Below are 280,621 nucleotides of genomic sequence, written 5' to 3'. Positions count from 1 at the left end.
TATTGACTAATCAGCAACACATATGCCATACAGAACATCCCACAGCAACATGTTTTGTTTTGTTTTTCTGTGCAAGATCTGTTACAAGTAGGAGCTCCTGCATCACATGGTTCATTAGCATCTGAAATCTACATCATAGTCTGCATGGTTGGCCCGGGGTGAGTAGGTGTCCATATTTCCTCTTCTTCCTCTTGGTTAACTTGATTTTTTTCACACACTAACTGTGTACGGCTTTACACAAAGCTTTCCAGACCTCACGCTTGGCCCCATTCTCCTCCCTGAACATTAAGAGGTTTGAACTTGATCTTAAGGATGAGAATTCAAGATGGTGAGCAAGTGTCACAACCACCCGTAAGACGGGTGAACTTGGGCGAGCGAGCACTGAGGTTTGGATAAGCAGAAGATGGACGTGGGTGTGGCCACAAGGCCAGTCACAAGACCACGACCAGGCTCCAGAAGGAAAAAACAATTTCCAGTTGAAATTTATTCTAAGTAAACATGGGGAGGGGAAATATATTTCAAGCCATCCATTGGGAGGCAGAAAAAGAAGGCTGTAAGCAAGAGCAGGTAGAATAGACAAAAGAGAGGAACCTGGGGCCCTCGGGGCCAATCCTGCTGATGACAGGCTGCCTTCCTTTTCTTTTTTCCTTCCTTTCCTTTCCTCTCCTCTCCTCTCCTCTCCTCCCCTCCCCTCCCCTCCCCTCCCCTCCCTTCCTCCCCTCCCCTCCCCTCCCCTCCTCCCCTCCCCTCCCCTCCCCCCTCCCCCTCCCCTCCTCCCCCCTCCCCCTCCCCTCCCCCTCCTCTCCCCTCCCCTCCCCTCCCCTCCCCTCCCCCCTCCCCCTCCCCCCTCCCCTCCCCTCCCCTCCTCCCCTCCCCTCCCCTCCCCCCTCCCCCTCCCCTCCCCTCTCCCCTCCCCTCCCCTCTCCCCTCCCCTGTCCCCTCCCCTCTCCCCTCTCCTCCCCTTCACTTCCCTTTCCTTCCCTTTTCTTTTCTTTTTTCTTTTTTTTATCTTGTTGAATTCCTCTTGTTGAATATGCAAGCATCAAGGCATCCCATGGCACCCTGGACCCAGGATTCAAATCAATTAAAGGCAATTCTGCCTTCCATGAGTAGAGATCTGCCAATATATCTGTTTGAACTAAGGCTTGCTTACTCTTCTTTTTCTAGTTCAAGAATCTCTTTTATGTCTTTCTCTCCACTCTTTTTCCCTCTCCTACTGGAAACCCCTTCAGTGTCTAGTGAGGGCCACAGGCGAACCATCCTCTGGGATGATGGCTCTGCCTCTGTTGTTCCTTAATTATGGCTGATGCTTTCTGTCTTGTCCCTCCCTGTTGTGGCTGACAGTGGCCGCCTCAGACTGCTTCTGACAACTGTTTCCCCCTGTTTACTCCTCCATCCTCCACCTTGCCTGTGTTCCTCCAGTCTCAGGCTCTTCTGTTCACTCAACTCTCACCAAGGCCAACTCCAGCTTTGTGGGTGCCTCCTCCTCTGCTTCTAAAAGCTGCCTCTGCCACAGGCATGTGAGACAAGAATTTTGAATATTTTCTTTCCTTTTCAAGCAAAGATGGAACTGTGTTGTGTTTTGAAACATCTTTGGGGGGGCCACACACTACTCACAGGAACAGGCCTCCTTCTGCTTGCCCTTTTGGTATGAGGCGTCCCATGACCCTGTAAGACTTTGTCATATCAGTTTTAGAAACTTTAGGGACACCTGCTTTTACTTTGTCCCAATCTCCTGGATGTCCTTGTTTAACCTGAAGATGTCTCTATGAGACTAGAATACCAACCAAATTAATACTAAATTAAGGGGAAAGACCTCATTTGTCCACATGAGCAGAAAGAATGAGGAAACTGCTTACCATGGGAACGTCACCTTTGGTTCATCCAACCTGCCCTCCTATGAGATTGTACGGACTCCTCTCTTTCATCAGCTTATTTATTCATTTGTTTATCAGAATGACTGTAGGCTTATTCAGAAGTAAGAAAGGACTCCTGAGAGTGGGCAGGGGGAGCTCTAAGAGGAGAATCCTAGCAGTTCATTTTAAACCCTCAGATCTGAATTTTATTTCCCAGTCAGTCTCCTCCCTTGGTCCAAATACATGATTAACAAAATTCACTTGGGGATGAGCATCATGAGAACTGTTTTTTGAACTGCCCAATCTCCAGATGCTGAGTTGCAGAATATAAAGTAGCTTCTATGCCACACAAATCTTCTGAAAGCCACTAAGGAAGTATAGGAAGGAATTAGGGACCAGACAAACTGCTTACTCCTGATCTTTGGGATCCCACAGGCATCTCAGTCATCACAACCAGTTCTGGAGAAGCCCAAACCAAAGTAGGAATTAGATGCAACCTGAAGAACCAATATGGCACTCAAGGGTAGCTGTGAGCTTTATCCCTGATGCTCTTCCAGATGGAAATCAGCTTTCTGTACCAGTGGACACCCCTTTAAGAAGCATCCCAAGGAATTGAGACCTATCTGATGTTTAACCCCTGTACCCATCCACCCCCAAATTTTATTCTTTTGTGACATCTGAGTCTCTATACTATCTAGAGCATAGTGAAGCATGTTCCCCTAAAGGCAACCTGAACTATAACAGTGCTCTTCAGGGAGATCTTTTCTATAACTGAGATGGAAAATGGTCTGATGTTAAAGTTGAAACCTTCCTTTATGATTAGGAAGAAAGGGGAAGTGCTGAGGGATATCGTTCTGTATGCTGTAAATATGTGTTGCTCTGATCGGTTGATAAATAAAGCTGTTTGGACAATGGTGAGGCAGAATAAGGTTAGGTGGGACATTCCAACTAGAGAGAGAGAGCAAGGAGAAAGGCAGAGTTGAGGAGATGCTGCCAGCCGCCTTCAGGAAAAGCAAGAAGTAAAAGTATCGGTAAGCCATGAGCCACATGGCAAAGTGTAGATTTATAGAAATGGGTTAACTGAAGATGTAAGAGCTAGCTAGCAAGAAGCCTGAGCCATTCGGCCATATAGTTGGAGAATAATATAAGCCTCTGTGTGTTTATTTGGGTCTGAGTGGCCGCAGGTCTGGGTGGAACATAGGAAAACTTTCAGCTACACAGAATAGGCCTCTTATCTCTAGAAACATGGGACCCACACTCCAATCTGCTTGTCAAACAATGTCTTCTAGACTCTAAGCTATAAAACTTCAGATGATGATGACTTTGGAGTATCAGTCACTGTCTGCTGCTACCAATTTCCTTTTAAAAACAGCACCCATGAATCATCTAGACTCCCCTGACAGGCAACAAAACTGGAAACCTCACACCCCAAGCCTATGACCCATTTCAGGAGGGAAGAGTCACAAAGATATTATTGTTTGACTTCCTAGAGATTTTAGGGTTTCCAGTTCCAGAGAGTAAATGTAAGGTAGAAAATAAACATAAGGTAAGCTGGCGGGAGACCAACCATGAGATCAGTTATAAGACACTGAGTAGTGTCAAAAGAGGGGAAATGATTTCCAGGGAGCAGAAGGACTGAGATGAAAGCTTCAGGAAGCATAAATGGTAGTTTCAGTTGCAAAGAGAAATGATTGCTGTTTTTATTAAAAAGAAATTTCTAGGATGTTTCCATCTATTGCAGTTTTTTTTTCAATTTATTGGAATATAAGTTTTAAAAATATTGCTTGATAAGTGACTTGGCAGAGAGATTCCAAAAGAGCATACCGTCCAAGCTATGGCATGGTTATTATTTACTGCTCTTAGTGAGAGCTCCAGTGAGAAAGAGCAGAAGATATGAAAAATATGCTGTTGAGTAAGGAAAGGACTGAAAGCCTAAAGTTGCAGGCAAGGGGGAGGGGGTTCAGAGAGAACAGCTGTATTGTTAATCAGATTGGTACCATTATGGAGAAATCTTTTTTTTTTTTTTTTTTTTTTTGGTTTTTCGAGACAGGGTTTCTCTGTGTAGCTTTGCGCCTTTCCTGGAACTCGCTTTGGAGACCAGGCTGGCCTCGAACTCACAGAGATCCTCCTGGCTCTGCCTCCCGAGTGCTGGGATTAAAGGCGTGCGCCACCACCGCCCGGCGAAATCTTATACTCTATAGCAGGACCATATTCAAAGGTATGCTGAGGCCAAGATCCTACTTATCAAAAGCTCTAGTTTACACCAGTACAAGTTCATTTGGGAGGGCATAGTTTGAACCGAGAGTGCAACCACAGGAGTTCCCTGCTCAAAAATGGCTATTTAAAGAAGTGTTTTCCCAGGGTAAATCTCAAAGGCACACAGAATCCTGCAGCTGTATTCCAAGGGACCAGGGTACATTCTGACTGGCAAAGGATTTGGCAACATCATCCACATGCTACAGGTTTTTCAGGAATAGGAAAATGAAAATGTGAGGGAATCCTGGAGGCTTGTGTGAAGACTCTAGAATACAGCTGAGGCAGTCAATATGTGGTGGAGTGGAATCTCTTGGAAGGAGGCCTAGAGGGGTCATTGTCTTCCGCGGTGAAGGTGAAAAACCACCTACAACGGAAACCCCAGGATTCTGGAGAGTCTAGGACTCTGGGATGTCCACCCACGAAAGCTGCAGTTGTGAAGAGCATAGCATTTGCTATAGATGGGTTTGCACCTAGCTGATAAGGCCAAGATGATTCCAACACAAGTCCTTAATGCCAGATAGGGAGTTTCATGGATTTTTGTTTGCCCTGCTGGGTTCCAGTATTTGATTTGATCCTTCCTTGATATTTTCCTATTCTTTTTTTTTTTTTTTTTTTTTTTTTTGTATTTTATTTTTCAGAGCTGAGGACTGAACCCAGGGCCTTGCGCTTGCTAGGCAAGTGCTCTACCACTGAGCTAAATCCCCAACCCCCTTTTTTTTTTTTTTTTTTTTTGGTTTTGCGAGACAGGGTTTCTCTGTGTAGCTTTGCGCCTTTCCTGGAACTCACTTGGTAGCCCAGGCTGGCCTCGAACTCACAGAGATCCGCCTGGCTCTTCCTCCCGAGTGCTGGGATTAAAGGCGTGCGCCACCACTGCCCGACCCTTTCTTTTTGGAATAGGAATACTTATTCTGTGCCCTTGTATAAGTGGAAGTATATAACTTGGGTTTTCATTTTATAGAGGTTCACAGCTAAGAGTTTGCTGGGAGTCTCAGAAGAGACTGAATATGATAAGATAAAAAGGTCAAATTTTGAATCTACTTTTAAAAAGGAACTACTTGTTTTAAATAGGATAAGTAATGAAATTTTTTGTCTGAGTTTATCAAATGTTACTGGACTGGACATTGTTATATATTAATGGAGTTATTCGTGTAAATCTGTCAAATGTTAATGGACTCAACATCGTTAATGTAATTCTTGACTGCATATATTGTATATACTTATTGAATAGTTTTTCTTGTATTAGTTATAAGCTTTTTTAAATTTTAGGGAAAAAAGGGGAAATGTAGTGGTATTGTGTTCCCCAAAATATTGTGCACCCTAATAAACTTATCTGGGGTCAGAGAACAGGACAGCCACAATATTAAACATAGAGGATAGGCAGTGGTAGCACACGCCTTTAATCCTAGCATTCCAGAGGCATAGATCCACCTGGATCTCTGTGAGTTTAAAGCCATACTGGAAACAGCCAGGCATGGTGACTCACACCTTTAATCACACGAAGTGAGCCTTTAATCCCAGGGAGTGATGGCAGATAGCAGAAAGGTATAAAAGGCGTGAACACCAGGAACTAGAAGCATTTGGCTGGTTAAGCTTTCAGGCTTTTGAGCAGCAGTTCAGCTGAGATTCATTCTGGATGAGGACTCAGAGGCATCCAGTTTGAGGAAACAGGATCAGCTGAGGAACTGGCAAGGTGAGGTAGCTGTGGCTTGTTCTGCTTCTCTGATCTTCCAGCATTCACCCCAATAACTGGTCTCAGGTTTTATTTTATTAATAAGACTCCCTAAGATTCCTGCTACAAGAGACTCTGGACTTTTGAACAGTTTGGGCACTATTGAAAGACTGGGAGGACTTTTGAAGGTGGGCTGAATATATTTTTGCATTATGAGATGGCTGTGAACCTGTGAATATCAGGTTGACAGGGGGTGGACTTGTGATGGTTAATCTTGATTGTCAGTTTGATGGGTTTTAGAATTACCTAGAAGATACAACTCTGGAAATGTCTGTAAGGGCATTTCCAGGAAGGTTTAATTGATTAGTAAGATAAACCCTAAATATGGGAGGCACTACTCCATGAGGTGGGGTATTAGACTGAATAAAAAGAAAAAGGAGAAATCACTCTCAGTACTGGAGTTCACCTCTCTCTGTTTCCTGACTCAGATGCAGTATACCAGCCACCACACACTCCTGCTGCTGTGCCTTGTCTGCCATGATGGATTGTACCCTCAAATTGTGAGCCAAAAATAGACCTTTCCTTCTTGACTTCAGTGGTTTCTCCCCGCCTCCCGGGACTTTGTCATAGCAATGATAAAGTAACTAATATGAGTTCCAAGTCATGAAGAAATGTTTCAGATCTTTGGCCAGTGTAGAAATGTAAATCAAACCTAGGCTTACTTAGGTCCGTGACATCCCACTCAGAATGGTTGTTATGGAGAAATAAAAAAAAAAAACACAAGACAATAACAAATGCTGGTGAGGATAGTGAGGAAAAGGAACCCTTATATATTCTTGGTGGAAATGTAAGAATACAGACACTATGGAGGTTCTTCAGAACATTAAAAATAGAATCTTTGTATGATCATCCCTACACTTTTGGGAACACAACCAGAAGAATAAAAATGTCAGAGATACCTGCATACCCATATTTATCATGGCACTATTTATGATAGTCAAATTGTGGAATTATCCTAGGTGTTCATTAATGAAAAGTGGTACACACACACACACACACACACACACACACACACACACACACAAACACACACACAATGGGGCTTCACTTAACCATAAAGAAAAAAAATCAAGTTAGTTACAGGAACAATAATTGGAACTGGAGTTCACCATGTTCAGTGAAATAAGCCAGATACAGAAGACATGTGTTGCATGGATTTTCTCCTCCTAGGGAACGCTGCACATGAAAGTAAAAGGTAGTCATATTAAGGATCTGGACAGGAAAGAGGAGAAGGGGTGAGGAAGGAAAGATAAGAAGGAGTAGTTGAGGGGCTAGATATAGTCAACACATAGATTGTGCATGTATGGAACTGACACCTTAGTTTGTAAAGTTAATATGCACTAATTAAATAATAAACTACAGGGCTGGAGAGATGGCTCAGAGGTTAAGAGCACTGACTGCTCTTCCAGAGGTCCTGAGTTCAATACCCAGCACCCACATGGTGGCTCACAGCCATCTGTAATGAGATCTGGCGCCCTCTTCTGTATACATAATAAATAAATAAATAAACCTTTAAAAAAATAAACAAACTACATACACATCAAAAAAAAAAATAGTGGGGAGAATCCAGGAGCTGAGGAATGTTCTTCTTTGCTAGAATTCTCACCTAGCAGCACAAGTCCCTGGATTTTATCCACAGCAATAGGAGTGGGGGGCATAAGAAATCATTGAGAGGTCAATAATAAACAGCTACAAAGTGAAAACAGGTCTGATTTTGTAAGTTTTCTTTGTAAAACTAGAACAGGAAAACAGAGCAATATAAAAATAATGTACTGAACACTATCTTGTCATTTACCATCATTTCTTTTGAAACTATTAAAGCATGATTGCCTAACTAAAGTTGACTTATGAGGCCGAGAGAGAGAGAGAGAGAGAGAGAGAGAGAGAGAGAGAGAGGGAGAGAGAGAGAGAGAGAAAGAGACAGACAGACAGAGAGACAGAGAGACAGAGAGACAGAGAGACAGAGAGAGACAGACAGAGAGAGACAGACACAGAGAGAGAGACAGAGAGAGAGACAGAGAGAGAGAGACAGAGAGACAGAGAGAGAGCGAGCAGAAGGGAGCAAAGTGGGAGGAAGTTGAGGGGGAGTTAGGAAAAGAAAGCAGAAGTCTGGCTATTACCTCTGTCTCCTGATATCATGGAAGCTCAAACAACAGATTGATTTTCATTTAATAACTTGGAACCTTAGCATGAGTGACTCTAATTTAACCTTTAATTCAGTCAGTTGGGGACCAGTGCAAGAGCCTAATTTTAAACAATGGCCTCCTGTAATGTTCATTTAACAATTCTAAGAAATCAAATACAACAAGAATTGAAAGTGCTCCATTGTGACGCTGATGAAGAAGGAAGCAGGTTTTAGGTACTAGTCTTTTGCTCATGGGCAAAGCTCCAATAACCTGAAGGCCTGGCTCCCAAACACACCCTCATCTCACATACACACGTGGAAAGGGATAAGAAGAAGTTTGGGTAGAGCACCAATACTGATTACTATGTCTAAAAGGAACATTTTAGAAGGCTAAGAAGAATAGATCAGACACTTACGTGATCAAGTAAAAAAAAAACCAAAAACAAAAAAAACCCTACAATAATTTGATGGTCCAGGGAAGGAGAAGGTACTTACGAAAGAGGCAGGGTTAAAGAAAACCATGGTTTGAAAGCAAGAGGAATCAATGGATGAAGAAAAGTCCTTGAATAAAGGGAGGATTTTGTAGTCTCTATAACTATTCTCCCCTGACAGATGGTACACTCTTTGGAGGTAAAGACCTCTGTGAACTCTTATATTTTTGGTTGTGAGCCTAGCCTTTAACGGCTGAGCCATCTCTCCAGCCCGTCCTCTGTGAACTCTTTTACTGTGGTGTTCTTCACTGCGTTCTACCACAGAATTGTGCGGTCAGTTGAATGAACAATAAAAAGTAGGTTAGGAGGCAGGTTTCCTGGTTATCGTGAGAAAAGCACACAGAGGTGATATGGAGGCATAGGATATAGATCTGATAGGATGAGAGGATGGATTGTTGAACTTACTTTTAAGGAGCAAATTATTTAAAATGTTTTATATTGGTATAATTTTTAGTTTATTGATACAAATTTAAAGTTAATTTTGTTATACTGTATATATTTTTCCACTCTTGTTTAGGATATCATGTTTATATAACTCATTTAAATTGTAATGTATAGTTGAGAAATACAGATTAACAATTAGTCTCCTATGATAGTCAAACTTATAGTCATCTTAAGTTTTCTAGGTATACATAGATATCATTCAGTTCAGTAGGTAATCTTCAAACACTTCAAAGACCTGCAGAAGATGGCAGTTAAAATGCTTTTAAAACAGCTCTTTCTGAGGGGAAGGACGACAGTGACAGCGAGGGGTAAGAAGGCGGTCTTGGTCTCAGCTCTTGGCTGCTGCTCTGACCTCTTGGGCTTTTAACTCTGCATTTGGCTCTGTGTTTCTTTATTTAATAAAACTGTTCAGAATTACAAAAAACAACAGCAACAACAACAACAACCAAAACCAAAACCAAAAAACAAAACTTAGACTTTCTGGACAGTGAGACACATCTGCTCCTGGCAGCACTGATTTACTTGAGAGAAAGATGGGCATTGAAGACACTCCATATGGAATTTATCTTCTTCTTGGCCAAATAGCCATTTGGGCAAGAAACTGTTCTTGCCTGGACTACTTGACAAAATGTTGTATCGACTGGGCATGCAGGACCCATGGGAAGGTGACCACTGAACTTTACCATGAGATGGTCCTTCAGGTTCCTGCTTCACAGAAGAAACTGCCAGACATTCTACAGGACACAGGAAGAAGTGACTGAGAGACTCTAGGCCTGTGGGCTGAAGAATGGATGCCCCAACATTGCAGAGGAACTTTGAGTGACTGTCCAGGTAGCCAGTTGTCTCTGTCATTCTAGATTTTTGGAAGTTGATTACAATGCTCTTTCTGTTTGCTTAGGTAATATTATATCCTTCTGGGGTCTTTGATGTAGTTGAAGAGTAGATAGTTATAATTATAATTTTCCTTGGTTATGATAAAAGATAAATTAGATATGAAACTTAGACTCACAAATATAGGATAGATAGGATAACTTCTTTAATTTTGCCAAATATAAATAGACTAGCTATTATAACTATAATTCTTGCTTGATAACTGTTTTGTTATATGTAATTTTACTATGTTAAAGTAAAAAAACTTCCTTTTGAATAGAAAAAAGGGGAAATGATGGGAGTGTCTTTTTGTATGCTGTGAAAATATGTTGCTCTGATTGGTCGATAAATAAAGCTGTTTGGCCAATGGTGAGGCAGAATAGGGTTAGGCGGGACATTCTAACTAGAGAGGAGAAAGGAGAAAGGCAGAACAGAGAGATGCTGCTAGCCGCCGCCATGAAAAGCAAGATGTAAAGATACCGGTATGCCATGAGCCATGTGGCAAGGTATAAATTTATAAAAATGGGTTAATTAAGATGTAAGATCTAGCTAGCGAGAAGCCTGAGCCATTAGGCCATACAGCTTTAATTAATATAAGCCTCTGTGTGTTTATTTGGGTCTGAGTGGCTGTGGGCCCCGGTGGAACTGGAGAAAACTCCAGCTATACAGAGGTCTACTTCTCTAGATAAGAGAGAAGGGAAAATGGAAAGCATGAAACATGGGTACATTTTGAGGTTGGAGAAAAGAAAGCTAGGGATTAGATTTGTGATCCTTCTCCTCAGTGAAGCTGAAGAAAACACAGGAGCAGTAAAGAGGTTGATGATTAGGGTGAGTCGGGGATGCTAACAACAGCTTCTCTGGCAGGGTACAGGTATTGCTGCCTGTACCCGGAGAATTCCCACCTTAGAGCCTGATCAGGCAAAGCCAGGCCCCGGCCTACATACAACACAGAAGAGAGCTTCAGGTTGTGTTCAACTGAAGCAACATTAGTGGGTTTATAAAGCAGAGACAAGATAGAATATGCTTTAGATTTGTGTGTGAGACAGAGACAGAGAGACAGAGAGAGAGAGAGAGAAAGAAAGAGAGAGAGAGAGAGAGAGAGAGAGAGAGAGAGAGAGAGAGAGAGAGAGAAAGAACACATTAAGAAAAGGAACACAGTGTACACCCACAGCATGGGTATGGGCTAATCAAGAGGAAAAGGGTCACACCTTAGTGACTTAGCAAGAGCTTTATGCACAACTTTGTGGCTTTTGAAGTTACACCACTTAAAGGATATAACTTACAATCAGGCTCAAAGATTATGAAAAAATTAAAGGCCCAAGAATAACTTCAAAAGTAAGGATAGAATATACAAACTAGTTTACTTATTTCTCTTATCCTAAATAATTTCAGTAAAACTATCAAGTAGTCTTAGGAAGTACATCGCTCAGGTTTAGGGATACGAGAGGAGTGGTGATAAAGTTCAGATCATACATATTCTGTTCCTAAGTAAGCACAGTTCATTTGTTTCTAGTTCAATTTCTTTTTTTAGAACTTGTTGACACTCTCATAATGCGTACAGTGTGTTTTTGTCATTTTATGCCCCCATTACCCTCTCACCCCCTTCTACCTGCACTTAACCCCTCTTCTCAACAAGCCCCTTCTTGCTTTCATCTCCTTAGTTTGTTTTTGGTTTAGTTTTTGGATGTGTGTGTGTGTGTGTGTGTGTGTGTGTGTGTGTGTGAGAGAGAGAGAGAGAGAGAGAGAGAGAGAGAGAGAGAGAGAGAGAGAGAGAGAGAGAGAGAGACTGAGTATAATGAGAGTTGCTTGGGGAAACATGGGTGGGAAGTTATTTACTGGTGTATAGGCAATTTACCAGTGGCAGCACCATTGCAGAATTGTTTGTTCTATTTATTTGTTTGGTGTGTGTGTGTGTGTGTGTGTGTGTGTGTGTGTGTGTGTGTGTACATGATGTGGCATGGGGGAGGGCATCAAAGAACATGTCTGTGAAGTCTTTTCTCTCCTCTCCTCTTTACATGGGTCCTGGGGATGGTTCTCAGGCCATCAGGCTTACACAACAACCACATTTACCAACTGAACTGTCTTGCCAGGTCCATGTGCCATCTCTAGCATCCTTAATTATCTTTAGAAAAATAAGCATCATCCCTAGCTAGGAAATCTTTACCAATCTTATCAGCTGTGTTGAAATGCTGAAACAGTACTGAGCATTGAACCTAAGGCCTTGTGCATGCTGGCCAAAGGCTCACCACCAGCTACACTCACAACAGGGCCTGAACTCCTTGGTTCTCAGCCGGCTTGAGATGTAACCAGACTCTAGAGGAAGGGACTTCTTTTTCTTCTCACATCTCCTAAATTTTTCTCTCTTCCTAACATTCTTTTTTTTTTTTTTAATGTATACAGTGTTCTGCCTACATGCATGCTTGCAGGCCAGAAGAGGGCACCAGATCTCATTACGGATGGTTGTGAGCCATCATGTGGTTGCTGGGAATTGAACTCAGGACCTCTGGAAGGACAGCCAGTGCTCTTAACTGCTGAGCCATTTCTCCAGCCCCTCTTCCTAACATTCTTCACTGAGGGGGACTAAAAGGGCTGAGTTCAGAGTTGCCAATACCCTGGAACTACAAGACTGTATCTCTTACTGTTGCTCAGGTTTCTGGAGCTTCTGGAGTAAGAAACCGAATATATATGGAGGCATGAGCCTGAAAACTGGCAGGTCAGAGGTCAGAGAGCCAAAGAAGAGCAAGAATTAAGGATGCCCTGAGAGCACAGAAGATACCACAGGAGTGTAACTGGAGAGTACCAGATGGCAGCAAATGGAGTCTGACCATCAGGGGACAGGTCTCAGAGCTGGAACTTGTAATGGAAATAAACAGCAAGTTTCAATAGGAAGGAAGGAAGGAAGGAAGGAAGGAAGGAAGGAAGGAAGGAAGGAAGGAAGGAAGGAAGGGTGAAGAAATTGTCATGAGGCACCTGCAATAACAAGATAAAACCTCAGGTTTTGAGACTTGAAGGTGAGGTCCCTCTAAATATTGATCAAAGCAATCAAAATAATATTGATGGCACCTTATGAAGCTTTTGAGGTTTGAGGGTTGATCAAAGTGAGTTAAAGACAACAGACAACACGTAAACACTGCAGACTCTCAGTTTCTCAAGAGCTAAGGAGTAATTCTGCTAAACACATCATACTAAAGGACACCCTTCTTTCCACAGCTCAATGCAAAGTGAGCTTAAGGCTCTGTTTGTTCACCACTGCAGGGACAAGGGGGCTCTCACTTTAGGCATTCTCTCCCACACTGACTTACTGTCTAGTATTGCTCTTGGCCAACTCTTGAATAACTCCCCTTCTTCCTAGACAAAGAACATGCAGGCTCTGTTTTAGTCCACTTTCTATTTGCTAAAATAAAATATCTTGGGCTGAGTAATTTATAAAGAATAGAGGCTTATTTAGCTCATGGGTCTGGAAAAGGTTCTCTCTCACCATCACAGCATGGCAGAGTGTAGCAAGACAAAACTGTTGCATGAATCCTAAGTGGTCTTATAATAAAAACCCAGAGCCAGATACCAGGGTGAAAGCTGAAAAGATCAGAGAAGCAGAGCAAGCCACAGCCACTTCTCACCTCGCCAACTCCACAAATCCTCAGACTGAATGCCTCTGAGTCCTCATCTGAAAGGGTCTCTAGTTCCTGTCTCCCCATGCTTAATGTTCCTTTCTCCACCCAGCCATATCACTTCCTGTCTCAACCTTTCTAGTGCTGGGATTAATGGCCTGTGTGCTTCCCAGATACTGGGGTTAAAAGTGTGTGCCACCACTGCCTGGCTCTGTTTCTCTCCTAGACTGGATCAATCTCTTGTAGCCCAGCTGGCCTCGAACTCGCAGAGATCCAGAGGGATCTCTGCCTCCCGAGTGCTAAGATTAAAAGTGTGTGCTGCCACTGTCTGACTTCTATATTTAATCTGTCCTCTGCTCTTCAGGCAAACTTTATTAGAGTACAACAAAATAGGACCATACAGAAGCATCAAAGGTCATCTCAGGTTTCTCCTGGAGACCTGATCAATCTGCTAATGCTAATGACCTCACTAAGTCCTCACCTTAAAAGTGATCAATTTGTGAATTTAGAGACTTGATTTCATTCAAACCAGAGGTAAGGTCTTTGGCTCTCCACTCTTCAATGAAAGACAATGGTAGGAGAGCTGGTTCATTATTTCAAAAATCACCTGTGAAGTTATTCTTATGGGGACATGAGAAAATTCAGCTTTTCTTAATGAGTTGCCATTAATCAAGATGCTGAAGTTAATCCCATGCATCTAGGACAACTGCTTTACCAGTTGTTGAATTATTAATGGTCACAGAACCTCCATATGCTCTCTTTCCCACATTCCTCCCCAGTGAGTTTTAACACAACCCACCTTTACTCTTGATATCTCCTACATCTCTCCAGTTGCCTGATCCATCTGGCAAAGTGCCTAGCCTTTGGCTTTCTGTCTTGCCAACACAGAAGACACACTCTACTATATTTGTTTCTGGGTTGAAGTTCTTCCCAAAGATATAAAGAGCAGTGTGTCCAAAGATGAGACTACTTGGTTCAATGCCTTCTGTGCTCCAAATATAGAGGATTTGGGTCAAGGTGCTACTGTCAATGCAGGATTTCTCATACCATCCCTTGCCCTTCTCAGACACTGTCACCTGTGGGGAGTGCTGTGTACACCAGTTTAATAAAATGCTGATTGGCCAGTAGCCAGGCAGGAAGTATAGGTGGGACAAGCAGACTAAAAGAATTCTAGGAAGAGGAAGGACAGAGTCAGGAGATGCTAGCCAGACACAGAGGAAGCAAAATGACAAGGCAGAACTGAGAAAAGGTACCAAGCCACGTGGCTAAACTTAAATAAGAATTATGGGCTAATTTAAGTGTAAGAGCTAGTCAGTAATAAGCCTGAGATAATGGCTAAGCAGTTATAATTAATATAAGCCTTTATGTTTTTACTTGGGGGATGCAAGTGGGCAAGATTTGTCCTGACCGCTGGCCAACTGGCTGGGACACAGGAAAACTTAGGACTATAGGGGGAAAAGGCTATGTACAATCTAGGAAGACACTAAGCACATCAGCTCAGTCCATATATAGGCCCTGGCCCCAATAGTTGCATTTTCAATGAGTAACTAATACATCTTACTATCAAAGAGTCATAGAGGGGGCTAGAGAGATGGACCATTGGTTAGAGCACATACTGTTCTTGAAGGGGACCCAAGTTTGGATCCCAGCACTCATGTTGGGCAGCTCACCTGGAATTCTAGCTTTGGCTGTATTCAGCATTCTCTCCTAACCTCTGAAGGTTCCTGCACATGTATGTACAACCCTGCCCTTGGCATAAATGTAATTAAAAATAAAAACAAATCTTTTAAAAAGTCATAGAGGACTCAACTTTCCAGGAAATCGTTGTGATCATAATGTAATGTAAGGCAATGACATGATATCCATGTGTACTTAGGCTTTGAGCTAAGGCCTCCCTAGGGCTCATGTGCAGTTCTTTCTTAAATGATTTCTCACTGCAGACAGACGGCACTGTGCTTGGATTCTCACCACTTCCAGGATTGGTGTGAGGCCAGAGGGTGTCAGGCCACAAGAACGGCGACATGTGTGCTATAAACCCTGTGGTTTAGTGACCTTCTGAGTTGGGAAATGGCAAGTCATCCTCTTGCTCCCCTTCCTCGTCTTAGTTAGGATTTCTATTGCTGTGAAGAGACATCATTTATAAAGGAAAATACTTCACTGGAGCCAGCTTATAGTTTAGGGATTTAGGCCATTATCATCATAGTGGGAAGCATGGTGGCACACAGACAAACACGGTGCTGGAGAGGTGGTTGAGAGTTCTACATTTGGATTGGCAGGCATCAGGAGGAGAGAGAGAGGCTGGGCCTGGCTTGGGGTTCTGAAACCTCAAAGCTCATCCCCAGTGATGCACTTCCTCCAACATGGCCGTATCCACTCCAACAAGGCCACACCTCCCAATAGTGCCGCTCCCTAAGATCCTATGGTGGCCATTTTCATTCAAACCACCGCATCCCACTCCCTGGCCCCATGCACTTGTAGCCATGTAATAATGCAAAAAACATTCTGTTCAACTCCAAATGTCCCCATAGTCTTATCAATTTCAACCCCGTTTAAAAGTCCAAAGTTCGCCGGGCGGTGGTGGCGCACGCCTTTAATCCCAGCACTCGGGAGGCAGAGCCAGGCGGATCTCTGTGAGTTCGAGGCCAGCCTGGGCTACCAAGTGAGTTCCAGGACAGGCACAAAGCTACACAGAGAAACCCTGTCTCGAAAAACCAAAAAAAAAAAAAAAAAAAAAAAAGTCCAAAGTTCAAGGTCTCTTTTGAGCCTCATGTCAGTCTCTCAACTATCACCCCAAAAAACTGCAAGACTAGGGGTTTTCCAAGTGTCTTTGGTCATATAGGAACTTAGCAGGACATCTGAAGATTACTTGGCAGAACATGCTCTCAGAGTAGAAGTCAGAGTATAGACCTATATTTCTACTATAGAGTATAGAACATGCTAAATTCCAGAAAATGGGTGCCCAACCAAGACTTCAAGTGGTGGGAGTGGGAAACCAAACCAGCCACAGAACCTTCCACCTACAGTCTGTCCTGCCTGTGGGATGTGCTGGGATTGGTTGGTGCCTAGCCCAATAGTCATCAGAGAGGCTTCATCCAGCAACTGATGGAAACAGATGCAGACCCACAGCCAAACATTAGGTGGAGCTCAGGGAATCCTGCAGAAGAGGGAGAGGAAGGATTCTAAGAGCCAGAGGGGTCAAAGACACCACAAGAAAACTCACAGAATCAACTAACCAGGGCTCATTCCAGCTCACAGAGACTGAACTGACAACCAGGGAGCCTGCGTGGGACTGACCTGGGTACTCTGCATGTATGTTACAGTTGCGTAGCTTGGTCCTCTTGTGGGACTCCTAACAGTGAAAACAAGGGCTGTCTCAGACTCTGACTTTTGGGACCCTACTCCTCATACTGAGTTGCCTTACCCAGCCTTAATACACGGGGAGGTGCTTAGTCTTACTGCAACTTGATATGCCATATTTTGTTGATACTCATGGGAGACCTGCCCTTTCCTAAACAGAAACTGAGGAGGAGTGTGTTGGAGTGGGGAATAGAAGGGGGTGGGGGAGAAGGAGGAGAGGAGGGAGGGGAAAAACTGACCAGTATGTAAAAAAAATAAACTAATTAAAAATATTGGCCAAACCCAAGTTGTTTTTTGTTGTTGTTGGTTTTTTTTTTTTTTTTTGGTTTTTTCGAGACAGGGTTTCCCTGTGTAGCTTTGTGCCTTTCCTGGAACTCGCTTGGTAGCCCAGGCTGGCCTCGAACTCACAGAGATCCGCCTGCTCTGCCTCCCGAGTGCTGGGATTAAAGGCGTGCGCCACCACCGCCCGGCCAAACCCAAGTTTTACATAAAACAGGAATGGACTTATTTTGACCTTGTAACAAGATGGCTTTTAATCTTAAGACGGAGTCAGGTTGGTTCATCATTCTCCCCTTTCAAATCCTTAATAGAGAACGTTCATTTCTATCTGTTTTATGGGCTGATAATTTTGGCAGGAGGGCAAGTATTTTTATCACTTTTTATTTGGTGAGGGACAAAATTTGTATCATGGTACCAACATCTGTCTTAGTTAGGATTTCTATTGCTATGAAGAGACACCATGACCGTGGCAACTTTTATAAAGGAAAACATTTAATTGGAGCTGACTTACAGTTCCGAGGTTATTACCATCAGGGCAGGGTGCATAGTGGCACACAGACAGACATGGTGCTGGAGAGGTGGCTGAGTGTTCTACATTTGGATTGGCAGGCAGCAGGGAGAGAGAGACACTGGGCCTGGCTTGAGCTTCTGAAACATCAAAGCCCACCCACAGTGACAGACTTCCTTAACAAGGCCACCCCTCCCAATAGTGCCGCCCCTGTGAGACTAGGGGGGCCATTTTTATCAAACCACCGCATTTCTTAAAGGAGAAGTCCTTCTGTGCCTCTTCATGGCATCCCAATGCAGCGAAACGGAAAGCATGAAAAGCTGGTGGTTTCAGAATTATAGCTAAAGCCAAGGGCATGCTGTTCTTTGTAGCATTCCAAGGATTGCGAATGCCACAGTCCGATGTCTGCCTACCTTCTCTATTTTGTGCGTTCCTTTTCTCCAACTTTGCTTCCCCATGTTCCCACAGTGCACCTGCCCCACCTCCACTGCTTTCTCTGCTAGGAGGTACAGCTAACAACTCTCACCCCCACCATCTTTAAGGATATTTTATTACATTTTAATTTAGTGGGGGGGGGATGGGAGTCAGAAGACAACTTTCAGAAGCTGATCCTTCTATCATCTAGGTGTCCTGGGCATCAAACTTGGCTTGTCAGGCTCAGCAGCAGGGGCCTTTACCCGTTAGCAATCTCACTAGTCCTTACCCTCATCGTCAGGTTCATTTTGGAAGACTGATCCTATACTCCGGCACTTCTTTCCAGGCTGTTCAAGATATGTTCTGATCTTTGGCGAAAGTCATGGGGTACTTAGTGTGGGCTTCCAAGGTTATTGTTCTTTAGTTTATTCTGGGATATGCATGCTAGAACAAGGTGGCTTCCACCTTCGTCACAACCTGCATATGGCTAGACTTCTCTCACCATCAGCAGCAACCTACTATTAAAACCAAGACCAGTAGGGTCTTGGTCTTCTTCTCTCTTACTGCCTTTCCTTTTAGAGTTCCTTGGTTCTTTTTCTTGCCCATCAGAAAAACTCCAAAGATGATGAACTTCATAAAGAACAGAGTCTTCTGCTAGGACATTATTTGGTTTCTATAAAAAATGTCCTCATTGATGAGTAACTGTAAGTGCTCAGCCCTAAGTGAGCCATTGATATTATACCCCTTCCTCATGTGGCTCAGAGAACCTTGAGGAAGACAAGACAAGGGACTGTAAGAGACAGAAATTAAGGAGGACTGATGTAAAACAGAGTCTTATGAACAAGTCCAGGCTATTGTGCTAGTGAGGTCATAGTGGCTGTGGTTGCCAACACAAGACCTACACAATCTCAAGCCTGGCAACATGCCAGTACAGACTGGAGAGGGAGTCATAGAGTTCTACACCAAGCTGAGAAGTTTTGCACACTGAGGGCTTCTAGGATAGGGAGAGCCAGTTTTCTTAAAGTGGCTCCAGTTAGGATGCCCATGCTCCTGCTGATTGCCCCACAACTATGAACATAAGTAAGGACAGCAGTGATGGGACTCATTGAGTTATGAAAAGAGGTTATGAAGTTGGGAAGGGGGCCTAGGAAGAGTAGAGAGGGACAGAGGGTTGTGACATAATCAGAATGTGTTGTTCCTGTATCTGAAATTATCAAAGGATGAATTTTTAGAAGTCCTTCACTGTGGGAGGACAGAGCTCCCTGCCCCCACCCACGTTAGCTCTATGAATGCCACATGTTTCCTGCTGACCTCTCTCTTCTAACAAAAACACAAAACAATTTCTTTAAAAGTTTCCAGCGGCGATTGCACCTTCTCTCCTCTCAGAGCAAGGAGTATTGGGGTGGTAAGTTAAAGGCAATTTCTGAGTTCTAAGATAATGTTACAAGCTGCAGGAACATAACTATACCTGGAAGAATCAAGGAATTCTTCCAGAGGAAAGGCCAAATCTCAGGGAGTATTTGGTGTTATTTTGCTTTTCATATATCAGCTTGTTTCCTGCTATGAATTTCATGTGTGCTCCCATAGCTCCCCAAGGACTTCTAACAATGTATTTTATCTGAAATAGCTCTCAAGCACCCAAGACAAATGGCAGACAGAAGGACCAACTGCTAGTCTCTTGAATTAAAGTAAACACCCTTACAGAGACACCACTTGTCTGCTAGGCCTAGGAGACAGGCAGAATTAGGTGCATAGCTTTGTTTCTTGTGCAAATGAAGCTCAGACCCCAAAGACATTATAAGCAATTGACTCAGAACAAAAGGGTTTTTCTCATATCAGGTGCAGTGTAGCTATGAGGCAGGTTTCCTAGCTCCGAGCAGAGTTACCCCACCAGACCAGAAGGCAGTAGGGCAGAGTTTGCATATAGTAGGGAATTGAGGCCAAGTCACAGGAAGAAGAATGGGAAAGAATGAGGATGGAGAAGAATGAAGATGAAGATGAGGATGGAGACAGAGAAGAACTTAGAGTTATGAGAGAACAGGAGAAAAAGGGACAGAGAGGATCTAAGTATGAGTACAGAATTGAAGCTGTGTAGATAGAATCTTGTCTCAAAGGAATAAAATAAATGGACAGTAGAGCTCAGTGTACTTAGATTCATTCCCTCAGATTATTCTCGCCACTGGTAGCATCTCTTCTGGACCCCTGGGAAGGAGACTATAGAGGCTGGACCCCAAAAGTTTCTGATAGGATAAGAATTCAGGTTTCCTCATGGGCCTTGGCGGTTTGTGTTCCTGGAGTTGTATCCATGCCAGTGGATGCCCACATGCTCCAGAAGAGAATTTGACATCGCTGCTGCTCTTGTTGCTGTTATAGCAGTGGTGGCCACTGCTGCTACTGTTTCTGGGGTTACCATTTCATAATTGCTTACTACAGCTAGCACAGTGGAGACCCTGGCAGCAAAAGTAGCTACCACAGTTAATCTTTCATTCTATTGGGCATGATAAATTTAATTCAATAGTTATATACATTTCGATTGGCTTTGAAAATTATAAATTTATAAACTCAAGTTCCATTTGCTTTTGGGATACCATTTTACAAGGACTCCAATTTCCAGTAAGGCTCGTTAAGGAAGGGAATGGCTCAGTTGCCTTTAGCCTACTGGCTATGGGTGGGTTAGGACTTGTGTTGGTCTTTTATGTGATGAACACACAGATTGCAAGCCCAGCGCCACTTTGAGATCTGGCCGCAGTTAACTCTGCAACTCACACACGATTGAGCCTGTATGATAATGAGTATTCAGAGACGGGTAATGCCTGGGGGGCACTCACCAACCTGAGACAGAGCACCTGTGTGGCCTGGGCAGGCGTCTCCATGATGGGTAAGGTGACCGGCTGACATCCTACGCAACCTAAGTCAGAAGCTCATTTTTTAGTAAAAGGGGAACCTGTAGGGTCCTGGCTCCCGTTTTGGGTAACTGTTGCCTTGCTTGCTGACCTTGACCTTGATATCTTCCCTATGCTAATTCCCTGCTGGGTTCTACCCTCCTAAATGCTTAAGGGAAGTTCCTTGTCTGTGTATCCTGCATAATGGGCGTTAACAGCTTAGATACAAGATTGTAAAACATCAGTAGCGAACTTCTGCTCTCCTGGGTTCTCCCATTGTGCTGTAAACCTGTATTTAAGACCTCCTCCCTCCTTCAATAAATGGCATTCGGCATTAAAAAAAAAAAGAATTCAGGTGTCCTATGTTAATCTTGCAGGTTAGGAGCTGACCATCAGTGAGGAGAGTCAAGATAACAAATGATACTATTCTAAAGACAGAAAATGTACAAGATTATCAGAAATTCTATTGGAAGTTATGGACCCCTGAAATGTTCAGAAAAACAGAGAGCTACATTGAAGAGAAATAAGTACAGCAAGGATGGCCTAACAGCACAGGCCTGTGATTCCTGTTTCACAGGAGGCTGAGGCAGGAGAATTATGTGTTCAAGACCTGCCCGGGCTACAGAATAAGTTCAAGGTCAGCCTGAGTAACTTTGGAAGCTTTAGCTTAGTGGTAGAGTTATTGTCTTGCATGTATGAGGCCCTAGGTTCAATCCACAACATTGAAACCACACATACACACACACATACACACGCACACGCACACGCACATGCACACACACACACACACACAGAGCCCCAGCTGTGATTTCCTGATTTGAGGTGGGAGAGAAATATAAGCCCCATCCAGAAGTAACACTGGGCACTGAGTCCTGAAAGACTCGGCTGTTTAGTAAGAAGATCCCCGCAAGAGAGCCACCAGAGCTGCCTATCTGGCACATGCACAAAGTGCCACACAGAAACACATGAAATGTGAAAAATAAGGGAATATCAAAGTAGGGGAATAGACTGGAGAGTTAACCTCCAGAGGTATCATGGTTAATACATAGAAGAAACTGTTGGCAGAGAAAGATGATCCTAACCAACCACCCAAATACCACCACCACTGCCATGGCTGCCAGCTCCACCCCTACTGCCACTGCCACCACCTCCACCACCACCACCTCTTCCAACAACAACTCCTCCACCACCTCAATCACCTCATCCTTCACCACCACCGCCTCCACCACCTCTTGCTCCACCAACACCTCATCCACCAACATCTCCTCAACCACCACTTCCTCCTCCAGTACCACCACCTGTGGTGATATATTGTGTACCCTAATAAGCTTTGGCTGAAGATCGGAGAACAGAACAAGTCACTAGATTAGACATAGATGCCAGGCAGTGGTGGCAAACACTTTTAATCCTAGCACTAGGGAGGCAGATATCTGACTGGATCTCTGTGAGTTGAAAGCCACCATGGACTACAGGAGATTGCCTCAGTCTAGGAGAGAAAACAGAGCCAGGCAGTGGTGGCACACACCTTTAATCCCAGTGCTAGGAAGCGCACATGCCTTTAATCCCAGGAAGTGATGGCTGGGCAGAGAAAGGTACATAATGCGTGAGGAGACAGGAACTGAAGGCTTTTTTGGCGGAAGTGTCCCTTTCAGCTAGAGCTCTTTCAGGCTGAAGAGTTGGTGGGGTAAGAGGCTGTGGTAAGGTGTGGAAAAGTGGCTGTGGCTTGCTCTGCTTCTTCGATCTTTCAGCTTTTACACCACTATCTGGCACCGGGTTTTTGATCACAAGACAAATTTTAGCAATTTGTGTTACAATCAACACCTTCTCCAAAACCACCTCCACCACCTCTGGCTCCACCAACACTTCATCCACCAACACTCCTTCCACGAACACCTCCTCAACCACCACCACCACCTCTTCCAGTACCACCTCCATCTCCTCCAACACCTCCTCACCACCACCTCCACCACCACCACCACCTCTTCCAACACCACATCCTCCTCCTCTACAACCACAATGACCTCCACCATGAGCTCCTCTTGCACCACCTCTTCCTAAGCCACCAGCACCTCCACCACTACCACCACTAACTCATCCACCTCTTTCACCACCACCACCTATGGTGATATATTGTGCACCCCCAAAAAGCTTATCTGGGGGGCTGGAGAGATAGTTCAGCGGTTAAGATCACTGACTGCTTTTCCAGAGGACCTGGGTTCAATTCCCAGCACCCACATGGCAGCGCACAACTGCCTGTAACTCCAGCTCCAGGGGATCTGACAGCCTCACAGACATCCATGCAGGCAAAACACCAGTGTACATAAAATAAAAATTAAAAAAAAACAAAAAACAAACTTATCTGGGGATCAGAGGACAGAGCCAGGCACTAGATTAGACATAGAGGCCAGGCAGTGATGGCATACACACCCTTAATCCTATCACTCAGGGAGACAGAAATCCATCTGGATCTCTGTGAGTTCAAGGCCACACTGGAAACAGAGCCAGGCGTGGTGAAAAACATGCACTTTAATCCCAGCACTTGAGGTCTCATGACTTTACTTGGGAAGCACACATGCCTTTAATCCCAGGAAGTAAGCTGGCAGGGCAGAAATAGGTATATAATATGCGAGGAAACAGGAACTCTTGAGGCTGAGGATTTCACAGAGGTAAGAATGTGGCTGGCTTGTTCTGTTTCTCTGATCTTTCAGCTTTCACCACAATATCTGGCTCTGGGTTTTTTATTAATAAGACCATTTAGCAATTCGTGTTACAACCACCTCCACCACTACTAAAAACTCCTCCACCTCATTTATCACCACCACTTCCACCCCCACTACCTCCTCTGCAATCACCTCCTCCTCCACCCCCACCACCTCCTCCTCCACCAACACCAACTTCTCCTCCACTACCACAACATCTTCCACAATGCCCACCACCACCACAACCTCTTCAAACCCTCCAACAACACCACTACCACCACCTCTAATACCACAGCCTCCTCCTTCACCATCTCCTCCAATACCACCTCCTTCACTACTACGTCCCATCTCAGCAACTCCACCATCACCTCATTTATCACCACCTCCACCACTACCGCCTCCACCACTACCACCTCCACCACCTCCTCCTCCACCACCCTCTCCTCCACCACCTCCTTCTTCTCCACCTCTTCCTTCTCCTCAATCCTAGAGAGGAATTTCCTCCACAGTGGCTGGAAATGTTTGGACCACATTCAATTTGGGGGCTTCTTAGGCCCCCTGAGGCATTTCCCACTGGTAAAGGGTTGCCTCGTATATCTATTATTGATCTGCACTCATTGGTCCAATGTCAGTCTGTGCTGCATCTTCTACATAATCCAGAAAGTTGGAGTCTCTTGTTTGGGTTATTTCTAGAAGAAGTATTACTTCTAGAAGCACCCCACGTACAGTTTTTACTTATATGACCTGGTGTACCACATTTAAAACATTTGGTACCCAGGGCCTTCTTCCACCTCTGGAAATTTGCCTCTTCTATCCAAGGCTCATTACTATGGTTAAGAGACTCAACACCATTAGTATACTGAATCCATTCTTCCAAAGGAGCTGATCTGACCTTTAATGGCATAAGTATTCTTTTGCATTCTGTATTAACATTGTCAAACACCAAGGACTCAGTTAATACTTGTCTTAATCCTTTATCTGACACAGCTTTCATTATAGCCTTGGTCAGCCTTTGTAAAAAATTAGTGAAAGGTTCTTTCAGTCCCTGAAATATCTTTGTGTATACTTCAGTTGGTTTTCCTGGTTCTGGAATTTTTTCCCAAGCTTTAGAGCTTCTGTACAGCATAGGGATATTGTATGCTCATCATAAGTGGTTTGTACATTACTATCCTTAAAATGTCCCTCACCAAGGATTTGATCTTGGGAGATCTCAAAACCTCTGATTTTGCCTTGTTGTTCCAAATCCCTTGCCTCTTCTCTCAACAGCTTTTCCATTGTAACTTCTGGCTATATTCTAGAACAGCTGAAATTAACTGATTCTAGTCATCTAGTAGGATTCCATTTGAGGTAGACCATGAATTAACATCTGTCTTACAAATGTTGAGTGTATGCCATAAGTGACTACCCCTTCTTTCATAGTTTTAAAAAATTTCTCATCGAAATAGGTTGTAATGTATATTCTACATATGGCTCAGGGTGTCTATCATCTGCTGACCTCTCATGGATGATGACAGGATAAGCCACTGTATGAGAACCATTTGGAGATGTTGCAACCTATATGGTCTTGCCCTTCTGCTTATTAGGTCCCTTCTCATCTTTACTGAGAGTTTCTTCCAGGGCTTGCAAATGAGCACCTAGGCTCTGTCTCAGTGAGTGAACCTCCTCTGTTGCAAGGGATTCCAGATTTCTCATGGCATCATGCAATCTTTTACGGTCTTCTGAAACACATGATTCCATAGACCTTATTTTATCAGTTAATGATAATCTTTCTTCCTTATAAAGTGTCTGAGCCGTGACAACATCACCCTGGAGAGCTATTGTTCTGTCCAATAAGTATTCATAATCACTATCAATAAAATCAAATCCCTTTTTACATTCATTATTAATGGACTGAAGTTCTTGTAGTAAGTTAGCAGATTCCAGAACAAGGAGCCTGTTATGTAGGTCTCTATTACTACCTTGTAAATCCTGGTTAGCAGATTCCAGAAAAAGAATCTGTTTATTCAAGTCTGTATTGGTACCTTGTAAAAAGAATCTTTTTATGTAAGTCTCTGTTGCTACCTTGCAAAGCCTGTATCAGTCCCAGTAATGACTCATCTTTGTTATTATTATTAAACCAGTTTTTCAATGCTATGTGAATTATTATGGTAAATGCCAGAATGGTGTACGCTAAATATGCCCCATGAAGATCATGTATTTCCTGTAATATTTCACCCATCATATAAGCAAAAAGGTACTTAAATCCTTGTGAAGTAATATTATCTGCCATATTCTGAGAAATATTCAAAATTTGTAAAGAAAATTTTATTGATTTGTTTATTTTATTTATTTATTTATTTATTTTTTTTGGTTTTTCGAGACAGGGTTTCTCTGTGTAGCTTTGCGCCTTTCCTGGAACTCGCTTTGGAGACCAGGCTGGCCTCGAACTCACAGAGATCCGCCTGGCTCTGCTTCCCGAGTGCTGGGATTAAAGGCGTGCGCCACCACCGCCCGGCTTGATTTGTTTATTAATCAGTTTTTTTTTTCTTTTTTTTTTTCTTTTTTTTTTTTTTTTTTTTTTTGGTTTTTCGAGACAGGGTTTCTCTGTGTAGCTTTGCGCCTTTCCTGGAACTCACTTGGTAGTCCAGGCTGGCCTCGAACTCACAGAGATCCGCCTGGCTCTGCCTCCCGAGTGCTGGGATTAAAGGCGTGCGCCACCACCGCCCGTATTAATCAGTTTTAAAGTGTAAAATTATAGAGTACTCTCACCTGTTTGTGATTTTGTCCTCGCGATGGTTTTTTTTGGGTGTAGTAGTGCAGTTCGGCCAGCAGGTGTTGCTGGTGTGACGCTAAAGCAGGTCCCATCGACGACTTTGGCCTGTTTTTGCTAAAATAGGCTACAGAGCAAGTTCAGTAATAGGGCAGCTGCAGGTACACGCCAGCAGGCACCCCGTGGTGTGGAAGACTGCGCAGCTACCCGGTCAGGCACCCACGGAGAAGCGGGGGAGATTGCAAGCTGTTGGCCAGGGACTGATCTCAGCAGCTCACTCCTGGGCAGAATCGCTGGTCTGGGGGCTAAGTTTGCCACAGGACTGGACTCAGCCACTCCCTTGCGTGGCAGGGACACAGCTGCCCCCTTGCACTGCGAATGGAAACCACACTTGCCAGGGAGGTGCTCCCCGGCGCCTGCATGTGCATGTCAAGTGGCACACACTATGTGTAGTCAGTGGCTACATGGAACGTGGGGGCGGGGGAGGGGGGAGCGCAGCGGCTGCTACATGCCTGCGAGCTGGGAAGGAGGGAGGCAGGAAAGGAGCAGCGGTACCCACGTGGCTGTAGGCGGACAGGGTAAGCACTGGGTCCTCAAGAGGGGCGGGAGTTTTAAAAGAAATAGGGAAGCATGGAAAGTTGGCCACAGCAGCCAGAGAGGCTGAGGGTGGAGGCCACCCGGGCGTTTGGAGTTTGCCCCACACAAGCACCAGTTATAAGACAACTAGTGAGGCAATTCCATGTAGTTTATCTGGTAATTAAAAGAGGTTTATTTCAGGGGTAACTTACAGCCACTAAGGGGTCAGCTACAAGATCTGGGAGAGATGAGGTGCAGTCCAGCATAGTTTTCTGGAGAACTCTGACTTGGTCTGCAGTCCAGCCTACAGGTCCACGAAGAGCAAGCATGTATGCATCTGGGTTCTTAAAGTTGTCTTATCTCGACCACATCCCAGGGGCAGGTCATAGGCAGGTGTGGCACTTACTTGTTGCTACACTAGGGGCAGTGTTTCAAGGTCAAAGCTGGAACAGCTACCCACTACACTAGAGGATAAACTAATCTAGATAACCCCCACAGGCATCCTAGAGGATAATCTAATCTAGAAAATCCCCCACAGGCATCCTAGAGGATAACCTAATCTAGATAATCCCCCACAGGCATCCTAGAGGATAATCTAATCGGATAATCTAATCTAGATAATCCCCCACAGGCATCCTAGAGGATAACCTAATCTAGATAACCCCCACAGGTATATCCCAAAGCTTCTTTCCTAGGTGATTCTAGATTCTGTCAAGTTGATGATGAATATTAACCATTATCATGGGAATAAGTTATCTCAATAAAAATAGCATCCATTGAAAAGAGAGGCTAGCTGAGTGGTGGTGGCACCTGACTTTAACTCCAGCACCCAGGAGGCAGAGGCAGGTGGATCTCTGTGGTCAGCCTGAGGTCAGCCTGGTCTACAGAGTGAGTTCCAGAACAGCCAAGGCTACACAGAGAAACCCTGTCTCAAAAAAAAAAAATCAATGAGAGAGAGGGAGGGAGGGAGGGAGGGAGGGAGGGAGGGAGAGAGAGAGAGAGAGAGAGAGAGAGAGAGAGAGAGAGAGAGAGAGAGAGAGAGAGAGAGGCTAAATCATCAAGAATTTTCTAACATGGCCTAATGTTTCCTAGCCATCCCAACCCTATTACATCCCAATCCCAGTAGTCAAGCCAAGGAGACAGCTATGTAACTCAACTTAACTGGATTTCTTCACCCCAGACCAAGTACAATGAACTCTATTAATGAGGTTCTTCCATGTGGGTCCCTGATAGCGTTAGACCTGAAAGACATGCTTCACTCCTTTCTACCCTACACTTTGCTTTTGACTAGGAGGGCCCAACTTCTAGAGTTAGTCAACAATCTACATGGCCAGTCCTCTCTCAAGGGTTCAGGGGCATGTCCCACCCTTTTTCTTGAGCATTAGAAAAGGATCTTAGGCCAGGTGGCGGTGGTGCATGCCTTTAATCCCAGCACTCGGGAGGCAGAGGCAAGCAGATCTCTGTGAGTTCGAGGCCAGCCTGGGCTGCAGAGTGAGTTCCAGGACAGGCTCCAAAACTACACAGAGAAACCCTGTCTCAAAAAAACAAAAAAAAAAAAAAAAAAAGAAAGAAAGAAAAAGAAAAGGATTTTAGGGAATTGTTTTCCCACAGGAATCATTCTATGATGACGATATATTAATATATATTCCTACTACAGAAATCTCAGACCAAAATACCATCAAAGCCTTAAACTTCCTGACCTCCTGAGGCTGTCAGATCTCTGTACCCAAAGGTCCAAATAACTTAAAAGGAAATACAATATTTAGGGTTTGTCTTGACTCCTGAGGCATGATGATAATCCTCATCTTGAGTCAGGGGCATGATTGAATTAGTTCTACTAAGAACAAAGAGACAGCTTCAGTCCTTTACAGGGATGGCTGAATTTTGTTTGAACTTGTATTTCTAACTTTTGTTTTTGTTTTTGTTTTTTTGACACAGGGTTTCTTTGTGCAGTTTTGATGCCTGTTCTGGATCTTGCTCTGTAGCCCAGGCTGGCCTCAAACTCACAGAGATCCTCCTGACTCTGCCTCCCAAGTGCTGGGATTAAAGGCCTGTGCCACCATTGGTGGGACGTATTTCTAATTTTGGATTAAAGGCAAAAACCTCTCTACGAGGCCATCAAGGGCAGAGATTCCCAGACTCTCGACTAGAATGCTCAACTGGAAAAAAAAATCTCTTTATCAAATAAATAGTCTTTCACAGAAGTGCCAGCACTGGGCATGCTCAATATTTGAGGTCTTGTTTCTTATTTGTGGCAGGAAAGCAAGTCCTAGAATTGTTGACTTGGTGTTCAGGTTGATTTATTTCTTAGAGAAACTGAACATGGCGACATGAGAGTGGCCTTCCTGACAAGAACTGGGGCCGGTAATGTACTGCTAGCTGGAGAAGCTTCTCAACTGTCTGGGTCAGCCATCAGAGCCTTAGATCCCACCAGGCAAAGGCTGTACTAGAATCGAGGGAGCACCTGTGACTGACCAGAAGTATGCTAACAAAATATGAAGCAATCCTCCCAGACAACTCAGAGGTAACTATTAAAACTTGAGACACGCTAATGTCTGCCTCGTTGTTTCCCATGGAAACACCTTCTAATTTGGCATACATGTGTGGTGAGATCATTTCTCCCATAGGTTTGACCTAAGTAACCAGACCCTGGACAACACAGAGGAGAAATCATTTGTTGATGGAAATGGTTTTGTTCTAAGGGGAGACAGCATGAGGCTCTCCCAGAAGAGAGCGACCAGCCCAAAAGAAGAAATTGAGAGCCGGGCGGGGGTGGTACACGCCTTTAATAATCTCAGCACTTGGAAGGTAGAGGCAGGTGGATCTCTGAGTTCAAGGTCAGCCTAGGCTATTTATTACACGGTGAAACCCTGTCTTGAAAAACCAAACCAGGAGGAGGAGCGGCGCAGGGGATGCGGCTGTGGCGGCGGAGGTGGCCAAGAGCAGGAGGCGGCTGTGGCATCGTTTGGGGGCCTGAGCTGGCCATGGTGCCCGCGAGGTGCTGAGGGCAAGGGTGGGCCGGAGGGCGGGCAGCGCGGGAGGAAGCGGCGGTGGCTCCATGGCCCAGGCGCGCTGAGGGACTCGGCTCTGGCCTCAGCCTGGCGGCGGCCGAACAATGAAGCTCTTGAAACCAACCTGGGTCAACCACGATGGCAAGCCAATATTTTCAGTTGATATTCACCCTGATGGGACCAAGTTTGCAACTGGAGGACAAGGGCAGGGTTCTGGGAAGGTTGTGATCTGGAATTTGTCTCCAGTCCTCCAGGAGGATGACGAGAAGGATGAAAGTATTCCCAAGATTCTTTGCCAGATGGACAATCACGTAGCTTGTGTGAACTGTGTGCGGTGGTCAAACAGCGGGATGTATTTAGCTTCTGGGGGAGATGACAAACTGATTATGGTGTGGAAGCGGGCTACGTACCTTGGGCCCAGCACTGTGTTTGGCTCCAGTGGTGAGCTTGCCAATGTGGAGCAATGGCGGTGTGTCTCCATCCTTCGGAGTCATTCAGGTGATGTGATGGATGTAGCATGGTCTCCCCATGACGCCTGGCTAGCCTCGTGCAGCGTGGATAACACTGTTGTCATTTGGAATGCCGTGAAGTTCCCAGAAATTATCGCAACACTGAGGGGTCATTCTGGCTTGGTGAAAGGGTTGACTTGGGACCCTGTTGGTAAATACATTGCCTCTCAAGCTGATGATCGAAGCTTGAAGATATGGAGAACGCTAGACTGGCAGCTGGAGACCAGCGTCACCAAACCTTTTGGTAAGTGTGGAGGAACGACCTATGTACTCCGGCCTAGTTGGTCACCTGATGGCCATTACCTGGTGTCTGCCCATGCCATGAATAACTCTGGCCCCACTGCTCAGATCATCGAACGAGAGGGCTGGAAGACCAACATGGACTTCGTGGGGCACCGGAAAGCTGTGACTGTTGTGAAATTCAACCCCAAAATCTTCAAAAAGAAGCAGAAGAATGGGAGGTCTACGAAGCCCAGCGGCTCATACTGCTGCTGTGCTATTGGCAGCAAGGACCGCTCCCTCTCTGTTTGGCTCACGTGTTTCAAACGGCCTCTGGTTGTCATCCATGAGCTGTTTGACGAGTCCATCATGGATATTTCCTGGACTCTGAATGGGATGGGTGTCCTGGTATGTTCCATGGACGGCTCTGTGGCATTCCTTGATTTCTCCCAGGATGAACTTGGAGAGCCCCTGAGTGAGGAGGAAAAGGACCGCATTCACCAGGCCACCTACGGCAAGAGCTTGGCAATCATGACTGAGGCCCAGCTTTCCACAGCTGTTGTTGAGAACCCCGAAGTGCTCAAGTACCAGCAGAGACAGCAACAGCAGCAGTCGGACCAGAAGAATGTCACGGCTAGGGAGACAAGCTCGGCATCCTCAGCCACCGGGGTGGTCAATGGAGAAAGTCTGGAAGACATCAGGAAGAATCTTCTGAAGAAACAAGTGGAAACACAGACAGCAGATGGTCGGAGGAGAATCACACCTCTCTGCATAGCACAGCTGGACACTGGGGACTTCTCCACAGCATGCTTTAACAGCATCCCACTCTCCAGCTCCCTGGCAGACACCATGTTCTCCTCTCCTAGCGGTCAGCAGCTACTGCCACTAGACTCCAGTACCCCCTCCTTCGGCGCCTCAAAGCCCTGCACAGAGCCAGTGGCAGCCACTGGCGCCAGGCCTGCAGGCGAGTCTGTCCGTAAGGACAGTGTGACTGCTACCTCTACTCCTGCTGCGACATCACCCTCCGTGTTCACAACCCCGTCCAAGATTGAACCCATGAAAGCAGTTGACTCCCGAGTCACAGAGCCGTCCAAAGCCACGCCAGGTGCTCCTTCCTTGACCAGTGTGATCCCAACAGCTATGGAAAGGTTGAAAAGGCAGAACCTTGTGAAAGAGCTGAGACCCCGGGACCTCCTGAAGAGCAGTAGTAGTGACAGTGAGGAGAAGGTCCACCTGGCAAAGCCCTCTTCACTATCCAAGCGGAAACCTGAGCTTGAGGCAGAGACGGTGAAAAAGAAGAAGAAGAAAGGTCACCCTCAGAAGGATCCTCGTCTCTTGCCCGTGTCTCAGTCTGTCCAGTCTCCAGCTGCCCTGTCTGTAGAGAAGGAGGCCGTGTGTCTGTCTGCACCAGCTCTTGCACTGAAGCTGCCAATTCCAGGCCCGCAGAGAGCGTTCACCCTCCAGGTGAGCTCTGACCCTTCCATGTACATTGAGGTGGAAAATGAAGTGACCGCTGTTGGGGGAGGAAGGCTCAGTCGCCTGAAGTGCAACCGAGGAGGGAAGGAGTGGGAGACGGTGCTCACCAGCCATGTCCTCACTGCTGCTGGCAGTGGTGATGTGGTATGTGTCGCCTGTGAAAAGAGGCTGCTGTCGGTGTTCTCTGCTTGTGGTCGCCGTCTTCTCCCTCCCATCCTCCTTCCAGCTCCAATCTCCTCTCTGCACTGTACGGGCCCCTACGTCATGGCACTCACCGCTGCAGCCGCACTCTCTGTCTGGGATGTTCACAGGCAGGTGGTTGTGGTGAAAGAAGCGTCTCTATGCTCCATCTTGTCAGGAAGTGACGTGACGGTGTCACAGATCTTGCTAACACAGCATGGAATCCCAGTGATGAACTTGTCTGATGGGAAAGCATACTGCTTTAATCCATCCCTCTCCACATGGAACCTGGTTTCTGACAAGCCAGATTCACTGGCCCAGTGTGCAGACTTCAGGAGCAGCCTACCATCCCAGGACGCCATGCTGTGTTCAGGACCATTAGCCATAATTCAGGGCCGCAGCTCCAACGCTGGAAGGCAAGCTGCCCGGCTCTTCTCTGTGCCTCATGTGGTGCTGCAGGAGACCACACTGGCCTACCTAGAGAACCAGGTTGCCGCGGCACTTACCCTGCAGTCAAGCCCTGAGTACCGCCACTGGCTGCTCCTCTATGCTCGGTACCTTGTGAATGAAGGGTTTGACTCCCGACTCCGAGAACTATGCAAAGACTTGCTGGGTCCAGTTCACTGCTCCACTGGAAGCCAGTGGGAGTCAACAGTAGTGGGTCTGCGGAAGAGGGAGCTGCTGAAGGAGCTGTTGCCCATCTTGGGGCAGAATCTTCGATTCCAGCGCCTCTTTACTGAGTGCCAGGAACAGCTGAACATCCTGAGAGACAAGTAGCCTGCCCTGGCTTGCCCCAGCTTCGGCAGGGGCGTGGCCACACTCTTGCCGCTGGCAGGTGCCATGGGCTAGCCCCCACCTTCCAGGGGGGTAGCGGAAAGACAGAACTTGGCAGAAGGTATATTGTGCTGCACCAGCACAGCCCAGCTCCCTGGGTGGACATACCCTATGTCCCAGGCCTGGGATGACTCCAAAAGAGGGGAGCTTGTCCTTCCACGGGCCCAACTGTGGATCTGGGGCTGGGACTGGGGCTCTGCCTCGCTGCCCTGGGGCCAGCAGCGGTCTCCTGAGCCTGTCTCCAGCTCCGTCCCAAGGGAGACACTGGCTCCTGCCCCAACAGGTGCGGTACTGCTTCAGCTCTGAGGAACGAGCCATCTGTGAGAGCAAGAGCCTGGGAGCGTTAGTTCCCAGGTTCTGCAGCAGACGGACCGAAGCCTGTGTGAAAGCAAAGCCGTTCTGACACATGGACTATTTTTATACTAGAATTTGCTTACTTGGAATATGGAGTTTCTTTTGGTCGATCAGGATATCCCTAGAAGTTACTTGGATATTGGTTACTTGTAAGAAATTTAAACTCTAATTATGACAACTACACTGAAAAAAAAAATGGTACTGAAATTAACTTGTCTATCTTCATTTGGTTTAATTTTTAAATGTTTGCCAAAAGAGACACTTTGTGTGTTGGGGGATGGGACAAAGGGGAGGGCAATTTCTTTTCTAAGTGTGAAATAAATGAACATGCATTGGATAAAAAAAAAATTGAGGCACCCCCATTACCTCTTTCCACCTCCTTCTAAAAGGCTGACTTAGCAATAGTCCTGACAAGATGAGTCACTTGAGGGAAGGGCAAAATGATTAACACTACATTGATCCAAAACATGCATTCATGGGCTGGGAAAACTGCTCAGTGGGTGAAGGTGCCTGTCATCAAGTCGTTTGACCTGAGTTCAATCCCCGGGACCTAGGCAATGGAAAGAGGCAACTGATTCCTGCAAGCTATCCTCTGACCGCCAAGGCACATGTGCAAACACACACACACACACACACACACACACACACACACACACACACACAATTATTATTATTATTATTATTATTATTATTATTATTATTATTTTGCTAAGTATGGTCATGATGCCATCTGGAAGAATCCAAGATAGTTAATGGTCAACGATTCACCCATAAGACACAAGCAAGCTATTGTAAGTATATGGGCAGCATCCAAATCTCCAGTTAAGTGACAGCCATCTACAGAAAGGGCTATCAGAAATACACGTCTGATGTTGCCCAAGAAAATAGAGTGGCAGACAGAGAATCAGAAAAAAAAAGTCAGCCTTAACCAGGCTAAGCACTTGGGAGCAGGAGGCTAAAAGATCTGTGAGTTCAAGGCCAACCTAGTCTACATAGAAAATTACAGGATAGCCAGAACTACATAATGAGACCCTGTTTCAAAAAATAAAATGAAGCCGGGCGGTGGTGGCGCACGCCTTTAATCCCAGCACTCGGGAGGCAGAGCCAGGCGGATCTCTGTGAGTTCGAGGCCAGCCTGGTCTCCAAAGCAAGTTCCAGGAAAGGCGCAAAGCTACACAGAGAAACCCTGTCTCGAAAAAAAAAAAAAAAAAAAAAAACCAAAAAAAATAAAATGAAACCTTGCAAATCTTTTGACCATTTACTCCTGGAGGAGGAATGGGCTCAAAATCAATGGGGCAATCAACCAAAGATGATCATCAATCTATGTTGAGAATAAAGTACTATTACCCATGTAGGGTAAAAAGGTCAGTCAAAGAAACACACCCTGACCCTGAAACCAGAGCCAAAGAAACACACCCTGACCCTAAAACCAGAGCCAAAGAAATACACCCTGACCCTGAAACCAGAGCCAAAGAAACACACCCTGACCCTAAAACCAGAGCCAAAGAAACACACCCTGACCCTGAAACCAGAGCCAAAGAAACACACCCTGACCCTAAAACCAGAGCCAAAGAAACACACCCTGACCCTAAAACCAGAGCCAAAGAAACACACCCTGACCCTAAAACCAGAGCCAAAGAAACACACCCTGACCCTAAAACCAGAGCCAAAGAAACACACCCTGACCCTAAAACAAGAGCCAAAGAAACACACCCTGACCCTAAAACCGGAGCCAAAGAAACACACCCTGACCCCGAAACCAGAGCCAAAGAAACACACCCTGACCCTGAAACCAGAGCCAAAGAAACCCACATTGACCCTGAAACCAGAGCCAAAGAAACACACCCTGACCCCAAAACCGGAGCCAAAGAAACACACCCTGACCCCGAAACCAGAGCCAAAGAAACACACCCTGACCCCAAAACCAGAGCCAAAGAAACACATATTGGTCCCGAAACCAGAGCCAAAGAAACCCACTCTGACCCCGAAACCAGAGCCAAAGAAACACATATTGGCCCTGAAACCAGAGCCAGTGAAAGAAACACACCTTGGCCCTGAAACTGGAGCCAAAAGGTTAAAAAGGGCCAGTGAAAGAAACACACTTTGACCCTGAAACCAGAGTCAAAGAAACACAATCTGCCCTTGACCAACTGAGCATGAAACCAACCAATCCCTGAGCAGGAAAACCAACCAATTCCTGAACATGAAACCAACCAATCCCTGAGCATGAAATCCAGCCAATATCTGAGCTTGTCTAAGCTCAGGGATTGAAATCCAACCCTGAAAATCTTCCTGGGAAAAAAAATTCTGCTCCTAAAAATCCCTATATAAGCCCGTTGCCTATTCAGTTGGCCACTGCCCTTTTCTACCCTGGCAGAGGCAGCCACTCTCCTGGATTCCTCCCTCCCAATAAATCTCTTGAATGAGGTTTGGGTTAAGACCTTCTTTCCCAGAGCAGAGCAGAGGAACAACAGACATCTCTGCTGAGAAACTCCCTTAGGGGAACAGAGCAGAGAAGTAACCTTCCCCAGAGAAGGAGTAGAGGGCTACATTTCTGCAGGGTTTCCCCCTTAGTAGAGTGAAGCGAAGAAGAAACAACTTTTGCCAGAGTAAAAGAGCAATGGACTTCTCTGCTGGGAAACTCTCTCAGCAGAGTAGAGAATAGTTGAGCTGTAATGGTTCTCTTGGAGAGGAACAGGATTGCCACATCCTGCGGGGAGACTGGAACACAGCTATTGGTGTAGCCTGACTTCCCAACAGTCAGGATACCTTTCCCTCCAGAGCTGTAGGTATCCAGGATACCTTCCCTTCACAGATGTAGGTATAGCCTGACTTTTTGACAGTTAGGATGCCTTTCTTTTCACAGCTGTAGGTATAGCCCGACTTCCCACAGTCAGGATACCTTTCCCTCCAGAACTGTAACACTTGCAACCCCAAGCCCCACCGTGGGAAATAATTAAGGGAATATATGACTCATTTCACATGGAAAAAGGTGCTACTCTAAATGCTATCTCAACTGTTCTTCCAACAAGACTGATTGACACAGTGAAAATGTACGTGGGGGTCAGGCCTATACTCTGCATACATAACAACTCCAGTCACCCTAATCCTCCACCAATCCTTGAGCCAATTCAGAGGAAAGGCACCTTGCCACATGAGGACCGGCAAATAGACTTAACTCATATGCCCTCTTGTGCCAGCTTCAAGTTGGTGTTTATAGACACTCACTGGCTGGATCCAGGCTGAGAAGATGACTACAGTGACAAGGATTACCCTACAGGGAATTACACCAGGGTCTGACCTCACCCACTCATCCACAGGCTGACAATGGGCCCTCATTTATATCACAGGTGATTCAGTCTATACCTAGGGCTCTGGAAATAAAATATTATCTACACTCTGCTCTGAGATCACTGTCATCAGGCAAAATTGAAATGGCTAACCAAAACATTAAACAGATTCTAGGAAAGCTTTGCCAGGAATCCTCTGAGAAATAACTAACATTGTTTGTTACTCATCACCCTTGGGAGAATTAAAACAGCACCAATGTCTAATGCTGGGGGCAGCCCCTAGAGTTACTGTATAGTAGGCCCTTTCTCACATGAGCAGGTACAGAATAAACCTAAGGCAAATCCAACAAGCCCTATACAAATATGGGAACAACTCAGACAAAAGGGTGGAGCCTGAAAGACTGTGGACCCTGGAAACTAGATCCTCCTTAAAACTGTGAAAGACGGACCCACAGAACAGTTGAGTCCTCACTGGAACGGACCTTTCCAAGTGGTTCTATAGTGGTCTCCATAGCTACCAAACTGCTGGTCATTGACAGCTGTGTTCACACCCCTCCAGAATAATGCCAAAGGATGCACCACTCCCCATGACCCAGAAGAGAACAGCTACACCTGTGTGCCCATGAAGAGTTTGAACTTCTCTTGACAAAACAATGTAGCATCCTGATGACTGTTGGCTGGGGCTGTGCTGAAACATGCCCTGCACTGGCTCTTCATGTTTCTACTGGAATCAGAGTCCTGAACTTAAGTATGGAGAGTCATGTGCTCACAACAGAATGGAATCATTTCTCCTTCCCAAAGCAAAAAACCACCCATGATGATGTTTCTCCTGCTTTTGTGTTCTTCTTTTTCCAGGAGCAAGCATCTACTGGTTCCCATTTTAAATGAGGTAGTTGACCTACCAACTCCTCTAATTGTTAGCTTTTTCTAAAGTTGCATCAACTACACAAGGAATAACTGTCCCTGAGAGTCTTCCCAATAATATGTGGGAATTGTCCACACACACACACACACACACACACACACACACATCTTATATATACCCTATATAATGAGAACATTATGAATGTAATGAGAGGTGGTCCCAGATCTAAGTATCCAAATTGGAAGGCTGTTACCTTGGACCATATTTTCAAGTCAGAAGGCCACATAAACTTACTTTAAAAAAAAAAGTTGTATTTTTCTAATTTTGATGGAACTGGCCCATTCATAGATATTTGAAAAGGTTTCTCTGCTCAGTACCGGTGTGCATTCTGTATGGGAAGGAGAAGGACCTGACTCTCTTGAAGGTTGGATCCACCAAATACAAACTCATCCATGGATAAGCACTGCCAAATGAGTGCCTCGGTCAACTGGAGAAAGTGTCTTTGATAATGATGGGTGGATAAAACCTCCTCTCAGTAGAGAGCTGGAACACCCTCATATGTGGGTCCCATCACATATGAGGCAAACGATGGGGTGGCCTTCTCCATGAACTGCTAGACTGTATACACCAGTGAAGGGAGGGAGCCAGTGATCCCCAAGGAAGCATTGTACATTGATGGGTAGGGAAAGGGAAACCCCTTGCAGTGGAGGGCAGTAATCTACTTCCAAAGGCAGAGAATGTCTGCAATGATCAAAGTGAAGGTTCCAGCAGACAGTGGGCCAAATTCCAATCAGTATGGATCCTAATAACAAGGGAAGAAGACCCCAATTCAATGCACCGACAGCTGGGTCATTTACAACAGCCCTATTCTGTAGCTTCCTCAGTGGCCGACTCAACAGTGGATCCCTTAATAGGTACAGTCTGTGGGGGCAAGATTTGTGGAAACATCATGAGATAATACAAACACTTGGTGTCATATTATGTGGCTTACTAATCCTTAGTCACCTAAAAGCGATGAAGCTGATTAAATGGCTTGAAGAAGCCCAGCTGAAGACGTCGCCTCCTGGCTGCAAAGCTAAATGTAACCGAAGCTAGAAAACCACAAAGTTGTTCTGCAACAGTGGTTCATGTCAATGTGATAGACATCATGTGCTCTTGCCAGCCATGTGTGCTCAGTGATACCCAAAGTGCCTGGCAGTTGCAGAGAATGACATTAAGAGAGGAAATACAGCCAGCCTGGGCTACAAAGTGAGTTCCAGGAAAGGCGCAAAGCTACACAGAGAAACCCTGTCTTGAAAAAACCAAGAGAGAGAGAGAGAGAGAGAGAGAGAGAGAGAGAGAGAGAGAGAGAGAGAGAGAGAGAGAGAAAGGAAATATATCCTTTCAGTGGCGGCAGGGAGACCACACCAGTCCTCTACCACATTCAGGGAAAGCCTGGCATACTTTGGCAGGTGCTGACACTGTTACCAGATGCCAGATGTTTTTCATGATTTTCCCAGTAAAAGAGCCACCTAAAAGATGACAAAACTGGGACTTACTAGGTTGAACTTGAGGTATAATACACCCCAAATAATAGAAAGTGACCAAAGTACCTACTTCACAAGTCATGAAGAATAACAATGAGCTAATGACCTGAGACATACTATGGACCTTCTACCTGCTGTATAGTCACACAGGAGCAGGGCTCCTCCGGCACAGAACTACTGAGGCAGGCTTTCCAGACCTGCTCCTATTCTCTATAAGGTGGACTACGCCTTGAGAAGTCTCAGTGAAAGGCTTCAAAAAGACAAGCTCGTAGCAATGCCACAATCACTCAACTGCAGTTCTCATCCCGAAAACTACAAATTAAAATGGAAAGATCCCTCAAGCCAGAGCAGGGACATGACAGCAATTCATCACGTATGGATACAACCAATAGAACAGTAGACACAGAATGCCTGGTGTGGCCCTGGGGAAGTCTGAACCAGCCCTGGATAGTTCACAATATCAGCTCCCTGAGAGGAGGGCCAGGTTAGACATTAAATTGAACTGTCCTCTACCATGTTGTGAAAATGGTCTATCATGATTTAGGCAAAGATATATATATATATATATATATATATATATATATATATATATATATATATATATATATAAAATGTGACAGTCACACCTCCCTATGGTCTCCTTTCTCTTTCTGTCCCCTGATAGATTTAACCCTGCTTTTCTTGTGATGAATTATATATACCAGATACAACCAGATACAGTGCCTGGTGCCTTGTCTCAGAGACACATGGAAGATGCAGAGTAGAGTGAGACTAGAAGGCACAAGAAAGGCATCAGCCTTTGAAGGGGAACATGGGAAATATGTCAGTGTCTGAAGTCACAGTGAACTTGTCCTTGCAAAGGTCTCCAACTGGAAGAGTAGATGCTAGTGTGGGAGGTACATTCCCAGCCACTTCCTTTCTTTGAAGATGGTGAAACCTAGGAGGATGATAATGTCTAACAGACACACAGAGAATGCCCATTTGAAACTAGTTAATATGGCTTTGAGTGCATGGACTCCACTTCTCTTCATTCTCTTCAAGTGTGAGTGTCACACATGGTGGGCGTTGTGTGGAGCCTTGTCTTTCCGGCATCCCCAGCCAAGAACTAAGGAAAATGTCCAAACACCCATAGAAACTTCCTAGTTCTTTCTTTGGTATCTTGAAACAGTCCCATGAGGTTTCTGAAGCCCTTGAATATTTAAACAATAGACAGCCTGGCAAATGGAAGACAATTAGAAATAATAGCAGATGGTACCGGGATAGATTTTTTTTGTGATATGAATGCAAGTTAGGTTGGAAACCTTAGAGTCACCTGACTGAACTTATCCTCCGGACTCAACTCTTTCCTGTGACAAAGGGGCCCATGGATTCCCAGCATCTTCTGGGGGAGGCACCAATATATTGTGACATACTTCAAGGAGTAGGTGGAGGGCTCTGACAAGCACTCTTGCTGAGAGCACTTTTGGACACTGGGTCACAATGAAGTGTGGTCCCTTTTGCCATGGAGCCAAGCACTCCACCTCAAGCTGATTGGGATGGTCATAATGTCAGAAACAGAACTGTGTAGCATGGAGCAAAAAAGCACCCCCTAGTGGAACAAGCAGTGGGGTCATTAACTATTAGAGCCATCATGCAAGAAACATGAAAAGCAAAGCCCCAGCTTGCAAGAAACATGAAAAACAAAGGCCCAGTTTCCTAGAATTGACTACCAGTGTGTTAAAACCAAACAGCAGACTAGAAAGATATATGAGAGGAGAGAGAGAGAGAGAGAGAGAGAGAGAGAGAGAGAGAGAGAGAGAGAGAGAGAGAAATTAGTGTTTTAGTGGATTCAGCTTAGGCCTCTAGAAAGCTGACATGTAAACAGAGTGAGGAGATAGCTGTCTGGAAATAAAGTTAAATAATTCTTGTTAGAGGCTGCCTGAGTGTTTTGAACGTTGGGTCAGGAGTTGAATCCATGCACTAATGGGTGATGGTGTGTATTAGCTACTTTTCCATTGCTGCGGTAAAATATCATAACCCAAAGGAACTTACAGAAGAGCCTATTTTGGCTTACAGTTCAGAGTGGGGAGTGTGGTGGGGTGGGGGTGTGGGGGTGTTCATAATGATGGGGAAGGCTTGGCAACAGGAGACCAGAGCAGGAAGCCAAGAGATCACATCTTCAGAAATAAACACAAAGCAGAGGGAAAGCAAACCGGAAGCGGCTCAAGGCTCTAAGCTTGAAAAGCCTGGCTCAGTGATGGGATTCCTCCAGCAAGGCTTCACTGCCTAAAGAAAGGCTTTCTAATCTCCCCAAACTGTACCAACTGAGGACTGGGTATTCAAATACCTGGGCCTACAGGGGACAATTCTCACTCACCATAAGGTCCACATCATTAAGTGACATGCAAAAGCAACTTGCAACCACTGGGTAAGAGACGTTTCATCATTCCTACTGATGGGTGAGATGTGGGGACAAACCATTGTCCCACATTCACTGGCATCGCTATGTACACATTACAGCTGGAATGTGAAATGCCTCTCACAGATCCATATGCAAGGGGTTTGGTTGTCTGTTGGTGGACTTCCAGAAAGTAACTGGATCCTGAAGGTTCTGTCCTAATCAATGGATTAACCCCATGATGGATTCGTATATACGATGGCATTATGGGGAGGTGATTAGAAAGTGGGGGCGGGTGGAGACTTGTTGGAGGAAGTCTGCTCTTGAAGGAGCTATCTTGTCCTTGGCTCCTCTCTGCTTCCTGGCTGTCAGGAGGTGAGCTGTATTGTTCCATCATGCAATTCCTGTCATGATGTTCATGCCCAGGAGCAAGGAAGCCATTTAACCTCAACCTAAAATCTTGGATGATGTGGTTGATGTGTTAATTTTCCAGGGTCACTGTGACAAAGTACCACAAACCAAGCAGCTTGAGCAACAGGAAACATTGTCCTCTTAGCTCTGAAGGCAAGTTTTCCAAAGTCAAGGTACCTGTAGAGCCAAGTTCACTCTGAATGCTTTAATAATAATTTCTGCTTCCTCCTTGTCATTTCTGGTTGTTGGCAATGTATGATGTAACTTCACCCAAAATTTCATCACTCTGATTTGGATCTCCATAGTTTCAGTGACCCCCTTCCCTAGATTGGTGTGTCTTCAGATCTTAATGATACCAGTCACAAGATTAGGGATGTTTTAACTCGATTTCTCCTCTAAAGATCTTATTCCAATTTCCATCACATTCAAAGGTACTGGGGAGGTAGGGTTTAGATGTTTTTGGAGAAAGGACATAATTCAGGCCCAAACAGGTTACAGCGAGGTGTCCATTGGGTGCCATCAGCACAAACTTCAAGACCCAATTGCTTTCTGAGAGTCTAATGGGTTAGAAATGGTGTTATTTCAGCACTTGGGGAGGAGTGTTGAAGAGGGTCATGAGTTCAAAGACAGCTTGGATAGACAGCAAGACCCTGTTTCACAGTTAACTAGCTGACTAAATAAGCCAGGGCTGGAAATATAACTTAATAGTATAATGATTGGTCTTTGTGAGGTCTTGTGTTTTGTCCCCAGCACTGGTAGCTAAATTATTAAATGTTAACTTAAAAATGTAAATACTTGTGTTTATATAGTAATGAAATATAGTTTACTCTCTCTGGATCTTTGGTTTCATTTTCTCTCTCTGTGTGTGTATGTGTTCTCTCTCTTCTTGTGGTGCTGGGGACTAATCCTACATACAGCTTCATGCACATTAAATACTCCTTTTCTACATTGTGGAGGGCTCCTCCAGAGTGGGTATCATTCTTTGTATTTATGTCCAGCAAGAGGCAAAAGACCCAAGAAGCAAAAACAAAACCCCAGGCCAGAAAATGCAAGTACTATTGTAGGCAGAGAAAGGCTGGGAGGGGGCTCTCAGTGGAGTACTGATCTGCTGTAAGGAAATACATCGTCTAACCCCTGGAGTGGCTTTCAAAGGGTTGGTTTCCCAGGAGAGCCACTAGAGTGCTCAGGAGGAGGTAGAGGGGCGGTGCCCAATTCTAAGGTTCTCTGCAGCTGCAGAAGTGTGTTCAGAACTGGACAGGATGACTAGCCAATACCAGCTTCCATGGTGTTTATGTTGTAAGACCTTGAATTAAAGACAGCATCTTGAATTATTTTGTAAAATGGCATTTACATGATGGAAAGTGTAAACAATGAATTCTTAAAATAGGATTGCCAAGCCAAAGTAATGAAAAGGTCAGTATGCATAAATTTTCACTTTGTGGACTTCCTTGTCCTCGCATTCCCTCTGTTTGTTGTAGTAATAGAAAGTATTGTCCCTCCGCTGAAGTTTCTTCACGTATCCTGTCTCTGGCCAACGGTCTACCTGCATGGGAAGGATGAGAATGCTGTAATGCCAGTTTTATTTTATATCATATTTCACCATCAAACAACTGCACCAAAAATTAAAGTCTGAGGGCTGGAGAGATGGCTGAGGTTAAGAGCACCGGCTGCTCTTATAGCAGTCTTGAGTTCAATTTCCACCAACCACAAGGTGGCTCACAATCACCTATAATGAGAATTGGTGCCCTCTTCTGGCCTGCAGGTATACATGCAGGCAGAACAGTATACATAATGAAGTCTGAGATAAACTTAAAATCTGTGTGCTCTTAGGGAGAGCATTGTGTGCACACACATAAAGCAAATATTAGTTCCAACCTTAATCTGGAAAACACGTACTGAATTGAGTACTTCTCTTCACAGTCAAGTCTCCAGGTTTTAGTGTCTACATTATGGCTAAGATTGAAGATATGTGCCAAATAATTTAAAATGCATTGTTTTTATATTTCTAAGTGACTCAAAACGTTGTAACTTCAAAAACAAATGCTGCAGGAGTAAGCTGGGAGAGAGCCCAGGGCCCCTGCTGAAGCACTATGTTGATCATGGGCTTTCCGCAAGGACTTAAGCGGTGGTTTTCAACCTGTGGGTCTCGACCCTCTGGAGTCCAAGGACCCTTTTACAGGGTCACATACGGGATATCCTGCATATCTCATATTTGCATTACAATTCATAACAGTAGCAAAATTACAGTTATGAAGTAACAACGAAAGTAATTTTATGGTTGGGGGTCACCGCAACATGAGGAACTGTATGAAATTGTCTCAGCATTAGGAAGATTGAGAACCACTGCACTAAAGGAAGGCACTGGACTTGAAGAAGTACCTATGCACTTCTACCCAAGCTTCAAGTTCACCATCAAGTCCAATTTTTGTATCCTGCCACTTTACTGAAGGAGTTTATCAGCTGTAGGAGTTCCCTGGTAGAATTTTTGGGGTCACTTATGTATACTATCATATAATCTACAAATAGTGAAAGTTTGACTTCTTCCTTTCCAATTTGTATCCCTTTGATCTCCTTTTGTTGTCTTATTGCTCTAACTAGAACTTCTAGTACTAGATGGAATAAATATGGGGAGAGTGGACAGCCTTGTCTTGTTCCTGATTTTGTGGTATCGTTTTGAGTTTCTCTCCATTTAATTTGATGTTTCAAGTCCAATTTTTAATAGAAACTTGAACTCACACAGTCCTCAGAAATCCTTCCCTTCTCCCCACTGTTCCTTGTTCTTACTCTGGTTTGTCTATCCTTTGTCTTGCTCTAACTTGTATGTACTTTCTTCTTTCTATCCAACTTCAGTGTTGCGCTCTCTTGGCCAGGTTAATGCGTGGTGGCTGTTGGTTTCAGACAGTGTTTCATGTATTTGCTGTCTGTGCTACATAGCCCAAGGATGACCCTGAACTTCTGACCATCTGGCCTCCACCTGGGGATTACAGGCATGCAATTACCACCATGCTCAGTTTATGTGGTGCTGGGAATGGAGCCCAGGGTGGCTTCCTGCAAGCCAGGCAAGCATTCTACTAACAAAGCCACATCCCCAGCTGTTCTGTGTGTGTGTGTGTGTGTGTGTGTGTGTGTGTGTGTGTGTGTGTGTGTGTGTGTGTTCTTTTAGGAACTTAAGTCAAAACTAATAACTTCTTTGGTTCATAACTCATCACAGTGCATTCTGGAACCCAATGTGTTCTTTTTATTGATAAAAATGTTCCTTCTGAATTTGTGAGATGCACTTTATCATTGTCAAAAGTCCAAATCCAGTTCTGGAAAATCAAACCCTTTTCTTTAACATGACCAATATGGGCCACCCTTCCCTTTCACGGTTTTCCTATAACTCACAGTCTGTAACTGGAAGAAAAGAGTACACGACTTGGGGAACTGTGTCTATTATTTTCTAGTAACTTGCCCCTTTTCCTTTTCCATTTCTTTCACCTGCTTTTGTTTGAGACAAAGCCTCCTGACATAGCCCAAGCCTAAGTGCTTCAACCTAAGCTCCTCCCTCAGTCTTGAGAGCGCTGGGATTTCAGGCATGTGCCACAATGCATGGATCTTGCATTTTCTCTCGTCTGCTTTAATTATGTATCAGTAGAAACAGACCCCAGCACATCCAATCTGCACGGCAGGTCCAGCTGCATTTACTTTGTAGGAAAGCAGCTAATGTTTCTAATACTTAAGTCAAAGCTGCTACCAGCAGGGAAAAGGAGTGTCCTCAAGATGCCGGGACAGGTTCTTATCCCTTCTCCAGATTCCAAAGACAACCCTGTTAGTGTATAAACAGTGCACTCACTAGATCTTCAGCACATTCAAGGTTTATGCAGGAGGGAAAAATCCATGGTAGAAGGTCAGGTAGAAGGTCAAATAGAGAGGCACCCAATGGTGTGAGCTATCTAGCTTGATATCTCCTAATGTAAAATTAGTTAATTGTAGAGTGTAGCTACAATGGATATGGTGTTTTCATCTGTAATCTGCCTGGGAAGTGGATGTAGGAGGATGTAGCAATTTGAGGCTTTTATCTACATAGTGAATTCAAGGCCAGCCTGGTTATAGAGAAAGATCTTATCCCAAGAAACAAAACAAAACAGAAAAAAAAAGACACCAATATATACAGCCTCTTTCTAATTCACTGTCAAAATAAGAGGGGAAAGGATATTTTACCACAACTGAATATATGATAATAGTTAGCAGAGTAAGGAAAAGGACTGTTTGAAGATTCACGTATGTGAGAGCACAGTAGTTCAGAAAGTGTGCATGTGCCCAACCAAGGGACCGCACTGTCCCCCAAGTTGTAGACCACCTTTATAGGCTTCAGTCTCCCTCCCTTCAGATGAGAGTTTCAAAGATTTCTCTGTAGCTGTACTTCGTTACTCTGTTATTAAAATACATCTCACCATCTGCGAAACTGGTTTTTTGTTTTTATCAAGTTTGAAGAGCAGTAAATTTTACCATAGCAACTTGGTTCACTTGTTTATATTCGATCTCATCCCGATAGCCTGCTTGCTGAAATCTATACAGGTTTTCTATTTCTTCTGACCACTTCTTGGCGCGACTTATTGATTTCGGTTTCACATCAGAACTCGCCATGGCTACGGAGGCCTTCCTAGCAATTATTTCTGAAAGAGGTTAGAACAATTTCATAGGTAACATGATTACAATTTTCAAAACCTTTAGAGTGAACAAAAACGACTGAAGAAAAAAAATATGGAACTTCAGTAAACATTTCACATTTTAACATTCATTTCTAAGACTGTTATTTTTGGGAAAACAAAATGATGCACCCAAAATACTTTTTAGTCCTAGAAGACACACAGAGAATAGTTAATTTCATCATCAAAATTGCAGTTATGAATTAATGTTCTAAATAGCCATTCTTGGTCTTTGGACACTAATAGTGTACATTTATGAAAACATATTGTCATTTGTATTTATCAATATACTCTCAAAATATCCCCCCACGATTCCATTGATTTATATTCTCTCTTCCTCTCCTTCTCCTTCTCTTTTAAAAAAGGAATGTAAGGACAATCACTCTTAGCAAGGCATGGTGATGGACTTGGGAGGCTGAAGTTGGAGCAGCTGAGGTGAGGCCAGCCTGGGCTGCTTACAAATCAAAAAAGAAAAGGCCCTCCTCTTCTCCCCTTTCTTGTTCCCAAGGCACACCTTCCATTATTTTCTTGGGTCCCAGTGTCACACTGTCCTCTGGTAGACTAATGTGGGAAGACAACTGGACAAGTTCCATGCTAATTGTTTGTTATGTTAGATCATTGATTTGAAATGGCATGGGTGGTTACTATTGGTCCATGACATTCAGCTCTCCAAGCCTAGTTTACATTGTCTACTTACCAAACTTCCATTGCTGAGTTTTTCCCCTGGTTCCTGGGACTAAACTCAGGACCTTGTATGGTGATATTTTATTTGTACTGAAATGTGATTTTATTTGTATGTTAATATATAAAGTTGCCTGGGGGTCAGAGCTAATAGCAAGCCATAGCAGAGCCGGGCATTGGTGGTGCACACCTTTAATCCCAGCACTTGGTAGGCAGAGCTAGGTAGATCTCTGTGTGTTCAAGAATACATCCAGCATTGGAGACACACACCTTTAATCTCAATACCAACCATAGAAGACCTGGAGGTCTGTACAGACAGGCAGTGACGAGGTGGTCATGTGGTTGGGTTTACAACCAATGAGAAGGCAGAACACAAAGTCTTTATAAAGACAGACACACAGGAAGTAGGTCTCTTTCGGAGAGGTAGGACCACCGCAAGAGGAAGGGTAAGGTTTTTAGCTCTTAGCTCTGACCTCTTGGCTTTCTTCTTAGCATTGGTTCTGTGTTTCTTATTGAATAAGATGGTTATTTTTACAACCTTGTGAGTGCAAGCATTCTACCATTGAGCTGCATGCCCAACACCACAGTCAGTTTTTCCAAGGCATTGTCTTGTATTTGTTTTTCTCAAATACTTATTTTTTTACAAAAAGTCATTTAACTGACATAAAGTACCCAAAATTTTCACCATGGATTCCTTGAATCCATTCTATTAATGTTGTTTGTCTAAAATTCATTGTCACACTTCATAAAGATGATCCTAAAGGGAATTCATGTATTTTCAACCATGGTAACAAATTCTCATTAGGTTAACTTTTTAAAAGGTCAACAAATACATTAAAATACGATGGATAGAAAATGGAAAATTGTCCTCATATCAATTAGAAATATTCCTCCTTGCCACTGGGTGAACATCATCCCAAAGATGGGCAGGCTCACAGCAAATGCCTTTACAAATGGAATACATAGCTTTTACAGAGGGAAAAATCAGAAAAGGAAAGAATGACGGACTTGCTGAACCTCCTTGACTGTTTCCCCAGTGTGGAAAATGTAGCCTTCAAGTCTATTCTCACGGTTAGTAAAAGGGAGACTATGCCGAGGCTGTGCCCTTGGTTTAGTTTCCAGTATCAGTCACACACAAGTACTAAGGGCAGCCTAGGAAAGATGAGTACCCACTACAGATGAGGAACTTGCCTATGCTCTTTCTACATCCTCTGGATCTTTTGCTACATTACTTACATTATTACATCTAAATAGAAGGCTGTTTACATTCCATTTGGAAATCATATTACCACCGCAGTTCAGTTTAGCTCCAGATTTAAATAAATTTAAATGAAATCACTGGAATTGTATAATTCTAATTCTGATGAAAATAGTAACCACATACCAGATAAAGATCAGTATTGGGTTTTGCAATTTTTTCTAGTGTGCAAACTGACATGTACATTGGTTAGACTAGGGAAAATTAGGCTTTTGTTAGAGTGTGAGTTATTAACAACTTGTGTCTCAGCTATTTTAGATTCAGGCTCATGTTGCATCTTATTGATTTCATTGTTATGGTATTGTAAGAGTTTTTGTAAAATCTGGAAAGCCCGATAAAACAACCCAGTTTCTTGTTTTATAAGTCCATTCATTTCACTGTGAAGTCTGTCACATTGCCAATGCACCATACACTAGTGATGACTAATAAGTGAGCTGGAAATATGTAGTAAAGCTTGGTAATCCACTTATATAAGGGAGATGAATCAACACACACATATTAGAAAATATGATATGAAGAATCATGAGAGGGAAAATGGGAATTCATTATATTAAAAATACATTCAAGCAGGGTGCAGTGGTACACATGTTTAATCCCAGCACTTTTTTTTTTTTTGTTTTTGTTTTTGTTTTTCGAGATAGGGTTTCTTTGTGTAGCTTTGCGCCTCTCCTGGAACTCATTTGGTAGCCCAGGCTGGCCTCGAACTCACAGAGATCCGCCTGCCTCTGCCTCCCGAGTGCTGGGATTAAAGGCGTGCGCCACGACCGCCCGGCTAATCCCAGCACTTTTGAGGCAGAGACAAATGAGTTTCTGTGAGTTCCAGGACAACCAGAGCTACACAATGAGACTGTCTCAAAAAACAAACAAACAAACAAACAAACAAACACCACTCAAGTGGCTAGAGCACGGCCCAGTGCTTACAAATTCTTATTGTCCTTGTAGAGGATGAAGTTTGATTCTCAGCACCAAGTCAAGTGCTCACAACCACCAGCCTTTCCAACCCCAGGGAGACCTATCATCACCCTCTACTGGCCTCCTTGGGCACTGCACTCGTGTGCATGCCCTCTTAGACACACCCAAACACAGGTCATAAAAATTATTTTAAAATAATAAAACCTTTTAAAATATTCAAAATTAGTCACGTCTTTCTATGAAGTTGGTGGTTGAATCACTTTGCTGCTTCTACATACAAAACTCATTTTCTCAGGGCAGTGTTTCAGGGTTAGTTCTGTTTTCCCGTTGTATTTACTTAGCTGGTTGATATGCAATAAGATACTTTGATTTGCTTGTGTCATTCAAAAATATTTTCCTGAGTGTCATGTCACTTTCAGGTTAAGCAACTGTGTAAAGTAGACACCTAAAAACGCTACATGTTATGGAAGGGTGGAAAAGATGCTGACCCAGTTGAAGCTGCAGGAAATCACAGTTTTTCTCGGCAGGAATGCCCACCTTAAAGACATTATCAGACATTTGGAAATTTAATGTGAATTTCACTGCTGTGGGATGGTCTGTATGTCAAATGTGTTGCTGATTGGTCAATGAATAAATCACTGATTGGCCCGTGGCCAGGCAGGAAGTGTAGGCGGGACAAGGAGGAGAATAGGGCTGGGAAGTGGAAAGCTGAGTCAGGGAGACACTGCCAGCCGCCATCAGGACAAGGAAGATGTAAAGTACCGGTAAGCCACAAGCCACGTGGCAAGGTATAGATTAATAGAAATGGATTAATTTAAGCTGTAAGAACAGTTAACAAGAAGCCTGCCACGGCCATACAGTTTGAAACCAATATAAGTCTCTGTGTTTACTTGATCGGGTCTGAGCGGCTGTGGGACTGGCGGGTGAGAGAGATTTGCCCTGACTGTGGGCCAGGCAGGAAAATTCAAGCTACAAATGGCGCCCAACGTGGGGCAAGAGTTTCCACCTAAAACCTGAGAAAAAAGATTCTAAAACGGAGCTAAAAACAGCTTCCTAATTGTCTCTCTCAAATGAGCGGCAGCTGCCGGTTTGAGCTACTGGCGGGTTCCTAGTGTGCGCTCGACCTGCGGTATGGCGGGAATGAGGCCTCTGCAAGTGGCACATTAAGCTGCATTGTGGATTTAGCCTTTGCTAGTACAAAACAAAAAAAGAGGTTTCTGGGCTACACGCTGCTTGGATAAAAGCATAGACCCACGATAGCTCCCAGAGCTGGTGGTAAAGTACCACGCCATGTTGGGAAGCTGCGGTGGGCGGAGCCAGCAGCCACAGCTCCTGCAGCTTAAAGCAACAGATTCACAATAAGACAGATTCAGATGTAATAGTTTAAAATGTGTGTAAAATATACGTAGGCTTGAAAGAGACAAAAAAAGGTGATATATACAGTATAGAAACAAATACATGGTTTTAAAAAATAAAGTCTTTAAAGAGACAGTAAAATTAATATAAAAAATAAGCCACGTAGAGATGACTATTACACAGAGAGTCTGGATTGTGTTGTCTTTGGGATTCTTAACTACAGAGAGATGTTTGATTGTAAAGGAAGCTGAGTTAAACCAGTACGTATATTTTAAAGATACTTTGACTTCAAAATTTGGATGTAAGGATATGTTGCTTTGGAAAAGAGTCTCTTTTGTTTCCACAGAAAGCAAGAGGCTATGGATTTGTTCCAGAGTAAGATACATCAGGTTTGACCAGCCAAGACCCCCTGAAAGGTCTCCGATGACACCATGGCCCAGATGATCCAACATCCAGAACCGTTTCAAGACAACTGGCTCAGATGATACAGCCTCACGGACTACTCCATGATCCTAAAATTTTCTTTGTTTCCCCAGAAGATACAGCGCCCCCCTCCAGCAGGAAGTAGTAAGAGAAGCTACGCCCAAATTCCCAAATATACCAAGCTGACTTTGGAGATGTGTAAAGGTTAAAACCTTCCTTTTTAAGAAAAGAAAAGGGGAGGTGCTGTGGGATGGTCTGTATGTCAAATGTGTTGCTGATTGGTCAATGAATAAATCACTGATTGGCCCGTGGCCAGGCAGGAAGTGTAGGCGGGACAAGGAGGAGAATAGGGCTGGGAAGTGGAAAGCTGAGTCAGGGAGACACTGCCAGCCGCCATCAGGACAAGGAAGATGTAAAGTACCGGTAAGCCACAAGCCACGTGGCAAGGTATAGATTAATAGAAATGGATTAATTTAAGCTGTAAGAACAGTTAACAAGAAGCCTGCCACGGCCATACAGTTTGTAACCAATATAAGTCTCTGTGTTTACTTGATCGGGTCTGAGCGGCTGTGGGACTGGCGGGTGAGAGAGATTTGTCCTGACTGTGGGCCAGGCAGGAAAACTCTAGCTACATTTCACCATAACAGAAAAAGTGAATTTAGTACCTGCAGTAATTATGCTATGAAGTAGTGGTGCAAATTATATTCTAGTTATTAAAAACAAACAAAGTGAGTCTTGTGAAGTTCTGTGCTCGAGATGGTGCAACCAGACTGCCTGACCAGAGCTGAGTGACTTCAGGTGTCGCAGTTCAGACGTCATCCGGGACTATCCTTAGGCGCTGCACAGCCATTTGCTCTCAACCTCTGGGTCTGACCTCTGGTCATCAGATGCAAAGGGTATGAAAGTGTCGATGCTTCGATATTTGACTTGTTGCCAGAAAAATAATCCCCAATCTTTTGTGAAAGAGGTTTTTTCATTAATTTTTTTGCTCTTTAAATACACTACCACAGTAACAATTATACATTTTTTCCGTTTTTGCTTTCCAGTTTTGCTCAGATAAAAATACCTATGCATAGTATTTTTTAAGTAAATGAAAAAATTATTATAGAATAAAAACACACTTCTATAATACATAGGTGTATCACTACAAACAGGAAGTGGCAATGCTTGAGTGTCTGTTTTAGAAACGGAATTTCATTAAGCACTATTAAGAGCTATGTGTACGCTGGAAAAAGAACCCCACCAATCTCAAGTCCCTGGCAAATTAAGGTTCTAAAGTAACAGCAGACACCTGTGACCTGCAGCCTCCTGCTCTACAAGAAGGACTGACAATTTAAATGAGACTGTTGGTGCATACCTCTTAAGTTCCGTTTCGGTTCTTCCCCTACTTAACCCTAAAGCTTATGTCAGCGCCTCGAACACAAACCTGGGTCCCAGGACCCTTTTCCTAATTACTCTGCCCGTGTGCCACCTTAATTACCTCTTTCTCTACTTTTCACGTTGAGCGTCTCTTTTTGGTGTATTAGGGATGGCTGGCTGAGTCCTGCCTGCTGTCACTGAAGCTTTTGTCCCATAACTCTAATAACATGATAACATGCCTAATCTTACAACCCCCAACTCTCCTCACCTTATTTCATTATTTGTGCTCCAAGGAGGTGGCGGGATATAACTGAGGATCCCTTTAAACTACATGTAAACCTTGGCCAAGAAAATGAACAAAAGCCGGGACTGTTTTCTGAATCCAGCTCTCACACTGGGTCCGAAACAGAACACCATTTTCCGAACCCAGTCTTCACACTGGGTGTTCATTTTAAAGACAAAAGTGCCGCCCCGCGCCCTGACCGTAAGCACTCCGTTATGGTCGGTCCACAGTCCATAGGTGCCAATTTGCGTTTATGGAGCATAAAGCCACCCTTACGAGGGTTTCCCACAGCTAGCGTTCTCTGCCCGCCAGAAACCACTTTCTTTTTGCCATAAATCACGATTTCTGTAAGGTATAACCTGCCCAGAAGAAGCTGGGCTAGAGACAGTCCTCTGAACCCAGGCATTAAAGGGCAGAGCCATTACAGTAGCTGATTTGGGGAGGGGACGAATTTAGCTGGGGAGCCCATCCTAAGATGTAGGAAGGGCCAAAAGAAGACCGCCCTAAAAGAGAAAACCCAGGTACCAGGGCGGCCGGGCGGAAGGGGCGGGTCCTGCGCTCCCGGGGCGGGGCGGAGCCAGGGGCACGGCGGTCAGGGCCCAGGTCCTCGCTGTTCATCCGCTCAGGCCCGGCTCCCGCTATCCGCGGTTACCCTCGCTCAGCCGGCCTCGCAGGAGGGCGCAGCGGTGCTCGTGTTCTCTACTCGGGATCCGTGGGCTGAGTCAGCCAGAGGCCAACTGTTGCGGCTGTTGCCGCCCGCGCGTCTCCTAGCAACGCAGCGACGCCGCTCTGCCCGCTCACGTCGGCGCCGCCCCGCTCCCGCCGGCCCCGCCCCCTGCTCCTGGGTCTTTGTGCGCACTTTAAAGGGCTAGACTGGGTGAGGAGGTCGGTGTGCCGGAGTCAGAGGGCGCCCCAGCTGAGCCCTCTTCACTGCTGTGATGAGGCGGAGACTCAGAGGCGTTGTATGAAAGCGTTTGAGAGACTAGAGATCGCAGAGGTTCTGGATCCTGATAGAAGATAAGTGTCAGTGTGTGTGTGTGGATTCAAGGAATCCGTCCAACATGGTGTCTGACTGTAACTAAACGAAAGTTAACTAACACCCATAGCTTTATTTTCCCATCAGTATCTTCAGTGATAGTTAATGTATCACCTATTTTGGTGAAAAGTGATTCAAGATCAGTGTTTTTGAGTGCAGAGCCGTGATGATTTGCTAATAAATAGAGGGCGAAAGGGAGAAGGACGATGAGTGGGAGCCAGCTCATTGAGAAGACCCAGAACTGGTAGTTAACTGGGAGGGCTGGGGAGCCAGACCAGAGCCATGACAGATTTCTAACAGCCCTGCCAGGGGCCAGGCCTTAGTTTCGGTTTACTGGATCTAAGCAAGCAGTTCTCGGGAAGACCACAACTCGGGCAGCCAATCAGCAGACCCTCATAGCCTTCTGCTGGCTCAGCAGATCCCTCCCCCCCACCCCCATCCCTTTGCTAGCTAAAGATAGCTTTTACTACCCTCCAGTCAACAAGCCCCTAACCACTGCAGCCTCCAACCAATCCAGACTAATCTTTCCTCCACCAATCAGCACCAGATTAATCCCTCCTTCGGGTCGCTCTTTGCCACCCCAACCTGCTGCAAATAAACGCTCCTGCTAAATTGAATACGTGACTGTTGGTCTTTCTTGGGGGCTTCTCTCGTACCCAAACATTAACAATGTAGGGATTTTGTGAGCCAGTTAAACGCAAGCCATATTTTTTACAGATTAAATCCTGCAAAATTCTTTTTAGGAAAGTCACTAAATACTAAAAATAAAAAGGATCTATTTATAACCCCCAAATTAATTTCCTTAGCCAAGATATATCTCTGAATTTTAGATTTATGTCTACAATTTGTATTCTACATCCAAAGCCAACCTCTTCCCCCAAACAGAGGAAATCCTGCGGTTCGCACATCTCCCACTTGGAATAGCTGTCGCCCAGAGTCCTCTGTTTCTCTTAGTGCACCCATCAGGGAGACCTGTTGACTTTAATAGCTCCCACACAAGTCCAAAAAGCCATCTCTCTGCAGTCTCTCTGGTGATTACAGTAATTCCCAACATCTCTCCCCACGCCCATAGCCTATTCTCAACACAATAGTCAGCACAATCCACTTAAAACCTAAATCAGGTGATGTCAGTCTTGGGCTTGGCTTGTGACCCTACAATACTTTTCCATTTTATTCTCAGTAAAAACAACAATAAGGGGATTTAGTTCAGTGGTAGAGTGCTTGCCTAGCAAGCACAAGGCCCTGGGTTCAGGCCTCAGCTCAGGGGAAATAAATAAATAAATAAATAAATAAATAAATAAATAAATAAATAAATAAAACCTCAGAGGTTTACAAGGCCAGTAAGACTTGGGCGATCTACATACTGCCCATACGGATTTGTCATCTTCCTCTACAGTCCTGGATCAGTTTTCTCCAGCCACACCTGGTTTAACAGCACCTAGCATGCAGCAGATATGAATGCAGTGTGCTTCAAGGGAGTACATACACATCATCACCTCACTGCTGCTGATTCCGCTCTGATGCTATGAAGGAAGCGGGATGACAAGGTAGCTCTGAGAGAGGTGCTTCAGAACACAGTGGCCTGGAATTTAAATCCGGACTCTGCTTACTGAGAACATGACCTTGTGCAATTTACATAACAATGCCCACACCTGTACAACGACCACAAAAATGAACCTGTCTGCTAGGGTCGCTGTGAAAGTGAAATAGCAAACAGAACACTGACAGCGTCTGGAACCACACAAGTGACAGTGTCAATCTTCACTAGAATATGCATTCTGTGAACAAAGGTTTTTTGACTACTTTACTCGCCACTACGCCTTAGTGTTCAGCCCAGGGTCTGTAACATAATAGAGTGGGTGACTATTCATTGAAGGAATAAATGGATTTTGACCATCAGATTTCCTGGGATATTGAAGTAGCTTCTTTGGTTCCTTTACCTGAGACCTGTATATATTATTCCATATATAGATTTCATACGTGTAAATGTTTTTTTAAAGCCTGAGTGCAGATACTTATGGAGGCCAGGGGCAGTGGATCCCCTGGAACTAGAATGACAGGTGATTTTTTGAGCCACCCAATGCGGGTGATGAGAACTGAACTTGGTCTTTCTGCAAAAGCAGTATGAAGTTTTAAACTGCTGAGCTGTCTCTCTAGCCATAACAATGTACTTTGATAATATCCACCTCCAACTCTCCCTCCCACTCTCCCCAGATACCCCAGCAATTCACTTTTACCCTTCATGTCTTCTCTCCTTGCCTTGTTTTTGTAAGAAAAGTAAAAGATTTCTGAACCTGCAATGGCCAAAAATAAACTCAAAAGCAAATATGTGATTAACCCAAGGTGATTGTACCATGGTGTACCTGTGTCAAATTTGCGGTTCCCTGAAGTCTCTGTTCTAGTATTGGTTGTCGTTTTGAGACAGGGTCTCACTATGTAGCTCTGGCTGACCTGGATCTTGCTATGGAGACCAGGCTGGTTCTGAACACACACAGATCTGACTGCCTCTGCCTCCAGAGTGCTGGGATCACAGGTTTGTGCCACCATACCTGGCCGTCTCAGTTTTAAACATAAAATACACACACTCTGCGTTACACATGCTGTCATGCCATACAACACCAACAAACACTGCCTGAAATAGTACCTCAGATTCAAAAATTACAATATTTTTACTGTACATACATTTTTTGCTAATATAGAAACAATAGTTTAATTATGGAAATAAAAGACTTTTAATATTTTCCTACCATTATCCCTCAGTATCTAAGTATTAAATTAATACTTGTATGGATTGTATTATGTTGTATGTTTAATTTCAAAAATTGCCATTTGAGATGCTGGTTTAAGCTTTATAAGAAACAGTCAATTTTGCCTAGGCATGGAACAGAATTTTCAACAATTTCTGAAATGGTTGTAAATATCTTTCTGCCACTGGGATGTTGTCATATTTATGCAAAGTAACATTCTCAGCACTAATGATTATAAAATTAGTACCGATCAACTCTTAAAAAATGCTCACGGTGTTCTGCGTACTGAAGCACCAAATATTGTCAAGACTGAATTCTTCATGTAAAAAGAAACAGGCCTGTCCATCCATTAGTAGACAAATTTGATTATGTGTGTGTGTGTGTGTGTGTGTGTGTGTGTGTTTGTGGGTATGTCAATTTTTCAGCCCACCTGTGCAAGGCTTGTCTACTGGCCCTGGGATCTGAGGGCCTGAAAGAATGGGGTGGACTACAGTCTAATGCTGTAGACAACTTTACTTCAGTTTATGTATTTTTTTACACAAATGTAACAAAGAAAACAATGATCTGAGGAAGGTTGTTTGAATTCAGAAAAACATGATCAGAAAAACATATAAATGCAAATAAACACATGCTAAATATGAACAGAGAAGCCCTTTCCCAGAACTTTCTCAGGAGAGACCAGTTTAAATACAATTGCCTGGCGTGTACTACAGATTACATCTGGGAAAGCATGAGAGCAAGGCGGAAGACCAGATCCAGATCCAGGGTGCACTGGCCAGATTGGGTTCTGTAGCTGTGTTCTGACATCCAAGAATAAAAATGTTTTATAAATTGAATGTAAATGTTTGTCACAGGAGGCATGAAATCACATCCAAGAACGATCACATCCAGGGAACACATTGCAGCTGAGGTCAAAGGCCCTCTGCCCTTTTTCCTAGAGCCTCTCTCACAGTTCCCCAAGCATTGTTCACCATGCGTCATTCCTTTGACGGTGTTCCCGAAATATGTATATCAAAGAATTATTTTCAAGTAGATCTCTTCATGATTCATTATCAGCAAGTACTTGATTTGCATGCCTGTTTTATATGTGTCCAGTGCTGTGTAAAAACTTCTAAAAGGAAGGAGAGTCCTGAGTGGAAAAAGTTAGGCTGTAAGAATCTAAGTGTGCATGTTGCTTACATTGTAACTTGATTCCCACCATTATTTCCTACTGTATACATTATAAAGAGGGAAGAGGTGAGCAAATAAGTAAGAAGAAGAATCTTATTTTGTCTTGCCTCTTTCGGAGCTTCAACTTAGGAGCAATTCTGTAGATAGCCAGACTCAGGGCAGAATGTATTGTTCTGTTGGACAACCCACTCACAGCAATAGTCCTCCCTTGTTATAGGACAGACCATCTTATACAAAGTCAAGGCTTTACTAGTACTACTGTGGTAAAATGTATAAATTAGTGACTATGTCTAAGCCACTTCCCTCCACTGCCTGCCTTCCTTCTTCCCCCATTCCTCTTTATGAAAATCTGTATGTGAATAGAACTGAGTATTATGGCTGCAAGAGCAAGCCAATGTTCTCTGGCAGAACCAAGAAAGTCATAAATTAAGGCATATTTAAAATACATTTTTGAGTACACCAGAGAGACAGATACAGCAAAAATGGGGAAGCGTTTCTATAGGTCCAAGATGCTATCTGATGACATTCTTAGCTTTGGGGCTGGTGGAAACTAGAGGTCTGCTAAATTAATAGATTCCCAAAGGTTTTCATCTCTTAGTCACAAGATGTTAGTTCCAACACAGAGTTGGACAAGGAATAGCTATTCCCAAGGGCTAGAAGTAGCCTGAGATAAGGTAATTAGCTTATGGGCCCCGCAACATTCTTATCTTTCCACAGTACTGAAACCAGTCAATCCGTTTCTGCAGACACAGCTTCTTTTAGGGAGTTTTCCTTCCCACCTCCATAAGGTTTGTCAAAGTGTTCTGCATAGCAGGATTTGGAGGTTCCAGTTGTTTGTGATCAACAGTGTCTAAGGAGAACTTGGTAGGAAGGAGACAAGTACTACTGACAGAAGTATTTGGTGGATCTATACTGTTACTATAAAGATTCTTCCCCCCACCCACCACCCACTCCTGCCCCCCATCATTCTTGCCCTCCGTTTCTTTATATATCTTTCTGGCTTTCAATAAATACAGCTCCAGTGATTACTGGAGGCTAGCAGATCAACAGGATCTTTGCTTTTTCCCCCTTTTCCTCTAAGAATCTATGTCTGAATTGTAGCCTTCAAGATATAGTTAGCTTATGTACAAACGGGAGAGGGAACGAGTACCAACAGAATTTATTAACCAAGAGTCAGAGGTAATTTCCTCATCCAGTCCTCGTGGTTTTCCTATAAAATACAAACTGGGAGAAGAGAAAAAAGGGAAAAAATAAACAGAAACAACAACAACAAAAAACCCAACTCGATCTTCGGTAGACAGGAGGAAATGCAAGGCAGGGTGATTAGAAAAATGAAGCTCCTGGCCACCATTTCCAGCTGTGTTTTGTTTCCTGCCTCGGTTACGCCACAGATGCCGGCAACTCTGCACCATTGCATCAAATACTTTTGGTTTCCTTTGTTGCTTTCTGGCAGGAACGTGACTCTCGGTGAGGAGCCAGCGGTACACACTCGCTGCGCTTGCCCGGGTCTCAGTGTGCAACTGCTGCAGCTATTTAAAGCGAGAGGGCCGTGGGAAGCGGGAACAGGACTGGCTGCTCCTTGGCTCCGCCCCCTAGCGCAAGGCTCCTTTGATTGGACGTGGCTGAACTCGGCCGGCCTATGGGGAGGCGGTGCGCAGGTTCCCGGAAGTGGTGGCGCCCAGGGTCAGTGTGCCGCTCTGCTTCCGCGGTGGGCTTAGGGTCTGTCCTTCCTGGGCGCTATGAGCTCCTTCCAGGGACAGATGGCGGAATATCCAACCATCTCTATTGACCGCTTTGACAGGGAGAACCTGAAAGCCCGCGCCTACTTCCTTTCGCACTGCCACAAGGGTGAGTGAGCCCCTCTGGCCACCTACTGCCGGGGCGGTAGGGCTGGAGAAGATATGACAGGAGGGTCCGGGCCTGGTAAAGGGGGGAGCAGGCTGCGGACTCAGCGAGGCACTGGAAAGCACCCCCTGTCCCAGTCGGCTCTTCGCCTCGCTTTGGCTTTATTGAGTTCCAGGTCTGTACCACCTCTGTAACCCCAGCTCTGGTTGCAGTCTGACCCTGGACCCTGTGGTAAGGCTGAGCTGTTAGAAATGCTGGTTACTATCCCAGCAGAGAGCATCGGTTTGGTAAGGTTTAGTTAGCTCTTGCCCACACTTCCCAAATTCTCGTTTGTCACGCGTGAAGAAAACACATTTCAGAACTTCTCCTGCACCCCGAGACATTAGGCAAGAGCCTAAGATCGATCTCTCTCTCTCTCTCTCTCTCTCTCTCTCTCTCTCTCTCTCTCTCTCTCTCTCTCTCTCTCTCACACACACACACACACACACACACACACACACACACACACACACACACACACACAGAGTCAGTCTGATACATTAATCTCACACACACACTCTAATGTCTCTCTCACACACTAATCTCTCTCTCTCTCTCTCTCTCACACACACACACACACATACACACACAGAGTCTGTCTGATACACACACTAATCTCACACAAACACACACACTCTAATGTCTCTCTCACACACACTAATCTCTCTCTCTCTCTCTCTCTCTCTCTCTCTCTCTCTCTCTCTCTCTCTCTCACACACACACACACACACACACACACACACACACACACAATTTGTAAGCTTGGTCAGATGTCCTCCATTTTTTTAAATTATTCATTTATTTTAGGTTATGGGCAGAGTTCATGTATCCAAGGTGTCGTCAAATCAGTTCACGTAGGTTCTCTTACTACCTGACTGCCTCAATCTCCTCAACCATGTGAGATTTGAATTGTTCTCATCAGCTCAGGTTGGACAACTTTCAGTGGTTTCTGTTCTGTACTCTGAAACATTCATCATCTGCAGAAGAACCAAAGACCTATGGGATCAATTTGCTCATAACAGTGAGCCTTGTGTAATTTCTCTCAATAGGAACCTCATAAAGACAGCCCAGCTGTCATTGGCCGAGGAATTCTTTTTAAAAAATTAAACAAAACATGTTTATGACTTCTGATTCTTTTCCTTGTAGATCACATGAAAGGATTAAGGGCTCCTTCCTTGAAAAGAAGGTTGGAATGCAGGTAATTGATTTTTGCTACTTATTCATGTATAAGTAAACATCTTAACTGAAAGCGCCTAGACAGAACAGTACATACACCATAAGGGGATAGCCTGATAAGCCTATGTATGTAGCTTCCACATCAATAAGAAACCGAACACTACCAATATCCCAGACCCCTGTCTAATCGCTCTTGTTCCTTCTCCCAGAAGTAATTCCTATTTTGATCTTTTGTCATGATGAGCTAACTTTGGTTATTCTTGAATTTTATATAACCACAAGGCTTGATGTCATGGTGTAATCCCAACACTGAGGAAGCAAGAGGATTGTGAGTTCAAGGCCAGCCTGGGTTACATAGTAAGAACTTGTCACAAACAAACAAAAATAAGTAAATAGGATCATATGTTGGATAGATTAAGAAATCTTCTTAAACATTTTCAAACGTTCAATTATTTTTGTTTTATGTATATGCTTGTTTTGCCTGCCTGTATATGCACACCACATATGTGCAGTGCTCACGGAAGCCAGAAAAAGGGGCCAGATCTCCTGGAACTGGGCTTACAGACATTTGTAGCTGCTATATGAGTGCTAGGAACTGAACCTGGGTCTTCTGGGAGAGCAGCGGTCCTAACTGCTGAGCCATCTCTCCAGCTCCACCTTTTACTTAACATTGTATTTATGTGATCCATCTGTGTTGCTGGCTGCAGCAATAACTCATTTGTTTTCCTTTTTGTAAGAGTGTATGTTTATGTGTTTGAATAGCTGTTCTGGAATCCTAGGCTGGCAAGATGGCTCAGTGGTTGAGAGCACTGGCTGCTGTATGGAGCAGGCGTGATGGAGGTTGAGAATACAGTAGTCCACATGGAGTTGGTATTCCCATTAGAACTTCTTGATAACCTTTTAAATAGGCACTGTTATTATTTCTAATTTACAAATGAGGAAACTAAGAAGCCAGGCAGGTTAAATTAGTTGCCCAGTGTCATAGGACCAGTGTAGATGGACGAATCTCTCCCACCCACCTGTTCCCAAATAACCAGTCAGAGGCTTAATATTAATTATAAACTGTTTGGTCTATGGCTCAGGCTTATTACTAACTAGCTCTTTTATCTTAAACTAACCCATTTCTATCAATCTATGTATCGTCATGTGGCTGTGGCATTACTGGTTTGCTAGCATCTTGCTCTCTGTATCTTTCCTTGGATTTCCCACCTGGGATATAACCTATCTTGCCATAGGCCAGAGCAGCTTCTTTATTAACCATTAGGAGCAACAGATATTCACAGCATCCAGAAAGACATCCCACAGCAGACCAGTGAGTGGCAGGACCAGGTTTTTTTAAAGACAGGGTTTCTCTGTGTAGTTTTGGTGGCTATCCTGGATCTTGCTCTGTAGACCAGGCTGGCCTCAAACTTACAGAGATCCACTTGGCTCTGCCTCCTGAGTGCTGGGACTAAAGGCGTGAGCCACTGCTGCCTGAGGACTAGGCTTTTAACCAGGTCTGGCTGATTTCAGAGTATCAGCTGTCTATTGCTGTGTGACAGATGACCTTGTAACTGAGTATCTTAAGATGACACCAATTCCTCAGTTTCTCTGGGTCAGGAATTATGAGAGTGTAACAGTGGGGATTGCTGGTTTCTACCTGCCCGGCATCAGGTGGAACTGAAATTATCTGAAGACTCGAGTGTGTGAAATATGGAAGGATGCATAGACAGCAGCAAGGCCTAGAGGAGCTACCTTTTTGAGCTTGTCTGTCTCTGAGGTTTTAACCGGGCGTCGCTAGTGTTGCAGTAGAGATTCCAGGGTTAAAAACTGTATGTCCTGGGACAGATATGGTGAAGCATGCTTTTAGTCCAAGCACTCAAGAGGCAGAGGCACAGGCAAATCTTTGTGCAATTGAGGCCAGCCTGGTCTACATAGTAAGTTCCAGGTTAGCCAGGATGACATAGTGAGACCCTGTCAAACAAACAAAATAAAATCCCAAGGGCAAGTCAGGAGGCAGGCATTTAGAGAGTCTGGAGAGCAAGTTTTAAGAATCCTGCAGTTGCCAGGTGTGGTGACACATGCCTTTAATCCTAGCACTGGAGAGGCAAACAGATTTCTGTGAGTTCGAAGCCAGCCTGGTCTACATAGTGAGTTTCAGGATAGCCAGGGCTATTATACAGAGAAACCTTGTCTCGAAAAACAAAACAAAAAGAATCTTGCAATTACTTCCATCATATCCTGTAGTTAAGGCAGTTACAGAGATCTTCCAGTTCAAGATGAGGGTACAAACATAAGCCCCTCCTTTTAATGTGGCAATGTGTGGGTATGGAGGTGAGTAGTTGTGGGTAGTTGTGTTTGAGACACAGTCTTGCTATGTAGCCCTGGCTGTTCTTGAACTTATGTACATCAAAGAATACAAACGGATGGGGTATATTGTGTGTGGAAATATAATTCAGCAAGAAGTGTATTCGTAATCTCCAAACTGTACCATTACATTTTTAGAATTTAATAGGAAATTAGTATCTGTTCACTAGAAATGTATATACAAGGACTGGAAGCGTAGCTCAGTGGTAGAGCACTTGACCAGCCTGTGCAAGGCTCTGGCTTTGCTCGTGAGCATACATAAATAAGTAGATTTATATGAAGTAAAAAGCGGAATTTTCTGTTCCCAGCACCCCTTTCCTGTCCTCTAGAAGTAGCTTAACATTTGGTGGTGTCCTTCCCAGCTGTACCTGACTGTATACAAGCATTGTTTTTATTTTCTTCTCATGGTGGGGATCATTTGCTAGGCAAGTGCTCTACTACCGTGCTACACTTTGAGCCCCAAGCACATAGTTACAGCATGAGAGAAGAAATGGGCTTCTTAGGGAGTGGGAGGACCCTGCAGGTCCCCCACTCCTGCCCGGTGATAGGACTGAAATGGCTGATGGTATACTGGTACTGTGTTAGCCAGCTTGTCACTGTGGCAAGACACCTGAGAAAAACAACTTCAAAGGGGGCAAGATCTGCTTTGCTTCCTGGTTTCAGTCTGTGGGTGGCAGGTTCCAGTGCTCTTAGGCTCCCAGTGAGGCAGAAACATGGCAAAAGGACATGGCAGAGGAAAGCTGCTTACCTCCGGCAGCCGCGAAGCAGAAAGCAGGAGACAGGAAGGACCGGGGTAGGGTATGCCCTTCAAGGATGGGTCCCCAGTGACGTCCTTCCTCCAGTTAGCCCCACCTCCAGCAATGCTATCAATTCATGACTCCATCACAGGATTCATCCATGGATTAGGTGAGAGGCCTCATATACCCCCAAAGCCCCACCTTTTTCTGAACATTGCACTGGAGACCAAGTCTAAGCACATGGGTTTTAGAGAGACTTTTATATCTAAATCCTGGCAGGTGTGTTGGGAGCCACTGTCATATTTTCCATGTTAGCTGATTGGATTTCCTGGAGAAAAACGATATCCCGTGAAATGAATCGCTGACTCACCAAAGGGGCTTGTTTTGAATTGTGCTGAAACAGCTTTTTTTCTTCTGTTTTGTGTTTTGCTTTCAGCTTGAAGGTTTTCCTGTACTGTTCTCCAGTTACCAAGGAGCTGTTGTTAACTAGTCCAAAATACAGATTTTGGGAAAAACGAGTTGTAAGTCAATTGTAATTCAAAAAATTGTAATTTTTGAATAGCACTACTTTGTTGTGTACATGGGGAGTATTTTTAGAGGCATCTTTTTAAAAAAATCATTGCAATTATCCTTTGTCTAACTCCTTTCTTCATCCATTATAGATTCATCATTAATTAGAACAATGGTATTTGATGTGTAATTCGGCAGTTTAGGAGTCAGTCATTGGTTGTTTCTTGTTCCTCAAGAATGTGATTTAGAGCCGGGCGGTGGTGGCGCACGCCTTTAATCCCAGCACTCGGGAGGCAGAGGCAGGCGGATCTCTGTGAGTTCGAGGCCAGCCTGGACTACCAAGTGAGTTCCAGGAAAGGCGCAAAGCTACACAGCGAAACCCTGCCTCGAAAAAACCAAAAAAAAGAAAAAAAAAAAAAAAGAATGTGATTTAGGTCTTACACTTTCTTTACTCTCATGGACTGCCCAGCTGAGATGTATCAGAGTGTAAACAAAATGTGCATGCTCATGATTTTTAAATCGCAGACTAGCTCAGGAAGAAGAAACATAATTTGAAGTTTATAATAAGAAAGGGTAGGGGCCGAGAGATGGTTCAGTGGTTAAGAGCACTTGATGTTCTTCCAACACCCACATTAGGTATCTCACAACCACCTGTAACTCCAGCTCCAGGGGATCTGACTTCCTCTTCTGGCCTCAACAGGTATTCATACACAGGTGACATTCATACACACACACACACACACACACACACACACACACACACACACACACACACACACACACATCTTTTAAAAAAAGAAAGAAAGAAAGAAAAGGTAACAAGCAGAGTACTAGATATTAAAAGATAGAATGGAGCCAAACCCAGTGACACAGGCCTGAGATCCCAGCATTTGAAATTCTGGGCCAAGAAGATCTCAAGTTTCTTTTTCTTTCTGAGGTTCTGTGGACTAAACGTAGGGTCTTGTGTGTGCCAGGCAAGCACTCAATGACTGACCTATATCCAGCCCCCAGATCATAAGTTCCATGTCATCTTGACCTACATGACAAAAAAGAATGAGAAATAGAGTGCATAACTTAGAGAGAGAGAGAGAGAGAGAGAGAGAGAGAGAGAGAGAGAGAGAGAGAGAGAGAGAGTATCACTATGTAACCTTGGCTGGTCTGGAATTTGCTATATAGACCAGGACCAGGCTGGCCTCAAACTCAGAGATCCACTTGCCTCTGTCTCCTAAGTGCTGGGATTAAATGTGTGTGCCACCATGCCTGGCCTAGAATGGGTAAGTTTTATTCTGGAAAAATAAAATGGATCTCTCCTCCAGAAGATAGTCAAAAGAAAATTACTGCAACATGTAAAATATAAACATGGCAGAAAAAGTCCTATTATGAACCTTATTACCTTTAGTAGGAACAGATTTTTCCTTGGAGGCGAAAAAAATTAAGAAAGCCCAAAGGAAGGCCAATACTAATCTAGATCTAGATAAAGCAAAAGGATAGATTTAGAAAATAAATAAATAAAAGGAAGGAAGAGTATGAACCAAACAGAAGCCCAAAGTGTCAGAGTAGCGCTTTTCCATCACATAGAGTAGAAGGCCAAAGAAGCCAGCCAAACAAACAAAAAGCCAGAGCACCAAAAGATCCAAAGGGGACGTTATTCACGGTTCTGAGAAGCCGCAGCTCAAGAGGACATGAGCATATATGCTGTCAACAAAATGCCTCTCATTCAAAGTAGTGCCTGCTGGAATCTGTTGTGTCTACTGCTCCATCAAAGAAGGATGGCGACCATAGAGAGTAGGGTTAGTTAGGAATTACTGGGGGGCAGGCCTTAAGTAACTGGTAGCGTCAAAAAAGTCTGCATGAAGGGTGGTGTCTTGCTGATGTCTGACAGATGACAGCTCTCAAGCCCCACCTCTTCTGTCCCCTCTGCCCCACATCTGGCATGCCTCTGTGAAAAACAGCTAGATCAAAGCAAGCCCAGGCCCACCCCTTTACCACAGCGGCCAGGTGCGCAGCTCAGAGGTGGTGCAAGTCTGCCCAGTGTGTTTGATCCCCAGTGCTACCAAAACAACGGAAAACAAGACTAGAGCCTGTGAGATGGCTCAGTGGGCGAAGCTTTCACCAGCAAGCCTAATGGCCCGAGTTTGATCCCTGGGACCTATGTGATAGAAGGAGAGAACGGACTCCAAGTTAGCCTTTGACCTCTACGTACATGCTCGCTTCCCCCTCCACTCCACAATAATTAACTAAATGTGAACAATTTTTAAAAAAGAAAACAAAGACAGAAACAACTTTATATAGACTGAGACTGCAACAGACTGTGACAATAAGGAATCCACTGATTCCCAAAGAATGGAAGTGATAAATAGTTAATGAGACAAAATTATGATAACTCGATTTGATCATGACACATACAAACCAAATTATTGTTCTGCACTCAATAATTATGTGTGGACATTATGTTTCAATAACATAGAGATAGGCAACATCTGCTGTCTCTAAAGCCACATCAGCCCATTCCATCCTGCTTGGGTGCTGTACCCAGAAGATCCTGTGCTGGGAGTAGCCTTTCATAATGCATGTTTAGTCTTGATATCCCACCTGCCAGTGGAAGGATGTCCATCCATGTCCTCTACAGATCTGTCACAGCAGCCAGACTGCTCTGCCTTTGCCTCTAGGATTGGGCATGTATTGCTATAGGTTAGTCTCTGTGGGGCAGTTGAGAATGAGGAAGAGTATACACAAACTGGAATTCACAAAGGCATCTAGAGTCTGGAGGGCAGCCAAGCCATGTCAGCATCTCCTTCAGCCTTGATAATGATCACCTGCTTCGGTACTACATGTGAGTTATAGTCACGTTGGCCTTGACTCGGCGAAGTCCATAAATGCCTCTGATCCCAGCTGTGTGTGTGTGTGTGGGGGGGGGGGGTTGAAGACAGGAGGATCCCTCGTGCTCACTGACCAGCTGCAGGTTCAGGTAAAGGTCATCAAGGAAGACACCTGACATTAGCCTCTATCCCCCACACATACATGCATATACACAGGAACACATACACGCCTAGGAAGTGCCACAGTCTGAATTATGAGGGACCATCAAAGAAAGAGGGTCACTCCAGAATGTAATCAGGCACTGAGGCAGCAGGGAGGTCCAGCCTTGACAAACTGAACCTCACACAGCTGGGAAGAAGCACGTTTACATCACACCCCTGCAACTTTAGTCCGTAAGTCTCAGAAAATAATCACTGATTAGATAGAAAGGATTTCCCCAGGGCTTCAGTGTGCCCCAAAACAATCCCAGCACTCTGGTGTTCATGCCAGATCAAATGGCTTTAGGAATTTTCTACTACAAGGAGCTCTATCTGGAGCTGGAGCTGCAGCTCAGTGGTGGAGTGCTGACTGGGCCCCCATGGTGCACACCACACACATACACATGCAAATAGAAAAAATAAGGAAAATTAAAGTTATCAAAATCTCTTCAAAACAGTTTCCAGCCCAGGTGGTTTCATGGTGCATCATGAGCAAGATGCTTTTCATCTGTAAATGTGATATTTTAATATTTGTCCCTGGTCTGTGTGCTGTGTGTATGTGTGGGTACTGAGTGTGTGTTTCTGTGCTCTGTGTGTGTTGTATGGGTATGTGTGCTGAGCCTGGAACCTAAGCCCTCCCTGTACATGCTGACAAAGTGCTGTTGACACTGAGCTGTAACCTCAGCTCATTCAAGGCACTTCGTTTTGTTATGTCTTTTTTTAAAAACTGTTAATTTTACTGAAATCAGAAATGCTTACATGGAGTCTATAACTTCTTCACTTAATCTCTTTTCAGAGAGCCATTGAAATTGAAACACCTACCCAGATAGCTTTGGTTGACGAGGCATCGGGTGAGGTAATTACATAATACATATTTTTTTTCTTAGTGCTAAAATGATTGTTTAACTTTCTCTTTAAGTTAGAATGCTCATTTATTCATAAACAATAATTTATGAAATAAGTAAGTTTTTAGAAAAACAACCTCAACATTTGTGAGTGTTTTGATCCCTGTGTACTGGGGTCCTCTCAGTGTGGATTGGGGTCCTCTCACTGTGGACTGGGGAACTCTCACTGTGGACTGGGGAACTCTCACTGTGGACTGGGGAACTCTCACTGTGGACTGGGGTCGTCTTACTGTGGACTGGGGAACTCTCACTGTGGACTGGGGAACTCTCACTGTGGACTGGGGAACTCTCACTGTATACTGGGGAACTCTCACTGTGGACTGGGGAACTCTCACTGTGGACTGGGGAACTCTCACTGTGGACTGGGGAACTCTCACTGTATACTGGGAAACTCTCACTGTATACTGGGGAACTCTCACTGTGGACTGGGGAACTCTCACTGTGGACTGGGGAACTCTCACTGTGGACTGGGGAACTCTCACTGTGGACTGGGGTCCTCTCACTGTGGACTGGGGTCCTCTCACTGTGGACTGGGGAACTCTCACTGTGGAGTGGGGAACTCTCACTGTGGACTGGGGTCGTCTCACTGTGGACTGGGGTCCTCTCACTGTGGACTGGGGAACTCTCACTGTGGACTGGGGAACTCTCACTGTGGACTGGGGAACTCTCACTGTGGACTGGGGAACTCTCACTGTGGACTGGGGAACTCGCACTGTGGACTGGGGTCCTCTCACTGTGGACTGGGGTCCTCTCACTGTGGACTGGGGTCCTCTCATTGTAGGGCATGTTCCTCTCACTGTAGAGTGGGGTTCTCCCATTGTGGATTCTTAGCTATTATTTCCCAGTGCCCTCACACAGTGGGAGAAGTAAAAGTTCTTTTTAAAAGGCATTAATCTGTTTTGGGGGTGGTTAACTTCAAGAACTAATCACCAGTCAAAAGCTTCTTAATTAAATTTCCAGGGGTCACCATTTCAACCCCCAAGTTTCAGAGGTTGGAGACATTCCATTATAGAGTGTTAAAATTATTTCCAACTTTAGAAGGATTAAACATGGTGTAATTATTTTTTAAACTTTTTGCCAATTTATTTAGTTTTACCTGTTCTTGATGAGAATGTTGTTTGTTAATACTAGACAATGTTGTTGTCACATTTATTGTTTCTTATACCTGGGATATAAAATAGTGATTGGTTAATTTTTTTAAGCAAACTCAAATATAAAGGCTGTCTTCTTTTTGAATCATTTTCTTAATTCCAAATAAAGTCTCTGCCCAAGTGGGAAAAATTTTATTCAACCTTAAATTTAGAGCTAATACTTTATGAATGTATAGTTTAATAGTAAATAAGACTGTAGGCCTACCTTAAAACAAAGCAAAAACCCATCTGAATGACACCAAGGGCCAAGGGAACTTTACTGTTTTCTGGCAACTGAGTTAGCATTTGCTCTATAGTTTGTTATAACATTATCATGTGTGGCTTCACAGTGTGGAACTCTGAGGGTGGCCAGTGTGTGTGACTGTGATCAGAAGAGACGTAACGTTTTACATGGTTTTTCTTAGATCAGACGTATTCTTCATCAGTTTCATCCTGGTAGAGCCAGGTTTGGGTGGCGGTGGAGACAAGGAGGGAAGGGGAAGAAGGAGAGCAGGCCTGAATCTTTGCAGGCGTGACTTGGGAGGGGTGTTATCAGGGCCTTGTCAGCTGCAGATGCTGCCTCCGAGCCCAGCCCTGAGCGGCAGGGCAGGCTTTTGTTGGGGTCTTGCTGAACCACTGCTTACATGTCTTGTCCTGTGACCTGGTTTTTGTACAGTGTGTGTCCAGCCCCAGCTGGGAAGCCCCCGTTGAAAGGGGCCTGCAGGATGAGTGCTGTGAGAATTGGGTGAGGAATTATTACTGAGCAGTGAACCATTACAGACAGAGTTCTGCCCCTCCTATTGAGAGCTGAAGAGTCAGTGGTGCCCAGCAGGCTCTGTCCTAAAGGGACAATGCCACGTACACTGTGATGGGCTGGGACTGGGCTGCATCCACTCCTTTTGTCTTTTAATAATAACACTATTGCAGTATTCGTCGACACACAATTCACTCATTTGAAGACCTGGTGGCTCTAATGTATTCACAGAGCTGTCACCACCATAGTCAATTTTAGGATATTTTCACCACTCGGAAACCCTGTGCCTGTTACAGCACTCCCATGCCCTCCCATCACAGCGCCTTTTAGCTACTGTTTTCCTTTCTGTCTTTTTGGACTTGCCTATCTGTGGAATTATTATACATCATGGGACTTCTTTCTCTGAGCGTATTTCAAGAGTCATTCCTGTATGTGAATGGCATGCACATACAGAACCTTATCTTTATGGCCAAATAGTGTTCCATGGTGTGGGCAAACATGCGCTCTTATCCATTCATCCGTTGCTAGGCATTTTGAAGCGCTTCCACTTTGGGGCTGGTGTAATTACGCAATGAATGTCCATGAACAAATTTTTTCGTGTGGACATTCTCCTGAGTGTGTACCTACAAAAGGAGCTGGGTCCTGTCATAGCTCTGTTTGGACAAAGGAGTGGACAAGTCCACTTCTTCCAGGGTTTGAGCAGTGGGAGACTGAGAAGAGGTATGCCCTTGAACGACACTTTATGAATCTAGCCAGCTCCTCACGGGAACTTCTGTTGCTATTGTTCTGTTTCTTTTCTTTTTAGAAGGAAGAGGTTGTCGTGACTCTGTTACCGGCTGGTCACTGCCCAGGATCAGTTATGTAAGGGGGCCCATCTGTTTCCACTTCTCTATACATAAATATGTGTTATATTTGTTGAGATAGCGTTTTAGGTAGTATGTGTACAGAAATAGATTTTCTTTTTCTGGCTGTGTCTTTAATCTTTACTTCAGAATCGAGCTTGGGAGACTCAGATGAAGACCCATGAACTGTGGCTTTCTTAGTACACATACCTTTAACTGGTCTTTCTCCTGTGGCTCTGCACTGTCTTATCATGGGTTTTTCTCTCCCTGGAATGAAATGATTTGAGTGTATATTAGGAAGCGCTAGAATATTCCAGGCCACGCCTAGTACAGATTCAGTCATGTTACCATCTTGTTGTTGATCTTATTTTTATTTTATTTGTTTTTGCTACTCATGGGGAAAGGTGGCAGTTACTTGGACTTAGCACCCCCCAAATTCTAACACTACATTGTAGGGGATGTGTTTGGTAGGAGACCTTTGCTGCTACTTTACCGTTCTTAGGACTTTGTGGTTTGGAAGTCACTGAGATACATTTATTTTTCAGGTTTTTATTTCAGGGCAGAAATGGAACTGTCTTATACACAGGAGACTTCAGACTGGCAAAAGGAGAAGCTTCCAGAATGGAGCTTCTGCACTCCGGGGGAAGGTATAGGACCTTCTGTAATTTTTGGCTATGCAGTTTGAATAAATGTGTGTGTGTGTGTGTGTGTGTGTGTGTGTGTGTACGTCAGAGGACAGTTTGTGGGAGTCAGTTCCCTTTGCTCCACATGGCCCTGGGGATCAGACTCAGGCTTCAGGCATGGTGATAAGTGTCTTTACCCAACAAGTCATTTCTCTGCTCCAAAAATCTGTTGGTTTTTCCTTTTTTTTTCTTTTTGGTTTTTTGAGACGGGGTTTCTCTGTGTAGCCTTGGCTATTCTGGAACTCGCTCTGTACACCAGGCTGGTCTTGAACTCACAGAAATCTGCCTGCCTCTGCCTCCCAAGTGCTGGAATTACAAGTGTGTGCCACTGCCATCTGGCTCAAAAATATGTATTTTATTGTATTCACTGGAAATTGTTTTCCAGTGAAGTTGATGAACAAAAGATTTGGAAGTGGAGTGGAACATCCTTGAAAATAACTGAGGGTCTACGTCATTTTATACATAATTATGCCCCATGAAAAAGCTAACACTATTTTTTTCTTCATTTCAGAGTAAAAGACATCCAAAGTGTATATTTAGACACCACATTCTGTGACCCAAGGTTTTATCAAATTCCAAGTCGTGTATGTTTGCCTGGGGTGATGGTCTGCCTGGGGTGATAGTCTGCCTGGGGTGATGGGTCTGCTGGGGTGATGGGTCTGCTGGGGTGATGGGTCTGCCTGGGGTGATGGGTCTGCCTGGGGTGATGGTCTGCCTGGGGTGATAGTCTGCCTGGGGTGATGGGTCTGCTGGGGTGATCGGTCTGCTGGGGTGATGGGTCTGCCTGGGGTGGTGAGCTGTGGTGTAGCTACCTGTCTTGTTGGAAGGGTAGGTGTAGGCTAATACAGCAGTTGTCCCTTTGGGCATGATTGCCTCTGAATGTTGAAGAGGAAAAAGATTAGTGAGTTCCTTCAAAGTATCAATTTTTGTTGGCCGTCTAGGAGGAGTGCTTGAGGGGAATTTTGGAGCTGGTTCGGAGCTGGATCACTAGAAGCCCACACCACGTTGTGTGGCTGAACTGTAAAGCAGCTTATGGCTATGAGTATTTGTTCACCAACCTGAGTGAGGAGCTGGGAGTCCAGGTACCTCTCCATTTCCCTGTGCCCCCTTTCCTGCTCTGCCCTCCTCTACTCCCCTTTCTCTGCCTTCCCCTCCCCTACTCCCTCTCCTTTCCTCCCCCAAATAACTGAAGAAGGGAGGGTGGGAGCAGGTTGTTAAAATACAGGTGCAGCAGCTTGTTAAAATACAGGTGCAGCCGGGCGGTGGTGGCGCACGCCTTTTAATCCCAGCACTTGGGAGGCAGAGCCAGGCGGATCTCTGTGAGTTCGAGGCCAGCCTGGGCTACCAAGTGAGTTCCAGGAAAGGCGCAAAGCTACACAGGGAAACCCTGTCTCGAAAAACCAAAAAAAAAAAAAAAAAAAATACAGGTGCAGCGGAGACTGAGCCTCTCAGAAATCACCTCTTCTTTATAGGTGCATATCCTCACAAAAGGACAGTCACAGCTCAAAAAGATTCCCCCGGAGGCAAAGTATTTTTTTCCAAAGTGTGGGTTATAAAGTAAATATAGCAATTGTAAAAGTGAATTTGAACCCAGCGGTATCTGGGTGTACTGCTTGCAGTTAAGATGTTGACAGTGAACCTTTACTTAGGTGGTTGGAAACACACATATATACATGTCTATATCTGTATTTTTCCATGACTGTGTGCTGACCAGGTTGTTATGGAAATCGTATTTCCTGCTTTGAGTCATGGTCAACAACACATGGCGAACACTGACCTGAATCTAGTCAATGGGTCAGTGTTGGGCTTGCTGGGAGTTTTCACTTGTCTGTTTTAGACGTTCTTTCCCAGTTGTTCGATGCCGGACCCTCAGACTCAGGGCAGAAGAGCCTGAAGTGTGTGTGGCGGCCGTTGAGCAAACACCTACCCCTCCAGGGCATTGAAAAGTGTCTGGGACTTTTGTCCCTAAGAGAAGATGGATTTGAAAGAATCATTGAACAAAATGAAGTACTGGGACCGCATGGACATTTTTTAGTTGTACGCTTTTAAATGTAGATCCACCAGCAGAAGTTCTGTGCCCAGAACTTAACAGTGATCCACAGTGTACTTCAGCAATGTTAAAATTCTGTAGTTTTGCTGGGGATCTGGCTCAGTGGCAGAGCACTCATCTTGCATGCACAAGGCCCTGGGTTCTATCCCCAGCACTGGGGAGAGAAAGATCTAGTTTTTCTGTGTTGGAAATTATAAAATTCTAACCTTCGCTCTCCCTAAATGTCTGTCCCTCTTTTCCTATTCCTGTCTATTTCTGTAAGTCCTTCTAGCCAAATATTTTGATGTAAAGTCATTAATTGTCCATTTTGAGGAAGATTTGCTTTTTATCAAAAAAAGAGATTTATTTATCTACTATGGGTACAGTGTTCTGTCTGCATGTATCTCTGCCCGCCAGAAGAGGGCACCAGATTTCATTAGAGATGGGTGTGAGCTGCCATGTGGTTGCTGGGAACTGAACTCAGGACCTCTGGAAGAGCAGCCAGTGCTCTCAACTTCTGAACCATCTCTCTAGCCTGAGAAAGATTTGCTTTTATCTGGGATCACTCGGCCTATGTGTTTGAGTTAAGATGGCCTTTTACACTAAAATCACAGTCGTGATAATATTCACACATGTCCACACACATGCTTATTTGTATTACTTGTCTTTTAGGTTCTTTTGCACATTTTGTCTCTATGATATATAAAGGTGACAGTTATTTGCCTCCCCTAAACTTGGGGTGTAATTTCAGGGGTGTGTGAAGAGTGGAAGCTACTGCTCTGAGCCCTGGGAGAAGCAGCCAGGGGCAGGCAGGTTCAGGGAGAGCCTTTTGATGGTGGCCCCAGAGTTTCCTTCAGTCCCTTTGCCAGCCTAGATCAGGAGTTTACAAAGGGAAAATGGTGGGGTTTCCCACCAAGGTGCCTCCGGGACGACCTGCGGCTGCCTTTCCAGTCCTTTCTGTGCGCATTACTTCATATAGTTCACGTTATCCCCTTCCCGGTTTCCTTAGACAGTCTGGAAAGTCACGTTCGCTTACTTCCTTCTTCCTTACTTTCTTTTATCTTTTTGGGGAGAACGGGTTGCGTGGCCCAGGTTGGTCTGAAACTGTAGCCACAATGGCTTCCACCTCATGATCCTCCTGCCTCAGCCTTCTGAGTGCTGCAATAATAGATGTGTCACCGTACCTGGCTTATGTTTTCTCTGTGTGTCTCTTGTCTGTGCAGATGCGTGGGTGTACACAGCACCTATGCATGTAAGTGCATTGTTAGAGGCCCAAAGTGTGTGTGTGTGTGTGTGTGTGTGTGTGTGTGTGTGTGTGTGTGTGTGTGCATTTAAAGACAGTCTCTCATTGACCTGGAACTCAGTAGGTAGACTGGCTGGCAAGTGTGCCCCAGGGATCCACCACCTGTCTCACCTTCTGAGTGGGATCACGAGCACAGGCCACCAGAGCAGATTTTTGCATGGGTTCTGGGGATCCAACTTAGTTCCTATGCTTGCAAGGCAACGTTTCCTGGCTGCTCCATCTCCCCAGTCACTTACCTTTCCTTCTGATTGGCCCTAAGTAAATCAGCTGTAACCGAACGGGCCGCTCGGGAGGAAGCAGTGTGCCTGTGTTCTTTCGTGCCCTGCCTTGGTGGCAGCCAGCCCAGCACTTGCACATTATTTCAGCGTGTTTGTTAGTCCCACACCAACATGAAAGTGCTACAATTTTCATTTTGTTTCATGATCCTAACATCAGTTTAGGCACTAATATCATCTGCTTTGAAAGACCCAGAAGACAAGCTTTGAGTAAAGCTGACAAGATTGGTTTTAATACTTTAAACTGTAGATGCATTCGTCAGTATGAACCAAGTGATTCTTGAAGGACAGTAATAACACAATCAGATGCAACCTATGGGATGAGTCCTTTGCCTAGTGATACCCTGACAGGATATTACTAAGCACGGCAGTCCAGAACAAGACTGCAAGAGAGAAGAGAAGATTGATCCACTAACTGGACAGTGTCCCCCTGAATACACCCTGGAAGAGTGTATTCTTAGGACTGCATTTCAAACAGTGTGCTTCTATTTGCTGTTATACACAGGTTCATGTGGACAAGATGGACATGTTTAGAAACATGCCTGATATCCTCCACCATCTCACCACGGACCGAAACACCCAGATCCATGCCTGCCGCCACCCGAAGGTACTGAGGAAACACCCGCCCTATTGTTTGTGGGACCTGAGAGATTGAGATCAAGAAGGCAGCCCAGAAATTCTTCTTTTGAAGCTGTTCATGGTCCTAAGCTGTGCAGTTATCCATACCTGAATTCCATGAGTGTGTACTTCATAATGAGTAACAGGCACAGATTCCTAACATGCTTTACAAAGAATTGCTTCTTCTACATGGGAATGAAAATTTTTTTTGTAATGAAGTCAGTAATCTGTGCTAGTTGTAATTTAAGCAGATTATTAATTCTTTGAAAAATGCAAACAATCTCTTTTGGTCATATTTATCCCCTACTCCTCCCAGATGCACCCACATCTCCCTACTCACCTGTGTGCTCTGTTATTTTTGTTCGTTTGTTTTAATAACACATAGAGTTCAGTTTGTGCTGCCCATATCTTCCTGGGGGTGGGGCCACCCCCTGGAGCACAGTTGACCTGCCAGAAGCCACACTGTAGCCAGAAGTTTTCCTGTGTCCCGCAGCTGCTTGATCCCCAGTAAACACACAGAGGCTGATATTAATTACAAACTGTTTGGTCTATGGCTCAGGCTTATTGCTAACTATCTCTTAATCTTAAATTAACCCATTTCTATTCATCTATGTATTGCCACATCTCTTGTGGCTTTACCTGTGTTCCATTACATCTTGCTCCCCCACCAGCCCCAGCATCTCCACCCTCCCACCCTCCCACCTTCCCACCTCCGACTCCATCTTTCTTCTTCCTGTATCTTTGCTTGGATTTCCCACCTGGCTCTAACCTGTCTTGCCATAGGCCAAGGCAGCTTCTTTATTAACCAATGGTAACAACACATAATCACAGCATACAGAAAGATCATCCCACTGCACACACCCTTAAAGAAAACTGACTCTCCCTCTTCTAGAAGCCGTCAGCTGTCCACAGCTTCTCAGGAGTTGGGGCTCAGGACACCTTCCCACTCTGTGTTCAAGTGTTGACTGGCTCGATCTTGTGCAGAGAACCACAGTTGCGGCGAGTTCATGTGTGCCGCGGACTGGGTCTCAGTAGGAACACCAGACCGAGGGAGAACAGGTCGAAGGTACTCAGGATAAGTGAGATTCGGCAAATGACAGACAGACACAGACACCAGAGTATGCTGTGAAACTGCTGCAATTTTACTCAGATCAAGCAGTGTTTTTTATACAATCCTTTGAAGAAAACATGGCAATCGGCCAGTGGGGCGATAGACATAGAATTAACAATGTGGTCACACAATTTTCTCAGAATGATTAATAGATCTCATGAGTACAGGTGTTATTTCCTCTTTTGTGGTCCCTTATCCAGACAGAGAACATTACGGCCCTAGCTGAAGTTTTCCTTCTACGTAATTATTAGACCTTTGTTTTGTATCACAATTAAACCCTTCCCACCATCGTTCTAACCACGGTTTCATTTGTGTGAAAATATTTAACCTTTGCTTGCAGGTGAGAAGGCACCAGGGGGGTTGGGACCTAGCTATTCTTTCCATGAACTGTAACTTATGCCATTCTGTTTTCATACTATTATGATTCACCCATTGGTTCCCATGTTTATCATAAGCTCCCATAAAGGGCAATGGCTCCAAATAATTATTATATCTAGGATCAAAGTTAGGGGGTTGCCACCACCGACCCTTGATGAGAAACTCTATTTGTCCCTTGATAATTCTTATAGGACTGGCTAGTTCTGTAACTGCTTCCTTGCAGCTGCTGTTGGCTGCGCGTGTGGATTGCTTATGAGTTCCTGGACTTTTACTTTCATCTCTCCTCGCTAGAATCTTTGTCCTTCTGAGTCATGAGTTCTTTTTGCTCTAAATCATTCATAAATTCCCCCAAACTTCTAGGACCCTCTTTAACTGTTTGCCTAAAAGCTTGAATTATAGGTGGGGGTATTGAGGCTACTTTTGAGGAATCATTATTCTCTTTATGGGGCACATGAGAAACATTGAGAGCTAACTCCCTGAAATCAATACACAAGGAAACAGCAATAGTCACAGCTGCAAAGAGAAAAAAGCAGAGTGCCAGCCAGCCTCTGCAAGCAGATTTTGCGTGGTTCCGTGTAGCCTGGCACCATGATTCGGGCAGATTGATAAGGGGTCGCCGGGGGCATAGACCCGAGGGCCGCGAGCCCCTCTTTCCCACGTAACCACCTCATCCAAGGCATTTGTCACACGGGCGACACCGTCGTGGGCATGGCACATGTGCACAGCAGTTCTGCCCTGTCTGGAAGACACTGTTTGGTTCCTGTCCCCCACAACCCCTGACTTTACAGTCTTTCTGTACCCACTTCCACAATGATCCCTGAGCTTCAGGGATGGGGATGTGATATGGATGTCTCGTGGCTGAGCACTACTCACACTTATTCTCTGTACTTTGACCAGTTGTGAGTTTTTGCGTTAACCACTGTCCACTGCACAGAGACTTCTCTAACGAGGTCCAAGAGCTGCACTGGTGTATGGATAGAGAGATACTAATGTGGAGGCCAGTTCGATATTATGTCCAGCTTATAATTTAAGCAAGTATGTTCATAGTGTGTTACTATTTGTTTCTGAGACTCAAAAACATGTGTATGCTTGTAAACTCTATTTTTCTTTTACTCACTTAAAATAAATGTCTAGACATAACCTCCTTCCAGCTCAGAAGGAGTTACTATAGTGGTATAAGGCCACGGAAGAACCTCCAATGTCTTTGCTGCTCACAAATTTTTCTTTGTAATTCTACTGTGGACTCTTGAGTTACCAAATGCCAGGCTGCTGCTTTAAATTTGCCTTTGACATTATTTTTCCTTTGATAATATGTCTTTTTCATCCAACATTTTCCTACATGTATACAATGTTTTTGTTGTTTGTTTCTATTTTTGTTTTGTTTTGTTTTTCAAGACAGGGTTTCTCTGTTTAGTCCTTGATGTCCTGGAGCTCACTTGGTAGCCCAGGCTGGCCTAAAACTCAGAGATCCACCTGCCTCTGCCTCTCGAGTGCTGGGATTAAAGGTGTGTGCCACCACCACGCTACAATGTATTTTCAGTTACATTTACTCTTGAATATCCTCTGTTCCTCTCCTACTCCCCTGATTTCCATTCTCTTCCCAGCTAGTGTCTTTGACAATTGAATTATTTACCTTCAAATACAATTGTGTGCCTGATCACAGTTTTCCCCTAAAATGTGAACTGTCTCAGCATAGAACCCTCAGCAATATGCGTCTATATATGTAGAACACTTATAGAACATAGTAGCATTGCTCCATCTGCCCAAACCCTTAAGAACAATACATGAAAATACATTTTCTCATCAATAACATGTGATGTTCTAATCTATTAGCCTTTGTAAGAGAACAGCGCATCAGAAGGGCTGGAGAGATGGCTCTGTGCTTAAGAGCTCTTGTTGCTCCTTCAGAGGACCTGAGTTTGGTTCCCAGCTCACAACTGCCTGTAAATCCAACTCCAGGGATCTAATGCCCTCTTCTGGCTTCCTTGGACACCCCCACACATATATGTATACACATGTGTATACACACACACACACACACACACACACACACAGATAAATAAAATCTTTTTTTTTTTTCCTAATGAGAGCTGCACATTAGAAACTATTCCTGGTGGTAGGTCGGCTGCATATTCTCACGTGCATGCATTGATTTAATCATTTGTAGCCACACATCTAGTGACTCTTGGGGGGGGCTAAAAGAACATAGATAATAAACCAGAAGGTCTCAGATTGTGGGTTGGTTCGGGCTATTGTAGCACAGGCTAGGCTCAGACTTGGGATCCTCCCACTTCTGTTTCCCAAGTCGTCATGTGCCACCTTATCCAGCCCAAAGAGTAGATGGTTTTGATTTTCTTTATTGAGTGCTTCACTATAGACAGGGCCGGGCTGCTGTAGTCCAGGTTGGGCTCAAACTCATGATCTTCCAGCCATGTGCCACCTCACTAAGCCTGAGAGTTCTCTTGACGCAAACCTGTTCTCCAGCATTTTGCTTCTCTGTCCTCGTATTGAGGATATTGACGCACCCAGGCCAGGCATTCTGTAGACTACTTCTCAGTTTGGAATAGCCTGCTTCCTTCCTTGTCTTCACTTCTTTCATGTCCAGAAACTCACCTGCAGTTGCTTCTGAACACTAGTCTCCAGGCGGCTTTGTTGACGATATTGAACTAGAATTGAAAACAAATGTGGTTTTTGGTTTGTTTTTGTTTTCAGGCAGAAGAGTATTTTCAATGGAATAAATTACCCTGTGGGATTACTTCCAAAAATAAAACTGTGCTCCACACCATCAGCATCAAGCCATCCACCATGTGGTTTGGAGAGAGAACCAGAAAAACAAACGTGATAGTGAGGTAAGGGATCGATGCCCTGGGTCTTCAGAAACCCAGAGGTGAAATGCTGAGTTTAATGTAGTTTAAACTCAGATCAGCATGAGCCTAAGGAGAGGATGTTATCATTGTGGAAACTATCCTTTTCATTTAAACATTATTTAAAATGAAGGGATGTTTCTTCCAAACTATGGCAAGACATTAGCTGGTATATCCAGGGACTTCCTCTGTGAGCGGCAAGATGGCTGGACTCTGAGGCATCTGAGGACTTTGCTGTGTATCACAGACTAGTATTGGAAAGAATGGAAGCACCTGGAACAGTAGAGCGCCTCCACAGTGACCCTAATACCTTAGCAACACTCCTTGATTTGGGCTATTTAGAATGTCTGCAGCAGGTTTCCATGTCTGAAGAAGTTGACACCTGTCCTAGGAAGCAATTCCTCACAGCTATCGCGGCTTCCCACCCCAACAGCCTAAGTGGAAGTTCAACCATGTGACACCACTGAGTCTTGCTAAGTGTCCTTTGTGTTCTGCTTTCCCCCTTAGGACGGGAGAGAGCTCGTACAGAGCTTGTTTTTCTTTTCACTCCTCCTACAGTGAGGTAAGAGGATCGATCCGTCAGCTCTCATCGCTGTCTGCAGCCTTTGTGGTTGATCACCATGGGGCAGGGTACATGTGTGTGGGGTGTACATATACATGTGCATATGTGGGGGAAGGGATGAGTGGAGGACAGAAGACAGCTTCAGGTGTCATCCGCAGGAAGGCCATCACACTCATCTGCATCAAGGCCTCTCATTGGCTTGGAACTCAACAATTAGGCTAGGTTGTCTGCCCAGTCACAGGGATCCTCCTATGTGCTTTCCCAGCACTGGAATGCAAGTGTATGCCACTCACTATACCCAGCATTTTCACATGCTTCTGGGCATCAAACTCAGTTCCTCATACTTGCAAGGCAGGCACTTTAGGGGCAAGTGATGGGTTTTGTGTGCATGCCTCCCTAAAGGTATAAAGAAGTTGTTTGTGAAAAGTGCCTGAAGAGTAGATGTTCTTTAGGTTAGAGTAACCATTTTCATGGTTATTGGAAATCCCCGAGGCTGTGTCCTCATTTGATCCTCTGAGTTAGATGCTGATGGTTTTATGTCCTCGTCACCCGTTTTGCAGAGGGGATCCAAGCTTTTGCATTGTCATTACTGACTTTGCCCTGCATAATGGCAGGGGATGTTTCACTGGGTACCAGGTACTGGCCAGTGGGTCCTGGAGCGCATTTTACAGGTGTTGCCTTGTTTATACTGTAAATGAAGAATCTGAGCCTTAGACTTAATGAGATCACAGCTTTTCAAGATCTAATAAGTGAGGTTTGCCTAGGTTGTAGAACTCTTAAGAGGAATTGTGACAGAATTCTTCTGTTTAGCATTCTGAACATGGTATAAAAAAAAAAATCAACATACTTGTGAAAGCTTTAAATTATAATTGTTTAGAATTGTTAGGAAAGGAATTTGTATGTGTAGTCTTTCAAGTCTCACACACACACACACACACACACACACACACACACACACACACACAAAGTATCTTGGGCCTAGAACATTTCCTCCCAGTTTTGTGTCCCAGTCAGAGTACCCACAGCCTGCACCGACTAGCAGCTTTGCTCAGGAAGTTTCCCCAGCACTGTTTCAGTCTTGCATGCTCCTTGTCCGCATCCACCTATGTGGGAACAGCTTTCAGACACCTTAGCATTCAGTGTTTCAGACTTTATGGTAAGGGGCTCTTTCTCTGGGAGTAGAGAAATGTGCACAGAGGTAGGATGTCCTAAGTTGGCTGCTAGGAGAGACCTGCAGTCCTTGGGCCGCCAGTGGTCACGACTGGACCCGATCTTGCCCTGGACTCCTTAAGTAAAGAGCTCTTGTATCCAGGATTGACTGCACTGCTTCCATCAGTGACTACAACCTAAGATGTAAGAAGTGAGTTTTGAGTCTTCCTAGGGTGATAACCGCCGGGTGCTATTAGACTCCACAAGAATAGGCATTAGAACAAACCAAGTCATCTTCAAGATGCAGTTGCCCTGGTAATGAATTATTTAGATATTTAGATCTGGAAAGAGGTGTGGTTACAAGACTTTGTTTTCTTGTGTCTATTATGGTCCATACTCAGCTGTATTCTAACTCACATGGAAGAGGGTTTGCCAAATGTAGGCAACTGGTCTTGGACAAAGAAATGGATATCCTGCCAGGCGGTGGTGCTTCCCCAGCACCGAGAAGCAGAGCCAGGCAGATCTCTGTGAGTTCGAGGCCAGCCTGGTCTACAGAGTGAGCTCCAGGACAGGAACCAAAGCTACACGGAGAAACCCTGTCTCGAAAAACCGAAACCAAAAAAAAAAAAAAAAAAAAAAGAAAGAAAGAAAGAAAAGAAAAAAGAAATGGATATCCTATTGTAAAAAGACAATGTTTAGATCCCACTATTCAGGAACTCAAGCTCTTTCTGTGGAGCAGAAACTGAACAAAGTTCAAATATGCAAGTCCCAGAGCTCACATCGCCCAGCGCAGGAGGGTCTAGGGGATGAGGCCAAGGCATTGCATGTGTCTGGCTTGACAGATCCCTGGTGGTCCCCACATGCAGCCAGCACTGAAGCAGGGTCATCATAAGGAAGCTCTGCTGCTCTTTTCCATACTTGTATCTTTTCTGACACCCTCATTTTTTCTTTTATTAATGAATATTTTAGTTAGTATACAAAATAATGAATCTCGTGATGACATTTTCATACCAATATATCTTCATACTTGGTTCACATTTGCCCACCATTCCCCTCTCTTGTCCCTCCTCCCCCCATCACTGGTCCCCTTCCTCTCCCAAAGAGCCCCCCATCCATTTTCATTATAGATTGTTAAATCTAGTTCCCACAAATGAGAGAAAACAGACTAGACTACCTTTCTCTCCTGAACCTCCCCGCCCCCCCAGTTCCTGCTGTTCTGTCACATATCTGCACATGTATCATGTATGTGTGTATCTATAGAGGCTCCACACGATACAAAATGGGCTATTTGCCTGAGTTTGGCTTGTTTTGCCTAACACAATGATCTCTAGAGTTTTATCCATTTTCCTGCAAGTGACATAGATTGTTCCTTATGGCTGGATAAAAGTCCATTGTGTCTGTATGTCACCTCTTTATTTATTCACCTGTGGAGAGGCGTCTAGACTGGTTCTATGTATTAGGAACTGTGAATGGACTAACACCTCAATTTCCCATCATAGAGATAGTTGATGCACTTTATATTCCTTCTAGATTAAAGATTTTTTGAGCTACATCTGTCCGGCAAATGCATATCCAAATGTCATTCCTGTAGGCCTCACCGTGGATAAGGTCATGGACGTGTGAGTAATTTCTGTTTGGGGGCTTCTATTGCTATTGGTAGTTATGGCTGGGAGGCATGGGAGTGCTGTGCTTGAAAACTTACAGATTGAGAACCCATTTCTATTGTAACATTTAAAATTTTTTTTTAAAGATTTTATTATGTATAAGTGTTCTGTGTGTATGCTTACACACCAGAAGAGGGCACCAGATCTCATTATAGGTGGTTGTGAGCCACCATGTGGTTGCTAGGAATTGAACTCAGGACCTCTGGAAGAACAATCAGTGCTCTTAATCTCTGAGTCGTCTCTCCAGCCCATAACATTTTTTTGAGCTTCCCCTCTATTTCCATTTCTTCTGGCATTTCTAGTGAGCAGAATGTGCAAGTAACATCAGTTTGTCCTAAGTGGAACAAAGTTCACCAATTGCTTACAATGTGCATTTGACCAGATTGCTTCTGAACTAATCATAACTAACCAGCAAATCAACAAATTAGGAATATGTTGTGGGATATTCGATCACACTGTGAACCCCAAGTCTGCATTAATTAAATAAAATCAACCTTGGTCAGGAGGCTGAGTTAGCAACTAATTGACAGAAAGTAATCATAGAAAATAATAGGGTGTCTGTAAGAAGATAGAGAGATGCACAGGAAGTAGTGGGGGACTTACTGTAGCTGGGTTTATTTGGAGGAGCAGAAGGAAGTTCTTTCGGAGATGCAGGTAAAGAGAGAAGGTCAGCTAGCTGCTACTCAACCTCTCTGAGCTAGCAAGTTTTCATCCCAGCCTTTGACTCCCAAGTCTTATTGATAAATAGAAAGATAGAGAGTTAATTAAAAGCTATATTTGGCAGCAGCTACATAGTCAGTACCTACAGGGACAGAATTCCCGCCAGGCCGTGGCCTGAGCGGCCAGGCTACTACCAGAGAAGTGCAGAGTCATACTTGCTGGCTAAAACAGCAACCTCTGTGCCAATGGAAAAACAATAGGAATGTTCATTCATGCCTACATGTTGGGGTTCTCAGGGATCTAGAGAGAACTATGAAAAGCACTTGGCAAAGAGCCAGTAGGCAGGCAGTCAAGGTATCTATGGAATGAGTGAATGAAACTCGAGAGCAAGGCAGTGCAATAGTTGTCATTTACTATTATCACTTTTTTGTTTTTTGTTTTTTAAGACAGGATTTGTCTGTGTAACAGCCCTGGCTGTCCTGGAACTTACTTTGTAGACCAGGCTGGCCTCAAACTCCCAGAGATCTGCCTGCCCCTGCCTCCCAAGTGCTGGGATTAAAGGTGTGCATCACCACTGCCCAGCTTTGTCTTTTATTTTTTTAATTGCATTTATTTTTGTGTGTGCATGCACGTGTATGTGAGTTACTGTTATTGTTGATGTATGTCATCAAGGTCAGAGGACACCTTGTATAAAAAGTTCTCTTTCAACAGGTGGGTCCAGGGGACTGAACTCATGTCCTCAAGGCTTAGTAGCAGTTGCCTTTACCCACTAAGCCATCTTGCCATCTCATTAATCAGCTCAGGCTGGCCTGAAATTTGTGACCCTCCTGCCTCCACCTCTCAGGTGCTGTCATTACTGACAAGTGCTACCACTCCTGGCATAACGTCTTTAAGTCCATTCATTTTTTGTTTTGTTTTCTGTTTTTTTTTTTTTTTTTTTTTTTTTTTTTTTTTCCTGGACAGGATTCCTCTGTGTAACAGTCCTGGCTGTGTCCTGGAACTCACTTTGTAGATCAGGCTGGCCTTGAACTCACAGAGACTCACCTGGCTCTGCCTCCCAAGTGCTGGGATTAAAGGCGTGTGCCACCATTGCCTGGCTAAGTCCATTCATTAAACATTTTTTTTGTGCCAACTCAACAGTTATGTGGGGCAGATCCACGCTGACTGAGTTTTAGGGTTCTGTGGAAAGGCTGGTGTATGGAGGCATACATGCGCACAAGCTGCCAGGGCCATGAAGGAAATTAGCCTGGTGTCAGGGAATCCGCCTGAAACTGATGAGGACATAGAGCACTGAGCTTAGATAGATGGAAAACAGGCTCTAGGCTATGGAGAGAGGTCTAGGTGGAGAATGAAATAGGTGCAGTAAAGAAACCCAGATCCACTCAGTGGAGAAAAAGGGAAGTGTATTCCAAACTGCCAAGGCTGTCTCTTGGGAAAGCGGAGAGCAAGACAGGAGCTGGAGGTGGGGTATTTCCAGGGTTTTAAAAGGAAGGGGTACCTGGGCAGAGAGGAACCTATAAACTGGGGTGGAGGTCTTTGAAGTGTAGGGATTGACGGTGCCTAGAAGCTTGATATGCTAGTAGGCACCACAGGGTGTATGTTAATGGAAGAGCCAAAGGTCCCTTTTGCCAGAGATAAGGACAATGCTTTGTTTAGCATGTCAAAGCTACTTTCTCAAGTCCCTGAGGGGATGTTAGCTTTTGTCTAAATGCCAGACTTTGGGGAAAAAAGATTTCTTGGGACCAGACAGGTGGAAGGCACAGATTTCTAGTTGTCAGTGAGGGCAGTAACTGAAAAGGACAAAAATCACCAGGGAAGCATGAGGAATGATAGCCAGGCTGAGGCCAGAACTCCAGTAGCAAACTAAGGAAGAGCTGGAAAGCGAGTTCTGATAGCAGGAGGAGGGAAAGTGGAAGTTACTGGTGAGCAATTCTTAAGACTGCTAAGCTGGCGAGATGGCTAAGTGGTTAAAAGCTCTCCAGAGGACCCGAGTTTGGTTCCCAGTACCCACATCCAGAGGTGCACAATTGGCTCTAACTTCAGCTCCAGGGGACCCAATACCCTTTTCTGGCCTCCATGGAACCTATCCACCTCAAACATGTGATGGACACATGAATAGATACAGAAATAGAAACAAAATTTTTTAAAGTGACCTAGTGCTGGGACTGTGATGTCTCTGGTTAGCTTGGTAATGAGGCGATTTGTGTCTGCTCACAGCAGTTTTAGTAGACTTGTTAGAAGCCAGAAAGCATGGAAGTGTAAAGGAAGTAACATGCTGGCTAGCAAGGCAAGCGTTAAGAACTTGATCCTGATAGCTGAGGTTGAAGATTGTCTTGTAGATTTAAATGGGAATATACTTAGAATCATTTGGATTGCTTGTTAAAAATGTATATTCTATCTTGCATTTCTATTGGGCAATCTGTTGTAGGTAGGTGGGTGGGTGGAGAGTGAACCTCACTTGGCAAAGTTACCTAATGAGTATGCCTGAAATGGCTCCAGAGAGAAGCAGTCACAGCAGATTCTAGAGGGGTCACATGGGACGGAGCCAGGGACTATCAGACACGAGAACAAAGGTGACTATAGTCAGGTTGGGAGCTTCATGGCTGTCACTATCTGCTCTGTTGGCTCTAATCCTCAAGGCTTCTAGCAACCTGGCAGGAGAGTAGGTAGTGTAGCCCTCGGGGAGGGTGGACCCCCTTCAGATTTTGTGTGTGCTAGCTTTCAGCCTGTGGCTCTGGAATCTGATCAGATTTGTAGGATTCTTGCAAGAGGTAAGTGCGTGCCATTAAACAGGGAAGAAGCACCTCTCCTATACTCTCTGGATGCTAGATGGTGTCAATGGGTTACTTAATCCTGTTTTGGGATAGTGTTTGGTCACGCTCTTAGCGTTCTAAGAGCCAAGATTCGAGTTTGGCTTTAATCTGCTAAGGCAGTTCCCTCTGTAGATGATCAGTATCTACTACGTGTCTGTAAGTGCTTCTATTGGCCATTTTATTAAGTTGCAGGATCTTTATTAAATATTTCCCCCTTCTCCCACAAATGCTCACATGATCTCCCTATGGTTTTGTTCTAATCTCTATAAGTGATGTTTATGCTTCAGCAGCTTTCCCAAAAGGAAAAGTCAAATATTCTGATTTATGTCAGTTTAAAGCCTCTGTGCCGATCTTCCCAAAGTGCTGAACCAAAATACAAACCACTTGGAAAATTGAAGAGAACCAGAACAATCCATCTAGACTCAGGTAAGAATGGTTCTGGTCTTCCCAGAATATGCCCTGTGACTGGTGTGGGCTGTAAGGAGGGTTGTGTTGTCACCCACCCTGGAATGTTTTTGATAGGGCTTTAGCAGATGCTGAAGAGACTTGGTTGCCTTCGGTTCTGAGCAGACCGAGCAGGAATGTTATACAAAGAGTGCTTCTCCATTCATTCCTACCTTCTTATATTGCTAGTTTGTTTTGGAGTTAAGAACACAGATAAGCTCTGATTAGAAACGAGAACTTCAGATTCTGAGCAAAGCCTTGTTGGCTTATAGCAGCCACACTTGGTGGTTACGACTTCAGATTTCCATCCCTCGGTGGAGTGCCGTAAGTGAATCCTTACTGGAGAAGGATGCTATTTATTGAACACTTATATAGGGCAAGTCTTAGGCTCCATCTTCTACACATATTACAGCTAAACCTGTAAACAAACTTAGAAGTGATGTCAGTCTGACTTTACCAAAGAGAACACTGGAATTTAGACAATTTAACAATTTAGAAAATCCCCCAAAAGTCTAGCAGGAAATGATGGGGCCAGGATTTGAACCCAGGCCTGTTTTCCATTTTAACCTCTGTATTTCTACTCATTTAGAATCTAACTTTAAATTACTTCTGAGATTTTATTTTTAATGTATATGAATTTTGCTCCCATGTATATCTGTGCATGTGTACCTGGTGCCCTCAAAAGTCAGAAGGCATTGGCCTTGGAACTAGAGTTAAGGATGGTATATTTTATAAGCAATTATCTATTTCAGTCCATACATGTCATTGGTTTTATTGAGTGGGTTTTAAAATGTGATCATGACTTTCCTTCCTTTTCCTTTCTCTAGCCCCTCCCATATTCCCCAATTTGATAACCTTTTATTATTACACATATACACATGGACATATGTATATGCACAAACATACAGAAGTACAACTTGTTTTTGTTGTATGTATGGTTTCAGGGCTGATAATTTTGCATTGGATGACTAGTAAGGGGGCTCATCCCTGGAGAGGCTAATTCTCCTCCCAGCAGTCATTAGTTGCTTGTAGTTCTGTCTAGGGTTGGAACTCTGGAAAATTTCCCCCTTCCACATTAACATGTCGATTCATATTGTCAATGTTCCCATCTTGTTTATACAGACATTTCTAGGAGAGACTTTCTCAGCAGACTTCTATTTTGGCTTATTTACAGTCTTTCTGTCTCCTCTTCCCCAGTAGTATACTGCCTGAGCCATAGATGCAGAAGCTATGATGTAGATGTATCGGTTGGGGCTGTGCTCTTCATGGTCCGTTGATGTCTGCACTGTGTTCAGTTGTGGTTTTCTGCGATGGCCTCCATTTATTGTAAAGAGAGGCTTATTTGATGAGGGGTTGGAGCTACACTTATCAAGAAAGGTGGCTCACGCACAAAGAAGGCTCAAGGGCAGAGGGTGTAGAACTAGTCTTGTAGGTTTACAGATCATTTTTTACAAGTTTATTGACCAGGCCTTCATATCCCTTAGTTCTTACAATGTTCCATGGATTGTCCACACACAGGAAGTATTAAATCAGCATCCATGTTAGTTGGCTCACAACTGCCTCCAACTCCAGCTCCAGGAATCTAACACTGCTGGCCTTCTCAGGCACTTCATTCATGGGCACGTACTCATACACAGATACACACACAGATATAATTGAAAACAAAATCCTTTAAGAGAAAAAAAACAGGTCACCCTGTTAGTCTAGTGGTCACTCAGATTTGAGAAGTACTGACCTATGTTCTCGACACATAGCAGCCTTTTAATTTCTCTTTGCAGACTGGCACCTGTGTTTTATAAAATTCCAAGATTTAAAACAGGTAAATGCTACAGCTCCAACTTTCACTGAAGTGAAGTGTTCTTTCCCTTGTTCCATACATGCCTGTTTTGCTTGTTTCAGAGGAGGAAGATGATCTCTTCGATGACCCTCTACCAACACCGTTAAGGCACAAAATTCCGTACCAGCTAACCCTTCACCCTGAGGTATTTTCAATGAAGGCACTACCACAAGGCCAGTCTGAGCTGAGACAGAGTCCTGCGTGCTACACAGCAGACAGTGTGCAGAATGTTTCTCTGGGCAACTTTGTAGACTGTGAAGAATCTAACAGTGACAGTGGAGAAGAGCTGGAAACCCTACCTTCACTGCAGGCAGGTCTGGGCCCTATGACACTCCCCCAGCAAAATGCTGATGCAGACACACCACAGTGGGAAGTATTCTTCAAAAGAAAAGATGATATCACAGATGAGTGTTTGGAAAACTTACCTTCCTCTATAGAAACGGGGGGATCTCAGTCACCAAAGCTTTTCAGTGACTCACCAAAGCTTTTCAGTGACTCTGATGGAGAATCCACTCACATCTCTTCCCAGAATTCATCTCAGTCAACACACATAACAGACCAAGGAAGTCAAGGCTGGGACAGCCAGTGTGATACTGTCTTGTTATCTTCCCAAGAGAGAAGTGGTGGGGATAGTACATCTTTAAACAAGGGTGCCTACAGACCAAAAAGCAAAGAGAATATTTCCGCCTCTCAAATGGAACAGAATGCACTTTGTCCACAGGATACTTACTGTGATTTGAAAAGCAGAGATGAAGTAAATGGAGATCCTCACACTGGAGAACCAGACACTGTGAGTGGCAGGAAATCCCCACCTGAGGAGAAAACATTACTAACTAACTCACATGTGGACTCGCAGAGCTCCTCCGATTTTGAAATCCCCTCAACTCCAGAGGCTGAGCTTCCTAAACCAGAGCATTTACAGTATTTATATGGAAAATTGGCAACAGGTCAGAGTATAGTTGTTGAAAAAAGGAAATGATCACTCTTAGACATTTAAGAATTAAAACCCTCATTCTAACAAGAATGTCCAATCTTTTGTTGGTGCAACACAGTGTCATACACAAATGTTCTGGGCAACATTCACAGCTGTGGATGTATATATATGGTTTGCAGGTTAGACACACCTGTTAGAGCAACCACTAAAACTATACAAGGTGATACATCAGATCAAAGTGGAATACTAAAGAATGCTCCAATGACCTAAAAGAGAAACAGGGTCAAAACCAGTGTTGCATGAGATGGTAGAGCTAAATCTGAACACATTAATAATCACATTAAATGCAAATGATGTAAAGACATTCATAAAAAGAGAGACTCAGGGAAAAACATAACTGTATCCTGTTTACAGAAAATGTAATTCAAGTGATAGGAAGTTGAAGTAAAAGGACAATGTAAATATGTTAAAGCCAGAGGTTATAGTTAAGAGCAGATACTATCCTGGACAAAGTGTCTAACTCACCAAGGTGGAATGGTAAGTTTTTGCCTAGCATGTATGAAGCCCTAGGTTCAGTCCCCAGTACTGCCCTCCATAAGAGAGACCAGATAATACACAAATATAAAAATTTTAACATGCTTCTCTTAGAGAAACAGTATATAGACAGAAAATCAATAAGACAAAAATGGAACACCACCAGGCAACTGGATCTGATAAACAAGAGTATTTTACTTCACAGCAGAATACATCTCTTCAAGTAAAAGCAGACCATTCCACCAAGATCCACTATATGCTGAATCATGACAAGCAGTCTAGAATAACGGTGGCTCTATTAAAGTAAGTGGATAGCACGGGGAAACCTCAAAAGATATTATATCACATAAAGACCTGGGGGCAGGGCTGGAGAGATGGTTCAGCAGTTTAGAGCACTTGCTGTTTTTTTGAAGAGGACCCAGGTTTGATTTCCAACACCTACATGGTGGCTCATTACTGTCTGTAACTCCATTCTGGGGGATCCAGGCACACGTGTGGTACGTATACATACAGGCAGGCTAAACAGACATAAAACAAAAATCTTAAAAACCACCAAGGGGCTAGGCAAGGCTGTGTTCTAACTACTCTAGAGGCTGAGAAAGGAAGGACTTGAGTTGGAGGTCAAGCCTGGGCAACTTAGCAAGAACTTGTTTCAATAAATAAAACTTTCGCTAATATAATGATAAATTGAAACTACAACAATTAGAATGTAAAGGAAAATATTTAGAATGGTTAACATATATAAGCTCTGTCAATTGTTAAATTGCCTTAAAGTACAATGCTTTTGTATTGATGTGTATAGATTTAATAAAGCTTTATAAACATCTTCCTAAGCACTTTACTATGCTGACATTTTATACATCAAGGAAAAAGATGTAGACATACCACTTAAAATAAGTTTAAATGGAGTCTCATAATGTGCAGATTAAACGGAATGCCACAGATCATCACTATGCTACATGGCAATTAGATCAGGAATTACTGGACCCAACCTACTGGGTGATATGACTTAGAATACATGTATATATAACTATGCATTTGTATATATACTAATACTCAAGACTTTTTTTGTTTTTGAACTGAGCCATAATCTCAGCCCAAGACTTTAGTTTTAATAGGATATTTCATGATCCAAGGCAAGCATTCAAAACATGCCTGCACATTGTTCTGAACATATCACTAACATTTTATAACTGTAATGTTCACATTTTAGGTCTTACGCCTGGCATGAACACTGGCTAAAGTGAGTTAGAGAGCTAAGAACAATAGAGTAGATTTAGATCAATCTACCTGATCAGCTTATGTTTTGAATACAGAATAACAGGAAATATTTATATATGGCGTTTATTCTGTGATAAAACCACTTTATAAAGCTTTAATCCATGAAGCCACACTCTGAGGTAGGCATGAGACTAAGGCACACAGATTAGTTCACACAGCTAGTAAGCGGCAAAGCCAGGACTCAAACACACAAGCACGGCTTCTGGAGTCCATGCTTCTGAGCACTATGTTATATGATGAAACCTCATTACAAATAGCAGAGAAACAGGCAGGATGAATTGTAGTGGCTACGTCATTTTTCAAAGGTTATAAATTATCGAAAGTTAAGGAGTTTCAAAATGCCAAGATACATCAAGAACCCTGTCACATATGCAAAATGCATGTAATCCACATATGCAAAACACATGTATATATATTATCATAGTTAGCTTCAGCCGTGAACTTGACAAAACTAGGGTCACCTAGGAGGAGAGAACCTCAATTGAGGAACTGTCTCCATCAAATTGGCCTGTATCATGTCTGTGGAGGAATTTCTTAATCGATAATTGATATAGGAGAGTCTATCCCACTGTGGGCAGTAGCATCCCTAGGCAGATATGCCTGGCCTGTGTAAGAAAGCTGGCTGAGTATGAGTCTGGGAGCAAGCCAGTTAGCAGTGTTCCTCCATGGTTCCAGCCTCTGCTCCTGCTAAAGTTCCTGTCAAGACTATCCCCAGCCACACAGCAAATTCAAGGCTAGCCTAAGCTACACAATACCCTACCTCAAGACATATCCTCACCCCACAAAATCTTAAGGACCCATTGAATTTCTATTAGTAAGGACAAAACATAATCTTTCCCCATTTGCCCTCTCTTTTCTTTTAGCCTGAATAGTAAATAAAACCAAATATCTAGACAATCAAAACCTGATTTTTTTTTTTTTTTTTTTAAATCTCATCTTTAAACCTGAGAATACTTCAGAGTGAGCTTGGCCATTGGGGGGTGGAGGGGAGGAGAAAACCAGACCTGGAATGTTTTTAAGATTCTCAAAGAAAAACAAAAGAAATTCAATTAAAAAATACATTTTCTTGACACGTTCTAAAAATTCTGGGTAGCAGACATACAATGAGGCCCCAAATACTCAAACAGTGTATCCTATGTATTGTGAACAAGCAGTCTTGTGAAGGCAATACTCTGAATAACATTGTAGCTTCTCCCCAAACAGGTTAAGAGTTAGGAAGATACAGGAAGTGCTGAATTCATTTCATTTTACTTGAGCTTACTACAGTCTTTTAAAGCCCAGAGCAGTAAGCTTAGGTAAATCTTGATCAGGACACCGAAAAAAGGATTATTTGCTGCATTTCTTTTCCTTGTTTTGGTCTTTACACTGGACACCATGATTAGAACTCCCAGACCCAGAAAGATGAAAGTAAGTTTTTTCTTTATTGGGTTTTACTACACAGGGAAAAATCCCATCTAATCCCCATAGGTTAATAAAAGTTCAATCAGACGTAACTTTGGCCAAACTTAGTTTTATCTTATCTAAAAAATCTTGTATAAAACAAGCATCTGTTCAAATATAGGTTACTTTTCAAGGACATGCAGAAAATGCGAAAATAATTGAATTTAGTAGAAAGGAAATGTGAAACCTGCCAGGCAGTGATAACAACATGATGTGAATCACACTGCCATTGGGGACAGGTGCTCCCCGGGATCTTGCTCTTCGGTTTCGATGAGGTACTCTGTGGACCTCGTTCATGCGGTGGCTCACTTTGTACTCATGTACCCTGCCTGGCACTCTGACGGGTTCTCTTAGTCACACTGTTATGTCCTTTCAAAGAAGCATAATGGCCAGCCACTATGGACTTCTAGAGAAGGTGATTAGAGATTTTTCTTGAACAGGATTAAAAAATCTTTTAAGAATTTCAGGTTCAGACATACAATCTTTGTAATGGTATCTATTGCTTCAAAATGAGATCAAGCTGAAAGAAAATCTTTCATATTTACTTTTATTCCTGAAATATATCATTAAGATGCCGATATTTTAATGTAAAAGTAGAAAATATAGTAAAAAAATTCAGTGTGGCTTCTTTGTCTCAAATACAAGATCAGTGAGTATTAAGCAGGAACAATACAGTAAAACAAAATAAAATTTGTACCTTTGCCTAAACTGAATTATCTGAGTCACGGGAAAAGGTTTCCTAACATCCACTCTCTCACTGCTTTTCAAACACTAAAGGGGACACTTGTCTATTCAGATTTCTTAACTAAGTATATGGTGATTTGTAAATAGTTCACTTTCCATATTTAGTATGTAACCACCGAATATATTCTGTTTATGTGGTCCTGCAGTCCTTTTCAGAAGCAACAGTAATGGACTTTGTAAATACCTTGAGACACAAGTTGTACATTAATATACATATAATCTTGATAATAGAAAGGCATCCCAAATACTTTTTCAGTTCTTAGAACAAAACAAAACACATTCATGATCTCCATTTCCTGAAGTTTCAGTTGAGGTAACCTCTGCAAGTCTCAGCCCCACATTTACATTCAGTTCTGACCCTTTTCTTGACAGGGCTGTGGTCAATAGAATCTGAAGATAACTCTCCAGAACCTGGAAATACAGAGAGGGAAACAGATGTTTTAGAATAGGGGCTCGAAGATGGCTCAGCAGGTAAAGAGTAGTTATGCTCCTCTAGAGGACCAGAGTTCAGTTCCTAGTATCCATGTCAGGCAGCTTACTACTGCCTGAAATGCCAGCTCCAGGGGATCCCATGTCCCCCTTTTGGCCTCTGTGGGTACCCGTATTCACATGGACACATACACATATAAATCTTTATCTTAAAAAAGATATTTTAGCTGGGCATGGTCAGGCATGCTTTTAATCTCAGCACTCGGGAGGCAGAGGCAAGTGGGTCTCTGTGAATTTGAGGCCAGCCTGGTCTACACAGTGAGTTCCAAGTCAGCCAGGGATGCATAGTGAGACCCTGTCTCAAACAAACAAGTAAATAAAGAAAAGATACTTTAGAACAGATTTTAAATCTGTTTTGTTTGGTTTTGGTTTTTTGAGACAGGGTTTCTTTTTGTAACCCTGGCTGTCCTGGAGCTAGCAATGGTGCTTACTTTCTTAAGGTATTGGTTAACTCTCAAGGAAAATAGTTTTGTACTTATGTGAACATCCTGAGACAATTCATTCTGAGTTATCTTGAAAGGATGGTTTAGGCTAATGTGAATATCTGCCATGATAAAGTTTACTGACAAAGTCCAATGCACAATTATTCTTTTTATATACCACTAAGAACACAAGAACACAGGCAGTGAGGCCAAGTAGGAACAGCATATAAAGCATATTGTTCATAGAAAATACAATCACAGTACAGTCAATATAATTACTTTAAAAAGCTAGATTCAAGAAGGACTAGAATAATTCATATGTAATTGAAATCATACTTTTCAATCTTGTCAATATTTATCTATTAGTAAAAGTTCAAAACCTTTTTATTAATTTTTACTAACACTACATTTTTATTAATACTAATTGTATTGAGAAAAGATGTTATGATAAGTCAGCTTCCAAAATGGAAGTCCTAAGAAAAACCAGGCTACAGTGACTTGGAAAGTAGACCACGTGCTAGCTTTAGCTGTCAGGCTTTGGGCAGATACTCCTCCATCTCCAATTTCTTTCATTTTTAAAGATTTTTAAATTAGTACAGCATAATGTGTTTCATCTTCTCCACATATAATTTGTTTTGTGTATCCCACCCCACCCCACTGATTTCTTTTATCTTCGCTGTTAGTTTGGTTTGTGAGCCAAAGACTTGCCTTCATTGTCATACTGAAACCAATACCAATGGAATTACTCTTGAAAACCATACCTTTCATTTGATAATCAAAAGTCAGCTCTTCTCCAGCTTTTATGGTTCTCGTGGAAAACAGTGCTATCCTGGGAAGCCGAGTATCAAGGTTATCGATAAAAACGCTAAATACCTGAAGATTGGGGTCACACTAAAAAAGAATAAAGCCTGCTTAAGTGAAACTGGTACAAAGGTGCTCATCTATGTACCACATCACATGGTTAACCTCCCACATGATCACTTTAAGTTCTCATGCAAATCAAGCTGCTTCCTATGACATGTGCATTCAAAATACATTTTTCATGTATAAGAAGATATCAGTCATACATAAAAGAACAAAAAGATAAAACAAATCAAGTATTCAATATGTCACTTTTGTCTTAGTTTTTTTTTTTTTTCCTGGAGAATTTTAATCTAATTTCCATCTATAACATGGACATTTCACTTGTAACTCTTTCAATAAGGCATATGTATATATGTGTGTGTATATATTTTAAATAATTATTTTAAAATAAAATCAGCACCATGGAACTCAAATTTTATCTTACATAGTTTCATGCTTAAACTTTTATTTGGACTTGTTTAGGATTTTGAGAACACCAAACTACAGAATATGCAAGAAGAAAGATCTAGGGAGTCATACCAAGAAATTTAAATTGGTGTTTAATCATTCCCGAGTAGGAAGTATGTGTTGGGTATTAGAGCTGGCCTTCTGGGCTCATGGGTCCCACATCTGAACTCAACTAATTGCAGTCAACTATAGATTATAAAAGTATTTATAGAAAAGAAAGATCACACCACAGTCTTGAACATGTACAAGCTGAGTGACCTTGTCTTCAGTCTGTAAACAATACAATATAACTATTTACAATCTATTAGGCATTAGAAGTAATCTACAGATTATTTAAAGTATAAAAGAGGTTGTATGGGTTATTACACATGTCAAAATTTAACACAAGGAACTTATAAGGATTTTGGTACCTGTAGGGGGTCCTAAAACTAACTGAGGCCGGGCGGTGGTGGCGCACGCCTTTAATCCCAGCACTCGGGAGGCAGAGCCAGGTGGATCTCTGTGAGTTCGAGGCCAGCCTAGGCTACCAAGCGAGTCCCAGGAAAGGCGCAAAGCTACACAGAGAAACCCTGTCTCGAAAAACGAAAAAAAACAAAACAAAACAAAACAAAACAAAATCTAACTGAGGGATAGCTAAATCTCAAATTTGTCATTAAGAAGAAATTATTTAAAACAAACATTTAAAAAAAATCAGGCAACCAAAAAGGGAGTCTAGACAGTCTCTTTCATTTCACTGATATTCACACACAACTCTTGGTGAGCAATCCACCAGACATTTTAACTTGGCTACATCTTCTAAGATTAGCTATATAACGTACTATCTAAGACATAATTCCTTTATTATCTGTCATGTATATATAATGGCAAAAAAAGTATCAACCTCATTAGGCTTATTGTCTGGTACTCAGAAGGTGCCCAGTAATTATTATTGTCCCTTAGTTTTTGGAAACAAGTTTTTTATTTATTTATTTATTTATTTATTTAAAAAGATTTATTTATTTATTATGTACACAGTATTCTGCCTACACACCAGAAGAGGGGACCAGATCAAATTACAGATGGTTGTGAGCCACCATGTGGTTGCTGAGAATTGAACTCAGGACCTCGGGAAGAGCTGCCAGTGCTCTTAACCTCTGAGCCATCTCTCCAGCCCGGAAACAAGTTTTATAAAGTAGAAGATTCTGGAATTGTGGTCCTAAGGGTCTGGCCAGATGGCTCAGCAATTAAGAGCACTTGTTGCTCTTGCAGAGGACCTGAGTTTAGTTGAGCACCCCCAGGTGTTATAAACACTTGTAACTCTAGCTCTAGGGGGTCTGATGCCTGCCCTCTGGCCTTCACAGGCACCTGTGCACACATGTACACACATACACAAATAAAATCTTTAAAAAAAGACTGGGGCTCAGAGGTTAGGAGCACTGGCTGTTCTTTCAGAGGTCCTGAGTTAAATTCCCAGCAACCACATGGTGGCTTGCAACTATCTGTAATGAGATCTGGTGTCCCTTTCTGGCACGTAGGATGCAAGCAGAACACTATATACATAATAAATAAATATTTAAAAAAAGACTGCAGATCTAACTTTTTCAAACATAAACTAAAAACTAAAGAATACTAATTTAGGGAAATAGTCCTAAATGCTTGAATGCTCAAAAAATCCTTAAATTTTATTTAAAAATGTTAACACACTGACATTCAAAACAAAACAAAAAACAATCCTGTTACCTTAAGCTATACAGTAGTCCACCCATATCCGTGGGAGTATAATTCAAGATCCTCAGTAGATGCCTGAAACTGGCAATAGTACCAAACTCTATATTGCTAGGGGTTTGTCCTATACATATATGCTTATGATACGTTACTGTTAATTCAGACACAGTAAAAGATTAACAACAACTAAACAATTTCAGTTATATGAGTGGTCTAGCTCTATGAAAATATCTTATTGTACTTTCACCTTGTGGCTTAAAGGAAACACTTTGGCAAATCCAAACTGCTAGCATTACTAATCTTGTGGATCTGGACAATTGCTGAGTAAAATAAGGTCACCTGAACACAAGAAATACTATGATGGTTGCTGATAACCCAGAGAGCCACTAAGTGACTGATAAGTAGCATACACAGTGTAGAAAAACTGGACAAAAGGATGGGTCACATCTCCAGCCGGAGACTTCAGCTACTAATCAGAATAGCAAACAACTTAAAACTAAGGATGATTTATTTCTAGAAATTCCCACTGGGTATTTTTGGACTATAGCTAACTAGGTAACAGACTATGAAGAATAAAATGTGGATGAGGTAAAGGGTTACCACACACTGTGAAATTTAGTAGTATTAACTTCTATAAGACAACTTTGTTGAGATTCTTAAAACTTTTACTTAACTCCCTTGCTTAATAACTCCCCTCTTCTGCTATGAAGTTATCTATCTACCCTATAAAGTTATTGGAAAGCTTAAATGAAATGAGATATAAAGACTGTGGTAGAACACAGTAAATGTTAAACACCTCAATATGTATGTTCATATTACAGCAATAATGCCCTGACTTAACAGGAGCAGCCCTTATATTAAAATACAATGAGAATGGCTGTATAAAAAGATTATCTTTCAGCCGGGCGGTGGTGGCGCACGCCTTTAATCCCAGCACTTGGGAGGCAGAGCCAGGCGGATCTCTGTGAGTTCGAGGCCAGCCTGGACTACCAAGTGAGTTCCAGGAAAGGCGCAAAGCTACACAGAGAAACCCTGTCTCAAAAAACCGGAAAAAAAAAAAAAGATTATCTTTCAATTAAGGAAAAGTCATCCAAACAGCACTAAGTAATTTATCTTATCTATAAGTGTTCCTTACACTGTGATTCACAAAATGAGACACATTTCCATATCGAGCTGCATCCACTGTGAATTCATCAGATTCATAGTCCAGATCAAAAAGATATGTGATTCCTTGGTTGTCATATAACCGTCCACGCTTTTCAGCCTCTTCACTTGTGATTACCTAAGGAGATAAAAACAACAACAACAACAGAACTATAGTTTTATAGGCTTTTCTTTTTGTGATAGAATCTCTCAAACTTCTGGACTCCACAGGTCTTTCTACCTCAGCCTCTTGCGTAATGGGGCTACAGGTGACATGGTGTTCTGCAGAACCACAGAACAGTATGGAGCTACTGTGGAATCAAAGAAACATCATTAAGCTATTAACATACCTACAAACATTTTAAAAGAAATTTAAGTGTCATTAAAACAAACATTCATACAAACTAAAAGCTAGATAGAAAAAAATATAAAAACGAGGGAAAGTAGGATTAAAGACTAAAAATGAACTTTGAGCTAAGCTGAAATACGGTACTACCTTCATTATAATCAGGCCGTGCAAGAAGCTACCCACAAGATGAATGCTCTACAGGACAGAGATGAACAGAAGACTACCTTTACAAGAGGATGCACTCTCAATATCCTCTAAATCAATAGTTCTCAACCTTCCTGATGCTGTGACCCTTTAATACAGTTCCTTATGCCGTGGTCACCTCTGTGGGATGGTAGTCTGTATGTCAAATGTGTTGCTCTGATTGATCAATATATAAAACACTGATTGGCCAGTAGCCAGTCAGGAAGTATAGGCAGGACTAACAGAGAGGAGAATTGAGAGAACAGGAAGGCGGAGGGAGACACTGCCAGCCGTCGCCATGACAAGCAGCATGTGAAGATGCCGGTAAGTCACGAGCCATGTGGCAAGGTATAGATTTACAGAAATGGATTAATTTAAGATGTAAGAACTAGATAGCTAGAAGCCTGAGCCATTAGGCCAAACAGTTTAAATAATATAAGTGTCTCTGTGTTTATTTTATAAGTGGGCTATTGGACTGCCGGGGCTTGGCGGGACCCGAAGAGAAAACTCTCCAGCTACAATCAACCCCAACTATAAAATTATTTTCATTGTTACTTCATAACTGTAATTTTGCTACAGCTATGAGTCGTAGTGTAAATATCTGCTATGTGATCCCTGTGAAAGGGTTATTCGACCCCAAAGGGTCATGACCCACAGGTAGATAACCACTGTTCTGAAGGCATATTGTTCCTATCTATGAGTAATAACAAATGGAAACTGGTTATATAACAGAGACTTTATGCTAAATATGCAATGAACCAATGGAAAAGCTTTGTTTTTCAGAAGATATTCAGGAAATGCTTCAACTCAAAATCATCGCCCAGGGCTAGAGACTCTAACTCCGCAGTAGAGCACCAGGCACTTGCTAGGTTCCATCCCTATTACCACAGGATCTGTCACAGTATTATCTGCAGTTCTGCTAATCTTAAGATTACAGCTTTAGGGCTGGAGAGATGGCTCAGAGGTTAAGAGCACTGACTGCTCTTCCAGAGGTCCTGAGTTCAAGTCCCAACAACCACATGGCAGCTCACAGCCATCTGTAATGAGATCTGGCACCTCCTTCTGGCGTTCAGGCAGACAGAACACTGTATACACAATAAATAAGTAAATCTTAAAAAATTACAGCTTGATTATTAGTTCGCTGAAGACACCGACAGTAGTCAAAGTAATATATATTATCAACTAAATCTGGCTGCTGTTGTAAGCTAAAAATCTCTGTGCCTCAGATTCTTCATTCATAGTAGTGGAGATAACTCCTCTTTCACAAAGTTGAAGATTGGGGGTTAATATACTAAGGTGCTTAGCTGTGGCCCATGATGAGCACTATTTTGATACTTATGCATATGATAATTATCAAAGTAAATATGCTAGTATTTGGTAATTAGAGAATTATCTGCAGTTCAAAGTGGCTGGAGTTTAGGGTAGTGTTTTTTAGATATAGTAAATGCTTTTGTACACATCTGACAACACTCAAACATTTTCTACTCAGTAATGTCCTTCATATTGATACAAAATTTTAGAAAAAGAACTTTAATCATATTGGACCAAATAATAAAATAAATGTAACTTCAAAGTTTCAATGTCAGCATGTATGTAGGTAGGCCTGATTTCCTTCTTCGGACATTTGTGTAAATATAGTTATGCTTAAAAAATATGGGCACAAGGTGGTGGTGGTGGTGCATGCCTTTAATCCCAGCACTCTGCACTCCAGAGGCAGAGGCAGGCGGATCACTGAGCTCAAGGCCAGCCTGGTCTACAGAGCAAGTTCCAGGACACCTAGGGCTACACAGAGAAACCCTGTCTCAAAAGACCAAATATATATGTGTGTGTATATTTTTTTAATAAAAAATATGCTTTGGTCAATGGCTATGAGGAATGCCAACTATTAAGTTAATTTATTATCTATTTGCTCACATAAAGTTTTATATTTCTAACTATGTCAGTGAATCTCCTAAACCTGAAAATGAATTTCTACTTATCTGCAAATGATAACATCAAAATATATCAAGTATATATTTTGAGGTAGAAAAGTAACTTTTCGAGAGTATAAAGTTCATATGCATAGGATGAATTTAATGTACCTCTCCAACATATTCCATGACAAAACTCATTTTTTTAATCTTCACAAGGGTTTTTACACCCCAGCCACAACCATTGCTAGTTCTAAAGATGCACAGTGAATATTGTGTGCCTTTTTGTACAATCCTATTGGGACAATCAGGTCCACATAGGCACCTTGAGTTGCATTCGTAGATGGGAGTGCCAGGTTTGATTTTAATTTGTTGGTTTTTATTATAAGCCAAAACAACTCCAGCTTCAACAGGACAACACTTTTCAAAGAAGCAGTCTGTACATGAACATCCAAAGGTAGCTTCATTGTTTAAGATGATTCCTGGAGCTGGCCTGTATTCATTAATATAGTAGAAGTCTGAAGGCGGGCCCTCCAAGTCAACGGTATTTTCAACAAATATCATTGCTTTGTGGTTCTTTCTTCTGTTGAGGTAATCTTGCCATCTCCGCAGAGCTATTCTTTGCTTGGCTTTATTTACAATGTACTCAGCGACAGCATGTGGCAAGGGCTTGCTACTGTTTTTTGGAGTGACTGCCTTGCCTTTCTTTAACCGAGATAAGTAACTACTCTTGTCACTGCAGAACTGCTGCAGCAGCCGTGGACACTTGAGGTTTCTCAAGGGCTCCCAAGTATTTGTAGACTCTGGCCATCCTTTCCATTTTACAAGATAATATTCCACACCCTTCAAATAGGAAAGAAAATACAAATCAGATTATGACAGTCTCTAAAATGGCATTTCTCTTAATAATTCAAAATGTGTGAAGAGCCACAAATTTCTAACAGTAAAGTATAAGTCAGACAAACAACTTTTGTATGTCATCAGAAACACACTATTTAGTGAGATGTGACATTTGACAACAGGCCAAAAAGCCCTATCTAGGGAAACATAAAGGCACTGAAACCTGATTGTTTTACTAAATAGTATTAGGTCAAACAAAAAAGTATTTACCTTGTTCATGGAAATAGGTGGTCCCAATGCAAACATTAGGCTAGTGGCTCATGGCCAGCATAGTTGCAGGCAATCTCGAAGGGCTATAAGTTAATAATGTTCACTGGACATGTGGGAATTTATACCCTCAATGTCATGGCCACACATCCCTTAGATGTTCTAAAGATAAACTGGATAAAAAAAGTCAGCTGGCCACATGTAGCTACCGAGAACCTGAAATGTAGCTACTCTCAAATGATATACTTTGTGCATAAATACTACATTGAATGGCAAGAATGGGGGGGGGGGTGTAAAATATCTTTACCTTTAAAAATGACTGTATGTTAAATATTTTACAGATATTGAATTAAATATATTATTGAAACCAATTACTACTTTGTATGTGGTTCCCAAGAATAAAAGTGACACTGCAGCTCACATTATATTATTACCAGACATTAATATTTTAATAAACACTGACTTCATTTAGAGAAACCTATGAGTAGCTTAAGTAGGAGGCATAAAGGACAGCAAAGATTCACTTTTTATCACCTAGAATGTTATTGGCCCCCATGGTTTCTGAAATTTCTTTACACACAGTGACGTCAGCAGATACTGCTGCTAAGGGCCTAATGTAAAAGGCAGTTCGTGTACAGGAGAAAATTCTGAAGGGATGTCTTTCAGTAACCACTTTTTTATTTTAGAGTAGCTAGCACATATCCACAGGCCCTAAGGTAATGTTAGCTCAGAAATATCAAAATTTGGGGGCTGGAGAGATGGCTCAGTGGTTAAGAGCACTGCCTGCTCCTCCAGAGGATCCAGGTTCAATTCCCAGCACCCACAAGGCAGTTCACAACTGCCTGTAACTCTAGTTCTAGGGGATCTGACATCCTCACACAGACATACATACAGGCAAAACACCAATACACATAGAATTAAAAAATAAGTATCAAGGTGATTAAGCATCATTTGTTGTTTTTCATTTTTTTTACATGACATCTATTTGTATATATGTGTATACTGTCATGGGTCCACATGTATACACCATAATACATGTATGCAAGTTGAGGACAACATGCAAGAGTTGGTTCTCTCCTTCCACCAGGTGGGTCCCAAGGATGAAATTCAGGTGCTCCAGCTTGGTGGCAGGTGCCTCTATGCACTAAAGCCATCTTGTTGGCCTGTTGCTTTCTTAATTTGTGGATATTAATAAAAACATTACTTATTGCAATAAATTTGCCTATGAAAATTTGAGTAATTTTAATATTAATCAAGAATGGACATAATAATTGTTTTAGTATCTATTAATCACCCCTCTGCCCAATACACACACAATACTAGAGCTCAAACTCTGGGCCTGACACACTCAAGCCAGACAAGCATTACACAAAGTTATAATCCCATGACTTCAGGACAAATGACTTAGTCCTGAATGACAAGACTAGAGTCTTTGGCATATTGCTAAAGTACAAATTCAGTTCAAGAATAATTGTACATCCACAGGTGAGCTAATTTTATCCTCATTATCAGTACCTTAATGTTTTATTATGTCCTATTCATCCATCAGTAATTCCTATGAATTAAAAACTCATTTTGAAAACTGTTTAAAATGTTTGTTTTTTTTTTCTGTTAAAATGTGTTTAATTATGATCTGAGGATATGGAGTACCCAAACTATATGCATATAATACATGTATGTATGTATGTATATATGGTCATTCCAGAGAGGAGAAATAGAAAGCCTAGTTATACACCAAGTGTGCCAAATTGGGCCTAAGGCGTAAAATTTCTTCCTTCAGTCAGGTAATGATAATTTGGGACTGTTGGTACCAGATCTACTTACACAAAAGTAGATATGAGATCCAACTGGCATTGTCTGAGCTCATCTATTCCCCATAATTCTTAAGTTTTGACCTTTGATACCAGAAGGCGGCAGCACAGCACTGGTCCTTTTACTGCAGAGAACGATAAAGACAAGTGCTAGCTACAGGCTGCATGATTAAATTACCACCCGAATGAAACGAAACATCATTAATGTTCACTTCCCAAGTTAATCTTGGATAAGTCACTTGTATTTAAAATGACTGAGGCTTATATAGTAACCACATTGGTAACTAATCTATTTCTGTACAGAAAATACACTTTGAAAATAAGATTGATTTCGACAAAACAGTTTGGAAATATTAATATTTAATTTCTGGTTTATAGTCTTTGATAAGCATATTTCTTTTTCTTTTTCTTTTTTCTTTTTGAGATAGGGTTTCTCCATGTAGTTTTGGTGCCTTTCCTGGATCTCGCTCTGTAGACCAGGCTGACAGCGAATTCATTTAGAGATCCCCCTTGCTCTGCCTTCCTAGTGCTGGGATTAAAGACGTGTGCCACCGCTGCCAGGCCAGCATATTTCATTTTTAAAAATCTAAAAAAGATTTCAATTTTTGAAAAATAAGATTACTTTATAAAAACCACTGATTTATAAGGCAAATTTAATTAATTCAATAGCCTATAATTCAAAATTAAAGCCGAAAAGCTTTTTGGCTTTTATCATACCTATGATGTATATGTGAAGTAAATAAATAAATAAGGCAATATGTGAAATAAATATCAACAGAAGGCAATTCAATGTAAATGCCAAAATAACATAACCAGTATTACTAAAACAGAAAGGCGGAAATCAGTATGGGTCAGATAATTTGAAAAGAGAACAGAGAAAGCAGAAAAGACTACTGTCAAAGAATGACAATTTTGTGTGTGTGTATGGAACATTTGCTTTTGTGTATGAAAGCAAAAGCTGTGATTTGTAATAAAGCATAAAAAAAATTAAGAGATGGATTTTTCCAGTTTGCAGTTGAGAATGTTGAATTGAGATTAAAATTATAATGCTAATGCCAACAAGTAATTGTGGGCAAACTAAACACTTGGCTGACCTTCATTGTTGGTCACTCCAATACTTCTTACAATTCTCAGAAACCATGGTCTGGGTGAGGCTGAAACACATACGCATTTAACTTCACTTTACAATCTGACTACCAAACCAATCGAGTCTTCTGTCCTCAGCTCATCTGACCTCTCTGTAGCAGCAGCCACAACTTTACATTCCTTGGGGTCCAAAGCATGACTTTCTCTGTATTTTTTCTACTTTCCTTATTGGCATGGCTTCTTAGCCTCCTTTTTATATTGAATGGGTGCTTATCCTTTTGAGAATCTGAGCAAAGCTATGAATCTATATGTCACGTAGGCAACTCTCTGGGTAACTCCAGGTCACTGGAATTTGAGCTCTAACGCTCTCTCTGAGTTTGATCTCCAGGACTCATTGAGGAGAGAGAACCAACTGAGAGCTGTTCTCTGGCCCCTACATACATTCCAGGTACATTCCCCACCCACGGCATGCTAAATAAATAAATAAATAAATAAATAAATAAATAAATAAATAAATAAATAAATGAATGTAAAAGACAAAACAGATAATAAACAAACCCTTTTTGGGATTGGTCTGTGATAGCCCTCACTACTTTCCTACTATAATCCCATTCACTCACTACTCTCTCAACACACTGAACTCACCTGAACATACCAGACTAGTCATAGTTTTCTACTGCTTGCTCACCAGGTTCTCCATGATTAGAATGCCTTCTGACATCTGCCTAGAGAATTTATTTTAATCTCATCATATGTATAGACAGAAACCTATTCACTTAAAAGAAAATAAGCATGTGTATAAGCCTATGTTCCTGTATATGCACCATGTGCATACAGTGCCTTAAGAGGCCAGAAGGGGGCAGTAGATCCTCTGAAACTGGAGTTACAGGCAGTTGTGAGCTACCATTTGAGTGCAGCAAACCCAACCTACATGCTCTGCAAGAGCAGCTGGTGCTCTTAACCACCGAGCCATTTCTCCAAACCACCGTTCACTTTTTAAAATAGCTCAAAGACCTTTCACAATATCCATCCTGCCTCTCTTGCCCAAGAACTGTCAACTTGCCTATGTTTCCATTTCTAAGTTAAACTATGAGCAATTCATGTGAAGGGATGGAAACTTTTCTTTATAACCTCAAAACATGCACAACACTACTATCTAAATTGGAATAAATGTTTCTGAATGTGCAACAAAAATATGATTACTAGAATGAATGCAATATAAAAATCACAACAATATTATGAACTTTCAAAAAATAAAAGTGAGAACAAGTCATGGCTTCTCAATGTGTTTATTAGTTTTAACTAACTATAGCTAACACATAACAAATTACCTAAACTTTTAAGTGTACACATGAAAATACAGAAAAAGATTTTTTTTTTTTCTTTTTGAGACAGGGTTTCTCTGTGTAGCCTTAGCTGTCCTAGAACTCACTCTGTAGACCAGGCTGGCCTCCAACTGACAGAGATCCACCTGCTTCTGCCTCCCAAGTGCTGGGATTAAAGGTGTGCACCACTACTGCCCAGAAAAAAACATTTTCTAAATTTCCATTCCTTATTCCTGCCATTTTCTGTGATAACCACCATAGTTCATATCATTACCACAACACCATTAGTATTATATGAATAGTTGAGAATCAGCATAATCAATAGAAAGTCAGTAAAGGGTTTCATGTCAGTAACTAACAGAAAAATTCTGAGGGGCTAGAGAGATGGCTCAGCAGTCAACAGCATTGGCTGCTCATCCAGAGGACCCAGGTTCAGTTCCCAGAACCCACACAGCATCCCACAACTGTCTATAACTCCAGCTTCAGGGGATACAACATCCTCTTCTGACCTCTGCAGGCACTGCACACACATGGCACACTTATATACATGTAGTGGGCAAAACACTTACATATAACATAAATCAGATGATAGACAGATAGATGATGGGTGGATGAATGGATGGATGGAATCTGAGACCTGGGTTATAGATCCTAATGTTAAAAAAAAAAAAATCTATGCAACCATAGGAAAGTCCTTTCTAAAATCTCCACTTTTATACTCCTTAAAATTTGGGTTATAGGGATGGAGAGTTGGCTTAGTGGTTAAGCACTTACTGTTATTGCAAAGGACCTGGGTTCAATTCCCAACACCCATATGGAGGCTCACCACCTACTTCGGCACCAGGCACATATGTGCTATAGATGTATATGCAGGCAAAACACTCACATACACAAAATAGTAAAAAAAAAAAAATTGAGGTTGCCGGGCGGTGGTGGCACATGCCTTTAATTTCAGCACTCAGGAAGCAGAGATCTCTGTAAGTTCAAGGCCACCCTGGTTTACAAAGTAAGTTCCAAGACAGCCAGAGCTGTCAGAGAAACCCTCTTAGGAAAACAAACAAACAAACGAATAAAGGTTGCAGACACTTTAGATGTGCCCTGTTTTTCAGAAATATTAATCTGTTAGATGTACACTATTCTGTTTGTGCCAGGTAGTAAGTATACTAGTGCTTGTAGACATGCCGAGATAGTTATAGACTTTAAAGAATTTCCCAAGGGACAAAGCCTATTATTGTGAGTGGGGCTATTGTTCTTCATTGAAAAGTATGTTAAGCACCCAGAGTATTATCCTCAATTATTCTGTATGAAGGAGCACCATGGCAGTAACACTGCTATAGAAAACTGCTACAGCACTTGAAACAAAACCACTACAGTCTACATTGTGTAAGTTCATCTACACCACTGAGTGACATCAGATAGCATTTTCCCATTTCAAAGCTGGTTCCTTCAGACTGCTTTAGGTTCGAGGTCTTCTAGCCCACTAACTTCATTTTCAGTAGCATGTGGCCTTTGTGCCTAACTGCAGTCTCCTATGGATATTAAACAAAAAAGTCAACGTAGCTATAACAGAAGAGATGTACTTCCTCAATGATTCTGGTATGTCCAACTCTTTGGTTTCTTCCTCACTACTAGTTCTAAGTAACATTTAAACACCTCCCATTTTTCAAAAGCAACATAAAACCTAGCTTCCTTGGACATGTAAATGTTTATATAGCTAAGGAATCCCTGAAGTCATTGAGTAGATTTTAGCATACAGCAATTTAGAACATCAAAAAATAGTTTTAAAACATACAACTATGACTCAATTTTTTAATACAACTTTAAAACTATAAACACCATTACACCTTTTCTTCTCTCTCCAAGAGGAGGATGCTTGGAGAGTCCATCCTACTTGACTCTATGTTTATACCTCCTACTTATTCTTCACTTTGTTCTTTTGGCTCTTCTGTTCATCTAACACAGAAGCCACTCACAGGGCATGAGTGGCCCTTTGACTGCTAACTTCAGTATATTCTGTAGAGTTTTTCTTTTATCAACTACTCCGAACTCTTTTACTGACATCATCCCTTCTTCTGGCTCCCAGGAGTTATACTTCCAGATTTCCTATTATCTTTCTTGCCAGTTAATGGCATAAGCCTGCCTCCTAGGATTCTTCATCCAGTCCTTGTGCTCTTCTTCATTTGTTTTGCTCTGACTACTATAACACCCTTCTGACACTCTACCCACTGAAGATGCAACAGCAGAGTAATGCTCTCCTGTCATGCTATTTCTGTACTTGAAAAGACTCCATGGTTCTGTGCTTCCCTCAAGATGGGGAAGCCTAAAATCCTTTAGCCTGTAAAGAGTTGCACTCCTAGCCTCATCTTAACTCTGGACCATGTTCTACTCATATTTTCTATTCCTTGAAGGAGTTGGGCTGTCTTCTGTATCAGGACCCCACCCCTTATCTTTTCATTCTTTTTTTTTTTTTTTTTTTTGTAGACCAGGCTGGCCTCGACTTTTCATTCTTTAAAACTAAGTTTAAAACATGTTTCTCTTAGATAACTGCCCAGTCTCTGCACAATTAGGTCCTTCTATTACACCAACACTCACCTTCTCTGTAATTAAGTACTTTGTACAGGAACTTAGTACTCTGCTCTGAGTACAGTCGCCTCACTAATTATCATGAGTGAACAAATCCCCAATAGAAACTGCTAGGGAAGGTTACCTAGAGAGCAGCTGCAAAGTGAGGAGAGGACCAAGAACAGCCCCTTAGAAGTTATCTACATTCAGAGGGGAAAAAGATGAGAAGCAAAGAGATTCTGAGGAACATTAAAAAATAGATTGGGGGGCAGTGGTGACAAGAAATAGCAATGAGGGGCTGGAGAGATGGCTCATAAATCAAGAGCACTTGTTGCTCTTACGGAAGATCTGGGTTCAGTTCCCAGAACCCACATCAGGTGGTTCACAACTATAAGTAACTCTACTTATAAGGGATCTGACATCCTCTGCCTCCCAGAGGCACCTGCATGATCATGCACATACATACACTTGGGCATCTGTACATAACATAAAATATATATTAAAAATAAATAGCAGTAACAGTAAATACTGATGTCATTGAATTGTTAAATGTCAGTATCTATTGTAAGCAATCAATATTAATCCATTTAATATTAATTACACACTATTAGATGGTTGCTATAACTACCCTTATTTCATAAAGAAACTGGAGGACAGAGATGCTAAATTGCTGAAGATTATGTAATAAATGACAAGACCCAGAATTTGAATCTAGGCAGTCTTCCGTAGACAAGAGGGTTTCAAAGAAGAAAAGAGAACCAACCATGGTAAATGTAACAAACTAGTACAGAAAACTTTAAGGTCTGCACCCTTGACAGCAGGTGGTCAGTGATAGGGACACACAAATTGGAATAAAATGGGTTAAAAAGTTAAAAGTAAAAAAAAACAAAACAAAACCCACAGGATAAAATAAAAATTTTTACAAATCATGTATCTGACAAGGGATTTGTATGCACAATATATAACTAATTATAACTAAATAATTCAAAAGACTACAACTTTAAAAACTGAGCAAGGGATGGGAGGCCTGGAGAGATGGCACAGTGGGCAAGGGCACTTGTTATGAGAGTGTGAGGACTTGAGTCAAATCTCTAGTACCCGCTGGAAGGACAGAGAGGCAGATTTTGGGAACTCAATGGCAAGTCAACTTAGCCTAAGTGGAATGCATCTGGCCCAATGAGAGATTCTGTCTTAAAATAATAAGGCTAAGATGGATAGTCTTTCTCTGGCTTCCACATGCATGCACTACACACTCACATGTGCATACACACACACACTACAAACATAAATATAAATAAGTAAATATTTTTAGAATAAGCAATTACTCTGAATAATTAATTCACCACAACAGATACCAATGTCCAGGAAGAGCAAGATAAAAAGATGTTGGACATCATTAATCCCTAGAGAAATGTAAATGAAAGCCATGCAACTCTCACAAGGGTAGCTACATAGAAACTAAAACTCTAATACCCCGCTAATGTGGAAGTAAAATGTTGTAAAGCTCTGGAAAAGCTTGGCAGTTCTCAAGAGTTAAACAAAAATATCTTGTGACCTCGCAATTCCACTTCAAGAGAAATGAAAACTTTGTCCATACAGAAACTAGCATAAGAACATCCATAATAGCATCAATTATAATAGCCCCTAGATGGAATAACTCAAACGTCTGCCCCATGATAAACGTGATGTATCCACACAATGTAACATATCACGCAACAGAAAGGGAAGAAGTACAATACACACTACCACACAGATGAGCTTTAAAAACATTATTCTAAGGGCGAGTCCAGCGGTACAGACTTGTAATCTTGCTCCTCAGATGGCTAAGGCGAGGAGGATTCCAATTCAAGACTTTTCTGGATTTCAGAGTGAGCTCAAGGCCAGCCTGGGCAACTTTAGTGAGACTTCATCTCAAAATGAAAAATAAAGGGTTAGGGAACATAACTCAGTGGTAGAGCACTTGCCCAGTACATGAGAGGCTCTCAGTTTAATTCCCAATATTCCAAAATACACCAAAAACCATTATTCAAAGTAAGTCAAGCCACTACTAAGAAATGTATTATTCTCTGTATGTACAATGAAGAGCACTGGGATGAGACAGATCACTGTGTAAAAGCACTTGCTCCACAAGGATGAGGACCTGAGTTCAGGTCCCAGCAGTCATCAAAAGCCAGCCGAAGCCGCATGCACCTGTAATCCCAGTGGTACTGGGGGCAGAGGTCGGGTGATTGCTGAGGCCTGCTGTCTACCAGCCTAGCTCAAAGCTCAGCTAGAGACTCGGTCTCAAAGCAATCCGGCAGTGACAGAGCAGAACACCTGAGGTCCTTCTCTTGGTGCATAGAGCTTGAGGAGAGAGGAAGAAGGGGAAGGAGAGGCCTCACGTAACTCTACAAAAACAGAAAATAGACTTGGGCAGTTGCTTAAGGCTGGTAATTGAAATTTAGGCAGTAATGAAAAACATGTTCTAAAATTGACTGACTCTGGGAATATATTAAGATTTGAACTGCACACTTTAAGCAAATTATATCTCAATAAAAGTGTTTTTTTTTGCCGGGTGGTGGTGGCACACGCCTTTAATCCCAGCACTCGGGAGGCAGAGCCAGGCGGATCTCTGTGAGTTCGAGGCCAGCCTGGTCTCCAAAGCGAGTTCCAGGAAAGGCGCAAAGCTACATAGAGAAACCCTGTCTCGAAAAACCAAAAAAAAAAAAACCAAAAAAAAAAAAAAAAAGTGGTTTTTTTTTTTTTTTGTTTTGTTTTTTAGTTTAGTTAGAAAGAAAATAAAAGAAATACCTGTGTGAGTAGACGGGAGGCCAAAGGAAGCTATCTAGAGGTTAGAGAAGATGTGAATATGTTTACTGACTGACACAATTGAGTGAAAAAAGACCTTCATATTTAAGACACAAAGCTGGAAAACATAGTTTATGCAGGTAATCTCAGCACTGAAGACGCTAGAGCATGATGGCTGTGAGTTCAAGGCCAGTCTGGTACTAAATAGAAAACCTCTGTCTAAATTAATTAAAAAGAAACCACGGGGCTGAAGAAATGGCTCAGAGGTTAAGAGCACTGCTTGTTCTTCCAGAGGTCCTGAGTTCAATTCCCAGTAACCACATGGTGGCTCACAACCATCTATAATGAGATCTGCTGCCCTCTTCTGGCCTGCAGGCATATATACAGACAGAACACTGTATACACAATCAATCAATCAATCAATAAAAAGAAACCACAAGTTCAGGTAAAGTCCTGGGGGAGTAGACAGGAAAAAATGGTGACACCTTTGAAAGACTAAAGCTAGAGATAACGAGTGGTGAACGAAGACTGAATGCTAAAGGCTTATATTCACAGAGGCAGACAGCGGGGAGTCTTCAGCTAATATGAGAAAGTACGGGAGAGGAAAAGGTCCAAAACAGTAATAAATATTGGGAAAACCGCTGAAATGAACAAGAAAACACTCTTGTTGTAAAAAATCTTGTCAAGTAGAACTAAGCACTATGAGAACAGTAGAAGTTTGGTTTGTTTGGGCTTTTGCTGAGTTTCTTTTTTTCAGGTGTGGGGGACTGTTGGGGCTTTATACATGCCGGGCAAATACTCTGCCACTGTGCTGTGGTTCCTTTAACAACCTTTTTAGAAATAAACTGTAAGGAGTCTAAGTTGCCCAGGATGGGCTTGAACTTGTGAGTCTCCTGTTTTAGCCTTGCTAGTAGCTGAGATTACAGGTCTATGCCACTTCGCACAGCTTAAAAGTATGTTTTAATGGAGCTAATGCATATGATCAGATGATATTCTCAGCTAGGCTGATTAGTCTAGGGTTTGCAATCCAAGATGGAACATGATTAAGTAGGGTGCTGAGGATGCTGGTAGAGATGCTTGACTAAGATCTCTGCATGGGGAAGGCAATGCTACCATAGGAAGACAGGCATTCAAAGGAAGAAATAGATTTACTGAGGGGCTCAGCAGTGTGGTGATATATGTGCACCCCAATATATTGTGTACCCTATTAGTGTACCCTAATAAACTTATCTGGGGATCAGAGGACAGAGCCAGCCACCAGATTAGACATAGAGGACAGACTGTGGTGGCACACACACCTTTAATCCTATCACTGGGGAAGCAGAGATCATCTGGACCTCTGAGTTCAAGGCCACACTGAGAACAGAGCCAGGCGTGGTGGCACACACCTTTAATCCCAGGAAGTGATGGCAGGAAGCAAAAAGGTATATAAGGCATGAGGACCAGGAACTAGAGGCTGTTAAGTTCAGCAGAGATCCATTTGGATGAAGACTCATCGAGGCTTTCAGTCTGAGGAAACAAGATCAGCTGAGGAGTTGGCGAGGTGAGGTAGGCTATGGCTTGTTCTGATTCTCTGATCTTTCAGCGTTCACCCCAATATCTGGCTCCGAGTTTTTTTTTTTATTAATAAGACCTTTTAAGATTCATGTTACAGAACAGAAAATGTGGAAAACCACATTAAGTAGGATTCATGATTGTTTATCTACAAGAACTGAGATTAATGGCCAATTCTTAGAGGAAGCTACAAGTAACTGAATTACCAAAAATATAATTATAGGGTTTAGATCAAAGAGTTTCTTAGACCAACTCATTTTAAGATGAATAAAGGGAAGCACAAAGCAATTAAATAAGTTTGCTGAAGTTGTAAGATATGAAACAGAAGCTTGAAATGACCATGAAAGCCAGTCCATTTTATCACGCCGTAACTTATAACACACAGTTTGACAGGCTGGCAGGAAACAGAAATGGCAATGCTTCTGGAGGACACTCAATGATTCTACAGTTGGCTTGAAATCCCAGGTTCCTTCCAGATGATTATGGGAAATATGATCCAGGAACAACATGAATTACAGGAAAAGTCAATCTGACATAAAACACTTGCTCTGGTAATCCATATGGAGATAATCAAGAGTTGGATGCAGAATGATATAAATACCCTAAATATTCTAATGCAAGAGCACTTTATACTTCCAAATCCCTTCAGTGTTACTTGAACAGTAAGGAGAGCTTTGCTTATTTTTAAGGCTATTTTTATGTTAGAGAAACATGAAATACTGCAGTGTGAACAGGTCTCTTTCAAGGGGCTAGATATTGCCTTACCTTTACTACCTTGTAGTCACACAAGTACTCCACCTCATAATTGTTTAGATTCCTTTTGGTGATTCCAATCGATTTACATGTGAGCTTTTCTTTTCTACATAATTCCTGAAGAGTATCAAGGGAAACTAGGCAAGGCACACACCAGGCTACAATAAGAAAATAGAATTCTTTACTAATAAAACAGCTACTAGGTTGAAACAAAAACTTAAAAACCTCTCAACTGACAATTTTATAGTCTAGAAATACACACGACAAGAAGCCAATTATGTGTGTTTAAGAAAAAGTTACATGATAAAGAACTATTTTTGGTGAATTGGATTTCTGTCTTACTGACAATGGCTAATTCTGGCTTGACCACTTAAAATACTTCATGTCTAAGCTTTCTTAGGATTACATATAAATGCAAAAGTAAAAAGAGGTAATACTTTTTACTGTTCCATTATATTCTACACAGAATGTAATTGTTCTCTTAATAAACAGCTAAGACATATTGTTAGAAATATATTAAAATATATTCTAAAACAATCACAATTTACAAGTAACCGTTGCTTCTTTTAATAGCACAGTAAGATTTTAAATCTGAAATATAGTTCTGTAGTAAAATCCATATCCTTTGGAATACTGCATGAAATCTGAGCTTCATTTATTTTGCCCATGGTGAAATGTATTATCAACATGCATAAACCAGAAAAGTCTACTTTAAATGGAGAGTATAGTGAGTTTTGTAATGCTCATTTTCTGCACTGTTTGTAATCCTGCACTGTTTTCAAGCCAGCAGTTACAAAACAGAATACTCAATGTAGATAATCCATAAACAAGACCTGAAAGTCAGACATACTAACAATAACCTTACAGAGGGCAGAAATGAACTGTGTTCCATCCGAATTTAAAACACAATTACACAACTGATGTCTAGGAAATGTAAAACTTTACTGTAGGGCTAATATAGAGATAAATACTAGATGATCAATAGCCTTCCGCCCTACCCGCTGGTGGGCAACCTAGCTCCACAACTTTAGGAAGCGCCCAATCTTTCTGGGTATCAGAGTCACTAAAAAAAAGTGAGACTGGTGAAACAAGAGGCGACCAAACAAAATGTATCATTAATTCATCACGCCGTATTTAACAGTTATTAAAGGTAGTAGGCAAAACATTTGGAGGTAAATTTCAAGGAAGGGAGAACATAATCGCTCTAGCTTCCCCCATAATCCCTTCCTCATCCTCCCCACCCAAGGACTTCACTGCAGGAAACTGAAGCATCACTTCCACACTCCAGTCACTGCAAAAGACTCCTATTTCTGGCACACGCAAACGGCAAAGTCTTTTCCTCAAATTTGCCAGAATACATTGATTGCTTAGGTGTGGTGGTTTGAGGATAGCACAGCTATAAAAAAACAAAACACTTCTTACAAATCTCTTCCATTGAAAATCTTACGGGTGTTTTGTGTAAGGCTAATCTCCTTATGCTAATCATCTCCAAAGAAGAGTCCAGGGTGTTAGTTGTTTTAAAATTTTTCGCCTAGCTGAGAATCCAAAAACACAACCCTATAATGGAGGGTGATGTTGAATACGGTAACATACGTACTCGCATGAAAATGCCATAATGAAGCCCATTATGTGTAATTACGGCGCATCGCTCAACAGAAATGCTACATTATGAGCATTTCGGAATATATCTATATCTATATCTCTATATAAACATATGTATTTTAATCTGCAAACACTTGGTTTCCAAAATTCTACAGCCTATAATGGTGGAGGAAAAAAGTTTCATTGTCCGGATTATTTTATGACATCCCGCTTATAAAATCCTTCCACCCTCCCACCTCCGCCTCGCTTCAAGGAAGTAGAGTTACGGGGATAATAAAGTGTCACCATGTGAGTGGAGCGGGGTGGGGGAAAAAGAAAGCTAGCTGGAGAACCACCTTTTCATTCCAGAACGCTTTACAAACCCGGGACTTTCAAAGGGCGCGCGACTCGGGCGCACGCACGCGCACTGCGTGCCCCCCGCCCCCCACGGGCTTCAGCATCCACATAAATAACCCGCAAGTTCCAGCCGGGCCCCCCAAAGTTTCCAGGAGGCTCAGGGGCTGTGTCTGCAGACACCCCCTTTCTCACGGGAGACACTCCACAGCGCTGCCAGGCCGGCTCGGACGCGGGCACCGCACCTCAGCCCCGCTCCCCACCGCTCGGAGGTGGCGACCGCGACCGCAGCGGCGCGCGCGCTTTCCTGCTCACCCTTCCAAGAGGCGGCGCGTGCACACACGCCACCGAGGAGGACCCGGGCCCGCGGGACTCGGAAGCACGCTCGCGCGGGGCCGGCGCGTCCCGGGCCCGGAGCCGGCCGCGAGCGTCCCGTGCTCGGCGTGTCCGCGCGGCGGCGTCCCGCCCACATCGCCGTCCGGCAGGGCTTGGGCCTCGGGAGCGGACCTGGCGGCCGGGGACACCGCGCTCCCGTCTCACCTCTCTCGGCCTCGCCTCCGGCCGCCGCCATCTTGCGGAGCTTTCATTCAAACTGGCGCGGTCAGCCGGAATAGCTCAGCTGGCCAGACGCCCCGCCCCGGCCCGCGAGGGACTCCAGAGCTGGGAGGCTTGAAGTAGCGGGGCGTCCTGACGTCAGCGGAGGCTGACCCCAGCCGTAGTAGCCAGTGCGCGTGCGCGTGCGCGGCACGGTGAAGCACGAAGGGGCGGGGCCTGTCCGCGGGGCGCTAGCTGGGGCCCCGCCCCCCTCCGGTTCCATGCTGGGTATGAGTCTAAAGGATGCTTGCCGCCATCGTTCCCCTCCCTCTTCGGTGCTTTGACTCCCTTCACAAAGGCATGGCGTGCACTTTATAAAATGCAAAATGTGCTGTGCGGGTTCGTGTGCACAGATAGCTTCTTTCCTGCCCCTGTTCCTCAGCCCTTGAACTCAACCAAGCCCTTTCACTCCCTGCCACTACAGCTCAGGATCTCAAGACTGGATGCACGTGGGCTCGCTTGGAGAGATGTGGTCTGTTTGGATCACTCAAAGAGATTCTGGTGAGTTGATATGGCCGTGTAGCAGCTGGACTCAAAGGCAGGGTCTGACCGTTGTCAAAATCCATCCAAGCAACAATTGCCAACAGTTCTTGCTTAATTAAAGCAAACTTACAAGGTATGCTTACAACAAGGACTTATTTTAGCATTCTTAACAGTCTTAAGCTGTTCTCTGTTTTTAGCCATGTACACTCCGGGAGAATTGGGTCACTGTCATTTTCACACCATTGTAAATATGAAAACTTGTAAGGGGAACCATTATACACAAAAGCCCTTCTGTAATTCCATTAGCAAGTCATGTCGATGCTATTAGCAAATACACACTGCCTGTCTCCTCTCCGTTACCATTGCTGTTTGTTACCTTTACCCACGTCATCATTTCTCAGTCAAAGAAGCCGAACTGCTTTGACCTTTAAAATTGCTCCCCTTCCAGCCATTTCCCATGTAGCTAAAGTGGCTTTAAAACATAAAGTGAAACATGCCCTTCTGCTACTTTAAATACTTCCCCACATGGCACACCTTCCCGTGCCTATGAGACCTCCTGTGATTAGAAGTCTGTTTTTCTCACTTACTTTGGACTATTTTCCCCTTTGCCCACTATGCTCTATGGCTTTTCAATTTTTCATATGCATAGTCAACTATAATACATATACAGTTCAAATACAATAGACATATACAATGCAAATGTAATAGACATGCTCAAAAATATTTTCATGTGTATTTTTTAATGTGCCAGGTACCTACTAGACCAGAAAGGAAAAGAGTATCCCCTTGAAGTCTTTTTCCTAGTGGGAAGAACAAGCAATAAGCAGTGAAGTAAATAAATACTATTGTTGTTTGGGGACCGGGTCTCACAGAGTTGAGGCTGGGCTCAAACTTGCTTTGTGTGTGAGAATCGCCTTGACTTCCTGATCCTCTTGCTTCCACCTTGCTGTGCTGGGACCTCAGGTGTGAGCTGGGACCACAGGTATGAGCTGGGACCACGGGTGTGAGCCAACACACCCTGCTCTAAATAAACGTTTAACCTGGACATTGCTTTCTAGCTCACAGGGTGTGCTCTTCCCCTTTTCATGTGGCTATCTTATTATTAGCTAGGTTTTGACTCCAGGGTTACTTCTGCAGAGAGACCTCTCAGGCTCTCTCTCTCTCTCTCTCTCTCTCTCTCTCTCTCTCTCTCTCTCTCTCTCTCTCTCTCTCTCTTCTTTAAAAGCATTTATCAAAATTTGTGTCTGTGGAATTGAAAGACTATTTTTGGCCTTGCTAAGTTTCAATACAAATTTAGGAGAGGAGGCTGGGGCAGGACAACAGCTGAGTCGAACAGTGCTTGTCTGAGAGATCTGAGACTCTGGGTTTGATCACAACACTGAATTTTTTTGCTTGTTTGTTTGTTTTTTGAGATAGTGTTTCTCTGTGTTAACAGTCCTGGCTGTCCTGGAACTCGATCTGTAGACCAGGATGGCCTCGAACTCACAGGGATCCGCCTGCCTCTGACTCCTGAGTGCTGGGATTAGAGGCGTGTTTCACTAATGCCTGGGCTGAAAAAAATTTTCTTTTTTATAAATTACTGTTTTATGAATGAAGTGTTTCCTTTGTTTATCTCATCAGGAATCCCATCAATTTTGAGGCATAGAGTAGACAGGGAGTAGACCCAGGCATTTCAGCATTTGTCAGTGTCTTTTATCTATTCCAGAACATCAACTCTCAGAGTATGGAAGAGTGGGCCTGAGACCCTTCAGGAAACCCGTGAGCACAAAACTGCAGTCTTACACTGTGGAACAACTTTGTATCCTGGTGACATGGTAACCAGCTCTGCAAGTGTCCTGTGATGTTTACCCAATAACTAGCCACCAAACGCAGTTCTCAGCCATGTCCTTGTCACAAAAATGGCACTCAGCATTGTCATGAAGATACCAAGAAGGCCTTGTCATTTGCCCTCTTTTGTCTTTTCTCATTGGTGTTCTAGAGTTTTCCAGAATTCATAGAACTTGTGTCATATATATATCCAAATATAGCTGTCTCCTGGCTAACCCAGATGTTAAGAGACTTGAAAACATATGCAATACCTCACTTGCTGTGAAGCTTTTGTTTCAAGTTATTTTTCATAAAATGATATTCCCATGAATAACATGCTCAATTACTTTTTACATTTAAAATGATTTTTAAAATCTATTGAATAACTTGAAAAAATCTTTAGCTGTATAAGTAGTTATATATGTTATAAACAAAAGCTCTTTGGGTAATTAATTTTATATACATTTTTTAAGGGAGAGAATCTCACCATGTTTTCCAGACTCTGATCTCCTGGGTTTATTGACCCTCTTGCCTCAGCTTCTGAAATACCTGGGACTGCAGGAGATGCCATACTGCTTGGTGACAAGAATTTTTAGGTGGAGAAAGGTCCTGAGATTAAACTGAGGATCTCAGTAAACACTGGCTAGCAATGGGTTTGGAAGAAGACAATGAAAGGTTGCTAAGGGGTAGACGCCACATTCTTTGAGGTAGAAGGTTAGGATTATGATCCTTCTCAGTTTTTTGTCCATCTCTGAAAACGTGATTTCCAGGGAATTGTGGAGGTTATCTTTCCCCACTTGAATGAGAGATAGAGTACAATGCACACTAGATTAAAAATATGAAGTTAAATAAGCATGTAATGTACTTAAAATATTAAGCAGTCAAAATGTAAGCTCGAAAATTAATCTTAATATTGGTCTCTCTCACCAATCATTCATACCTGTGAAAGGCCGCCAGGAGCGGAGCCGCGGGCAGCGCAGGCCGGGCCGCATCCCCGTCCCCGCGCCAGCCGCCCGCGCCCGCCATGCGCGCCCCGCAGCGGCCCGCGCGCCCGGTCCCCGCGTCGTAGTGCGGCGGGCGGAGACCGCAGGCTCCCAGCCCGGGCCCGCCGTGTCCTCGAGCCCGATCGGCATTGCTGCCCGCCGCCGGCGCCCGGTGCCGCCGCCGGTTGTGGTGGCGCAGGCCGGTAGGATTTGCTGAAGGAGGCGGAGGCAGGAGGATCACGAGTTCGAGGCCAGCCTGGGCTAAGATCCGGAAGTCACCTCGACTCGCAGGACCCACGGGCCTGAAGAAGAGGACGCAGCCCCGTCCCCCATTGCCGGCCGCCTCCGCGGCCGCCGGGATGGCCCCCCTAATGAGTCCAGGGCCTTCCCGCTCAGAGAGGGGCCGAATTGTTAGTTGCAGTACTGGCCCTTTTCAGCCTCAGACCTCTATAATTAGAAACAACATAATCCCCCTTTCTCTAGGGATCCTGTTGCCTTGACCGGCCTAATTGAGTCCATCCTAGTGACTCACAGGCCGACTTGGGACGACTGTCAGCAGCTCCTGCAGACCCTCTTAACAGTAGAGGAGAAGCAGAGAGTTTTCCTGGAGGCCCGGAAGCAGGTTCCGGGCGATGACGGGAGGCCAACCCAACTCCCAAATATCATCGATGCAGCTTTTCCCTTGACCCGCCCAAACTGGGACTTCAATACACCTGAAGGTAGGGAGCATCTACGTCTCTATCGCCAGTTGCTCTTAGCGAGTCTCCGAGTGGCCGCCAGAAGGCCTACCAATTTGGCTCAGGTAAGGAATGTGATACAGGGAAAGGAAGAAACACCCGCTGCATTTTTAGAGAGGCTGAAGGAGGCTTATAGGATGTACACTCCGTATGATCCAGAAGACCCAGGGCAAGCACCAGGTGTCATCCTATCATTTATCTATCAGTCTAGCCCAGATATCAGAACCAAATTGCAGCGGCTGGAAGGTTTCGCTAGGTTTGCCAGACTTATTGAAGGAAGCAGAGAAAGTGTTCAATAAGAGAGAAACTCCTGAGGAGCGTGAGGAAAGGGATAAGAAACAGCATAGGGAGATGAAAAAGGTTTTGGCCGCCGTTGTGTCTCAGGGACAGCAGAGAGAGGGAGATAGGTCGGGAGAGCGAAGGAGGCCACCCCTTGATAAAGATCAATGTGCTTACTGCAAGGAGAAGGGACACTGGGCCTGAGAGTGCCCCAAGAAGCCACAAGGACCCCGCCGGCCCAAGCCCAAGACAGTAGACCTACCTGGGCTACACCCTGAGCGGGGGGCACTGCTCCAGTCCTCGGAACCCCCACCAGGTTCGAGAGTTCCTGGGTACGGCTGGGTACTGCCGCCTTTGGATTCCTGGCTTTGCCGAACTGGCAGCCCCATTGTAAACCAGGGGCCATGTTAAGCGTTCCAACAGATCAAGAAGGCCTTACTCGAGGCCCCGGCTCTGGGTCTGCCAGATCTAACCAAGCCCTTTGAGCTGTTTGTGGATGAGAACTCAGGTTTTGCCAAAGGGGTACTGGTGCAAGACTGGGACATTGGAGGAGACCTGTAGCGTACTTGTCCAAAATTGGACCCGGTGGCTACAGGATGGCCATCATGCCTCCGCATGGTGGCAGCCATTGCCGTATTACTCAAGGATGCCGGGAAGCTGACTCTGGGACAGCCGTTGACTGTGCTGGCCTCCCATGCAGTGGAGGCCTTGGTCCGACAACCACCGGACAGATGGCTTTCCTACGCCAGAATGACTTACTATCAGGCCTTACTACTGGACTCAGACCGGGTAAATTTTGGGCCGACAGTTTCCCTTAACCCTGCTACCTTGCTGCCACTGCCTAGCCCCTCCGAGGAGCATGACTGCCTCCAGATTCTAGCCGAAGCACCTGGACCTGGCACCCGCCCTGATCTGAAGGATCCAGACGCTGTCTGGTACACAGATGGGAGCAGTTTCCTGGAGGAGGGGGAACGCAGAGCCGGGGCAGCTATAACCACCGAATCGGAAGTGGTATGGGCATCGTCACTCCCGCCCGGGACATCGGCCCAGCGTGCAGAACTGATTGCGCTCACCCAAGCTCTCCGGATGGCAGAAGGTAAGAAGCTCACAGTTTATAATGACAGCAGATATGCCTTCGCCACTGCGCATGTCCACGGGGAAATCTACAGACGGAGAGGCCTGCTGCCGTCCGCGGGTAAGGAAATCCCATACAAGAACCACAGAAAGAAAATGGGGGCGGACTGGGAACAAGGAAGACAAGCATATATACTAGGAGGACCGGATGGTCATGCCAACCTCCCATACCCGATATATGCTGAGATTCCTCCATGCATTGACCCATTTGAGCAAAAACAAGATGAAAACCCTATTGGACAGAGAAAACACCTGGGCAGTGCTGCTGAACCAGGATCAGGTACTCCAGCAGGTAACTTCTACCTGCCCAGCCTGTGCTCAAGTCAACGCAGGAAAGGTTCATCTAAACAAGGGGTATGGGATGCCTCAAATATTGGGGTCGGATAACGGGCCTGCCTTCGTCTCCCAGGTAAGTCAGCAGGTGGCCAAACTATTGGGGGTTGATTGGAAACTCCATTGTGCATACTGCCCCCAGAGCTCAGGACAGGTAGAACGAGCTAATAGAACAATCAAGGAGACTTTAACCAAATTAACACTTGCAACTGGCACTAGAGATTGGGTGCTCCTACTTCCCTTGGCTCTCTACCGAGCCCGAAATACTCCTGGCCCACACGGCCTAACCCCTTTTGAGACCATGTATGGGGCCCCACCTCCTGTTGTAAACTTTCTCCATCCTGATATTTCATCTTTTGCCACCACCCCTACTTTAGAGGCACATCTTCAAGCCCTCCAACTGGTGCAGAGGGAGATCTGGAAGCCCCTGGCCAAGGCTTATCAGGAGCAGCTAGACAAGCCGGTGGTGCCCCACCCCTTCCAGATCGGGGACTCCGTTTGGGTCCGACGACACCAGACCAAGAATCTGGAACCACGGTGGAAGGGGCCCTACACTGTCTTGCTGACCACCCCCACTGCACTCAAGGTCGACGGGACGTCTGCCCCCGGGATGGTAGGGGCAGAAAGATGATTAGCCTCATTAGGGTAAAAAGGACTACCCAAGGAGAAAGCCACTCATGGCGTCCCCTTACCCAAGAGCGTTGTTGGGGAACTGTCACGTCAGGAAGAGGTAACACTTACTGGAAGGGGGGGGGGCCCTGTGTAAATTCCACCTGCAACCCCCTAAAAATAAGGGAACACGTTTCTACTGTTCAGACCTTGGTATTGACCCAACAATGCCAACGACTCAACCAGGTGGAAATGGAGCCACATCCCTATTCTTCCCCATGAATGGAGGATTCCATTCCCTGAGATAAGAAAATGGGGGAATGAAAGGCCGCCAGGAGCGGAGCCGCGGGCAGCGCAGGCCGGGCCGCATCCCCGTCCCCGCGCCAGCCGCCCGCGCCCGCCATGCGCGCCCCGCAGCGGCCCGCGAGCCCGGGCCCCGCGTCGTAGCGCGGCGGGCGGAGACCGCAGGCTCCCAGCTCGGGCCCGCCGTGTCCTCGAGCCCGATCGGCATCGCTGCCCGCCGCCGGCGCCCGGTGCCGCCGCCGGTTGTGGTGGCGCAGGCTGGTAGGATTTGCTGAAGGAGGCGGAGGCAGGTGGATCTGGAGTTCGAGGACAGCCTGGGCCCTGCGGGATGGAGCAGGCCGAGAGCCGGGGACCCTGCGTGGTGGAGCAGGCCAAGGGCCGGGGACCCTCCGGGCGGTGCAGACTGGGGCCCGGGTGCCCCCGGGGTGGCGCAGCTTGGGGACTTGGGGACCCTGTGGGGGTGGCGCGGCCTGAGGACTGGGGAGCCCTGCAGGGAGGTGCAGGCCGGGACCCCGGGACTCTTCTGGGGTGGTGCTGAGGGGCCCCAGCATGCTTGCTTGGCCTGACGCCATTTTGAGCAGGGCCTGAGGAGTACGGGGAGGGTTCAGTTGGAGGACATGGGCGCAGGAACGAGCGGGGTGTCTGCGGTCGGCCACCTGGCCCCAGAACAGGGAACTGGAGGGTCGGAGGGACAGTTTGTACCCTGGATGGGAGCCAGGTCAGCAGGCGTGTCGAGCTCGGGGAAAAACCACGAGCTGTCCTGAGTTTGAACCTGGCCTCATATGAATCGTCCAATCAGAACCCTGTAAGCCATGGCCTCATATGAGTCGTCCAATCAGAACCCTGTAAGCCATGGCCTCATATGAGTCGTCCAATCAGAACCCTGTAAGCCATGGCCTCATATGAGTCGTCCAATCAGAACCCTGTAAGCCATGGCCTCATATGAGTCGTCCAATCAGAACCCTGTAGAACATGCTTCTTGCTTCTGTACCCGCCCTTCCGCTGCCCGACCCTATAAAAACCCTCCACTCCAGCCCGTCGGCGCGCCAGTCTCTTCAGCCTCTGGAGGGACTGTGTCGCCCCGGGTACCCGTGTTCCGGAATAAAGCCTCTTGCTGTTGGCATCTGACTTGTGGTTTCGGTGTGATCTCTGGGCGAGGGTCTCTCCAGAGGGAAGACTCTCTTCGGGGGTCTTTCACCTGGAACTGTGAAACACAAGAAAATTTAAACTTTAAAGTCTATTTCACAACTAGAACATAGAAATAATAGACACCACATTACTCTATACACAGCATTGCTACTCAGGGCTGTGGTGAGGTTCATGAGATATGAATTAATGCAAATAAAGAGTATTATTTGTTGAATATTGTGCTGGATAGTTTTATGTCAGCTTGACATCAGCTGAAGTCATTTGAGAAGAGGGAACCTCAACTAAGAAAATGCTTCCATGTTGGGTACAGCACACATCTTTCATCCTAGCACTTGGGAGGGAGAAGCAGGCAGATCTCTGTGAGTTCATGGCCAGCCTGATCTACTAATTAAATTCCAGGTCAGCCAAAGCTACACACAGAAACCCTGTCTCAAAAAACAAAACAAAACAAACAACAAAAAAGAAAGGAGGTGGGGGAGAAAGAAAGAAGAGAAAGTACCTCGATAAGATCAGGCTGTAGGCAATCCTGTGGGACATTTTCTTAATTAGTGATTGATGGGGGAAGGCCCAGCACATTGTGAGTGGTGCTTATCCTGGGTTCTATAAGAAAGCAGGCTGAGCAAGCCAGTTAGCAGCACTCCTCCTCCATGGTCTCTGCATCCACTCCTGCCTCCAGGTTCCTGCCCTGTTTGAGTTCCTGTCCTGACTTCCTTTGATGATGAATAGTGCTGTGTCTGTGTAAGCCAAATAAACCCTTTCTTTCCCAAAGAAGTCATGGTGTTTCATCACAGCAATAGAAACCCTAATTAAGACAGGTTTAAATGTTATCATGGTTACTCACTATCATTTTAGGTAATCTGACATTTTTTCAAATGACCTGTTTTGTGATCATACCTTTTTTATTTTGTTTTTCTTTTTTTTTAAAAAAAGATTTATTTATTTATCATGTATACAATGTTCTGTCTGCATATATTTCTTTTTTTTTTTTTGGTTTTTCGAGACAGGGTTTCTCTGTGTAGCTTTGCGCCTTTCCTGGAACTCACTTGGTAGTCCAGGCTGGCCTCGAACTCACAGAGATCCGCCTGGCTCTGCCTCCCGAGTGCTGGGATTAAAGGCGTGCGCCACCACCGCCCGGCTCTGCATATATTTCTACACGTCAGAAGAGGGCACCAGATCTCATTACAGATGGTTGTGAGCCACCATGTGGTTGCTGGGAATTGAACACAGGACCTTTGGAAGAACAATCAGTGCTCTTAACCTATGAGCCATCTCTCCAGGCCCATACTTTCTTTTTAACATTTAAATTTTTCACACATGTTAAAGCTATCAAAATGTAATGAAATATGGATTGAATGTTTGGATACAACCTTCATCTCTTAAATCATATGCTGAAATCCTACTTCCTAATATGTGGACTTAGGAAGCAGAGCCTCTGGGAGGTAACTGAATCACAAAAGTAGAGACCTCAATGGAGTTAGCACCCCTATAAAAGGGACCTTGATTAGGATACCAGGACTTGTATTTCTCCTATTTCTGTATTTGGTTATGTCCTTTAGACAGTGTCATATGCACTGGCAAAATTATAATTTGATGGGCTGGAGACATGGCTTTAACAAGTAAAGTACTATGAGGATCTGAGATCAGATCTTCAGCACCCATAATTTTTTTAAAAAGTCAAGTTTGGTGAGTAAGAGTAACCCCCATAGGCTCATATATTTGAATGCTTAGTCATCAAGGAGAGGTGGCACTATTTGAAGGGATTAGAAGGATTAGGAGGTTTTGTTGGAGGAAGTGTCATTAGGGGTGAGTGTTGAGGTTTCAAAAGCCCATGTCAAGCCCAGTCTCTCTCTCTCTCTCTCTCTCTCTCTCTCTCTCTCTCTCTCTCTCTCTCTCTCTCTCTCTCTTTCTCTCTCTTTCTCTATGGGTCAGGATATAGAACCCTCAACTACTTCTCCAGCATCAGGTCTGCCTGCAAACTACCATGATTCCCACAATGATAATGGACTAACCTCTGAAATTGTAAGTAAGCCCCCAATTAGATGCTTCCTTTTATAAGAGTTGTCTTAGTCATGGTGTCTTTTCACAGCAATAGAACAGTGACTAAGACACACCCATAATCTCAGCACTGAGAGCCAATAACAAGAGGATCTGGGGGCTCACTGGCCAGCCAATTAGAGAGCTCCAGATTCATTGAGAGACTTCAATTCAAAAAAATAACATAAAGAGTAATGGAGATACCCAATGTCAGTTTATCCTCTGATATCCACACAGGGGGCACACACTAACACAAACAGAATTATAGTTTGACTTCAGAATAAATAAATTAATATGGAAGGAAGGAAATTTCATATAAGTCCTCATGATACTTTATTCTAGAAATAATAATCTACTTCAAGAATTAAGAGACTTTTCTTATGTATTTATTATTATTTTATATGCGGCATGCATATGCCATGATGCAAAGTCAGAAGAAAACTTGACAGACTTGGTTCTTTCCTTCCACCATGGTTTCCAGGGATCTAAACCAGATGGCCAAGCTTGGCACAATCACTTTTCCCCACTAAGCCTTCTCATAGGCCTCCAAACTTGTTATAAAGGGTGCCAGACAGTAAATACTTTTTTTTTGAGACAGGGTTTCTCTGTGTAGTTTTGGTGCCTGTCCTGGAGCTCACTCTGTAGACCAGGCTGGCCTCGAACTCACAGAGATCCGCCTGGCTCTGCTTCCCGAGTGCTGGGATTAAAGGCATGTGCCACCGCTGCCTGGCAACAGTAAATATTTTACTTTGTAGGTCACAACACCCTGTTACATAGCCATGACAACACATGACTATACCTATGTTCTAATAAAGCTTAACTTATCAAAACAGGTATAGGATAGATCTGACCTGTAGGCTCAAGTTTACCAGCCTCCAATTTATTTTAAAACACTAAAGGCAATAACCATAAAGTAAAATCCTACATCATTTCCCAAACCACAAATGAAATATTTTATATTAATAATTGAATGAGTTCAGCTGGTATTTCCCTAGTTCTGAGGTCAGATAATGTCACATACACACATGCACACACGCATACACACACATCTTTAAATAACATGTAACTTTACACAGAAATAGCAAAGTACTTAGTCAAGAATATACATTTGAAGCTGTTTCCTTATTTAAAGATATGCTTTCTATTCAGTTTACCACTAATTTGATACAAAATTATCATGAAAACATTTACCTTTGCCTCCGGTGTCTTTAGGAACTTCTGAAGGGTGCTGCCATCTCCACAATAAACATTTTTAATAATAAACCACATCCATAGATGTTGCTAGGTTCTAACAGCTCCCTTGGGGGTGGGGGGTGGGGGGAGGTGTGGCATCAATGGCACAGACACCGGGAGTCAGTTGAAGGCAAATAACAAATTCCTTTAATAACAGGGAAGGCCTTATATACCCTCCTCCCAGCACCCAGTCTGTGTCACAGTCTGGTGGCATTGCGTAGTTGTCCTCATTAGCTGGGCATGATCAGGAACTTTGACATCGATCAGGAACTGACAGTGGCCAGGAACTCTGACAGCTCCTGTTGCTAGGCCCTCAGGCAGACTCCAGGTTGGCTCATAAGGAGTAGGTTATGTGCATGCCTTGGCAACTGGTCTGAGCCAATTTTCTCAACCCTATGGGCCTGTCCTACTACACGTGGAGTTTGAACAAGTTGTAGACAATATAGCTTAGAAAATTACCATGAAGTTACGGTGTTTGTTAGCTTGTTTGAAACAGGGACTCTCATTATGTTGCCCAGGCAAGTCTCTGACTTGTGGGCTAATGCCCATTTAGCATCCCAACAGCTGCAACTACAGATGTGTGCTACCATGTCCTATGGGAACGCTTTGGAACCAAGGAGAGAAGTCAATGTAAACTCTTCTCTTAGGGGGCAAAAAAATCTAGATATACTGCCCACTGCCATGATGTCAGTAGCCTCTTTATGCTCCTTTCTCTGTTTGGTCTCATTTTGAGCCCAGAATCAAACTGAGCCATCATAAGTAATTCCTCATGTATGCACTGAGACATTTTGGTCATAACAATGAGTAGCCAACACAGGAACTGGTGGTCTATCCTGTATCTTACCCTGGCCCATTGCAGTACTTCCTTTGCTTGCTGTCTCCCATGATGTGAGGTGCTCTTCAGAGTTCCGGACCATGATGAACAAAAATCTCTAAAACCACGAGCTAAATAGACCCTTCCTCATTTTAATTTATCGGTTGTTTTCAAGACAGCTCTGGCTGTCCCGGAACTCCAGCCTCCCTCATTTTAATGTGTTGACGTCAGATATTCATTCTGTCACACTGATGCAAAAGCTAATAGAAAATTGGTACTAAGGTCAGTTCTGTATCTTTACCCAATGATGTAATAATCCGTAAGCCTTTGGAATTGGTGTACAGAAGGAATTTGGAAACACTGAGAAATGCAGGCTAGAGGAGCCCTAGAATGCTGTAAGCAGTTAAATGGTTAATTCCTGTGGGAATTTGGGAGACCAGGACACTGATTTGAATGTGGACAGTAAAGTTGGGCTCAGGATGGTAAGTGGGTTAGGACAAGGCTGTTGGATATTGACCCGGACTCTCCTGAAGCTATCCTGTGTTTCTTTTTTCTTGTCAGCTAGGTCTCTCTTTCTATCATTTCTTAATTCCTCTCTGCTCCACCTAAGAACTCTTCAAAAGGTCGGAGCTAGACTTCCACAACCCGTGCCCTAAGATTTTGTATGAGGCTGAATTAAAATGTAATTTGCTAATTTGGGAGAACAAAATTAATGTAGTCCAATATTCTATGGTATGATTATGTCTCATCACTTTTAGTCAGATTTATAGCAAGAATGAGAAGCAAAGTACAGAATAGAAATGCTTGGAAATAAGATTTTAATTAAAATAGGAGTTACATCAAAGGAAGTGGGGTTGTTAAAAAGATTAGATTATTAAAAAGAAGCCAAGTACTTTATATGAATAGGAAAAATGACTTGAAACCATCCCAGGAATCATTGAGACTCCATTTATTGCAGCCTCATGGGTAAAAATGTGTAAATTCACAGAAACCCTAAAGCCACCTCTCAGGCACTGTGCTCACATAGGGCTTCCTAAGCTGTTTGCCCATGATGTATTTCACTATTCTCAGTTAACCAGGCACTCCATGGATAACCCAGTAAGTTCAAGTTGGGGGAAGCTACTACTGGAGCTGGTTGCAGACTGTGGGGTCTTCCGTGTGAAAGTAGTTTTGTAGGTATGTAGGGTCCAAGAGTCATGGAAGCGTACATTTAGACTTCAAAGGAAGGGCTGGGATGCCAGGCAATGTGGAGCAGCATAGAGAGGGGAATGCATGAAGTTGAGGTTAAAGCCATAGAATGGAGACTTCAAGATGCTGGAGATGACAGGAGTGTGAACATCTGCTGAGTAAAGCTGCAGGTGGTGAGCAGAGCCAGATGCAGAGATGTAGGTTGCAGTGACAAGGCCACAGACAGGACCCAGTCTGCTAGAGCTTGCAATATGCCAGTGTGTCCTTGATGCCAGACATGGAACTACAAGATTTAGTATTTGCCTTAGGTTTTGGTCTTGCTTTGGTCATGCTTCCTATGCCTGCATGTCTTTGGGAATGAAAATGTTTATTCAATACCATCATGTGCTAGAAGTATGTAACTTGTTTTTCAAAGTTCAAACAAAGGCTGACAGCTAAGTTTGTCTTGAGTATAAGAAACTTTTTTTTTTTTTTTTTCCAAGATAGGGTTTCTCTGTGCAATAGTCCTGGATATCCTGGAACTTGCTTTGTAGACTAGGCTGCCCTTGAACTCACTGAGATGTACATGCCTCTGCTTCCAAAGTGCTAGGATTAAAGGCATGCGCCACTACCGTCCAGCTGAGTATCTGAAAATTTTAATTTGGACTTTTGAAGAAGGCTGGTATTGTTAAACCTATGGGGACTTTTGGAAATGGACTGAATGCATTTTTCATTGTAAGATGGCATAAACCTTTGAGGTCAGGGGTAGAATGTTACAGATTAAATATGAAATAGTCCTCAAAGGTTTGTATATTAGGAGTTAGCTGCTGGGTGGGAAGGGACTGGATCTACTCAATGGATTGGATTCATGATATGATGGCACTATTGAGAACTGGGTAGAAAATAAGGGGTGAGGCATGGCTGAAGGAAGTGTCTTGGGAGTGTTAATCTTGCTCTGGTTCCTTCCTATACTCCTTTGTCTGCTTCCAGTCTACAATGATGTGCACTGGGCCATGCTCTCCCCATCATAATGGGCAGAAATCTCTGAAACTGTGCACAATGGTTTTCTCCTTGTAAGCTTTTGCTGGGCATTCTGTCACAGTGATCAAGAAACTAACACACTACAGTATGCAACTGTTTTCAGTTAGTCTGATAGACATTAAGTGCTCTTACTTATCAAGAAATCAACAGAAGTCTTTTAAAATTAAAACATTTAATACTTCAACTTACATCGGAAATAGCTTCATGAACAAGTCCCACTAATAATTACATTAATAATGATTAATCTTATATAAAAAAGAAAACAGACTCCAGTACTTACTAATGAATTGTATTTTAATAGAAACATAGCTTATACCATTGAAAAAGCATTTTATTATAAACATCACTTATACACAAAATCGAATAATGTTGATATTATAGTTCTAAAAAATTCTTGGTTTCTCTAAAACAGTTACGATGCAACCTCAACAGTGATGGCTTCACATTTTCCAGTCTCTTGGTCTGTGCATGTCACCTGTAAAGAGCCGTCCCTAAAGAAACAAGAAATCAATTACATTTCGTAAGCTCAGTTTAGACAAATGAGAGTCATGCACGGAGGATGGGAGATTTTCAAAAGAAGTTTATTAACATAAAGATTAAACACAGGTTCAGGGTCTTTAAGTTCAGCAGGTGCTGTTTCTAGGAGGCTCTTAGATCTCCTCCTAGACCTCTGAGACCATAGCTATATTCTCTTGGAAATCCAAGATGATAAAAGCTTCAAACGTTATACAAGCTCAAGACAGGTCATGGCAAGCCCATCTGGATGAGTTCAATATCCTTTCTAAGTATGGCTTACAGAATATCTTGTTCCTAAAGTCAAATGGGAAAGATTTACTTGAAATAAACAGTGGTGGGCCTGGTAGTAAAGAAATGGCAACAGCAGAATTTAATTAGCAACAAATTCCCTAGACTAGCTTTTCCATAGCAGGAAGAAGGGTTCACAGAAGACCCACAATGCTAATTAGTTGGTATACACATCTTTCCAAAATAGAAGCTCTCACACTGGAAATGGTATCCACTAGGAAAATTGCTGCATCGTCTTAACAAATGATTTACCTAAAATGTAAGTTAATCAAACTCTAATGGAACCAAGCTTCACAGTCTTCATAATATTGGAAGCATTGAATTTTGTACCTTTTCATAGTAAGAACAGCTAATATATCACGTAATCCGTTTTCTTTTTTATCTAAATCCTGAAGCACAACCTGTTCATGCAAAAACAACAAAAACAAAAAGATGATTCAGTACTTTTTGCTGTAAAGGATCAAAGTTTACTTTTTAATCAAAACAAACCTTTTAAAACGGGGCAGTTTTCAACTATGCCACCATTTAAAGAACATTCAGAGATTAGGGGAGTTAAGCTTTGTTAAGTACAAATATCTCCTTCAGAGGGAGGATATATAAGACAAGTAATGTATTTGTCCCTCTTTTATGTCCCATCCCATTAACATGATTGCTGCTAAGAAGTACTGTCCTCAAAAAACAAAGACTTGAGGGTGGGGGTGGGGAGATATTAAGCCACTACCAACAGTAACACAGATTATGCTCCATAATACTTTCTGTGTATACTTGGAATGCTACCTATTTAAAAGAAATATACAGAATTTTGGGGTTACATTTGTCAGTTAGAGGTATTACGAAAGTCTATACAATTTCTTCGTTTCTGAAAGACAGGTATTCCAATAAAGCAAATTAGGAGTTCGGCATTGCCTTCCCAGACGTTGCTAAGATCAAGTTTAATAACCTTCCAAGTAAGTCACCATCCTGTGACTTATTTGGGAAAGGAGGTGAGAATGGATGGGAGCACAGAAACATTCTCTTCTCAACTGGATGCCACATAACTTCTGTATTTTCTTTTTGAAAAACTATTTTTAATCTTACTTATTTTGCATGTGCATGTGAGTGCTCCAGCCCTGATATGTGTGTGGGGATCAGAGGATAACTTGAATTAGGTGGCCCTGTTTGAACATTACCTCCTACCGCACCAGGCATTTACCAAACAGAAAGCTTTATCTTCTCTTTCCAATTACCTAATTACTAAGACTGGCCAAGAGCATAGAGAAGCAGTATAATCACAAAATGATTGCATTCTTATTTGGAAGATTATTGATTTCTTCTCACTTAAAAAAATGAATAAAAAGAATATTACCAGACTACATATATTTTGTATTAATGGAGATATTAACTGAATTGATTTTAGAAGGAAAAGCTGAATATTTGCCTGTGACAAAGTTGTAGTGTCCAATTTTGTGTATTTACCTGTGCAAACTTGGTCTCCTCTTTCACAGAGTTCTTCCCCTCAGACTCATAGAGTTCAAGGCAAACGGAAGATATACTGCCAGGGGCTTGTAGGGTGTGCTGTCTTCGGGCTGGCAGAGGAGTCCCGGATGGAAACAGTACTGTGAATCTGTTAGCACCTGATTCATCGATCCCCTAGGAAGCGGGAAAGCAAGATGAGCACTCTGGTTTTTACCTTTACTACTGAGAACAGCCCTTTACTCCCGCTGTACAGGAAATAGACAGTCCTCGCTGACAATCTGCAGAGTAGGCCGGAAAACACAGGGACAACCCCATTCCACCTCCTTGTTTCCTTACATATGGACACAAAGCTCTTTCTACATATGCTAGAAGCCGGTGCTTCAAACTTGTACTTTCATTTTCTTAGGAAATTAACATGTTCCATAGATATGAAGTGAAACAACATAAAGAACCCATAAAAATAAAATTACTAGGGCTGGAGAGACGGCTCAGTGGTTAAGAGCACTGGCTGCTCTTCCAAAGGTCCTGAGTTCAATTCCCAGCAACCACATGGTGGCTTACAACCATCTATAATGAGATCTGGTGCCCTCTTCTGGCATGCAGACATACATGTAGAAAGAACACTGTATACATAATAAATAAATCTTTTAAAAAAATTACTAGTCTAAATTTAAAGTCCTTACTATACTTATTACAGGGCTCATTATACATTACAAATGAAAACTTACAGCAGTTAATCTGTAGTAACTTTATGGAGATGCATAGAAAACTAAGCACACCTTAACTAAAATATCCTTGGCTGAACACTCTATCATGACAGAGTCATCCACTGAAGTGCTCTCTTTCCCAACAAGAATCCCAGCTTCTATGGCTGCACCAATAGGGATGACTTCATCTGGAGGGATAGAGTTGAGAAGCTCCACAGCTGGGAAGAGATCTTTGATCAGCTGCTGCAGCCTTGGAATCCTTGAAGACCCACCACACAGCACAACCTAAAACATGAAGAATATAGTGAGCCACCTGTAACACATGAGACCTTGTTAGACACAGTATGTTACCTAACATACAAACGTACTTAACATAGCCTTTCCTCTCAATTAATTTAAAATACAAAATCACACTATAAGATACAGTACAGAAATATATATTGAGCTTATGATTAATATGGTACAAAGTTTAATTATGAAGTCAACTAAACAGGAAGTAATTAACATTCTGTCCTGTCCCAACACTTTATAAGAAATGTTTATGTACATCTACATCATTTTTGTAACCTATATTGCTATTCTCTCCATAAGAGAACTTTACTATAGATTGTTTTATGTTTGTACAAAGCTGTATTTAAATTCTCAGTATGCTATCTAACTAAATCTCATCTCTGGCAAGCTTAATGTAAAACTACTCCTTTGTAAGTCCCCCAGGTTTCTCCTTGATTCATCCAACCAGCATCTGAGACTCTGGACATGCAGAATACTGAACAAACACACAGTTTGGGGAAAGTTACTCATCCCATGGATGCTCTCCAAGTTAGATGTGACAAAGAAGGACAGTTAGAACTAGTTAGTTAGAACAGTAGTGCTCTTGAGCATGTGGTTTGAGACAAGGGATACCATGCCAATCTTCAGGTGAGGGTAGGAGAAATACTAGGTTTTTTTAAAAGTGGGTTTGCCTTTAAGAAGGAAATATTTTCCTAAAGTTTTATGATCCTAGTAAATACCCACAGAACAAAAATGTAAAATGTCTTTTAAAAATTCTCATACTCAACAAAAAGCTATATTAGTAAACTAACTTAAACAACCTTCCCCACCCCCCCAAAAAAACCTGGAAATTTTTGGCTTTTTATCTTTCATTTTAGGATGAAAAAGACACAGTGTTACTATAAATATGACAGTAAAGAGTAGATTTCAATCTAAATAAAATTATTTAAGTACTGAATCTGAGAAATGATATTTCTTCTCCCTACTTAAATTTGAATAGAAAATAGTTTTCATTTATATTGTAATTTGTAATACACCTTCTGTACAGTAACATAGTTAATTGTCTTTTTGGGGGGGGGTTGAGGGGAAGGCTAGACTTGTCGGGGGAGCTAAGGGGTAGAGATGGTTTCATGTAGCCCAGGCTCACTTTGAACTCTCTATATGCATTCAAGGATGACCTTGAACTCCTAATTCTCCTGCTTCCACCCTCCCAAGTACTAGAATTACTGTACATATTACCCTACACATGGTGGTAAATACCTGTTCTTACTACTAGTTTTCAGTGTTTTGTAAAATAAAAACACCTGAAAATGTAGATAGTGCCTATCTGTTAGTGGATTCAATGTTGTAATGCCTATAGCTCAATCGCTCATTCTCCTTTCCCTGTAAGAGGATTGGCATCATATTGTCATGTCTGTCTAGAGCTGACAGAGTACACTGTCAGATCACATCTAAACAGAAGCGTTAGAGGTAGCAGATGTTCTCAGGGTTCATCCTCTTTAATCCACTATGGAGTGGGGACCGCACATGGCTACTCCTTAACCTAGGTCCTGTGTGAATGAAGCCGGGGACAGCCATGAACGCAGGGCTCCAGTCCTTGCTGCTACTTGCTACTAACCTGCAACCTGGGCAAGACACAAAAGTTCGCTCTAGACAAGCACTGAGTGTGGAGTTCTCTCTGTGGCAAGGGCAGCAGACGGCATGGCAGAGCCCCAGAACACAGGAGGAAGGGAACGGACAATAAGGGATCATCCACAGTATGCTTCCGACTGTGCCCCGGATGACAGTCCAGTTACTGGTCCCGAGAACCCTTAGCATCAGCTACCTACTTAGTCTCTGGTGAAGTGTGGCCAACCCTCTGTGAGAAAGTAAGGTGCAGACAATTGAAGCGATACCGTTCATCTCTTTCCACTGAATTCCAAGAGGGAAGCTGGAAACTCCTAAGCTCAGAAGGATCCAGACCCTCGAGGCCCACCTCTAAGTTACAGAGTAATAGTTGCTGGGGACAAAAGGCGGTGTGCTGGGGCTGCTGCAAGGAGAGAGCTCTAGGGAGACAGAGCTGTCATCCATGGGGGGGGGGCTTTCCCAGATGCAGCAGTCCAGGAATTGCCTATGTTCCTGCAAATCATTCCCCCAAATTCAGGAATGATACTGGGTTAAATCTTGCTTCTATTCCTCACTAACCTCGAGAGCTTCAGGAAATCATTTCTGGACTCGAGTGCCTCAACTTACCAAATTGGGGCAGATGACAGTGACTACCTAGAGCTGATGGTTAGTGGTCAGCAAGCACATGTGCCTGGGGCACAGGACACACTTCAATACCCGTCTGTCTGTCTCACACATAGATAAATACTACCGGAAGGGAACTATTGTTTTGTTTTGTTGAGGAACAGAATACACACTTCCATATGTGAGTTCACCAGATCATAATTAATTAACCAAAGTTCTGAAACTAACATTTTTCTACACCTTTATTCCTTAAGTTTTCAATGTGAAATTGCCCCCAAAACAGATTAGGAAAGGATAGAGCGTTACCTTGTTAATATCATCTGCCGTGAATCCACTCCGACGCAGAAGTTCTCGGACTGCTTCTATACATTTGTTGAAAAGTGGAGAACAAAGGAGCTCAAACCTTGCTCTGCACGTGAACATGGGAACAGAGAGAGGGCAGAGCAGAGGCTTAGTGCAGTGTGACTTCTCAGCAGAGGGACGACAATCTCTTAAGAACGGGTTTGCGGGTTACTAAACAGTGTGTGTGTCCATCCGAGTTATTCACCTACACATCTGACAATATTTAATATCCAATTCAAAGGGAGAGTTGCCTTGCTCATGGCTGACCCATAAAGCATCCAAAAAAATAGCTAAGAAGATGTACAAATACATGGTATGCCCAATAGTAAATCCACTGACTCTAATAAAACCATCATTTGGACCATTTTGCTATTTTTCATATGTCCAAGCTTTAACAATTAATTATCCCTAGTTACTTCCCTTTACAGCCTGAGATCATGTTATAAGACTATCCAGTCTGTACTAAGAAAGTTGTATACTGACATGTAATATCAAGACAGATTCTCCCCATAAGAACTGCACTACTCCATTTCATATTCAACTGTTTCTTTTTTTTAAAGATACCACATTTTATTAATGAATAAAAACAAAAACTCAGAAATCGCCATTAAATGCATGGCAAGTTCTACAACTTGCCCAGAGTGGCGGCTCACTTCTTTAATCCCCGTGTGTTTAATTTCTTTTACATTTCTTTATTTGTATGCATGTACATGGTGCATAAGTACAGAGAGAGGATAACTTAGAGGAGTTGATTCTCCCATCATGTGGGTTTCAGGGATCGAACTCAGGTCATCAAGTACCTTTACCTGCTGAGCCATCTCGCTGACCCACATTTAATTTCTCAAAGGCAGGTAAATGATCTTAAATTTTCTTAGCTACAAAAAACTAAATATACTTTATGGTTGAAATCTTTGAGATCAATTCCTTAATGAAAAATGACCAATTTCATTTCTTTTTACGTGGCTTGAATAAGCATGTACACACTGAGCATTTGAACAGACTTGGCACTAAGGCATTCTGGAAACAGAAACAATGTGAAGACTCTCCACCTCTCAAGAGCCTTTAATGCACTTTAACACGTTTTCTGTCGCTTGGACTGTGCTAAAGAGCTGGCCACTCACCACAAAGGCTCCCAGAGAGCAGTGTTTGTAATGTTTCCCTCGGTCAACATGACTTTAATTTAAATATCATGGGCAGGATTTTCAGAAAAGTCAACGGAAGGGAAGAGCCTCAATTATGAGACAGATGGAGAAGCTGCCCAAACTCAGTCAAGAAAATCCTGAAAACACAACTTGGGAAGCAGGTAATTCTAACTGTGGTTCAAAGTGGCGTGCTGTCAGATGGCTGGGAAACTGCAACAGGCTGACTAGTTATTGCTAGGAAATGCGCAACTTGGGAGGCAAGGGCAGCATCACTCATCTGGATAAAGGTGCAATCACTTGTCAGCAATGTCTTCGATCACATAAAAGACATGCTATTAAAAGCTATTTTATGTACATTAAGCCTGTGTTTATTAAATGTCATAAAGATGGTTAAAGTATAAAATACTGGCTAGGGAATGTGGCTCAGTTGGTAGAGGGCTTGCTTTGCATGAATGAAGTCCCGGGCTCTACTACTGCACAAACTGGCACTGTGGCACATGTCTGCAGTCCCAGGACTGAGGAAGTAGATACAGGAGGACCAAGAGTTCTAGGACATCCTCAGGTACTGTGAGTTTGAGGCTAGCCCGGGCTATGTAAGACCCTGTCTCAAAAACAAAACAAAGAGCTGGGGAGATGGCTTGGTGGGTAAGAGCACTTACTTTGCAAGGGTGAGGACCTAAGTTTGAATCTCCAGCACCCATGTAACAAACTGGGCATGGCTGTATGTGTCTGTGACCCAAGCATTAGGGAATGTGATGGGGGAACCACAGATAACTCTCCTGAGAGCTCACTGGCCAGCTAGCATAACTAAAACAGCAAGCCCAAGACAGATGTCAATCTTCAATAAAGAGTAATGATTACAGAGCAAGAACTTTGTAGTCAAACTGTAACAACCATTTAATCTAATAAAAATAAGCCCTAAATCTGGACAGTGAAGTTCCTTTACTACAGATAACCAAGGAAAGAAAGAAAAGCTGCCCATTGGAAAATTATACACACAAGATGCTCCCAGAATGTTTGAACTTTCTTTTGTGCATCAGCTTTACCTGGACACATTGCAATCAAAATCTTGACCTTCATACAATGAATCAACGAAACAATTGGCACTTCCCAAGGTTGACAAAGAATGCTTGGCCACTTCAGCACTGTTCATCAACTTCATCATGGCTCGGGCATTTCCTCTCACATTATGTTTGAACAACCTAAAAATGTAACACTGGAAGTTTAAAAGTCCTAGGTCATTTATAATTTAACATCATTAAAATCTAAATACCATTACAGCAATAATGAATTAATCAAATACTAGTAACGTAGCTTCTAATGCTGTTAAACTTTTCTAAGCATACTGTCTAGGCCCTTCAGGAAAAATAACCAATTTTTACACTGTTTTGAATGTCTGTATTAAGTAACCAAGATAAAGTGTACTATGGTCTTAGAGTCTATCACAGGCGCAGCACTCAGACTGGCGACTGCGGGCCTCACCTTTACAGTCACCACACAATCAGTGTGTGTGGTGTGAGCTAGCTGCTGACACTAACGGCTTAAGGTGCTGGGACTGAAGAGATGGCTCAGCCATTACTAGTGTGTTAAACCTGAGTTCAGATCCCCTACAAGAGGCTGAGTCACCTCTCCAGCCACCTAAATAATTCTAAGAAAGAAAAAAAGAAAGAAAGAAAAGAGAAAGACAAAGAGAAAGGTTGAAATTAGGGAAAAACCAAACCAAACCCTTGAAGAGAAACCTCAGTGACGATGAACTGGGTACTCACCTCTGGAACTCCGAAGCCAAATACTGTGCTAAGGTTTCTGTGAAGTGTGCACCCCCTACATAATCATCGCTGTTCGTTGAAAGAACCCGATACATCCCACTGTTAACTTCCATGACACTGAGGGACAAGGATGTTCCTCCAAGCTTAAATACCAAAACATTGCTTCAAGACACAAAGAAGAAAAAGTAACACATCTGAGAATCACGCATTTTAAAGCCAGACTGTACTTTGGAAGCCATTAGTTGGATCTGTTTACAATACAATGAGGCAAGTTCACAGCTGGCGTGTGCCATCTCTTGTCTCTAGGCACCGGAGTTGAAGTCTGCCTTGAATACACACTCTTCTGAAACCAAATCAATGCTCCTCTCAGCCAGCACGCTGGAGAAACTATTTTTCTGAGGGATTAGACTTCAAAGCACTAACTTTTCAAAGTAAATCAAACAAGGAGTTCATGACTATTATGAATCCGAATAGAATCCAGTACAGAAATCCTGTTAATATTATACAAGTTACTACAACATGGATCCAAAACACAAGGACACTAGAAGCCAACTCCCTATTTCTGGTATACGAGAATTCATACTTTATAATACTTTTACATCATTCTGGTTTACCTCAAAATAATTTCCTAGTGATTAGATACACTAGTTTCTCTAACCATGAGAAATTTGGACAGGGTCAAACAATTTGGACAGGTTAACACCGCATCTAAATTAATTTCTCTAAGCGTGCGTGGCCATCAACTGTTAAAGTAATACAGACTGTTCCTAGGCACGTCTAAAAACTGGAAGTGCAGTAAGACCGACAGCGCTCCAGTGAAGTGTGAAACCAGGTCAGTCTACAACTGTCCAATTTCTACAGCACAATGAGGGTGACAGGACTCTCAGCTTCTGCTTCCCTGCATCTCCCTGTCACCTGCTCAGAACTAGTGAGGTGACCGTCACGTGCCTTTCCTATGTAAAGGTCAGCACCGGGCTGATAGACACAGCTGCTATAATGCATTGGAAATTGAAAACTACAGTTCTGGTGTTTACCTCTTCCCGGTAGGGCAGTCTTGTCCAATCCCGTAGGCCAGAAGAGCTGCAGATGGCTCATGTATTAGTCGCAACACATTAAATCCAGCGGCTCCAGCTGCTTCTCTGGGGACAATTTGCTCTCAGTGAATTTCATATCACAACATGCTCAGGCCTATACTTGTAGCTATGCTCTGCTGAAAGGGTCACGCATTAGCAAATGATACTCCACAAGAGAGTGCAAGAAGTAGAACACGTGAAAAGGAAGCGACTGGAATTCACTTTCTGGTTAAAAATACACTGTTTAGAGCCTGTTTTCTTGACAACATGGTTTGTGCTTACAAAGTATTAATTGAGAAAAAAATGAAGCTGTCGGGGCTTGGGGGTGCCTCAGTCGGCAAACAGGCCTGCTACACAGGCATGAGGATCTGGGTTTGAATCCCCAGCACCCATATAAAACACAAGTGTGGTGGTGTGTGTCTGTAACCACAGTGCTGGGGCAGGGTGTGTGTGCGCCAGTGTGGCAGGACAGGACAGGATCATAACCAGGCTGCCCAGGCATACGGTTGATTGCCAGGTCCAATGAGAGACCCTGTCTCAAGAGATGGGGTGGAAAGTGACCGAAGAAGACACCCGGTGGGGTCCTCTGGCCTCCAAAGGTACCAGCAAACACATGTGCACTGTACATGTGCAGACAGACACACAAAAAAGAAAGAAATGGAAAAAGATAGTTCTCAAATACATCTATGGTTAAAAAAAAAAAGTTCACTTCTGGGGAGTCTCTGGGCTCTGAAAGTCTAGGATCAGTACTTTGCCTCCATACAGTTCAGAACACCCCCTTTGAAGCAATGACCACACTGTCCTAATTAGTTAATTCTGAGGTCAGAGTCACGTCTCACTCATCTCCATGTACTCTACCAAATACAATGTACCTTAGGAGGTGAAAGAAGTCAGTAATTTTTGACTGAATGAACAAAGCAAATAAATCCCCATAACAAATTTTAGGAAGTGATAAAAATGTCTAAAACATCATGGAAGTCTCCAATTTCTTTACTCTGGGCCCACAAATAAATACGGCAATTCTGGTAGCCAAAACACAGGCAGAACTCTACCAAGCAGAGTAAGGGCACCCATGTTCATGACACCTGTGAGGACCAAATGGACCTTTTTTTGTTTAGATGTTAAGAATTACGATAAATTATAATTGTCTGGTCCCAAGAAATCCCCTTTCCCAAAGTCTGGTGTTAGACAAAACTCAGTACCCCCTACCTGCTATAAGGAAGCATTCTCCTTATTTCTAGCAAGAGAAACCTCTGCCTCTTCCATTAACATACACTTGTGGTGCCTATTAGCATACCAAGGTCTGTGCTAACTTCTAAACTCCTTCAGTCTTCACTCAACAAATACCTGTTGAGTACACTTCAAAGTCCTCCACCCCAGCTTACAGATTTCCCTCCTCCCAGGTACCCATGTTCTTTAAAGCCCTGGAATGCCTCCCCTTCCCCCGCCCCCTGCTTCCCTCACAGACAGCCTAGGCGGTTTGGAATAAACTCATCCCTTTTACCACAGAGCAGCTATTTTGATTTCTTTAGTGTGCCCATTTTATTCAATAATCACCCATATTTTTTTTATAATATTCTTATGTATTTCCCACATAAACTTCAATTACATGAAACAGGCAAAGTGATTCATAAACAGTTCCTAATCAAAACAGTTAAGAGGGCACACAGCATCTAATACTAAATTCTCTTGGCGCTTCATAAAAAGAAGTATTAATGACATTACCATGAAATAACTTATGAATGCCATTGTACTGCCTAAGCTATTTCTAAATGTAACTTTACATTTTATGACTGAGTGCAATTTGCATTTAACTAACCAAGTTAAGACAGTTACACTTACCCCAGAGCAGATTTTTGCTTTTCTCCAAAATCAAACGGGACGGTAATAACTACATCATTTGCATCTGAGCCCAAGACAGAATGTGCTGTTTCTGTACATTTAAAAGCAAACATAAATAAACACATTATGATGAGACATGTTAAGTGATGAAACTTTCTGTAGTTTCCCAATTGAAGCCAAAGATTTTCTCACTATACAAAAGTCCCAATTCTGTGCATCCTGTCCCCTCCCCTCCTGTGGCTCCTCAGCCATGCAGTGCTTCTTGTGGTTTTCATGATGGCTTATGGACACAGAACCAGATACTTTCCAAAGAGCCCAACTTTTCAGTCTTGGACTGAGATCTAAATTAGATTGGGTCCAGGGGACTAGTTCCAAAGACATTAATCTGAAGAGCCCCCTTGCCCCCCCCCCCCCCCCATGAGCTCAGGACATTAAAAGACTGCCTTGACTCTCACAAGATTTTTTTTTTTTTTGGTTTTTCAAGACAGGGTTTTTCTCTGTGTAGCCCTGGCTGTGGAACTGGCTCTGCAGACCAGGCTAGCCTAAACTCAGGGATTCACCTGCTTCTGCCTCCTGAGTACTGGGATTAAAGGTGTGCACCACCACAGCCCGGCTCCTCACAAGATCTTAACGACTGCAGAGCTGAACTGAGCCTCGTACGGAATCTACAGAGAATTTCCCAAATTGTTCTACAAGGTGCCACTGACTCGCTGAGCCTTTGTCTGGAGTGGTGGTAAGCCAGTGTCAATCTGCCCACATCACCCTGGGGAGGGCACTGCCAACCTTGAAGTTCTGAAGTTGTTAATCTGGCCTGAACCTTTTACACTACGATTTAAATAGCTGGAACCTGCAATGCTCAACAAGTTCTTAATTTTGGAAAGGTTTGGAGTTCAGAATTCTGGATTCTTTTTTTTTTTTTTTGGTTTTTTGGAATAGGGTTTCTTTGTGTAGTTTTGGTGCCTGTCCTGGCTCTCGATCTGTAGACCAGGCTGGCCTCCAACTCACAGAGATCCATCCGCTTGGCTCTGCCTCCCAAGTGCTGGGATTAAAGGTGTGTGCCACTACCACCCGGCGGATTACGGATTCTTTTTTTTTTTTTTTGGTTTTTCGAGACAGGGTTTCTCTGTGTAGCTTTGCGCCTTTCCTGGAACTCGCTTTGGAGACCAGGCTGGCCTTGAACTCACAGAGATCCGCCTGGCTCTGCCTCCCGAGTGCTGGGATTAAAGGCGTGCGCCACCACCGCCCGGCTGGATTACGGATTCTTAACTGGCAGATTCTAGGGAAACATCCCCAAATTTGAAAATTCCTGAAAGTTTGTATACCTTTGGTCCCAAGCATTTAAGATATGAGATATTCAACCTGTTCTTACAGGGAAGGTTATGGTTAGAGCCAATTGGCAGCCAAGCAAAATCTAGTTTAGATCTAACTGCTGCTTTGTGGGGTCACTCACTGTTTTCCCCTTCAAATCTTTTTCTTTGCTCGTGTGTGTGTGTGTGTGTGTGTGTGTGTGTGTGTGTGTGTGTGCGCGCGCGCGTGCGTGTGTATGCTAAGATGGCTTTAACTTGCCTAGAACTCTTCAAGCAGGCCAGGATGGTCAGCCAGCAAGTCCCAAGCATGCATCTTTCTCCAACTCCTCGCACTGGGAACCACCATCCCAACTGTTTTAATGTTAAGGAACCATTTAAAATTAATAGTTAGGGGATGCAGAGGTGGCTCAGTAGTTAAGAACATGCATTGTTCTTGCAGAGATCCTAAGTTCAATTCCCAGCACCCACATCAAGCAGCTCCAGGGGAGGCCTCTAACCTCAGGCATATGCACATATGTAGGCATATACACTTGTACATGTAAATAAGTTATATAAAAAAAGTTGCAAAATAAAATAATTTCACAGTTAACTTTTGTACAGTACCTTTCATTTTTCTGAATATCAGTCTGGCAACATCTTCCGGATTAACAAGTTTTGTTTCTTCTCCAGTATCTATTTCATATCGCAATTTCCCATTTTTCTCAATGACCTGAAAAATTACAATTATGTCAAATATAGAATTAAATAAAAACTTTAAACGAATTTCAGTTTAATACTGTATGTCATGACCTTTGGCAATTAATTACATTGGGCAAGAAGGAGAGTAAAAGAACCATACTCACTAAACATTTACTTTCCGAGATGTATTTCTGAGCTTGTGGATCGGCAGGGCTGTTCATAAAGAAAGATATAAAGATACCTCAGCATTAAAAAATTAATATTGTAGATACCTAAGGCTTAAAAGTCTGTACCTTTCACATCACTGAGTAGACACACAAATACATCAACAAAATTATTAAACTGCTCAATAATAACAGATGCTTGAATTCAGTGGAGGGTTTACAACAGCTATAATTGTTATTCTTTGCATTTGAAAGTAATTAACTCTCTTGTTCTGACCTTGCCATACATTTTTGAATGAGTCTGAATACTGCCAATGATCTTATACCCTACACTTTCACACCTATGATCCTGAAGACCCAACCACCGAGATACAAAGGACAAGAGGAGATAACACTGTCAACTCAGGGTAAAGACCGAACCCACATTTGTTCCTGGGTTTCTATACATGAAAATTAACACACAAAACCAAAATACTGAGCAAAAGTTTGGATGTTCTATATGGAAAGTTGTACCAATAGACATTATCTTAGTACCCCATATAAAATACCAAATCTCTGAAGGCAAAAATGTACTGGTATGTCACTAAGATGTTAACACCAATGTATGCAGTTGACACTATTTTCAAACTTACCACCCATTCAGCCTCATAACACCCAGTGGGCCAGGTTAGGTGTGCAGTATTTTAGAGACATGTTCAGAGAGGGGTGGTTACTTCCAGGACTTGACCCCAGCTACAGTTCAGGGGCTTCCGCTGACATTGTAAATGACCACTCTAATTCTGCCCCTCAAAGACGGGTGGGAACTCTGATCCTTCACTTAATATCAAGTAGAAATTGCAACCAAGTAGTTTGCACCTTCCTAGTAGTCTTCTAAAGAGCTGTGGCTCTTCTCTATACAATGTGTTAAAAGCTTAATAAGAGATGGAAATTAATAGTGGCCAGTGGTGGGCCCCGGGGTCACTTGAGAACCGTAACCTCTGCCATCTGAGGGGACAAAAAGGGTTTCAAATAGGCTAATTTGGTCTAGAACTCTGGAATCACATGTGGGTTCACCTTACCTTTCTCCTACCACCGAAAAATCAATTGAGAATTAATTAGTAGAGGCCAGAGGTAAGCTTGCTCCACGTGTCACAGCTAATTAATGATGTAACTGCCAGCAACCAGATCCACAGTGTAGGATTTAGTTTGTCTGGTTTTTTTTTTAAATGAAACTGCCTGCCCCTCCTGTTTTCTGAACCATGTGACCCTTATTCCAGATATTTTAAGGAAGTAGAAGAGATAAAGTTTCCCCAGAGTGGGATTTTGTACCCTTAGATTTTGTGTTCTAAGTTCCGCATAGTTCTCAGGGGTTCAGAACAGAATTCAAGTTAGCCAGGAACATCTACTGTATGGAGTTTAAGTTATTGTCGCATAGGGTCACTTTCAAGGAAGGGTGTTTTATGGAATTAATAAACTCTCTTTCCTGTCATGCAAAGAGGGCCTCTTTCATCTGAGGACAGGATGCACATGTAGCATGGGGGGGAGGGGCGCAGCAACACATACATCAATGACACCAGAGACTCACAAGTAGACACAGAGAAAGCAGGGTGGAGGTGACAAAGGATCCCTCAGAAAGTAGTGGACAGACCCACAACTCCACACAAGTCTCAACTTTATTTGTCCACACCAGGCAGGATTCAGGTATGTAACAGGAACAGAGGTGGTGGGCGGTTGGCACAGACAGCAGCACCTCATTCACACTGCGGCCTTCAGGAGGCGTTGACCCTACCATCGCACCACAGCTTTTTACCGGCCATGCCATGTCCACTTTCTCCTCAAGCATCTCTTACAGTTATCAGGGCCCCTGGGTTTGCCAATACCGGCACTCAAGCGCTACAGGGTCTCCTTCCCCACCCCTGTTACATTCCAGTGCCTACACATCTAAATGTACATTCATCTGTGTGCTGGATCCTCACAACACCCCTGTGAGGTAGGTAGGACAGGCAGTGTTAGTTCCCACGCTAGATGAAGAACCTGAGTTACAGAATGTGAGAGGCTTGTTGGAGGAGGTAACGGCAGGCCCGAAGCTCAGGCCTCTCTTGCGCATGGCCTCCACCACTGCACTGTCTCTTTTAGTATTCTGCATGTTTTCTTGTTAACTCCTCAGGACCTTGAGTTTTATTCTTATTTTGGTTACTCTGCCTACTAGGGTTTTCAAAATACCCCAATTTAACTCCACTTCTGTCCTTTAGCATTTCTCTCCTATCAAATACATGCCCATCTACATACTGTCACCATTAGATTTATATGGCACAGGTCTAAGTCTCCTTAAAGTACTTCTCTGTTTTGTTTTGTTTTTTTCCAGAAAACTTATCAGTATTAGCTTTATTTGGTTACAACAGATATGCATCTTTCCACGTCATGGCCTAAAACAAGAAACAACATACACTTATATATCCACTTCAATGAAAGAAAGGCATCTATGATGTTCAGTATGATGCTCAGAACTTTCACCAGCGTATCAATAAACATCAATACCATAGAAGGGGTCCTTAAGTACAACTGTAAACAGTATTTCAAATATACATTAATAGCTGCCGACTGAAAATATTATAAATAGCTCACCTCCACTTTTACCTTTACCATGTTATTTAAAATTCTAGAACTAAAAGGTACTATAAAAATTATCTAATAAAAATTTCTCAACTTAGAGATTTAAAAAAATTGAGGCACAGAAAGGGTAAGTGGTTCACCCAACGGAAACAGCGGTGGCAGGCCCGGGAGTGCGGAGCTCTAAGCAGATTCCAGTGGCGTCCACAGCACACACTGCTCATGCAGCTTGCTCTTTGTCACCTGTCATGGTTCCAGGGAGGTCCCAGCCCGGGTTTGTCCTTTTCTTTACTAATTTACATTTCCAGCTTCCATGTAAGCACCTGGCTGCACTGCATCTTCCCCCAAACCTCAACACACCTGCTCATTTCCTCCCAAGCTTCCTAATTGCTGGAGGGCATTTAAATCCAAGCTTTTTCCTTGTGTTTCCTAAAGTACTACAAGACCCACTAAGAACCAGTTCTTGCAGAGTAGTGTATCACCACCACCTCCCCTCAGGGATGGGTGCCTGGGCAAGGGCTTGAGTTTAGAGCTCTCTCTAGGGAGTATTCTCAAAACTACAGGGCAAACAGAGGTGCTCTCTTCCATCACACCCATTAGCCCTATGAACTCTTGTTTACATCACTTAGATGAAAAAAAAAAAAAAGGTCCTCTGGATCTAGACTTGCCCTCAATAACATGTTAGGGCCCAAACCAAACACCAGCTGATAGAAACAAAAGCAATCGGCCACAAGCGGATTGGCAATGGATATAATCCACGTGGTTCCCATGTTCAAACGGCAACCACAATGTAAACATACAACCTGCGCATCTAAAGGGGCTCAAATAATACGAAATGCAAGGAATTTACTTACACTTTCTACTTTATAAAAGTCACTATTTTACCACATCAAAGCCTCCCAATAGGAACCATTTACCTCCCACAGTGCTCAATCAGATCCTCACCTCTACAAAGACCAGGAACGAGTAAAATGAAGGAGGGGAGCTGGTTTGACTGGAAGTGCTCGCTGGTAGGTGGTAGGTATGTCAAAGACACAGCATTGAGAGTGTAAGCGACACAGACACAAATACAATTTTACCTAGACTAGTGACCACAGAGAGGGTTAAGAACTGAAGATCTCAGTCTGAGACAGACAAGTTAAACTGATCAAGATTCAAGCAATGAGGTCATGGGACACCCCCACACTTCTGTATGTTGTAAACAGAGTGGGACACCCCTACACTCCTGTATGTTGTAAACGGAGTGGGACACCCTACACTCCTGTATGTTGTAAACAGAGTAGGACACCCCTACGCTCCTGTATGTTGTAAACGGAGTGGGACACCCCTACGCTCTTGTATGTTGTGAACGGAGTGGGACACCCTACGCTCCTGTATGTTGTAAACAGAGTAGGACACCCCTACGCTCCTGTATGTTGTAAACGGAGTGGGACACCCTACACTTCTGTATGTTGTAAACAGAGTGGGACACCCAACACTCCTGTATGTTGTAAACAGAGTAGGACACCCCTATGCTTCTGTATGTTGTGAACGGAGTGGGACACCCTACACTTCTGTATGTTGTAAACCGTTATGCTTCCCCAGCTTCGCCTCAGCCAAGGGCAGATGCATTGATAACTGGCATGTGTCTAGTGCTTCCAAACTTTAAAACCCTTTCACATCTATAAGCCACCTGATCCTCACAACAACCCTGTGAGGTAGGCAGGGCAGGAGTGACTACTGAGCCCCTCAACAGACGAGGAGAGTGCTGGAGAGGTAAAGAGGATTGCCTCACTCTAGTGAGGAGGAGGAAGCCAGGACAAGCTAGCTATGGATTTGTTCCTTCTGGTTTCTACTAGGCCACCCTTCCGTTCCTCAAGGCCTTTCCATTAGTGGAGAATCTTAGGAAAAGGAACTCACTACCGTTCTGCGTATCAGCAGTTCATCTATTCTTTTTTTCTGAAGACAGAAAGGGAGCCAGGGTTCCAGAAGGTAGTTGTTCGATGTGGGCTTGTAACAGTCTGGAAAATAGGTCCATTCAACCAGTTCCTAGCTTTTGGTATTTGAAATCAATCTCTGAAGCAACTTCTCAAGCCCTAGCTGAAAAGCTCCAGTTGCTTCTTCCACCGCCGTTGCCAAGCGTCTGACGGCGATGACAGTGTCCCTGCGCAGCTCATTGGCAGTGTCTTGCTGGGCACTGGCCTCCTCACCAATAGCAATCAGCCTGTCCAGCTTCTCTTCCTCTCTCTTGGAGAGTTCTCGCGCCAATCTCCTATTCTCTGCCAACTCAGCTGCAATGGTCCTGGCCACTGAGCGCCTTCTTCGCCTTGCCCACCGTGGAGGGGGCTCACTGGTCAGAAGTCTATCCCCACCAGAGATAAAAGCAACTCTGGAAGAGGAGCCTGGAGGCTGTGGTGTGGAGGCTGCCCCAAGAGGGTTTCGGCTGCTGCTGGTGCAGGGACTGGATTCCCTCGACACACCCAGTCTGGTCATGGGGCTGCTCTGACAGGGAGCAACTGAACCTCTGAAAAGGTGGTGGGAGCTGCTGTAGCTGGGGGTCCCTTGAGAGCACCCTGAAAAACAAAGCCACAGTGTTGCAGAGAGGACATTCCTGCTAAGGGAATGCTTGCAGCCAGCAACTGAGTTGAGACAGTTACAAAAGTAGGGCAGTTCTTGGAAAAGTCTCTTTCCACAAGGGAATAAAGGGAAATGATTCTGTAATGTGGATATTTTGGTTCTAATCATCTATAAAACTGACCCTGTGAGTTCCCCAAGACCCTTCCCATGTGGCTATGTAACCCATTCTTTTCCCCATGTATTCTTAAGTACCCATTACAAATAATGCCCAAAGCTGGACATTATCAGTGTTGGAGCATTTGCCTGGCATGCACAAATAATGGCCACACTAGTATGCTTTGAAAAAACATGTCTTTATGTGTGAAGAGTTTGACTACATACGTAAGGTCATAGCTAAAAACTTGGGAGTACTTGAAAAAGGGGGTTCAATGAGACAGAAATCAGTTATGCTCAAGAGGGTGCTATCCAAGCTTTTAATACTATTTGGGATCAAGTGACTCTAAGCCCCAGTCCCTTTCATGCTTGGGAGTTACCTGCACCCGAGGAGTCATCCCAGGAGTCCTCAAGGTCACTGGCTTCTGGCATCCGATCACTGATTCTCAGCTGACAATCCTCATCTGATTCCTTAACTGTTTGCAAAATACGCTGGTGACCAGCTGCCTGAGTCCTTTTCGATTTCCGCATGCTGCTTCCCTCTTCCCCTGGGGTGTCAGAGGCCACTAAATTCTGATCACAGTGCTTGGCCCAGGCAGCAGCCTCCATTAAGTTGTCTGGGTCAGTCACTATCTGATTTCGAAGAAGCTGATCCAACATATCATAAAATGGACAGTGCGGTGGATCCCCCATACTTGTGGCATGGGCAACATAGGCCTTTAAATACAATGCCTTCAGAACTTTAAACTTGGAGCGGCACTGGCGTTCGGTGCGGCGGAAGCCTTCCTGCTGCATCCGCTTAGACACGGCCTGATAGACATCTGCATTATGATGCATAGTCTGGAGGCGTTGGATGTACTCTGCCTCACCTAGTATGGAGAGAAGAGTTCGTGTCTCCTGTCTGGACCAACGGATGCCCGCACTGCTATTGGTGGTGGCCATAGTGGGCTGGGAAGGCTACTGAAGCAAGCTCCTGGGCAGCAGGGTACAATTTTGAAGGCGTGGGGAAGTTCTGTATGCTCTCAGCATATTTCCAGGAGGAGCCAGCCGGTTCTTTCCTCTCAGGGCTAATTGCTGAGAAGCCAGGTCTGAGGACAACACTTCTGGCTGGAAAGCCACAGGGGAATGAGAGTTACAGGGAAGGTGTAAGGATCATTCTGGCAGCAAGATAAGCACTGAGGTTTATGGCCAAGACTCTGGGAACTCATCCGCTCACAGGAAGTACTGGACTATGGGCTTAACAGCTTGATAACAAAAGGAACGGCTTTTACAAAGGGCTCAATGTACTCAAGGCTAAGGCCTGATATAATCAAGCTTTATAAAAATGACCATGGTCTGGTTAAGTAGCTGGGCCGAGGAGGAAAATAACCCGAACACGAGGCAACTACCTCTACAGAAGTACTTACTACCAGGGCTGTGTGGTCTCGTGGTACTTATGAACAGTATTCGACTTTTACTAACTTTGGTTTATTTACTGTGGTGTGTGTATGTGTTACCCATCTGACTCACTACTGAATTCTTGCTAAATGGATTTAACTTTCAAGGCCAGAAAAATGAGCTTAAGCTGGTCTGCTAATATAAAGTACATAATATGATAAATGACAGTCAGAGTAGCATAAAGGAAACAAATCGAAACATCACTGGCTTCCAGGGCATAGATCTGGAAATGTTCTCTGTCTTGACTGGGTCAACATTAGTGCCCTGGAGTGATACTCAACTATAGTCTTGCAGGACGGTACCACGGGGGAAATGGTAAATCTAATAATATACTGGTTGTCTTTGCTTTCTTGAAACTAGAATTATCTCCAAAGGGGGAGGGTCACTAAAAAAATTACTGGTTCCTCAATGACTCTGGCTTCAAGATCTATCACAACTCCTCATTTATGACTCAAAAACATTTGATGACAATTTATTTTTAATATGCTTAGCAGGATATTTTAACATACTTAGTAATAACTACCAAAGCTAAAGGATATGGGAGTATAATTATCACACACACACACACACACACACACACACACACACACACACACACACACAAAATCTGAATTCATTCCTAAATATTCTGTTATCAAGTTCAGTGTACTAAACAGGCAAGAACTAGATAAATAAACATGTATAGGTAAATGAAGTATTAAATTTAACTAACAATCTCTAAATTTTAAAATCAACACAAGGAAATGTCTAATATTTGCTTTCTAATTAAATGAAGTAGACCAGAGAGAGTGGAGCTGAGGATTGAGTCCCGATCTGCAGGCTCATCTAATTCATCTCTTTAATTTGGAAAAGTCACAAATTCCTTGTGCCTTGACTTCCTCATCTATAAACAGCAAAGAAGAGTACCCGCCCGACAGATTTTTATGAGGGTGTTGAGAGGAGTCAGTAGAATCACAGATGTGAAAGCCCTTGAAACACCATCGAGTACCACTACTCCACAGAAAATGAAAAGGCCTAGTTATTATGGTAATCCATAATTTGAGGAGACAGAAGTCTGGGGAAGCAAGCTTCTATAATTTTCTAATTAAAGTCACAACAGATGATTGACCTGCTTCTTAAGATATTAATTAAGCTGTTTCTCTGATGATTACATTTGTGAGTCAACTGGAAAAGTCAGTTCCCACAAAGAGTCACGAAGGGCCCCCAAGGAGGAGGATCAATAGCAGCTACATAAATTAAGACCAATTACAAGAGATTTTGCAAAACTCAATCACCATTCAGAGAAATCTTCAAGTTCCAAGAAAATTATTCAAGTTCATTGCTAAAATCATATAAAAATACAAAATGCCCGAAGTACTACTTGTGAATGACACAAATGCCCAAAAGTAAATGAACGCTGGCATTCATGAACGCTAGTGGACCTGTTAGCAAGAATGGAATTTCTCTGAGCAAGCCCACTGGGGTGCTCCCTAAGATGACAAGCATCACACAAACTGTAGTGTCTCTAGTTCCATTCTGCCTAGAACTTACAAACATATTTTTTGGTTACCACATCTTAAAAAGTACTTTACATCATACCTTCTGCCAAGGATCTGCTTCACTTTCACTACTGTGCTTGAAATATTTCTTATTCTACTTTGTTTTGCTGCCAGACCAACCACCTGAAAAAAGAGCAGCGTATTAACTACAATGCATGTAATTTTTCATTATTTTCGAGTACAAAATTGAGCATAAGAGAGAGTACCTGTTCATTTTCCGAGTAAGCAACGATGGCTGGTGTGACTCTATCTCCTGCATCATTTGCAACCACATCGGCCCGGCCATCCTAAAAAGACATACAAGGGTTAGTTCTCTCACACTGGAATAAACAATCTTATTGAACTTATCTGCAGGTTGTAGTGGAATTTTAGAAGAGCCTGTGTACTTGGCATTTAGTCGGAGTGATGGCCATTTAGGTCCTGAAGTAATCTTTTGTAAATAATCAGTGACTGCTGTCTGAGATTTAGGAGGTTGCTCTTCCTTTGGGAAATTCAGAGCCTTTGCATGACCTCAGTCACAAGACATTCCTGGCAAACCAGGAATTCTTGCAGTGGCTGAGAACTGCTTAGGTCATGGCTCCTCAGACAACTCCTAGATCAGATAAGAGGTTTTGGTAGTCGGGAATTGACTTGCTAAAAGGCCTTTTGTGTAACAATCAATAAAAGCGCTTCTGCAAGGCTACTCTGGGTTCAGTCCTCAGAGACTGGTCCACCCTGCTGCGTGCAAAACCTTATTCTATCCTTCAGTGTCTCTCTTTCTTCTATCATCCAGCTTAACTCAGAACACCGACAGCAGGTTACTTTGCCATCTATGTGGAAAGAAAAAACGGTAAAACAATCTTTTAACTGCCACTATTAGTTTCAAGGCTTCTACTCCATGCATTTTTTCCTGGTTAGTTCTGCACAGTAAACGGAATCAAACATTCTATACCCAAAAACTAGTAAGCATTGTTACACATGCCTCTCCCACAAATACACCTTTCCCCCCTACTTTCCTACAAACGCAGTAGCTAATCCCTTGGAACTTTCCTTATAAATCACGTATCGCTTGAACCCGGAGCTAGAAATAGGTAAACTCCTTGTCATTGTTCCTTCTGCCCCGATATTCAGGAAAAAAAAGCCACAGCTCCTTGTCAAGTTCTCAGTTCCAGAATCATCAAGTGTGCACAGCAGTGTCAATTTTTAACCAAGTACCCTCCAGGTAACCTCTAGGCTGCAGTTCCACAGCACTTCTGGTTGCCCGAAATTCCAAAGACCTCCCACCTCCCGGAATCCCGAGCCCGTGACGTCACCGTGACCTCGGGGGAGTCTGTAGTCAGTAGTCACTAAGAACTCTCAGGCATCCAGGGGATCCTGACATCCAGGCTTGTTGTAAGCATCTTTATAAGAACGATGGCCCGGGGACTCCTCCAGGCATTCTGAGCTCTGACATCTTCTGAACCTTTCTGGTCATCCTATGGCCACGGCCTCCTAAGTGCACCCTGCAGGCTTGAGGTGCCGGAGACTCCTCTGGGTATCCCATAGCCTTCCCGTCCCTGGAACGCCTCAAAAGAGACAGCAGCCCCGACGTCCCAGTAGGGAATCCCAGAGTGCCGGAGATCCCTTCTGTATCCACCCTCCCTCCACGCAGCGGGCTTGGCCGTGGAGGACGAGAGCGGAGAACCCGCAACATCGCCACTTGCTCGTACGCAAGGTTTGGGGGCGGATGACCCGGAGCCCAGAGAACAGGGTTGCCGCCACGAAACCCGGAGCCAGCTTCCCAGTCTCACCTTGTAGACAGCCACACAGGCCGATGTGCAGCCCAAGTGCACGCCGATCGCCGCCATGAGGCGGCGGAGACCACGGCAGCTCAACGAGGGACCCTTCAGCAGCCACAGCTAGCTTCCTCGGAGTAAGCCCATCAGGCACTGCGGAGACTTCACGTTCCCGCCCGCCTACTGCGTCCGGTCTGCTGCGCCGGCCTCCCGAGTCGCAGCCAATCATCATAAAGATCCCGCCTCCCTTCACAGCGGATAGCCAATAATCTTGGCGCATCACTCCGCGCTCCTTTGGAGCCCGGCGTGTTTGCCGTGACGCGCACGCGCAAGGCGGAAAGGACCGGAAGAGGCTCATTAGCTCCTTCCTCTCCTGAGCCCAGTTCATGAGAGCCAATGGGAACTCTTGGCGAAATTGCGTCACTTGTTTCCTGCCTCTTACCCGGCTCGCGAGGTTGCCTACGGCGACAGTAGTGCAGGAGGCACTGGCCGTTCCCAATCCCAGGCTCAGCATGCGGTGCACCAGCCTACCTACCCTAGTGACCTTTTGCGCCGGGCTTTGGATCTCGGACCTGGTGCTGGCGCAGGGCCTGGAGGCCGGTGTGCAGCCGGGGGCTGACTGTGAAGGTGAGCGGTGTGTGACCTGCTTGCATGGCGGCGACACCAAGCTCAGCCCAGCTGTTATCTAAGCAGCTTCTCCCGGCCCAGGCTGTAAATAACATCTCACCCAAGAAATGCGGCCCAGTCAGGCATTTACCCCCACCTTTGGCAGCCTAAGCAAAAGCTTGACTTGGGCCCAGTGACGCTTGAGGACATGTTCTGCTTTCTGCTGTTACTAAGTTGGCGCAGGAAAACGAGTGAGTTAGGATTCTATTGGATTTTGTGCAAATGACCTCGTTGCCAACTGAATTCTGTTGCTCCTAAACTGGGGAGATTTGCCTCTTTGTGCATAAGACATGTTCTGAGGTGCAAACTAATTTGTCACTCCCAGAAGGAAAATAAAACAAGATAATATGCTAGGGTTGCTGAAATCAAAGACAAAGTTAACGCTGGTTAGCACTTTATAGACGGAAGTCGCTTTACAAGGGAGCACATTAATTCCTTGAGAAGAGAAAGATAAATAGAAAGATGACTTTTTTCTTTTATGGACTTGGTGATCAGTACACCTTTATTCATTCCACCAAACCCCCTGGCTTTGAGGGTGTTGTACTACCTAGATTTTACAAAAAGAGCATGCATTTTAGAGGGCTGTTAACAAGAACCAAGATGAGAGTTTTGATAGTCCCTTCCTTTGGGACCACTGCAGCACTTAACATCCTCGTTTTAGTGAAATAAATTTAAATGTGTGTCCTCTGATCTTGAGAGTGGACACACTAAACCGGAAATGTAGACTCACAAGATTCACATGGAATGAGTGGTTGAATGTGTAGTCTTACTGTAAATAAATAAAACCTTAATAATTGGAGTCCAGCTTTCTATCAGCAATTATCAAATCTTTCTCTAGAAATTTTAAAATAGGTTAAATGTTATTTTAAAACTCTGTAGGGGCTGGAGAGATGGCTCAGCAGTTACGAGCACTAGCTGTTCTTCCAAAGGTCCTGAGTTCAATTCCCAGCAACCACATGGTGGCTCACAACCATTTGTAATGAGATCTGGCGCCCTCCTCTGGCAAGCAAAACACTGTATACACAATAAATAAATCTTAAAAAACAACAAAAAACAAACAAAACAAAACCTCTGTAAATAGATAGTTGTTTCACAGTTATAATTTCGGTTAAAGATCTCATTTTGGGCAATCAGATGGCTCAACAGCTAAAGGTGATTGTTCCCAAATCTGAAAATCTCAGTTTGGTCCTCAGACCTTACAGTTTGGTGTCTCCAGACTCTACACGACTGAAGGAGAAAAGCCACTCTTGCAGGTGTCCCCTGGCCTCCACACAGAGCCATGGTGTGCTGACTCACGAAATGAATCAATAAGTAGATAAGCAAATAAACAGGTAAGTAAATAAATACATGTGATAATTTTTAAAGATCTCGTATTTCCCAACACATTTCAGCTTCATTTGTGAGGCATGTACTATCATCCATTTGAAGAGCCATTCATAATTAATTTTTTGTAGTTTTGGCCTGAAAACACATCAGAAGAGACAGCGCATCTGGATTAACGGAGAAGCCTGCCACCTTTTCTAATTTGCTAGTCTGTTGTGATTATTAGTTTGCACGTCTGGCTAACCCACTAATGTATCCTTATTTATTCAGTAAGGAGGCTACGTACTCACACACGTGGGAATTATCATGGAGCAAGAGCTAGACTTTATATTGTGTTCTATTACTGCGTATTAGCCTTTTTATTTTATTTATTTTGTGTGTCTGGCACAAATGCCACAGTGTATGTGAGGAGGTCAGAGAACAGAATCCTTTCCTTTTGCAGTGTGGGTCCTGAGACTCAAACTCAGGCCATCAGACTTGGCAGCCAGCTCTTTTACACCCTGAGCTATCTCACCAGCCCTTGTGAGCACTTATTAGTTACTTAATTTCCCATCAGTGTATCAGATTAAAATAATGTATTATATTGCATATAACACAGCATGTATTATATTGCATATAATAATACAGTATATTGTATATAATATAGCCATGGTAAAACATATGGTTGTTGTAGAATATTATTTTAAGGCGTGTTACTTTTGCTTATGTTGCATTTGTTTAACTCTGTGAAGCTGTGTTACTTTGCCTGACTAAAACACCTGATAGTCTAATAAAGAACTGAACAGCCAATAACAAGGCAGGAGAGAGATAGGTGGGGCTGGCAGGCCAAGAGAATATATAGAAGGAGAACTCTGGGAGGAGGAAGAAAAACAGAGATGGAGGACTGAAAAGAAGGAGGAGCCAGAGAAGGAGGAGGACTCCAGGGGCCAGCCACAGCAAGCACGGAGTAAGAGTAAGATTTGCAGAAGTAAAAGAAGGGGAAAAGCCCAGAGGCAAAAGGTAGATGGGATAATTTAAAGTTAAGGAAAGCTGGCAAGAAACAAGCCAAGCTAAGGCTGGGTATTTGTAGTTAAGAATAAGCCACTCTGTGTGATGTATTTGGGAGCTGGGTGGCGGACCCCTCAAAAGAGAAAAGAGCCCAAAACCAACCAACAACATATGGTCATGGGCCCCTTTCGACCTGTTGATGTGTTCTGGTTGGGGGAGATTTTCAAATTGCCTTTCTTATTCACTTTGCTTAACCAGTCCCTGTAGACAGTTTAGTTTGTGAGTCTTGGGCTTAGGTAATTTGAGGTTTTCTGAGAAAACTTGAAAAGGATTTTATTATGGAACTTAAACTATTTTGAAATCAGTATAGATTGATGTATGAAACTACTTTAATAAACAAAGAAAGCCCTGCAGCATGAATACAAGAAAGGAAACCATTTGACAGCACACTAACAAACACAAGCCAGGGCCTTAAGCTACTAGCTTCAATCATCCCTGCTGAAGTTATTAGACAATAACTTCATGTAAGTTCAAGGAGTAAACTTGGGTTTCTCTGTGGCACGTGCCACTGTTGTTAATTTTATTTTCCTTTCAGAAACTCTTGTCCTGATGGCCTTGATACTGCTATTTCTTTTGTCTTTGCCTTTTGTCACTGCAAACATTTTTCAGATTTCTTCCTGTGCTTCGAATCCTCTGGCCATGGCTGCCTTCCCTTTCTTCCTTTCCCTTCCTTCCTTCCTTCCTCCCTCCCTCCCTCCCCCACCCCTCCCGTTCTCTCCGTCTCTGTCTCTCCTCTCTCTCTCTCTCTCTCTCTCTCTCTCTCTCTCTCTCTCTCTCTCTCTCTCTCTCTCTCTCTGTATTTTGACACAAGGTCTCACTATGTAGCACCCAAGTGCTGGGATTAAAGACATGTACCACCATGCTTGGCCTAGCCATGATTTAAATGTTGGAATTGTTCAGTGTTGTGCCCTCTGTCCATATTTATTATCAATCTACATACAATGCAATAAAAATCAATCTATCTGACAGTCTAGTAAATCCTACATCTCTATAGCTAAGATGCCATCTTCCCACAGTTCCAGACATATTGTCCATTAGGTGATTATGGAATGGCTAACATTTCAAAAACTCAACATAGTTAAAAAGTAATCCTCCCCACTTTTTATTCCTTAGGAGCTTGTTCCTATGCTGCAAGGTCAGATATTAACTGGTTTGTTCTACATTTCTTTTTCCTTCTTTCTGTCAACCAATTGCTTGTCTATTGATTCTCCCTTCCGCTGGGTTCTCTGCCTTCCTACAGACTTTCACTGCTTTTACTTTCTACTGTCCTGGTGTCCTTCCATCCTGCACTTTGCCCCATCTCTAGCCCCCTGTGAAGGTTGTCACATTGCTTGTTGGTTTAAAAAAGTCTTTCAATGGTTTCCCAGTTTCCTCCAGGTAGTTTCTCCTGCTTTTTCCCCCCACAGCATCTAATTAATGTGTTTCTCAGAAGATTAAAAAAATCATTTCACTATCTGCCATGCAACTATGTCCTTTTTTTTTTTTTTTTGAGACAGAGTTTCTCTGTATATTTTTGGTGCCTGTCCTGGATCTCGCTCTGTAGCCCAGGCTGGCCTTGAACTCACAGGGATCCTTCTGCCTCTGCCTCCCGAGTGCTGGGATTAAAGGTATGTGCCACCACTGCCCGGCTCAACTACGTACTTTTAAAAAGTCTTTCTGGCTGGGCGGTGGTGGCACACACCTTTAATCCCAGCACTTGGGAGGCAGAGGCAGGTGAAGCTCTGTGAGTTTGAGGCCAGCCTGGGCTACAGAATGAGTTCCAGGAAAAAAGCACAAAGCTACACAGAGAAACCCTGTCTCAAAAAAAAAAAAAAAAGTCTTTCTGGATGATGTATGTCTCTCATCCTGTGGTTTTCAAAATCTATTATGGCACATACTAGGCACATTATTGAACAAAATGCTATAAATGTGCTGTGGCAAAATTTCTTGCAAGTTTTGGTGAGCCAAATGTCTATCTTTTCCTCATTTGGAAAAGGTGACAGTTGAGGTTAAGAAATCATATGAGGATCTGTTGGGGAAGTGATAGGAGACTTTGCAAGACCGGATCTCTCTTGTAGGAAAACAAGATGGAAAGTTGCTTAGAGACTGATGAATTCTTGCTCACCGGCAGCAAGATCATGACAGCAGCTGTCTTCTTTGCAGACTTAATGTGTTTGATAATTAAGCTGATATGTAAGGAGACATTTTTCACTCTATCAGTGGCTCATATCATTGTTGATCAGTTAGATGTGTTTTCATCATTTGCCTCTAGAGAGAACACTGGTCCTTTCTCTTGTTCTGCTTTACTGGCTGTTCCGAGGAGTGCTTTTCTGATTCTGTCTTACATCCTCAACTTCTAAACGTTGGCATTTCATGAAGGTGATACCCAGGCCTATACTTTCTTCATCTCCCTTTTCTCTGTGATCCCATCTTTGGAATATTGCTTGAATATGATGAATTGTACATTTATGTATCATCCTAGATCATATCCCAGTTCTCAGATTTGTAACAATGTGCTGCATATTAACATTTCAGCCAACAAATGGACCATGTATACAAAAATGGTTCTATGTAATTATGAAAATTTTCTATCACTCACTGATGTTAAATCATTTTTTAATCATTTGTTTGTGTTGATCCTGGAATAAACAGACCCCATGCAGGCTTAGACTAATGCATGTTTTTGTGTCTTAGTTTTTAACAAACAAGTTTAAAAAGTAATAAATAAATTAAGAACTTAATAAAGATTTAAAAAGGAAAATATAGTGCAGTATTTGTGTTTCAAGCTTAGTGTCATAATAAAACGGTCAAATAGTTTCTTTAAAAATTAAAGAGCATTTATATGGTGGAAAACTTATAGTAAGCTAAGGTTCATTTATCATGAAAGAAAAAAAAACTATTCCCCCCCCCCCCCCCCGAATTTCATGTAGTCTGTGTTCAGTGCTTATAGTGTCTACCTCAGGGTCTACCTCCCTTGACTGTCACGTTGGCTCACCCCTTCCTGGCTCCCCCAGCTCAGCTTCTACTTCTCCAGGCTCCATTTCTAGTAAGAGCCACATGCAGGCATACCATCTTATTTTAAAACTCTCTTTTCTGAAGACTTGTTTTTATTTATTTATATGTCTCTGTTTGATCTATAGAATGCATGTGTGCAGAAACTTTCAAGGCCAGAAGAGGGCGCCTGATCCCTTGAAACTGGAGTTTCAGGCAGTTGTGAGCCACCTGATTTGGGTGCTGGGTAGTGAACTTGGGTCCTTTGGTGGAGCAGTGAGCGCTCTTAACCGCTGAGCCATTGTTCCAGTCTTGATTATTAATATTCTGTTTTTACTGCACCTTTCTTATGTTTATGTACCTAAAATTGAGCAAAACTTACCTACAGCATTCAGTATGGTAACGTGTTCTACACACAGGCATGATCATCTTGTGGCTGCAGGCTGCATATGGTTCAAGATAGCTATGAATGAAATTCAACATAAAATCACAATACATTGTAAGATTTTGTGTGTGTGTGTGGTTTTTTGTTTCGTTGTGTGTGTGTGTGTGTTTACTTGTAGCTCAATTGCATGGTTCTTGAGCAGAAACTTTGTAGATGACAATGTAGTGTTATAATTCTAAAAAATTGAACATACCTGCCAATCATGTAGCCCAGGAACAATGAGCTGTACACTATGACTTAGGTGTGTAGCAGGTTACAACATCTAAGTTTCTGTAAGTACCCTCTTTGATGTTCCTACAATAAAGTCACCTAGCAACACATTTCAGAAGCAACACATCCCCGTCATTAAGAGATGCATGACTGTACCAAGAGGTTTCCTCACTGTTTCTACTTGAATTATGCATTAGTCAGAATTCTTCAGAGCAATAGAACCAATACCAAATGTGTGTGTGTGTGTGTGTGTGTGTGTGTGTGTGTGTGTGTGTGTGTTAGTCTTTAACTTACAATGAGGTTACATCCCCATCATAAATTGAAAATATCATAAGCCAAGCTGCATTCAGTACACCTAATCTGTCAAGCAGCATAGTTTTGGAACATGGTACACTGTAGAGTGTGATGTTTAGCCTTGTGATTGTGAAGCTGACGGGGTGATGTGAGTGGCTCTCCAATCACATTCTCATTCAGGATGGGGAAGGAGGGTATCATAGGTTATGGCCAGTTGAGACCAGAGACAGAAGTAGTCTACTTGAAAAGATTTCAGATTTGGTTATTATCAGTCATTAAATTGATTTTATTTTATGTTTAAAGAAGTGAAAGGACTAATAATATAAATATAGAGCAGGAGGCTTTTGGGAAAGAGCCAGTTAAACTTCTGTAAATAAAGTTGATAAGACCAACAGCAGATCAGATACCAGTGAGAAAAAGAAATAGTGTATAACAAGATCTAAGAGGTGGGCTGTGGATGTAGCTCAGCTGGTAGAGTGCTTACCTGGCATGTATGAAACTCTGAGTTTGAGCCTCAGTATTGCATAATATGATTGTATTCACCTGTAACCCTAGCTCTTGGGGCGTGGAGCAGGAGAATCAAAAGTTTAGCTAAATAGGGAGTTTGAGACCAGCCTGGGATACATGAGACTATTACTAGTAGTGGGGAAAAAGATGGCTAAGAATGTATCACAGAGAGATGAAAGGATAAGATGGGAAAGAGATAATAAAGATAAAGAAAACTCCAGCATATGTTCATTGGATTTCCAGAAGATCAGGAGAGAGGCTATGCGCATTAGTGATGTCGCTCCTTGCTGGGACAGACATCCTGACAGAAACATCTCAAAGAAGAAAAGATTTCTTCTTCCTCCCACAGGGCCGGGGCCACCGGGGATCAAGTGCTCTCTCTACTACTTGCCCAGCAAGTTAGGGGATGTCTCTCTGGCTCAGGCTCTCTATCTGTAAAGAGGGTAGTGACGTATCTATGCCATAGCTTTGTTGGGAACCTTGAAGGAGTTAAAATACATGCAATGCTTGCATCAGAGCCAGCACCTGCCAGCCCTGACAAGGGTTAATGTGGTGGTTGCTCACGGCTGCACCTGTTCCGAGTCCCATCTCTCACAGCTCAAGGCAATTGGGATTGAATAATGTTCTTCAAGTTAGGATTTAACCATGCTATACATAAAGTATAAAAAAAGCAGATTAGAATTCCACCAATCTCAGACTCATGGGGAGGAACATAAATACTTGTGCATGCTAAGGAACTTTATTTAAGGTATTATAGTTATTCTGGTTTTTCTCTATGCCTGAAGCAAAGTTATTCCCAAGACCGTATCCTACACAAAAGCTATCTTATCTTTTAGGGTCTGCCAAAGTTTACACAAAAGGTTTTCATTTTAGGTGGAACTTGGTTCCAAAGACTGACTGGCAGATTCTGTCTACTGCATTCATGGCTTTAGTAACAGACCCCCAAATAATGTTTAGGGTTTGAATCCATGGTCATAATGCATTGAATCCTACCTATATATTTTAAATGTTATATAAGTGTTTAATGCATATAAGTGTTAGCCTGAATGTATGCATTTGTACCACATGTACCTGGTGCCAATGGAGGCCAAAAGAGGGCATCAGATCCTTAGAACTGAAGTTACACATGGTTGTAAGCTGTAGGTGGCAGGTACCGGACCTGGGTCCTCTGTAAGAGCTGCAAGTGCTCTGAATTGCTGAGCCACCTCTCCAGCCCTGAATCGTACCTATATTTTTCTCGCTTGGTGGGTGGGTCATGGTCATAGATGCGGTAGAGGTAGAATTGTGTAACAGACCTAAGTCTCTCTTCCTTCTAGTATGTAAAGAATTCTTAAACCGATTCTACAACTCCTTGCTAACCAGAGGAATAGACTTTTCTGTGGACACCGTAGAGAAAGAGTTGATCAACTTTTGCTTGGATGCCAAAGGAAAAGAAAACCGCCTGGTATGGTAAATTTCATTTTTCCAGTGTGCTTCAAAAGAACTACTACCAAGTTTCCCTTTTCACTTGGAGTTGGTGTCTTCCTACTTCAGTGCCTACTTCAAACATGCTTATTGTAGATGGAAGCAGAAGTCAATCTTCTGGGAAACATAGTCCTATGTGTTAAGTCTCAAACCCTGGGACAGATGGCTGAGGTGCCTATTTAACAAATTAAAGTGGGGACCTGTCCACTAGATACTCCCAGCATCCCTCAGTCCCTCCCTGTTACAGGGTCCTCCTGGTTGGTATACTCTGTCCCCTAGCCTAAACTTCTCCAGCCAGGGGCTGGGCTTTCCTTTCCCCAGATGTCCTTCCAGCCATTTTGGTTACCCCTTCTCTTTGGGGCCTCCTGGCTGTTCCCCTCTATCTCCTCTCCCTTACCCTCTCTGCTCTCCTCACATGGCTCAGGGTGACGTCCACTCTGGACTCTTCCAGACATCTCTGCCTCTGACTATGCTCTCACTTTTATCTACAATAAACCTTCTCCTCCACCATACCTAGGAGCAGTCATGTCATGTCCTTTCCTTTTTTTTTTTTTTTTTTGAGACAGGGTTTCCCTGTGTAGCTTTGGAGCTTTCCTGGAACTCACTCTATAGACCAGGCTGGCCTTGAACTCACAGAGATCCGCCTGCCTCTGCGTCCCAAGTGCTGGGATTAAAGGCATGCACCACCACTTCCCAGCATCCTTTTTCTTTCTTTCTATTTTTTTCATTCACTATGGATTCTTATTGAGAGTAATCGAGTTTTCCTTTCTAAATAAATCACAGGCAAGCAATTTTACATTTTCTTAAGCCAAATTGTAAAGCTGTTTCTGGTAATAATTTACTATTATAAGGCTTTTGCATTTGTTACCAAGACACTTAGTCAAACCCATAAATCATCTCAGTATCATTCACATGTAATGATTGAGGCATATATATATGTGTGTGTGTGTGTGTGTGTGTGTGTGTGTGTGTGTGTGTGTGTGTGTATGATTGTGTTTCCTGAATTTAATGTATGGCTTATTTCAATATTCAATAAAGACAATTTTAGATCAAATCATTTTTTTCCCATCTTGGTATTGAACCTACAACTTTGTATGAGTTAAGCATGTGTTTTAACACTGAGCTATATCTCAGGTACCAGACCAGTTCTTTTTAGTCTAAAGTGGTCATGTTAATGTGTACTAGTAATTGACACATTGCCAAACTCTTGTCATTTATTTGTATATAAACACAAGTAAAGATTTATTTTTATTTTTAATAATGTGTACGTGTGTGATTCTGTGTAGGGGTTTGTGCACTGTGAATGCAGGTGCCTGCAGAGGCCAAAAGAGGGTGTCAGATACCCTCCAGCTGAAGACACAAGATGTTGTGAACTGCCTGATATGGGTAGATGTTGGGAACCCAACTCAGGTCTTTGGAAGAACTGTATGAACTCTTAAATGTTGGACCATGTCTCCAGCCATATATATATATATATATACATATACACATATATACATATATATGTATATATACACACACAACACACACACACACACACACACACACACACACACACACACACACACACACACACATATATATGCCTGTTTGGTTTTTTTTTTTCGAGACAGGATTTCTCTGTGTAGCCCTGGCTGTCCTGAAACTTGCTCTGTAGACCAGGCTGGCCTCAAACTCAGAGATTCACTTGTCTCTGTTTTTGCCTCTCATGTGCTGGGGTTAAAGGCATGTGCCATCACCACCTGACTTTATATTTGTATCTGTAAAATTTTAAGTCAGGTAACTGGAAAGACAGTGTGATATATGTGACAGCTAAAATACTGGACTGCATAATTCTGTCTTTTCTACTGTTGGGCTGGGTGATCTTCTACTGTCTCGAAAACAACATGGGGATAATAATAGCACTCACTTCTCAGGATTACTGTGAGCAGTGAATAAGTTAATCCCTCTGAAGAAGTGAGAGCAGTGCCTGACAGAGCAAACACTAAGTGTGAACTCTCTCCGTCACCATCACGGGAATTGTCAGGTGCATCTAATTAGCCTGATGACAAAGGCTGGAGTCACTGGTCTTCAGGTGCCTCAGCCAGCCAGGCTTAAAATTTAATGGCTGGACTATGAAAACAAAGCTGACCTCGTTCTCCCCTACCCCCACCCCTTTTTTTATTTTGTTTTTATTTTTTTGAGACAGGATTTCTCTGTGTAACAGCCCTAGCTGTCCTGGAACTAGCTCTGTAGACTAGGCTGGCCTCGAACTCATAGAGATCCACATCCTCTGGCTCCCAAGTGCTGGGATTAAAGGTGTGTACCACCACTGCCCCGCCTCGTTCTCCCTTCTTTATACTGTGTTTTTCTTGCTTTTATTCATTATCGGGAACGCTAGGTCTTTTCAGTCATGCTTCATTGATCTATTATGTATGCATGTGTGCGGCCTGCACATAGAGGTCAGAGGACAACTTGCAGGAGTCAGTCTTCTCCTCCTACCACATTGGTCTTGGGGATCACGCTAAGGTTGTCAGTCCTGGCGGCAGGCACCTGTACCATCCAAATCATCTCACCAGCCCCGTATTGCCCGTCATTCTCTTTCTAGTGCTATTATCTGGGAGCCACCAAAGACGCAGCCACCAAGATCCTAGGTGAAGTTACACGTCCCATGAGTGTGCACATGCCCATAGTGAAGATCTGTGAGAGGCTGAAGAAGATGGACAGCCAGATTTGTGAGCTAAAGTATGGTACGAGAGACTCAACTGTCTTTGCCACTGTGTTCCATGTGTCGTCCAGCTTTGAAACACTGGGCCATGTTATCTAAAAAGTCAGCATTAGAGAGAAGGAATTCTCCACTCACTGACAGGTTGCTGAATGGTGTTTTATGGCAGCTGACCTCATATAAAGGAAGAGAAATAAATGAACTAATAATAACCTAATAGCAAATATTGGATACTAATGAATAATTGGCATTAAGTTGGAACTGCCAGTCCCAGAGTTTAAGTTCCTAGTTTACTAAGGTGATGTCAGCCATGTGTGTCTGGAGAGTTTGTGAAAATGAATAGAGGAAGCAGGCATGGTGGACGCTGAAGACATGAGTTCGTGCGTTCAATGGCAGCAGGGCTCTGAAGTCGTAAAGTGACTGCGTTTTCATCCTAGGTGTGTTCAATCTTCTCTCACCTTTCACTTTCAGGAACTGGGCCAGTCCCATCAAACCAGGTCTTGCATGATGACATAGCTCATCAGAGGTGCCTAAAATAAACAGCCAGGAAAGGAAGGGGATGTCCTATTTAAAACTATCCTTGGCCTTATAAATTTCACATGGTTAAATCTATTCTTATACTGAGGGATTGTATCTGGGCCAGCCTTTTGCGTAGATGGAGTCAGTGTGATGAAAGGCTGGGAAAATTTTTCCCTCAGCTATCCTTAACACCTGAAATTCCACGGATGGAGACTTTCTTTTTGCATAAGTTGTTTTCTGTCACACACACACACACACACACACACACACACACACACACACACACACTGTATTACTGTAAATGACCTAAGTAGTTAGCATCCAGATCTGAATCATTTAGCCTCATTTCCCACCACAGCTGTGTAATGTGCACACATACCATAGCTACACGGCAAACAAGGAACAGGTTCAGGGTTGAAAGGTACCAAGGACAACCTCGTTCTTAGTCTGCCAAGCACAGGCCCTGACTTCCAGGGTAGTTATTATGAGTAAGCGTCCCTTTTTATTGACTTCAAAGGAGTAGTAGGGTAGAGGCAGAAAGCCCTGAGTCCATACAAAACATGTTCACACAAGGGACAGCTGTGTGTTGAGTATTTCATACAACAAATCCATTTTTGAAGACTTGTACATTCAGTGAGTGGTTTCACCTCAAAGGGCTTCTTAAATATTAGAAAAAGTATCAAATATTATAGAGAAAATTAATATTTATTTATGCATGAGAACACTGGCCATTAGAGAACCTTGGAAAGCCATAAACTAATTTTAATTTTTGTATTGACCTCTTTCTTGTACTTTTAAGAGTATTGTGGCATTCTCCCTTTAAATTTAGGGAGATACCATTTCTTTCCCAGGAAAAATATCAGAGAAACTGCTGACGTTTACTTGAAGTTTCTCTTCTCCTTCATCCACTTCTCTTGAGTGTATCAATAGTTATAAGTTCTTTTCAGCCTACTGTCAGATCCCCTGGAACTGGGCTTTGAGGTGGTTATGAAGTACCTGCTGTGGGTTCTGGGACTTGACCTTGGTCCCTCTGCAGAGCAGAATATGCTCTTAACTAGAGAGCCATTTCTCCGGCCCTGATTCTTCACATTATTATGGAGACTCCATAATGCTCACATACATTATTGGAGATGTATCTTCTCTTTAAACTGGGCTATAACCTGCTGGTTAGTTATGGCCTATGTCTTTTAGTTAGCCACAATGAAGGCCATGCCAAAGACACTGGCTTTTATTTATAAATTTCTGTCTTTTCAACCTTCGGAGAAGCAATTAAGCAATTAAGTTTGTTTCAGGAATGCAGACTGGAGAACTCTGCAAAGCTTCCACGCCCTTGTTTTGAAGCCACACAGCCCTTTAGGAGGTTGGTGGGAATGCAAACTATCCTGGTGTCTTTATACAGTGGAGGATGACAAAATCCCCAGGGGTTCAAGTTCCTAATATAAAATGGCATAGCATTTGCATAGTATTCAGGCACGTCCTCTTCTTAACTCTAAGTCAACTTCAGATTACTAATATTACATCATACAATGTAAATGTTATGTAAATAGTTTTCCATTACATACTTTGTGTGTTCACACACTTGTGTGCTCGCACTCCTGTGAATGTATAAAAATGTAAGTGCATGTGTGCCCCAGCACACATGTGAAGGACAGGGAACAATCTGTGGGAGTCGGTTCCCTCTTTCCACTGTGTGGATCCCTGGAGATTGAACTTAAGTCCTTGGGCTTGGTAGCAAATGCCTTCATCCACTAAGCCATCTTGCTGGCCAGTAAACAGTTGTTATACTGTATTGTTTAGGGGATTATGACAAGAAAATCTCTGTACATGCTCAACATAGATTCAATATTTCCCTTCCTGAATATCATTGGTCTATGATAGGTAGCATTCAAGGACATAGAACCCAAGGGTGTAGAGAGCCGACTGGTGATACTGCATTTTCACTGGGCATGTCTTGATCTCCATGGAAAGGGAATTGTCTCACACTGAAGGAGAACGAAGTCAGCACCATATGCCATTCTACGAGTTGCATGAATTTTTGTTTTGTCGTTCAATCGTGTGTTCTTTTTTAACCTTTAGAGAAGAAATTGGACTTGGCGTCGGTGGACCTGGGGAAGATGAGAGTCGCGGAACTGAAGCAGATCCTGCACAGCTGGGGGGAAGAATGCAAGGCCTGTGTAGAAAAAAATGACTACGTCAACCTCATCAAAGAACTCACCCCCAAATATGCGGAGATGCACCCCCAAACGGAGCTCTGACCTCAGCTATCGGTGCATATGGACTGTAGTTAGAGCAAAATGACCGTCTAAGACATGGATGTGTTGGTTAAGGCTAACCAGGGACCGCCCTGGTGGTATACTCATGTTGTGCTGCTTAGGCTTGTGATTAACCACGTTGGCAGAGTCCGGAGACCTCAAAGTGCCTTTCTCCTCCTCCTTTGGAAGGTGCAGGGGTTCTCTTTGCACGACTGTGACAATGGCGCCCGGCAGAAGTGAGTCAGGGGAGGGATATTTACTCATGGTTTCAGCCCATCGTGCCGGGGTAGCTAATGGCAGAGCAGCTAAGAGCACGGAGACAGGCGCTCGGCAGAGGTGGTTGTCATTATGGGGGACTGAGAAGCAGAAAGTGATGTTCAAATAAGGATAAGGCTGTGACCTTCAAAGGTATAGCCCGACTGATCTACTTCTGCCAGCTAGACCTCACCTTCGAGCCTCCCCTAATCACCACTAACCGGGGAACACACATTAAAAATGAGCCGATGGGGGACCGCACTGGCTGGTTTTGTGTGTCAACCTGACACGAGCTGGAGTCATCCGAGAGGAAGGAGCCTCAGTTGAGGAAATGCCTCCATGAGATCCAGCTGCAAGGCATTTTTCTCAATGAGTGATCAGTGGGGGAGGGCCCACCCTGGGCTGGTGGTCCTGCGTTCTGTAAGAAGACAGGCTGAGCAAGCCATGGGAAGCAAGCCAGTAAGCAGCATCCGTCCGCGGTCTCTGCATCAGCTCCTGCCTCCAGGATCCTGCCCTGTCTGAGTCTATGTTTGGGCTCCTTGTAGTCACCTTCGAGTTGCCAAGTGACCCAAGCTCAGAGTCCTCTTTCACCGTCACATATTGGACTGAAGCACACTCGGCACATGAGGCAGCAGAGACGCTTGTGGTTTCTAATGCTCTTCTATCAGCTTTAAGCAGTAAGCAATGTTTACAGCTCCGTTTTCCGGCCATAGAAGAATAAGAACCCCATGGTAGAAGTGGGTGCCTTTGTGTCATAAGTCGGGTGTGGATATTCAAGAAAGCATTCCCTCGAAATGTTCTGGGGTGATGGGAATGTCCCTTATCAGGGCAGGTGATGAGAGATATGATCATCATATTGATATAGAGGTATAATTAAGATGTGGGTATTTTATCATACATTAATTCTATCTAATAAACAGTTGTAAAAGTTATTTGAGGATTACCCAAAATTAATTGATTAAAAACAACTGTTCATTTCAATAATCAAATGAACTTACTGGTAACCTGTGGAGTAGAGAAGAACTTATTCAGACAATAAATATACATTGGCAGAATATTGTTCACTTTCAAATGATGCAAGTGAATGCATCTTCAGCTGAGCAATGGGATATGAGTGAGCTTGTTAGCCAGTTAGTGCTCCCCAAGGAGATGTGTAGGGTGTGTAACTGAAAAACGAGAATAAAGGAGTAGTGTAATGAACGGCCTGAGGTGGTTATTATTTCTGGACTTTAGTAGTTTTCTCGCTGTGTGGGAATAGCCTCCTTCATTTTGAATTGTATTTAAGAAATACCAAGGTTGAACTGGAGAACTGGCTCAGTGGTTAAGAGAACTAGCTGCTCTTCCCGAGGACCCAGATCCCATCCCCAGAACCCACAAAGCAGCTCACAGTCATCTGTAACACCAGTTCCAGGGGATCCAACACCTTCTGACCTCCCACAGGTACCAGGCACACAAGTGGTGGAAAGATGTCCTTGCAGGCACTATACACAGAAAATAAAAACAAAAATACCCAAATTAAACTTTAAAAAGTTTCTAAAAACCTATTTGTGTCTTAGTCAGTGTTCTATTGCTGTGAAGAGACACCACGACCACAGCAACTCATAAAATAAAGCATTTAATTGGTGGCTTATTTACAGTTTCAGAGGTTTAGTTCTTTATCATCATGGTAGGGAGCACAGCAGCAGGCAGGTAGACATGGTGCTGGAGAAGCAGCTGAGAATTCTATATCCAGATCTACAGGCAGCAGGAAGATGAGATACTGGGCCTAGCGTGGGATTTTAAAACCTCAAAGTCTACCCCTAGTGTTATATTTCCTCCAAGAGTCCACACCTCCTAATCCTTCTCAAATAGTGCCACTCCCTGGTGAATAAGCATTCAAATATATCAGCCTAGGGGGACATTCTTATTCAAATCACTACAATGTTTCTATTTTGCACTTGAACTTATAAAACTTATCATTTGGAAATAACCTTAGCTCCCTGATTTCAAAATTAGGTCATATTTCTGTATCACTCCTGCCCCCCAGGAATCTAGGTAATAGGAACACTATTTAGTAGGCCATTCAGATCACTGATGTTGTCTTCTTTTTTTTTTCCCCAGTGCTGGCCATGGTCTGTTTTTTCTCAAAGAGGTTTTACACAAATGCTTTGCAGACTTCTAAAGTTTGCTCCTACAGAGCAGTAGGGAAGCGTACTATACTGCATATTCTTACCTGTGAGTCTGGGACAGAACCTCAGTTATCTACTGTGTGTGTGTGTGTGTGTGTGTGTGTGTGTGTGTGTGTGTGTGTGTGTATTGCATATGTACACATGTATGTTGTTGCTCATGCCTGCAGTGGTTGGAGGATATCAAATGTCCTGCTCTGTCCCCCTCCACCTTACCCCCTTGAGTCAGAGTTTCTCACTGAACCTCAAGCTTATACTTCGCAGCTAGCCTGGCTGGCCAGCGAGCCCTGGGGGTCTGCCTACCTCTTCTTTCTAGTCCAGGAATTGTAAGCATGCATAGCCATGCTTGGCTTTGATGTGAGTCCTGGAGATTTGAACTCAGGCCCTCAAGACCCACTGACTGAGCTATCCACTAGTCCTCAATCAGGTAGGTTTTGAATAGAATTTAAATGTATCAGTATTACATTAGGAATGAAGAAAGTTTATTCTCTTGCAGAAAAGAAGTCCAGTAGACAGAAATTCAGGGTGGATTTGGTGGCTACAATGGTCCCAGAGACTCAGCTCTAAAGTTTTTGCTTCCTGTCCTAGTGATGGCTTCATTGCTAACCCTGGGTCCACAAACCATCTCCAAGAAGCAGTATAAATTCTCTCTTGCCATGCCTCTCAGGCTGTAATTCCTGGTTATTTACTCTAAATAACCCTTCTCCTGGCTATTTCAATCATTCCTGCATGTAAGTGGTAATATTTTCCCTTTTATTGTTTTTGGCTTGAGAAGTATTCTTTTTCTCCTTTATCTTCATTTTAACTTGCTGCTTCTCTCATTGCACATGTGTTTGTGTATGCATTTTCCATGAAAAAAAATCTGTGAGCCAGAAGATGTGGAAGTTATACAACCTGAAAAAAACGTGATAAAAATGAGTTGGGGCCAGGGAGTTGGCTGTGTGGGTGAAACACTTGCCCTACAAATGTGAGGCCCTGAGCTTGGATCCCCAGAACCCACATAAATACCCCAGACATGGCGGGGTGCATATCTGTAATTCTAGCTTCTCTCTGATGAGATGAGAGCTGAAAACAGGAGAATTCTGGGAAACTCCTGGTACAGATAACCTGGAGTACACAGTGATGAACAACGAAGGGACTTGGCCTCAAAATCAAGGTAAGAGGCAAGGACAGACACCCAAGCGACTTCTCAAGACACCCATCAGAAAGAAAGGATAGTTGGTGGCTGTTCTCTCAAAATATATTTGAAAAAAAATTCCACCTAAGAAAAATCCTGGGCATATGATCATTTTGAATATAGAAACATATTTTTTTTCTTTTTGTTACAGTGTGGGCTTCTTAAATTTGTAGTATCAAAAAATACTGAAATTAGGAAATTAGTTGCATTAAGTTATTCTCCTAGGAATATAAAATATATATATATATATTCCTGGCAACATAAAGGTCAGTAGAAAGGGGAATGTATAGATATGCTGTTTTTTTTTTTTCTTATCAACTTGACATAAACTAGGGTCATCTGAGAAGAGGGAGCCTCAGTTGAGAAAATACCTACATAAGACTGACCTGTAGACAAGACTATGGGGACATTTTCTTGATTAATATAAGAGGGTCCAGCCCAAAGCAGCTGGCGCCACCCCTGAGCAGGTGATCCTGGAGTGTATAAGAAAGCAGGCCGAGCAAGCCAGAGGGAACCAGCAGTAAGTGGCACCCTCCGTGTCTCTGCTTTGGTTCCTGCCTTGAGTTCCTGCCTTGACTTCCCTCAATGACAACTATAATCTGTAAGTCAAAATAAACCCTTTCCTCTCCACGTTACTCTTGGTCAGCATTTTTTTCTACAGCAGTAGAAACCCAATTAAGACAGAAGACGTTGTTAAAAGGTGTTTGCTATCCTTTCCACTGATAAAAATGTGGGGAATTGTGACTGGGCAGGACTGGCTGGGCCTGAATTTAACACTCTCTCTAGTGGATTATGGGGATCCACACGCCTTTAATCCCAGGAAGTGATGGCAGGAAGCAGAAAGGTATATAAGGCACGAGGACCAGGAACTAGAGCCTGGTTAAGCTTTTAGGTTTTTGAGCAGCAGATTACTGATAAAATAGCATTTTAAATATGGTGGCTGGGGCTGGGGATATGGCTCACTGGTTAAAGTGTTTACAGTGCAGGATACCCAGAACCTATGTAAATGTGGGGTGCGAGTGTGGGCCCTCCTGTAAGTATGTCCTCAGAAGGCAAATACAGGGAAGTCTAGAGTCTGCCTCAATCAATAAGGTAGAAGAAAGATTGAAGATGATTTTTTTTTGTTTGTTTTTTTGAGACAAAGTTTCTCTGTTAAACAGTCCTGGCTATTCTGGAATTCACTCTGTAGACCAGGCTGGCCTCGAACTCACAGAGATCCACCTGCCTTTGCCTCCTGAGTGCTGGGATTAAAGGTGTGCACCACCACCACCTGGCTGAAGATGATTCTTGACATCAACTTGGGTGTCCACATGTATGCTCCTATACATGCACATATGTGGTAATATTGTGTTTCCCAATATATTGTGAACACTAATAAACTTATCTGGGGTCAGAGAACAGAACAGCCACTAGATATAGAGGCCAGAAAATGGCACACATACCTTTAACCCTAACATTCCAAAGGCAGAGATTCATCTGGATCTCTATGAGTTCAAAGCCACACTGGAAACAGCCAGGCATGGTGCCACACGCCTTTAATCCCAGGAAGTGATGGCAGGAAGCAGAAAGGTATATAAGGCGTGAGGACCAGGAACTAGAGCCCTTTAAGCTTTTAGGTTTTTGAGCAGCAGTTCAGCGGAGATCCATTCGGATGAGAACACAGAGGCTTCCAGTTTGAAGAAACAAGATCAGCTGAGAAGTTGGCGAGGTGAGGTAGGCTGTGGCTTGTTCTGTCTTTCTGATCTTTCAGCGTTCACCCCAATATCTGGCTCCCAAGTTTGTTTTTTATTAATAAGACCTTTTAAGATTCTTGTTACACACATATGCCCACACACATGCTAATGAGCATATACACACATGCACAACACACACACATGAAAATGAAAAAAAAATAAACATGGTAGTTGACAATGGCAGACCATTAGTTGTTAGTGAAAGGTATCTACCTAAGACATGAGCTCTAAACGTGGATTTTTTAAATTGTCTGCTATGTATTAGAGGCACCTGGAGATAATTTAATAATCGGCAGGCTGTCTCCTCGAGCATTTCCTTTCAGTCTTTGGATGAAGAGAGAATCTTAAGTGTCAAGAGTTGGTAAAGCCTCCCAGGTGTTTTCATGTGAAGCTAAGCTGGGGGGGATCGTTGTCCTTAGCACACTGCCTAGAACTGTGGCAGCTGCTTCGGAGGGAGGAGACCTGGTGTGTGAGGCTCCTCTGGGTGGCTTGGCTCTCCCAAGGTTTGATGGTTGACCTTGAAAGCTGACAAATATGGGGTGCATTTTCTGTGGACAAACACCCGCTCATTGAGAGACTTGGTTTAGTTGTCTATACTGAAAGAATCGGTTTCTCATCTCATAGCTGCGCCAAGATACCTGGCAAAGACAACTTAAGGAAGATTCATTTGGCTGCGGCCAAGGGTGCAGTCCATCGCGAAGGGGAAGGCATGGCGGAAGGAACAGGGGGCGACTGGTCACATTGCATCCGCTGTCTGGGAGCAGAGAGAGGTGGAAGGTGGTGCTCAGCTCGCTTGTTCCTTCTTCTTCTTCCATCTGAGACCCTAGCCCACAGGATGGTTCTACTCAAGTTCAAGGTGGCTCTTTGTTCTATAAGCCTTTCTGGAAAGTCCCTCATAGACACACCCAGAGGTGTCTTTCCATGGTGGTACCAAGTCAAGGCGACGATGAAAGATTAATGATCGCTCTGGATAATAGATAGATAACCCCCCACTGAGACCCAGGATGAGAAAGCACACATAGCCAACACACAGTCCCACAGCCTGTTACCAAACTCTGCAGAAACATGTTCTAGGAACTCAAAAACATTTTTTAAGTTTAGAAAGGATATGTTTCACATAACTAGTGATAATATTTTTCCACTCCCAGAGATGGAACTCAGAGGCTAGGTAAACAGTGCAGCCCTGGCACATATACTAATATTGATAATTTCCCCGCCCTTAGGGGCTTGAAGCAGCACCCTGTGACACCTTCCTGAAATCTAGGCCAGATAGTTTTACTAGAAGAATTCAGATCAGCTCAGGCTCGCTGTCAAATGACAGCCACAAAGAACCTTACTATTATCAGAACTGTTTGGACTAGGGGACTTGGATAAAAGATTGTGGGTGACAGAGAGCATTTTTATGGTCACTCTGACCTGGGTGGGTCTCAATCACTAAGTATCATACCGGGCACTCGTCTCTAAAACCTCCACTTCTCATTTCCCATAGGCTTCTAGGAGTTGAAAAGTACTTGGGACCATCAGAAAACCAGGGATTAGGGTACCTGGCCTGTTCTTTTGGCTACTGATTTTCATGGCACTCTGAGAAGTTTAAGCATTGATAGTTACGGAGGAAACACACTCACTGAGTCACTTTCCCTTCCCCAACCTCTATATCAGCTATGGCTTTTTGTGTAGGTCACGAGACCCAAGAAGCCCGAGGGAGCAGCCACTCCCCCTTCTTGCAGACCCCACCCTTAGAATATCACTGTCATTATAAGTAGGTGTCTCTGGTCTGTCGGTTATTCTTTCGGGCTGCACTGTGTACAACCAGCTGCAGAAGACCTTGTTCATCGGGTTCCTGCTCTTTTTCCTTTTGAATTTTTAAAAACCCATTTTGGAAAGAACAGATCAAATGTTGGCTTCTTAGTCACGGAGCAGCTATAAATACATTGCAAAGGATTGTGGCTGTGAAATTTCTACTAGGCAATAAGCTTGCCCTGCTGCTGGATATTATCTCAGAATTGTGTGTACATCTGGGGAATTCAAGTGTTCCCTCACTTCTAGAAGTCTTTCCTGATAGTAAAATTTTTATTTACATCTATTCAGTCCTTGTGTGTGTGTTTAAAGTGTATGAAATATGTGCATGTGTGTGCTTGGTTGTGTGATCTCAGATGACCTGCTCTATCACTCTCCACCTCATTCCCTTGAGACAGAGTCTCTCACTGAACCTGGAGCTAGGCTGGCAGCCAGCAAGCTCAAGACACCCTCCTTTTTCCTCCTCCACAGTGCTGCAGTTACAGGCAAACACAGCCATGTTTGGCTTTTATGTGGTTGCTGAGGATTTGAATTCAGGTCCTCATGCTTACTCAGCAAATTCTCTTACCCAGGGAGCCATCTCTCCAGCCCTGGAGCCATCTCCCCAGTCCTGGAGCCATATCCCTAGTCCTGGAGCCATCTCTCCAGCCCTGGAGCCATCTCCCCAGTCCTGGCGCCATATCCCCAGTCCTGGAACCATCTCCCCAGTCCTGGAGCCATTCCCCCAGCCTTGGAGCCATCCCCCCCAGCCCTGGAGCCATCTCCCTAGTCCTGGAACCATCTCCCCACCCTTGGAGCCGTCTTCCCAGCCCCAGATTCATCTCTCCAGTCATGGAAGACATATCCCCAGCCCCTCCAGTCTTCTTTGATCTTGAGTTAACATGAGGTTCTTTGCTTCTTTCGGAAAGAAACCCAGGGTTTTCTCCTTCATAGGTTATATCTGCCTCCCCAGAAAGTTCACAGTGCTGTTGCACCTTGACCTTTGGCAGAAAGCACTCCATGACTGACTCAGACTCAGATTGTTAGTGATTCCTAGACTTTTCGTTCTGTGGGGGAACCTTCCAATGATCACAGCCTCCTGAATATATAAAGATGTAAATGAAAACAAGAAGTTGAAAAGAAAGGCGAATTAGAATTTAAATTCTAGGTTTGCCTATGTTTGGTTGTACCAGCTGAGGAGAAAAGTTACTTTTCTGGTCCTTGGTGTTGTATCTTAAGAATGCATCTAGTAATTATGTGCAATATGGGGTTATCATGAAGATTAAATGAAAGATATAAGCAAAATACGTAAGCGAGTACATAGCATCAAGCAGATCTTTAAGTAGATATTATTTGAATCTGAATGGTACCCTCTTTTCTCCTTCCCTTCCTCCCTAGATCCCTCCCTCCCTTCCTCCTTTCCACCTCTTCTCCCTTCTTTTCTTCCTTGTGGTTTTATTATGTAGTTCAGGCTGGGCTCTGACTCCCGACCCTCCCGTCCCAGCCTCCCAAGTGCTGAGATTACAAGCGTGCACCACCACACCTGAGTCTGCATGTATTTTTCTTTAGAAGATTTTGCTTATCCTCAGAGAATTCTATCTGAAAGCATGGTGAGTACTGGCCATTTATTTTATAGATGAGGAAGATGGGCAGAGACATTCAGAGATTTGCTAATAGACATCCAGCAATGAATTCAGTTCAGCTAATGTCTGAACTGGATCTAATCTTTAGACTGAGAAATTCAAGGTTGGTAGTTTGATGGCTTTGAAATTAACTTTTAAAGGGTGTCCTTAGGAAGCAAGTACGCTCATATCTTGTGCCTTTGGATTTTTAACCATACTACAATAGTCAAGTAGTCAAATAAACATGACCTAACAAGGTTGGAATTAAAAAAATAGCCAGTACAATGTGTTCTGGATGGCAGCTATGAACTGTGATGGAATCTCTCTCTCTCTCTCTCTCTCTCTCTCTCTCTCTCTCTGAAGGGATGACTCAATGTTTCTGGAATATTCTTTAGTTCTACTCTACACCCCTCTGTGACGCTATTGCATCAGGTTAGCTGCAAGATAATTTAGGTCAACTGTTGGCTCAACAACACAGAGAATGATGAAATATATTTATGGATCGCTTTATTGCAGCCACACAGACCAGTTCTCTAGCAACACCTGAGAAATGGGCTCATTGGCACATGTCTTCTTTAGTACTCTTGAAATTCAATCATTTAAAAATGAGGTTCTTTGTGGACTTTATTGGAACTAGTTCTTTCAGTACTTTTTCTATCTTTTTTCTTTCTTTACATATTTATATTCATTTAAAATTATGCATATATGTGAGTGGTTATGAGCATGTGAGTCCACTGCCCTTGGAGGCCAGAAGAGGGCATTAGGTCCTCTGGAGCTGGAGCTGCAGGTGGTTGTGAGCAATGCATTATGCTGGGAACTGAACTCGGGTCTTCTCCCAGAGCAGCAAATGCTCTTAAAACTGAGCTACTTCTCCATCCCTCTCTCTTCATTTTTTATATGAGGCAGCAAATATAATAAGTAATAAGGCAGGTGTGGTAGCACATGCCTATAATTCCAGCATGTAGGAAACTGAGGCAGGAGGAACATGTGTTGAAGGTCAGTCTGAGCTGCAAAGCATGGCTCCATTAAAAAAAAAGACAGTTGTTTCAACTTTAAGAGTTTTCCCCTCTACTTATTTACATTGCTGGAAAATGTAGGGTCTTTCTTTCTTTCTTTCTTTCTTTCTTTCTTTCTTTCTTTCTTTCTTTCTTTCTTTCTTTCTTTTTAGTAGTAGTACCAACTATTTCTATCTAACATATACTTACTGGTGCCCACCTGAAATTTTGTCTCTTCTACAGGGAAGAAAAATGCTCAATATAATGTTTGGATCAAACAGCGAGTATCTGTGGTATGATTTGGTCAAATGGCCTTTCTATATCTTGGTTTAAAGTCTAAGCCTTGTGAGTGACTTTAAGCTTTGCCTGGTCAGGGCAGTTAACTCACACGGAATATTTTCCCCCAGCTCTAAGAATGAGGATGGCTAGATAATTTCACTTTTAAATAATATTTTATCAGTTCTTTGAGAATTTCATGCAAGACAATTTGATCATATTCACTTCTCACTCCTCCCATATCTGCCTTCTCCACCTTCATCTTCCTATACACCCAACTTTGAATTTTCTTCTTTTTCTCACAATCCAGTTTGTGTTGTCCAGCTACTCTGGGAAGTAAGGAATAACTTCATATTTTCAACGTGACTGTCTTGTATGGCTTTAGTGGAACCAGGGTTGTGGCTGTGACAATTATAGACGTCTAACTCCAATGCTCTTGACTCTTTGATGATGGCGTCACTTTCTTGGCAATGGAGTGTTCAGGAATGACCCTAGGGCACCTCTTCATGTAGAGGACTCATAAAAACACACAACCTTATTTTCTGTTTGCATCTGTAAATTGTACCTTGTATTTCTGGAGAGTCTCAGATGAGGTCAGTTTTGCAATGAGGCGTCCAAGCTCTTTCTGGGTGCTTACTTCCACATTACTCCTGCTGTGGTTCAGGTATATGAAGACCTGTGAGCAGGGTGACAGAGCCCCTTCCAACCCTATCTCAGTCCCACCTTGTTTGGAATGTTTAAATTCTTTGATGGATGACCTCTTCCGGTCCCAGAAGAATTGGGGAATAATGTGGAACTTTGCTGTGCCTGCAGAAACTTTGCTGTTCCCAATAAGTCAACCACGCTGGATTACATACTTAAATATCCTGTCCTGTGGAGGTGCCAAAGGACAACTGCTCTTTAGCAACAAGCACAACAAACTTGTTTCTCTGGATTTTAGTTCTGCTGATTATGAATATGGTTGAATAATTTTGCACATGTTTGTCTTCTGTAAAAGATGCCCAAACAGCCCCAGGTTTATAAAGGGGATAGGTGCCAATGCCCATTCCTTGGTAGCTAACAAAAACTTCTCACTCTAAGTCAGATAGAGTCTTGATGGGGCTGGAGAGATGGCTAAACAGTTGAGAACACATACTGACAGCTCTTATGTGCATCCAAGGTCAGTTCCCAGTACCCACACCAGGCAGCTCACAAGCCCCTAGAATCCCAGCTCCGGGGGGATCCTGTGCCTCTGGACTTGGCAGGTACTTGAACTTGTATGCAAATATCCACCCAGGCCCATAATTCAAAAGCAAACACAGAACTTTGAAAAAAAAAATAGACTCTTGAACTTGAGTAGATTTCTAGAAAGAAATAAGGTGAAATTTGAAACACGTTGAAATTTTTTAGTTTCAGAGCTAGAGAGAGGGTGCATGGGGGTTGTAGGCTCTGCTGAAAGGTCTTGATGATCTAGTCCATTGGCACAGGCTGGCCTTGGGTTTCTCATTACTTTTGAATACTTCAGTAATTCAAGTGTGAAAATCTTTTCCTTCTCTGACATGTGGTAGTTTTCATCCTGATTTTGAGTTCATTTTATGTTATAACAGCACAAATTTTAAGAGATAACAAGTGTTCTAGAGGATATTGAATAACAGGGAGAGGGGCATGAGGTCCTGAGGTGGGCTGCCTAAAACCCACGTAAAAGCCAGGCACAGGATCACGTTTGTAACTTCAGCTCTGGGCATGGGTTGGAATCGGGAAGTGGAGACTGGGGGAGTTCCTGGAGTTCATTGCCCAACCAAATTGATGAGCTTCAGGTTCAGAGGGAGAGAGAGAGAGAGAGAAAGCTTGTCTCAAAAATGAGATGGAGAACAACTGAGGAAGACACTTGACTCCAGCCCCTGTCCTACGCATACACACATAGACACACACACAAGAACATATACATACACACTGCAACACACACACAAGAACATATGCATACACACTGCACACACACACACAAGGACATATACATACACACTGCACATACACACACAAGGATATATATATATATATATATATATATATATATATATATATATATACTGTACACACACAGAAGAATATTAAATAGTAACTTAAATATCTTCTGGTAGGTAATTGGCTTAAAAGTGATAGAATATCAGTTGATGGCTATTTTATACAGCAATTAAAAATGGTGTAGATTTATCAATACCAATGTGGAAAAAAATCTCTATGATATATTTATAAGTTAAAAAGAAAGCCACATTGACTGAGTGTGGTAGTGCATGTCTTAAATCCCAACACCGGGTGAGCGGAAGCAGGAGAAAAGGTGCATCTCTGTGAGTTTGAGGCCAGCCTGGTTTATATAGTGAGTTCCATGCCAGCCAGGGCTACTTAGTGAGACTCATCTTTAAAACAAAACAAACAAAAATAAAAGTAAACAAAGAGAAAAACTAGAAAGAAAAAGCAAGATATACAGAATAGTTGGATTTAATTTTTGTTTTTATTTAAGTTTCTCTGTGTGTATTTGTGTATGTCATGTATATGCAGGAGCCCACAGAGGCCAGAAGGGGGTATTGGAAACCCTGGGGTTGGAGTTTTAGCTGTTTGTGAATCATCTAACATGAGTGATGGGAACCAACCTTGGATTCCCTGCAAGAGCAGCAAGTGCTCTTAACCAGCCCCTGATCCATTTTCGCTTTTAAAGAAAAACAACAAAGCCCTTGTATTTCTATATAACCTTAGAAAAGTGTCTCAATAGTGCTCTTTTCTGTTCGTTGTTTTTCATAATATACATTACTTACTTTGCTAGAAGTTGGTGTTGCTTTTAATATATTCTTCTGAATAATTTATCTTAAAACAACTAGGCTCATTTTCAATTGTCTAATTTTCGTTTCAATAATGTAATTTTAAATTTCACATTTGCAATTTCATGACTAGTACACAGAAGTCTTGTACACCCTTCTCCAGATTTACTGATCGTTGACTGTTCAGCATCTATCCCTTGGCTGGCTCTCTCCCTTTACAGTTTTTCTCTAACCGCTTGAGAAGCTGCTAAAGGCACAATGCTTCATTTCCTTTACGCAAGGAACCATCCTGCACCACTCTTGGCTAGCCACAAAATCAGAACGTTAACGCCAATATCACACTACCTTTTTAGCCACATTGTCTCCACTCGGATTTCTCTCAGGATCTCAATAATGATGCTATGGTCTGGAGCCCCCAAACGGTTCCTGTGTTAAGAGATTGGTCCTGATGGTGGAGGTACTATTTGGAAGTGGTGAAACCTTTAGAGAGAGGGGCTTAGTGGAGAGGCCCTTAGGTCATTAAGGGTGTGTTGCTGGGGGGTATCTGGGGATTGTAGACAACGCACCTGAGAGCAGTTTGCTTCACTGTGTCACTCCCACTCACCCCAACACACTCCATTGTCGTCCTTTACCCACACCAGAGGCCTAAAGCATCTAATCCAACTGATGGTAAAACTGAAGCTCCCAAACCAGACCATGGACCAAAATAAAGCTTTGCTCTATGGGAGTTAATTATTTCAGTTGTCTTGTTATAGAGTGCAAAGCTGACTGATGCCGTTGGTCTTTATAGGATCAAGGTCCAATTTCGAACCACACATTGCACTTAGTTAGAAAATCTCTTTAGTCATCTTCAATTTGGAAGAGGAATTTTGTCTTTATTGTCTTTCATGGTTTTGATGTTCTTGAAGTTCAGCCTACTTAGCTGGAAGGTTATATCTCAATTCAAGGCTGTCTGATGTTTTGTCATGAGTTCATATGTGTTTCATGTATGTTATAGGAATATCACAGGAACGATGATGTGTTTGTCTCTGTACACAGTATTAAAGGCACATGATGCTGATTTAACCCATTTCTGGTCATATTAACTTTTCTCATGTGGTTAAAATGGTGGCTGTCCAGTTTTCCCACAGAGAGGCTCATTAAATACTCTGTGAAGGCATTTTAATAAGCATTTAATAAGCACTGGTTGGTAACTATCCACTGGGATGTTATTAGTGTTTTGTGGGGAAGACTGGGAGACTGTATAGGCATCTATTGTCCCAGGGAACCATCACCCATTAATTCTGCATCTTCCTAAGCCAATTATTAATATTATTGATGAAAAATTATATAATGCAACCTACTCCTTCTAAAATTATCACTTAGCAGTCTTACTCTAAGGTGTTGTTTTTATTTATTTAAGCCAGTGTTGATGGATGGGTTCTTATTTTGTTGGATGGACTATTGTTGGTTTTGAACATTATTTCCTTTACTTCTCAAATTGGCTCATATTTGGCCAGCAAGAGCCCCTTGAAGGACCCCATCAGAAAAAGAAACCAGGAAAAAGTCCTAGTTTCCTGTTACCAGAAATTCTAGACTTACCTTGTTATGTTTCCTGCCTTGGCTGCTAGAATCTGTTATTTCTCCACAAGGTTATAGTAATTTTTTTCTTTTAGAGAGAGTTTCATGCAGTCCAGGGTGACCTCAAATTCACTATATAGCCAAGACTAGTCCTGAAGTCCTTCATTCTCCAGCCCCCATCTCCCAAGTGCTGGGACCACAGAACTATGACATCATGCCTGGTTTTATGTGGTACTGGAGGTTGAACTCAGGGCTTCTTGTATGACAGGCAACTGAGTTGCATCTTCAGCTATGTTTAGTAATTTTTAGTTGAAAATCATATTGAGAAACTGAGGTTCAGGCAGAGTCAACAGTGTTCTGTCCGAGGTGTCATTGATCCCAGCCTCTCTCAGGAGGTAGCGCTACACACCCACATATACAGGCCACATATACACTTCATCAGTTTCTGTATCCAAATCTTTTAATGTCACTACATCCATGCTAATGCCCCTAATTACATAAATCATTAAAGAATATTGTGCTTTTCTTCATCAACAGAGAAAGCTGGCCCCCATTGTCAATGCTTTGGATTAGTTCTTTTGTACACAGTCAATCTTACATTCACTGAAGCTTCTTCTCAATGCCAGTGTTTCTAACGCACATTAGCCAGTATAGACCAAAGAGGTTCACCCCAGATCTGTGGTCTCAGAACTGAGAGCTCCACATCCATACCATTTCCAGTGAATCCTGACTATTTCACTGAGGTGGCTTTTATTCATGGTTAAGTGTGAGGATTCTACAATCACACGGTCTGGCCTATCACAGCCCTGTCACTTGCTGGCTGTGTAGTCTTAAGCAAATCATTTAATGTCTTCCAGTATCTAAAATATCTCTGTTCACAGAAAGGCCATAACAGGGACAGTGCGGGTTATCTGACATTCTTTCCTGATTTGAGTATGGCTCTTGGTCTCAGAAGAAAGAATTCTGCCTTCTCCAATCAAAAAGCCATTGGCTGGATCCTGAGTGATAGCTTTCAGCTGGAGGTGGTGAGAGACCTTCAGGGCAGACATCTCCTCCAAGTGGGAGAGAAGCATCCAGCATGAGAATACGACCCACCATAGAGTCATGGAAATCTGGGGCCCCACTCTCTCTACTTTCAACCTGATGGTGACGTGGGCTTGCCAGTTGCAGAGAACTAAGTGAGTACCAAGTGAGCTAATGTTCCCCAGTGCATGAAGCAGGAGATAATTTAATGAACACCCTGCACTCCGCTTTCACACGCCTCTTCAAATGCAGTACTTACTCACTGAAGAAAGTGTATAAAACCCAGTTAAGCAAAGCTAACACCCATTACTGGCAGCCCCATTAGGCAAGAATAAATGCTGTTTACATTTTGAAATAGCTCTTTCCAGACTGATTTCTTTGCACATCAAGTATAAACATTATGTGATAGAGTTTCTACTCCCTTCTCTCTGTGCAAAGAGAGAACCAGATTCCCTGTGGGGCTTCTTCCCTGCCTCTTCTGGGCCTTTGGCTGCCTGGCCTCACTACTACAATATCACCTGAAAACATCTGGTGATAGCAGAGCTTGTGTGGGTGCTGTGTGCTGTGCACACATGCACCCTCCTGGTGGGTTCTTCTGTCTGTGGCACCTTCTTCCCATGGGACCTGTCATCCGGGTGGAGAAGGAGAAGGCCAGGGAACTTGCTTCCTCACTCAGTGGGTTTTCCTGTGGAAGCTGGCTGGAGTCCAGATCCCAGAGGAAATGGCAGCACAAGCCTTTTCTATTCAAAGGCACCATTCATTGAAGTTTCTTTGTCAAACATGGCTCTTAAATAGACGGAGAGGGTGTGTGTGTACATGTGCATGCATCTGTGTGTGTGTGTGTGTGTGTGTGTGTGTGTGTGTGTGTGTGTGTGTGTACTCTAGGCAGGAGACTACTGTACTAGGAGCTGTAGTGTGTATGTGTGTGTGCGTGTGTGTGTGTGTGTGTGTGTGTGTGTGTGTGTGTGTGTGCGCGTGCGCTCTAGGCAGGAGACCACTATCCTAGGAGCTGTAGATACACCAATTCATGAGCTTCCCAAGTCTCTTGACTTTGCTTTGTTTCCTTTGACACTGGACCATAGGTCAGATGGTGATTAGGAGAAGAATAGATAAAGTAGCTGCCTTGTCTCAGAATTTTCACTATACCATTTATGAAAAATACTAGTCCAAGGTCAAGTTTACTTAGAATCTCCTAGAGGATTTACTCTAAAGATCTGTGTCTGTTCCCATCATGTATATCTATCAAAACTCATTGAATCAGCCAGACATGATGACATGTGATTATAATGGTAGCACTTGGGAGCAGGAGGCAGGAGATTCATGAATTTGAGATCGACTTGGGCTGTATAGTAAGATACAATCTCAAAAAGGGATATAAAAAATCACTTCATCAGGAGTAGGATTCTGTTCTGGCACTGTCTAAATTTTCATCCATTCAGAAATCATATTAGTATGTGGTAAATATGCTGTCCAATTTTTGGTATTTGCTGTTTGCTAATGATTCAAAATTTCACCTTGAAATATTTGAGACCCCCTATCCAGAAAGTTTAGTTCACCAAGATGAAAGTGTCTAATCACATCTAATGCTCAGAAAACATCGTGGAGAAAGGGGCAGAAAGAATACAAGAAGTGGAGCGAGAGGGGGTGTGGTGTGGAATGCCAGCAGCAAGGACTAATGTGGCCACTACACTCTTCAAAAAAGTGTCCAGTAAAAACAGAACCCTTGGGAATTTTCTGTGACTATGTTGCTGTGTATCAGTTGATACCAGCTCAGTGTTAATACCTGGATGGCAGCAAGGACAAGAGGAGGACACAAGGGAGACTGTGGAAGTGACCTAGGAAATGACACCAAGCATTATCTCAGCAACTTGGTGAAGCACATGATCTCATCACTTAGCTAGCATTTGAGGGGGGTAACTAGTACTTTATAACCCATCCATTCCATATCCTCACTTCCATTCTCACTATTGTTAGCAATATTAAAGTCTTTGCACGTTCCCCGCACCCCCACCCCCAGGCTTTGGTCTTATATTCCCTTACCAAATTATTGTAGAATCTACCTTTGTTCTATTCTTCTCTGGCATCTAAGCAGTTGACATGGCTGGAGAAAAGCTCACAACCGTGAGAACTGTCCCACACAAACTCGGTGGCTGTCAACTCAGGGAGCTTTCAGTGAGTCTGGTAGTCCTTCCATGGTTTCTGAGTTAATTAACTCTTCTACACTCAGAGAAGACCATGCCCCGTCTTCTGCTCTTTCCTGGGAAGTTAAATAGCTTCTCATTGATGGGGGTTAGCTGATGACCTTGACTCTAATTAACAACAACAACAACAACATAAATCATCACAAGTGGACGCCCTTGGCTCCCCACTTCCCAACTCTGCCAATGTCGGACAAGTGTGTGCTCTTTCTCTCCTGTTACCAGAGACAATCAGGCTGCGGCCATTGCTTTTTGTTTTCTCTAAAACCTGACTCAATCCTTCCCTCTCCTACAACCTGGGTGTCCATCGTTCTTTTGAATTCTTCTCATAAACATTTGAATATGCTATATTTCTCCTTATCTATAAGCAAAAAGAAAACCAAAATCTAAGACAGATTCCCCAGTTCACCATGGCCCCATGTCTCTACTTTACAGCAAAATATCCTGAATTCTTTCTATACTTCCAGCTTCCTACACTTTGAGGTAATGCTGCCTTATCTAAATATATGTGCCTATATATGATATAGAATATATATGCTAACTAGGCATCTTAAAGTCTTAATAAGAATCCATCTAATATATATATTTGGCAAGCTTCAGATTGATTCCCACTTATGGCCTGACAATTCTTCCTCAACACAGATGGAAGTTTTTTTTTTTTTAAGAATAACTATCATGCTAATTTTAGAAATTTTGGAGTGTTCTTCTTGTTGAAGTCAGAGATTTGGTGAATTCTACATAAATGACCGGAGAGCACTGGGAGAACCCAGTACCTGAGAGAGAAGCATTCATAGTTACCCAACTCTAAGTTGCTGTGTCCCTGGGAACCGTGGTGAATTCTATATAAATGACTGGAGTACATCTGGAGAACCCAGCACCCCAGAGAGAAGCACTTGGGGATTTACCCAGTTCTAAGCTGCAGTGTCCATGGGACTGGCCACTCTCTATTCACACGATGTTGGGCTTGGCCTTCACAACATCTTCTAGTCTTTATTCCTCCAGTGCTTCCCAAGAGCATTCAGGATGAAGTTCACCTGTTTTAGCATAGCAGAGAAGGACCACTTTCACCCTCCCTGTGGCTTACATCCTCCCGCCTCTCTACCTTTTAGCCACATGAAGGACTGGTCTCTCCCAAGGGGACTTTGCTTTCTTTGGCTTCTAGATCTCATTGTGTACTTCCACTTCTAGCCAGAATGTTCCTTCCCCCATCCCTTCGTGTCCCTCTGTTTCTGTATAATTCATCCCTACTTACATTTTAGGACTCAGTATAAATGTCACCTACTTTAGGAAGCTAAATGCTTAAGGGGCTGTAGAAGAAGTTTATCCTGTGTGTTCAGTGACACTGTTCATGCTCCTAAAATATCCAGACATCTGAGCCCTCATGCATTACTTAGCTAAAAGCCATTGCTGCATTACCTAAGTAATCTAACAGATTCCTTCTTTGGCCGGAACTGTTTTATCTTGCACTGACTCCTTTGCTACCACAGCCTACATAAATGCTGTTATTAAGTTCGCACAATAACCTTCCCAATGCACAGAAGGGAACACCTACTTTTAGGAAGATGGTGAAGAAGGGGTTTGGAAGACAGTGAATGGGAACCAAGAGGAATCCAATAGGTACAGACAGCGTCCTCTCGCAGCCTGTTAGCTTCTGGCTACTTGAGTCCTGAAGATCCCAGAGTATGCTCTGGTTATAACTAATGCAGATAAAAGAATGGAAACACACAGACAGACAGACAGACAGACAGAGAGACAAAGAGACAGGCAGAAAAAGAGACAGACAGAGAGAAAAAGAGACAGACAAAGAGACAGAGACAGACAGAGACAGATAGATGAGAGATAGAGGGATGGAAAGACAGAGAGACAGAGACAGACAGACAGACACATGCACGCACACATACACAGACACAAATGGAGGTCTCTGTCGCTGTTCTTAGCTCAACTGTTGAAGGTGATAAGAATGTGGTTCCAGTGAGACTGATTGATTGGTTGTAATGTGTTCAAAGGGGAATTGGAAATCCCCCAAGGTCTTCACAGAGGAGAAGCTCATGGAGTCACTAAGAACTGTCCCTTATGAGTCATCCTTCAATGATCTGGCACACAGAGCATGAACTGTTGACCGTACTGAATCATTTGTTAAACAACTGATAATTGATATATACATTGGCATTCCACAACTTACACCCCCCCCCCACCATGCACCAACAATCGAGGGATGTGTGATTGAAATGAATTCATTTCATTAAGAGTTAATAAAATAGTATAACTCGCTGACACCAGAAAAGCTTTTAGACTTGTCCAATAGTAGATATCGCTTTAGACTTCTGCTTTCCTTTAGGAGAAATAGAAGCCAAGAGAGCAATGTGGTTTGCTCAAGGACATTTTGCCATTTGGTGACAGAGCTGACACTAGAACCAAGGACCTCTGACTCTGAGCCCACTGCATGTTTGAACACATCGCCACCGCACCACACACAAGGAACAGCGCCCATGTGCATAGCCAGCCAGCAGATGGCATTCTGTTGAGCAGTCTGTCTGTTCTCCCAGGCTTCCAGTTTCTTACTCTGAGTAGCACGTGAAGTCTCCAGTTGTGTTTGATGTTTCTGCAAGTTGTCTCATCTCATCAGATAAAGGGTAAGGAGAGCTGATATAACAAAGAAATATTTTAAAATTTTCATTTTCTAATTCACTGTGAATAAACAGAAAATTGTTCTAGTTCAGTTGCTGAAACATTTTTTCTTTTCTTTTTCTTTTTTTTTTTTTTCTTTTCAGTGCCACCACTGGGAACTAAACTGAGGACCTCATGCATTCTGGTCAAGCACTCTATCACTGAGCCACATCCCCAGGTATTGATGCTGAATATCTTTAATACGTCACCAGGCAGTTTCTTGCGTCAGCGAATAAAAAACATGGAGTCTAATTTGCTCTTAGTAGCAAAGGATTCGGTAAGGGTCATGTCAATATCCGTTCTCTCTGTGCATATGGCACATACAAAACCTTGAGAGAGTATATAGTTTCAACTGCTTAAGATTGTATAGCTTTAAAATGCTACTGTCTAAAAGTGAAATATAAAGACCATCAGATAGTTATTAGTTTCATTAGTACATGTTTTTTTCTTTAAAATTCTTTAGGCTGGGCGGTGGTGGTGCACGCCTTTAATCCTAGCATTCGGGAGGCAGAGGCAGGCGGATCTTTGTGAGTTCGAGGCCAGCCTGGTCTACAGAGCGAGATCCAGGAAAGGCACAAAGCTACACAGAGAAACGCTGTCTCAAAAAAACAAAACAGAACAAAACAATAAAATTCTTTAAAAAGAAATTTAAACTTGCCATTTTGCTATAATTCTGGTAGTCACACCCACTGTTTGCCCTTCTGGTGCAGTTCTCCGGGCTTCTTGTCCCCCTGTGCATCTCAGGGAGCTGACCTCTATGGGCTGTACCTACTGGACTTTCTCCATCTGGCTTCTTGTTTGGGCTTGAGCAGTGAGGGGCAGCAGCAGTTCAGTCAGTAGCCTGCTTCCAGAATCCTAGCTTTGTTTGTCTGTCTTTCTGTCTGTGTGTGTTTGTGCACGTGTGCATAGGTGTGTGCCATGGCATGTGCCTGGAGGTCAGAAGACGACTTCCAGTGTCAACTTCTTCTTCTTGTTTGAGACAGTGTGTCTTCTTCAGCGCTGGCACACCAGGTTAGGTGGCCTGAGAGCTTCGGGGGCTTCTCCCGTTTCCACCTCCCATCTTGCTGTAGGAACTTTAGGCTTACAGATGCACACCCTGACATCTGGATTTCCTGGGTTCTGGAGGTCTAAGCTCAGGTCCTCACACTTGTGCAGCAAACATTTCACACACTGAGCCACCTTCCTCGCCCCGAGTTCCAGCTTTGTTTGCCTGGGCTCACACTACCCTCCCGAGCTCTTTCAGACCCAGGGATAGGAATGCTTGGCCTGCTGGTTTTGGTTCCCTTAGTCTGCCTATGTTTCTGCATACACTACTTCACTATGCTTTCTTTAGTTCATTTTAAATTATATACATGTGTATGTGGCCTGTATATGGGTATATGTGTGTGAGTACAGGTGCATGCAGAGGCCAGAAGAGGGTATTGGATCCCCTGAAGCTGAAGTTACAGCTAGGCATGAGATAGGGGGGCTGGAATCTGAACTTAGGTTGGATGCAAAAGCAAAAATACTCTTAACCACCAAGTCATCTCTCCAACCCCATTATGATCTTTAATATAAACTTGTAGTGTATCATCCATTGCCTGATGCCAAAATACATGGCCTTGGAAAAATATCAGTGTTATAGTGGATGATCTGTCCCTCAGGAGAATTAAAACCCATTATTTTGAAGTAATTCTCAGATCATATGGTCATCTAATATTGTTAATTTCCATATCAATCTCCATTTTTCTGTAAAAATATTTGTTTTCCTTCCCCATGTATTTATTTACATTATATATGTTCTATTATTATTGCTTGGATTGCAATTCAATTTTATTGTTATTATTCTATTTTCTTATTTTGTTCTGAAATGGCCATGGTAGACTCTTTCACACTGGCTCTTAGCAAGCCACGACTCCCTTGTGTTCACATTCTCCTGTGCATCATTTTCTGTCATGGTAAAATGATTCTGAGTTCATCCTGGAACTTTTTCCCTTTTTTGCCCTTTTGAAATTGTTTTCATCTCATTGGAGGAAAGTGTTTTGAAGCAAGATATGAAAGCTAGGTGTGCTCATTGTTGCCAGATGTTACTGCTTCTAGGTTTTCTCAGTGGTGTAAATAAGAAGTATACAGATGGAACTGAAGAGATGGCTCAGTGGTTAAGAGCACTGGCTGTTCTTCCAGAGGACCTGCGTTCAATTCTCAATACCCACATGGCAGCTCACAACTGTCTGTAATTTAGCTCAAAGTGGTTTGACACCCTCATACAGACATAAAAAGCAGACAAAACACCAATGCACATAAAATAAATAAATGACTAAAATAAGTATATGGACACATGCATACATTCACACATATACACATCTGTTTATGCATATGTGTATCTATATACATGTAAATTACATAAATGTGTGTTTGCGCATGTTTGAAGGTAGCCAAAGCCATCATACTTTTGGAAACAATGTTAATATCTATTAAAACATTAAAGATAAAAGTATCTTAAGGAACAAATAAAATGGTTATATAGAGATAAATGGAGCAAATACAGAAAGAAAACATAAGTATCGAGAACGTATATGTGCCTAACAACATACACTCAAGGTATACAAAGCAGTAGAAAGTATAAGTAGATAAGTATATGTCAAAAGTATAATTGGAGGGTTAAATATGATTGTTTTAGAAATAGATTCACAGATTAAAAGTAAGCAAAAGTATAGACCAGAGTTGTGCAGCTAGGAAACTCAAGCTTTTAGATGCTGTAGTAATTTTTTTCTTGTTGCTATAACAAATTGCTACAAATCTGGTGATTGAAATCAACATAGATTTATTTTCTCACAGTTCTAGAAAACAAAAATCCAAATGAATTTTATGAAGGTATATCCAGGCATTAAGAAAATTATTTAAAAAAATTTAGGAGTGTTTTTCTACTTGTTCACCATGTCCATGGCTGATGGCTCCAGAGGCCAGAAGAGGGTGTCAGATCCCTTGAAGCTGGAGTTAGAGATGACTGCAAGCTGCCATGTGGATGCTGGGAACTGAACCCGGGTTCTCTCAAGAGCAATAAGTGCTCTTGACTGCTGAGGCATCTTCCCAGCCCCTGTAGCCAAGCTCTTGAATTTGTTCCTTTTGGAGACGTGAAGGGAGGACTGTCTTCTTCACTAGCGAGAGTTTAGGGATGTTCCCTAGCTTGCTGCATCCCTACTCAACCTTCACGCTGGCATCAGCCTTTTTGAGCTCACATCTTGCTTGCCTCCCTCTAAGAAGGATGCTTGTGTTTCATCTGAGGTTCATCTAGGCTGACCCCTCCGCTTTAAGATTCTTGATCATGTCTACCAAGAGCTTTTCATTGTATAAAGCACTCATAGATTACAGGAATTAGAGCACGGACATCTGTGGGGAGGACCACTTGAGCTATTGAAATACTAATTTTAATTTCATTAACAACACACGATTTTCTCAAACACACACAAAACATAGACAAAAACAGAACACAAACCAGGCTAGATGAGAAACTCCAACAGATTCCAAATCTTCTGATTTGATCATTGTGAAAAATGGTTGTAAATTAGCTACAAAAGGATATGTGAAGTAAACATACCCCACGTATTAGGTGTTTGTCTCACGATGGGGAGAAAATGCTTGATAAAAGAAATCGATAGGACAAAGGACTTACTTTGGCTTACAGTTCCAGGAGGTACAGTCTCTCATGTCAGGGAAGGGATGATGGCTAATCACATTGTTTCCACTCATAGTAATGAATATAGGAGCTAAGATCACTTCCTCTTTTTAATTCCTGTCAGGACCCCAGATGAGCCCATGGAATGTTGCTCCCACAGTTCCCACCTCAAGTGGGAAATCTGGAAACTCTCTAATAGACACATCCATAGGTTACTCTAAATTCTAAATCCCATCGAGTTGACAATCAAGATTAACCATTATAACTCCAACCCTTGTCAACTTGACACTCAAATATATCACTTTTGTTTTGGTTTTTTTGAGACAGGGTTTATCTGTGTAACAGCCAGGCTAGCCTGGAACTCGCTTTGTAGATCAGGCTGGCCTCAAACTCAGAGATCCACCTACCTCCACTGCCCATTTTTTGGGGGATAGGGTACCAAATATATCACTTTTAAACCAGAACCTTACACCTCTTGCCCCATAGGTTCATGGGCATCTTACAATGCAGAATGCATTCATTTCATGTTTTTAAAAATCCCCAAAGTGCAAATCTTTTATCTTAAAGGAACAAAAATCAAAATCAATTAACTAAAGGACAAAAATGATAAAGAAGATGAATCCAATCAAAGGTGAGTTATTAGACTAGAGTGATGAAATGGAAAAAAGATGGATCAAACCAAGAGTAAAACAGGATATGGGACACGGGAGATGGTTTAGTGATTGAAGCCCTGGCCGCACAAGCTTAAAAAAATCGCTGTATTCCCAGAATGCAGGCAAAAGCTGGGGGGTGTGGTGGCCAGCCTGTAATTCCAGCTTTGGAATGTGGAACCAATCCACAGAGAAAGCATGTGAATGAGACTGACCGTATCAGTGAATTCTGGGTTTGATTGAGAGATCTTGACCCAATGAAGAAGGTAGAAGAGAAATTAAAGATGATTTGGGACTCCACATGCATGTATGTACACAAATGCATACTCACCCCCACCCCATGCATGTACCCACACATGTACAAACACGCACACACATATCACTAAACATAGGTGTGAAAATAGGGGGGAAAAGGATGAAAATAAGCAACATACAGAACTATGGTGATAAAGGGCCACGGGAAGCTGTGGTGACTGAGGCCAGGGGAGGCTGGATGCTTGTTAATGGTGTGAACTAATGGGTGGTTCCTCAGGATGGCCATGGTAGTCTCCATGGGGGCACTGATGACATTTTAATGTTATTTCTAACAGCACAATCTGAAAATCCGATTTTCTGGCTTTCCTAGAGACTCCATGAGCTTCTAATACTTTTTAGTTTAAGCCAGATTTATGCAAGTATAACTTATATACATAAAATGCACCATATATATGTATATATATATATATATATTTCTGTGAGTTTTTGCAAATGAATATATAACATTTGCATCAGCCTTTAAAATTTCCTTGTGCTTTTCTGCAAATTGAATCTTCTACAACCCTTCCTCAGTTCTGGGCAACAACTGATATTAAATTTGGTTCTTTAGGACCCTGGACTAAAAAGTTTACAATTTTTTTTGGGGGGGGTTTCGAGACAGGGTTTCTCCGTGTAGCTTTCATGCCTGTCCTGGATCTCGCTCTGTAGACCAGGCTGGCCTCAAACTCACAGAGATCTGCCTGGCTCTGCCTCCTGAGTGCTAGGATTAAAGGTATGCACCACCACTGCCCGGCAAATTTTACAATTTTTAACAAACTCACTTTGTTTCTTATGGTATAGTCAATGCTATGTGTCCCAGCCCATTTTATTTTCTTGGGCGCACAGGCAGACATTTTCCCAGACTCCTCTGTAGTAGTTTTGGGGAGTGTGTATTTACGTTCTACACAATTCTGAGTGGAAGTGATATAAGGCACACAGAAACTTAGTCTTTGATGAATCCCAGGTGACCCTCCAGCCCTATGCTCTGCTTTGGGCACCATGTTAGGCCAGTGTCAGACAGTACTCTTAAAAGATGTTGCAAACCTGTGTCATTGCGTCCTTCCTGGGAACAGATGCATTTGGAACAATTACAGTGAACTGGGGCATAAAAAACAAGCAAGCCGCCTTTAATCCCAGCACTTGGGAGGCAGAGGCCGGCGGATCTCTGTGAGTTCGAGGCCAGCCTGGGCTACCAAGTGAGTTCCAGGAAAGGCGCAAAGCTACACAGAGAAACCCTGTCTCGAAAAACCAAAAAACAACAACAACAACAAAAAACCAAAAAACAAAAACAAAAACAAGCAAGCCTTTGAGAGAAAGAGAAAGAGAGAGAGAGAGAGAGAGAGAGAGAGAGAGAGAGAGAGAGAGAGAGAATGTGCATATGTGTGTTTGCATGTATACATACATGTGCATGGGCACATTTACTTGTGTATGTGCATGTGCAAGAGACAGAGGCCAACTCCAAATATCTTCCTTTATCTTACTTTTTGGGACAGGAGCTCTCATTGAACCTGGAGCTCAATATTATGGCTGGCCTGGCTGATTTGCCTGTGTCCATCCCCTCTGTGCTGAGGTGACAGGCACACACTACTACATTCTGCTTTTATGAGGTGCTTGGGGATCCAAACTCAGGTCCTCATGCCTATGCAACCAGCACGTTACTCAATAAGCACTGAACCCTCTCTCCAGCCCCAAAGAAACCTTTTGAGTGAAACTATTGAGCTTTATCGGTGTGTGTGTGTGTGTGTGTGTGTGTGTGTGTGTGTGTGTGTGTGTGTGAGAGAGAGAGAGAGAGAGAGAGAGAGAGAGAGAGAGAGAGAGAGAGAGAGAGACAGACAGACAGACAGACACAGACAGACAGACACAGAGATCTTGATATAGAAACTTGGGGTATATAAACACTCTGACTATCACAGGGGCTAACTGCTCTTTTAGCAAAATGGCAAACAATTCTCCACCCTCCTGACCCCCAGACTGCTTGGCGACGTTGATTTTTAAACCTTCTGGAGGGCTTTGGGAGGAGTCTTTGGGATTCAAGGACAGGCCTCTCATCTTGTTTTTGTCTTGTTGCTGTTTTGTTTTCTATCTGCAGTGAACTATCAACCAGCTAAATTAGTTTCCTTTTAGGTTGATTCTTTCATTGTCTTTTCTTCTAATCTTCTTTATCCTTAAGGAGTTAAATGCGTAAAATATTCTCCTGTAATTTCAGTGTAAGTCTTTAACTGTTATCAGTTCCTTTACTCATTTAGAACTTGTTCCAGAAATCACCTTCTATTTTTCTTTAAAACTTGTTTTTTAAATTATTTAACAATGATATCATAAGTAAGGCTTTATTATAATCGCTTTTAAAAATTAAAATACTCTTGAGGGCTTTTCATGTGGGTTAGACTTGACTAAGATTCTTCATTCCCTTATCCACACCCACCCAGCGTGTTCCATGTGTGGTTGGCATACCTGCCCACGGGAGGGTGAAGACTACAGGCACTGTGGGTCCTAAATAAAGGAAGATGGAAGTGTGGGGCAAACCATTGCCCCAGTGCAGCTGGAGAGAAATATCCAAGACCCATGTCTCAGGGCAGTACCTTTTGAGTCTGAGCCTATCAGAGCAAAATTTCATCCATAGATAACTGGATGCTCTCAACAGACCAGCCAGCAAAATGACTGCACAGAGACGGCTCAGCAACCACCATAAGGACAGAATTCAACTGTCCTTTGTTAACTGACTGACACTACCAGGACTTCCATGATGTTCTTGCGACCACCTCAGGGGACTGATGACACCCTTGAATGGTGGCTTGTGGGCCAGGAAGCGTGGTGAAAGGGTCTGGAGAGGGGACACACGTGGGGATCTCAGAATCTACCCAAGGTCAAAGATTTATTAAAGGAAGTTTAATTAGGAACATCAAACGGAAAAGGTCTGGATTTTCCTGGGCAACCCAGTTTATTAGCTTTGAGTAGAAAGCTGAAAGGCTTTTTTATTCCCACCCCTCTGGGGGAAGATAACATTGGGATCATCTGGGATTCTTATATGAGAAAAGGAAAGAGAGGTAACTCGAATTATGGTGTGTGTTTGTGTGTACATGCCTGCACATATGTTTGTGTTAAGGCCAGAGATCAATGCTGACTTCTTCCTCAGTTGCTCTCTACCTTATGTTTTGAGACTGGATCTCTCACTGCTTGGAGCTTGTTCATTGACTGGGCTGAATGGCCATTAAGCCCTAGGGAACCTCTTGTCTCTGCCTTCCTGTGCTCTGTGTGGGATTACAGGCATATTCCACTGCATCCAGCTTTTTACATGGGTACTGGGGATCCAAATTCAAATCCTCATGCTTGCAAGGCAAGCACCTTACAGAGTAAGCTACATCCTAGCCCTGGTAAAGAGAACTCTAGCATGTAAAGGTAGGGCAGTTTTATTTGAGAAAAAAATTGTGTGCTTTTCAAACACAATTTTAGAACAAATTAAAATGTTTTCAAATCTTCTCACAAATGTTTGAGAAATTGTTGCAGAAGCATTTTTAATAAAAAAGTATGATCTTATTATTAATTCACTTTGATTTATAAATACATACAAGGAAAGGGAGGAGATAAAACCAAACGGTGACAGAGCTTTACTTACAACTATGTGTTTGTGGTTCTGATTCTTGAGTCCTCTGTTCCTTGAGCCTCTCCTCCTTTCTCGGATGACCTTACTTCTTCCACACTTAGAAGGACATGTCCTTTCCTGCAACTATCAGTGGTTTATGTTGGACTCCAAAATATAATTATGCATGTTGTCTTATGGGACAAGGTCTAAGACCTGGTGGCAAGGAGGTGTCTTCCTCGGGGGAGAGGATATCCCAACATTCATCACCCTGGAGCAGGAAATGACTAGAAAGGAGAAGGAGGGAGAGTTAAGAGTCTTGTCTCTGGACTCTCCACGATCAGCAGTCCAAATGGGCCTCAGAAGGCAGATAGTCAGTTCTTGGCAATGGCACAGAAAGTAGGCAGGGAGGAGGAGGAAGTAGCATTCCCCTTTCTAGTCAATGATGTCTGCTCAAACATCGTAGATAATTTATGACCAGCTGAAGTGTGGAGAAGGACCAGTTATACATGTATTTGGGCTGGACTGATGAAGTATAGGGTAGGCAGCTGAAGGCCGTTGTGACAAGACAGTGATGGGTACCCAAGGAAAGAGTGGGCCCAGGTATACCAGATGTGAGGTCAGCCAGCTTTCACTTCCGGGATTCACCTTGTTTCCCTCACAGCGCACTCCTTCCTAAGTCTGGCTGAGGCACTGAGGTGGGAGCCTGCTTGACCCATCGTGGCTTCTCAGTAAGCTGTTTGCAGAAATGAGGCGAATGTCAGTGCTTCATTTCTGAGTGCTCTGTGGAAGATGACTAATTTGAAGACTTTCTGACGATGGCTTGAAGTGATGTCACTCATCTTAGGTTGCTATGGCCATCCCTAGTAACCTTAGTGGGCTTGTGTTGATCGGGATTCTTAGTAGGAAGTCTCAAAAACCTCTGCTCAAAGCACATGGAGAAGTAACGGAAAAGGACTTGCTTTCCTGATGAATAGGGAAGGGCGGTGGTGGATGCAGTTTCAACACAGTGGTGGATGCAGTTGTAGGTAATGCTTGATCTGGAAGCACGTCAGGGCCCTTCTCTTTACAACTCTTATGTTCTGCTATGTGTTAGTTCAACTGGGTGAGCTCTCCCCTCAAGGAGGCAAGATGCAGCTATTCCACCTCTTTTAGATTTCAGCCTCGGATTTTAAATGTGCTGGTTTAAAAGCAGCATGTGCAGTTTGGGGATTCATTCTGACTGGAGGTGTATGTGTTTTCAGGTAGACAAATCCAGGCAACTTTGACTTTCCTACCAGAACTTCTGTCAATTTTGTTCTTAGACCTACTCTTCAGTTCTGCTGCTTAGGTCCAAATCAACGGCTCCCATGGCGTCCTGAAAGACTTCTTTTTCAATTATTAATAAGGTTACATATGGTTTTGTTTTGTGGGATGTTGTTGAGTTTTCTGGTATATTAATGATCATTTTCTCATGCTTTTTAGTGTTGGGCATTTAAACCCGTGAAAGAATTCTATTACCGTTGTTGTATTGACTTCTTACAGAGCCTCTATATACACATGCTTAATTAGTATACTACGTTATACTTGAAATTTCTTCATCCTTCTCTTTTTTTGGGGGGGGGGGGTGTTTCGAGGCAGGGTTTCTCTGTGTAGCTTTGCACCTTTCCTAGAACTTGCTCTGTAGACCAGGCTGGCCTCGAACTCACAGAGATCCACCTGGCTCTGCCTCCCGAGTGCTGGGATTAAAGTTGTGCGCCACCACCGCCTGGCCTTCATCCTTCTTTTTGATAGCTGTGTAATGGTTTTTGTACAGATGGCTTCTTATGTATTAGCTTGTCTTCTGCTGATTAACATCGAATTCCATGATTTTTAAATTCAGTTGTTAGGAGTACTTCCCTTTGCACACATATATCTGTGAAATAAAGTCTTAGAGGTAGGATTGAAGAACATTGGAAAGTTCCCCTTTGACGTGTGTGTGTGTGTGTGTGTGTGTGTGTGTGTGTGTGTGTGTGTGTGTGTGTGTATGTGTGTGTGTGTGTGTAGCATTAGGAGTGTGAACTCTGGGACCAGGCTACCTGGGCTTATGATTCGGCTTTCTTCCTTATCAGTTTAGTGGCCTTGGGAAAGTTACTTAAATTTCTATCTTGTTTTGCTAATGGGTAAGATGGGAATAATATCATCTTTCTGCTAGGGTTGTAAGGATTAAATGAACTAATTTGCTGAGATTCTTGATACTCAATACTCATTATCTGTTAACAGTGTTCTAGTTCAGACTCTGTAGCTACCCTAGTGAAATGTTCATATTCTGCGTGGGCCATGATTGGGATGCTGGTTTATTTGGATATGTTCCTGTTGGGACCCTCAGGACTCTGGAGGTGGAAGCAGGATGGTCAAGAGTTTGAGGTCAGACTGGTGTACCTGAGAGACTCCTTCTCAAAATGAAAGAGAGAAGATGCCATTGTTAACCCCGGATCTGCTCCTTTAGACAGTGTTTTCCCTTGTACTTGAATGAACAGATGAATAAGACTAGATTTAAGAATTGCCTTTCATTTCTTCCTGTTATTTCCAAGCCTCCAAAGCCTTATTAAGTATCATAGCCGCCCTTACCTGCAAGTACTTTTGAAGGCAGCATGTAGTGATTGCTCTCAAACTGACTGTTGCAGAGGGGCGGGTAAGAGATGAAGCAGTTTGCAGGCCCCCCAGAAATGAGGGGGCCATGGACTGAAAGCATGGACTTCTTGCTCCCTCCTGGGAGGAAGGGTTGGACTGTGCACTTCTGTTTTAAAAGAAGAATGAGATTTACACCCTGGGAAGTCTGGTGCAGGACTTGTCATGTGATGACCTTTCAGTAAGTGGCATCTTTCCATGTTCCATGTCAAATTTTTTATTGGGGGGATGTCTTTTGGAGACAGGGTTTCTCTGTGTAGCCCTGTAGACCAGGCTGGCCTTGAACTCAGAGATCCACCTGCCTCTGTCTCCCAAGTACTGGGATTAAAGTTGTGCACCACCATGCATACTGTCCAACTTTTGGCAGACACTAACACAAAGTCTGTATTTGATGCTGTGTCCAGTAGGTACTCTGAACTTCCATCCAGACGCTCCTGGTGGCATCATTTTCCTTTCGTCAGTTGAGGTTTCAAAGACTCAGTTTCTGAGTCCGCAAATTAGGCATTATTATTATTATTATTATTATTATTATTATAACTTGCTGTCTCAGGTGGGGAATATAGCTTGACATTAAATAAAAGAACAAACAAATGAATTAGATAGGTAATATGTCCTGAAACCTTGATCATAGCAAAATCATTATAATATTACAGTTCTAGAACATTCCTAGCAGAAGTTTGGCTAGGGGAAAATCCTACTTTTTGAATTGTTTTAGAATGTGGTTAGAATTTACTATTATTATTACTGTTTACTTATTTTTGAGATAAATTGTCATTGTGTATCTTTAGTTGGCCTAGATTTGCTATGTAGCACAATTTGGACTTGAACTTGGGGTGATCCTCCTGCCTCTGTCTCCTGAGTTCTGGGGTTAGAGGCATGTGCCACCACACTCAGCTCCGTTCACATATAAATTATTTGAAAAATGAAAGGGTCTAGATGAACTGAAATTTATTTATTTATTTTTTTGTGGTTTTTCGAGACAGGGTTTCTCTGTAGCTTTGGAGTCTGTCCTGGACTAGCTCTGTAGACCAGGCTGGCCTCGAACTCACAAAGATCCACCCGCCTCTGCCTCCCGAGTGCTGGGATTAAAGACGAGCGCCACCACCGCCCGGCTTATTTATTTATTTATTTTTTAATTAGGCAACACATATACCCAATGGAATACCACTTCAGACATGCGTAGTACCATCAGGAGCAAAGCATACTACATAATGTTAATTGTTAGTGTGCTCTTTTTTGTAGTGTTTAAAAAATAGCTGGGCGGTGGTGGCGCACAGCTTTAATCCCAGCACTCGGGAGGCAGAGGCAGGCGGATCTCTGTGAGTTCGAGGCCAGCCTGGTCTCCAAAGCGAGTTCCAGGAAAGGCGCAAAGCTACACAGAGAAACCCTGTCTCGAAAAACCAAAAAAATAAAAAAATAAAAAAATAAAAAAAATAAAAAATAATCATAACAAAAAAATCAGGAACTTGATGGTAAGAAAACAGAGTAATAAACACTCACTTATGGTTACTAGATCCAGCATGGATCCTGAAGCCAGGACACTGTTATTATAGGAAGATTCAGGAAAGATCCAGAAAAGTCTTCATGACATTAAGTACGAACATGGATCTCTCTGGATGGAAGATCCAGTGTACCGTCTGTTTTAATAATGAAGCAGGTGCCAGGGTTGTGGCCTCTCACAGGGGTCTTCATTTGCCACAGGTAACTGGGTGGTTTCTGTTTTGTTTGGGTGAATAAATATTTGAAGGGGGAAACTGTAGAAGGTTTTGCGGCTGTTATGATGATATTGATACACGGGCTGACGCTGTTATGGCGGATGCTAACAGGCTACATTATCTTTATGCCTCCAAGGTAACCTGAAGCAGCTGTCCATTGCCTTGGCACTGGCTTACCCCCGAAGCGTCTGCCCTGCTGGGGACTGTAACCCGAGCCAACTGCCTGCCTCACAGACGCTGCTTTAGCTACTGACAGCAAGAAAGGAAGGAAGAGCGTGAAATCCCCCAGATGAATGCTTCCAAGAGGGGCTAGATGCCGAGAGCCTCTCTCGGAGAGGATGGGCCGGCCATCTCCACTTCTACGTAGGGGCAACAGTCACTGGTGCGTCCTCTTCAGGCACGGGAAGGGTTACTCAAAGGCAGCCCCTGGAAGACTTCCTTTTCTCCTTTGAACTCTGCCATGCATCGCCGCAGGCCATGTCCACGTGGAAGGCGAGGCTCACCAAAAGCCTGACGTTCCCATCTCGAAGGATGCACTCCTTTCCCTGCTCAGCTCTACTGGCTTGTTTTGGTAACACCAGGGAGAATGCCGCCTTTGATCAGTCCAGCTCAGCTGATACTCACTCCACCATCTATGTCCAGCCCACGGCCAAAGCAGGCAGGCATCCAAGTCACCCCAAGGCAGAAGACGAAGGAGTTCCGGAGAGAAGGCGAGGTTCCGATATGCGCTCAGAGCGAAATGGCAGCGCCAATGGCAATAACAGCAAACACACCGTTGTCCAGCCTGCAGAGACCCCTGAGAGTGTGCCCAGGTCCCTAAATGACGAACCAGACTGTGAAGCGGTAACTTTCCAGACGTCCATCCCCAGACCGTCAATCATCGACATGCCGAAGGTGAGTGAGTTTTCCCAATGCTGTCACAGATGGGGAGGCGTGTGTGTGTGGGGGCACTCTGCCATTTGGGGAACTCGCTGGCAAACATCCTGTTTAGATTCATTACTGCATAAGACATAGGGAATTCTCACTAGTGACAGGAAGTGTGGAAAGGCCCTTAAGTTCTCGGCGTGTTCTCTGAAGATATGTCTAGAGAAAGGACGATGAGTCCAGGAGCTGTGACAAGGGCAAACTGGACTTTAGTGAACCGGTTATGATGTCTCAGAAGAAACAGTTTCTCCAGAAAACAAAAGAGCAGAGGATATATGTATGAGATAGATGTATATACACACGTACATACATAGGTACATACATAATACATATACATATATCCACACATATGTAACACACACATACACATGCTTTTTAAAAAACTGATCTATCCTGGGCAGTGGTGGCACATGCTGTTAATATCAGCACTAGGGAGGCAGAGGCAGGCAGATCTCTGTCCATTTGAGGCCAGCCTGGTCTACAGAGTGAGTTCCGAGACAGCCAGGACTACATACAGAGAAACCCTGTCTTCAAAAACCAAAAACTAAAAACTAAGCCAAAACAAACAAAAAACTGATCTATAACTTTATATGTATTAAAATCCATAATATGGCAATGGGATTTCAGAAATTGTCTTTGGTGGTGAGAATGTATCGAGCATGGAAAATTGGGAATGATGGGGAAAGTTGGAAATGAGAAGCAGCCCTGTGTACAGGGCAGAAAGGAAGTGACAGAAAATGATATTCATAAATTGCCGGGTGGTGGTGGTGCACGCCTTTAATCCCAGTACTCAGTAGGCAGAGGCAGGCAGATATCTGTGAATTCGAGGCCAGCTGATCTACAGAGTGAGTTTCAGGACAGTTAAGGCTACACAGTTAAGGCTATCTCAAAAAAATAAATAAATAAAAACAAAACAACAAAAAAACCATGAATGAATGCTTCTATAATTTTGGAGATTTAAAAACAGGAAGAGGAAGGGGTTTGAAAGCTGGTACCCATACTCTCCTGAGGCACAATCTTGAGTTACTATTCTCTTTCCTTTGTTTTGGCATCACTGGATTTTAAGTTTTTAGTGTTCTGATTTGATTGTACACATGATTGGCAGTTCTTGGCAATACCAATTAAGAGGGGTGGTTGAGAAAGAGTCTCTTAAAGGGTATATTCCCAAAGATGTTATTTAAGCTTCTTTTGTTGTTATTGTTAATTTCTTGCCTAATTAATTTAGGATCAGACTTTTAAGAGCTACCCGCTACAGTTTTGAGTATTCATTAATTAGATGTTCTGATTTAAAACTTTTTTTTCCTCAGCCAGTTTAACAAATAATAGTTTTTCGTTTGATTTGCTGACTTGGTCGAGAGTCTTGTCTAACAGCAAAGATAGAGTTAAAACATAATTTAAAACATAGTTCTATTGACAATCTATAGCTGTGATTCTCAACCTTCCTACTGTTTCAACCTTTTAATACAGTTCCTCATGTTGTGGTGACCCCCAACTCTAAAATTATTTTCGTTGCTACTTCATAACTGTAAATTTCCTACTGTTATGAATTGTAAAGTAAATGTCTGTTTTCTGATGGTCTTAGGTGACCCCTGTGAAAGGGTCATTGGACCCCACAAATGGGTCACAACCCACAGGTTAGAACCACTGGTCTACAGCATTATATTAAGTGAGTGAACAGAGATCTGGGGGTGTAGCTCAGTGGTAGAGAGCTTGCTCAGCATGCACCAGGCCATGGGCTCCATTTCCAAAACTGCCAGAGAACAAAACATAAACAATTAAGTTTAACTCCATCATTTGAACTCTTCTATTCTGAAATTGGGCAGATTTCACCAAACCCTGTCTTACAGCAATAATTTTTTTTTTTTTGCTAGCACCATTAAATCAATCCCCTAAAAAACCCAACAAAACCCAACATACTTGAGTTTTCTGTGCATACCCATGTATAGATTAAGATATTTGTAGTAGATCTGAGTACACATCATGGCCAAGTTCACATTAGCTACATGTTGAAGGGATAAAAGTTGCACTGCCTTGCTGAACTGGAAGCGTGCATTCTGTTGGGGAGAGAGTGCAGCAACCCAGCCTCCAGCCTCCACTGCTGAGTTTAGTGTCAAGGACAAGGGTTAGTCTGATTTTCTGTTTGAGTGGTTTCTGTGACACAGGGGATTGACATACATTTCACAAGAGCCAACGAAACACAGTGGGAGTCAGTTCTCTACTTTTTCATGTGGGTCCAGGGATCAAACTCAGGTCATCAGGGTTGGTGGCAAGTGCCTTTTCTCACTGAGCCATGTTGCCTGTAAATTTCATGTTCCCTTAGAAATTTCAAAGGCAGCAGTAAGGGAAGCACATTGTGATAAAGGAGTCATGTGACCAAGATTATCCACTTATAGGAATTGAATGCAACATAGGAGTAAGGTATATCAGAGTGATTCAAAATGAGGCTACAAGTTGGAGAAATGCCTGGAAAAGCCCACAAGTCGGTCTCTGGGATGCTACAGTGAGAGAAGTGAGAAGCAGTGGAAGCTTTGGGAATTTTGTGAAGAGCTATGTCATGTACAGGATTTCATCCTGGGGTGGACTAGAGTTGAGAAGGCTAAAGTTGAGAAGCCATTACAATAACCCAGTCCTGGGAATAGTCATAAAGAATCAGTAGGGGACACTATAGGCAGAAGAGGATGCAGAGGTTGATCATGGGATGGGAAAGTGATAAAAGGAAAACACCATGAAATTGAGGGCCAGAGTATGTGATAAGAGGGCATTCCATGGACAAGGCAATTGGGCATCTGTTGTGGCATATTATTTTAAGATGTGTGTTATATTCACATTTATGCTGAATTATGGAATATTTGTTTAATGATGCAAAGATGTGTTGCGTTCTTCTATGTTGCATTTGTTTAACTCTGTAAAACTGTATTACTTTGCCTGTCTAAAACACCTTATTGGTCTAATAAAGAGCTGAATGGCTAATAGCTAGGCAGGAGAGAGACATAGGTGGGACTGGTGGGTAGAGAGAATAAATAGGAGGAGAAAAGAAGGAGGGCTAGGAGTGAGAACAGGGGAAGGAGAGGAGGACGCCAGGGGCCAACCACCCAGCTACACAACCAGCAATGGAGTAAGAAGGGAAGAAAGACATCTAGAATAAAGAAAGGTAGAAAGCCCAGAGGCAAAACATAGAAGAGAAACAGGTTAAGTTAAGATAGAAAAGCTGGCTAGAAATAAGCCAAGCTATGGCCGGGTGTTTATAAGTAAGAATAAGTCGCTATGTATTTATTTGGGAGCTGGGTGGCAGGCCCCCAAAGAGTAAACAAAACAAAACAAAACCCAATTCTATATGTGGTTCCAATGCTGGTACAGACACCTATAGTCTGCTGGTCTCTGCCAGTCTTTCTTCTCAACACATTACACGGAGGCTCTCATCTAACCCTTAGTGAGGTGTCACAGTCTCATGGGGCTCATTTTTCAGAGGAAGACATTGGCACTTGGCCAAGGCCACAGAGGGAGGAAGTGGCAGGCTCAGGATTAGAGTCTCTTTCTCTCTGACTCCAAAGTCCACCCCTGAAATAGCATGTGCTTCCGTTACTAATTATGCAGTGCTTGAGGACTTAGAACCAAATAGTCCTATATGAGCCCACTTCCTTTCCAGTTAAATTTGAAGTCCACCTACGTGTCGATGGTGTGTATTTATGGAAATATACAGTTATATAAATGTATCAGCTGGGCTTTGGCCTTTGGTTCAATCCCTAGCACTGTAATATGTACTTATAAATGCATACATGTGTCTGATTATAATGATTAGATTTAAAAATTAATTTGTGTAACATTTTCTGCCATGGTGGCAGGTGTGTAACACTGTGGAAAGGGACATTTTTCATTTTCTGTCAGTGACAAAGCTTTGCCGATGGCTGTGGGGAACTTCTGATTGGAAGTGCCAGCGGCCTCTTTGTTACCTGGCGAATCTTCAATGACTCGATTCCCCGAGGTGGATGATGAATGGGCTAGCTTTATTACAGTTGTGCCTGGTGGCGGACATATTTCCCCTTCAGGTGAACCGATTCTCCTCATCGTGGACGCTGCTTTGATAGCTTCACATATAACAATATGAAATGGGGACAAACACCCCCCCAGGCAGTGTGTGACCAGAGGGGAAGGAGGGTCATTTAAATCTGGATCCACATCTAGTGTGAGAGGAAACGCTGGGAATCATGAAATAAGAAACTAAGTAGAAATGAAGGGTTTTGTTTGGGGTAAAGACAGGTGTATGTGTCTATCCTGAGAAGTGACGTCAGGCCGGAAAGGTGCCCGGGCAGTAAAGGCCCTGGTTGCACAGGGCTAACAACCTGAGTTCATCCCCTGCATCACACACACGAGCACACAGACAGAAATCTTTGCTTTTAATTTAAAAAGTTATCTTCACCTTTTTTCTTCTTTCTTACTTCTGTTGCTGGTGGTGTTTGATGGAGTCTTGCTGTGTAGCCCCGACTGGCCTAGAACTCGATAGGTAGGCCAGAATGACTTCGAACTCTCTGCCTCTCAAGTGCTGGGATTAAAGGCATGCAGCCCCAAGCTTGATTTCAACATTGTGTGTGTGTGTGTGTGCGCGCGCGCGCGCGTGTGTGTGCTCCTTTCTTTCCTGTTTTATGCTTTAAACCAAGGGAAAAGCCTAGACTTGGAATATGTCTTATAGTTTGGGGTACCTTTGAATCACAATTTTTCCCTTGGTAGTGGTCTGTCTCACAGGAGAAGTATCTCATAACTGGTAGACTCATGCAGATCACAGAGTACAGAAACGCTTCTGTGTATTGCTTTAGCTGGAAGTTGCTGTGGTGAAGGTCCTGTGTGAAGACAGCACTGGCCCCGGGGGCTGTGGTGAATGCATAGCCTCTTAAGTTGTTTGCATTTCAGTGGGAGAGACAGATGCAGAAGCCGGCAATATCAGCAGACTGTGAGAACGCTTAAGCTCTGATGCCTTACAGCTCAGGCCGGGGCTGGATGGAAGGACAGGCCTTGAGAAGGTGGGGGTGTGTGTGCAGCTGGTAGAAGATTGAGAGAAGGCTTTCTCTCTACACTGCACCCTTCCTAGGTGGTGCTTTATTCTGCTGCATCTCGGTACTATAGATAGAGTAAGAGAAGCAAAGGCTGGGTGTGGACTAAGGGCTTTAGAATACTTTTCAGGTTGGGGAAAGTCTTGTTATAGCCATCTTTTTTATCTAGTTCTTGCTCTACGTGGGGGTACCAGCTTGACACAGGAAGAGAGAGTAATTGTGGTGAGGGAAATCATGCCTGGGTGTATTGTAACTAGAAAAAGTCAATTCTGTGAAGATGAAGGGCAACAGGGTCCACCTTAGAATGACAATTGCATTTTGGAACAAGCTGGTTTTGCAGTCAGACGCAGCACAGCAACCAAGCCATCCCGCACCCTCACTGTTTTTCAGGGTATAGACCTTGGCTTTGCTGTCTTCGAGACAGCTATCTTCCTTTATCATCTTTATCAAAAACACAAGTTGGTACAGGTTTTTAAGAGCCAAGTGTATAAATTAGAATGTCATAGAATTGAGAATTAACTGTTAGAGTTGGAGAGACCAAGCCATATGTCCTCTCCATTATGAAATCACAAGCAGGGACTGAGGAGATCCCTCGGTAAAGTGTTGGCTGCGTAAGTATGAGGAGCTGAGTTTAATCCCCAGGACCCACATAAAGAAGCCAGGCACGGTGGTGCACACTTAGAATCCTGGTGATGGGGAGGGAGAGACAGGTGGGTCCCTGGGGCTTATTGGTCAGCCAGCTAGTATAATAATCAGGTTCTCAGACAGTTAGAGACCCTCTCTCAAAAAGAAGAGCAGATGCCTTGGCATTACACCTCTGTCTTCCACGTATGGTCTCACATACACGTGCACATCTGCACGCACACATGCATCCACATGTGCAGCAGCACACACACTTACCAGCAAAGATCAGATTGGCATGTGGGCATGTCTGTAGGGTGTTTTCTTTGTGCTAATTGAAGTAGGAGGGCTCAGCCCACTTTGGGCCATGTAGTCCCTGAGCAGGTGGGCCTGGGCTGTGTAAGAAAGGCAGCTGGATGTGAGCCATGAAGAAAGGCAGGAAGTAGGGTTTTCCCATGGTATCTACTTCAGTTCCTGCCTTGAGTTCTTGCCCTGACTTCCCTCAGTGATGGACTGTTACATGGAAGTGTAAGTTGAAACACACACTTTTCTCCCTTAGTGGCTTTTGGTTAAGAGTCTTTTATCCCAGTAACGGAATCTAACAAAGGCAGCATCATTGGGAGAAACTCTGTAAGGCTACATACTCATTTTTTTTTTTGATACAGATTAATTTCCTCTGATTCTTTTTAGAATGAGAGCGCCATCCTTTTCTAATGGGCCTGAAGTTCGAATACAACAGAACTTCAAGCTAGCTGTAAAAACAAGTGCCCCATTGGAGACATTTCCTGCTGAACAGAAGATTTGACATGACCTTTAAGAAGCTTTGAGTTTGCATACTGAGTCACAGGCTTCGTGTGGCATTCTGGGTACCCATAGATGTCATGATGCTTTCTTCTTATTCACACTTCTTGCCAAGCTCTCTTCTGTTATGTTCCTGGTCCCTTTCTCCTCCCGAATCATGGCTTCTTCTGCTCTCCTGTTACATGTATTTCACTGTTCTATTTTTTACTTCTTCCCTCCCCCTTCCTTCTTCTTTTACTTAAATATTTTTGTTTTTTTTTGGTTTTTCGAGACAGGGTTTCTCTGTGTAGCTTTGCGCCTTTCCTGGATCTCGCTTTGGAGACCAGGCTGGCCTCGAACTCACAGAGATCCGCCTGGCTCTGCCTCCCGAGTGCTGGGATTAAAGGCGTGCGCCACCACCGCCCGGCTTTTACTTAAATATTTTATTAATTCTTTTAGAATTTCATATAATATACTTTGATCATATCCATCCCCAAATCTTCCCCTGACTCCAACCATTTCCTCCCAACTTCATGTACTCTTTTTTTTTTTTTTTTAGTTTATGTTGTTCATGTACTTCTAGATGAGGGGATGGGGCATGGTGGGCCTCCAGGAGCCACACTGTTACAGAAACCTGACTCACCTTTCTCCACAAACTATGACTTGTCCATAGCTCCTCAGGTAGGGGTGAGGCTTACAAACTCCTTCCTACTCCGTACTAGAATGGTGCCTGGCTTGATCTTGTGTGAGTCTTGGGCAGGCAACCACAGGTGCTGTGAGTTCATGAGTGCAGTGATCCTTCCTTCTTCTTTTCTTCTCTCCTCCTTCCTCTAAGATCTCATCCTCTCCTCTCACATTCCTCTTTCCACTTTCATATCACACACATGCACCCCCCCCACACACACACTTAAATCTAAAGTCTGCACATGAAAGAAAACATATGATACTTGTCTTTGTGGACCTTACTTACTTTGCTTAATACAATGACCTCCAGTTCTGTCCACCCTGCCGCACGTGTCATGACTTTGTTCTTCTTCACGACTGATAAAATTCCATTGTGTTCATGTACACATATTTCCTATCCACTCCCTCATTGATGGACACGTCAGCTGGTTCCTTTTATTAGCTATCGTACATATGCTGTGCAGCAATAAACATGGGTATGCAGATGTCTGTGTGCTGTGTTGACTTAGTATTGTTCAGACTTTATATGCAGGGGTAGTATAGCTGGATTGTACAGTAGTCTTGTTTATAGTTTTCTGAGGAACCTGCACAGTGATTTCATAGTGCATAAGCTAACATTCCCACCAACAGCATAGAAGGCTTCTTCTTTCTTCCACATCCTGGCCAGCATTGTCACTTGTTTTCTTGGTGACAGCCATTCTGCCTGGGGTGAGAGGGGAGCTCACAGTGATTTTAATGTGCCTTTCTGTGGTGGTTAAGGATGTTGAACACTTTTCCAAGCACATATTTTTCACTTATATTTCTTCTTTTGAAAACTGTCTCTTTAGCTCATTAGCCAATTTAATGATTGGATGATTTAGATTTGAGGGCTTAATTTTTATGATTATTTATATATTCTAGGTATTAATCCTCTTGACATAATTTTTTTTTAAATAAAAAGCAAATTACAGACTCACGAAATCACTGTAAGTGGTCTAGTTCCATTTTATGCTCCTGAGCAAAGCAGCCATCTTTTCTTCCTCAAACAAAGAGGATGTTTGAATGATGTAGAACAAATCTCATCCCATTTCATTTAAGCACTTGGTAATTTTTCATGCCAGGTTTCTACTTTCAAAAGATGTCAGGCATAGTGCAGGATTGTGTATGACATACCTGTACACTCAGTCAGGAATTTTCCTAGCCAGATATTCAGTTGCATTCCAACTAGAAAAAAAGAGAAATAGCTTCTTGGCTCCTCTGAGGCTGAAGTAAAATGAACGGTCCTCATAAAACCATGAAATTTACGTTGTACAGCTTTGGTTCTTGGAAAGCTTCCAGAAAAGACTCCAGAGGACAGCAAATATGTAGAACTCTCAGACATGTTAGAGCAGAAGGGAGGAGAGATTCCAAACTATGAAATAACAGACAAGTGTGTAATTTAGTAAAAATTGAAAGTGCTGCTTTCAAGTGGGGCTACCACTGCTTTGAAATTCAGTTAAAAATGACACCCATTTAAGCACAGATTGGCATGTTAGAGGAGAGGAGCACAGAGGAAGAGGTCGGCCTATGTTTGAGCAGTACCTATTTCCAGTTATACAGGGAGAATCTAATGATCCTTTTGTGACTAATTTGTACTCTTCCTTAATTTTTTCCCTGAAGCCAGGGTCTTGTGTAACCTCATGCTGGTCCTGAACTCATTACATAGCCAAGAATGACCTTGAACTCCTGATTCTCCTGCCTCTACCTGTAGAGAACTGAGATTCCAGATCTGTGCTGCCATACCAGTTTTATGAGGCACAGGGATTGAACACAGGCCTCCATGCATGTTGGGCAAGCACTCTACCAACTGAGACACAACCTTGACATCCCCAACTCCAAATTTACAGAATGAATAAAAGGCAGCACTGTACTTTTTTTTTTTAAATAGGCAACACTCTTGACCATCTCACCAAAGAGCTACCAAGAAGATTCTAATTGACAAGACCCATCTCCCCAAGATTATCTGCATGTGTTTAGTCGGAATTTCTGTCTTCTAGATTCTATAACCCAGAGTTATGCTTTAGCTGAAACACTTTTCATTCCACCATTCCACTTGCTGAATCTGCTGGAAACTTGAACATGTCTTATGTTCCAGGAACCCCAGGGGCTAGCCGAATGAACGCGCTGTATCAATCATGGGAAACTGGAGAGGATTTTTTCCAGCTAAGGATTCCGTTAACCTGATCTGAACTCTTGTTCATTTTCCACTGTGTTCTTCCTTTCCAAAGAAAATATAACTCATTGACTTAACACTTTTTCCAACGTGCGCCTGACACACTTGGTTTTGTAATTCCGTACTGGGGGAAGTGAAAGGTTGGAAAATGGAGGCAATCAGAGGAAGGCAAAGCCTCCACTGGAGCCATTGAGCTTGAGAGAGGAGGTGGGGATAGTCTCATTCTGGAAAGCCGGTGTGTGTCTATCGCGCTTAGTTAAATGGAAAATGACAGCTCAGAAGGAACCTAAGGTAGAGGTGTGATTTCATGGTCTGTTATAAGGAGAAATTCTTCCTCAAGATGCTGCCTGCCTGGGAAAAATCAGACCATGTAACTTAAAATGTCAAATCTTGGGCTGAGGACATAGGTCAGTTGGTAAAGTGATCACCTTCCAAGCTTGAGGACTTGAGTTCAATCCCGAGGACCCACTTAAAAATGCAGAGTGTGGTCATGCACTTGAAATCATGCAATTGAAATCAGGCTTGGGAGGTGGAGACAGGAGAATTCCTATGGCTTGCTGGCCAGCCAGTCTAGACTACTTGGTGAGCTCCAGGTTCAGTGAGAGATCCTGACTCAAAAGAGGTAGGCTGTGTTCCTAAGGATGGACACATACATATACTTGTATACATACACAAATATATGGATACATGGGGAAACACATAAAATCCTCTAAAAATGTTAAGAATCTGGGTCTCCTTTAGTTTTTTGTTACTTGAGATTAATGCACTCTTAGTTACTTTTCTGTTGCTGTAAAGAGACACTATAACCAAGGCAATTTATGAAGGAAAGCATTTAATTGGGAGCTTGCTTACAGTTTCAGAGGGTGAGTCCATGACCATTGTGGGGAGCAAGGCATCAAGCAGGAATGGTGATGGAACAGTAGCTGAGAGCTTACATCTGATCCACAACCACAAGGCAGAGAGAGAGAGAGAGAGAGAGAGAGAGAGAGAGAGAGAGAGAGAGAGAGAGAGAGCGCTAACTAGAAATGATGTGGGCTTTTGAAACCTCAAAGCCAAACCCCAGTGACACACCTCCTCCAACAAGGCCTCACCTTCTAATCCTTCCCAAGCAGTTCCACCAACTGTGGACCAAGCATTCAAATACATGAACCTATGGGGACAATTCTCATTTCAACCAGCACAAACTTGTTTGCAAATAACAAACAAGAAGGTTCTATTTTTGACATAAAACAATGCATATCTTTATGAATATTCTTTACTTATGTTTCATGTGTACACATACGTGATATGCATATATATGTGCACTTATATGTGTCATCACATATGTGTGCATAAGCATTTGGTTGACATTAGTAATCTTTCTTGATTGTTTCTCACTTTATGCCTTGAGACAGGGTCTCTTAGTTAAACCCCAAGCTCACCTGTACAGGCTAGTCCAACTAGACAATTTGTTCTGTGGGTCTCCAGACTCTATTTCATGAGTGTTATAACTGAGCTGTCATGCTCACCCAACATTTTCATGGGTTCTGGGTATGTGAACTCCAATCTTATGGTTCTGGGGATCAAACTCATGCCTTAAACATGCTAAACAAATACTCTACCACTGAATGACACCTCCAATACCCTTAATAATATATATTTTTCAAATTTATCTTTATTTTATATGTGTGAGTATGAATCTTTTGCCTGCATGTATGTCTATACACCATGCATATACATTTCCCTCAGAGGCAGAAGAGGGAGTTTGATTCCCCTGGAACTGGAGTTACAGACAGTTGTTAGCGGCCATGTTGGTGTCGTGAATCAATTAACTTTGAAAGAGTAGTTAATGCTCTTAACTACTGAGCCATCTCTCTAGCCCTTTAATAATCTTTTTGAATATATGAAAAGACCAATCAGCCAATAAACCCAAAATCAAAGGACAGGCTTATGATAGAACATCATATATTCTTACCATTTAGCCTTTGTTTAGTATTGCCAGTATCTTTGTGAGCTACCCATTTTTCTAGGAATTCATGAAAATAATTTAAGACAATATAGAAGGGGTAGAACTTAATATCATTTTTCTTTGGAAGAATAAATTGTGTATCAACCAGACTTAAGACAAAAGATGAAGAAAATTTCATTTTCAAGTGAACTCAGCCAGAGGAAATTGTGCCTTTCAACTCCCTAGTTAACTTCCTGTCTGCTTCATTGAAATTTGTTGCCTGAAACAAACTAAACTCACTATGCTTTCATTTTTCTATGAGTAGAGTAGCTTTTATCATCCTAATACTGTGTTCAAAAGAGCAACTATTTGCACAGGATTTTAAGCATTCTAGGAGAAATACACAACATTAATAATACCGAGTGATATATTTACAACAGAAACAGAGGACAACAAGGGCTGTGTTCTCCTCATGATTTTAACAGCAAGTCAAGAAGCACACACCAATGCTGATCACACTAGCCAGGCACCGAGCTGTTTGAAGGACATGAGGACAATGGCAGGAGTGCTTTTACCATTTTCTCTCATAATTCTAGACTTTTGACATTTTGATTTTTTTCTTGATTTGCAGAGAACTTAATGTCCATAAAATATTTTATAGCCAATATTATTGAAGTATGAAATATATAATCTTGTACTTACATGGGCTACCTTCTAAAGTTGAAGGCCTAGTCAAGGACTTCTGTATCATGGCTAAGGTAGGGGGTATTGGAAGGAGACATTCAGAACTCACAAGTTCTGAACTATTATTCAGCCCACCAAGGATCATTAAGTGTGTAGTGAGGGCCAGGATATTTGCATCTGCCCTGAACATGTATAAAGGTTTGTTCTTGTCAGTATCCCCTAAAGAGTAAAATATTATCTATATCTATATCTATATCTATATCTATATCTATATCTATATCTATATGTGTGTGTGTGTATCAACCAGACTTTATATATATATATATATATATATATATATATATATATATGTGTGTGTGTGTGTGTGTGTGTGTGTTTTCCCCTTTCCTTTTCTTTCCATTTTTCTGTTGCTTTCTTTCTTTTTCTTTATCCCTTTGCTAATTTTTCTCTTTCCCTCCTTTCTTTCTCTGTTTTCATTCTCCTCTTCTGCTATTTTTATCTCCCCTCCCCCAATTTCATCTGTCTTTTTTTTTTTTGAGACAGAGTCTGGCTATGTAATCCAGGCTGGCTTCAAACTTGTTATCCTCCTGTCTTAACCTCCAAAGTGCTGAGATTACAGGTATATGCCGCCACAATGGACTTATGTAACAGTTACAGTGTGTTCAGCAATAAGTAACCACAGATGATTTCAAATCATCTTTAGGGGCCAATTGGGTAGATTTTTGTGCAAATATTATGTGCATTATATAAAGCACTTAAGCTTGTTTGGATTATGGTGTCTATAGGTCATCTTAGAATTCATTCTCTGTGGATACCAAAGGATGTCTGTAATAAGGAAAAAGTAGTTTGATTGAGCAAAAACCAAATAATTTCAAATAAAACCATCAACATGCTATTTCTTCCGTGCTTTCAGTAATTGGTGTCAAGTCTAACTTTGAAGTTTTAAAAGCCTGTGTTTGTTCCCAGGTCCGCAGACTGAGCGGGGCAGCACTTTCTGGTTGGCACTAGCAGGCTATGAAGAACAAAGCACTGCCTTTGCCTTTAGTTGCTGTTGTTAAGACAGCAACCAGACAAACAACAGCCTCAATAACACTGTAATCAAGTGGCATTGAGTACTTGTCTCTACAGCTTGGGGTAAAAGGCGCTTATATGGTTATAGGCACTTGTTTTTTCTTCCCACCCAGTGAACTTTCCATGAACTTAAGTTTGATTATATGCCAGTGTCTTATCACAACCTCATATTTATTATTCTTGTCTCTTTCTTTTTCCTACTTCTCATTCTGGTTAGTATCAAAATCCATGTTTTCTTGAAATATTCAGAAGCCGGTTGCTACAACCAATTCTCCACTCTAAAAAGACTTTCTGCCTTAATCCACATTCAGTCACCACACATGACTGTGTATGCTGAGTATTTTATTTTCAAGTACATCTGTTTCTTACAGTTCTGGAGACTGGAAAGTCAATGGTCAGAGGAATGCATAGGTGACACCATGTTTGCTGGTGGGGACTTTTGCTTCTGAGGTGCTGTTGTGCATCACATGATGAGCAGAGCACACTTGTGTGCCCAATTGGCTTTTATAACAGCCCCTCAAATAACCCATGAATATACTCACCCACAGATGACTTAATCACTTCAAAAAGGTCTTACCTGGTTCTATTTCTCTTTTTGTTGTGCATGTGTGGTATGAATGCATGTGTGTATGTATGTTCATATGTGTGTGACATCAGGTATCCTTGTCAATCACTTTCCACCTTACATGTTGATGCAGGGTTTCTCACATGAATCCAGATCACTGATTCAGCTAGTCTAGAGCTAGTCACTTTGCTCCAAGGATCCCCATACTTGCTCCTGGGTGCTGGAGATGCAAACTCTAGTCCTCAGGCTTACGAAGGCAGCACTTTGTCTATTGAGCCATTTCCCTGGGTCCTGACCTTGTCTCTTAAAACTTCAATTTAATATGGATTTTGGTGGCAACAGTCAAATCCTAGCAAGTCCTTTTGTTCTTCACTGTTGCATGTCTGGATTGACCTGCTTGTACATGTACCTCCATAGGCCCCAGGCAAATCCCCTTTGGCAAGTTCTAAAGACTCTCTGTGGAATGACCCACTAAGGGAGCTTTGAACTCCCAGCTTATTCTCAGGAACACATGACTGACAAGTCTCTGGGCATTTCTAACCAGCATTTTATTAGCACTGACACCATTCATGGGGATTTTCATGGATGTCAGGGATATGCTCCTAGGAGCCATCTCTATGCAACTAATTGCTGAGTTTCCCCAACTAATTACTTGGGTAGGACTCAAATCAGAAAACAATTTTCACCCAATCATTATTTTATCCAACAAATACTTACAAGAATACACTGGAAGTTCTCTTGAATGATCACATAGTCTCATTGGCTTCTTTAATAGTTTATCATTTGTTTTGTTTTTTTTCCAGACAGGGTTTCTCTGTGTAGCTTTTGGAGCCTGTCCTAGAACTCACTCTGTAGACCAGGCTGACCTCAAACTCACAGAGATTCACCTGCCTCTGCCTCCTGAGTGCTGGGACTAAAGGTGTGCACCACCAACACCTGGTCTAGTTTATCATTTGTAACTCAGGAGTCTCCCAAGAAACAGAACCAGTAGAATATATGCGGGGTAGGTGTGTGTGTGTGTGTGTGTGTGTGTGTGTGTGTGTGTGTGTGTGTGTGTGTGTGTGTATCACAAGAGAAGGAGGTAGAGGTGTTTTAAAAGCTTGACTCATATATTCATTTGGATTGACAAAGTCAAAAATCTACAGTGGGGTTCTGTTCCCTAGAAACTGCCCAGCCCCTGCTGTCTGGATACAGAGTGCTTTCTTCTTTTTTCAGACCTGCACTGATTGCTCTGAAGACCTTTAATTGATTGGATGACATCCACTGACTTTATTGATTGCAATCTTTCTTCCAGTCAACTGATGGTAGATGTTACCCTCCCCTACAAATTACCTTCCTAACAATCCTAGGTTACTGTTTGATCAAATACCTTGGTAGTATAGCCTGGCTAAGTTGACACCCAAGACTGCTACTACAAAGCACTTGATAAAGGGAAAAGACTCTTGGATTTTGGATCCAGAAAACCTGGGCTCCAGTCTCAAATTGCTAAATGGTTCTTAAGACCATTTCTTAAACATTCAGAGCCTAATATTACTCTTTTGAAAATTCTTGGTGGAGGGGGCAATAGACAGGAAGTTTCCAAGGTAGTAATGTCCCATTTGGTTCTACAATTCTGAATCTTTTAAAATCATTCAGTATCCTCAATGTTTTTCTTCCCATCTTAAAAAATATGTGCCTCCTGTTGTAGACAAGGTGCTGGGCAATTGCAACCGTGTAAACAAGTGTCCACTGGGGAGGAGCAGATGAAAAATGAGCTTATAGGGTAACTCCTAGAGGCAGCAATCTTGAGGGAATTGATGTGGAAGGCTGAAGCTGAGGATGGCGCTGTAGCATTGTCGTCATAGAGCATCTGCTTGGAGGATCTGCCAGTCACTCCTGATTCTGTTACTGATAGCTCTTCTCTCTGAGCCCCAACCCTGAGCTGTCGCCACCGTGATGAGTGAATTTCTTCTCAAGGATTTCTCTAGTACCACCGAATCGTGTTAAGCTTAGCTTAGAGGTAAGTTGGTGTTAAGTACAACTTAGAGATGGTCAAGGCACAAAGCCTATACATTTGCTGACTCGGTTCAGATGGCTGATTTCCTCTGAAGTATGCGGTTTCCTTCCCTTGGCAGTGAGAATATTGTCAGATATATTAAATTGTCACCAAACTGGCTCTGAATCCATGCCTGGCCTCTGAGAGCAGAATCTATCTGAAATCTGTAGCTAGGAACCAAATCCAAGCCTTTGTGTTAAGAAACATTTTTCATGCTCCCCAGGCCTGTGTATTATCTTTGATTGAGTAATTTTAAAGGAGGGGAAGCTGGTGATTTTTCAAGCTATGATGGGTTGCTGTAAGAAAAACAAATTAACCATCTGGTTACAGACACAAAACAGTTGTGATGTCAGGCAAAACTCACTTGTGTCTCAGATGCTCCAACTCAGATGAAGTATGATTGTTATTTAATTATAAAAAATTAAATTATACAACAATTACTTGGTTGTTAAAAAGCCCAGTGTTAGAGTGGGCTTTACAGCGCCTTCTCACAGTGGCCCCAAGATGGCATCCAAGGTTCTTTCTGTTTTGTGACAGGTTCAACTGCTTTTTGAGGCTGGCTCCCTTCAACATGTGTGTGCATGGAGAGCTCAGCCTGTGCATATATGTGCATGTGTGTGCTCATGTATTTGTGTATGCACATGTTGATGTATCTCTATGTAAATAGATTGGCATCTGTCATTACTTTTTTTTTTACCATCTTTATGATGTCACACCTAGCTGTTGAATTAGATAATTTACAGCATTATTAGCTTTATGCTTCTGGGGTACTTATGTTCTTAAAATTATAAAAGTTTTCCACCCATAAAATTTTTTGGCATATAATATTCCGTTTGCATGGCTACGTTTTCTCTCATATGTGAAATACATGCATATATATGCATGTGTGTGTGTGTGTGTGTGTGTGTGTATGTGTGTGTGTGTGTGTGTACACTACATTGAAGTAGAAAGGGGGCTCTGAGAAGGGATAAAGAGATCTAAAGAGAAAGAGTGAGGAGAAAAAAGAGTAATGGAATATGTATGTCCTGAAAACAGAAAGGGGGGCTACGTGGCGAAAAAGGACCAGCAAGTGGTGTGTGTGTGGAGTGCATGAGGGAGGGGCAAGCAAATACATATAACACATGTATGGAACTGTCACAATTAAATCCACTTGTTTGTGTGCTAATCAAAATAATGAACGTAATGCCAGAGTGAGACTGGAAAGACAGTTCAGTGGATGAAGTGCTTGTTGCAACAACCATGAGGACCTGAGTTCAAATCCCTAGAATCCACATACAAGCTGGGCATGGCAATGTGTGTCTGTAGCCCCAGCTCTGGGGGAAGGGGCTGGAGACAGGTGGATTCCTGGAGCTTGGATGGCCAGCCATTCTAGCAGGTAAGCTCCGTATTCAGTGAGAGACCTTGTCTGAGAAGGTAAGATAGAGAGCAATTGAGGAAGACGCCCAACATCAACCTCTGACCTTCATTTACATGCCCACATGTGTGAGCACACCTGTGTACACATATACACATATGCATACACTACATACCCCTGTGTACATAAACATGCATGCCAGATATTGCTAAACACATTGGTCAGATCATACATGGTAACGTAGATCACAGCGTAAGTCTACTTCTATTGGTACTGGTTATTTGTATCTTATACCAAAATCCTTCTCATTCGCAGGCGACAGTTACTAAAAAATGTATGGTTCTATTGGTTCAGAGTCTCTGAGAAGCATTAACACTTTAGTCTGCATTTGTTTTTGGTTATTTTGCTTTATTTTTATTTAGACAGGGTCTTGTTCTATCCCCATGCTGGCATGAAACTCACAATCCTCCTGCCTCAGCCTCCTACGTGGTGGAATTATAGGTATGTATCAGCATTCTGGGCTCTGGTTTATACTTTCTGGTGGATGAGATCACCATAGCAACTTTTGAACATAGAGGCTACAAATCTGGATCCTCCCAGGGACCCCTTTCTTTCTTCTCCCAGCTGAGTGAATTTGAGGGCCACCTTTGAACAGCTGAGTAAGCACAGCGGATAAGGCTCTGAAGCCAGGTGGATGAGACAGGAAGAAGGCCGTAACCCTTTGTTGGGTTTTTTTCTTAGGTTGCCACAAAAACAGGAAAGATGGATGTCCAGCTGTTCAGAGCTGAGCTATGGTCAGTTTTTCTGCAAAAGTCCCATGCCCATGTAATGGGATGGCGGGAAAGCTACAGGATGGGAGTCATTATCAATCTGCCCTCACCTAGCAAGGCTTACAGAAGGAACAAGTTTCAAAAACATTGGGAATCCAGAGTGAGAGACTCTGTGGCCAACCTTCTGTCTGATGGCCTTCATGCTTTCTGCAAGCCCCTTGCATCCCAGCAACTGGGGAACTCACCAGCTCTGGGAACCACCTTTGACTTTGACCGTCTTTGGAAGCAGATGTGGGGTTCAGGACAGGCTTAGAATTCAGTCTGGGTGACTTACAGCTTTCTCTCAAGAACTTCTCATCTTTGTTCTCTTGTCCTTCCAGCTCTAAGAGCCCTAGGCCAGGGCATAAGATACCCAGGACCACGTCTGTAGGCAGCTGGTCATGGTCTAGAGGACTGGGGATACATTAGGATTTCTTACACTTTCCCAAAGAACCTCATATACAAGTTCACTTCCTTACCCTGCTGTCTAGAGCTCTGTCCAATGTTGGGCATTTCTCATCGATTGCACTTCCCAGCCTTGGCTGCTCAGCTCCCAAAGGGGTGGAAAGGACCAGCTACGATGTCAGAGTGTGCTCAGTCAACTCCTCAATGTAGCCCTGTGTGGAAGAAATTATACAAACACTGAAGGGTTTCCTAAGAACGTCCCCTAGTTTTCAGAGCTGAAGGAATTGCTTTAGAAAATCACGTCTCAGGGTTTGTTTTGGAGCATCCTATTTTGGGGAAGGCTGGGGTGAGGTCTCTGTGTTTGGATTCCATCTCTCTCCAAGAACGTTAGTACAGAAGGAAGGGAGCAGATATGCAAGGGCCTTCCGGACAGCTGGTGCCAGTGTCCTCTTCCTCCCTCTCATTATCTAGTGGATGCCAGCAGCACGTGGGGCCAGGCCCTTCACAGATGTGCTGACATAGGGATCATGCTGGAGGCAAGCCTACAATGAATATTTGCAGAACTCGGGTAGGAATGATGACAAAGCTGAGTGTCAGCCGCCTTCCCGTGCCATCCCTGGTTGCACATCACCCTGTGGGGTCTCTAGTACACATTCAGGTACTTTTCCACCTGCAGGTCCTACCTCCAGCGATCACATGCCTCTCCAGGGAGCCATTCTTTGGGTGCCCTTCCTGACAAGTGTACATACCGCTGTGTGTGGTCTACCAGGAGCACAGTGCTGAGGAAGAATGCACAACACTGGTGGTTTGGCCACAGAACTTCTGGGTCCCAAGTACTAGGATCCTGATCTGGCAAGGGTAGGGGATGTTGAGTGGGTACTGCCATGAGGACGCCCAAAGTGGAGTTCTCTCCAGCAAAGTGTTGCAGAGACCTTGATGATCTGGGTCCTAGGGCTGGATTCCAGATCTTGCAATTGCACAATCTCTGTGGTGCCACATGAGTGAGAGCGGCGTGCTGCTCTTTTGTAGGCTTGCATTTTGCACAGACCCAGATGTTCTTATGTTTGGTAGGTTTGTGCTCCTCTAAAGTAGTTGAGGGAATTCTATTTTCATGTCTTTCCATTTTGACGAAGTTTCCACCGATTTCCCAAGTCTTGAGAATTGGCTTTGTCTACAGTGAGTACTTGTCTGGAAAGGAAGTATTCAGAAGGCTTCTGTGAAGGAGAGCAGTTCCACTTTGACAAGAAAGGCCTTAGGGACACTACCAGTGCCTTTTCCTTCTGGTGTTGCCCCTCCATAGCTTTTCTCTCCACCTTCTCTTTATCAGGGCAGTTCACAGCTATATTTTGGAGTGGTCAGTCTGTGTATTATGTCCCTTGCCTTGACTGTTCAAGGCGGTAAGGTGTTGAGTCTTGTCCATGACTATTTGATCCCGTCCCCGACACATTTACAGTGTCACAAAGGCAGCTTTGGAATCATGTCCTGTCTCAAAAAGAGTGACTAGGTCTGGAGAGTTAGCTCAGTCTGGGAAGCGCTTGCTTTGGGAGCATGAGAATTTGAGTTCGATTCCTCAGAACCCACATTAGAAAGCTGGGCATGGTGGCATGTGCTGGTGGTCCTAGCACTAGAAAGGCAGAACTAGGCAGATCCTGGGGCTTGCTGGGCTGCCAGCCAAGCCTGCCGGGAGCGTTTTAGGCCAGTGGGAGATCCGTATCTCCTACTCCACAGACTTGACCATCCCCGGGGCATATTACGGAGTAGGAAGTGGACTTTGGTTGTGTCTTAGTTTTCATAAAGCCATTCTGTCACTCACTTGACCAGGGAAATAACTGCATGCTGAAGTATGTGGCTTTACTAAATAGGTGATTTCACAGTCTCGCTTTCTTCTGCAGAGTAGAGTCAAAGCAGGTCGAGGGATGAGGCACCAGGAGCTCAGATGCTAGGTAGATTGAGAAGAGCATGGGGATGACAGCGAAATGCTGGGGCTGTCAGAGGAAGCAGTGCATTTGGTCACGTGGGCAGGGAATGACCTTCGCATCAGCCACTATCCCTCAGTGTCACTCAAGTTCAGCCTCTTCTGATAAGCTAGCTTTCAAGAGACTGGCAGACAACAAGGTCTGGGTTTTTGTTTCTTCCTAGTGGTACTGTTCCATGGCTTACAGACCCAGGCATCTCACCTCGGTAATTCCTCCTTTCCAGAAGGCTGGCTGGACCCAAGCCCCCTCTGTTTGTCTCATCTGGTGCTAAACTCAGAGTGTGCCAGATAACACATGGGTCTTGACTATGGCACACACTTGGGATCCTTTTCTTATTTTAAGCCAGTCACACTTGATCCCCAAGGCACAGTCAGGTCTATTCTTATATCCTGCTTTGAAAAAGGACAGGGGTAAAATCCAGGCCAGCTGGCACTTGAGCAAGCAGGCCACATGATCCCACTTGGGACTATTCAGGTTTTGAGGGCCCTGGAAATTTACCTAGTTTGCTTTGTGCTATATCTTGGTTAAAAGCTGTTCTTTGACATTCTGAGTATCAGTGAGGTGTTGTAGTCACAAGAAACAGGGACACAATGATCAGGATGCTGAGGAAATGGGCTAATATCTGGGAACACCACCTCAAACCATGCTGCAGAACCAGCCTGGGAAGACAGATGCATTGACACTGCAAGTGTATATGCTGCAGCTGAATCCTTGGACTCTGGTGCCTTTTAGACAAGCATCTCTGTGGTTGCTAGCATGAGAATACAAACATGCTTAGTGGGCCGTTCCCAGTTCTATCTACCTTAAACTGCAAGCTTCTCATTCAGTCTTGGGGATGGGCCACGCATCTTAGCTATGAGGTCCAAGGATGTAGAGATGGGAAAGAACGGGATGTTGAGCTATTTCTTCAGCATCCTTGACCTCAGTAGGCTCTGTTGCCTCCTGAAACTTTAAAGAGAAATCCTCTAGACATAAGAGGAAGGAACAAATAATGGTTGTTCAAAAGAATGACCGATACCCATCATTCTCCAATAGATCTATCCTTGACCTCCATGTACTGATTCCCAGCTTAAGGACTTCTACTCATTCAATGTATACTTATGAGCACCTTAGAGTCAGTCACTATGGTTTTTTCTGAGAATCACCACTTTCTCATGAATCCAGTAATCTAGTTGGGAAGGTGTACAAAATAAAATGGGACAGTGAGTTTATGGCAGGACTATACCCTGAGATATGTCATCAGAGGATGTGACATGTAAATGGAGTCTAGATGGATAAGTGGGATTTAATTGTCATGGTATTGGAGTGGGTAGGGGCTCAAGAGGAAGAACTGTGGCTATATGGTTGTAAAATGAGACCTTGGAATGGAGGGACAAGGCAGAGCCACACCATAAGAGCTTTCCATGCCCTACTGAGGAGTTTGGATTTTATGTCTAAGATTATGGAAAAATCACTGGTAAAAATTTAAGACAAATCATGTTATAGATAATGCTTTGTCAGGGGAAATAAACTGCATAGGACCCACCACACTACAGGTGAGCAGATAAGTCAGCAGGTAATTGCAGAGATTTGGGAAAGAAAGATTCAAGAATGATATGATTTCACATGGTAACTGGCTAATTGTGGGATGTAAATGAGGGAAAGTCACATGTAAGATGAATTGCTAAACGGTTTTATTAATAAAAAACTCAGAGCCAGATATTGGGGTTAAAACTGAGAGATCAGAGGAATAGGACTAGCCACAGCCAACCTCACCTCACCAACTCCTCAGCCTCCAGAGAGACCTACTTCCTGTATACCCATGCCTATATGCCTTTCTGTCCCTGCCCTCTTACTTCTTCACTTTGCCCAGCTACATCACTTTCTCTTTCCATCCAGCTCTGTCACTTCCTGTCTGTCTGTGCAGACCTCCAGACCTCTATGGTTAACTCTTTAATCCCAGACCTGTACTGCAGGGATTAAAGGTGTGTACCACCATGCCTGGCTCTGTTCCCAGTCACAGATGACAGCTAACTCATTGCTTGGGCACCTATGTGGAGAGTGACATTAAACTTAGGGAAGAGAAGATATATTTAATTTTGGAAGTATTGGTTTTGAGATGCCTATGAGGATAAATTGGAGTAGGGATAAATTACAGGCAGAGGGAGCTGTGGACCAGAACTTCAAGGGAGTAGACTAAGTTGGGGATGGAGGTTGGAGTTTGTGGGGTTAACCTTAAAGATTAACTTGAGCGGATTGAGAGAATGGGTAAAGCACACCTCTGGGTGTGTCTGTGAGGGCATTTCCAGAAATGATTGGCATGGAAACTTACAGGGAAAGACCCACTCTGAAGTGGGTAGCATTGTCCAATAGACTTGAAGGCCTGGGCGGAACAGAAAAAGGAAGAAGGAAGAGAAGCAACTTATCGAACATTTAACAAATATTTAGTGAGCAGCCTCCATATTCTAGGTACTGTTTTTGGGTCCATCAGTGAGTGAACTAGACAATGATGACTAATCTCATGAAACCCAGAATCTCTGGGTGAGCATAATAGCTAGATGGATAGACAGATAAAAAATTTATAAAATTCCCAGAAAAAAAAGTCAAGATAAAAGAAATCTCTATTGCATGGGAATCCCTATTACATGACATGTGATTGACATGTTAAATGGAGTGTGTGTGTGTGTGTGTGTGTGTGTGTGTGTGTGTGTGTGTGTGTATGTGTGTAGGGAGGCTTCAAACTAACTCTCTAAATGTTACCACCAGCTTATTAAATTAAAGTCATTAATGAGAAAGAAAGACATGTTATGTTGCTTAGAGAGAGTTTTAACAACAAACAGGATCCATAACACACACTGTTAAGCTGTCTGACGTCAGAACAATCACAGTGTCTTGTGCTGATTTCCAGCTTCTGTCCACTGCCTGTGCATCACTATAGCAGCAGTTACAATATGGCTTCTGGATGGTTCTGCAGCACTTAATTCCTGGGCAATATTTATTTAGAAAGGTGAGGAATTATGTGGGGAAGAAAAAAAAGGTAAATACTGTCTTGTTAAATGCAACCTCCAAACTAAACAAAATATGGGGTGAAAGCCAGTAATCCCATCTACTCAGGAGGTTGAGGCAAATTGGAGACTTCTTGATCAACTTAGTGAGATCCTATCTCCCCACACAAAAAAATTCTGGGCCTGTATCTCAGTGGTGGAGTGCTAGTCTAACATACAGGAAGTCTTAGGTGTAATTCTCGGTATCAAACATTGATAAAAGTCAGTTCTGGGACCAGGGGTTGATAGGTTCATAGGGATTGTATTTAAATTGGTTTTTCTGGGATCCCAGACCTGGAATTTGTATTTTAAGTGGAAAAAGTTTCCCTTGGTCCCTCCTGGAGATATTGAGACCTGTGCTATCTCTACTTGATGTTTCTTTTCCTCAGACTTCCTTGACGGCTATTCTTATAGATGCTATCTAGCCTAAAGCATGGGCTTCTGCCTGCCTCATTTCCTACTTCCTGGTATGGCAGACAATCTGTCTCTCTCTCTCTCTCTCTCTCTCTCTCTCTCTCTCTCTCTCTCTCTCTCTCTCTTTCTCTCTCCTCTTTGAGATGATAGCTTTCAGTTATTGTTAGTTAGTTCATGACACCAGGACGTATCCATTTCTTGGTCTTCTGCATTTGCCTTGTTCCCTGAGCCAGGCTGCTCCAGCAACGTGCTCAGGGCCTCGGCTGCTGCCCTGGTCTTCTCTTCCCTCTTTTCCCATCTCACTGTTAGCATCTCAAGCCCTCACTGAATACCTCATTTTAACCACCACATTGCCCACTACATTTCAGACTGCCGCTGCCATGGAGATCTCCTTGCTTGTGCTGTTTGCTCGTTGGGAATCCCAAATATCTCTTGCTTGATTATTCTCAGGACTTAATTGGATGCTCTTAAGAGTTTCATCTGTCGTTTCTCAGGCACTATGGTGGTTTGAATGAAAATGGCCCTCATAGGCTCAGAGGGAGTGGTACTATTAGGTGTGGCCTTGGTGGAGTAGGTATGTCATTAGGGGCAAGCTTTAAGGTTTTAGATGATCAAGCCAGGACCAATGTGATATTCTTCCTGCTGCCCTTGGATCCAGATTTAGAACTCTCAGCTACTTCTCCAGTACCATGTCTGCCTGTGTCCCACCATGCTTCCTTCCACAATGATATGGATTAAACCTCTGAACTGTAAGCCAGTCCCCAATTAAATGTTTTCTTTTATAAGAGTTGCTGTGGTCATGGTGTCTCTTCGCAGCAATAGAAACCCTAACTAAGACAGCCACCACAGTGGATTTTCTCTTAATACCTATTAAGATTTTTCCCTCTCTCTTTTTTTTTTTTTTAAATGAACCTAAGATTGCTTAAGCTAAAAGGTTCAACTTTATGAAATTGTCCTGACTTTTAACAAATCATCCTGGAGACAGACTAACTCTGGCATGTGGGAAATACTATCATCAGGGTCTCATTAATCATTTTTAAATAGATGTTATAATTTATAGTAGTGGTAGGTTTATAGAAAATTGGTGGAAAACTATAGCAAGTTTTCACTTTTCCATCATATCAGTTCTCTGCCTTCCTTCAGTTTCCCCTATTATTAGTATTGGCATGGTACATTTATTATGATTAAACTGATCATATAATGACTGACTGAAGTCGATAATCATGGCAGGGTTAAGGCTCCATGTTGTGTGATTCTGAGGGTTTGGGCAAATGTATAAACGTCATGTATCTCCTCTGACAGTACTGTGCACAACACTCACACTGCCCTAAGTCTGCTGAGTTCCTCACATCCTTCCCTGACCTCTGCTTTCTTTCTGTAGCTCAGTGTTTTCCAGAATGTCGTATAGTGGATTCTTTTACTTAGCAGTGTGAATCTTTTACTTAGCCTCCTTCTTTTACTTTGCTTGTCTACTTTCTTTCTCCCTCTCTCCTCCTCCTCTTCCTCTCCCTTCTGCCTTCCCTCCTGCTCTTCTTCCTAGGGCCTTGCACCCAATAGGCAAGTACTCTAGCATTGGGCTACATCCCAGTCCTTTTGTTTCTTCATTGTATAACAAGGCCTGCCTTGAACTCACTGTGATGATTCTCTTCAGCCTCCTAAGTGCTAGGATCTCAGGTACTCACCACCACAATGGGCAGCCATCTTTTTTTTAATACCTGAATAATAATCTATGGATCCACTCAGCTGTTGGAGGATAGCTTGATTGCTTCAAAATTCTGAGCAAAGCTGCCACCAGGATCCGAAGGCAGGGTTTTGTGTGGGTCTAAGTTTATGGTTCATTTGGGTAAATATCAAGAGATGCTGTTGCTGGCTTGAATGGAAAGCCTATGCTAGCTCTGTAAGAGACTCCTAAGCCGTGCTGAAAATGATTCTGCCACTTTCCACTCCCAACAGTAATGAACGAGATGTCACTTGCTCCACGTCCCCACCAGCATTTGGTGTCATCCGTGTTCCACATCTCGGCCGTTTGGCTGAGTCAGTCCTGGACCAGACAAACTTTGGGCCAGTTGGATGTCTAGTGATGTTACGAGGACCCTCTCTTATTCAGTTGTCCTTTTCTTCCTGCCTTAGCTGCAGATTGTGTTATGGATATTTACCTCAGTGTATCTCTAAGTGGGTCTAGGAGTCTTTCCAAATTCCTGATCCACGAGACTGTGAATGAAATAGTTGCTTTGAGCCACAGTTTGGGGTTGCTTGTTAGGATGCAACTAGTGTAATGATACCACCTGTGGGAACTTAGCACACAGGCCCAATGGGCATAGTGCATCCGCTCACTTGACCATGCAGATTCATTGACACTGGTCCTACCGGTGGTCCTAGAGGTGCTATTGACCCGGTTTTGCATTTCCTCATCTAATCTTACTCCTCAGGTGATGTATGATGTGCTTCGTGCTTCGGTCATGCAGAAACAGGCTTCTGCTGAGACTCCCCAGGGAATCTTTGGAAACCGAAAAGGCCCTGAGACACCGTCTCATTGTACAGCTAAGATTTAAAAAGACCTAAGGAGGTCAGGGGACTTGGCTGTGCTCAGGAGGAAAAGCCCAGCTGGAATCCAAGATGGCTATTGCTTTCCAGCCGACAGTGACTTTTTGGTATAAATGGGGTGGACACACTGGTGGCGTGGATAAATTCACGTGTTTTGTTTTCTGAGCTATACTTTATCTCTCATTTTAGTTCCCGTCTACAACTGATTTACCATTCCTTTGTATCTCATCTAATTTAGGGCAATCTGAAGACAGCCTTGCTCTGTGGTTCGATGTGTTTTCAGGTATAAGTTCAGGCACTTAACTACTTCTGTGACTTTGGGCAAGTTACTCAAATTTGCTGAGTTTATGTTTTCTTAGCTGTAGACTTAGGGAACCCTTCTCCCTGGTTGCTGCACATCTGAATGTATAAATACTGTTAAATTCAAGGAGCTCATGTGTGTGAACCGTGCTCACAGAGCTGGCACATATTGAGTGTTCCACAGGGGTGGCATTTCTGATGTCAGACATTGAAATGCGTAAGGACAGAGAGAAGGTTTGTTCCAGGAGAAAGGTTTGTTCCAAGATGTTCAGCATGTTTTATAATATTGCTACTAGCCAGGGGGTAGATTTATATATTTCAAGCAGAGGAAGGAAAAAATAAAATGAGTCACCAAACTGGTGAGATTAGCCTATAAAGGTAGAATTTTATTCAACTGTAAAGAAAATTGAAATCAGGAAATGTGAAGGAAAATGGATGGATTTGGAAAGTATAATATTAAGCACACACACACACACACACACACACACACACACACACACACACACACACTGTGTATAAGTGTGGGTAAAACCTGGAAAAGTAGAAAGGAGACCAAGAGAGGTTAATAATAGGTGATGAGAAAAGATGAACAGTGGGGCAAAGGCATATGGGACATGGAAAAGGGAAAGAGACTTGGGGAAGGGGAACTGCCACCAGTAGTTAGCATCGCGGGAGATGTTGGGGCGGGAGACTCACAAAAACACTGTTCGATAATGTCTTAGGCATCTGACATCTTCTACACTAATTTTAAAACTGGGGGGCTGGAGAGATGGCTCAGTGGTTAAGAGTGCTTGTTGTTCTTCCAGAGGACCAGAGTGTGGTTCCCAGCACCCAGGTCCAGCTGCTTACAAATGCCTATTACCAGGGGATCTGATGGTACCTACACTCATATGTGCATATGCATACAGAGACACACAGAGACAGATAAATATAAATATTTCTAATGGAGAAAGGGAGACAGAGACAGAGACAGAGACAGAGACAGAGAGGGGGAAGAGAGAGAGAGACCTTACGGCATTTACCTGTGGGAAGAAAGTACTTTTTTTGTTGGCAGGAAAGGACATCTCCCTCCCTCCCTCCCTTCCTCCCCCTTCTCTCTTTCTCTTTTCTCTTCTCATTATCCCTCTATAATTCCATGATATACAAATAACAAAAACCATATGAGTGAGACAAAAGGGCCCACTGTGAGGCGGTATGAATGGAGGCTCTTTGGTTTTTCCTGCAGCCCTCACAGGATCTCCAGCTCCATTCAGCTCTAGGAATTTCTCTTGGCTCACTTACATTCATGGCTCCTTCATTTCTCCTTCCTCTTCCCTCTGTGGTTTCACAAACAAACTCTCCCCTTTCCTCAGGCAGTGAGGTCTGGTGTGTGACCATGAGTAGGCCATCTGCTCTTCCGATTGGAAGATTGGAAGCATCTTGCACGACATTATCAAGGCTCTCATCTGTTCCATTGCCATTCTCAGCCACAACCTTGGGCTCTATTGGTAATATTTAACATTGCACCATCTAGAATCTATTTTTAAATGACCTTTTCAAAATTCTAACATTGACAATTCAGAAATAATATTGCAGGCTTGTGAGTGAAAATAAATCCTAGTAACGTTTACCCCTGTCCAGAGTTAAGATAAACTTTTGGAAATGACCAATTAATGATTCATGATGTTTGTACTTAGTAAAGGATTTTAGTGTATCTTGGACTTAGAAAACAGCATTGGTTCATAGAGACAGGGGAGGCGAACTGAGTTATAATATACATCATAGCTGAAGCTCAAGAGAGTAGAAATGATGAACAGCTGGAGGGATAGTCATGAGTCTACAGGAAGGCTAGCCCAAGGGGTGACTTTTTCCTTAGCTTGGGGCAAGCTTTCAAAACAACCCAAGCTCCACCTGTGGTTTTCTTCAGCTTGACTTCAATCTCTCGCCCCCCCACCCCAGGCTGTCTTCACACTCTCTATATTGCTGAGGATGACCTTGAATTTCTGATTCTCCTGACTACCACATCTTATTTGGATTGAACTCAGGGCCTCATGCATGCGTGTTAGGCAAGCACTCTGCTAACTGAGCGGCATCCTCCAGCCCTCAGCCTCTCTTTTGGTGCATGAGAACGTGATCTCCTCATGTCCAATCAGTGGGCTGGATTTCTTCACCCAGGTACTAGTGACTGAGTTTGGTTGATCTCTTCAGACCTCATTGAGCAAGCCCATTTTAAGGCTGCTTGTCACAGAGTGTTCTAGAAGCACATACTACTGTAGAGGCTTGGCCAGATAGAGAAACTTTCTTTGAGGACAATTGTCTGAACTACCTGCTCCCAACTTGTCCCTTAGCTCTCCCTTCCCAGGCACCCTAAACAAACCTCTTGAATAATTCAATGCCCAGAGCCTATAGTCATGTTCCACCTTCTTCATGGGTTTCTTGTAATGCTGAAATAGGATTTGTGATATCTAGAATATGTGTAAATTAAGTAATGTATACTGTGATGGACTAGCATTTCTAGGACATTTTAGAACAATACTCAAATATTAGGGTTTCACATGGCTACATTTCCTAGGGAGGAATTCTCCATCCACTTGGTAAGGCAGGAACAAGCTCCCAACTATGGAAGTAGATTTAGAAGGCCCTTGAATCCTTGCTCCACAAGCCCTGCACTTGAAGTGCTTTGGAAGGGAGTGGGTCCCGAGTCTCCAGTGAACACCCCAGTGCCTTGTCTTCCTCTAGCTGGGGAACTTTCCCGAGGACCATTCTAAAGCCTTCTATCTTGTTGCCCTAAACTGTCCTGCTGATGATTTAACAGTGTGTCACAACAAAATAGTTCTGGATTTAGGCCCCTTCTATCCTGGGAAGACAGACATTCTGGATGCCTAACAGCCACCCTGCTTTCAGCCAAGACTACCCTGAAATGCCTCCAACTGATGAGTATCTGACCTATTACAAAGGACCACCACCCCTTGAGTGCTGAGTCTACTTATTTTTCCTGCTGGGATGCAGAGGACTTAGAGTGATGGAACACTGAAATACAATCCAATTTTGCAATAGAAGCCCACTTCAAGAGAGCAGGTGGGTGACATCTTGCTGGACACCAGCAGGTGTAGGGGCTGACAAGGGCTGGCTTGAGACTCTGCTAACTTGGCAGATTAATCTGGAACAGATGGGTTTCTGTGTGCTGCCGGAGGAGATTACGTGCCTTAATTTGTTTTCTTCGACAGATTTATAAAACCATACTCTCCTCATTTTATTGCCAAGGTCCTTGACAAAAGAACTGTTCAAAAGTGCAGAGCTATAAGGAAATGCCAGCAATATTGAGTTTATAGACCTGAATTGTCACGTATCTTGAGCTATGGGGACATGACCTAAGGTTTGGAGCACAAATCCTGCTAATTCTTAATAATCACACTTACAGCCGTCCTGTAGATACATTGAAGTCCTATAGGTCTGGACGGGCCAGTATAAAGGCAGCATTACAGGGGCACAGCTTCCATGGAAAGATGTTAGTATTGGTGAGCATGCCATTCATTCATTCCCACAGAGACTTCAGCCTGCCCGTTGACTCAGCCTGACCCCTGATCTCGAATTCTCGTGTGGAAGGGCATTTATTCTCCTTGCTAACCCAGCGTTTTCATCTTATTTCAAATCATTAGTGTTGTTTCAACAGAGTTCTCCACTGAAGGACACCCAAGTGTTTACACAAATCTCCTTCGTTCACATGGTCCTGGTCAGTAGTTCGTTTCTTCATTTCAGGGGCTTGGCTATGAAACATTGGTCTGGCACTAGTTGCTCTCACAGAGTCTTCTCTAAACACAGGTGACCAGACACTCTGGTCACACAATGAACATCAAGAGTATTCATTGAAATAATACCCAAAGGATCTATACTATTAACAACACCAAATTAGAAGTCTGTTGAAGCATGAGCAGAGCTCCTGTGAACTCACAAGACTGAGGCCACATGCACAGAACCTGCACAAATCTGCACCAGGTCCTCTGCATAAATATTATGACTTCCAGTTTTTTTTTTTAAGATTTATTTATTATGTGTACAGTGCTCTGTCTGCATGTATCCCTGCAGGCCAGAAGAGTACACCAGATCTCATTACAGATGGTTGTGAGCCACCATGTGGTTGCTGGGAATTGAACTCAGGAACTCTGGAAGAGCAAGCAGTGCTCTTAACCTCTGAGCCATCTCTCCAGCCCGACTTCCAGTTTTTATAGGACTCCTGAGTGTGCTAACAAATGGTCCTTTTATTGTTGTGCCTTCTCTTGGGCTCTTTTCCTTATGTTGGTTTGTCTTGTCTGAATTTCATGTGATAGTGTTTGTTTTATCTTATTATATTTTATTTTGTTATATTTTAATATTATCTCTTAGAAACCTGTTTTTTTTTTTTTTCTAATGAGAGGTAGAAAGGGAGTGGATGTGGATAGGAGGGGAGATGGGAAGGAACTTGGAGGATTAGAAGGAAGAGAAACTAATCAGGATATATTATGTGAGAAAAGAATTTGTTTTGTTTTGTTTTTCAAGACAGGATTTCTCTGTGTAGCTTTGTGCCTTTCCTGGAACTCGCTCTGTAGCCCAGGCTGGCCTCGAACTCACAGAGATCCACCTGCCTCTCCTTCCCGTGTGCTAGGATTAAAGGCATGCGCCACCACCGCCCTGGCAAGAAAAGAATCTATTTTCAGCCAGGCAGCGGTGATGGTGCACACCTTTAATTCCAGCACTCGGGAGGCAGAGCCAGGCTGATCTCTGTGAGTTCAAGGCCAGCCTGATCTACAGAGTGAGATCTAGGACAGTCACCAAAACTGCACAGAGAAACCCTGTCTCGCAAACAAAAAGCAAAAAAACAAACAAAAAGAGAATCTATTTTCAATAAAAGGAAAAATAATAAATTAATAATAGTAAAGGAAATCTGTGAAGAAAATGTTGGCAAGCAGAATAACTGTCTTCAAAGAAGAGCAGGAGTTCTGGAGGGAGACAGACTTGAAGTTAAACCTGAGTCTCAGCTGCCAGCTTTTTGTTCTTGGGAAAGTTGTATAGGTTCTTTGAGATACTGATGGTACGTGTGCATGTGTGTGTGTGTGTGTGTGTGTGTGTGTGTGTGTGTGTGTGTGTGTGTGTTCATGCATGAGCGGGTGTACACACATGTAGAGGCCCAAGGCTCATGCTGGGTGTCTTCTTCATTGGCTCTCCGCTTTCTATATTGAGGCAGGGTCTCTTGTTGAACCCTGAGCTAGCCATTTTAGCTAGTCTGGTGAGTTAGCTTGCGCTGTGGATTCCTTGTTTCTGCCTCCTGAGCGGAGATCCCAGGCAGGCCATCAGACCCACCTTCCCTTTACATGGTTCTCGAGACCTGAACTCTGGTTGTCATGCTTATGCTTGTACGTTATCCACTGAACCATCTCCCCAGCTCCAGCTTTCGCATTGCGAAGTAGAAATCATGAAACCTGACCCACTGGCTTGTGTTGTCGACAGGCTAGGTGACAGAAGCCTATCAATATTACCAATAACTAATCTTATTACTATTCGGGATATTTCTCTAGTGGTCTGGATATCTAGTCTAAGATTTCCAGAGCCTGCTGATAACTATATTATTTCCTAGTATAATTTTCTAGGTATGAGACACACCATTGTCTCTCTACTCTGCATTTAGAGACTAGTTTGTGGTCATGGGTAAAATAATACTACTGTTCTAAATATTATTTCTTCTTTAAGTAACTTTAATCAGGCTTATATGAAACACAAGGAGATTTTGTTACCAAAATACAGGGTGCTCTTTTCATCCACTGCTGATAAACTTGAAATAAAACACAGTGTCTGTTGATGAAACTGAGTTAGATACTTTACATTGCCTCTGGGGCTGTCTGCTGTTGAAAAGGTGGGAGGGGTTGGCTGATGGACCACAGCTCATAGTCTTTTCTATGAGCGTAGTCAAGAGTGATGGCAGAGACGAGCTCAAATGCTGTGGATGATTTAAATAACCTATTTATTTCTCAATATTAATGTTACTACATGTAATGTTCTTTTATATACTATTCATACAACATTTATAAAATAGTCTCCAATGTCATATTTAACATCACCAACTAATGCTGATAAAACAATACTATACATGACTTCTAAACTCTTGTGCTTTGAGGTTCATGTGTGTACATGTTTGTGTGTGAGGATGTGTGTCTGTATGTGTGCACATGCACATTGAGGCCAGAGATTGATAGTGAATATTAAATTGCACTAATCATCTAGATTGGCTGATCAGCAAGTCCCAGGGATCCTTCTGTTTCTGCCTCCCCAGCACTGGGACCACAGGTACATGCTGTCACACTGGACTTTTCATAAGGGCGATGGGGATCTGAACTCAGGGCCTCATGCTTGCATGGCAAGCACTTTGCTGACTAAGTCATATCCTTGGCCTTCAATTTTTGTACTTTACAAGAAAATGATATATTTCCATCAACAAGAGTCACATTTTGCATTTACCAGGTCAATTCTATATAAATTCTCAAGTGCATTAAATTTTAACTTGAGTATTCTATTTATTATTGATGCATTGATGCTGTGGTACACACAGGCCACAACTTGCATGGAGAAGTCAGAGGAGAGCTTGGGGCTAGTTCTCCCATTCCACTGGGGATGAAATTCAGGTGGCCAGGCTTGAATAGCAAGCACTTTTACCCACTGAGCCGTCCCACCAGTCTGTAAATAGGTTTTTATTTTTTTTCTGTTTTTTGTTTTTTCGAGACAGAGTTTCTCTGAGTTTTCTCTTGGTGCCTGTCCTGGATCTTGCTCTGTAGACCAGGCTGGCCTTGAACTCACAGAGATTCACCTGGCTCTGCCTCCCGAGTGCTGGGATTAAAGGCGTGCACCACTGCCACCAGGCCAGATTTTTATTTTTATGTGTAGAGTTCCCCTTCAGTATTCAGTACTGAAAGAAAAAGAACTCATCACATGTAGATGAACAATCTTATTAAATAAGAAACAATCTTATTAAATAAGAGCCAATGCAGAGATGAAAGCCCAAGAGGTCAGAGTAATAGCTAAGTGCTAAAAACCTTACCCTTCACTGCCGCTGCTGTCCTCCTCAGCAAGAGCGCTACTTCCTGTGTATCTGTCTTTATATAGACTTTCTGTTCTGCCTTCTCATTGATTGTAAACCCAACCACATGACCTCCTTGTCACTGCCCATCTATACAGACCTCCAGATCTTCTATGGTTGGTATTGAGATTAAAGGCGTGTGTCACCATGCTGGTGGTATCCTTGAACACACAGAGATCTGCCTGTCGTGTGATCGGGATTAAAGGCGTGTGCTACCACTGTCAGACTTCTGCTATGGCTATTAGCTCTGACCCCCAGGCAACTTTATTTATTAACATACAAATAAGATCACATTTCAGTACAAATAAAATACCATCATAATCATATTTGTATCGCACTTTATAATTTGAAAATACATTCATACATTTGCTTCTCAAAGTATTCTAAATTAGTCCAGGCAGATATTATTATTCCCATCTAGCAACTAAGGCCACTTATTGAGGCTCAAGTAAATGAAATGATGTCTACTCACTGGCAAGACCACATTGGCATGTCTTTGCATCCTGCCAATCAGTCTCTTTCCACCGCACAGAACCAGCTCCCTGGCAGGTTGATTCATTGTCAGTCTCTGGGTAAGAATGGTTGGCAGACTGGAGAGAGAGATTTGCTTCATTGCCTCAGTCTTGCCTGTGGGCTATTCAGAGCTTAGTCAATACTTGCTGAACAATGGTATCTGTGAGGAGAGAGAGGTGTTCTAAGAAAACGAACACAGGAAATCAATAGCGCACTTGAACTGGTAGAGAGAGGCCAGTGATTGTTAGGTCTTTTCACATTTTACCATAGAAACGGGTACTCCCGAGAGGGAGAAGGGTTGTTACTTAAAATTACATTGAGGCAGTAAGTGTGAATCAGTACTATCCCAGGGAAAGCAGGTGTTTGGTCATCCTACATACAGTGGTATTAGGACAGGAAAAAAAAAAGAAAGAAAGAAAGAAAAATTGCCAGTAAGAACAAAGATGAATGTCTGCCTTGGGAAATTAAAAATAAAACATGGTAGAATCATTGACTTCTTCCCTCTCCCACTGGACTTCGTGCTCACTGAGGCAAACACTCTTTGTGCCTCATTTTTTCACTTTCTGGTGCCTGGCAGGTGCTCAGTAAGTGAATCAATGCACTCATTGATATTTAGGTAGCATGAGTCAGTTATATTGTTGATTACAAAGTGAGCGGATTTAAAACAAAGGCTAAAATACCACCCGGACCAACTAAACCTCCTCCCTCACCCAGTGTCCCCACCATGGTGAGAAACCATCCCTCAGTGGCCACGCTAAGAACTGGGGAGTCAGCATTGCTGCTGGGGCTGCCACTGCTTTTCACATCCTCCCCCTTCTCCTCTTTCCTCTCCTTTCTCCTTACTCTCTTTCATCGAGCCAATTCAACTTTACACATCTCTAAACTCTATCTGTGAAACCTTGACTCATTTCTGCTGCTACTGCCATGGTCTTCATGGGATCATTAACTGTCTTGGTTTGCCTGAGATTGAAGAGTTAACCAGAACTTTCCATGCAAAAGTCAGAGCATTTCCAGGCAAACTACAGAAGTTGCTTACCTTAGGTCAATGCCAGGTAATTTCTTGCCTGGTCCCTGGCAATAGTGTCTGCATCTTTTATTTTGTTCCCTGCAGTTCATTCCAGTGTTGCAGCCAGAGCACTCTTCGTGCAAAAACCAGATCCTGTCTCGGAGAAAATCCTTCACCACATTGATCTGGCTCTCACCCATCAGCCTTATTCTTGCCTGCTCTCCCTGTTTCTTCATGTCCCCCAAACACAGTGTATTTTCTACTCTCTGGGCCATCTGACATACATATAAGGTTATTGTTTATGAATTGTGTTGAGTTCTTTTGTAGCTATTATGGTGGTGGAGATCAAACTCAGGGCCTCAGGCATGTTATGCAAACATTCTACCCTTTAGCTAGATCCTCACTCTATTACTTTACCCTTCAAGATCCTGCCCAAGACTATTATGTGTGATACAAGTCAGAGTCCAGGTGGCTTTACTATAGATCAGTGGCTCTCGGCATTCATTTTGTGTTAGAATCATCTGGGGAAACTTTAAAGATCCTTATGCCCATGCCATGTCAATTCATTTCCTGTCTGCCTGTGGAACTAAGCATTATAGTTTATGTGAGTATGTGTGTGATATATGTGTGTGGTATGTGCATGTGTGTCTAGATATATTTGTATGTAATCCAGAGAAGGATGTCCGATGTCCTGCTGTAGCACTTTTTGTCTTAGTACTTTGAGGCAAGGTCTCTCACTGAGCCTGGAGCAGTCAGTAAGCCCCAGCAATCCTCCTGTCTCAGTCGGCCTCCACTCCCAGTTCTGGGGTTATGGATGCTCATATGGTCGTGCCCAGTCTTTTAAATGTGGGTGCAGGGATTTGAACTCAGGTTCAACATGCAGCAAGCATGTTTATCCATCACTAAAGTCTCAAGGCATTGTAGTTATTAAAGATGATAACTTTAGATGATTACCATGCAGCCAAGATTAAGAACCACTGGTGTAGAGTGAAAGTCCTGATCCTGTGACTCTTCATATTCCCTGTGCCCCTGTTTTGATGCCCCCACCACAGGCTTCATCTGTTAGATAGATGAAGTGAAAAACTAGCATACCGTGTGCCTGGCTTGCACTTCTTTTGTTAATTTGGTGACAGATGAACAAGAGAGGACATTCCTGACATTTCTCCATTGTATTAGTTTTCTCTTCACTACTATAATGGAATCCCTGAAGAAGGTTCCTTTACAAAGACAGGAAGTTTGCTTTGGGTCATAGTTCTGAAGGCACCAAGTCAAACAATATTATGTGGGCTCTTGCAAAGTGCCTGTGAGCTGTATCATGGTGGGAGCATGTGCACATTCTATTTTATATGACCTCTTTCCCCTCCTAAAGCCACCAGGATGTGGGGGGCTCCAGCCCAATGCCTTTAATCACTTTTCAAAGTATACTTTACACACAACAAATTGAGTTTAATCTTAACACGATTAAATTTTAGTCTTACATTTTTTTGATTTTGTGTGAGTGAGGAGGGGACATTGACGCCACCGTATGTGGAGTCGGAGGAAAATAAACTCAGGGTGTGAAGTTTGGTGGAAGGGCCCTTACTCCCTGAGCCATTTTGTACAACCTTAGCCTAATACTATTGACATAAGATTTTAGGGTTTAAATTCCTGCATGCATTTGGGGAATCAAGCCATATCCAAATATTCATTGTGCCCAAATGTTTTCTCTTATCAAAAATAAGAGGGGCCGGGTGGTGGTAGCGCACGCCTTTAATCCCAGCACTCAGGAGGCAGAGGCAGGTGGATCTCTGTGAGTTCGAGGCCAGCCTGGGCTACAGAGTGAGTTCCAGGACAGGCACCAAAAATACACAGAGAAACCTTGTCTTCAAAAACAAAAACAAAAACAAAAAACAAACAAAAAGAAAATGAGGGAAACTTTTTTCTCACTCTTCCCCCTACACCCCACTCCTCCTGTGTCTTCCAATTAATTACCCCTTTCGAGAATTCATGACCTCTTCTCTATTTATTTTTGAGACTCTCTCTCTCTATCTGTCTCTATATGCATATATACACACATATATATTAATTAAACTATGTATATACACATACATACATGTGCACACACACATACATACACACATAGTTTAATTAGTGTTGCCCTTATTTATATGTGTTTAGGGATGAGTAGGGTCTCATTCTTGAAACAAAATGAAAAATTTTGTTCTCAAGGGGAAGAATTTCCTGAAACTCATTTGCTCTCCTGACATGTGGGCAGACTGGACGAAAGCTCGCAGCTTGCCAGTGCTCAGGGGTAGGTGAGTTCCACAGTGTTTGTTAGTGGCTGGGCTCAGAGCACCTGTGTCGTCCCAGATGGCTTTGCAAGCCTAGCTGTGACTAAGAGTTTTGCAAGTAAATCAACAGGCGGTTCATACAACCTCCTGACCTCTCGCTCTGCTCTATAAGGAAATATGGGCCAGGAAAACAAGGGACAAAGAGAGGAAGGAATGGGGCCCTGACTGGTGCACAACTCACATAAATTACTCCTGCTGGTTCAGGAATCCATACCCACCCAACCCCCACCCGGGCAGTTCTTATTAGTTTTCCCTTTAGTTTGGTGTGTTCTGTCTTTTGGCTTCTTTACTAAAAATTATGACTTTTATCACAACATACAACACACACACATTCACACACACACACACACACACACACACACACACACACACACACACACACACCATACTACCAGAGAATTAAATAATAGAAATGGGAAAAGGATAACTTTTTACTGTTTTTTTTTTTCCTAGAAACTTTTTTTACTGTTTTTTCTAGGAAGTTGATGTCTTGAAGCAAATTTTGATCAATGGAAAATTTTAGTTAAAGAAAATGACTCAAATGCAATAGATCTTAAAAATGTAAATATGACCTGAGCCATGGCTTTAAGCCCAGACCTCAGACCACCCACTAGTTTACATTGTGCTGGCTGGACATTCCATTTTACATTTTGACTTGCTCAGTAGGCTTCTCCCATAGATATATGAGAGACAGAGACAGAGACAGAGACAGAGACAGAGGGGTGGGGTGGGCTGGGGCAGCAGTCTCTGAAGATGACCATAGCTGTTGCACTTAGTCCGATCCACGTTCTTTTGTTTAGGATTTAAGAACTTACTGCTAGGGTGTATTTCATCCTTTTTTGGATGTGTTTAGAACTTTTAAAATTTACCCCAAACTTCCTAAAATGGGGCTTTTATGTCTTCTTAACCAAAATTATTAGGAAGAGAGGTGGGCTGTTCAAGTATATGAAAAGTTAGCTTAACATTTGAGTATTGTTTTTAAATGTCGTTACTTATTTGTGGGGAGGGGGGCGGTATATATGTGAAAGTTAGAAGGCAACTTGTGGGTTCTGTCCTTCGACCATGTGGGGCCAGGGATCAAGCTCAGGCTGAGCTCTTAGGCATTACCTTCTGGACCATCTTACTGACCCTGGGTATCTGTTTCACTGTGGGTTTCTCTAAAAGGCTCAGTAGGAGAAGGGCAGTGACCCACAGGTGGAAGCCTGGTATTGACTCATTTCTCACAGTGGGTGTGGTGTTAGTTAATCTCCATTGACAACTTCAGTCTGGGGAGGCACACCTCAGGTGGGTGGCATCATCCTGCAGGCTGGGCCCCCAGATAGAACGGATGAGAATAAAGGAAGCATCCCCTTTTTCTCTCCGTCTTGCTTGCCACAGCATGAACTGCTCAGCTCCCCCTCACCTTCCTTACTATGATGGTCCGACACCTCCAAAACTATATCCAAAGTAACTCACTTCTCCCTTTCAATTGTTCTCAGATATTTTGGTCACAGGACTGTGCAAGTAACTGGTACAGTGGCTAACTGGTGTACTACACCATGGGGGAAACTCTGGGAAGTACCCAGCTGGAGAGAGGGGGTGTGCTTGTGTATATCAGATCCTAAGAGTCATGGTGGGGGGGCTACTGGCTGTGAGGTGTTAATTGTCTGACTCATCTAGCCTGCTGAGTGCCAGGCGGACATCTTTCTCGACTTAGAAACCCAATGATAAATGGATCCACTGACGGCTGGAAGCCCATACTGGAATACTTCCTAACAGTCAAGATACTAGAGTCACTGCTTGGGCAGTGTTAAAGAGGTATGCATAGCACTACCACATTGTTTCTAGAACTACACATACCTGTTAGAACATCAGAGAAAGTTAGACTATAAAGGACTTCTTTATAGAGGAAAACATAAGACCGAAACTGAAATTTGGGAGGAGCGAAAGGAGTCTTCATTGGCCCTGGTCCTCTGGGGGCAGTATTTCTCATATCAGTCATCCCACTTATAGGAAATTGGAAGTGCAGATCTCTAGTTGCCATATGGCTAGGCATGACTTCTAGGAGGAAGTGTGATGTTCTCACCCTTAATCTTAGGATGTTACCCATCCACTGTCATCTCCAAAGGACCCTGATTGTATTTTGTGGTCTTGTGGTACAGCTTCAACCCTTTGCCTCCCCAGGTCTAACGTGGCAGCAATCCTTGTGCATTGGCTTTGCTCACAAACTAAACCATTGTACCGTACATAACAGAGGCTTCCTTTTAGCACCATTGGGCATTCCTGTGCCTCACATATGAATGTTTATGTTCCCCCTAAACCCATATGTAATATGATGGTAGTAGGCAGCAGGGCCTTTTGGAGGTGATTAGGGTCACCTGAGGTCATGGTGGTAGACTCCCCCTGAAGAGATGTGTCCTCATAAGTGACACTAGAAAGCCTGCCCCCTCTGTCTTTGCTCTGTGAGGACCAGTGAGGAGAAATCCATATACAAAGCAGGAAGAGGATTCCCCAACCTCAAGCACTCTAAGAAATACTGGTGTTTAAGCTTCTTACTCTCAGCCCGATGTGTATTTGATATAGCACTCCAAACTGACTAAGATGGAAGCTTCAGTTGAACATGTTCAGAGTTCATAACCCTTACCTTGGAGGAAAAAACCCAACTTCGTATTGCATCTCCTCTCCCCTTCCCCCTTTCCCTCCCTCCCTCCCTCTTCCCTCATTTTTACTCCTTTTCTCTCCTCTCTTTCCCACCCCTTCCCTTCCCCCTCATATCCTCTCATTCCCTATTCCTATCTTTTCTCCCTTCTCCCACTTTTCTTGCCTCCTTTCTCCTGCCTCTCCCCTGCTTTTCCCCCTTCCCCCTTTCCTTCCCATGCTCTTTCTCTCCCCATCCTCTTCCATCTCCCTCCCATATGCATTTCTCTCCCCCTCCCCTCTCTCTGACTCCTAAGTGTCTCTAATTGCAAGTAGAGTCTAGTGTCTACAAAACCCAGCCAAGCTTCCCACAGCGAGTCAACCTGGCTCTGTTGGGAGATAGACTGAGAGAGGGAGAGAGCATCAGCAGTTCCTGTAGGCTCGCGGGTTTATAAACATATCACCACCACCCAACGGCATCTGGCCCTCAGGTGCCGCTTCTCTTTCCCCCCATAGAGTTGTGTTTATTTTCCAGAAATCTGAATCATGTGTGTCTGTTTCTTTTCCACGGAATTCAAAGGAGGGGCTGTTCCCTTGCAGTCTTTTGAAGTTAAGGGAGCTTTTATGGATGACTCTGCAAATGTTTATTTTCTTGCTTCATCCCAAATGAGATTTAGAGAGGCCCCTGTTCTGTCTTCTCACAACCAGTGACGATGGAATGAAAGTCAGCGGAGTCTCTAGGACCCATGTGTTTGTGGCCTGAGCACATCACTTTTCATGTGGGAGTGCGTTCCTATGCCCCCGCCCCCAGCCTTCTTCCTGCTCCATGTTCCTGGGTTCCTGAGGACTTCTATAATGTTTGTTTGGGTCTGGCTTTTAACCTTCTTGAAAGATTCTGATTAAAAGTTCTCATGCTAGAAAATACTCTCATCTTAAAAGCAAAACTTTGGGCACATGCTTTAGACAGCTGATCATTAGGAGTCGCAGTAGAGATTTTTTTTTTTATGTCACACTAGTAAATAAACCATTTGAACATATGGGAAGTCTGTATAACTAGACCACTAGTTCTTTGTTTCCTCCACAGGGCTAAGGACTGTTTTGTCTTTACATTGTACTGTGTCTGGTGTGTGGCATGTGAGCAGTGTATAATTAAAGACTAGATGAGTGACTATTCTGTAGGCGAGGGAGATTCATATATACAAACGGCAGGGGTGGTAACTTCTTAAATTAACATGAAACTCATAAGCAAGGTTATAAAGCATTTTTGTGGGCTATCAATTTGTTTTTCATTACTTAAAAAAGACTCTGGGATGTTTAATGTAGAGCAGTTCTAATTATTCAAGTATTTAAAGTTTGTCAAAGTTAGAAAAGTGGAGCGAGGGAAATGATAGATGCTAAGACAAATAGATGCTGAACTCTCAGGAGTCTGACACAATTTTATTTCTTACAGAGCTGTAGCCACAGGTAATAAGATCAGTAGGGAGTCTCCTACACACAGTGTTCATGGACCCAGCAGTAATTATAGCACCCATTTTATAAAACCCAGGTAGACTATAAATAAGAGACGCAAGATGCTTCTTGCAGTAGGGTATCATGATGTGCTTATCAGACCAACCTCAAATTCTTCCTTCTGGAGGCCCGCCTCCCAGATGTGGGATTGCAGGTGAGCCACCATACCCTAGGAGATGCATGTTTTATATATGGCACCTGCTTCTCCCTGGATGCTGGTATTGTTCATGAAGTCTCAAATGGGGATGGAGGATGCCACTTCTTAGCACTCACTGACTCAGGCTGTCTTTGACTCTGCTGTGAAGCTGGACATTCTAATGTATTTGTTCTCCTGGGTTTAGGCAAAGGCTTCCAAAAAACTAGAAATCAGAACAGCCTTTTCTTAGCTCTCCCTTTCCTCTAAGTCCATAAAATTTGCGTTCCAGATTTCTCTGGACTGTAAGCAAACACTAATTCGTCATTCCAACAAGACAGAGCTTTGTGTTCCAATTCCTTCTCTGTCTGCTCCTGTGACTGTTAAGGGGATCTTGCTGAGTTCTGGTTTGAACCTTAGACAGAGCTGCAGGATAAAGCACATACTCTACCAAAAGCCTTTTTTGATATTGACAACGTGACTTACTGGCTTCTCCATGAACAGTCACTTTAAACGATTTGCTTTCGAAAGCGTTGTGCTCAGTGACAGGCACACCACACTCTCCAGAGAGGGAAACCAAGGAAGGGAGGAGCCAAGACTCAATCCTCAGCCCCTTGACTGACTCCAGCCCTTACTGCTTCCTACCTCACCACTGTGGGCTACCTCCCTCCAGAGAACTCTTTCTAGGCCCTTCTCCTTGGGCCAGACCTGATGCCTTACATGTAACAGACTATGGCGGAAGGCACGGTGACTTTCTCTTTGCCTCCGCTCAGATTGCTTTCTCTGAGAGAGGCCAGCTGCCACCCACAGGCAGTTCTTGCAGAGACCTACACAGTGGAGGGCAGAGCTCTCCTTCTGTCAGTTAGCCAGGAACTGTCCGGGAGGGAAGTTTCATTACCATTCTAAACAGTCTCCAGTGGAGTCATCTAGCAAAGGGTGAGATGACCTGCAAACCTACAGAGGATCATCAGCATTTATCGTTATTTTAAGCCAGTCTATTCATTAGCTAAGGTGTATGTGTTTTTCTTGCCTCTTTCTCCTCTCTTCCTCTCTTCTCCATCTCCTCTCTCTCTCTCTCTCTCTCTCTCTCTCTCTCTCTCTCTCTCTCTCTCTCTCTCTCTCTCTCTCATTTCTTAGGAGATTTTCCCCCCTATTTAACCTGCCTGCTTATTTAACTTCAGTCATCATATTTTAAATCTCTGTAAGTGCTCTTGAGTTGGTTGTTTACTGGAGGGTCACTTGTCCTTGTTTTGAGACTTCTCTCTGAAGACATTACTGAGTCGTTGATATTTCCCCACATAAGAATCCTTGGATCATTTGGTTCTTTTGAGTCCCACACTTCTCTTTTCTCTTGTGTCCAAAGTCCTCCTCAGGTGTCTGCTGGTCCTATCTTATGCTTTCATTCCTAAGAGGGGAAACAAAGTGGCTAGGGTGTGTCTATTTAGGGTGTCACAGTGGATGATGGGACACTGAGGACTTCTTACTGTAACCACCCATCAGCAATGGTTGCTGGTCTTTCCTCTGATTTGGATCTGTGAAAGGGTCCTCTATTCACTCTTGAGGATAAACTGTGAGCATTACAGTTCGTATGGAAAGGTATCCTGGCAGTTGGAATTGATGGAATTCCACAGAGTCACACCACACAACAAACTTGACACAGGAGTTTATTGGGAGAGAGAAAAGCAGGAGAATGGGAAACAGCAGAGAACTGAACAGGACACAGGGGTTATAGAGAGTTTCTTGGGAAGGGGGAGCTTTCTCAGGGCGGGGCTTTCCATGGTGGAGATTGGTGGGATTTCATGTCCAGAGATTGGGCTTTATACTCTGTAGAGTGGGGGGCTGGGCCTGGCAGTTAGGGCAGGTAGAGTGTTCTGTGGGTGGAACCTGGCAGTAGGAGGTCCTCGGGGCTTGAGGGGCTTACACGAACCTGGCCATATGTGGGCACAGTTTGCTCACTATGGAAATGTAACACAGCATCACTCAGCTGAAAAAGAAATAGAGAGGATTTTGTGGCTATTTCTTCCAAATTGAAGCATTCCTTCGTGGAGGGAGGGTGAGGGCTCATAAAACTCAGGAAGCTAAAGAGACCCCTTTCAGGAAGCTTTATGAAGTTTATGAGGCTCAGGAACTTTAGGAAAGTACCAGGGTTCACAAGGGCCTTCCCCCAAGTTTATAAAAGTAGTACACGGTTGTTCAAGAGAGGAAGCTAATCTCGAGAGGAGCTCCCTCAGGACAGAGAGAGCTCCAGGAAGGCGGCTTTTGTGAGCCTGCTAGGTAGGCCTTGAGGTGCTACAGTTGTCTTTGAATCATCCTTGTTTTTGTAAGTAACCCTTTCCTCATTTTCCTAGAAATCACCCCAACAAACTCACTGCTTCACTGTGCTGGACTTGGGGAGAATCAGTTCTTTGTTCTGTTGTGAACAGATCAATGTTCACACCCAACAAGGAAAAGTCATGCAACCGAGTTTATTTTCACGGACTGGTATCATTTTGTTCTTCTGACTTTTAAAACTATTTTGAGAAGGAAAGGAAAAATTTCCTAGGTTTTTGCAGTCAAGGAAGTCTTTTTAAGTCAGTTTCTTTGGATAAATGTTCAGGTTTTCAAATTTGCCTTACCTCTCCCAGGCTGAGATTCGAGTCTGATGTGGACGTGGGGTTGTGGGGCTGGTTCAAGGCTTTGGGTTCCCTGGGACATCATCTGAGCTTTCATTGCTTTCCAAGAAAGGCAGGCAGGCTGGATGGCCCAGGCCACCGTCTGCTGGGGGTGACAGTAGGGGTTTTAGAGCCATCCTACTCTGGATTTTATGGGTCTAGCCATTTGTATCTTGCTGTATTTCACACACACACACACACACACACACACACACACACACACACATACACACACACACACTTGTTATGTAAACAAAGACAGCCTTGAACATCTGATCCTGCTTGCTTGCTCCTCTGGGGTGAATGCTGGGATTCAGTTTATGTGGGGCTGGACATTGAAACCAGGACTTTAAGACCGTGAGGAGAGCATTCCACCAACTGAACTGTACTCCCAGGCCCCTCTTTCCTTTTGCTTAACTTTTTTAACATGCTGTGTTCCAAAAGTCTGATGTGGACTAGGGGAAGCAGTGTTAGGCTCTGACTGTCCCTGCACCCAAACACCTTCTCACTGCAGAGACAGTGAGAGACCGCACTAGTCTTTTTGTGTGCCAAGAATGCCCTGCCCTCTGTATTTCAGTGGTTACCCCTTACCCGTCACACTTGGAGCCACAATGGTGGATGAGAAGTCCTATTTTGAACACGTTTTCTATGTAACACTGTCCATACCACAAAGCAAACGTGCTTACAGATGAAGCTTGCCGACTTCTGTGGAACCGCGGGGGCTGTGGACAGGAACAATGTGCAGAGAGATGTTTGATGCCTCTTGTCCATTGCTGAGAAGGGTAACATAATAATCCACTATCTTCCATTACAGTAATGTGGTTTGGTTAATCCAATTAGCCAGCAGAGAATGTGGATTGGAATGAAACTCTAAACCTGTACAGTGGCACAAATCACGGCAGAGGATTGATGTGGGGGGATGGGACATGGAGAAAGAAGACCATCCTGAAACTCCACATCCAAGGACTGGACTGTAGCAGAAATCCAGAATACAGGAAGGAAAGTCCAAGAAAGAGATAAGAAGCCCTAAGGCAGTGGTTCTCAACCTTCCTACCTCTGTGACTCTTTAATACAGTTCCTCAGGTTGTGGTGACCCCCAACCATAAAGTTATTTTGTTACTACTTCATAACTGTAATTTTGCTACTTTTAGGAATCATAGTAAATATCTGTGTTTTCTGAAGGGCCCAGGGGTCACGACCCACAGATTGAGAACCACCTCCCTAAGCTGAAAACTGAGCACACTTTTAAGTCTTCATGACTCTTAAGGAAATTGCTTAAAACAAGATCTCCAAACAAATCCTCACTTTGGGCTCATGTTCTAAAAAAAGTTCTTCATGATCACTCTCAATAAAAGGAACTTCAAGGAACACACACACACACACACACACACACACACACACACACAGAGGCACGCCTCAGAATCTCTGATAGTTTTGAATGTTAAGCCCTTTTCAGCAATGTAGCAACAGTTTAGGTAACTCATTAAGCCTTGATTCTGTGCCAATGGTCTTCGCTTCTGTTCATCTGTACTTCTGTGGCGGCATATTCATGGCTATGGGAGTTTTTGCACAAGTATGTATGTATGCGCCTATGTGTATTCTTATGCGAGAGTGTGCACTCACCTGCAGAGGTCAGAGGTTGTAGTTGGGTGTCTTCTGAGATAACACTTGGAACCTCCTTGACAAAGGCTCGATTTTGCTGAACCCAGAGCTCACTGACCTTGTTAGTCTAGCTAGGCAGCTTGCCTCAGGGATCCTCTGACTCATCTTCCCAAATGCTGATCTTACAGGTGGACCATCGTGCCTGACTGGCATTTAAATGAGTGCTGGGGATTCAAACTCCAGGCCTGGAACTTTCGTGGTCAGTGCTGTAACCACTGAGCCATCTCCTCAGTCCAAGTCTTTCTGCTCAAGTGATGCTGACCAGCTAGGGTTCAAAGTCCTGTTTCTTAACTTGGTAAACATAGAGGTGGGGTGTGGGTGGGGATTTCATACTCTTTAGCAATAATTTAGGTATTTAAACATTAGACTTTCCACAGGAGAGCCCAGGTATGCCACTGGGAACTAATCAACTCTGAGGTAGGGCTCGGCATCACTACTTTTAAGTATCCCCCCTCTCTGGTTTTTTTTTTCTCCCCCCTCCCGTCCCCCTACCTTTCCCCCAACCCCCCCCCCCCCATTCCCATCTCCTCCAGGGCAAAGCCTTCCCCACAGACTGAGGTCAACCTGGTAGACTCAGTCCAGGTAGGTCTAGTCCCCTCCTCCCAGGCCGAGCCAAACAATCCTGCAAAGGCCCCAGGTTTCAAACAGCCAACTCATGCAATGAGCACAAGATCTGGTCCCACTGCCTGGATGCCTCCCAAACAGATCAAGCCAATCCACTGTCTCACCCATTCGGAGGGCCTGATCCAGTGGGGACCCCTCAGCCATTGGTTCATAGTTCATGTGTTTCCATTCATTTGGCTATTTGTCCCTGTGCTTTATCCAACCTTGGTCTCAGCAATTCTCACTCATATAAACCCTCCTCATTCTCGCTAATTGGACTCCCAGAGATCCACCCAGGGCCTAGTCATGGATCTCTGCATCCAGATCCCTCAGTAGTTGGATGAGGTTTCTAGCACAACAATTAGGGTGTTTGACCATCCCATTACCAGAGTAGGTCAGTTTGGGCTGTCTCTCGACCATTGCCGGCAGTCTGTTGTGTGGGTATCTTTGTGGTTTTCTGTGGGCCTCTCTAGCACTTTGCTTCTTCCTATTCTCATGTGGTCTTCATTTACCATGGTCTCCTATTCCTTGTTCTCCCTCTCTGTTGTTGATCCAGCTGGGATCTCCCGCTCCCCCAAGCTCTCTTTCCCTCGACCCTCGCCTTTCATTACCCCCACTCATGTCCAGGCTGTTCATGTAGATCTCATTCCATTTCTCTGTCATTGGGCGATCCCTGTGTCTTTCTTGGGGTCCTGTTTTCCAGGTAGCCTCCCTGGTGATGTGAGCAGCAGACAAGTCATCCTTGTTTCATGTCTAGTATCCTGCTATGAGTGAGTACATACCATGTTTGTCTTTCTGAGTCTGGGTTACCTCACTCAGGATGATTTTTTCTAGATCTATCCATTTGTCTGCAAACCTCATGATGCCATTGTTTTTCTCTGCTGAGTAGTATTCCATTGTGTATATGTACCACATTTTGTTTATTCATTCTTCAGTTGAAGGGCATCTAGGTTGTTTCCATGTTCTGGCTATTACAAACAATGCTGATATAAACATAGCTGAACAAGTGCTCTTATGGTGTGGTTGAGCATTCCTTGGGTATATGCCCAAGAGTGGTATAGCTGGATCTTGGGGGAGATGGATTCCCAATTTTCTAAGAAAGCGCCATATTGATTTCCAAAGTGGTTGTACAAGCTTGCATTCCCACCAGCAGTGGAGGAGAGTTCCCCTAGCTCCACATCCTCTCCAGCATAAGGTGTCTTCAGTGTTTTTGATCTTAGCCATTCTGACAGGCGTAAGGTGGTATCTCAGAGTTGTTTTGATTTGCATTTCCCTGATGATTAGGGATGTTGAGCAATTCCTTAAATGTCTTTCGGCCATTTGAGTTTCCTCTGTTGAGAATTCTCTGTTTAGTTCTATAGCCCATTTCTTAATTGGACTGTTGGGCATTTTGATGTCTAATTTCTTGAGTTCCTTATATATTCTGGATATCAGTCCTCTGTCAGATGTGGGGTTGGTGAAGATCTTTTCCCATTCTGTAGGCTGTCGCTTTGCCTTGTTGACCGTATCCTTTGCTCTACAAAAGCTTCTCAGTTTCAAGAGGTCCCATTGATTGATTGTTTCTCTCAGAGTCTGTGCTACTGGTGTTCTATTTAGGAAGTGGTCTCCTATGCCAATGCGTTCAAGACTACTTCCTACTTTCTCTTCTAGCAGGTTCAGAGTAGCTGGATTTATGTTGAGGTCCTTGATCCACTTGGACTTAAGTTTTGTGCACGGTGATAGATATGGATCTATTTGCAGCCTTCTACATGTTGATATCCAGTTTTGCCAGCACCATTTGTTGAAGATGCTTTCTTTTTTCCATTGTGCACTTTTGGCTTCTTTGTCAAAAATTATATGTTCATAGGTGTGCGGATTAATGTCAGGGTCTTCAATTCGATTCCATTGGTCCACATGTCGGTTTTTATGCCAGTATCAAGCTGTTTTTATTACTGTAGCTCTATAGTAGAGCTTGAAGTCAGGGATCGTGATGCCTCCAGAAGTTGTGTTATTGTACAGGATTCCTTTGGCTATCCTGGGTTTTTTGTTTTTCCATATGAAGTTGAGTATTGTTCTTTCCAGGTCTGTGAAGAATTGTGTTGGTATTTTAATGGGGATTGCATTGAATCTGTAGATTGCTTTTGGTAAGATTGCCATTTTTACTATGTTGGTCCTGCCTATCCATGAGCATGGGAGATCTTTCCATTTTCTGACATCTTCTTCAATTTCTTTTTTCAGGGACTTAAAGTTCTTGTCATATAGGTCCTTCACTTGCTTGGTTAGTGTTACCCCAAGGTATTTTATGTCATTTGTGGCTATAGTAAAGGGTGATGTATCTCTGATTTCCTTCTCCGCTTCTTTGTCCATTGTATATAGGAGGGCTACTGATTTTTTTGAGTTGATCTTGTATCCTGCTATGTTGCTGAAGGTGTTTATAAGCTGTATCAGTTCCTTGGTGGAATCTTTGGGGTCGCTCAAGTATACTATCATGTCATCTGCAAATAGGGAAAGCTTGACTTCTTCCTTTCCAATTTGTATCCCCTTAATCTCCTTATGTTGTGTTATTGCTCTGGCTAGAACTTCAAGTACTATATTGAATAAGTATGGGGAGAGCGGACAGCCTTGCCTCGTTCCTGATTTTAGTGGAATTGCTTTGAGTTTCTCTCCATTTAATTTGATGTTGGCTGTTGGCTTGCTGTAAATTGCCTTTATTATGTTTAGGTATGTTCCCTGTATTCCTGATCGCTCCAATACCTTTATCATGAAGGGGTGTTGGATTTTGTCAAATGCCTTTTCTGCATCCAGTGAGATGATCATATGGTTTTTTTCTTTGAGTTTGTTTATATGGTGTATTACATTGACGGACTTTCGTATGTTGAACCACCCTTGCATCCCTGGAATGAATCCTACTTGATCATGGTGGATAATTGTTTTGATGTGTTCTTGGAGTCTGTTTGCCAGTATTTTATTGAGTATTTTTGCATCAATGTTCATGAGGGAGATCGGTCTGTAGTTCTCTTTCTTTGTTGTATCCTTGTTTGGTTTAGGAATTAGGGTAATTGTAGCCTCATAGAAGGAGTTTGGTAATGTTCCTTCTGTTTCTATTGTGTGGAACAATTTAGAGAGTATTGGTATTAACTCTTCTTTGAAGATCTGGTAGAATTCTGTGCTGAAACCATCTGGTCCTGGGCTTTTTTTGGTTGGGAGACTTTTAATGACTGTTTCTATTTCGTTAGGGGTTATTGGACTATTTAAATAGTTTATCTGGTCTTGATTTAACTTAGGTATGTGGTACCTATCCAGAAAGTTATCCATTTCTTTTAGGTTTTCCAGTTTTGTCGAATAGAAGTTTTTGAAGTATGACCTGATAATTCTCTGGATTTCCTCAATGTCTGTTGTTATGTCCCCCTTTTCATTTCTGATTTTGTTGATTTGGATGCTCTCTCTCTGTCTTTTGGTTAGTTTGGATAAGGGCTTGTCTATCTTGTTGATTTTCTCAAAGAACCAACTCTTTGTTTCATTAATCTTTTGTATTGTTCTCTTTGTTTCTATTTTATTGATTTCAGCTCTCACTTTGATAATTTCCTGGCGTCTATTTTTCCTGGGAGACTGTGCTTCTTCTTGTTCTAGAACTTTCAGGTATGCTGTTAAGTCTCTAGTGTGAGATTTCTCCAACTTATTTATGTGGGCATTTAGTGCTATGAATTTCCCTCTTAGTACTGCTTTCATAGTGTCCCATAAATTTGGATATGTGGTGTCTTCATTTTCATTGATCTCTAGGAAGTCTTTAATTTCTTTCTTTATTTCTTCCTTAACCCATTGGTGATTCAGTTGGGTATTATTCAGTTTCCATGAGATTGTAGGTTTTCTGTAGTTTTTGTTGTTGTTGAAATCCAACTTTAGACCATGGTGGTCTGATAGAACACAGGAGGTTATTCCAATTGTTTTGTATCTGTTTAGATTTGTTTTGTGGCCAAGTATGTGGTCAATTTTAGAGAAGGTTCCATGGGGTGCTGAGAAGAAGGTATATTCTTTTTTGTTAGGATGGAATGTTCTGTAGATATCGATTAAGTCCATTTGAGTCATGACATCAGTTAAGTCCTTTATTTCTCTGTTAAGTTTCAATTTGGGAGATCTGTCCAGTGGTGAAAGTGGGGTGTTGAGGTCTCCCACTATTAATGTGTGGGGTTTTATATGTGATTTAAGCTTTAGTAATGTTTCTTTTACATATGTGGGTGCCCTTGTATTTGGGGCATAAATATTCAGAATTGAGACTTCATCTTGGTGGATCTTTCCTGTGATGAGTATGTAATGCCCTTCTTGATCTCTTTTGATTGATTTTAGTTTGAAGTCTATTTTGCTGGATATCAGGATGGCTACACCCACTTGTTTCTTAAGACCATTTGATTGGAAAGTCTTTTCCCAGCCTTTTATTTTTAGGTAGTGTCTATCTTTGAATTTGAGATGTGTTGTATGCAGCAGAAAGATGGGTCCTGCTTTCGTATCCATTCTGTAAGCCTATGTCTTTTTATAGGTGAATTAAGTCCATTGATATTGAGGGAAATTAATGACCAGTGATTGTTCATTCCTGTTATTTTTTGGTGGTGATGTGTGTGTACTTCTATACGTTGGGGTTTACTGCTGTGGCTTTATCTGTTGCCTGTGTTTTCGAGGGTGTATCTGACTTCCTTAGGTTGGAATTTTCCTTCTAGTGCTTTCTGTAGGGCTGGGTTTGTGGATAAGTATTGTTTAAATCTGGCTTTGTCATGGAATGTCTTGTTCACTCCATCTATGGTGATTGAAAGTTTTGCTGGGTATATTAGTCTAGGCTGACATCCATGGTCTCTTAGTGTCTGCATTACATCTGTCCAGGTTCTTCTGGCTTTCAAAGTCTCCATTGAGAAATTGGGTGTTATTCTGATGGGTTTGCCTTTATATGTCACTTGGCCTTTTTCCTTTGCTGCTCTTAATATTCTTTCTTTATTCTGTACGTTTAGTTGTTTAACTATTATGTGGCGAGGGGACTTTTTTGGGGGGTCTAGTCTGTTTGGTGTTCTATAAGCTTCTTGTATCTTCATAGGCATTTCCTTCTTTAAGTTGGGAAAGTTTTCTTCTATGATCTTGTTGAATATATTTTCTGTGCCCTTGAGTTGGTATTCTTCTCCTTCTCCTACCCCTATTATTCTTAGGTTTGGTCTTTTCATGGTGTCCCAAATTTCTTGGACATTTTGGTTCATGACTTTGTTGGCTTTAGTGTTTTCTTTGACTGATAAATGTATTTCTTCTACTGTATCTTCAACGCTAGAGATCCTCTCTTCCATCTCTTGCATTCTGTTGATTATACTTGCATCTGAAGTTCCCAATCGTTTTCTCAGATTTTCTATTTCCCGCATTCCCTCTGTTTGTGTCTTATTCATTTTTTCTATTTCCCTTTTCAGGTCTTGGACTGTTTCCTTCATTTGTTTCATTGATTTTTCTTGATTTTCTCTCAGTATTTTATTGTTTTCTTCCAGGACTTTATTGATTTCTTCTAATTTGTTTGCCCTTTCCTCTAGTTGTTTACAGCGTTCTTCACATTTTTTTGTCTTTTCCTCTACATAAGCCTCTAGCTTCTTCATGATGTCATTCATAAGGCTGTTTTCTTCTGCTTCTTCCAATTTCTGATGTTCAGGTCTAGGTGTTGGAGGAGGGCTAGGGCCTGGTGATGCTGTATTGCTATTCATTTTGTTGTATATGTTTCTGCCTTGACGTCTGCCCATCTCCTTGTGGTTCGTTCTTGGCCTTATCCGCACACTTGGTTCAGACAGACCAGTGTTCCAAAAGGGAAGTCCGGAGCAAGATGGGAGCTGGGGGCCGGCCTCTAAGTCTCAGGAAGAGGCTTGGGGCTCAGGCGGATGGGCGTGGGGGCAGGGCGTGGAGACTGCAGGGTCTGCCAGGGGTCTTGGAGAAGGGGATCTTTCCCGGTGGGGCTAGCAGGGAACCCGCCCGGTGGCCAAAACCTGGGGCCAAGTTGGGCAGGTCTTCCCTGGAGTAGCTGGTGCCCAGGGATGGGGTCCGGGGCAAGGAAGGGCACTCACCAGTGTTCCAAAAGGGAAGTCCGGAGCAAGATGGGCCCTCTCTGGTTTTTTAAATGTATAGACTTTTAGAGAAAAATTGGGTGAAAAGTAGATCAGTTTCCCGTAGTGATTGGTGAGTAACACAGGTCACATCAGGACTAGCTAAAGTCCAGAGTTTTCTACAATTCACTTGGAGGATAATTTCTGTGTGTAGTCTTCAAAAAGATTTTTTTAATCTCTTTTCATTGCTTGAGAATTCCATACATATATTTAAAGTGTTTTGATCAAATCTATCCCTATTATCTCCCTTCTGACTCCTTCCCTGTTTATCCCCTGCATCATATTCACCTACTGATTTCATGAACTCTTAAATAAAACACAACAAACCAAAGCACAGGCCACTGAGTCCACTCAGTGCTGCCTGTGAGCACTTGTGGCTACAGGACCACCTTCTAGAGCATGAGCAGTCTCTCAGAGCCCACATCCCTGAAGAAGACTGGCTCTACCTCTCCTAGTAACCATCAACCGTCAATAGCTCCTCAGGGTGGGATTTTTAATTGTCTGTGTGTCTATGTGTGGGTTTGTACACAGAGTATAGTGCCCTCAGAAGACAGAAGAGGGAACCGGATCCTCTAGAGTTGGAATTATAGGCAGCTGGGTATTAGGAGCTAAACTCAGGTCCTCTCCAAGAGCAGTATGTATTCTTAACAGCTGGGCCATTTCTCATGCCCTCTTCTATGTGATTTTTGATAGCCATGTGATGTAAATTCACTGATATGGTATTATATGGGATAATTTAGCTGCTCTGAACATCTCCTGTTGTCATCTATCTGATTCTCCACACCTACCTCCAAACCTCTTATAGCTCTTATTTGTTTTTTTTTTCCTTTCCATAGTTTTTCCTTTCCAAAATTTTTATACGGTCATGTAAAGCATAGTATTTCAGTCAATAAGGAAGTAAATTGAAGAAGGAAGCTGAAGGTGTACTACCCAGTGACACCGTAGCTGTTAGGATGTCTTTGGGAGATCCATTACTCACATGCTGGTGAACACAGCTATCATCATGTGAGGATAGTAAGAAAGGCACAGCATACACAGATATGTAGAGTGCAGGATGCTTGATCATGATACAAACTATGTGTCTGGCCATGCATTTGCTGTGCTATCTGTTTGCACGTTCACTCTTGGGTGCACTTCCATTTAACAAATGTTTAGTACAGAACACTATGCTGTACTATTCTGGCAACATCTTCATGTGTCTTGTGTTGACTGAGTATCATGATTGCTTCATTTTTCTCTTGGGGTTGGTTTAACCGAATGCTATTTTGTTCATCATGACCTGTAAGTATAAAATCTCTACTGGTAGTGTTGCCAAGAAGAGCTGGTGTTGATTCACCCAGAAATGAAGTTTAATGGATTAAAAATGAAGTTAAAAATTTCCACCATGAAAGTGGAAGAGCCGCTGTGGCTGCTGTCCAGTGCAGGGTGTCCCGTTCCACCTGGGATAAGAACAAAGGGATGGAAGCTATTGAAGGATCTGCTTCCCTGAAAGTGATGAGACTGGTGGAGAGTCAAGAAACTTCTAGTGACTTGCACTTAGGACTAAACAACTTCTTCTCAACATGGCGATGAGCACAGCCAAAGCAAATGCTGTTTGCAATATTTAAGGAAACGGCTGACCCATCTATGATGCTGAATTTCCTACTAACTCTGGATGGTTCAAGTGATCCAGGGATGGTCTTCAGTGTGTAAAGTGAGAGTGATGCAGTGAGGGTGAGTGTTGAGTGTGCAAGTGCTGATGTGAAGGCAGCTGAAGGAAACCTGGAAACTCTAGAGGAGCTGATGGTGGAGATGATGGCTTGCCAGCAACAATCTTCATTGGGATGAAGCCTCCCTCAATTAGGAGGAGATGCCTGAAGGGACTTTCATCCACAAGGCGGGGCAGCCAATGCGTGTTTCAAAGACTTTAAAGACAAAGTCTTGCTTGGAGCTGTATGAGTCAGTGTTTTCACTGCTGTGACGAATACCTGAAGGAAGATCCCAGAAGGAAAGGTAGCCTTTGGCTCATGGTTTGAGTTGTTTCTGTCCCCAGTGACAAATGCTGCATCCCACCACTGTGGGACCATGATTAAGCTAAAGCTCACAGAGTAAGAGGAAGTGGCTGAGCAAAGCTGTTCCCCTCGCCAGGTCCAGGAAGCAGGAAGAGTGGCTGGAAGCAGAGACAAGCTGTGTCTCTCTAGGGCATGTGCCCAGTGACACACTTCCTCTAACTGGTCCCCCCTACTATACTTCTACCAATTCCCCAAGTCTACTCAGTTCTTGAATCTACTTTATGGGCTAACAATTTAAGGAAAAGAGGTCATGATTTCAAGAGGGGGTATGAGGAAAGGTAATTGGGAGAGTTGGAGGGAGGAAAAGAAAGGGGGAACAATGATGTAATTGTATTGTAATTGAAAAGGAAAAGGAAAAAGCTGTAAGAAAAATAAGGTTGTAGACTGAAAACAAAATGTACAGATATATAATGTGTGTGTATCTGAAGTGGTTATTACGAAAGGGTAAAAGTGAGAAACTGAAAGTATGTAAATGGGAGGTGTTGGAGGTGGGGGGGGAGGAGTAGAAACACAGTACTATGTATTCTCAAAAATTAAACATTTGAAATGTAAAAGTATGCAACACAAAAATTATAATTAGTTCAGGCTCATTTATTACTGAAGAAAGAATAATTTTTATGAATTTAGTATTTCAAGTATATAGTGCCTACAAAGTCTACAGAATATACAGTAGTGATTCAGGGTTTTCCACTCCCTATTTACTCATCAATTCACCACAAAAACTATTTTCTATTGTATGTGTCTGTCTGTGTGAGTGTATATAGTGAATGTGCAGGGACATATTCACTCACCAATTTAAGCACTAGTTGTGGTAAGGATCTTATATAAGTTTACCATTTAAAAAATCTTTCATGCTGTATTTTTTAAATTATTTTATTAAAAATGTTATTTGAATACAATTTAAAAAACTGTTTTATTTATGAGTGTTTTGCCTGTATGTATGTCTGTGTACCACATGTGTGCCTAATGTAGGCAGAGTCTTCTCTGGGCATCAGATCTTCCTGGGACTGGAGTTATACATAGTGTGAGCCACCACATAGGTGCTGTAAATCAAACCTGGGTTCTCTGACAAAGTATCCAGTACTCTTAACCACTGAGTTTTCTAGCCTTTATCCTATATTCTTACTATATCTTTCCTATGCTTAGATACAAAACACCATTGTACTTCAATGGTCATGCACTGCCATTATAGCCTAGGAGCAAAAGGCTGTCCCTATAGCCTAGATGTATAATAGGTGGCACCACCTAGCTTTGTGTAAGTATACACTATGACAGTCCTCCAATGACAAAATCACCTAATGAAAATTTTCTCAACATACATCCTATCATTAAGAGATTCATAACTGTGGTTAGGATATACAACATGCAGCTTTTTACATACTGATCTTCAGCTGGAGTTTCTCCACTGTCTTTTCATGACTTTAAATTCACAAGTGATAATTCATTGTGTGACTAAATCACAAGTTATCCACTCATCTTCTGAAGGGCATCTTGGTAGCTTCAGTGTTTAGCAGTTATGAGTAAAGCTTCCTCCCTGGGCAGATTTTTGTGTGGTCATGGTACCACTTGTTTTTGTTACATACTGAAGAGAGTTGATGGGTCACATGAAAAGTGTGTAGCTTTGTAAGAAATGGCCAAACTGTCTTCTGAAGTGGTTGTACCTTTTTGCATTTCCCACCGTACTCAGAGTTCTCATTGTTCATATCCTTGCTAATATTTGGTGTTATCAGTGTGTGGGATTATAGCCTTTCTAACAGTTTTAAAGTGGTATGTTAAAAAAAAATTATTTTTGTGTAGATGTCTGTCTGTGTGAGTGTATGCCATGAGTGTTCAGTGCCCACAGAGGCCAGAGAGGGCATCAAATTCCCTGAAGCCACAGGCTGTTGTGAGCTGCCTACTATGGGTGCAGGGAACTGACCTTGGCTCTTCATTAGTGAGCTATCCCTTAGCCCCAGTAGTACCTTATTGTTGTTTTAATTTGCAGTTCCCCGGTGATCTTTCATATGTTGGTACCTGGATATTCTATTTGACGTAGTGTCTGTTCAGGTCTTTTACTCATTTTCCCTGTACAGGAAGATCCTCTGTTTCTTTGATTAAACAAACAAACAAAGCTGCATAGGAACAAGTTTAAAGTCCAAACTGACACTAGCTTTGTTTTAAGGCTGCAGTAACTGATATGTCTCCTGGCTACTCCTCCAGCCTCCTCTGTGGAGCACAGAGATGCATTCAGAAGCCTGTTAGCTCACAGGAGGTTTGCAAGGCTTCTCCACAGGCTCCTCACCTGCTCATTGCCTGTCATGCCTGCAGCTGACAATAACAACATTTAAGGTTTTAAAAGTAAAAGTCAAAAAAAGCAGGGAAAGGGATTTGCTCAAGAAAAATAAAAAATGAAAAATACTCTTTCGCTTTGAGGTTTGGGGGAAATTCTCTTAACCACCCACTGCCTTGATGATCTTTGAAATGCCACAGCAATTCCAAAAGTGGCAGAGGCCCTGGAATCCCAGGGGGGCTGGTAGTGAGGGATCTGCTGCCAGAGGAGGCATGCTGGCAGTGTGTTCCTGCAATCAGCTTGTCGTGAGAATAACAAGAGACTTAACTTAGTCACTCTAACATCAGGCAACACGCCTCTGTCAGTTCCACCCAGATCTGTATTCACTTCTTGAAAAAAAAAATGGAAAACAAAAAAAAGAGACCCAACTGAGTCGTGTATTCTATAGTTACTTAAAAATTAAAGTTTCTTTTTTTTTTTTTTTCTGGCTGACTAGGCATGAGAGCTAATGGATAGTATTAAACAAGATCCATTAAAACAAAAACCGAACAACCCTCCCACCCACAACTACATGTAACATACTAGTTTAATATCACTAAACCGCCTACCCTCACTGGCACCGATGTTAAGGGAGAAGACATTTTAGCGCCCTAAAAACAAGCAAGCCCTATACATATGGACAGTCTCCATCTGAAGGAGGACAGTACACAGACTGCTAGAAACACAAGAACTACTGCAAAGCTGGTTACAAAGAAAGTAAACACGCCAACATTCAGCCAGTGTGCTCTGAGATAGCCTTAAGATACGGCCTGAGCCCATCACTTAAAACAGTCATCAAAAGTAGGTCTAAGACCAGGCGGATACACAAAAACATTTAAAACCATTGCTGGTTAAATGATCATGGAAAACAGCCCACCAGGCTGGATCTGTTAACCTCTAAGGCCAGTTTTAAAAATAGACATTATTGAGGTATTTCTTCATGGTGACATTTATTCATAAACCCCAAACCCAGTGGCTCCGGTGGGCTTCAGGATACCCTCATCCAGGTAGACCAGAAGGTTACCAGGATATACAGTAGTAGAAGGTTAACAATACAGCATTTCCTGATAATGTGTGTAGCACGAATTCTAATTGGTCTTAAAATAAAAGATTAGAGTCAGATATTGGGGTAAATGCTGAAAGATCAGAGAGACAAAGGAGCAAACCACAGTCACTTCTTATCTCGCCAACTCCTCAGCCTGAAAGGGGGGGGGGTGAGCTCCTGTTTCCGCCCGCCTTATATTCCTCTCTCTGTCCAGCCACATCACTTCCTGTTTCCTTCTCCCTAGTGCTGGGATTAAAGGAGTGTGCCACCACTGCCTGCCTCTGTGGTTAACTAGTGGCTAGCTCTGTACTCTGATCTCCTGGCAAGCTTTATTTGTTTAGAGCACAAACAAAATATCACCACAAATATGCTTCTCAAATTTATCAAGTATTTAACATACAAGAAAAAAGGGGGTGAGGGGCACAACAAGTGTCGAAATGTTGCCTTTGGCGGGAAGAACAAATCAAAACAAAGAGTAATGTACATGTCACCAGTCACCGTAGAGGGCTGCGGCACGGTGACAGACATCCTGCGGGGTGCAGACAGCTACAAATACAATCATGAAGTCAGAGATTCTCACTCCCTTCAATACCTGATGCTCCCCACTAGACCTTTAGGGTTCCCACTAAAAGTGGCATGTGTGCAGATGCTCCTAACGGACAAAACAGCTCTCTCTTGAGGAGAAGAGAGATCTACAGGCCTTTATTCTAATAAAGTTCTCCACTAGGTCAGAAGCAGTCCCTAATACTGTACGCAGACTTGGGTTTGTGGCAGGGGAAAAAGCAAGATTGGTTGAGAACTACTTGGATGAGTGACTTCACCACCTAACATCTCTTGTTCAAGGTCAACTACTTCTCTATCAGAAGTCAATTCTGGATTCCTAAATGGTATCTTCGAGGCAGCCTCCTATACCTGCCCACCCTGAATTAATACTATCTCTTTCAAGACCCATCAGGTGCTGACATGAGGTAGATGACTTTGCCAAAAGTGAGGTAGAAAATCTAATAAAGCAAGCAGTGTGGTGAGGGGCACTGTATCCCTGACCCTGGCCCACACGAAGCCAGAGAGCCCTTGAGTGTCAGGAGGCCCCAACCCTACCTAATGTGTACAGGTGACGATGTCCACCTTCGTTACAGCCCCGGACAGTCAGAACCTCAGTGGGAGAGATGTTCGAAATAAATACGCTTTGGCACTGCTGTGTGTGTGTACACGTATTTCTTAAACAACAGGAAAAACAAGCCTAAAAGCTTTGGCATATCTAGAATCTTCCAAACCCAGAAGACAACACACAAACGAACAGTATTATGCTGCTTCAAGTCTAAAAGACTTCCCAACTCAAACAACTAAGCTTTGGTTTAACTACAGTGAAACAGACTGAGCCATCCACCTCAAAGTGCCTTCATTCTGGCGACTTCTTTGGCCCAACACTAAGTCCAATTCTGTTTAGGGTACCCTTGCATGTCTCCCCAGCTAAGTTAGACTTAGAAAGGGTATTGATTGAGGAGTTTAGTGCACTTGGGGGACGGCCCAGACAACTGGACTCCAAGCCAACTTTAGGAGTCACCTGCCGATCAGAGTAGAGCACAGGTTTGGAGACAGACAGGGTAGCTTCATGAACAAATGTAGAGATTAGCGATTACTTTCAGATTATACTGTTGGAATGTTAAGCAGGTGGCAGCCTGGTTTAATACTCAAACTTAGATATATTCACTTCCAATAGGGACCTCCCGATGCCCACCCTCTGCAGCTCCTGCCTCCTGACCAGGGTAGATCTACATGGGGACCACCGCCTGTCTGTCTCTCATCGCTGACCAAGTTTCCTTTCACTCACACTACTCAGGAGCTGGTCTCTTTCCTGCCCTACCCATGCATCGCCTCAGAATGGGTAGCAGGTGTGCATGTGAATGCACGTGGGGACCTCATAGTAGGGTGCACCAAACATGGCTTGTATCGTGATATGGAACAGTCCACTTTGTCGTCACACACTCCAAAGGGCTTAGCACCAATTCCCTCACAGGCCAGGAGTCAATCTCAGGTGGCCCCAAATGGCCACTTGTTTTAAAAACAAAAGTTCTCCAAATATGACCATATTCCTTAGATGCTAGCCATACACCATTCTGGATACACAAAAGTAAAGAGCCACATACCTCTAAGGACACACCCCCTTTGTTCTAAGCCTACACTGGCCTATCCATTTATTCTTTTAGACCTGCCCATTTCAGCCACAAGGTGGAAACCTGTCTTTTGCCCATTTTTAAATACTGTTCTTTTTATTAATTTTAAATTTTAAGAATTCTTTGTGTATATTAAATTCCAGGCTTATTTGTTCATTCATTCATTTATTTGTTTGTTTGTTTATTTATTGAGACAGGGCTTCTTTGTGTAGCCTTGGCTATCCTAGAATTAGCTCTGTAGATCAGGCTAGCCTGGAATTCACAGAGATCCACCTCCCTCTGCCTCTGAAGTGCTGAATACCAGAATTTTATCTGCTATGTGTTTTGTAAATTCTCTCCCAATCTGTGGCTTGTAATCTTCTTAACTATGTCTTTTGCAGATTAGAAATTTTTAATTTTAGGGCATGGGAGGTGCCTCAGTTGGCAAAGAGCTTACTGTGCAAGCAAGAGGAACTGAGTTCTATTCCTAGCACCTGCATAAAACCTCCAGGTGATCTAGCATTTGCCTGGAATCCCAGTATTGGGAAAGTAGAGATAAGAAGATCTCCTGGGCTCACTGGCCAGACAGTCCCACTGAATCATCTCGCTCCAGTTTCAGTGAGAAATCCTGTCTCAGAAAATGGGGTGGAAGAATGATTGAGGAAGACACCTGATACAGATCTCTGGCATAGACACACATGAATACATACATATATGTAGACACACAATAAGAAAAATTTACTAGAATCCAGTTTATCTATTTTTCATCAAATATACTATTACGGCTAATAGCCAATGCTTAAACGGGGTTGTACATTTCCTTTCCCATTGGTCTCGAAAGCTGTTTCCCAGGGCATGTTGGCTTCACAGATTATAAATGGGAAACACCTTGTGATGTCTTCATGGCAGTGTGTGTCTGAAATGCACAAGGAGTCATGAGAAAGGGAAATGGTCAAGTTGATCTGGGGCTCACACTTCCTAAAGGGAAGAGACTGGGCAGACAGTCAAAGCAACTGCAAGCCTGGAAGTGAAGAAAGAGTGTGGGGACAGTGCGTGGGAGGCGCTGGTTTGTCAGCAACTGAGAGTGAAAGGCTGTTCCCCTTGTCACCATTAACATGGGCTGTGCCTTCCACAGCCGGGTCTGAATTTGCATGGTTTTGTTCATGAGCTTGAGTTTGCCCCTAGAAGCTGGGACCCATTGGGAGATTCATTACTTCTTTTTAAAAAGTACTTGAAGATAAAATTTCACAATGTCTGCATATTTCACCAATGTGACAATGTGAGAGGAGGGAGCCGTGCTTATGGCCCAAACACCAAAGAGATTTTTAACAGATGAAGAATGAGAAAGAGATGGAGAATACGTACTGGGGCTGCCAGTTAAGGTACTAATGTGGCCCATTAATCTCTCCCAGCTGCCACAGCCCTCTGATGGGATTGGAGTGTTTCCCCCATGAGACCAGCATCCTTGAATGGAAATAGATGCCTGGAGCTGAGCCCACAGCTGTGGGAGCAGTCTCGTTCTCTGCAGGAAGGGCTTCCCCTCTCCAGTCTCCTGACATCCTGCAAGCGGGGGATAATTATTCCTTTGATCCTGGTGACACAGGATCTGGAGCTCCTTGGCAGGTATTTGGAGACTCATAGGCTCTGAGTGCTGCTGCTGAGGAGTGGAGGTAGTCCTTCTCTGTCTGTGTCCTGATGGAACAGTTGGTGGGAAGTAGGCCAAAGGTAGATACTGCAGCCTATGACATCACTGGAGAGGGGGACTGTGAGTGAATATGAGTCAGACCCTTTGTGTGCACAGAAGCACACAAGCCATGTGTGTAAACATACACAATATAAAATATTTCATGCTTGCTATTTTGAATGATGTAGCTCAGTAACCCCAATCATAGCTACCATCCATCTCAGAACTTGTCATCGTTCAAACTGAAGCTATTCCTGTTAAACACTAACTCCCCACTCTAGCCCTGGCTTAACACCTCTCTACTTTCTGTCTATCTGCGTGACTAAAATTGTACAGAATTTTTCTTCGTTGTGATTAATTTCCCTTAATATAATATCTTTAGAGTTCATTCATATGATGGCCTTCCTTTGTGTATTTGTGTGTATTTGTGTGTGTGTGTGTGTGTGTTGTGTGTGTGTGTGCCTCCACATGAATGTGCACACGCACCTACATAACCATGTATGTACACCACACACACAAATACATACACACAAAACTTATAATAGTGTTTGTACATGAGTAAATCCCGTGTTTCTCTTTGTTTTTCTAGGAGGACTTCATGAAATGTGTTTGTGAGATGATTTTAATGATTATAATTCCTGCATATTCTTGTCAATGTACTTGACCTTCTACATCTGAGAATCAGAAATAAAACAAACAGAAGGGTTTTTATTTATACTATTTTTTTCTTTTTTTAGTGGGTAGCTATTGCCACCAGTTGGGGTCCCAAACTATTGAGAGTTTGTTTTTAAACACTGCTGACATGCTGATCCAAGACTAAGTCTGAGCAGGTTCAGCTACTACTTCATCTCTGCAGCTCCCCTTCAGATGTTAGGGCCTCCCGTGTTCAGTGAAAATTCCCACAGAGATTCAGGTCTTACAAGGGTCTAGTATCTCCAGAAGTTGCTAGTATGATAGCACACACTTCCTCTTCCATCATTCACCCTTTCTGTGGGAAAACAAAACCAGGAAACCTTTGTGCCAGCCACCACGCTATCTTTCCAGTCTGTGTCCTGTGTGCGACCTGCGATGGTCCATGTAAGGGGTCTCTGCTTTCTTTAGCGTTCTCACTGATTCTGTGATTCAGTAAATATTATTGTATGATTTACAGCAAATGGGATGATTTGTCGGACACTAAGATTTTTTTTTTTAAATCTGATTTATTTATTTATTATGTATACAATGTTCTGCCTACATGTATGCCTGCAGGCCAGAAGAGGGCACCAGATCTCATTATAGATGGTTGTGAGCCACCTTGTGGTTGATGAGAATTGAACTCAGAACCTCTGGAAGAGCAGCCAGTGCTCTTAACCTCTGAGCCATCTCTCCAGCCCGAAGGACACTAAGATTTTCAAAAGTTAATTTGTTGCAAGGACTTGGACGCTAGATGCTGGAGCATTTCTCTCCAGCTCCCGCCAAGTCCCGCCAGTCCCGGAGCCCACTTATAAAATAAACACACAGACTCTTACATTATTTAAACTGCTTGGCCATTAGCTCAGGCCTATCATTGTCTAGCTCTTACTCTTATATTTAGCCCATTTCTATTAATCTATACTTTGCCACGTGGCTCGTGGCTTATCGGTACCTTACATCTTCCTTGTCCTGGCGGCGGCTCCAGGCAATCTCTCCCTTCCCTTCCTGTTTCCTCAAATCTCCTCTCTGTTAGTCCTGCCTATACTTCCTGTCTGGCTATTGGCCAATCAGTGTTTATTTATACAGACCGATATCCACAGCAAGATGCTGTCAGGGAGCTTCAGGTAAGATTAGAACATCAAGGAACTTCCAGGGCTGGTGAGACAGTTCAGCTGGTAAAGTGCTTGGCACAGGGGCTTGGCGATCTGAGGTCAATCCCCCAAGCCCATTAAAAGACCCAGAAGCAGTGGTGTTCACCTGTGATCCCAGCTCGGGGGAGGTGGAAACATGAGGAGGGGTTTGCTGAAAGACTGTCTAGCCAGATCAGTGAACTCTGGGTTCAACAGAGACCTGTCCCCCCAAATCAAGTGGAGGGTGGTTAAAGAAGACATTAATGACAGACTCTGGCCTTCATATGCACACTCACTCACAAACATGTATGTGTACCCACCCTCCCACACATAAACATGCACACACACACACACATACACACACACACACACACACACACACACACACACACACACACACACACACTGGGAGGGGGAAGGAGAGAGAGAACATTTATTCCAAGAGACTTAAAACTGGATGAAGTCAGTGCTTTCATTAAAAGACAGCAGTCCAGAGAATATTTTTCAAGGAAAAACATGACTGCATATCCCTCTGGTCCTGGTGTCAGGATGACGCTCTTGCTGATGCACTGTGCCTCAGGAGCCAGCTCCTGACTGATGGGAGATGCATGTGCACCCCACATGTTGGCTGTTGTCCTGTGCCTTCCAGGAAGCCAGATTAAGTTTGTATTTACCATGTCATCATTTTCTCTCTGCAGTCAGCCTCCAAATGGCCAGCTGGACCCATAGTGCACCCCAGGCCTGTGCCATTCATGTGACTTTGGCTGCTGGAGTTGCCAGTGGAAAGTGGTTATTCAGTCTGTTTCAGCATCTGGGAAGGAGTATGTCCTTGTTGCTCATGGCAGAAGATTGATGCTCTGGGCACTACTGCAGTATATCTACACACGATGCTTCAGCGTGGGATACACACAGACACAGGCTGCTTTTTCATTCCCACCCACCGGCATGCCACTTCTGACATTTCTGAGTCAGTGCCTCTGTTCTTTCATTTTTTCCATTTTCATGTGTGTGTGTGTGTGTGTGTGTGTGTGTGTGTGTGTGTGTGTGTTGAATATATGTGGCCCAGATGTGGGGGTACTTGTGTACATGTATGCCTATGGAGGCCTGAGGTGGATGTCAGAATCATTCTCCATTTTTCTTCTACCTTATTTATTGAGGCAGGGTCTCTCAGTCAAACCCAGAACTCTCCCATGTGCCTAGTCTTGCTAGCCAGGTTACTCTGGAAATCCCATCTCCCCCTTCCCAGGCTAGACTGACAGGCAGGCTCTTAAGCCCAGCTGGCTTTTATATGGGTCCTGGGCATCTGAACATTGGTCCTCATGCTTTGGCCCATGAGCCATCGCCTCAGCCCACATTCGGTTGAATATCCTGATGTCATCACTGGTTGCTCTGTGTACAATTTGATGTGGACATCCAGCTGCCCTCAAGGTTTCTATATGGAAATGAGTCTCCATTTCATTTTTTTTTTTTTTTGAGTTCTGAAAGTTAGAGGAAGAGAGCTAGGTGATCTTTCAACCCCCAAAGTGCCCTAGACAATGGCAAGTATAATGCATATTCATTGCGACAACATAATTCTCAAGTTCCACAAATTGCCCCCAAATATAATAATATTATTACATTAATGGTTTAATTTCAAAGACTGGTCTTCCAACTGCGATTATTCCTCAATTGCGGAGTTTTCTCCTTGGTGTGTTGGACCTCAGTCAGCTTCTCCCCTTGCACCACAGTTATCTTTACTCATATTTATTATTGTTATTTTTAAATTAGTAGGCAGCATGGCAAGGTGATACAAGCCTTTCCTCCCAGCACATGGGAGGCAGCAGCAGGACAGCGAGGACTACATCTTAAAGAAGACCTTGTCTTAAAGAACAACAAAACAGCATGCAAAATAATGGGTTTAATTATAATTATATAATTATAATTATTTTCATAAGACAGCTTTCCTTTGTGTGTGCACGTGTATGTAGAGATGTGTACATGTATGTGTACATGCACGTGGTAGCCAGAGGTTGGTATTGGGTCTTCCTCCATCACTGTCCACCTTATTTTTTGAGGCAGGGTCTCTTGCTGAATTTAGAGCTCACAGCCTGGGCTGGACTGGGTGGCCAGGCAGCCAGAGGGCTTCTCTTGTCTCCACTCCCCAGTGCTGCGGCACAGGTGTGCAGCAGCGCCTTCCCTTTTCACGTGTCTCCTGGGGATCGAACTCCAGTCCTCAGGCTTGAGCGGTCAGCACTTCAGTGACTGAGCCGCCATCCCTCCAGCCCCAGACTCTGTCTTTGATGATTCGCACCCACACTGGTCTCCTTCTCCTCAGAACCCCCATTCTGCTTCATACATCACCCCTGTACCCTCTCCTTCACCCCCTCCACTCCCTTCAGATCTCCTTTTCTTCTCTCATAGTTCACTTTATAGTTTCATGACCTAGTCCCACCTCTAAACATACACACACACAGACACACACACACTCACACACTGAGTCTGAGGTCCTCATAGGAAAGAAGACATGTAGTTTCTGTTTTCCTGGCTTTGAATTACTTGATAGAATGGTTTTCATTCTGACGACTGCTTTCTGTAAGGTGTTTCCATGGTCCCTCCTACTCACAGGCACAAGTACCTAATCCAGACCCCATACGGTTGCCAGACTAATCTTCAGGATGGGGAGTTTTGTTTTTTCTGGGGGCTTACTGCAGCTTGGAAAGTTAAGTGGTTGGCAGCTTGGCTATCAGATACTGTACAATGTACACGAGGGTTAATTTTATGTGTCTCCTTGTCAGGACTAAGGAATGCCAGGGTTGATGGTAAAACTATGTCTCTGGGTGAGCCCCAAGGGTGTTTCTACCTTCTATCAATCCATCACAGTAAAGCTCGCTCGCTCTCTGTCTCCATCTAATCTATGAATATATTAACTGGTTTGTTTCTCTGGACAACACAAAAGCAGTATGGGTCAGTCTGTTTCTCCATCCCTCCTATATTACCAGAGCCTGTCTGTCACTCAGCGTTTGCCTTGTGCACCACACATTCCTGGCTTTTTCTCATATTACCTTTTAGTTCTCAGTGTACCTGCGCCTCCTGTTTCTGCCTGCTCATGGTGGACCCGGTTTCCGTGGTTTAACTAGAGCGTATTTCTGCCATTAAGAGTTTTCTCGTCTCCCAGGCAGCTAGCTATATCCTTCCCTGACCTTCCACAGCCTGTGAAATGAGCTAATGCTCCTTTATGGTGACCACACACATGCTTTGTAGCTCACATGGTATGTGGCTCTGTCTTGGCCTCAAAGAAACCAGGGCAGCACTGGAAAAAAAATCAAATTTCCTGAGAACTGACCCTCTGCATGAGGTAGGCACAAGGAGCCAGTATGGATGCGGCAGAGTGAACCCCGAGCTGAAGGCCTGGGGTTCGTATTAGCATCCAGTCTTGATCAATCACGCTTCTTTGAGGCCTCTATAGTTAGGATTTGGAATATCACCCACAGGCCTGTGTGTTCAAGGCTTGGTTTTACCTCCAGCTTGGTACTAGTGGAATGTGGTAGAAATGTTGAGAGGTAGGGTCTGGTAGGAGGCCTTCAGCTATTGGAGACATGCCCTTGGAAGAGAGAGTGGGACCACAGCCCCTTCAGTTCTCTTTCAGTTTTGCTTCTGGTCACGAGGTAAATAGAACTATGGGCCTCTACCACGATGAGGTAGAAATGAGGTAAATCAGAAACTGAAATCTCCCAAACTGTGAACCAAATGAAACCTTTCCTCTTTGTAAGAGGATTATCCAAGGTGTTTGTTATAGTCACAGAACACTGACTAACAGAGATTCCCTAACACATGCAACTATAAAATGAACATGACAGCATTTTCCTCAAAGTGCTGCTCCACGGCTCAGTTTAGCTCATCTGAAATAGCAAAACACAGCACATGTACACATGTAAACATATGGCATGATTCTCATAAAAGAAAACAAACAAGAAAAATACATCTATCTTGAAAAAGACACAGTGATCTACTCTCAGTAGATTTCTACCCGCCTCTAATAAATCTACCATGATTTTAACACCCACAAAATCAAATTACTTATGTAAAGCAACTTACATCATGGTAGATTTATTTATTGTTTGTTTTGTTTTGTGAGAATCATGCCATGATGTAAGTTGCTTTACATAGTAATTTGATTTTGTGCGTGTTAAAATTACTGTGAACTCAAATTATTTTTGATATTGATGTTTGTGTTTTAAGAGCAAATGTTGAATTGGATTGAGTCAATGTTTGGCAAGAAATCTATCCTCAATGATAGTACATCACAGAATTATCTAGGTTGAAGCAACTATATAAACAAGCCAGGAGACATATGCTACTGCGTGCGCGCGCACACACACACACACACACACACACACACACACACACACACACACACACACGCCTCTTCCCCCAAAACATCTCTACATGATACTGTCATAAATAAAGCAGACATGTAGCAGAAAAGAACAAAATAGAAATCTAAAATCTATGGTCAACTACTTCTTGGCAAGGATATCCAAGAATGCACCATGCAGGAACATGATTTAGCCAGAAAGAGATGCAGAAACGCTGTATTTTCTCATGTAAAAGAATGAAATCTGACCCCAAATTAATAAAAGGCCAGAGCATAAGATATGAAACCATAAACTCTTTGGAAGAAAACATATTTTTGGCAAATTTCTTTGACATTGTCCTTGGCTTTTGTATATCACACACAAAACTCCATGAAAGGAAGAATAAATGATCTGAAATTGTGAGCTAAATCAATCCCTGTCTCCCCTAAGTGGCTCCCCTCCCCATCCCAGCTGAATCAATGGGAATGAAACTAGGCCAATGCTCAACTCTACTAATCATTAGAGACAGGCAAGTCAAAGCCACTGTGAGATATCACATCACACCCTTTAGGATAACTGTTATCAAAATATCAATATATAACAAATGCTGACAAGAATGTCCAGAAAGAGGAAACCTATACACTGTCTGAGGGCTGTAGATTAGTGTAGTCATTATTGAAATAAGTGTGGAGGCTCCTGAGCAATTGCATGGTGGTAAGACACAGCACTCCCTATTCTGGGCATATACCCACAGGAAGTGCAATCATGACCTTGTGTAGATATGTGTGCTTCCATATTCATTGCAGCATTATTCACAATAGCCAAAGTATGGAAGCAATCTGTTGTGTCTGCTGATGGAAGAATGAATGTATCATGAAATATAATTCAGCTTTAGAAACAGATCCTGCCATTTGCTCCTACAAGGATGAACCAGGAGGACACAGAGCTAAATGAAATAAACCAGAATGAGAAACAGTGCACAATCTCACATGTAAAATCCATGAAAAAAATTTCAAGCATAGAGATCAAGCGTAGCAGGCTTTCTTTTGGGCCACCAACCAGCTCCCAAATCATGTCATGGAGACTTATTATTAATTATGAATGCCCAGCCTTATCTTACGCTTATTCCACTAGCTCTTATAACTTAACTTGTTTCTCTTCATCTACATTTTGCTGCAGGGCTTTTTAACCTTTCTTTCTATCCTTCTGTATATCTTACATTTGCTACTTCTCATGTCTGTCTGTCCCCTGGCATGTCCCTCTCTTTCTCCCTCCTTCTCTCTCGAGCCTAGATTCCTCCTCCTACTTATTCTCTCTGCCCGCCAGCCCCGCCTATCCCTCTTCTGCCTAGCTATGGACTGTTCAGCTTTTTATTAGACCAATCAGGTGCCTTAGGCAGGCAAGGTGAAACAGCAACACATCTTTAAATAATTAAACACTCATAAACAAACGTAACACATCTTTGCCTAGGTAAAGTAATATTCCACAGCATAAGCAAAGGTAACTTCTCTTTACATAGTTAAAGTAATATTCTACAACAATCAAGAACAAAAACCCACTGGAATGGGTGGGAGGTGCAGGTCAGCAGGGACAAAGCAGCTATGCAGGATGGACAAGGACAGAGTTATCACACACACACACACACACACACACACACACACACACACACACACGCACACACACACATACACACACACACTGCTGTGACTACCGTAGTCCACAAAATTGGACTGTTGTAGAGATTCCAATGGAGTGAGTCATTTTTTTAAAAATGCTCTTATCATTAAAAAAAAAAATTCAGTAACCCATGAAATGGTGGGTATGCTGATTTTCTCCCCTGTCATAACCATTACCATCTATCTGTATGTCATAGCACCAAACTGTATGACTTAAATATATACAAGAACATTTATTTATTTAAATTTTATTATTTTAGTTAAATGTGTGTGTGTGTGCACACACACATATGCACACTCGCGCATGCGCACATTTGGGGTAGGGGATACACAAAGAAGCATGTGGAGGCCAGAGGTCAATCTTGGCTGTTATTAGCACCAGCCATAGGTTTTTTTTGTTGTTTTGTTTGATTTTTTTTTTTAAGATAAGTTTTCTCACTGGTCTGGGATGGAACTTACTAAGTAGCTTTAGCCGGCTGGACACTGTACCCCAGAGACCCTCCTGTTTCAGTCTCCCTAGCACTGGAATTATAAGGGTACATTTCACCCAACTTTTTTCAAACTCAGTTCCTCATGCTTACAAGGCAAGCCCATTGAGGTCTCCAGTCCTAAAATTTAAACAAAATGTAAGGTTTGTTTAAATGTATGCAACAAAATTTATACGTGACACAGACTGGTAGTTAGAATTCCACTTGCTAAGAGGCTTAGTCATTAAGACACGCCTGGATCTCTGTGCTGTAGTTTACCAGGGGTATAGATTTCTCTAGAACTGCAGAGGGCCATGGTGACAACTGACTGCATCACTCTGGTTTTCGTGTTGCTCTCTGGAGCCCTGAATGATCTGAACTGAACTGAAGTGAACTGAATGATCTCTTGAGGTCATTTCTAGCTCTAAAGTCTTTAGCTCTGTGAACGACCTCTATTTGCTATCACTCATAAAAGTCACTGGCCACACATTCTTCTCTCCTTTGGCATATAAAGTATCTGAGAGGTTAATGCAGCAAGATAGTCATTCTGAAACCAGAGGTGGGCTGCCAGATGCCCAGCGTCTCACCTTCCAGTGTGACAGTTGCACACAGTCTACACAGGTAGGCTGATTACTTCTCACCCAAATTGATACCTCAGGGGCCTTGGAAGGGAACAGGAGGCATAAACCGTAACAGGGGAGTGCTTTAGGCATAAGGGAAACAAGGTAGTAATTTTTAAATAGTTTATTATTTTTTAAAGTCGATAGCTCTTAAATGTGAATTTTATAGATTTATGGGGTACTTTGAATTGACTAGCATCTGTATTGTTTGTCACCCACGAAACCCCTCCTGTGTGGGTGGTAGGCTACCCATGTATTCAAAAGAATCATGTGATGAAGTTGCCCTTCTCCCAGCCTTTGTGTGACTAATCACAAGTAGAATAGCCATGTTTTTTTGTTTTTTGTTTTGTTTTTCAAGACAGGGTTTCTCTGTATAGTCCTGTCTGTCCTGGAACTAGCTCTGTAGACCAGGCTGGCCTCAAAGTCACAGAGATCTGCCTGCCTCTGCCTCCCAAGTGCTGGGATTAAAGGCATGTGCTACCACTAATTTATGGCCCAGCTAATAGCCATAAATTTACAATCTGAATGTGAGGACCTTTCTTGCCAGTCATCAATCTCCAATACCACCTAAAACCAACAATTAACGGTCAGCTCAAAGGGAGCAGAACCCTTGCAAAAGCAAGTATCTGGTGCGTCCCTAGGGTGCTCCTTGCTTGGCCTGCCATCATTCTTCATTTCTAATTCCAAGGCCAAGTGTTAGCTGGTGTCTGATCTACCTTGTAGAATGGGGATTCCCAAAAGTTGCTTCCTTACGCTACTGTGTGCACATAATGGTAGAAATCTAACCCAAATGGCAGGATAGCCCTTATCACCAAACCTGTAATTGAGTCTCGTTCAACAACTAGTTTTTGGTCTTAGCCATGCATTATCTATACCTGCTGCTCGCTGGTTGAAGCTGAAGGCCTCCATTGCTTCATCTGCATAGTGAAGAAGACAATACCTACTTCTTGGAGAGTGTCAATAAAGAATGAGTGTGGTACTTTGTAGAAAGCGTCCAGCTCGCCGCCTGTCTTCTGAGCCTTTGACCCTGAAACAACAGATCCAACAAGTTTCACACACAGTGCAGCTGCAGAATGCACAGCCTTGCTTGCTTGTGCCTCGGGCTTTACCTGCTCTGTTCCCTTACACACATGGGACTTTGGAGCACAAGGCTGGAGGATGTTCTCTGTGAGTAGAGCATTTGCCTTGTTCATTTTCCCATTACTAAGAGCTATTTTGTAAAAAATCTCTTATTTATCTTTTGAGAATTTTGTACATGCATAATACATTTCATTCACATTCACCCTACTCCCCCCTCTAACTCCTCCTGGATCCCTCCCCACATCCCTCTTCCAACATCGTGTCCTTTCTTTTCTTTCTTTCTTTTTTTCTTTAAAAATAACACACTGAGTCAAGTTAGTGTTACCCCTCCTGGGGCACTCACTGGGACATGTTCAAACAAGGGCCACACCCCCCGAAGAAAACTGACTCTCCCTCCCTTAGCAGCCATCAGCCAACAATGGCTCCACAGCTAAGGCTTGTGCAATCCTCCTTCATTCATGATGGAATGTTGTCTGGCTTGATATTGTACAGGTCTTGCGCAGCAACCACATCTGCTATGAATTCGTGGATGAAACAATCTTGTCGTGTCCCAGAGCACTGTTTGACTCAACTCCTCCCCACATTTTTGTTTTGTTTTGTTTTTGTTTTTGTTTTTCGAGACAGGGTTTCTCTGTGTAGCTTTGCGCCTTTCCTGGAACTCACTTTGTAGCCCAGGCTGTCCTCGAACTCACAGAGATCTGCCTGGCTCTGCCTCCCGAGTGCTGGGATTAAAGGCGTGCGCCACCACCGCCCGGCTCCTCCCCACATTCTAAAATCCAGAAACTCTGCTTTCCTTACCCATTGTGGTTTCTTTCTTTCTTTCTTTTTTTATAGTTGGCCATTGATAAAAGCCTGTAGGCTGATTAAGCAGACTGATCAGTTATCATTGGTTCCATCACTGGCATCCATGTATAACTTTTGAATCCTGCTCACCATTGACATGTTTGCTATTTGCTGTACCTGTAGTGGTACCAGTGTGGGTCTCAATAGAAAATGGCTCTCACCAAGAATGCTAGTAATGATGCTAGGGCTATGACCACCCTCAAGCCCCCAGAGAAGAGGAGAGGAAGCAGAAATAGGAACCTGGAGAAAAAGTCTTTCCTAGAGAAGATTGCCTTGACACAGCCTTGATCTTCAGGAACCCACAGGTGAGCATGGAGAAATAAGAACCTGGCCTCGCTCTCCTCCCTTTCATAGCTAGTGGTTCTCATTGGTTGACCCCAGTAGGAAGCCAGAGGCCAAGGGAATCCATTGATGTAGCGTATCGACACAAGGAGAAAGATACTGGGGATATGTTTTTCCTCTGAGACGGAAGGACTTAAATGTGAAAATATTGTCTAAGACTATGTTCCCTAAGCACTACCCCACCTCCACCTCCCTGGCATGTACCATCACCATGAGAAGACTTCCTTGTAATTAGCTCTCATGACCTTCAGATGAAGAGGTGTCCCTCAATATCCCTAAGTGCCTTGCTCTTAACTCGTAACTCTGCACTAGCTCTTCTTATGGTGTAATGATTGTTTTCCTTCTGAAGGAGCTCTTGGAAGACAAGGACCATGTACTGCGTCCCCATAGTCACGCTCATACTAGCCCAGTGGCATGCGTAATGTTGGTGTTGCATCATTGTTTGTTGAATGAATGATATTTTCCAGGAAATGAAAGGAAGGTTGACATTAGACTATAATAAAATCTTCTCTGGATTAAAGTTCAGAATTGGTTCAAGGTCACTGATAGGTTTGAACATCTGGACCATATTAGCAGTGGCTGTGGGAAGCATCAAACCAGCAGGAAGCTGTGGGTGGAGAGGGTGATCAGACGAGGGGAGATGTCTTCAGACAGGAAGCTCCATTTGTAGATTCATTGTAAAGGAACCTTGGACACTCACTCAAGTTCTCTGTAAATAACCTTTCCCTTTCTGGAAGTTCTGAAAGAAGAACTAAAGGGTTGTGTCCTGTTAGGAGATCAGAAGCATTGCAGAATGGGCTGAACTATCAAAATCTCCTTCCCAGGCTTATTGCCTAGTGTGTGTGTATGTGTGTGTGTGTGTGTGTGTGTGTGTGTGTGTGTGTGTGTGTGAGAGAGAGAGAGAGAGAGAGAGAGAGAGAGAGAGAGAGAGAGAGAGAGAGAATCTTAAACTTCATGGTCTGGAAATGGCTCTGTCAGGAATAAGAATTGGGCACAGGAACTGTGGTGGCCCACAGAGGCTCTCTAGTGAGACCTGACTCAGGGTCAGAGAATCTGAGCTTGCTTTACCCAGGAGGGCTTTGTAATGGGATGATTTGGCCACAAACATGTTTACCAGGCATTTGAAAGGGCTACACTTGACTGTATGGTGTGCTTTGATCTTGCAAGGGGGAGGTCTTTTGCCTCTCCCTTCAGCATATTATAAAAAGTCCTTTTAAATAAAGCTCTTGGTGGTGGCTGGGTATTGACCCAGGCCCTCCCGAAGCTATCCTGTGTCTCTGTCTTTCTCCTCATTGTCTAGGTCTATCTTTCTACCTAATATTTCTTCATTCCTCTCTCCTTTACCAAAGAACCCTTTGTAAGGTGGGAGCAGGTTGGAGCTGGACTCCCACAGACTCCCACAGGAATGGTTACAGATGGGAAGAGAGTGGAAACAGAAGACAAGGACTCTTGGGCACACTTTTCACTCGTGCTTTCTCCTCCCTTCTCCTCTCATAACACCACCACCTGTTTTGTGCTGAGCTTCTCTGGGTCCTCCATGCTCTTGGTATTGTCTGAATGATTTTTTTTTTCATATTTGCTGAATGATCGTTGTGTGTGAAGCCATAGAAATTCTATTTGTTGTGTTGACTTTGTTTTGCCCAGGAGTGACTGAGTTCTCCTGAAGCCATCAGATAGATACTGACCTTGATGATCTTTCCAATATGAAGGAGGTTGAAGCCTCTGTTCTAAAGATCTCAGCATGTGTTTCATGCTTCTTCCATTTAATTGATCTGGAGATATCCCATGAGGTTTCAGGGGCATGGTTACCTTCATTTTCATTACTGATAAATGAAGTCGAAGAAAGAACAGATTTGGTCAGGTTCACCCAGTCATTTCAGAGGGTAATGTGGGCTTTCTGTCTCTCATTTTCCACGGTATGATATCGCCTTTCTGTAATGAGGTTACCAAGCTTGTACTCTCAGCACTTAGGAGGCTGAGGCAGGAGGATTGTGAGTTTCAGGTCAACCTGAGTTATGTAGAGGTTCCATCGCAAAAGCTCAATAAAATATGATACAACAAAAACAAATGTTAATAAAGGCTATCGAGAAGTACATTGTTTATTTTGTTGATGCTAATCTCAAAGATGGAGCTGTGTGCTGACTCTGGGAAACCCTTAAAACTATGATGCTTTGCCAGGTATTTTGAGCACAAAGCTTCTCTCAATTCCTGAAATTATTGAGTTCTATGACATGGCTGTCATTCGATTAAAAGAACCATCACAATTACATTAAAGATACTATTGTTGGGGCTAGAAAGAGGGCTCAGCAGTAGAGAGCACTTGTTGCTTTTTCAGAGGACTTGGGTTAGATTCCTAGTACTCACATGGTGCCTCATGACCGTTTATAATTCTGGTCTCAGGGGATCTGATGTCCTCTTCTGACCTCTGTAGGCACCAGGCATGCACCTGGTTGATGAACATACATGTAGGCAAAAACACACATAAAATAAGTCTTTATAAGAAAAAGATTTTAAATTAAAAAAAAACCCATTGTCTTTAGAAATATGCTTAACAAGGACCCTGTGTGTTAGGGTGCCCAGGAGACAATAGTCTCTGGCCCCTTGCCCAGTCTAATTATTTAGTTGGCACCGGAGAACCTTAATTAAGCATTTCTTCCCCATATGAATCCACATCATACTTTAAATTTATGTAGACAATTTATAAATTGTCCTTTCTGTCAACTGAAAGTTCAGAACAGGGTTTTGGGTGCCAGACTCCAGTCTACTCTTCACCACAACTTTAGTGAGAGCAGGAACAAGTTAGGTTTAAAGAAAAATAGCACCACCAAGTTCCCATCCATTCTGGAAGAGTTTGCAGGAAACCAAGGGGATTGTTGGGTGTCACTGCTTACGGCTGTGACTCCTGCTCACAGATATAATTCCGGCTTCTGTAAATGACAGGGTTTAGAGTGAGTGCCGAGTGGGAGTCTGGCCAGGGTGTGGAACGCAGAGCTCTGTGATCATCTTCAAGAATCTTAGGAAAGCTTCGAGGGAATGCTCACCCTGGGGGAGTTTGAGGCAGCTGGTCATACCTCCTCTTTCCCCTGCTTTCTCAAGTCTCTGTGTTAACTCTGAGGAAGCAGTGGGAGCCATTAGCTCCCTTCAATGTCAGTCCCTTCATTGCTGTGTCAAATGCTGAGAGAAGGGGCTTATAGGACTGGCTGAGGGATTGCCTTGGCTGCTGGTGTGCTAGCTCTGTGGCTGCTGGGCTCTGGTAAGACCGAACATCATGCTGGCCGGAGGATGTAATGGGAGAGCTCACCTCATGGTGGCCAGGAAGAGGGGCATGGGCAGGGTACACCTCAGTGTTCTTTACCTTCTGATCTAAGTTTCCACACTTCCCAATAATGCCACCTAATTATGAACCCACCAGTGAGTGGATCAGCACCCACACAATTCCATCACCTCTTAATGACTAGATCTACGAGACAGGGATCGAATCTCAATACATGATCCTTTCAGGGGGCACTTTATACCTAAACCACAGCAGAAACAATCTCACCATGCTCCTTTTTTCCTTTTAAAATTTTATTACATTCATTTATTTAGGTGTGTGGCCATGGGTTCAGACATGTCACCCCACACTTGTGAAGATCACCAAGTAGTTTGTGGGAATCACTTTTTTCTTTCTACCGTGTGGATTCACTCCAGTTATCAAGCCTGGTGGTGAGCCCCTCTACCTGCTGAATCTTCTCACTGGCCCCTTGCCAAACTCCTGGCCTTTCTTTGGGGTTATGTGGCTGTGGGGTTCACATCTCTGATGATCAAATGGAAGGATCACCACTCTACCTACATATACAGTTATTAAAGGAATCAAATAAAATATTGATTATATAAATTGTATACATGGAGAAGTGTCAGATAAATATGTGGTATTAGTAATTTCTTGAGTCAGTATGGAGATAGAATAAAAATGGTGTCCCAATTTCTTCATTCTCTTATTCACAATATATTTATGAAACATAATTCTTTGTCTGAATATTTTTGCTTTCCAAAATACATATGTTAAAATGATAATCCACAGGGTGAATGTATTTAAGGAAGGCTAGAATTTAGAAGGTGGTTAAGTTAGAGG

The 280,621-nt window shown here is 43.2% G+C and overlaps 8 protein-coding genes and 1 long non-coding RNA gene across 21 annotated transcripts; 4 read left to right on the top strand and 5 right to left on the bottom strand.

Annotated features, from left to right (window-relative positions):
- Positions 1 to 29,726: 29,726 nt before the first annotated feature.
- Positions 29,727 to 33,108, top strand: LOC128103527 (protein HIRA-like). Its single transcript, XM_052727997.1, has one exon. It carries the CDS (start codon positions 29,959 to 29,961, stop codon positions 33,013 to 33,015), a length of 3,057 nt encoding a protein of 1,018 aa, XP_052583957.1. The 5' UTR covers positions 29,727 to 29,958; the 3' UTR covers positions 33,016 to 33,108.
- A 10,060-nt stretch (positions 33,109 to 43,168) lies between these two features.
- Meig1 (meiosis/spermiogenesis associated 1) lies at positions 43,169 to 54,294 on the bottom strand. Of its 2 annotated transcripts, none has more exons than XM_052729279.1 (3): positions 52,841 to 54,294; positions 46,384 to 46,550; positions 43,169 to 43,438 (listed from the first exon to the last, which is right to left on the bottom strand). In XM_052729279.1, the coding sequence occupies exons 2-3, from the start codon at positions 46,519 to 46,521 to the stop codon at positions 43,310 to 43,312; spliced, it is 267 nt and encodes an 88-aa protein (XP_052585239.1). In that variant the 5' UTR covers positions 46,522 to 46,550; positions 52,841 to 54,294; the 3' UTR covers positions 43,169 to 43,309. The 2 variants fall into 2 exon arrangements, with proteins under 2 accessions (XP_052585239.1, XP_052585238.1); XM_052729278.1 differs by having other exon boundaries at positions 53,381 to 54,294.
- Positions 54,295 to 58,754: 4,460 nt separating this feature from the next.
- On the top strand, positions 58,755 to 91,793 carry Dclre1c (DNA cross-link repair 1C). Of its 4 annotated transcripts, XM_052729781.1 has the most exons (15): positions 58,757 to 59,656; positions 60,839 to 60,890; positions 64,388 to 64,472; positions 68,275 to 68,334; positions 71,073 to 71,128; positions 71,655 to 71,756; positions 72,304 to 72,376; positions 72,734 to 72,874; positions 75,905 to 76,006; positions 80,219 to 80,355; positions 80,878 to 80,932; positions 83,612 to 83,700; positions 87,550 to 87,644; positions 89,441 to 89,481; positions 89,562 to 89,719. In XM_052729781.1, the coding sequence occupies exons 1-15, from the start codon at positions 59,548 to 59,550 to the stop codon at positions 89,604 to 89,606; spliced, it is 1,242 nt and encodes a 413-aa protein (XP_052585741.1). In that variant the 5' UTR covers positions 58,757 to 59,547; the 3' UTR covers positions 89,607 to 89,719. The 4 variants fall into 4 exon arrangements, 3 of the variants coding, with proteins under 3 accessions (XP_052585740.1, XP_052585741.1, XP_052585739.1); XM_052729780.1 differs by having other exon boundaries at positions 58,755 to 59,656; positions 89,441 to 89,684; XR_008216088.1 differs by lacking the exon at positions 89,441 to 89,481 and having other exon boundaries at positions 58,758 to 59,656; positions 87,509 to 87,644; positions 89,562 to 89,590.
- On the bottom strand, positions 88,419 to 90,091 carry LOC128104758 (uncharacterized). The gene is made up of 3 exons (XR_008216089.1): positions 89,979 to 90,091; positions 89,799 to 89,877; positions 88,419 to 89,331 (listed from the first exon to the last, which is right to left on the bottom strand). It is a non-coding gene; the product is annotated as an uncharacterized LOC128104758 (long non-coding RNA).
- A 2,426-nt stretch (positions 91,794 to 94,219) lies between the features above and the next one.
- Positions 94,220 to 117,565, bottom strand: Suv39h2 (SUV39H2 histone lysine methyltransferase). Of its 4 annotated transcripts, none has more exons than XM_052729782.1 (6): positions 117,179 to 117,565; positions 114,941 to 115,086; positions 102,115 to 102,786; positions 99,494 to 99,640; positions 96,105 to 96,234; positions 94,220 to 94,843 (listed from the first exon to the last, which is right to left on the bottom strand). In XM_052729782.1, exons 1-6 carry the CDS (start codon positions 117,432 to 117,434, stop codon positions 94,737 to 94,739), a joined length of 1,458 nt encoding a protein of 485 aa, XP_052585742.1. In that variant the 5' UTR covers positions 117,435 to 117,565; the 3' UTR covers positions 94,220 to 94,736. The 4 variants fall into 4 exon arrangements, with proteins under 4 accessions (XP_052585742.1, XP_052585743.1, XP_052585745.1 ...); XM_052729783.1 differs by having other exon boundaries at positions 117,404 to 117,565; XM_052729785.1 differs by lacking the exon at positions 114,941 to 115,086 and adding an exon at positions 104,875 to 104,986 and having other exon boundaries at positions 117,404 to 117,512.
- Positions 117,566 to 117,644: 79 nt separating this feature from the next.
- LOC128104757 (uncharacterized) lies at positions 117,645 to 124,228 on the top strand. 4 transcript variants are annotated; one of them, XM_052729789.1, is made up of 3 exons: positions 117,645 to 117,958; positions 118,692 to 118,922; positions 119,646 to 124,228. In XM_052729789.1, the coding sequence occupies exon 3, from the start codon at positions 122,361 to 122,363 to the stop codon at positions 123,264 to 123,266; it is 906 nt and encodes a 301-aa protein (XP_052585749.1). In that variant the 5' UTR covers positions 117,645 to 117,958; positions 118,692 to 118,922; positions 119,646 to 122,360; the 3' UTR covers positions 123,267 to 124,228. The 4 variants fall into 4 exon arrangements, with proteins under 4 accessions (XP_052585749.1, XP_052585746.1, XP_052585748.1 ...); XM_052729786.1 differs by lacking the exon at positions 118,692 to 118,922; XM_052729788.1 differs by lacking the exon at positions 118,692 to 118,922 and having other exon boundaries at positions 117,645 to 118,073.
- Positions 124,229 to 131,838: 7,610 nt separating this feature from the next.
- Positions 131,839 to 155,552, bottom strand: Hspa14 (heat shock protein family A (Hsp70) member 14). 2 transcript variants are annotated; one of them, XM_052728207.1, is made up of 14 exons: positions 155,384 to 155,552; positions 153,821 to 153,901; positions 153,655 to 153,737; positions 145,342 to 145,390; positions 145,103 to 145,208; positions 143,193 to 143,283; positions 141,312 to 141,416; positions 140,278 to 140,439; positions 139,558 to 139,713; positions 137,334 to 137,436; positions 134,601 to 134,813; positions 133,822 to 133,995; positions 132,697 to 132,767; positions 131,839 to 132,053 (listed from the first exon to the last, which is right to left on the bottom strand). In XM_052728207.1, the coding sequence occupies exons 1-14, from the start codon at positions 155,438 to 155,440 to the stop codon at positions 131,975 to 131,977; spliced, it is 1,530 nt and encodes a 509-aa protein (XP_052584167.1). In that variant the 5' UTR covers positions 155,441 to 155,552; the 3' UTR covers positions 131,839 to 131,974. The 2 variants fall into 2 exon arrangements, with proteins under 2 accessions (XP_052584167.1, XP_052584168.1); XM_052728208.1 differs by lacking the exons at positions 153,655 to 153,737; positions 155,384 to 155,552 and having other exon boundaries at positions 153,821 to 153,900.
- Msantd7 (Myb/SANT DNA binding domain containing 7) lies at positions 145,141 to 153,852 on the bottom strand. Its single transcript, XM_052728209.1, has 6 exons — positions 153,821 to 153,852; positions 153,655 to 153,737; positions 151,020 to 151,746; positions 149,830 to 150,482; positions 145,342 to 145,390; positions 145,141 to 145,208 (listed from the first exon to the last, which is right to left on the bottom strand). The coding sequence occupies exons 3-4, from the start codon at positions 151,579 to 151,581 to the stop codon at positions 149,959 to 149,961; spliced, it is 1,086 nt and encodes a 361-aa protein (XP_052584169.1). The 5' UTR covers positions 151,582 to 151,746; positions 153,655 to 153,737; positions 153,821 to 153,852; the 3' UTR covers positions 145,141 to 145,208; positions 145,342 to 145,390; positions 149,830 to 149,958.
- A 246-nt stretch (positions 155,553 to 155,798) lies between the features above and the next one.
- Positions 155,799 to 171,224, top strand: Cdnf (cerebral dopamine neurotrophic factor). 2 transcript variants are annotated; one of them, XM_052728993.1, is made up of 4 exons: positions 155,799 to 155,995; positions 164,147 to 164,274; positions 166,882 to 167,023; positions 169,594 to 171,224. In XM_052728993.1, exons 1-4 carry the CDS (start codon positions 155,881 to 155,883, stop codon positions 169,770 to 169,772), a joined length of 564 nt encoding a protein of 187 aa, XP_052584953.1. In that variant the 5' UTR covers positions 155,799 to 155,880; the 3' UTR covers positions 169,773 to 171,224. The 2 variants fall into 2 exon arrangements, with proteins under 2 accessions (XP_052584953.1, XP_052584954.1); XM_052728994.1 differs by having other exon boundaries at positions 155,880 to 156,225.
- Positions 171,225 to 280,621: the final 109,397 nt, after the last annotated feature.

The sequence above is a fragment of the Peromyscus californicus genome, unplaced genomic scaffold, assembly GCF_007827085.1.
Source record: "Peromyscus californicus insignis strain IS unplaced genomic scaffold, ASM782708v3 Scaffold_8__1_contigs__length_139910024, whole genome shotgun sequence".
Lineage (NCBI taxonomy): Eukaryota > Metazoa > Chordata > Mammalia > Rodentia > Cricetidae > Peromyscus > Peromyscus californicus.
This window is presented reverse-complemented; position numbering and strand designations above follow the sequence as displayed.

Coding starts and splice junctions, on each gene's coding strand:
- LOC128104757 (XM_052729786.1), top strand. CDS start 122,361: ATGGTGGCAGCCATTGCCGTATTACTCAAGGATGCCGGGAAGCTGACT.
- Suv39h2 (XM_052729782.1), bottom strand. CDS start 117,434: ATGGCGGCGGCCGGAGGCGAGGCCGAGAGAGGTGAGACGGGAGCGCGG. Junction 115,087..117,178: donor ACGCGCCGCCTCTTGGAAGG/GTGAGCAGGAAA, acceptor TTCTTATTGTAG/CCTGGTGTGTGCCTTGCCTA. Junction 96,235..99,493: donor CTCATTTTGTGAATCACAGT/GTAAGGAACACT, acceptor ATTCTTTTTTAG/TGTGACCCCAATCTTCAGGT.
- Hspa14 (XM_052728207.1), bottom strand. CDS start 155,440: ATGGCGGCGATCGGCGTGCACTTGGGCTGCACATCGGCCTGTGTGGCT. Junction 145,391..153,654: donor AAGCAGATCCTTGGCAGAAG/GTATGATGTAAA, acceptor CTTTATGAACAG/CCCTGCCGATCCACAAGCTC. Junction 137,437..139,557: donor TTTGATTGCAATGTGTCCAG/GTAAAGCTGATG, acceptor GTTCACGTGCAG/AGCAAGGTTTGAGCTCCTTT.
- Msantd7 (XM_052728209.1), bottom strand. CDS start 151,581: ATGGCCACCACCAATAGCAGTGCGGGCATCCGTTGGTCCAGACAGGAG. Junction 150,483..151,019: donor GGATGACTCCTCGGGTGCAG/GTAACTCCCAAG, acceptor TTTGTTTTTCAG/GGTGCTCTCAAGGGACCCCC.
- Dclre1c (XM_052729779.1), top strand. CDS start 59,548: ATGAGCTCCTTCCAGGGACAGATGGCGGAATATCCAACCATCTCTATT. Junction 71,757..72,303: donor CTTCTGCACTCCGGGGGAAG/GTATAGGACCTT, acceptor TCTTCATTTCAG/AGTAAAAGACATCCAAAGTG. Junction 72,377..72,733: donor TTTATCAAATTCCAAGTCGT/GTATGTTTGCCT, acceptor TTGGCCGTCTAG/GAGGAGTGCTTGAGGGGAAT.
- Cdnf (XM_052728993.1), top strand. CDS start 155,881: ATGCGGTGCACCAGCCTACCTACCCTAGTGACCTTTTGCGCCGGGCTT. Junction 164,275..166,881: donor AAGGAAAAGAAAACCGCCTG/GTATGGTAAATT, acceptor TTCTCTTTCTAG/TGCTATTATCTGGGAGCCAC. Junction 167,024..169,593: donor GATTTGTGAGCTAAAGTATG/GTACGAGAGACT, acceptor TTTAACCTTTAG/AGAAGAAATTGGACTTGGCG.
- LOC128103527 (XM_052727997.1), top strand. CDS start 29,959: ATGAAGCTCTTGAAACCAACCTGGGTCAACCACGATGGCAAGCCAATA.
- Meig1 (XM_052729279.1), bottom strand. CDS start 46,521: ATGGCGAGTTCTGATGTGAAACCGAAATCAATAAGTCGCGCCAAGAAG. Junction 43,439..46,383: donor AAGTGAACCAAGTTGCTATG/GTAAAATTTACT, acceptor CTTCCCATGCAG/GTAGACCGTTGGCCAGAGAC.